At 44.7% G+C, this 288,358-nt stretch overlaps 7 protein-coding genes and 2 long non-coding RNA genes across 13 annotated transcripts in view; 5 read left to right on the plus strand and 4 right to left on the minus strand.

The window, feature by feature from the left end:
• Positions 1 to 14,805: 14,805 nt before the first annotated feature.
• RIPK4 (receptor interacting serine/threonine kinase 4) lies at positions 14,806 to 43,633 on the minus strand. Of its 2 annotated transcripts, none has more exons than XM_083438763.1 (8): positions 42,983 to 43,633; positions 28,084 to 28,375; positions 22,430 to 22,578; positions 21,430 to 21,479; positions 20,394 to 20,552; positions 19,222 to 19,322; positions 18,845 to 19,100; positions 14,806 to 17,361 (listed from the first exon to the last, which is right to left on the minus strand). In XM_083438763.1, the coding sequence occupies exons 1-8, from the start codon at positions 43,162 to 43,164 to the stop codon at positions 16,202 to 16,204; spliced, it is 2,349 nt and encodes a 782-aa protein (XP_083294889.1). In that variant the 5' UTR covers positions 43,165 to 43,633; the 3' UTR covers positions 14,806 to 16,201. The 2 variants fall into 2 exon arrangements, with proteins under 2 accessions (XP_083294889.1, XP_083294890.1); XM_083438764.1 differs by having other exon boundaries at positions 43,229 to 43,606.
• Positions 43,634 to 62,452: 18,819 nt separating this feature from the next.
• PRDM15 (PR/SET domain 15) lies at positions 62,453 to 99,692 on the minus strand. Of its 3 annotated transcripts, none has more exons than XM_083438859.1 (24): positions 99,555 to 99,692; positions 94,102 to 94,147; positions 90,347 to 90,440; positions 88,376 to 88,529; positions 87,390 to 87,642; positions 86,938 to 87,057; positions 85,445 to 85,669; positions 84,367 to 84,502; positions 82,803 to 82,981; positions 80,750 to 80,844; positions 80,316 to 80,403; positions 79,430 to 79,597; positions 78,483 to 78,577; positions 76,913 to 77,044; positions 76,019 to 76,153; positions 74,645 to 74,808; positions 73,211 to 73,290; positions 72,379 to 72,498; positions 70,802 to 70,933; positions 69,879 to 69,962; positions 68,253 to 68,428; positions 67,519 to 67,599; positions 66,700 to 66,909; positions 62,453 to 64,269 (listed from the first exon to the last, which is right to left on the minus strand). In XM_083438859.1, exons 2-24 carry the CDS (start codon positions 94,136 to 94,138, stop codon positions 63,784 to 63,786), a joined length of 3,444 nt encoding a protein of 1,147 aa, XP_083294985.1. In that variant the 5' UTR covers positions 94,139 to 94,147; positions 99,555 to 99,692; the 3' UTR covers positions 62,453 to 63,783. The 3 variants fall into 3 exon arrangements, with proteins under 3 accessions (XP_083294985.1, XP_083294983.1, XP_083294984.1); XM_083438857.1 differs by having other exon boundaries at positions 69,879 to 69,965; XM_083438858.1 differs by lacking the exon at positions 99,555 to 99,692 and adding an exon at positions 95,457 to 95,463 and having other exon boundaries at positions 69,879 to 69,965.
• A 2,372-nt stretch (positions 99,693 to 102,064) lies between these two features.
• On the minus strand, positions 102,065 to 128,604 carry C2CD2 (C2 calcium dependent domain containing 2). Its single transcript, XM_083438865.1, has 14 exons — positions 127,610 to 128,604; positions 123,065 to 123,163; positions 119,310 to 119,441; positions 118,568 to 118,672; positions 117,031 to 117,153; positions 116,696 to 116,816; positions 115,158 to 115,266; positions 114,540 to 114,601; positions 114,280 to 114,404; positions 113,643 to 113,814; positions 111,869 to 111,985; positions 110,971 to 111,098; positions 110,443 to 110,758; positions 102,065 to 104,011 (listed from the first exon to the last, which is right to left on the minus strand). The coding sequence occupies exons 1-14, from the start codon at positions 127,883 to 127,885 to the stop codon at positions 103,785 to 103,787; spliced, it is 2,112 nt and encodes a 703-aa protein (XP_083294991.1). The 5' UTR covers positions 127,886 to 128,604; the 3' UTR covers positions 102,065 to 103,784.
• On the plus strand, positions 111,981 to 112,878 carry LOC310676750. Its single transcript, XR_014510716.1, has 2 exons — positions 111,981 to 112,739; positions 112,770 to 112,878. It is a non-coding gene; the product is annotated as an uncharacterized lncRNA (long non-coding RNA).
• UMODL1 (uromodulin like 1) lies at positions 119,448 to 201,067 on the plus strand. The gene is made up of 23 exons (XM_083438856.1): positions 119,448 to 120,052; positions 122,278 to 122,354; positions 165,230 to 165,472; positions 169,790 to 169,951; positions 170,958 to 171,073; positions 172,166 to 172,358; positions 174,325 to 174,447; positions 181,037 to 181,291; positions 181,609 to 181,721; positions 182,327 to 182,546; positions 182,727 to 182,864; positions 183,465 to 184,367; positions 185,571 to 185,816; positions 187,582 to 187,694; positions 188,753 to 188,966; positions 189,938 to 190,075; positions 190,845 to 191,287; positions 192,463 to 192,605; positions 193,918 to 194,154; positions 194,898 to 195,057; positions 196,393 to 196,477; positions 197,985 to 198,176; positions 199,277 to 201,067. Exons 1-22 carry the CDS (start codon positions 119,928 to 119,930, stop codon positions 198,155 to 198,157), a joined length of 4,620 nt encoding a protein of 1,539 aa, XP_083294982.1. The 5' UTR covers positions 119,448 to 119,927; the 3' UTR covers positions 198,158 to 198,176; positions 199,277 to 201,067.
• On the minus strand, positions 130,410 to 153,061 carry ZBTB21 (zinc finger and BTB domain containing 21). 2 transcript variants are annotated; one of them, XM_083438864.1, is made up of 4 exons: positions 152,952 to 153,061; positions 152,139 to 152,201; positions 143,479 to 143,595; positions 130,410 to 140,745 (listed from the first exon to the last, which is right to left on the minus strand). In XM_083438864.1, the coding sequence occupies exon 4, from the start codon at positions 140,730 to 140,732 to the stop codon at positions 137,574 to 137,576; it is 3,159 nt and encodes a 1,052-aa protein (XP_083294990.1). In that variant the 5' UTR covers positions 140,733 to 140,745; positions 143,479 to 143,595; positions 152,139 to 152,201; positions 152,952 to 153,061; the 3' UTR covers positions 130,410 to 137,573. The 2 variants fall into 2 exon arrangements, with proteins under 2 accessions (XP_083294990.1, XP_083294989.1); XM_083438863.1 differs by lacking the exon at positions 152,952 to 153,061 and adding an exon at positions 152,585 to 152,904.
• On the plus strand, positions 140,742 to 143,490 carry LOC310676749. Its single transcript, XR_014510715.1, has 2 exons — positions 140,742 to 141,884; positions 142,656 to 143,490. It is a non-coding gene; the product is annotated as an uncharacterized lncRNA (long non-coding RNA).
• Positions 201,068 to 251,591: 50,524 nt separating the features above from the next.
• On the plus strand, positions 251,592 to 273,746 carry LOC310676743 (uncharacterized protein). The gene is made up of 11 exons (XM_083438855.1): positions 251,592 to 257,432; positions 258,687 to 258,941; positions 260,654 to 260,766; positions 262,740 to 262,959; positions 263,765 to 263,902; positions 264,847 to 264,981; positions 266,125 to 266,205; positions 267,023 to 267,135; positions 268,213 to 268,411; positions 271,251 to 272,493; positions 272,758 to 273,746. The coding sequence occupies exons 1-10, from the start codon at positions 251,618 to 251,620 to the stop codon at positions 271,463 to 271,465; spliced, it is 7,284 nt and encodes a 2,427-aa protein (XP_083294981.1). The 5' UTR covers positions 251,592 to 251,617; the 3' UTR covers positions 271,466 to 272,493; positions 272,758 to 273,746.
• Positions 273,747 to 286,471: 12,725 nt separating this feature from the next.
• The window catches only part of ABCG1 (ATP binding cassette subfamily G member 1), a 48,725-nt gene continuing 46,838 nt past the window's right edge, over positions 286,472 to 288,358 (plus strand). Inside the window, 1 exon segment of the mRNA XM_083437416.1 lies at positions 286,472 to 286,724. Within this exon segment, the coding sequence (XP_083293542.1) occupies positions 286,683 to 286,724 (42 nt within the window). The 5' untranslated portion in view covers positions 286,472 to 286,682.

Raw genomic sequence — 288,358 nt, forward strand, 5'->3', positions numbered from 1 at the left:
GGAATCTTTGCCCAATGTGGAGCTCAGACCCACAACCCTAAGATTACCAGTCTCATATTCTATCAACCGAGTTATCCACAGGGCTTAGAGTTTAGAAATTTCTTAAGGGTAAGAGCAATTTGACAATGGAACCAGTTACAAAGGGGCAAGGGGGCCAACTTGTATAAAATATTGGGGGGGCAGGTAAGCCCCTCCCCACATAACTGATCACAAGATGAAGTTCACTCACACCATTTGAAACCTTGGGGGGCCCCAGACCCATCAAATATTTTATTGGGAGGGCTGAGGGACCTCAGTCGCTAGGAGTTGGCTGGGGGATCCATAGGCAAATAGCAGGCTCTCCCTCACAGAGGTCTTCAGGCAGACTATTGAGGATATTTTAGCTCTAGATTTCCTGCATCAAGCAGAGGATTGGACTGAGCCTACAAGACCCCTTAAAACCCTGTAATTCTGTAAAACAAATATATGGTTTGACTCCAAGATACATACACAAAAACCATTTCCACACATGGATTCCCTTCCTAGTTGTTGTGTGCCCCCACAGTGTGCATGGGGATGTGCATTTGAACATAAAGCAGCCAGTGCGACTGTGTTTGCATTACCCAACCAGCATGGTCATCCAAATTTCAACAGAGATGGAGATGTACATCTACAACAACACTCCTGGGCTGAGAAAGCTGCGATGCACATGACTATATCTGGAACAGGGCCATGGTTCCATTCTCTGAACCTTTGGGGTAGTGTTGGCTATGCATCCTAAAGAAATGTTAAACCAACACACATCCCTGGCATGGATTGTGTCACCAGGTCATAGCAGGTGGCCTGGGATCATTGTAGCTAAGCGATTACCCTACTTGTGCACATGCAGCCCATTGTTGCACCTACGGATCTGTGGATTGGTCACATGTGGTTGCACAAAAGTAGATAATAACTAATTAATCAGAGGGCATTCCTGAGATTATATTAATTAAAAATGCAAGATTTCCATACAGGAACCTGTAGTTAACCACAAGAGTCTAGAGACATCAATAATTACTCACCCACTCACCCACCCTAGATAAACAAGTTAAGGGAAAGCCCAAACAAGATATTCAAGAAATAAGAAAACAGATCAATATTCAAAGTCCTACACATCTTTACTCACAAATAAGTCGCAGCCAGTTCGCATTACTTACTTTCAAAGCAAATGAGCATAGGTGGGCAAGGCTAACTATTACAATTGACTCCTACAAGGAACATTTGAAAAACTCTGTGTATGAATTAAATAGTTCCATTTATTTATTTATTTATTTATTATTTTACATTTGAAAAAGTTCTGGCATCTGTGTTATATATCAAAACTGGAGAGAGAAAGCGGGTAGATAACTAGTAGAAGACCAGGGTTCTTCCTCAGAGGATGCTGTGGGATAATTTGAAAGAGGCTCACGTGGAAGCGAGTAATGGCACACACATGCCAACAGGCAGTTCTGCTGAACAAAGAGGGTGAAGCAAGGATGCTTTCGCAACCAGCTCAAGGAAAGGGTTCCAGGCCAGTAGTGTGTGTCTGCCCAAGAGATGATGCTTACCCAAGCTTAGATTGAAGGTCACAAAACAGTCACAGCAAGGATAAATGGTAGCTAAGCAAATAACTGGCTTATTCCCAAACATGGTGGGTTTTTTTTGTTAAGAATTAAAATATTTGCACCCCATAAAATATATCCAAGGAGGCTAACAACAACAACAACAACACAAAAATACAACAGCCAAAAGAACTGTAAGAAAAAATAAAAGTACAATATAAAGCCCTTTACAGCCCTTTACAGCTCAGGATCCCAGTATCTTTCAGAGTTCTGCCCTACCTGGGTACTTTGACCTTCCATCATAGGCCCTTCTCCTGTTGCAACCTCTAAGTGAGGTTCAGAGGTTGGCAAGAAGGGAGAGGGCCTTTTCTGTTGTGGCTCCCTGTCTGTGAAATGTTCCCCCAAGTGTGGGCCTCCTGGCCTCTTTCCTTTGCCAGACTAAAATTTATCTCTTCCCCCCCAGTTGTTCTTTTGGTGGATTTATTTAGGAGTTATTGAAGTGGTTTTAGTAGAATACACTATTTTGCTTTCATGTTGTGCCTTTTTGACTCTTGTAATACACTTAGATGCTTCTCTGAAGTAAGGAAAGTAATAAAAGAATGATGCTAATCATACCATCTTACATTATACCCTAAAATGACATTACCAAAAGAGATGACACCGATCGTACCATCTGTGCTATTCCATGAGCACTTGCCTAGGATTAAGTTCCATTGAAGACCATGGGGCTTACTTCCAAGTAAACATGCCTAGGATTGTGTTACTAGAACAATTGGAGCTAGAGCAGCTGCCTCTGCTTTCACACAAGGCCCGCATTCTGGTGTCTTCACCTGAGCAAGGGCAAATCTCTTGCATTGAAAGACAATTGCATCTCTTGGCACAGATGGAATTCTGAGTGGGTGCCTGAATGGTTTGCAGATGGGCTTGCATGTGCTTCTCATGTTTTGTTCTCCATCATGGGCATAGCTTGTGGACTCACTCCAACATTGCACGCTGTTCTTTTTCTCCTACCCAAAAGGATGGGTGGCGAGTGACTTGTTCTGGCTTTTCAAGGAGGCATGCCTCCTTATCTTTCCCACTCCTTTACTGAGAAAACCATCTCATTAAAGGGTCGGCAGACGACTGAACAGCACACAGGTTGTCTGATTAAGCCTGACATCTCTTAGCTAGGGGAGGGGGAAAAGCTAATGGCAGGTGACAGTGGAGACACGGGCAGCGGCGGTGGCAAAAACAACCTCCCAACGTCAACTTGAAATGCCACAAGAACGGGAAAAAATCTAAAATGCTGACCCTATTCTTTTGAAAAGGGAGGCTTGTTGCCTCTTACTCAGAATCATGTCAGGACAGGCTGAGTGAATTACCAGCATTAGCTTGCCACCCAAAGTCAAAGGGTTTGCAAGAAGAGATGCGAAGTGAGTCAGTCCGCTTCATTCATGAAAGGAAGAATGGCTTTGTGGTGAACGCTCAGGATCCATATGGCTCTGAACCTGCCTTGGCTACAGCAGCTTGTTGCCTGTGATCTGTCTTGGGCATGTTGCATCCAGTACAGCCACAGCTTTATTCTGTTGTGGCTCAGAAGCCTGAAAGAGAATGTGTGTGCCTTTGGGTTGTTGTTGCTTTTAAATCACTTTCTCATTCTGAAGACAGATGGGTCAAAAAAATATTCTCTTGTTGGGTTCTGCCAGATACAATGCTGAAGTTTGTTGCTTGTTTGTACACACACACACAGACACACACACACACACACGACAGCCATTTGCACATAAGTTTGAACACAGCTCCACTGGGAAACTTAACAAATAATTAAAACGAATATGCCCCTGAACCTCAAGGTAAGTATTGGGCTACTCCACTATCATATATTACCATGACTGATGAACTGATGAAGTTCTGCAATAATTTTTGCCAATCAAAATAGTTGTGTTGCAAATACATGATGGCCTCAGGTGTCAATAACAAAATATGAAGTCTGTATTCTTTAGGCCATTCCAAATCGTACATCAAAACCTTCAGAAGAGTGTCCTCTAGGAGATGGCTTTGAATTGCATCTGGCTCAAAGCTTCCTTGGGGTGCGGGACAATGTCAAAGATGGTGTCCCTATGCCAATATGTAGCAATGAATAAGGATTTGGCAACCAGCAAGCAACGTCAGTATTATCAGCCAAATTCCTTTGGGAAGCTTACAAGTGCAATAGAGAAAGCAATACCCTTTGTTTTAATCATGGCTAAATCTCCACAACCTAAGCCTGCCACCTCCCTGCTTTGCTGCAGAGGTTCTTATTGACTTTCAGTAAGAGATAAATGAGTAGGATCCATTATTCTGAATGCTCGTTGCAATGCAGGTGTACAGCTGGATGCAGGTACTTCACCTGTAAGCTAGAAGCAGAAGTGGACAGACTGTTGTGAGGAGGACAGAAAACAGGGAAGAAGGAGCATGGAATGGAGTGACTGGAGTCCTGGACAGAAGCACTACATACTGCAATGTTTTGTTGTGGGTCCCACCTGAAATATTAAAATACTCCAGCAGCCTAAGAAGAAATATTCAGAGTAACATAACAGGTTTCTGTCACCTTGCAAAGCTTCACTCATTTATAAATGGACAAGACTGCTTGCTTGCTAGTTTTCCAGAGGAAAAGGGCAGAAAATGTTATATTGTACTCTCAGGGATCGAGTGTGCTCCAGCAGTGCTGCTGGCTACGCCACAAGGTAAACAATATAAATGGAGAACACTAGCATATTCCACCATTGTTTGTTTCAACTACAAAATTGCCCTTTCTTTCCTCTGGCAACATTAACAATAGCTTACGGCCAGCTTTGGCTGTGTACACATTACCGGCTTAAAAACACAGCTAGGTCATTCTGTTTCACAATTCAGACTGAAGCTGGTTCAGAGGCAAACACATCAAAATGCAGCATTTCATAAGATGGATATGGACTGTGGCAAGCACCAGTTGAACACACTGCGCCACAAACTAGCAGTGGGAGCACACTGGATGCAGAGTAAATGAGAGTGTGTACGCAGACTTTGCCGCATCTTTTTAAAAACAAAAAACTAGGGAGTGCTACATTTCTTGACTTTGGGGCCCTTTTTATTTATCACAAAGAAGTAGATACATAGACCTGCCCAAAGTGAGTTTTCTAGACTCTTCTCTTGTGTCCTGATGGATATACAGTGGTACCTCGGTCTAAGAACAGTCCTGTTAATGAACGAATCAGGCAACACACTCCGCAAAATCAGAAGTAGGTGTTCCAGCTAGCGAACTTTGCCCCGGAAGACGAACAGTGGAAGGGCACCGGCGGGAGGAGACCTCATTAGGGAAAGCGCGCCTCGGTTTAAGAACGCTTTTGGTGTAAGAACGGACTTCTGGGATGAATTAAGTTCGTAAATGGAGGTACCACTGTATATACCATGCTGGGAAGAAAAGCATAGCATACATTTCTAAATTGAACGAAAAGAATTATAATGCAGTGTTAAGACCATGACTGTGTAATATAAAGCACAAGACTTCCCTAAAAATATTCTGGGAACTGTAGTTTGCTAAGGGTTCTGGGAATGATAGCTCTGAAGGGTAATTTAAATTTCCCAGACTTCTTTGGGGGAAGTAATGTGCTTTAAATATATAGTGCGTACACAACCCATAATAAAAGGATGCTTTCATGAATTGGAGGCTTTGGCTCATGGCTGGGATTGAAATGGTGCATGCATGGGACTTTTTAAGAGGGATTTATTTAAGGCAAAGGACACAGCATACTAGAAAAGCAAACAGTGTCTCATGTGATCCAGCAACACTTAAGAGCAAGTGGACAGCATTAAAGGGATAAGTAGGACCTGGCAGAACCGTGCCTCTAATTTACACGAACACCACCCCAGTCCAGCAATGAAATGTCAACGTGTCCCTGCCTTCTAAACAATGCTTCGACGTTTGTCTTCCAAGGTGTGGCTTTGGTGAGGCCTTCTGGGAAGAACACCAAATTAACTCCCTGCCACTGAAGAAGGCTCCTGGGTTGGCGCACTTTGGGTGCTCCTGCATTGTGCCTCTTGCACACTATAATTTGGGTATGACTCGAATGCAGTACAGCCCAGTGCAAATATGTACAGGAGTTGGTTTGTAGAGTTTCTGCTGCCCATCTGCCTGTTTTTAAAACTGCTGCCCAACTGTAAGAAGGATATGTGTTCAGGCAGTGTGTTCCCCACAGCCGAAAGAAGAAGAAAAGAAAACTTAAAAGGCAATGCCCAGCCTGCATTACTTCAGCTGACCGTTTGTTTAGGCCAGTGCTTTCGCAAGATCCTCATAGAACAAAGAAATGAAAGTCTTTGTTAAATGGACAAAACCGTCTCTACCAAAAAGTGCATTTAAAGCATGGAATCTTGGGAACTGTAGTTTGTTAAGTGTTGGGAGCCCCATGATTCTTTGGGGAAAGCCATTACTGTTAAAATGGTATAAATATGTTTTAAATGCATGATGTGGATATGGAAGAGTGTGGGTGGAAGTGTTAAAGATAGTAGTGGTAGTTATAACAATGATAATTTTATCATTTGTACCTCACCCATCTGACTAGGTTGTAGATAGGAAGTGTAGATACAGAACTTGGGCACAGGCTTCTCTGTTAAAGGAATGGAGCTTGGAGAAGTGATCTGGAGGAGGGAGAAGGAAGAGGAGGGCAACTTGATAAAAAGAGTAGACAGACAGCAGCACCCTCCCGAGCCTCAACTCACAAGCTGGCAACATGTGTGCTGCGTGGATTGCTCTTCACCCTCTAAACTAGTCCATTGGCCGCACAGAGAAAAATGTCTCATCACCATTGCTGAAGTAAGATTCAGTAGTCTCTGCAGTCAACTTCTGAGCATGGAATGTTGGGCGCCATCTTGTCCTTTTCCTCAGGTAGCAAAATGTATTGGGTCAGACTACTGAAAGCAGTAGGACGTGGGTGGTGCTGTGGTCTAAACCACAGAGCCTAGGGCTTGCCGAACGGAAGGTTGGCAGTTCCAATCCCCGTGACAGGGTGAGCTCCCGTTGTTCGGTCCCAACTCCTGCCCACCTAGCAGTTCGAAAGCATGTCAAGTGCATACAGATAAATAGGTACTGCTCCTGCGGGAAGGTAAACTGTGTTTCCGTGCGCTGCTCTGGTTTGCCAGAAGCGGCTTAGTCATGCTGGCCACATGTCCCAATAGCTGTCTGCGGACAAACGCCAGCTCCCTCAGCCTATAGAACGAGATGAGAGTGCAACTCCAGAATCGTCCACGACTGGACCTAATGGTCAGGAGTACCTTTACTTTTACTGAAAGCAGAGAAGCTTTTCCCAAACATTGGGAACAACATGACAGAGAGCACAAATATGGGTGGAGAGCTAATGGGCAATAAGCAGGAGAGGGAGAGCTTTTACAGTCAGGACACATTCTTACACAAACATCCTTACACAAACCAGTGTTATGTAATGGTCAGAATGTTTGTCATCAATGTAGGAAACCCCATTTCAAAGCCATCCTTGGGCACAGAGCAGTCAATTTATAGACTGCTTATTCTTAAAACATCTCAGAGAAGTTTTTAGTATGGAGTTAAAGGGTATGTTCACATTGGCACTTAACTCTGCATCCTGTGCTCTCCCACTGCTTGTTTAGAAGCTGCATTCATACGACGTTAGCCACACTCCATATCAGTCCTGTAGTTTCTGGACAAATATTTGTTTGATGTGTTTTTTTCTCTCAAACTAGCTTCAATCTGACTTGAAAACTGGATGTGGAGTAACAGTAATGTGCACATTTGAGGTGGCTGTTGCGCATATGCATATGACAGCTTTATTAATAGGAGTTCTGGTGTGTGCGTGTGCGTGTGTGTGTGTGTGTGGTGTGTGGTTTTGAAGTGGGAGAAACCAAAAAAGCCATGAGTCTTGGGTGAAAGCATACCCCCCCCCCCCAAGCTGGCTCTGCTATTAGGCAAACTGAGGCAGCAGCCTCAGGCACCAGAAGCTCCCAAGGTAGCATCCCCTCAGATGACCCTCAGTGCTTCACTGCCTCCACCACTGGCACAGAAGCAATGCTTGTATTGGGGCTGATTTAGGGCGAATCATGTCCAAAATCATGTAAGATCTCTTGTGATTTCAGTGAAATCTCACCCAAAATCCCAGAATCAGCAGGGTGGGCAGAAAAGGAGCAGCTGCAGTTAGTGGCAGAAGGACAGGGAAAGGTGGCGCTTTCTCTTTCACATGACTTGAAGCACCGCTTGGAGAGGAAGAATGATCTCGCTGTATTTGCAGATGCAAATGTGAACACCCCCAAAGACTCCAGAAACTAAACAAAGTGTCAAGCACTCTATAACATACAGCTTGATACCCATATTCTGGAGTGGGGAGCACATGGCCTTCTATGCAACCTTCTGGGGGCCATATGCCAGCGGAGGGCAGGGCCAGAGACAGAAAGGTGCAAAGCAAGTGAACTTTGTACAGTAGGCTAGTTTCTAGATACACCCATGTACCTCCCTCTCCTCCATCGAGGCAAACAGGAGTCATTATCAGAGCTCAAGGACACATTCCAGCCAGACAAAAACACTCAAGGGTGAGCAATGCTGTGAGAGGTGTGCCCTGCTGGGAAATGGTTTGGCCAGGGAGAGTCCCAGTAGCCAACTAGAGAGGAAGAACTGCGGTTGGTCTTAGGGCCTAGGGATCCCCACTACATTACCTATGCAAACAATATACAAAGCTAGCAAATTGAACAAAACAAAATGAATACTCAGACTATAAAATATTAAAAGAATAACAGTCTGAAAATGGTAGATAACCAGATCCCAAGTTGTACAAGGCCTTGTATGTCAGCAACTAGACCATGAATGTGGCTCTGTAGCTAATCGGCAGCTGGTGCATGCTCCTCTCTCTGTGCATCATGTAAAAAGCTATATGAATGTGACAATCTAGATGCCAGGCACTTTGGATGGGATGGGATGGGATCTGCTCAGACTCGAGGGGTGTCAAAGTAACATATCCATCAAGCCTTTATAGCTGAAGCGTAAGGGAGGGGAACATGGCACTAATCAGAACCAAGTGGAAATGTACTTCTCCATAACAAAAGACTTTCCCAACTGCTTAGGGAAGTTGATGGCCAGGTTATATCATCCAGGAAACTTCTTTTTACTTTTAGATTTTTATTTTCCTGCGATTGCGTGCAATGACTTTGCAGATAAGATTGAAATGATAATGTTTTTTTAAAAAACTGCAGTAGGAGGAGATTTCTGGAAGCAGAGTTTCCTTTGAATGTGTGTCTCAGTCACTCAGATAAGTCCACTCATTTGTCACATTTGACACTTTTAGTGTATGTGTTAAACCAAGGTTTCCCAAACTTTTGAGTTCATTGACCCTTTGACAATCTTATAAAGTTATCATTGGCCATTCTTAGGAATGTACATGAAATAAAGTCAATAAAAAATGTTGCATTGCAGAATCATCTTATTAAATCCAGATCTTCCTCATTGGCAAGGTACTCTTCCCCTTTATTTATCAGGCTCATCGTTCCCAATTATTTTTTGTGTGCTATACCTTGTTTCCTTCTTTTCCATGCCTAGGCTCTTTCCTACTCCTGGGTCTATATTCACCTGCTACACAGTCCGACCCACCCTAGTGGCGTCAGTATCAACTACTTTGGAAAACTCCGTACTAAACTTTGTGAGTATTACACTGTCCTCCAAAAAAAAAAAAAAAAACCTCCCTAGAAGTTGCCAGGACAACAAATGGTGTACAACCCAACTCTTCTGCTTCTGCAATGCAAGCACGGAATAGCAGTGCCCCATTTTTCCTCTGCCTTCCCCAAATCTGCCCAGCAACATGCCTGTTATTTCAAGCCTTAGCTTCACTTAGTCAGAGGCAACAAATTATGCCACATAGTTGAATTGCTGCCATGAAACAGCAAGTCTGGAACTGTTCTGTGTTCCATTATCTGCCCAAGCAGCTTTCTATGTTATTATAGGCTTATTATTATATTAGTGGTGTGTGTCTTTCCCTCAGTTCTGCATAGTTACATTAAAGCTTAAGTCCACAAAGCTAGGACAGTTGATAGACGAATGAGGACACTTCAAATACCCAGAGCAATGTAGTAGTTACTACTGGTTGCTTTGTCCTCTGAAAAATGGGGCTACACAGATCACTGCCCTCCATGTATGCGGAGATCCTAATATCAAAACACAAACAGGATTGCAGTATCTGCTTCATAAGATCTCTTTTCATTGTTTTCTGGGTCAGCCTGAAGTTAACTAATTGGAAATCTAAAACAATGAGCTGTACATATTATTTATTTATTACATTGAAAGTCCCACCTTTTTCACACTTGTGGTTTTGGATATAATGGAGATGTAAAAGATTTGGATTATTGTAAAAGATGCAGGAGGAAATGGTTTACAAAAAGGACCCACAAAGGGGAGGAGGGAAGTTCAGGAGATTCTTTGGAATCTTGTTTTGATGTTGGTTGTTGGATAATCGATTGTAAAACTTCAAACTGAAAAACTAAATAATTTTTTTGAAAAACAAAAAGAACGCCCCACCTTTTTCTCCAAAGCGCTCAAGGCTACATACATAGTTCCTGCTTGTGAGAATGTAAAAAGAACTCTGCTGGATGCCTATCTAGTCTGGAGTACAGTGGTACCTCGGGTTACAGACGCTTCAGGTTACAGACTCCGCTAACCCAGAAATAGTACCTCGGGTTAAGAACTTTGCTTCAGGATGAGAACGAAATCGCGCAGCAGCGGCAGCAGGAGGCCCCATTGGCTAAAGTGGTACCTCAGGTTAAGAACAGTTTCAGGTTAAGAACGGACCTCCAGAACGAATTAAGTTCTTAACCCGAGGTACCACTGTCCTACTTTCCCACTGTGAAGTACAAGCAGGGCATGAATACAACAGCACCTTCCCAACTCTGATAGCCAGAAACTGATACTCATAGGCATAAAACCATTGTGATTAGAAGCAGTTTTGTTTCTCAAATGGGAACTTGAGGGTATGTGGTGCTGGCACGTCTTTTTCTTGTTAAAAAGTGCGGCAATTACTGTAACAACTTCATGATGAGTACCAGCATCTATTTCTTGGGGGGGGGGGCACTGATTAGACGCCATTAGATTTGTCCTCCATGAATTTATCTGATCCGCTTTTAAAGCTGTCCAAGTTTTATGTTGTTAGGGCATTTTATTTCAGAATTTTTAACTGCTTTACGTTCAGCTGAGCAGTGATGGCAGCCATCATTATATCTTCCATTAGTGACTATTAACTAAACTCTTAGCAGTAATTGAACTATGAGCTCTTTTCTAATCACAGCTTTTTATTCTCATGCAACCCACTGGACAGCAGTCCAATAATGAAAGTTAGATCCTTTAAGTACCCAAAATCCCCTCCAAAAATTGTTGGAAATGTCAAACTGAAGATTGGTTATAATAGGCAAGAGTGTATAGGTTTTTATAAGAGTCCAGTGAAACAGAGGAGCAGTATTTTTGTGCTTTAAAACTGACTTATGGCCAAACTTCTTGTACTATTTTATACTTTAGTGCAACAGTGGGACTATAGAACTGGGGAGATGTTAACCTCCCCACCCCCATTTCTCCCATTAAAAGTAATCTCCCAAAACTATTTTTGCCCCATGACTACCTGTAGGTTTTCTCCATGGAGCAAACTTCATGAAAATTGTAAGAAGGTTACCCCCCCCCATCCATGCTGCAATCCTGATCCAATTTCCCTCTCATCTTCTGTAACTTTTCTTCCTCCAAATAAAAACATGGGAGATCCTAAGCTTGCATCACTTCTAGTATGTCACAACAAAAGCAATGAATGCTGTAGCACCTTAAATGCTAGCACATTTATTGAGACATAGGCTTGAACTCTAGTCCATAGAAATTTATTCCATATGATATTTGTTCAGTTTATAGGACTCTTTGTTGGTTCTCAAACTCCTTTAATAAGCTCAGGCTTGGCATACTAGCTATACGTTTGTCCTAGAGAGCCAGTGTGGTGTAGTGGTTAAGAGCGGTAGTCACGTAATCTGGGTAACCGGGTTCGCGTCTCCGCTCCTCCACATGCAGCTGCTGGGTGACCTTGGGCTAGTCACAGTCTCTCAGCCCCACTCACCTCACAGAGTGTTTGTTGTGGGGGAGGAAGGGAAAGGAGAATGTTAGCCGCTTTGAGACTCCTTAAAGGGAGTGAAAGGCGGGATATCAAATCCAAACTCTTCTTCTCTTCTTCTAGAGAACAGTTTTTAAAAAATAATTAACAGCTTGCCAATTCTTGTTTTTTAAAGAAAGCTTCATTTTTTAGGCTAAAAACATTTTTGGAATGTAAAATCCAGGGATCTCATTAACTTTTTATTTAGGTTTACCAGAATGAAGCATGCTAGCTTAGCAGGTTGATATTTTAAGAGACGAATTTGGACCAAGAAACATGTTCTGGTGGTGAGCCATGAACAAGAAAGATATCCACAAGTTTTTCTGATTCCTGTTTGAAACTAGGATCCAACTGGGTGTGGCTTGGGTATGGACTCTCATATATCTCAGGTTAAGACTAAACTTTATAAAAATGCATTGTTCAGGAAGGCTCCTTCCCCTCTATAATATTAGGGGTCTTAATGGATGACTCTGGAGGGCAGGCACAGCCAAATTTAAATTGTCTGGCTTTTGAGATGAATAAAACAGAGCTCTCCTACACCCCCTTTTGGGATATATTTTATTCAGGGATGGGGGAACCAGCAGCCCCATCCTCAGGGTTGATAGGCTACAGCTCCCATCATCCCTGAACATTGGCTGATAAGAGCTGGGAGTCCAACATCATCTCAAGGCCACCCAAGGATAATGGAGCCAAGTAGGAACATGATGGGGCAGGGGCAGCAAGCACGAGCCTGCCTGCCTTCTCACGTGATGGTAATCATGTGAGTACCTAGGACATATGAACATTCTGAGAAACCCAGTGTAGACTCAGATCTGTAGCAGGAAGCGTTAACTGCCTGGCCAAGCACAAAGTAAGGGAAAAGGGGTCCCAAGCTGATCACCAGCTCCCAGGAAAAGGTGCGTTCCCACGACCCTGCACCTTCTGCAAGAGGACCCTTGCCCTAAGGTAAAAAGTGGGTCCTTGGTATATTATTAGCCTTCACAACACTCTTCTCAACTAACAGCTTTATTAAAATGCCGTGCTAATGGACGGATCTTAAGCTTTGTCCCTACAGGCCCCACAATGCATGAACAGACCTGCCATTTGAACATGCTCAGGATTCTCTGTGGCAAGAGGAAAGAATGCTGTTTTATTGCTAACAACCCTGCAGGCAAGTCTCAGCCCTTTCATTCATAACTCCTCAGTTACACAATCCTGACTTCTTCGCAGGACAGGCTTACCGGAAAAACAAGATACACGCAGGCTTGTTTTAAAAACCAGGATACCTTTATTGTGTGGTCTGTGGAGTCAAGCCGGTGTAAGCTCCAGGTTTCCCCCCACAACAGGGGAGAGCAAAGAGACAACCTGCGCTGAATGGGGGCTGCTTGCTGGGGACCTGGGTGTTTCTAAAACTGTCTTCTCCCATCCAGAGAAGGCCAGACGGAAAGCTGTTCTCTTTAAACTGGCCCATCACTTCCGTGAACACCCAACTCCCTAACAAAATGCAGCGTTCTTTTCCAAAGTACTTTATGAAGCATATATCCGTTCATCCTCCCCTAATTATTCCTTCCTTGGCATACAGCATACTTGCAACAATCACAAGTGCTTTTGCTATGGGCAACACTTTTCTATTTATCTTTGGCGTACTATTATATAATCGGTCTAAACCAGAAGTGGGCAGGCATCAAAGCTTGTACAATTGTATTTTTGTTTCCTAGAATGCCCAAGGTCCATCACCTAGAGCCAGGAGCAAAACAGGGGCATGGGGAACAAGGCATCTCTAAGTGCATGCATAGCCCAGGAACTTGTTTTCAGAACCGGAATTTTCACGTGAAAACCAATTCCTGGTTTTATCCTAGGCCTTCTTCATATCAGTAGCCTGATAAGTGTGGAGAGGAGCTTTTCATTGTTTTTGTTAAAGGACTAGGAATCCAAAAACCTAGCCACTCCTACTCCAAATGGCCCAATGATCTAACTGTAGACCCTGATCAACCTTCTGCCTGCACCTGCTCTTATTCTTTTGTATTATATCTGCATTTGATATCAATCTGAGCACAAGCCATTCCCACCAGCCAACTGATAAGGAAGAACGCTCCACAAGATGGTTCCACACTGGATCTTTCTCTCCCAGTTAGTCATTGGACTTTTAATATCAATGTTTGCCAGTTTATTTCACATGAAGACACGCTGGCACAAATTTAACTAGCAACACCCTCATAAAACCTGTTTAGGCAGCTGGTGACATTGCACCAACCAGATGGACAAGGCAGAGCACTGAGGAATTTCACCTGTCTTAGGAATTAAAGAAGAGACACAAACTAGGTCTGGGTGCCAGTAGCTCTTCTGCGGAGCTTTTCACGTTGTTCTGATATATTCCCTAAGGCAGTCGGCAGCAGCACTCAAGGGAGAGCTGGGAAATTAGAAAATGCTTGCTGATGTTACACGATTATTGTATGGAAATGCTTAGCTATGTGGAGCATGTGCCTGATATTGTGAAAGACTGCCTAGATATATATATTAATAGGAAATTAAATACTCCACTATTACCAGTGTGGCATCACTGCTTAAACTCTGATTTACATTTTAAACGAACAGAAAGCTACAGCAGGGAAAAGATAAAGGCAACCTGTAATTTTATTTTTGGAATTACCAAATACCCTTTTCATTTGAGAGAGCGTTTGAAAGTCAAAATTCACCATGAGCAGGCTCAGCGTAGTCAGCAGGCATCTTCAGCCCGGGTTCTTGATTAGTCAGTAAGAAATGCAAACAAATTTATTGCCTACCAACTGCCTTATTGATGGGAAATAAAATGTGTTTTAGCAGAAGTGGCATTTATAGTATTTCTAAGCCGCTATTAAAGAAAACCTAAAGCAAGCAATGAACTGTTTTTAAAAACAAAGCTGAGAGATTGTGTTCCATTGAGGACCAAGGTTCATTGAAAAGCTCTGGCCCACAGCTGTGCTTCCTGCTAAAATGCAGATTGGGTGCAATATAGGTAGTGGTAGTGGCAGTGGGGTGTGTGTGTCACAGAGAGAGGGAGAGAGGAGAAACAAGATCAAGATTGTGAAATGCTTTTGCCCTTTGAACACAGTACATCCACAATTCAGTTTATCTCAAACACCATTTTAAAGGCAAACCACAGCTTTTTTTAAATGGATGAACCAGACTTTATTTGAACACTTGAAAAAATTATGAACATTACAAAAGGCGTATTAAAACATACCCATGTCTGAAGAGGCACAACTTTCTGCAGTAGAAAAAGAGGCACAACGAACTGAAATACTATATATACACAGTATATCTTTAAATTAGGCTACCGAACACAGCAAAATTCAGAAGGCAAGGCAGTACTGTACACGTGGTTCATAATCTACACCATTTAAAAACTACAACCATTCAAAATCATTTTACGAAATTTAAACACACCTTGTGTGTGCCTATACAGTGGGCCCGCCACCTACGCAAGGGTTTGGTTCCGGGGGTCCACATGCAAAGGCAGCATCGTGTAAAGTCAGGAACCCCATGAATGCCCCTCCTGCCCTGTGGGGCACAGGGCTGCTAACTGGGTTCTTGGAAGGTTTCAGGAGGGCCCTGGGAGCTCTTTCCCTGGCAGGAAAACCCACTGGGTGCACAAGTGGGGGTGGAAATAAATAACTGGAGAGTGGGGAATAGTGCACTTCCCCCCCACTCTTCATTTATTTATTTGCCCCTCCACTTCCATCCCATTTTAAGTTTGCAGTCGCTAAGTTGTGGGCCCACTCTGTTTGTGTGTGTGTGTGTGCACGCGCACGTACCAGTGTACATGCACATCACCAGTGTACATCACCAATTTCTATGCAATACTGCCTTCAGTTAACTTTTGAATGCTAACAGTTCTAATTGCAAAGACTTGCTGACTAGGGTAAAAGGAAAGCTCAACAATTTGAGGACACAGAAATGTGTGGCTTTGAAATAGGCACTTCTTACATTCTTTTTCAACAAACTCTTGCGCACTGTGAAACAGATTTTGATTGCTAGAGTACTTTTTGTACGCAACGGGGTGGGAAAATCAATTTCAAAAACATTCTAGCATGATGTTTGAGGACACCTTCCCCATCATTTGTCTGAATGTAAAAACAAGAGAAAGATTGAAATATTAAGATACTGACTCTGTCCGGAACGCAACAAGTGTCTGCTTAAAGCAATGCAATGCAAATTGCTCCTCATACCATCTTCAGGGCAGATCAACTCCCCGCACTGCTGAAGCCCCAGGGAAAGAACATAGAGTCTTTACATATGGCTTGCTCAACAGCACATCACAGGAAAGTGTCAGGCTCCGTGCTCAGGATTTCATGGCTCCTGCTCCCACGCTCCCTCGGTTCATTAGAACGCATTGCTACATCAACAATGCTGCTTCTGCCAGGATAGAACCCAGACTCACCTGCAAATTTAAGCAGACTCATACACATGACACAGGAGCAGTCAGAGGGAAAGCCCTGATTGTCAGGCTCCCAGAGTCTCCATGGAAAGTCAAAAGACATAAACAAGCAGTCTGTTCACTTAGCTCTCACCGACTAGCATAGTAACAGCACTGTATCCATTTTGTTTAGTCGTCTGCAGAGGGGTCTGAAATGTGAGGGCGCCATGCTTTAACAGAACCTCGAGGGTGCGTGGATGTCCGCCTTTTGCTGCCAGATGTAGAGCCGTGAAGCCTTCCTCATCAGGGTCGTTTACATTCTCTGGGCTGACAAGCTCCTCTACTACTTCCCAATGTCCATTTCCAGCAGCAAAGTGCAGCGCCGTCCTCTTGGAAGGCCCCTTGGCCAGGACATTGGCACCTTCTTCAACCAGCAACTTGGTGGTCGATAAGTGGCCCCTGCAGGCTGCCAGGTGGAGTGCAGTGCAGCCTTCGGCCGTCGTCGCTTCTACGTCTGCGCCCCGGTTGAGGAGCATCCTCGAAGTGCCCGTGTGTCCGGTTTCAGCAGCAACATGGAGAGCAGTGTGGAGCGAGGCGTTTCTGATGTTGACATCCGACTTCAGGTCCACAAGTGTACGAGCTACTCTGTAATGCCCTCTCTGGGCTGCCAGGTGCAAAGGGGTTCTCCCATCCACTGTCTGTGCATTCACATTCACCCCGGACTGCTTGGCAAGAAGCTTCACGATGGACAGGTGACCTTGCCAGGCTGCATAATGCAAAGGCACCCAGCCTTCCTTCCCTTTGATATCTGCATTAACTCCTCTTCTCAGGAAGATGCGCACAATGTTCTCTTGGCCATACTGGCAGGCCACATGGATGGGAGCTCTTCCTTCAAAGTCTACTTCGTTCAGCAAGGCGTTCTTCTCCAGAAGAAGCCTGGTGCTCAGCTCATCCCCGTTCAGCGCAGCAAAGTGAAGTGCTGTCCACTGGTCCTCATCCTTAGCATTCACGTTGATTTTCCTCGCCAGGAGCAGCTCCACAATGCTTTTATTCTTCTTCTCTATGGCCATGTGGAGGGGTGTGGAGCCTCTCTTGTTGGTCAGGTTGGGGTTGGCATTGTAAAGGAGGAGCCACTTGACACACTCTTCTTGGCCTGACTCAACAGCCAAATGCAGGAGGCTATAGTTCCCATCCAAAACCAGGTCAACATCCTGCGGCTGGAGAATCTTCATCAGTTTGCCGGTGTCTCCAGATGCAATCGCCTCGGCCAGCTTTCTTTTCTGGATGTCCGTGGAACCAAGATCTGGAGAAGCAAAGAGCAACATTAGACTTCCATGACAACCATACATTAAAGGCACAAGAGAAATAAATAAATGGCAGCTCCACTCTTCATGCTACCAATGAAGCCAAAGCGTAGGAAGCACCTCCTCTTCCCCCGCTCCCATCTTTTTGCACACTGGGCAGGTGCCAACATGTCCATCTTCCAACTGGATTGTACTACTCATGCTGTGGGTAGGAGGGTTATCAGCTTTTGGGGCACATTACTCATGCAGCTTGCTAGGATCCCATGTACTTGGTGTCTGCTGCCCATGCACACAAGCAGCTAGGACTATTATGCTTCTGGCAATTTAGTGAAGTTCTATTGTTTTTCCAGGGAAAAAGAGTAACACACACAGATGGGTGTCTAGCGTCATGAAATAGACTTTACAAAACACACACTCCAATCCTCGTATGCAGATAAGGCTCCTAATCCTCAGAACAATGAAACATTTAAGGCCAGTTCATGGTCAAGCATTTGTTTCTGTGTTGTGCCTCAACTATCTGACTGCAATATGATTTGATGTGCCACAAATATAAACTCAGCTATCCAGGCAATATTCCTGTAGCTGAAAATATCCCTGCCACGATTATGAAAATTATCACCAAAGTTCAGTGGTAGATCATGTGCTCAGTTGCTGGCATCTCCAATTAAAGGAGGACCAGGTAATAGGAATGGCCCTGCTAGAGACCCTGGAGAGCCAGTGCCAGAGTAGATAATACTAGATGGACCACTAGCTGACAGCTGCCTGTGTTCCCTATGCAGATTCATTAGCTCAGGTTGCACAATGCATTCTTCATACTATCACTTCCCTAGGAACACTCAGGACACATTTCATGGAAAGAAGCCTTTGACCCTCAAATGCCTATATTTTAAGGCAGAACTGGAGAAACTCTGACCCTCCAGATGTTGCTGGACTATAACTCCCATCTTCCCTAAGCAATGGCCATGTTGGCTGGTACTGATGGAGTTCAAAAACACCTGAAGGGCTAAAGGTTTCCCAGCCCAGTTTTAAGGTCTTGGCAGAATTGTGGTGTGCAATTGGTTTGGTATCAAACAAGCAAGATAAAGATCAGGCAACCCCTTTGAGGTGGAGGCTAACTTCACAACAGAAAGCCTAAGTCTATTGATTTCAATGGGCTTACTCTGAATATGACTTAGTTGGGTATCATCCCAAGAAACATCATGATCATTGCTCACAACTTCTTTGAAAGCCTATGAAAATGAGGGGGAGCAATGGTTGATATGCAACATCTTAAAACACATAGCCAGCTGATTGCCATGGAAAAATGAGGGAGCGGACTTTGTGCTGGCCGTGCCACATCCTCCCACAAATGATCATCTCATGGTAAAGCTGCCTTCAATATAGGACATGAGAAACCACTAACTCCCACAGCCACCCAGTCCCAACACACACCCAAAATTAGTTTTTCCAAGTTATTGTTTGCTAAAACTATAAAACCCTTACCACTTTCGGAATTCTCTCTCTCAAATGACAGTGATAGGGAACCACGTGAAGAAAAGGCAGAGTCTACTGAGGACACTCCTGAAAGCCTCTTGTCGCTGGAAGCAAGCCTAGATTCAGAAGCGCTACGGCTGAGTTCTTCAGGCTCTTCTGTTTGTGAAATTCCCGAGTCAAGTTGGGACAACAACTCTGAAAGGCTGTAATCCTTAGATGAGGAAGGTTCAGACCCTTGCTTTAGCTGGGATAGTCCGGGCAGCTCCTGGAAGGAAGGGAGGAAATTATAAATTGAAAGTGCTTGTCAAATGTTACCCAGGAGAGGAAGAAGGCACCAATATCAAGTTATCTTTATTTTTCACATACAGTACTGCTCAAATACATACCTTGGGGTAAGTCCGAGTATCCTTGGTATCCTCCTGAACTATCAATTCCTTGTTTTCAGTCTCTGGCTTTTCACAAAGGTCTTCTGTTTCAGAAGTAATTTCTTAAAAACAAAAACAAAGGCCAAAGATTAGATTTATACTAGCAGAAGATGGGTCAAATAATATGTGTATATTTCTCATATGCCACAATCTCTTTCTCAACAACTGGCCAGTTTAGATAAGCGAAACTAAACTATCCAGCTGCTAGAGGATACCGCTTCCTCCTTAGAAGTTTGGTCAACCACTCTATATAACATTATCATAATTTTTGAATCAAGGTGTTGTTGATCCAAACTCCCACTGCTAAAGCAACATATTTCCCCAATGTGCTTTGCTTCCTCTGTGTAAGCAATTAACTCTGCGGAGAATTTCTGCCCTTTAAAGACTGTATTATGTCACCACAAAACCTACTGAGATGGAATAGAGTATGCCAGTTGCACAACATAGCAGGTTATGGAGCCATGTTCAAATCCGTCACCAGGAGAGAAGATTAGTTGTTGTGCCAAGTGAAGGATTTGCACCCCTACCCCAGCATGCTTTTGTGCAAACACACACACACACAGAGCTTCAAGAGAACAGAATGCTGAACCAGATCCGGCAAGGCTCTTCCTATAGCAGAAATGGCAGAAGGCTCTTATCCGCAAAGTTAACTGCAACGTAAGGAAGCTGAACAAACTGCAATATGGCAGTAAAACCACATTCAATCATCTGCTGTAACATTTCAGCCTATGCCGATTCTTCAACCTGCTTTTTAAGGCTAATCAAACATGACCTTAACTTACTCTTCATGGCACCTCTTTCATGCTACGGAACACACAGTAAGAAAGAAGAGACATCTAACATTTTACCTGGGATTTTAAGGATCAAAGCGTTAAACCCAGGCAGCAACTTGGGGAGCTAGCCAGATCATTTGACATCTAAATCAACACTTTCATGATCGGACAAGTTCTTGTATAATCCCTTCCCTGTAGTGAGGAAGTGCCCCATACTGCTGCCTGCGCAAAAGAGTGGGTTGGGTATACTCTGCATTCATCATTTTTACAAGATTTTGGTGGAGCTCTACCAGGGATTAGTATAGTCCCGAACACCGAAATGACTCACTGGGTTTGCCAACTAGTCGGTAAAAAGTTTACCTTGAAATGTTGGCCTTTTGCTAGGATCGTCTTGCCAGCACTTTTGCATCAGTTTGATCAAGCTGTTACACGCATGAGGTCTGGATCTGGAGACAGCTGGCAACTCTGGGCGGTGGCCATTCACTACTTTCACCATAATATGTAGAATATTATTCTCTTCTGCAAAGGAAAAGGCACAAATTAAGATTACTCTGAGAACTGAAGCAGCCTCTGACCAATATCACAGATCACCTTAATCAAGAGTCCTCTTTCCTACTAGGGTTCTCTTTCTAGAAGAGAGAGGTACGCATTTCAACTGACTCAAAGGTCTCATAGGTTAGGGTCTCTGGATCAGCTGGTAATGGCAGAAGGTACCATATTTTTTGCTCTATAAGACTCACTTTTTCCCTTCTAAAAAGTAAGGGGAAATGTGTGTGCATCTTATGGAGCAAATGCAGGCTGCGCAGCTATCACAGAAGCCAGAACAGCAAGAGGGATTGCTGCTTTCACTGCACAGCGATCCCTCTTGCTGTTCTGGCTTCTGAGATTCAGAATATTTTTTTTCTTGTTTTCCTCCTCCAAAAACTAGGTGCGTCTTGTGGTCTGGTGCATCTTATAGAGTGAAAAATACGGTATGTTGCCTGGCTCCCTACATACATTGTTTCAGGTTAAAGTAAAGACTGCCTGCTCTTTACTTACATGACGTTGAGGTCTGAACAGCTTGGCTAACTGTTAAGAGGACACTGGTGGATGCAACATGTCCCCATCTATTCATATGAGGGTAGATGCAATGACACTTTTGTTCCTTATCAAGCCTGACACTCTATGGTCTCCAGTCTGGCTTTCAGTGCAGAAATAATAGCTGAGGTTTCCTCAAAGCTATGTATGAAAGGTGTGGTTGTTAAGCAGCTAGAACAGATGTATAATTGGCAGTGATGAAGCTTGGGCATTCTGAAGGCTAGTCTCATCAGGGTGGGCATACACACACTTGAGGAGGACTTTTGTTTGATGTGCTCATCTAAAATATGATCCATTAAACAAGTATTTATTTGCTTACCTGAAAAGGGCTTTTTCTGTGTGAGAACTCCCCAGATAACAATGGAAAAGCTGCAAATAGAAACATCAGTTAATGTTAACTTTATAAAAGTCATAGGATGCACTCTCTCTTTCTTGATTACTGTTAGGCTGTCTAGTGCTAATCATCCCAGGCCATCAAGTACAAATTAGGTATGCTAGAATTGAGAATGGGTGTCAAAAGAACGCAAGAATTGTCTTTGTAGACCAGACCAAGATCTATCCTGGTGCCATCCAGGTATTTATTGGACTACAAGTCCTATTAGTCCTAGCCTGCGTGGTCAGTAGTCATGGATGATAGGAGTTGTAGTCCAACAACTTCTAGACAACCCTGTTCTAATTATGCCTTGTGTACAAAAATTACTTTCTATTCCTTGTCCTGAATCTACAGCTGATCAACTTCACTTTTGGAGCACAGAAAGAGATGTTACACACCCATTGTGCTTGCATACTGCGTCTCCACAGCCTGTTGACAATGTCACCTTTAGGCTGGGCATTAATGAAACATGACCACTGAAACAGCACTCGTTACACAGTGTATGAACCTTGCTTTTAAAGCCTCTCAAGTGGCTTGGCATGTAGAGGTGTAACCCAGATCAGATTGACCCAGATGGCACCAAAGAAAATTAGGAGGTCTGGAAAATGATCAACTGGGTTCCAACACTGCTTCCTAAAGAATCAAGAAATATCTGCAGATGTGACCTTGGTTTTGCCAGTTCAAGAAGGAATTCAAACACAGGTTGATTTATCAAAATTTTGGCTGGCATGAGACAAGTGCATTGCATTAAAGCTACAATGACTCCCTTAGGTATCTCCCGAGTTTTGAAGACTTGGCCTTTGTGTCCTGTTTTGTTGATATTCCATTGTAACAAAATTGTTAAACAAAATATCAATTCTAAGGATTTCCTGAGAGTTTAATTCTACCAGAGTTAAGTAGCAAATACTGTAGAGAAACAGATGCACTGAGGAAGAAAAGTACAAACCTGTAGACATCATGTTTAGTATCAAAGTACCGGGTCTTCTCTTTAATGCGTTCTGGGGGCAGGTATGCTATAGTGCCACAAAGCCCATCCATGCTGAGATCGTGTGAATGTGAAAGGCCATTGCACTTGGCTAATCCAAAGTCTGAAATCTGATAAAGTTAAAAAAAAAAAAGAGTTCCAGTTAGAGTAGTCTGCAAAATCATTTCTGCATGTGTGGTTGCACAAACACAGTGGTTTAGAGCATTGGAGACAGTTGGGCTTAAGCGCTTACTCAGAGCCTCACAAATCAGTACTGTTTGTCCCTCTCCCAAGCAAGAAAACTTGCTGATGTCTGCTAAATGTTATGCGTGGAAATAATTTTATGAAAGAGATACAGTTTGTCTGTAGAAATTGCAGCAACTTTGCATACCCAGGGAGTGACAAAAAAAGGATTCTTCATTCCAAAAAGAAATGAAAGCGACAACTAGTGAGCATCAGGCAGATGGCTATGGAAAGAATAAGCAAGTAACAGCAAGCACTTCTTAAGAGTTTACACACCCCCAATTATGTTTAAGTGTCAAAACAAAATAAATCCATAGATTTTCTTCCAGGATTTTGCTTAGGAGATTCAAAGGGAGGGAGCTGGCAGGAGGCACAAAACTCAACAGCCTCATAAACAGAACTGTTAATGTTCCACACATTTGAAGCCTTTCTGCACAAGGCTAAGCAGAGGCCTTATTATTCTACCTCCTGAGACACTTGTTTTTTTCTAGATATTTAGGAATGTAGTGCAAGACATTGCAAACCTAGGGAAATACTTAGAAGGAGTGACTTTATAAGTTAGGCGACTGTTGCACCAATGAGGATCACTTTAAGAGAGATTTATCTTTGTAGTTATGTACTTGGAACAAAATGATGTTGTCAGGGGTTCAGGAGCAGAGTCACAGGAGAGGGAGGAAACGGAGAGCGAAGGGGAGGAGTCTGAAGGAAATGTCAGCGACGACAGTAGTCCGAGGTCTCTGAGTCTCTCCAGTGACTCGGAGGATTCACAGAAAGGGGCCCCCATGGTCAGGGCAAGGGGAGTGCCCAGGGGGACACCTCGGGAAGAAGGGGCCAGAGGAGACTCAGAGAGTAGCAGTTGGAAATCAGGGCCCGCGTCCCCCCCAGAGGGCAGTAGGGGGGAGGAGTCCCAGGCATCGGGATCAGGTGGAGCGCTGCCAGCGGGAGAACATGAGGCAGGATTGACCACACCTCCGTCGGGGAGTGAGGAAACGGTCATCAGGAAAGTTAAACGCGCGCGCGCGCCAAGTTCAAATGTACAGGAGGGAGGCACAGTGGGCAGCCCGGGAAGAGAGCCAGGTCCTAAAGCCCGCAGAAGAGAGCGGGAGGAGTCAGGGGGGTCGTCATCGTCAGCCTCAGAGGAATCCAGGGAGACAGGGGCCCCGGAGGGCAACAGGACCCAGAGGAGAAAGAAGAGGTGGAGTAAAGCTAGAGTCTTAAACTGGTGTACAGGGGGCGGGGACTCAGAGGGAGCTTCGCCGGTCTAAAGTTTAGACGTAGGGATGGAGCGCTGCGGCGTGGAAATGGAAACTGTACTTCAATAAAGACTTTTGTACATAAATACCAGCCAGCGTTGGTCCTCTGTGAGCTGGGACCAGGAGCCAGCCCTGACAGATGTGCAACAGAGGGAAGAACAGGAGACGAAAGAAAGAGAAAGGAATGGAAGGTTACCAACTGCTTCTGGTTAAAGATTACTATATTTTCATTTGTAATTTGCCAGCCCTGAAGCTCAGGGCAAGTAATGTTTAATAAGTACACACCACTGCAAAGCACTTACATTGTTGTTGTTGTTAAGTTAGTTGGCCTGATAGGAGAAATGACAGTATGGGTGGGTGGGGGGATAATCTAATGGGAAACAACAGCAAAGACGTTTCCGAAGCAGTTAGATGCACAGGGTGGAGAAGGAAGTGGGGAAAGATTCAATGTATTTGTCTCTGAATGTAAATATTCAGACACACCCTGAATTCACATATTTTTGAAACAAGAGATTTTATAGTGATTCCTGAAGTCCCAGCTCAAACTTCAGCCAAGCCAAGGGGAGCAGGGCAAGGTAAACTACCAAAGGCTCATGTTTTAGATATTCCCCACCCCCCGCCAATGTCTCCCGCACTGAGTGACAAAAGAGCTTATTGTCTAAACTTTTGTATAACTTGATTTCTGCTACAGAGGAAAAATCTTCTGACCAGATGCAATGGCACACAAATTTTTGGAGGACCCAGGTGCAAAAGTGACTAATTTTGGCATTATGAATCACGCAAACTCATCTTACAAGTCTCTGTTTTAAGCAAATTGTTATCATTATAATCAGAACACAACCAGAAGTAGAGCTGCAGCTTTGAGCATATCAGAATGTTCTGACAACTAAATCAAACTGAGTTGTGCCTTCAAGGACTCTCAAAGCCTTGGCAAGAGAGCTGCGTTCTGGAAGGAGTCTTGTGGGTTTAAAATTAGATGCTTTGAAGTAAGTTTCTAACACTGAGCATGATGTTTAGTCATACAACTCCTATTAACATCAGTGGGAACCATGCAGCACACACAAAAATACAGTCATAAAAGAAGGGCTTTTAATTAGATTCAAGACACCTTCTGACATGCCTATGGGTGGCAGACAGTGCAGCCAAATGCAGCAATGTAGTACTTAGAATTTTGTATTCCATCCAGTAATCTGGATACCAGTTTGGATAGGCATGCACAGATTAGCTGAATTTTGAGGGCCTTGCTTTCACCCTTTGTACAACTTTGGGTGCAAACATCCAAGTTCTATGGGAATTCTGCAATAGCCTCCCACACAACCTGGTAACAACATTTGGCAAAGGGAGAAATGAAACCAAGTATCAAATCCCTTTTACAAATAATGTGATCTCAGGCTATTAAAATTATTGCAGAGATATGTGTGAACAGCTACAGGGAGTGACTAACTTGCAACACACATTATTTGAACCCCATGGAAGAGAGACAAAAGCAACTTTGTTTACAGCAAGCTATGTCTCCTCACTCATATTTCCATGCAAAACACAGCTTGGACACCTATTTTCAGCTAACCCGAACTCCTCGTTCAGCTGCTCTTGCCTGTTCAATAGTTTTGGCTGGAGCTCTATTTTGGAATGTTATAACCCCTTACAATAATTGTTTTCAGAAAAGTGAATCAGGATTGCTAGGGTGGGCCCAGGTGGTTGCTCTATGGCTCCTTCCACCCCCAAGAACTCCAGCAACTACCAGAAGCTCTGAAGAGTCCTGTGTGTGCCCTGAGTATTTAGACCCCTAGAGACACCCTTGAACATTATGGCACCCTCCGTGTCTCCCAATCTCAGTCTTACTCACTGCCTCCTGGTTCCTTTCACCTCCTGCCTCTGTACTTGCTACTCCCTCATCCCCATGGTCACTATACCTCAATGTAGCTAAATTAAAGGATGCACCACTGGAATAATAAACTATTCTTCCCATGCCTCCATTTCCCCCCTTCCTCAGCTGCTTGCCTGATTCTACATTAGACTGAAAGGCCCATTTTGGAGCAGGGATTGATGACACCTGTTCTTTATATAGTGCCATGCACATGAAAGGCACTATAAAAAGAAGCTAAACAAACAAACACACAACTAGAAGTACTCCAACAACTTGGATTGCAATCTAACCATAAGGCTAGAACTAGAGCAGCTTCAAAGGTTATAGAGCACAACTATGGAAGATGCCAAGTGGGGAATGAAAAGAAAAGTCATTGGTAAGGAGTTTTATTGCACCACACTCTAAGCCAAGGATAGCCTATCGAGTAATAAAGCTGGATTAAAAAGTAAGCCCTGCTGCTACGACTTCTGTGTGTTTAGTTGTCAGATGTAAGTATGCGACTGGAGAGCTTTGAACTTGGATTCCAAAGGCACTTCTGCTTGTGAGCACTTTCTTTTGGAGAAGGTCATTATTTATGTTCCCTTCTAAAAAAATTCCCCTAAATGCTATGGAGTTTCCTCCAACCCTCCAGAATCAGTTTTTGGGATGAGAACTTCTAAACACAAACCTCACAAATAAAATCAGAAACACATTTAAGTCCATTTCCAGGGGGGTAGTCTGGTGGGTTTTTGTTTTGTTTTGTACAACAGAGCCTTGTGGCACCTTAATTTATTAGTCCTTAAGGTGCCAAAAGATACTCTGTTGTTTTTACATCTAAGTAAAGAAAAGTATTCTGCTACTTTCATAAAAATGCATAGGACTTAAAACATCTATTGCATGGAACCGGCAATTATAAGTATGCAGTTATAATTGAATATTTATATATAAATATAACTGAATATAATGTTTATATATAATATCTGTAACCAAAGCAATTTCCTGTATTCTGGCAGTGTAGCATACCATTATGTTTTTGGGGGGAGCATCAAAGGTTGAGAAGATGAGTTTTTAGAAAATTAAGGAGTTTTGAACTGGGAACAGAAACAAGCTCTAAACTCCTCAGCCCCCAAGGAATCCAGGCATCACTATAACTTTTATGCTGTGCAACTATATAAAAATCTAGGGTGCAGTTCAGATATTAATGGGAAACCATGGCTCCCCACTACATGAATGAACTGTTTCAAGCACTGAACACACCAACTCCCTCCTGAACCATATCAATATGTTCCAAAACCAAACACAGGCTATTTTTACAAAGATCTGTCTGTTCTCATTCATACCACAAGTAGCATGATACTAAGCACATTACACAGGAACAGAATTTTCGCAATTAATTAGTTGAAAAAGAAACCGTGAAATCCATTTTCAGCTCTATTAGTAATCCTTGTTTTAGTGGACTGCAGATGAGCCTTAGCAAGTCTGAGCAAGTAATCAGGCTCTTATGGCAAGAGAAGGGCTTCTGCAGAATTTCCTTTCTATTTCTAAGAACATTGGCTTAGTTTTACATGTGAACCAAGCTCCTTGTTTACAGCAATGCTTAGTTAAACAGGGCAGCTCATTTGGCAAATTAACCTCTCTTGGTTATAAGCTACAGGATGTTTGTTATATGCCACAATTCAAGATTATTTGTGCACACCTGTATTAAAATATTCCATGAAAGTATTTTATATATAGGAAAGATGTTGGTTTGTAATACCACACTGCAACTATCCATCTATGCAGAGAAAAACGTGGGTATCAACCCAACATGTTTTCCTGTTTATTTCCCCTCATTATCATACAACCTCTTACACAAAGAGCTTTCAATTATAAACATAAGATTGCTTACAGGCATGAGTTGGGATCGGTCTATACAATCACTATTTACTCACTACCACAATAGCATTTTCTGAAAGCTGTAACTGTGTTTAGCAAACAGTGACAAACTTTTAAAGCAGGGGTGGGTAACCTTTGGCCCTTCAGATGTTGGTGAACAACAACTCGCATCACCTCTGGCCATCCTGGCTTGTACGGATGGGAGTTATAGTCCAACAACATCTAGAAAGCTACAGGTTCCCCACTCCTGCTATAAAGCAAGGATAACATGTGACACTGAACTCACAACCAAGTTTCACATCATGCACATCAAAGAAGAGTTTGCATTGAAAGGCCCAGAGACAAACCTTTCCTTCAGTCTCATCGTGACGACGATGGCAAAAAAATTGTGGGTCAAATAGCAATGGCCTAGGACATACCTTGACATGATAATGGCCATCAAGCAGTATGTTTGCTGGTTTAAGATCCAGGTGAAGCAGAGGCGGGGACATGCAATGAAGGAAGTTCATGCCCACAGCTGTTTCATGGATGATTCGGAAGCGCAGGTCCCAGGGCAGCGGTTCTGCAGCCAGGAGCTTCTCCAGTGATCCTGTCTCCATGTACTCCATGACCAAGCCCACAGGCTCTTTACAGATGCCATAGACAGGAAGGATGTAGCGAAATTTTGCCATTTCCATCTTCTTGGCTTCTTCCAACAGTTCCATACGCTCCCTATGTAAAAAAGGGTAAAGTACAGGACTTTAGTTTATATTTATCAATAGCATTTCAACCATTTATTAGCTTCAAATTTTGTATGGGAAATTCTTCCATTTTACTGATATTTAGTGCATACATTTTTATGTATCCATTAATGTATTCACAATCTTTGGCAGAGCATTATGTCTGAACTGGAGATCATGGTTTGTTGTTGTCCAAACAAATCATGATCTGAAGCCAAGGTTTGTTCTTGCTTACCAGTTGTGATCTATGGGTTTGGTTATAATGCTAAGCCAAGGATTGTGGTTTGTTCTTCCCACTACCTAGTGGGGTAGAGCAAAGCAGGAGTGATTCTCCTGTTCACAGCACACCATTATGCATGGCTAACCATGATATGCAACTCAGCTGCTGTGTTTTACAGAGCTGAAATTTAACTTCTCTGGAATTTCTAATTTGTGTACATTTTATCAAGTCAAAATCATTTGTAAATGGGTTTCACATGAAAGCTGCAGGATGGTCTTACAGTTACTAATCTAATTTAGGTAGTTACGGAGAACTAGAATATGCACATAATTTTGGCTCATAAATAATCATCCTTTTGTCCAGGCAGCACAAAAAGGTTAAATAGATAAGAGTATCATAAAACTTCTCTTATTACAACCTTTGTGAAGCACTTAAAATATTCATCATGGTATTGAATTTTATCTGCACTATGATGAAAAAGTTAGAACACAGATCTGAAGTGAACTCTCCTAGGCTTCTACTCCCTAGATTTTAGATTGGCATGTGATTAAGCACTGTGAGAACAGGATGTCTCTTTGGTCTGCTCTAGAAAGATTCTTCTTGGTCTCTCAAGTATCTAAGACTTATTATCCACATTTTCATTACAACCTTTTCCAAGAAGCACAGGATGGCATACACGGAGGTTATTCTATTTTATTCTCATTGTAAACTATGGGGTAGGTTAGCAGAAGATAGTATGCATAACTTGTCCCAAAGTCATCTAGCAGTTTTCATGGCTAAACAGAGTTACACTGAGCAAACTCCCAGATTCAGATGCCTAGCTAACAGCCCCAAAACTTTAGACTAGCAATACAAATCTCCCTATTCCATAGTTTTGAAATTATTTAGAGACCTCATGACTGAAGAGGAAGGAGCAACAGGGGAAAAAACTCAAGCAAAGCTGTAATTTACAGTTTGTAAAGGACTGCAACAAAAAAAATGTGGTGTTTGCAGGCCCTGTTATAGACAAGCTCTTTCTATTGCCTGCTAGTGCTCCCATTTTAAGACATTTTTTTCCACGGTTTAGGACCAGGCTTTCTACTAAGGGAGAGAGTAGAATTCAATGTAGCACAAAGTACAGGATGTGTGTATGCAAGAAATGAGGTCCACTCACACAACAGGACTCTCTCCTCCCACCATGTGCTCTCAGACATGTTCTAGGGCCTTCCCCAAACCTCAAGAGGTGGGGCGTGCAGAGGAGGGAGGGAGGGAAGAGCTCAGTTGTATGAGATGTTGCTTCCCACCCAAACAGCAGCTAAATTGAATCCAGCCCAGGATTAAGAACACTATGATAAACAGAATCCAATCATGGTCTTTGTTGATGGGAAACACAATGAAGCTGATGTAATTTGAACATGGCTACACATAGCAAGATGAGAAGTCTGTTCAAGTCACTGCATTTACCTTACTTGAAAGCAACATAAAAATAGACTCATGTGTGACCTAAATACAAAAGCGTCCATAAGACTCCTAGTATTTTCAAGTTTTCTATATTATTTGCTAAATGCCCCCAAAGGTGTCATGAGGCCAAGTCCTCCTAATTCATCAGATGCCATTGTGTCAGCCAAAACGACTGTATGTGGCAGAAACAATCCAGTATTGTTCAAGAATTCACTACAGCAGACTTCAACAAATGGGTGCTCTCCAGCTGCTTTTGACTACAACTCCCATCAGCTGGAGAGCACCCAATTGGTGAAGGCATCAATACATATAATAACAAGGGGAAAGTGCTAGTCCTATCTAAAATAGGGACAGAAGGGGATACTTCTACTGATGCCCTAGAAAAGAGTTTCATTTGAGAACGGTGAAAAATAAGTGAAATCAGTGCTAGGTAGCCAGTCAAATTAAATATACAGTCATTAGCTAGCAAGTCCATATCTAGAAGTAAGAATCTGGTGCAGTAATGTTGCCTTTCAGGACCAATGAGTCACATCAAGAAGGTTCAAGCTAGAGAGTTGCGTTGGAGAGGAGACTTGGAGGCCCTTAAGTTCTCCTCCCCACCTCAATACTACAGACTGGGTGTGGGAACAGATGGTGGGGTCTCTTTCCAGCATCCGGTGTGGCTGCTATTACTGCCCTGAGGCACCTATCTTTTAAGATAATTACTTTTGAAGAGAAACACCAGGGTGCTTTGACATGACAAGGAAAAAGGGAGTGCCAGTGAGTGAGCGGCCCAGCCAACTCTTGCCCCTAAGCGTACATAACTCACCGAGCTCCAGCTAGCGTGGGATACAAACTGCAGAAGATCTCCGAATACTGAGGTGGAATTTGTAAAAGTGGGTGGGCTGTTGTAGACCAAACAGGCAAAATAAAAGCCACCACCAAGTCAAAGGCAAATTTACACACAATGTTAAATGAAAGCTGGTTCCTGATTTTAGGGAGCCCTTGGGAAAGAGGCTCTCAAGCCCCCACCCGCAGTTCTCCTGCTACTTACTGATGCTCCCGCTCTGGGCCCAATCTGGACCACCTCTGAGAGACAGAAGGCATATGGACATTCCTGATTCTTGGTTCTCAAGCTGCTTCTTTACTTGGCATCTCCAAATGAGGGAGTAAACAGGCAGCTACAGCAAAGGGGAATGCCAGCAGGGGCAGAAGATCCCATGGACTGACCCTGGGATTCAACTGTGAGCATGGAAAGGACATGTCATGAATACTACATACTCATCTCCAGCCACTGACACTTTTTTGGCTGGGGAAAGCCCAGGAACTGAAGTTCTGAGTCCAGTGGGAAAGAAGCGGGAAGGAACTTGGTAGAAAGGTAAAGTTTACCAATAATTTCCATATAACATGACATTTGCCTTGAGGACTGCATTGCTAAAAATCTTGGAGGCTCTATATGGGAGAGGAACTTGAAAAGGGAGATTTTTGCTGTGGACAAGAGAAAGCCAGTGGCCTCCAACTTCTGTATGAACAGAGGTTTGTTTCAGAAAGTTCTTCCCTGCTTTATGCTTGTTTGCCAAGTAAACAGAAAGGGGAATGAACTAGCATTCTAAATTGGATGGGTACAGTAGCCCTATTCAAGAGTTCACCTGAATGTGTGTGGGCAAAAAAGGGGGGGGAGGCAATGTACCCAAGCCCCCTCCTGAAATATCCTCATTTTAGATTTTACTGCATTGAGAGGGAAAGGTCTTAAGGGAGGTCCTAAGCACATTAAGCTGAACTTGCTTAGAATCATCCTTGTGATCAGGAATCCTGCTTAATAGGGGGTCCCGGTCACAAAGAGGAATCTATGGGGATTCACGAGAACACACTTCTGCTCCACTTGAGATGTTCCATCTCAATGCAGGAAAGTCTGAAAGAGGAACCAGCATGCACAGGGATCTTGGTGGCAGGACCTGTGTGTGTGCTTTTCCTCCATTCCAAATTTTATACCACACATATTCACACCGAGTGCATGACGAGGGCTTCAGAATATTAGCTATCAAATATTCTCAATTTTTTCATCACACTGAGGACTACTAAACTGTCAGAGGACACCACATGTGCATAATTGAACAATGGTGAAAGATACCTGCGCTCACTTGGTTGACATTGCTCAAGCTCTAAGCACAGGGCACAGCTTGTCAAAAGCTTTTAATGGCAAGGTCCTGTTCCATTATCCCCAGTGATATGTATCTATTCTCCTTGATTAAATATAATAAAGGACAAACATGTTCATCTCACTTTTGTACCTTTTCATCTCAGTCTTAACACAATGGGGGTATCTAACGAAGTGGTAAGAGTAGGCACACTAAAAATCAATGGGCTTAAAATTCTGAAATATATCTAATATAATATATCTAATATATCTAACCTATCACCCAAAATGGACGTGGGTGGCACTGTGGGTTAAACCTCTGAGCCTAGGGCTTGCCGATCAGAAGGTCGGCAGTTCAAATCCCCACAACGGGGTGAGCTCCCGTTGCTCAGTCCCTGCTCCTGCCAACCTAGCAGTTCAAAAGCACATCAAAGTGCAAGTAGATAAATAGGTACCGCTCCAGAGGGAAGGTAAACGACATTTCCGTGTGCTGCTCTGGTTCGCTAGAAGCAGTTTAGTCATGCTGGCCAAATGACCCGGAAGCTGTACGCCGGCTCCCTTGGCCAATAAAGCGAGATGAGCGCGGCAACCCCAGAGTCGTCCACGACTGGGCCTAATGGTCAGGGGTCCCTTTACCTTTAACCTATCACCAATGAGATAATGTCTAGAGTATCACAGACATCTAGCTCTCTTCAGATGCCCTCATAATGTTCCCCCGCCACCTCTGCACATTCAGCAAAACATCTGGAAGGGACCTTTGCACTCGTCCAGCTATATATGCAAGATACTGAGCACATGGAAGATCCATGTGCATATAGCTGTCAATGTGCTGAAACCCTTTTCAGATGTCCCACTGAATCTGAGGAGGTCAGCATCCACAATCCCACTCTCTGCACACTGAGTGAAGGTGGCTTTGAAAATGTTAAATGGCTTCTTTCCAATTCCATAATTCTAATTTCCCCTTAGTCTTTCAGACTAACATTAAGCAGTTAACGGAGCAGCACATGCGGCTAAAAGTATTTCTCCCGAATTAACACTTTTCTCACTATCCAGAATGCTGAATGACTAGCAAATTCCATGAGGGCCAATATTCACAGAATGTTATTTATTTTCCAAATGTAAAACTCTTACCATTGAAAAAGAAAGAAGTCTTCCATATGGATCTAATTTTCTAATGCATATGTAGCTGTAAACAGTAAGACCCCAAATCAGCCTGCACATACTTTGTATGGGGGATAGATTATATTTTTGTCACTTGATTTCCCCCAATCAGCAGCAAGACTACAGCTGTGTACACACTTCAGCTTTAAAGCATGTTCAAAACACATTCCCTTCCTCAAAGAATTCTGGGCATTGTAGATTGTTAAGGGTTGTTGGAAACTAACTCTGTGAGGGGTAAACTAGCCCAGAATTATTTGTGGGAAAGGATGTATTTTGAATGTGCTTTAAAGGTTCAGTACGTGCACAGCCTACCTGTTGGACAAAATCCATGGCAGCAGATCAGGTGAGCCATCAAATGTGTGTAATAATCAATCAGAAAAGCTTTTAAAGGAACCCCTAAGGTACGCCACCTCACTTATTCTGCATCCCTCCCGTTCCCTCTTAGAAAGTTTTATTGTTCCCTTTGCATTGTTCAAATATGTATCTCCTTTATTATAACACCCAAAGGATTGTACTCTAAAAATTGCAATTATAAAAACTTGCTAGGCAAGAAACACTGCTTTAAAAGTACATGTTTCTAGCATGTACTTCCTCAGAGAAGCCAGTTAAATGCTTCATTATTACTCCAAAGAGAGGAGATAATGATCCCACAGTAGTCAGTAAAATATATACTGCATATATATGCAAATGATCAGAACATTAAAATACTCAACCTGGAGATCTCTATCAATAATAATTATTCCACTTATTTAATTTTCCAGCAAAAAAAGATTAACTTTATCTATACACCTGTGCACATTCCAATACAGGACCCAAGACCAACCTGCAAGAATATGTTATCTGCATTTGGGACAAGCAACTCTGCTTGTCTCCTAGCAATTGCTGCTAGTTTTGAGAGGTTTTTACACGACTCCTGTGCATATCCTCAAGTACTGAGAGGCACAAGTTCTAAAGTACTAAAAACTGCCCAAAGGCTTCCCTAATTTCATTGTTTTGAAAAACATTTTGAACAGGAGGAGACAATATGCTTTTCTCTATTAGGTATAACTGAATGAAAAGTGTCTATCATTCAGCTGTATTCCCTTCCTTATTTGCCTCTCAAGTAAAATACTTTGGTGTTTGTTCCTCTTCGTGTCTCATTCACTTTGAGGCACATGAAACACATTTCAGTTTCCTGATTATAATACTTTTTTCTATCCTTCTAACATCAGTGTGTCTCTTTGGAGACGAGAACTGTGGCATAAAGATAACTCTCCGCCTCTTCTTCAAGTGGGCTCCAAGCTGAGCTCTTCTTGGCTTTGCAACTGCAATGCCAGATATGAGTACTGATTCAGCCTTCAGTCTTATCCTACCAAGGTGTACAACCGTGATTACGGATATTCCTCTACTTAAGGATAGCATTTCAATAAAAAATACTTGTGTATTAGTTCAGTATCAGTTCCAGCAGCAAGGCCATAGGTGACAGGACACAATCTTATAAGATCTGGGTATTTATATGAAAATCTATTTGAATCTGTTTCTTCACGTTACAGAAGATGACTTGCAACAAACAGTGATACAACCTGGTTTCCTTTTTAATTCAAAAGAAGAAAAACCAAGTACCCCATTCAATATTTGAGACCCAGTCATCACAGCAAATGGAAAGTGAAAGACTTTATTTACATACTGTACTGCATGACTGTCATAGTGACATCTAAGTCATGATTAGGCATCAAAGCAAAAATAGATTTGAGTTTGTGGATTGTACTCTGCCGTGACTATGACTCAAAAGGCAATTGGATCAAAGGGGAAGGGGGGGGGGAATACTACCATATATACATGCATGGGATGAGGAGCTGGGCAGCCTTCAGATGTTGTGGGACAGCAGCTTCCATCATCCCTGACCCCTGGCCATGCTGGCTGGGGCTGATGGGAGTTGGGGAGTCCACAATATCTGCAGGGCCACAGGCTTCCTATACAAGAGGATTGGTAAAAGGGCTCCAGAGAAGCAATCTTACCAAAGACCGAAAATAGGGATTGACTTATTGAACAAAGAAGCACAAGGAGAAATGGAAATGAGAAATTTTGGAAAATAACATCTCTGCCAACTTGCATTTAACTGAGGCATTTTGCCACTTAATGAAAAGGTTTCAATCTATTTACTGCCATTATAAAAGAAAACCCACCGTAAAAGCTTTTAGGGCTTAATTTTGCTTTTGCTTTTCTTCCTGTTACATTGTGAAGGCTTGCAGGGCTAAGTGCTTTGCAGCTGATTGACCATCATCATCAGTCTGTTCTCAAAGAAGAGCTGTTTCCAGAGATCCCCAGCTCCTACCCAAATTTGCAGCAAGCCACATTCCTGATACTAACCAAGTTAAATTTTACAACATGATGTCAAGGGGAAATCCTTGATAAATCTTAGCACTCCCTTTCCCAATGCTGCTGCTGCTGCTATTTTACCACCCTCTCCAGTGCAGTGCTCTGAGTGGACCTAGCTGGTGTGACATAATAACGCAGAGCAGCTGGTGGAAAGGAGTAGGCAGCAACTTTGCTGTGCTGTGTCCAATTCTCAAAGGTCCCATGCAGAACTGTAATTGCCTAGATATTATCTAGCTTTAAAAAGCAATAAAGTTGTGCCTTAGTTGCCCATGGCAACCTGGCTCATGTGATATAAAAAAACACAGCACACAGATGTTTATATGCTGTGATCTTATTGTCTTAGACTTTGTGGATGGGAGTCATTCTCCAATGTTAAGAATTCTGAGGACTCTATTTTTAAGAGGGGGAATTGCTTATTTAAAAATAATTGCACCCAGGGAAAATTAAAATTGAAGCCCTTATTTCAAGCATAATAGCTTTAGCTTTCTTTCAGACCCCCCCCCCAAAACAGACTGCCCCAAAAGTAGTCTTGCTCCCAGTTCCAGCCTACAACTCTCACAGCCTAAATAGTTTGGGGATGGCAACAATATTCCAATAGTGACCTTGGTGAGAAAGTAATGATAAATTTCAGCAGAGGCCAAACACAAATACAGAGATACTTCTGAACACTTAGGAAGTTAGAACGGTAGCCACAACATGCACATACTGTGATCTTACCCACTACTGGGCTACATCTCCTCCCTCCAAGGAAGCTCACTTGGTTGGTCACCATGAGAACAAGATGGTGGACTAGATGAGTCTTTGGTCTGATCTTGTTTTGTTCTGAACTAGCAAGCTGCCTTCTGGGCTCAAAGAGGATTTCAGATACAGCTCTGCTCTACACCCTGTCCGCCTCAACACTCATCTGTCTGAGATGCCATTCATCATTAGTCATGCTATGTGGCGTTTACTGTATGAAAAACTCTCCCTACTATAGAGAAGCAATCTCTAGTTCATAACAAACACACACAAACAAGAGTCAACAATTATGTCTCTCTCCTCCATTCTTAGGCAGGGACCTTCGGAGAGATGAAAAGAAGACCCACACAAAGAAAGGATGAGAACCTGTAGACACTGGCACACAAACATCATCCACGGAAATCAAATCACATTAAGTGGAACCCCCAGTTGTAAATCCATGACAAGTTGCACAAAGAAAAGAAAAGAAAAAAGAACAGTATCCAAAGACTCACTTAGAGAAGAATTATCAACCATACAAATTAATCTAGTTGCAACATGGTTATACCTCAATACAAAGGGTTTGATACCATGACACAGATAGGCCATCAGGAAACTATCCCTCCATTATAACCCAGCCTTTCTCCGCTCCCCTCCCCAGGCACAAGCCTTTGTGTTTTTCTAATATCACAATGGGCCTAAAGAGAAGATCCTGCTTGCATGCCATTTCATTTGTTTGCACTTCAAAAGAAAGCACCCAAAGCACTTCCTGCTTTGGTGCCTGCTGCCTACTTTGACCTCTGGAGCTGCAACGGGCAAAGCTTAGCAGCACAAGCCAACACATGCCCTGATTGAGGTAGGGCCTGTAATGTGCTGGGAACTGCTCCCAGCCAAGAGTGCATGACGTTTAACTCAGTGAGCATGAAGGTCTTACCAGTAGCCTGCCCAAAGTGGTTAAACCCCATCATTACCATCATCAACACTACAGTAGGCCCACCCAGTACACTGTAGGCAAGAAGCACCGCAGACACCCGGTTGGAGGTGTCCTTCGCTTCTTTCTGCTTGAAGTATGGCAAAGGTCATTAGTTATACACAACAGGTTTAGCAACTATATTTAGTCACCATTATTGCATACAGTTATGAAGGAGCAAGGTGATCGTGGCCAGAGCCATCCAAGACCCCACTTCAAAGTTGCCTTTAACAAGCAGCTCTTGAGGCAGTAAGGCAGTAAGCTTGCCCAGCTAGGCAGGGGGGTGGGGAAGAATCCTCTAATCCTTCACTTACCTAGATAAAGTTTTTAGCATCATGGTTTATTCATTACTGAATCACACACTGTTCTTTCCAAATCTGAGATCAGCTTACTTCCTACAGCGAGGCATTTTTTAGAAACAAAAATATTCATTGTCCCTCTAAGCTGTACGGGCAAACGGGTACTGGCACTATTGCAATAGGAGTCATGATTCAAAAGGACAAGTTAGCCAGAACTTTCCTTCACATTACTGTCTAACGCTTTTTTTTTTTTTACATAATGAGAGAACATAATGTGCTTTTTCACTATAGACTGGAAGGGGAAACCTTCTTAGCTTGAGGGCCACAGTCCTTTCTGATGAATTTTCCAGGGGCCCCCTGCCAGTACTTGGTGTGGCTGGGGCAGAAGTGGCCAAGCTAAAGGATGTGGCACTCACCTTTGTATAGTGGGCTACATTCCAGCCTGCCAACAGTATACACACATACACACACCATCACAATTTCGTCATCCAGGCAAGCAAGAAACATTATCACAGTTCAAGAACATATTCCTTGAACAGACAGAAGCAACAAGAAGGGTGCAGAGCAAAGTCAATGAAGGGTTGGTCCTAACAAGAGGGTTTGGCCTAGGGCTTGACATTTGGTCCCTCGGCCAGAGGTTCCCAATATGGACCATCTCCAAACAACTAGGAACAGGACTCTCAAATCCTTCAGCTAGCAATCTTCACCACTGGAACACAAACACAGACACACAGAGAGAGGAATTTAAGGGCCAGATGATCTGCTCCACAGAGAAGAACACTGCAAGTCCAGAAATATATACAGAAATATTAAGAAGAGATTCAGGAAGAGGAAAAAATTAAAAATAATGGTGGAGAGCTACAGCCTATTTGAGAGCATGCACATTTCTTGCGTCACAAAAAGGTGCCCATTTTATATATCTCTATGCCCACTTAGGGCTTGCACTTTCCCCAGAGATATTTCAGGAATGGTATTTTTAAACATTTTCGCCTCCATCGAAATAGAAGCAGCTGAACTAAGTCTTCAACAAAACTAACACTGGTAGAACACTCCTGTTGTTACCTCCCACTAGAAGTCCATCATAGAGTTGGAAGGGTCCACAAGGGTCATCTAGTCCCCTGCAATGCAGGAATCTCAACTAAAGCATCCATGACAGATGGCCACCCAACCTCTGCTTAAAAACCTCCAAAGAATGAGAGTCCACCATCTACTGAGGGAGACTATTCCACTCGTACAACCCCCATTATTAACAGACGCTTATTACATATGCCAGTGAATAGCACAGCTCTTCAATGGCTAGAAAGTGCTCGCGCTTATGGGTCGGATTCCATGAGATGGTTTTTGCTTACAGACATTTCTACTTTTAAAAGCATGACTTTTTTGCAGTACTCTCATGGAAGAGTTGTTGGAATCTACTCGATTCCAAGTAGAGATGAATGAGTTGACAGCGGCTTTGTATTCCAGATCGCCAGTTAGGGCACAGAAGGATCAGGAAAGTTTCCCTGTCTGTCTACGTGCACACAGCTCTCAAATTATTTTTTGTCGTGGCCTTCCTTTTCCTGTGAACTTGTATACCCAGTGTGAGTGACTTACACAGCAGTGTTCAAACTTTCCACATTCATCTACCTGCTGTGGGCCTCTTGCGAAACAGCAGAGAATCAGGGATGTGCTTTCAGGAACACTGCAAGGATAAGCCGGGCAGCAGCAAGATCTGTTATGTACAACCTGGCAACACACTGCAATGAATTATCAATAATAGTGGGCAACTGGATTTTGGGCAATTTGTCTTATGGATACTCTCAAGGAACCCCATGATTCTGTGGAGCTACTTGTCTTAGGCCAGGATATGGTTTCTGCCAACAGAGATCATTGCACTTGAGATCAAATAGTGTTTTTTCTCTAAATCAGGATGGGAGAATGTGCCCTTCCCTAAAATAAAGGGCTTGGCATTTGAAGCTATGGTCTTTCAACTTGTTGCACGCTGTGGTATGAGTTCTACAGCTTGACCTGTGGGAACAGGTGAGTAGATGGGCAGACAGAGAACTGGGCCAGATCGCCCCAGTGGTTCCTTTTTCAATACTTTGCTGTTAGCAGTGTTGTGTCAGAATCAATATCTTTAACATATGAAAAGCATTTAAATGTACAGTGGCTAGGTCTTTTCCCTGACCTCCAGTAGTAGTGGGTCAAATACTTTAGTCTAGGTATTGCTCAAAAATCATGACTGAATAGTGAGTACCAAGTGCGTGGAACGTTTTGCAATAAGCACTGACAACTTAGCAATCAAATTCCATTGTAGCAGTTTAAAGTGATGTCTGAGCGATGTAGCTAAATTGACATATTCACATATATAAGCCCAAGTTTTCAAAAGCGGTGACAGATTTTTGAAACCAGCGTTTGCAGACAAGTTGGTCCTGCAATACAATTTCAATGCTGTATGCACTCTAGAGTGTTTACTATTTCTCTCTGATGTTTGTTTTTCCATGAACTACACAAGCTCTGAAAATTAGGATATATATAAAAATATGACTACTGTATAACACATTTAGGGCACTCTATACACATCACTCTGATCATTCATCCACCTGTGAGATGTTGCAAACTGCGGGGAACCTTCAGTGCGATTTAGAGTTCATGTAGAGCGAAAGCAATATATACATGCATCAACTATACATCAAATGAGGGATGACTTTTACAGATTTGTTAAAGCTTTGTTCAGCAGACTTTAGTACTACAAATAAATGTGAAGATAGCGATCGGTTTCATATTTTTGATGCCTACAAAGTTGCCCCAAGAGAATGAGCTATGCTTGGGGGTAGAATCCCAAAATTAAAAAGAAAACTTCACAGGTTCTCAGATCAGAAGCCAAATGTGATCTGTTGCTAAAAACAGCTCAGGGTATTACACTGAAGCCTTATACCAGGTCAGATTATTTGTCCACCTGGCTCTAACTATCATCAGGTCTCCAGGGTTCTTCCCACATCTTCCCATCACCTTGCTACCTGATCCTAAGGTGCCAGGGACTGAAACAACCTGGGACCTTCTCTATGCAAAACAAGTGTGCTGTCCCACAGAACTATGGTTACCACTGAGGAAGTCCACCAAGCACAGTGACAACTTGCTTCTGAGGAGATATGAATATAGCTATACTTTTAATTTCCAGAATTGACAATTTCTAAATGGCAGCTCAGGACTTTTGCTGGTGATTTCTGGGATAAAACGATGCAACACAAGGCTATCTGGCAGCCCAACATTACATAGAAGCAAAACAAGCCCCAATAGGATTTGCTTTCAAAGACATTTAGGACCAAAGCATGCTGCATTTTGCAACCTAGTCTCATGTGTGAAGCAGCAAGTGACCCCTTCAGCAAGAAATTTAGGCTGGATTAAGACTTAATTTGCAAATGGGTTGTTTAGATCTTGCAAGAAGTCAACTGGCAACAATATTTTTGTTTAATCCTTTGGGAAGAAGGGTGAGAAATACATTTAATAAATAAATATCCAATTTCCCCCAGAAATGGTAAATCTCTCTATTTTTTAAAAAGGCAATTTTTCTGCCAACAATGTCATGTGGTCCATGCAAAAAACTTGCACGCATGAGGAGCACTGACCTTGCAACACCATAAATTAGTTCCACTGAAATTAATGGGAAGTTACTAGTCACCATGAGTAACTTTCACACTCATTTCTGTGGGGTCCAAGTGCAACAAAACTTTTTAGTCTGGGTCCAACCACTTGTTGCTAACCTTTCTTTCAAGATCAGCCTTTCCCAAGCCCACCGACACAATGCCAAGCCAAACCAAGGCCCAGAAAACCTCTCCCTTCTCCTCCACCGCTTCCGTTGCACGCCACCCTCCTTGCAGAACAGCCAGTCCCTTCCACCGAACGAAGCACACCTTTGCAGGCAGCGACAAGCCGATCGCTCCCAGCGTCCCGTACTGTTGCCAACGCGTTTTGCTTATAAATGCAGCCTCCCTTTCATTAAGCGAGTGCATTACAAAGGGGCCATTACCGCAAATCTGCAGGCAAATTGGCCTCGCGGTGCAAAAGCGCCCATTGTAAGCAAACGTATTGCATGCGCGGCGGCGTATAATGAAAATAATCGTTTCACAAGCGAGGAGCAAACAACCGGAGGCAGCGAGCGAACCGGAGCTGCAGATGTTGGGACGGGACAGGACCGTGGGAAGCGGACGGTGCCCCTTTCAAAGTGTTTCTGCTTCGCTTTCATGGAGCCGAAGTGTTTCGCCAAAAGGCCCTTTGAGTGGAACGATGGCGTGGCAGCCTGCCAAATCGCCCTCCGAGTAGAAACACTGACTTCAATGGGTCTACTCGGAGTAGGTCTTAGTTGGAAAGCACACATGGGATTTTTAATGCACACCAGTCTTTTCCTATCTCTCTTTTTCCTATCCCTTTCCTTCCTCCAGGCGGCTCAGCAAACTGAAATTAACTCTGCACCTTTCTTAGGCTGTTCGAAGCAAACCAGCCGAAGGAGGGAAATAAAACGGCTTTGGGTTTTTTCGTCCTAGCTTCCTCTCTATGCCATCCGAGCAGCACAAAAGATAGGCTTTGTCTTCCTTAAGAAGTCGATGACACAATCAGGACAAATTCCTTGCATAAGGCGAAGCCTCGCGTAGGAAAGCAGCGCCGTCTTTGAAACTGCAAATTACGAACTATGCAACAGGAAACGAAAATGCGAACATCTCAACCGAAGCGGATTTTCAAAACAAAACACCACTGTATATTAAGTTCTCAAACCCAGCAGCAGACCTGTCTAAAACGTGCTTTTGAGCAAACGGGGAATCCCTTCCTAGCTAGCAGCAGCCCAGAACTGCAGCTGGGCTCAGCGTGGGAAGTTACCAAGGGGCGGGGTGCGGGTGCAAGCAGGTTTGCCGTCTGCGACTCGCAGCGCCACCCTGAGCGTGCCTCCTCCGAAGTAAGCCCAGCAGATCGGGCTCTCTCGGTCCCTGGTGGCTCGACACCTGCACGACTCCGCGCGGCAGTCTCGAGGGCAACGGGACCGTCCACCTCTGGAAACCAAGGGAACCGCTCCAAAGGTCACAACGCAGCCCGGGCAGCCCTTCGAAGGCTTCGCCAAGGCGCCCGTCGCGCGTATTCTGGACCGCACTTGCAAAACAACGCCAAAATATAAAATCGCGCCACTGCCAGCTGACAAGACACCCCCACCCACGAGGAGCCTGAACCCAGCTCAGGGGCTCAGGCTGCTCCGCTGCCAAGCGATCCTCGGTCGGGGAAGTCCAACCGGGCGCCCGGCGCTCCCTCCTCCTCCCCGACGCCCAGCCCGGCGCTCCGACGGCCCTTACTTCTCATCCACATGCAGGCTGGGCGAGCACTTGATGGCGAGCCAGGTCTTCCAGTGGACGTGGCGGACTTTGTAAACCTGCCCGAAGCCTCCCGAGCCGATCTTCTCCCAGCTGCCGAACTCGCTGGCGTCGAAGGTTTTCAGCAGCCCCATGGGCCACGCCGAGCGGCCCTCCTTCTCCATGCGGCCCCCGGATTCTTCCCCCAGTGTGACAGCCGGACGACTCGCCCCCCCGCGCGAGACACACCTGAACTGCACGGCCTCCCTTCGCGGACTGAGCGCCCTCCCATCTGGCGGCGCCGTCTCCTTTCCCCAGGTGACTCAAGGTGTGCTCATTCGCCAGGCCCTGGCGTCACTTCCGGCCCTCGGCAAACTGCGAGGCGAAAACGCGGGGGCGGCAGCAGCAGGGCAGCCTGGGCGGCTGCAAGAGTTGCGCGCTGGGGGTGGAAGGCAGCTTCCCCGCGGGAAGGAGAGACGGCTCCGCACCGCCTCGGGAGACATTTGCACGGCTCCCGCTCTTTAGATGGAAAACGAGAGTGTGGGAAGGGGTGTAGCGCCCAGGTTCAGACTCCTTCGCCTCCAGAAAAGGCTAAGAATGGCCCCACCCAGGAGTGCCAACTTGAATAAAATATGGGGGGGGGGGCAGGTAAGCCCCGCAAAATCGATCACAAGACACAGCACGCGCACATCATTTGAATGGCAATGCTCATCAGCTTTTTTGGGGGGGGAGCCCAGCCCCCACGAATATTTTAGGGGGCTGGCCGAAGGGATCTCAGCCCCTAGGAGTTGGCTGCTCTGGCCCCGCCTGATAGTCCCTCAAGACCGGCGAATTAGTGGCAGATCTGTACTGGACCATCCGCACATCATTCCGATTTATTAGTGGTTCTGCAATGCGTCCCTAATGTTAGTGTGTTATTGGGGCGCTCTATCAAAACAAAAGTGGAGCCGCCGCCGTCACCACCCGGAGCATTCGGAGTACCAAAGGTTACTGGGCAGCTACCAGGCACGCACCTTTTGCAAAGGAAGTTTGTTTATTTAATGTCCTAGCTTTCTCCCAGCACTGTACCCCGGGTCACAACATGCATTAAAAACAGGTGCAGGTTAAAAACACACCAATCAGTTGCATTTTTAAAGAAACAAGTAAATTGCTATATTAAAAACAGCACTGAATCCATGCAATTTAAAACCACTTGAAAGCACAAGAAAATATACAACAATACCCACTATTAAGAGACCCTGCTGCAAAACAAAACCCGCCCCCTTTGCCTGCTGGCAACAGGAAAGCAGAGAGGGAGTCTAGCCTTCTGCAAGAAGAGAGCTCCACAGTCCGGGAGCAGCTAGCTAGAAGGCCCTCTCTTGTGTCTTTACCAAATGTGTCTGCGAGGGTGGTAAAACTGCTGCTATTTTTTTAAAAAAATGTTTTTACTCTGTGTCCCCCGCCCCATCCCTGTTTTACACAAACTGCTGTTGTTTAAAACCAACTACCCTCCCCCTTTGTGTACTTCCCTCTTCTCACTCCCATGCCATGGTCGTGGCAGTTGTGCAGCCTGCCCTCTCTTTTGCTCCTCTCAGCAAACCCAGGACTGTGGTGAGGCAGTACAAATCTTCCAATGTGGGATGCATAAGGGCAGCCTTCCATTTTTTATGTATATAGGAAGAAAATGAAATAATGGATGCAGTGTATCCAGTGGCGTAGTGTGGGTTGTCAGCACCCGGGGCAAGGCAAGTAATTTGCGCCCCCTAACCCGTGGATTTGCGCCCCCTAACCTGTGGATTTGCGCCCCCTAACCCTAACCCCCAAATGTTGCGCCCGGTGCGGCCGGCCCCCCTGCACCCCCCACGCTACGCCACCGAGTGTATCACACCACTGTTCTTGGCAGTCTTCATTCATTTCAGTAAATCACAGTTTCTGTTTAGTGCAAGTTAGTAAACAGAAGCCATACAGCACCAACATTTGGTGTATTCTTGTCATGCCTTCTGCCCCATTTGCTCCAGATGGTTGTTGGGGGGCTTACTGGATGGTTGGGGGGGGGCTTACTGGAGCAGATTTTAAGGGTTTGCAGAGGTTGTAGGGAGATCAGTTGCCAATTTGTTGTTGTTGTTTCAAAAAAAATTACTGATTTTCCAAAATTTTAAACAAACAAACATAGATATTAACTGTACTTAATACAATCTTAGTAACATTGTTAAATGACTTCCTCAAATCCCCCTGGCTGAGTTTCATTGTATATCATTGTAACAGTTTTCCAAAACCAATTTTCTCATAAAATTAACCTAGTCACTTAACATCTTTCTTCCTTTTCATTTTAACTTTAAACATTTTATTCTCTAATGTCACATATTTAAATCCTAAGCCTATCTGGTATTTGCAAGTTTTTCCAATTAAGTTATCTTAGCATATTTAACTAAATAGTCTTTGAATTTCATCCAATCGTCCTGGTACTCCTCCTCCTTCTGGTCATGGACTCTTCCAGTCAGGTCGGCTAGCTCCGAAAAGTCCATCATCTTCATCTGCCTGGCTTCCACTATTGGGAGCTAATTCTTAGCTAACAAAATTCTAGCTGCAGTTGTGGCATACAAAAACAATTTAACATCTTTCTTGGGCAATTCCAAACCTGTTATTCCCAGAAGAAAGGCCTCTGGTTTCTTAATAAATGTATATTTCAACATTTTTTTCCAATTCATTATAAATCTTCTCCCAGAAGTCTTTCACCTTGGGGCAGGTCCACCACATATGATAAAAGGTACCCTCTTTTTCTTTACATTTCCAGCATAGATTATCACTATTATGATATATCTTTGCTAATTTTACAGGGGTTAAGTACCATCTATACATCATTTTCATAATATTTTCCTTTAACACCGTACATGCAGTGAACTTGACCCCTTTCCTCCACAACCTTTCCCAGTCTTCAAACATTATGTTGTGTCCCACATCTCTTGCCCAATCTATCATCACAGATGTAACTTGTTCATCCTTTGTATGCCATTCCAACAATAAATTATACATTTAAGACAGATTCTGAACTTTAGTGTCCAACAACTCTGTTTCCAACTTAGTTTTTTCTAAAGCAAAACCATTTTTCTTATGATCAGTTGCCAATTTGTTTTCATATCCAATATAATGCGCTCATGGTGACCTTTCAATCCCTAAAATGTTATGGGATCAAGTTAGTGGCATTTGGTCACAGAGTTGGCATGGGGTTTCTTCAAATGGGAGCAAGCCCTTTTGTGGTCTTTGTTTGCATTTCTGTAACCTTTTTATGTGTGAGGTTACGTGCACAGATTTCAAAGCGTTTTGTTTACAGCTCCTTGGTTTGAGCTCACACCCACCCACAATGCATGTAATTTTGAGCAAGCCTAGTAAAGCCAAACTCACTCTGTGTTTTATTGATGCCCACCTTGAGCGTCCTCTTGTTGTGCTTGCCTTAGGGAATTGCAAGGTCCAGGAAGTAGAAACACAGTAATCCACCTCACAGAGCTGAACTGTTGTACGTTTCAACATGTTTACGCAGATAACAAGTGCTCTTCAAACCAAAGAACATGGAAAGATGAGACAAATGGCTTTTGTAGTTAAAACAGAAACAACAAACTAAGAAGTACCGACTCGCCTCGCCCTGCCCCCCTCAGGGCTAGTCAGTTTTTCTGATGGTTTGATAATTACAAGACTCTTAATAGACAGAGACAGAAAATGGTTGGAGAGTAGAGATGGCAGAATATGCCCATTTTGGTGTCTCTGAGTTTATCGTTCTTCCAATCTTCTTTAATTTTTAAGGAAACTTTATTATTACAGAACATCATGTTTTCAAGGTAGATTACAACATTGAGAGTAATAATATGGCAATATTACAGACACAATGAATGTACAGAACAGTACTTATTTCCAAAAAGCTTAATTAATTCATTTTTCCATTCTTGAGTTCTCAACATTTCCGTATCAGTTTGCAATTAAATAAAAATTCCTCTGGATTTTTTTGGTGAGAATATCTTATAATATACGCATTTTTGTTTGCAGTTCTTCCTACTATTGTGTATGTCTAGTCCTGTGGCTCTGGACAACAAACAGGCAAATGACTGTGGCCTTCTGCTCTTTGAAAGGAGAGATGTGGGCCATGTCAAATGTTGAGACATCATCTTAGTTTGTGTTTAGCCATGTACTTTAACCTCTGCTGCACCTGTTGATTGATGAACCTTGTAACCTGACTTATGTACTGAAGTTATCTATGCATCCAAGCCTTTGGCAAAAACAGAGACAAGGGTCCAGTACAGTTTCCACCAGTGAGAACCAGGACAGTGAGCGCTTTGCTCAGTGGATGTGAGATTAGAGTTTAACTGTCCCTTTCCTTGCAAGCAGCTGCAGACAGATGACTTCAGTCACACTGTGGCAACAGAAATGAAAATTCCCCTTCTTTCCTCACTTCTAGGAACTACAGAGTTAAGGATGTGAACTCTTGAGTTCCTTCAGAGCTTTTTGAACTAATTCAGTGAACGTCATTAAACCAAACTAGTTTATTCAAAGCACTGGTCAAACTGGGGAGGAGGGTTAAGGCAAATATCATGTCTAGTTTGGCCCTCAGGCAGAGGACTCAGACTCTGGCACTGTTATAGCATAGCTGACATAACTTCATTCCAGTTTAAAGTGATGCTGACTTTCCATAAGTCTGTGTAAGTGCACTATTATTTTCACCCAGCAGAAACAGAACAAAGTTATGTCATCATAGTTATGCACTAAGAAAATAATTCCTGTGTTTGCTGTGTTCTCTCATATGCTGCATATTGGGCATATTGTAAGATTTTCTGCAGTAACAGAAAAGGTAAATTTAAAACAGAGGACTGTTTCACAGCAAAACTGAACAGCCAGGTTAACCCACAGGTGAATCTACTGAAATTGCAGAGGAAGGACACCATAGATAGTTTTTAAGGAACGCTTTCCATGGTCAAAATACATTGACAATAAATGTGTATTGCTCCCTTGCTTGCCCCTCCATTTAATACTTTTTTTTCTGAACTAGTCTAGCCTGTTGACCAAGTTGAGAATATACTGTTTACCTAATAAAAATCAGAACAGAAGCTGGAACTTGAAAAAACATGCATAGGAAGGTTGAGCAAAGTGCTACAGATAGTAAGGGGGGAGGGAGGGAGAAATCAAAGTTATATGCTAGCTTAAGAAGTGTAGCAAATCCAAACCGTCCCCAAAACCTGATTGTCCATAAAAGTTAATTATAAGTTAACGCACAAAAAATGAAATTGGTACCCTAACAAAACAACTCCCATAGGTGTCATTTTCACGTTCTCTACAAAAGGCCGACTTGTATATGCACAGCCAAGACGACTCCTGAGCCTCTATTTAAAAATGTTAAGCTCTCTCATTATGATATTAATGGTTAAAATTAAGAAGTCATTGCGACACATGTATTCTGTTGCAAGGCTTGTCTATAAGGGGAGAAAAGGGTATCTCTTTGCCTTTTCATGTAGACAAGCCCTTAAACCGAATATATGTGAAAGTGTTGCCCAAGGTCTTCTCATCTGGAAATGGTGCAATAACTGGAATGACATTTAAGGAATATGACAAACACTAGAAAATAGCTGTTCTTCTTTAAATCTGGATTTGATTAATGAGATTTGGAAAAGCGCACCACACAGAAATGTACTTTTGAGTAGCATAGTGGAAGATACACTTTGATCCAGTTGGGTCATCTATTCAAAGGTTAGAGTGTCTGAAAACTGCCCACCACTTTACAGCTGTTCAGTAATCTGTTGTCTGATCCTTGGAAGCCCTGTGTTTATCTATAGTGGCTGGTCAGGGTCAGTGGAGAGAACAGTCAGTGTCTCTCTAAAGGGCATTTTGCTGCAGATGGCCGAGACCCCCAAATTTTCACCACTTTGTATCATTTGGTGTTGCTCAGTGTGGCATCTGAAAGTGTAATAAGTACATCCTTACATCTGCATTTTTCACTGGCTTCATTCAAATGCTCTCTATTTTTATTCATCTGTTTTAATTTTTAAAAGGTAAAGGTAAAGGACCCCTCATAGTTAAGTCCAGTCACAAACGACTCTGGGGTTGCGGCACTCATCTCGCTTTACTGGCTGAGGGAGCTGACTTTTGCCTGCAGACAGTTTTTCCGGGTCATGTGGCCAGCATGACTAAACCGCTTCTGGTGAAACCAGAGCAGCGCACGGAAACGCCGTTTACCTTCCCGCCGGAACGGTACCTATTTTTCTACTTGCACTTTGACGTGCTTTTAAACTGCTAGGTTGGCAGGAGCAGGGACCGAGCAACGGGAGCTCACCCTGTCGTGGGGATTCAAACCACCGACCTTCCGATTGGCAAGCCCTAGGCTCAGTGGTTTAGACCACAATGCCACCCGCATCGCATTTTAATTTTATTTACTTTCAAAGCTGCCTTGAGGGCCACTGATTTTACAAACACAGGCAACTCCTTGTTTACATGAGTGTTGCATTCTGGGTCATCATGCGCATCCGTGGAGCACACATACACCGCCCTGCTCCAACCCCTTCCCCTTCTGTCAGCAGTCGCATGCCAATTGAATGCGCACAAAATGGTCTATAATAAATAGAAAGATGCAAAACCGTAGGAAGCTGGATTATACCAAGTCAAACTGTTTGTTCATCTAGCTCAGTATTGTCTACAGTGCTTGGCAGTAGTTTTCCAGGGTTTCAGACAGCGGACATTTCCAGCCCTACTGAGGACTGAATATGGGACCATTTTACATGTGAAGTAGATGCTCTATCACTGAACTGTGGCCCTTCCCCTTTATATAATAAGTTATAATAACTGAGTTATGTTTGCAGAACGTCTTGTATCATCTTTGTTAGGGAAGCTGGAGTTGTGCATGTTGAAAGTAATAAATTGGGCGGGTCACAGGGGCTGTCTCTACAGAGCCCAATACAGTGGTACCTCAGGTTAAGTACTTAATTCGTTCCGGAGGTCCGTTCTTAACCTGAAGCTGTTCTTAACCTGAAGCACCACTTTAGCTAATGGGGCCTTCTGCTGCCGCCGCGCCGCCGGAGCATGATTTCTGTTCGCATCCTGAAGCAAAGTTCTTAACCCGAGGTACTATTTCTGGGTTAGCGGAGTCTGTAACCTGAAGTGTATGTAACCTGAAGCGTATGTAACCCGAGGTACCACTGTACAAATATGTTGAACAAGTCATTGTTGGCTGTAGTGGCAAAGACCTTCTGCACATGTAGGATATTAAAACATATTTTGTGAATTATTCAACTATTTCCTTTTCTCTCCCCAAGTAGCCATGTAAGGGATTGGGGGTGGTGTCATGCCTAGCCCTAATCCAGAGAGCAACTCACCAGAGGATGGAACCATGCCTCCCACTTACCAAAGTCTTGTGGGGATCAGGCAGGGTCCCCCATTGCCAACCCAAGAGTCCAGGGGAAGCTGAGCAAGGCTGAGTACAAGGCTGCTCCTTAACTGACGGCAACTTTCATGTGCAAAGTGTGCTCCTTTCCTTATCTTGTCAATCCTTTCTATTACAAGATTCTAATTCCATTTAACAGATAAGGAACAAAGACAGAAAGATAGTGAGTGGCCTTGGACAACATTAAGTCCTTCAGCTGCCACATTTGAACCAGGCTTCTCTGAGATCCAAGTGTCACAGGGTTTTGTGGCCAGAGGGTTGCCACTTCAGTGCTCCTGTGCCTTCTAACAGTCCGTGTGACAGGCAGAAACTGATATGCAGCCCTCCTTATTGCCATAGCACATTTCTGCCTGTTATGAAGCTGTTAAAACCACAGGCATCTTACAGTACGTGAAAGAAAGGGGTTGGTGGAAATAGTAATCTTAATTGGAAATGGTTGGAAGATTAAAATCATAACCTTGCCTTGTTGATCAAAATATCACAAGAGGACAGTGTATGGGGATGGGCTGATATTCTCTCAGAAGTGTTCTTGTCAGGAAAGCTCCTTTATACAGTGGTACCTTGGGTTAAGAACTTAATTCGTTCCGGAGGTCTGTTCTTAACCTGAAACTGTTCTTAACCTGAAGCACCACTTTAGCTAATGGGGCCTCCTGCTGCTGCTGCGCCGGAGCACGATTTCTGTTCTCATCCTGAAGCAAAGTTCTTAACCTGAGGTACTATTTCTGGGTTAGTGGAGTCTGTAACCTGAAGCGTCTGTAACCCAAGGTAACACTGTACATCCCCCTACAAACTTTTCCCTTTCACATGGTAATAACCAATTCAGATGGCTTGAACTTGATTCCAAAGACCATATCTCTAAAATGCTTAGGCGTATGTAGTAGTTTCACAGATTAATGTTGCAATTACATGTTTCTCTTTGATTAAATAAGAGTCCAAGTTCCCGTTCTTTGGAGGATACTGTATCAAATGCCCAATTATATCTAGAAATACATTAAAATAAGCAGATCATTTTGCAAGCTGCTACCATTATAGAATAATAAGATCACAGAATTGTACTATTGGAAGGGACCCTAAGGGTCATCTAGACCAAATCACTAACCACTTGACAAACTACAGTTCCCAGGATCCCTTGGGGGAAGCCATTGCCTTTAAATCTATGGTGAACATGCAGCCACTCTGTAAACAAAGAGAGCGAAAAGCTGTAAAGTTCCTTATACTCACCACTGAGTAACAATAGGGAAGCCCGGCGGATGGCAGCCATAGTCCAAAACATCTGGGCAAAGTTGGCAAAGTCTGCTTTGAAAAACTAAGCTCTAAGCTGTGTTAATTGTCAAGTCAATATTGTCCTGTTCCCAACAATAAAGTGTGCAAACCTCCTAATTGAACAGAACAGACGTTTTTGGATATTTCCTCCAGCCCTGCTCGAAACAGAACAGGAGCACTATTTAAAATTTGACTGCGGGATTGTTTTCTTACATCACTATGCAGCTCAATTAACAATTATAACGATAATAGTTTCTAAATGTTAGGTTTGAACTAACCTCCTCCACACACAGAACCAGGCTGGATTCATGCCTTTTATCTTCGCTAGGCACATAAATTGAGTACATACTATGCTGCAACCTACGTCAGCAGCTGCCTATGCACGCAGGGAACTTTAAAAGGTGACATCCCATTTATTCTGTATTGGCCATGGAAAATGCCACTGCTTGTTTTCTGTAGTTTAGCTGTGGTTTCATGCAGAAACCCATGAAGTGTCTTTGCATTGTTAAGCCAAGATTTGGGGGCAGAAGTCTACTTTACATGCGACGTTTTCCCCAACACGCACAAACACCCCTGTAAAAACAAAGCAAAACAGTAAAATGAAATAAAATATGTGTAGGATCATATGTGATGATCATGCAAGGGTCTGTTTTGCTGGGTGAACATCCTCTGCCAGTCACAACTTTCAAATGAGCATACAACATGCACATTGAACACTGCACAATCTTCACACACGTTAGTGTGCACCAGTTTGTTCATGCAACAATGTACATATGCGTAGAGAAAATACTGTGAAGTGCCACTCAGTTTCCCTCTTTTTGGCAGCTCTCCCCTTTGGCTACATTCCTGTGATGTTTTATGCATATGCTCAAAGATCCTAAAAATGCCCTCGCATCTGAATGACTTTAAACAGCTAAAAAGGTCTTTGGAGATCAAAGGAACCCTTTGCATGCCTAAAATTACTCCTAAGTGTTAAATATTTGCTGTATTTGCTTATAAGGGGCTTTGGGTTTTTCAGAGATGAAAGATCCAAATAATCCTCTTTATCTACATTGGTAGGTTAAGACAGCAAACAGTCGAGCTTCACAGAACTCTTGGAACGTTAGGAACATAGACCTGATTTCTTTGTTGTCAAAAGGAGCAGAAGTCCAGCTAGTTTGAGCTTCATTATCTTTCCCTCCCCCAATAACATAAAATTGAAAAAGAACCCACAGATGCAACTGAACTACAGCACGAATATTAGCCCTGACTCCAGGAGTCTTCATTGAGGCAAGCGACTCTGTCCTCCTTGCTGAACTGAAAAACTCCCATTTCCAAAGTGATCATGCACTTTAATTTTGATAGCATTGCTTGCTTGGGGGCAGGCAAGGCAGGCAGAATCCAGTAGAATCTCTTCTCTCACAGGGAAGTTTAGGGAAGTTTTTAATGACTGATGTTTTAATGTATTTTTAACCTTCTGTTGGAAGCCGCCCAGAGTGGCTGGGGAAACCCAGCCAGGTGGATGGGGTAGAAATAATAAATTATTATTATTATTATTATTATTATTATTATTATTATTATTATCACAGTTCTTTGTGCTTCTAGTATCTGCTTCCGTTCAAAGATTGCCCATGTGTGTGTATGAATACATAGATGAATTTATAACTGATTTCTTGAACCCGCCCACCCACATATTTTTTTATATAAAGGTGTTATAGTAGGTTGTTTTACTACACACTTGGTGAGAAACAGGAGTACTGCAGAATCCAAGGGCCCTTTAACAAGTGACAATTAAGAGAGTCTTTTAGGCCAGTGCTACTAGCATCAGAGGTTAGCATCAGGGCCACTCCAAGCTGTTCCTGTGCATTAGGAAAGCCATTGCATGGAGTCTTACTTGGAAGTTGAATCTTAGCTCAGCGTGACAACAGAATAATGTCCCCTACCACACCTTGCCCTCATCAGCATTGTGGGGCACCTACAAAGGTAGAGGGCCCCAGGCTCACCCCTGGAGCATTCTGGCCCTGCTGTCCCCCATGCTGTCACAGCCTGTTCACCTGCCTTCTCCAAGCAAGCAAGCAAGCAAGCAAGGAGAAGGTGGAACATGAGCATCCACTTCATCTGGCCTTGCACTCCTCCCTTGGGGGAGCTATTTGGATTGGGCTCATTGTGTTAGAAGTGAGGAGAAGGGAGCCCTATTCAGAGAGGGCTCCCATCCTCAGTGAGGATATGATGCCCAAGAACTCTCCAAAGTCTAGAGTTGGTCCCAAAATGAGTCTTTGATCCAGGTGAAAGAAAACTTAGTTTCTCCCTGTCCTGTCTTAGTCCCTTTTGTGCCTTGTGGTACACATGTGCAAAAGACTGTAACTCTATTGCAGTTTCGAATGCTCAGGGACCTGACTTTTAAACAGACAGACATCCTTCATGTACCGGTACTTCTTGTGTTTCCTGGGGACAGATGCTTCCTGCATCAACAGATCACCCTCCATCCATCATTGTTATGCTAATCATTGTACCCCACAATAGAGCTTCAGCCCAGGCAGTTGAGGAATGGGGACTCTTCAGCACTAGCTGATTCGGCTAGGGTGAAAAAAGAATGCACCTAAGCAGGAGCGGCCTTACTCCTGTCCAAATATAATGCAGTCAGCAGGAGCAACAGGCAAAGATCTGCAAGCAAACAATAATGCAATTTTCAAATGACTTACGTGGAAAAATCCTAAGGCTGCGACTCCCTGTGGACATTTACTTGGGAATAAGCCCTGTTGAACTTAATGGAATTGTTTCTAGGTAAAGATGCTTAGGATTGCATTGCAACACAGATTTGGAAAACTGTGTTGTATCCTGCATGATGACATGAGAAAGATCCAGTCACCTTCTTAGCATAGGTCGTTTCCTCCAGTGCAGTGTTGCCTGTCCACCAGAGTAACAGAGATTTAGATACCCATTGACTGGTTTTGTGGCAGGCTGCTAAAGGGGCCTGTGGGATGGGGTGTGGGAGAGAAAGAATCACCAACTGGGCTTGCTTAAAGTGCTTCAGGAAACAGCTGTATTCCAGTTTAACTTTCACATGTTGAAATGCCTGATTTCTATCTATATATTTGGGTCAGAAACCTTCCTAGAGATAGTCATCTCCAGGTTTCCCTTTACAGCACATCCGTTGCAAAGTAATATTAGGTAAGCATCTCTAGGGTCAGCAGTGCAAGTGTATATACATGTCTACTCAGAAGTAAACCCAACTGAGATCAATGGGACTTAATCTTAAGTAGGTGTGTAGAATTGGAGCCTTAATTTGGGGGCTCAGTTGCCATGGTAATTTGGGGAACATCTTTCTCCTTGCAAAATATCCTAGGGATATAAGGATATGGAGAAATATGGGTTGTGCTGAACTAAGTTCTACTCTCCCAGTATGGACTCCGTTTATCAAATATACAGCCCGACAAGACAACAACAAGACCCCACCAACAGCATATGAATCAATCTGGCTTACTTGACCCAACAAGCCCTCCACCCCCTCACAAATACAAACAAACCCCATTGCAGCCAACCACAGACAACCAACCACAACCTGGGCCCTGAAGCTCTCTCACTACCAAGGGACTATAACAAGTAAATAGAACGAGACCCTATCTAGTTGATGCTGACACAAAACCCCACACGTACACTGTAAAAAAATATAAATTTCACTACCACCCCTCCCCTCCACCCCCTCTTCTTCCTGACCTTATACTGTACTCAACACTAATGTCTCATAACAAATGTGACTGATCTGTAGAAAATACTTTACAACTTGAAAAAAGAGACAAGGCATGTACTTTTGTAAACCGAGAAAATATTTATTATTATTATTTTAAAAAAACCTAAGTTTTACTTCACTGAAATTAATGTACCTAAGTTGTTGTTGTTTAGTCGTTCAGTCGTGTCCGACTCTTCGTGACCCCATGGACCAGAGCATGCCAGGCACTCCTGTCTTCCACTGCCACCCGCAGTTTGGTCAGACTCATGTTTGTAGCTTCGAGAACACTGTCTAACCATCTCGTTCTCTGTCGTCCCCTTCTCCTTGTGCCCTCCATCTTTCCCAGCATCAGGGTCTTTTCCAGGGAGTCTTCTCTTCTCATGAGGTGGCCAAAGTATTGGAGCCTCAGCTTCAGGATCTGTCCTTCCAGTGAGCACTCAGGGCTGATTTCCTTAAGAATGGATGCGTTTGATCTTCTTGCAGTACCTAAGTTAATCATGCCCATTGATTTCAGTGGATCTACACAGAATGCGACTGACATTGGATACAGCCCTGCAAGAATTAGCCATATGTGGACACAGTCTGCAATGATTTCTGAGACCACTGAGATACATTATGGGGTCGCCTCAAGCATGGAGATCATTGCAGGCTGCATCCATGTTCTCATGTTTTCATGGATGATCATGTGAAGAGAAAAAATGACCAACAGCGGCTGTGTGAAGTTTCAACTAGTACAGGAGAGTCAAGTTTATTGAAGCCTATCCCAGAAATAGCTTCTGAATTGTAAATCCTTTAAGGTATGGATCTATTTACTGCTACTCATAAGAAGAGCTCTTCAGGATCAGACCAATGGCCCATTTAGTCCAATCTCCTGTTCTCACTGTGGCAAACCAGATGCCTGTAGGGATCCCACAAGCAGAACCTGAATATAACAACACTCCCTTTTATAAACTGATGTGTATATACATAATACATGCAGAAATATTAAAATGGCATTAATTCTTCTAATTTCATGCACAGTACTTTCCCCTGATCTGCACAAGAAGAAAGACACAGGTACTTTCTAGTATGTAAGCCAGGCTACAGGACTGGTATGGACCCTGAAATATTAGAATAGCAGTATTATCAAAGGGGAAGCAGACTACATGTGCTCAAATCCCAACCTGTTAGGGGTATTAGGAGTGTTTTCATAACCAATCACCAGAAGAAGTAGCAGTGGGGAAGATGGCTGTAGTACATTTCCAAAGAAGGGCTCAACTAGCAAGAAATAATGGGTTTTTTCCACACACCGAGAAGCTTAGTAGACAAGGTGTATTATTCCATTTATTAACTTGTCTTATCTAGGAACGTTTATCACTAGCAATTGAAGCAGAACCCAGCTACTCTGACAATGTATTTACACAATAGATTTTTTCATCTCCTAAACTATTTAAGTGTTCCCTGGGTATGTACACACTGGTATGGAGATATATAATGTATGAACCAGGTGATCACCATATGGATAGCAGCAATTCCTGTAATTGCAGTGTCTAAAAAAGAGTTGCCGTGACAGTCCATCATGCTGATTTCTCGTTTCACACATTACAGTGTGAACTTAATTCGTTCTGGAGGTCCATTCTTAAGCTGAAACCGTTCTTATTCTGAGGTGCACTTTCGCTAATGGGGCTTCCCGCTGCCACGCGACTTCCATTCTCAACCTGAGGCAAAGTTCGCAACCAGGAGCAGCTACTTCCAGGTTAGCGGAGCTCGTAATCTGAAGCATTTGTAACCAGAAGCGTTTGTAACCAGAGGCACCACTGTGCAGCTGTTCATATGGGCACATGCAGGCAACATTTACAACAAGGCCAGGTCTCTCCCCCATCAGTTGGCCCTGGTGGGCTTACCTGGCACTGTTCCAAGTGGCACTGGGCAGCTGGGTCCAGTAACCCTGCTGAATTTCCCACCATGCTCCAGAATGAAACCAGGTTGGGGACATTGTGGGAAATGTAAAAATTGGTTGGACCAAGTTGTCTGGTGCTGATTGGAGTGCTAGCCGTCAACAGTGGGCCCTGCCAGGGCAGCGAGGCCCTAGCAGCTCCCCAAGAATGCCACGCACTAATGTCAATCCTGGTATTCCACAGAATTGTATTGCGTGAATCAGGCAGCCCTAAATGTTTGTACGGCCAATGAGAATGACAAAAAAAAAGACACCAACATTGTTATTTCTTTGCTTCTTGTGATATTATTTGGTCATAAATAAATAACCAAATAAAGTAAGCATACTGTACTTATTAGTGAAAAGTATACAAAGAACCTGTAAGTTCTTAAACTGCCACAAGAGTATTTGTTGTTGTTTTGAGATAACATGGCTGCTCCTCTGACACCTTTTCCTGGCATGGGCAGAACAATGCTAGCAGAACTTGAGAGTAACTGTGACCTTCCTTTGGCTTACACACATTCACCTCCCTTTAGTTACAATGGCAGAAAGAATAAGAATGCCAGGCTGGCATATTGCCCCCCCCCCCAGCCAATTCTGGGGACATGTCAGGTGAAAAGGAGGTATCTGTATTTGGATCTGCTGGACCCAAAGCCCCCCTCCATCTTTTTCTGGCACGCCAGCCATTTGCAGGCAGAGCAGGGAGATCCACACTATCCTATGGCCCCACGAACACTCTCAGCAATCATAGGATTGCACTTTTCTGAGTATGCTGAAATGTCTCAGGAAGTCATTTGCTGGTTACTTGACTGCTTATCTGCTGCCCAGAAATATTTCTTTATTACACGCCAGAGAGTAAGAGATTCCACCACACAGAGATTCTCATACCAGGAACCCACTCATTATACATCTTTTTCTTTTTTCTTTTTTTCTGTTTTGCTTCTGGAAATTTTCAGTCTCTTTAAGCCCATTTTTCTCATTCAAATAACCACGAAAGTAAGCTTATGCCCGCAGGAAAAATGTGAGCATGTTGAGATCTGCGTGCATAGCATGGGAAAATAGCAGAAGAGGGAGGAGAGGGAGTGAAGATAAGATATATTTGCCCCCGGGAGCAAGTTTCTCATTCTTTCTTCTGGTTCTGTAAGTAGTTTTAACTTGCATTAGTACACATGGACACAAGTTTATCATCATCGCTCATTGGGTTAGATTCCACCTCCTTCGTGCAGACAGGACCTTCTTTAAAACTTGCAGGGTTAGGGCTAAAATTAGCAGATCTTGACTTCATACGCCATAAAACAACAAAGCGGCGTGTTTCTTGCATGACTCATGCTCTCCTGCATATAGCTATTTTCTTCATTAGTTCCACATAAGCAGCTGGCTCTGAGATCACAAGCAGGCTTTTTTCATTGTTGGCCTTGATACCTACATGTGGCATGATACTTGCTGTGCAAATGGGAAGTAAAATTTTAATATTTTGTTTTGGTGATTTGTAAGCCACTTAGAGGCTTTCTTAAAATCGAGTGGTATGGACATTTTGTTAAAATGGAAGAAAACGATGACATCACATTTAGTTCAGATATGCTTGCTTGTGTGTGGGCAATACCAGTGGAAATTCTAAAAGCTTGAAGCTGGGAGGGAGCTCAACTAGCGTAGCTAGATGAAAAAGAGGATAGAACTCCTATATATTTTAATAGCTACACAGAAGCGGAACACTGTCTTCTTTACCAATATTAAAAGTTGCAGCAGCTGCTTACTCTACACAATGTACAGCCCAGACATAGGTTTATCTTCCAAGCTGAAACTGTTGGAAGTGCAACACCAGGAATCAGGGCCGAATTAAGACCTTTAGAGGTCCTAAGCACTTATAAGTTTTTGGTGACCCCATATCTAATTCAAAGAGGAAGAGCTTGAAATGAAAGTATACGCAGACTTGGCAGATAATAAGTCGTAGCGCCGCATATTTTAAAATAAAAAATAAATTTAAAATGCAAATTAAAGCTGACATTTAGCTGTATGAATATCTAATGGTGTGGGCCACTATCCCAATGATACTCAAAGTTTGAAATAAGGAGACTCAATAATTAAAAGTTTACAAGGTTCCTTTTGTGAAGTAACGTTAAGGACATGTTGACTTGTGGGCTCCCTAGGAGCAAGTAGATCAAAAGAGAGGAGAGAATGTTAGTTCAGTTCACAGTCTGCATTAGGGTGCCTCAGAAAAAGGCCTTGAGGGGGAACGAGAAAGCTTAAGGAGTACAGTGGAAAGTGAAGTGATTTGTGACTGCATTACCTCCTGATGCAATCATGAGGTCTGTTGCCAGAGGTCATGGAAGGACCTGCACCTCTCTGATGACCCATCTTGAACCTGTGCTTATCGAGACGACTAACTACAGAACACAATACGTAGATATCATTGTTTGGCAGCGAAACTTTAGCCCCTCTTGGTATTATCTTCTATATGTTTTTTTGCAGAAGCTGGAACAGATAGTATTTTATTAGTCATGTTATGCATATATCTAACTCATTGTTCCTTGTTCATACAGACTTCTATCTGCTGATAACCATTTCCTAAAACAAAACAAACCTCTGTGTCAGGATTGTACATGGAAGCTGGGAAAGGCGTCTGTCAGGGGAAACATCTTGAGTACTTTCTTGCACCTGAGGGGCAGTATCCAATGAAGTAGTTCTGTTGCCATAAAGACATCTGGCTGTGCAACAGAACCTCCTTTCCTACTCCTTGTGCACCACTTAAATCTGTTCTGTGGGCTCCTTCAACCCTCCAAAGCAGATTTGGGGAGGGCATAGGGTTGGGGGTTGGGAGTCCTGTTGTGCAGCCATTGTGTTACTGGAACTATTTCATTGGATACCAGCCCAGGAGTTTCTCTCTCATGGGTAGGCAAACTAAGGCCCGGGGTCCAGATCCAGCCCAATCGCCTTCTAAATCCGGCCCACGGACAGTCTGGAAATCAACGTGTTTTTACATAAGTAGAATGTGTCCTTTTATTTAACATGCATCTCTGGGTTATTTGTGGGGCATAGGAATTCGTTCACTTTCCCCCTTTCAAAATATAGTCTGGACCCCCACAAGATCTGTGGGACAGTGGACCGGCCCCCTGCTGAAAAAGTTTGCTGACCCCTGTATCTCTCTGATGACTCTTTTAAAAAGTGGTTCTCAACTGGTGGTCCACAGAGGTGGGTCAGGGCACTATTCACATAACAAAGAAAAACTACCATAGAGTTACGAAAATTTTCAAAAGTAGGAGGTCCATGGCTTGGCTTTCGAAAAAACAAGGTGTCCGCAGTATTTAGCTAACTGGGAGTACTTACTGGAGGCAACTGTTCTGGTCCACTGGGGGGGGGGGGAGATCTCAAAGTCATAGTAAGGTAATACCTTTACTAGGGCTAAGCTAACTAAATCACCATAATTTGCTTGGCATTTTGTCCTAATCAAGATATTACCTGTGGCTTTGGAGCTCTTAAAATACTTGATCATATACCAGTTTGTAACTTTCCACAGTGTGCACGCAACTATTTGAATAAGCACATTATCTGGTTCATACCACCAGGTGATTAGGAGTAAATCATTATCAAGTGGCTATAAGCAATGTTGTCTGTACTAATACAGAGAGAAGACACTGCTTTCCTTAGTTTCCCATTCCTAAGAATTTGTTTATTATTTCTTCATTACATTCACACCCCAAATTTCTTCCAAGGAGCTCATGACAGCATACATCATTCGCCTCCTCCCCATTATATCCTCATGAGAACCCTGTGAAGTAGGTAAGGCTGAGAGGCAAGTGACTGGCCCAAGGTCATCCAGTGAGCTTCATGGCTGAGCAGGGATTTGAAGCCTAGTCTCCCAGGTCCCAGTCCAACATTCTAACCACTACGCCACAGCTTGCATGATGCTTTGGTTCCAAGTACAGACGGTAGTTAAGAATCTATGTTACCCAATTCAAATCCCTAATCAGGCATGAATTTCCAAAATGGCCTTAGCCACATCTGTATACGATAAATGATGCCAGTTTAGCATATAGGATTGTTGTAACCATTACTGAGATCTTATTAATGGTACTATGTGCTAAATAAATACTAAGTGTTGCAATTGTGTCGTGTGGTTGTTGATTTGTAGGTTGCTATTTGAAGCAATAGCTTTCTGATTTATTGTACACCATACAGCATATGACCTAATCAGATAGCAAGAATATAAGATGGTCAGCAGGCCAACAGGCAAGGGAAGACAGAAAAGGCACAATCTCCTGGAAGGCATGCTGTGCCTATATTCCTGAGACAGTGGTGATAAGGGGTCAGCCAGGATCCCAACAGATGAAACAAATCTGGAGGCCTGTGATGAGCAACACCCAACCTCCCAAATTTCTGAAGGCAGAGTGGCAGATGCCCAAGGAAAACGAGACTGCTGTGTATCATGCTGTGTCTGTGAAGCTTTCAACTTTGAACACTAGCCAAGAATGGAGGAAATGAAGATGGAAGGTAGGGGGTTGGCCAACCATCTGAACTGCAATATTGACTAGAAATCCTGTAGACCAGCAGTGCCCCTCCAGATGCTGCTGCAGTTTAACTCGTATCAGCCCCCAGCCAGCCAGGGCAGTTGTCAGGGCAGACGGGCGTTGTAGTACAACAACATCTGGAAGGCCACAGGTTCCCCAGTACTGCTACAAACTAAAGCACAGGAAGACAGGCAGCTGCCTTTAACTGAGTCACACCATTGATCCTCCTAGCTCGATAATGTCTAAACCGAATGGGATCTCTCCAGGGTCTCAGACAGGGGAAATTCCCAGTCCCATCTGCTGGAGACTGAACCCAGGACCAAAGTGGCACCATCCATGCATCAGCAGGCTTTGGGGAACCCCAAGATTTCCAAAAGTACAACATAAAAAGCGGGTCTGAAAAACAGCCCGGTGAGGACTGAGCATGTGCAGAGGGCACAGAATGCTGTTGGCAGGCAGTGGGATGGAAAACCTAAGGGCATGCAGTGAAGTCTCCTAGGAAATAATATGACTAGCTGGCACCCAAGGGCACTCCAAACTGCAATATCTTTTTCACAGGTCCCGTATGTACACAACCTTAACATGCAGCTTGTTCCTATGATGTGTACTGGAAGGTTAGAAAACTCTCTGTAAATAATGGCATACAGTCGAGAGCAAATGGAACGGTGAGGAAATCATCAGTCAATTGTCAAATCTTATTTTTCCTTTATCGTTTAGCTAGAACAGTTGTTCACAAAGGCAAAGGCAAAGGAAATGCTTATTCATTCTCTTCTTTGTGTACTGCTGGGCTCCTCCTCCTTTATTTTCTGATGGTACACTCTTTAAGTCATTCCATAAAAGATGAAGATTGAATTTGTATTTAAACACATGATATGGCAGATACATTGTATACGGATGCAAAACAAAACACGCCCTCTTCTGCCTGAACAGATGACACAACAGCTCTATAACTACCTAACTTTATCAAAGCAAGTGATTTTCATTAACTTTAGTCTAGGCTGCCTCCTTGTGGTCAACATAACCTACAAACGGTATTATATTATGACTTGCACCCAGGCAATTTGTTGCTGTGCATTTCAGATTTCCCCCAAGCAAAATCATGTATCAGTTATTACAAAGAAAATAATGAAAAGATACACGAGATCACTCTAAAAAGTGCCCCTTAATTTGTAAATATCCACCAGGAATACAGTGCGAAGTGCAAAGGGTAATATCAAACAATGACTCCCAAATATTTATGACATGATAGAAGACTAATTGGCAAAGTCAGTTTCAATGGGAAGAACTGCTCTTTCAGATCTATTAGCTAAGTGTAATATTGAATCAACAAGCAGTTCTGTAAACGATTCTATTATCACATCAAGTGTTTAGTCCACAACAAGCTTGATTCAAGTTTCGATTTTACTAAACAGAAGACCATAAATGTTGCTCTAACATCAGACTGGCTATTTTTTTCCCCAGGTGACAACCCAGGCTGTCTTATTGGTAAAGTGAGTTCTCCATCACCAACATGGAAATGATTCATGAAATGAGGCACATTTCACATCACGGACTATCCCCACCCACTTATTTTCCCCAAACTTTCCATTAGATACAGGAATGGTCTAAGGAAAAGAAAAGCATTTCTTATTTGCTCAATTACATCCTTACATCCCGCTGTCAAGTTAGTCGCAACCTAACTCAGTGTGACTTAAATGCTCTTGCTGCACGGTTTTAGAAGATACTGCTGTTGTATTTACTATTTCTTATTTCCCTGTTTCCTTGCCAAATGTACCACAACCCCCAAGACCTCAGACTTCTCGCTATTCCCAGCAGCTGATTTCACCCCATATTTTGAGTAGGGCTGGCGTTGGTAGCGACTCTCAAGGCCTCTGTTGGGCAGACATCAGCACGGCCTCATTGCATGCGCTCTTTCCTCCACCTCTGTTTGGTTTCCAGCAATCGATTCTGCGGTGTATGTGTCCCATGGGCTCCTACAAGCCCTTTCACAGTTTGGTGTCTCCTTACAAGTATAAGTTAGTAGCTGTACATCTGCTGCTGCTGCTGTTCTGTTTGAACCTGTTGCTGCCCCGCCTGCTGCTGCTGCGTGGGCTGGGCCTGCGTTTGAAGGGCATCCGTCTGAGGCACCGCCCTCCAGGTTAAGGGATGCTGTTCTGATATCTGGCTCCCTAACGGAGCGATGGAGTTCACCAGAGTAGTCAGGTTTATAAAGTGGGCGACTGACTGGGGGTTTGCCGGCTCAGGCTGCGACTGTATTTGGATATCATTTTGGCGGTTGCCGTGCAACATGGCGGAACCGGTGACTGTATCGAACGTCACGGTGAGGATGGAATTGTCTAGCTGCAACTGGCGCTCGGGAGTGGCCAGGTGGCCCACAGCCACAGGTTGCAAGTTTGTAAACTGGGTTCCAGCTGGTGTAGTGATGGGGGTAACACTAATATTGGTCAGGCCAACAGAGCTAGAAGGGGCTGTGACATTTGGGTCTCCGAGAGTCACCACCACCTGAAAAAAGAGAGAGAATTGAAAAATTCAGAGTTATCTGTAGTGATCGTTTTTAAAGCAACTGTTAACACTAGAAATGCATGCTGTGAGGGACAGTCAACTTTGCTACCTCTTTTATTTGCCTGTCGATGGCATGATGGGAACAAGTGTATCATATAAAGCAGGCATGTCCAATAGGTTGATCATGATCTACCGGTCTATTGTGGTGGTCTTGGTCGATTGTGGTATAATTTTTTTTTTTTTAGATTCCCCCAAAAAAGTTCAATAATGTTGGCCACCCCTCCCTCCCAAAAATTTTCCCCTAAAAAAAGGTCGACAACTCTTTTTATACTGTGAGTACATCTCAGTCTCTTGGGAGTTGGACGTGCCTGATATAAACCAACCCAGACTCGGTGATCAGCACCTGAGGACTTCTTCATGTGTCTTCTCCATGGGAGGTCTGGAGGTTGGCAACACAAGAACAGGTATTTTCTAGCTCCAGGAGACTTAAGGTAAAGGTAAAGGTAAAGGCACCCCTGCCCGTACGGGCCAGTCGTGTCCGACTCTAGGGTTGTGCACCCATCTTACTTAGGAGGCCGGGGGCCAGCACTGTCCAAAGACACTTCCGGGTCACGTGGCCAGCGTGACGTCGCTGCTCTGGCGAGCCAGCACCAGCGCAGCACACGGAAACGCTGTTTACCTTCCTGCTATAAAGCGGTACCTATTTATCTACTTGCACTTAAGAGTGCTTTCGAACTGCTAGGTGGGCAGGAGCTGGGACCAAACGATGGGAGCTCACCCCGCCGCGGGGATTCGAACCGCCGACCATACGATCGGCAAGTCCCTTAGGAGACTTAGTTTGGGCAGAATCAGGTATACCCTTCCGGAATGCTAAATACATTAATTCTGGTAAATGAGCCACCATAGCAGCTAGACGGCTGTGGATAATTGTGTCCTGGGTTTTTGGGACTCCTCTACCCATGTGGTATCTGATACCATTGTCATTATTTTCGTTCTCCTACCCCACTATAATAGAATAGCTTTCCCCCCAAGCTGGTGGCCTCCAGATACTTTGGACTGCAGCTCTCATCAGCCCAGCCTGCATGGCCAGTGGCCACGTCTGATGGGTGCTGTGGTCCAAAACATATGAAGGGCACAAAGTTGGGGAAGGCTGTAGCAGAAGGTCTTCCTTCCACCCCTCATACGATATCTGTTGTTATATTATACAGGGTTGAAAGCAGACAGTGATAAATCAGTGACTTTCTGGATTTAGATCATACATAGTGGCGCCCACCCTGTGGAACGCCCTCCCATCAGATGTCAAGGAAATAAAAAACTATCTGACTTTTAGAAGACATCTGAAGGCAGCCCTGTTTAGAGAAGTTCTTAATGTTTATTATTATTATTATTATTTTATTGAATGGCTGGGGAAACCCAGCCAGATGGGCGGGGTATAAATAATATATTATTATTATTTACTATTATTATTATTAAATTAATTTCCATCAAAGGTGATCACCACTACTGGCACTTCAGGCAATACTTTCAGCTGAGTTCCCCAAACTGAGGGCAAAAATCTCTCAGATTAGAAAAATCTGAATTTCTTTAACTCTGGTATTTCCAGTCATGTGGTAATGGTATTTCTGATCCCCCTCCCATTGCAATAGTTCATCTCTAGTATGTTTTGAAATTGAAATTACTTTTCAGAACAAAATGCTTCGCTTGTATCTCACCATCAAGCTAAGTTGGTCATAGTTACCTGGCCAAGAGATGAGCAAGGCTATGCTGACTGCAGTGCAAAACAATATGGTTGCCATAAGTTCTGGGGCTTTGGGGGCTTTTTAAATGATTTTTTTAAAAAAAAACACAAAATGCCCCCCCCCTTGCCATACATCCGGGTTTTCTCAGACATTTTTCCGATTTCGTGAAAATCCCCCTGAACACCAAAATGCTATCCGATTACCGGATGTATCGCAACCCTACAAAACAAAGAAGAGGGGCCTGGATTTCCCAGGCTACTGGTTGTATTCATTCCTACTGAAGAAAGAAGTGGTTGCATTGAAAGGTCTAGTGTGGTTGGGGCAAAGTCTATTCTCCCACAACGTCAACAATGAGGTAATCAGTGTTTGCACCATGAGAGATGTTTGATCTAAATGGTGCCTTAGCAGACGTCCCTAGAACGCAACCTAATATTTGCTCACATAGAAATGAATTTAGCAACTGACACTGACTCTGCATACAGAGGCATAATGAATTTTCAGGGGATTTCAGCCACCAGGGACCTTTTCCTTCCTCTCCCCTGCATATTATACTGGTGAGCTTTCTACAAATTCTCCTACTGAAAAAATCCATCCATACATTAAAATACCTTTTAATATTCCTAGGATATAAAGCCATTTTTTGTTGTTGTAATTATCACCTTCTCCAGATTCCTTGGTAAAAGGCACTCACCTGCTGAATGCTTTGCACAGCTGAATTGGTCTCATCTCCCACATTCCCTGTGAATTCCACTTCTTTTTCTGTGTATTCACTGAAGGCAGAATCCTCAGGCACTTGGGTTTCTTCCTCTTCATCAGGCTTATGCTTTCGTTTATGACCACGTTTATGAGCCTTCATATGCTTGCCTTCCGGTAACTCTCCCGGTTCCAGGGCTAGGTCTGACTGTAAGGGGAGTTTTCAATGAAAGCACAATGTCACTGAATTCAACACTTCAACATCAGGAGAAAATCCTGTTCAAAACTGCTGAATTAAAAAAAATATATCAGTAAGTTTGATTTGATTTGTCGAGGACTGAACAGAGACTATGGTTTCCTTTCATGCTACACATGTTTATTAGTGCAGCAAAGGCAGGAAGATTTGTGCTACTCCTGATGTTGTGAATGGTTAGTGTACTTATTTTGTATAGATTTGAGCTTTATACAGAAATGTCAGGCTGTACCCCTTGCATTTCATAGCCTTCCAGCACCCTTGTTCTTTTCCCCTTCTGTACTGATGTGTATCTGGCAACTGAGGACAACATTTTATGCACCTGATAAAGTGGGCTTAAGTCCAAGGGTGGGGAACCTCTTCCTGAAGGCTTCTGAGTGCATTCAGCTGAATGTGCTTGGAATCTCCCTTCAGACCTTTCCCAGTAAATGCAGGAAGGTCAGGGCTGAAGCTGGCACATGTGGGGATACTGGGGGGGTGGGGTTGGCACATGGGTACTTGGAATGTCCAAATAAGGACTGAAGGTAACAAAAGAGTTAATATTAGGCTACACTTGCATTTTACCTGTACAATTCCTATAGATGAAGCATCAACAGTTGTGGTTTCTGAGAGCTGCTCCAAGTCATCAATTCTAACTGAAAGCACCTGGAAAACAATATTTATATTAAGGAATAACATTTTTATAGTAGTATTACCCTGCAATTGTGTATAAGGAACAGTTACGCTTATTTGTAACAGGCAGATTGGTTTGTTTTATATTGTTAATATATTTTATATATTATGTTTTATATCATATATGTATGCATATTTTATATTACATTTTATACAGCTATTCAAATCTGGCTAGTCACGCTATCAGCTCAACTAAGGCTAGCTACCTTTTGGGTCCTTCTGAATGTTTTCCATTCAAACTGGTCATTGAATGAACTACATAAGGAACCCTGAACTTGTGTTCCTCATCCTTCCCCAACGCTTTTTCTACTTACGTTAAGTCTTCTAAATGTCAGCCTCTGGATTGGGACTGGACTGTCTTACTTTAATCTGTGTGCAGTTCTTAGCATTTTAAAGAAACACAGCAGTGTTAGGGCTACAAGTTCTGTTTTCTGCCCCAAATAATCAATAAGTGGCGTGTGCTGTATTAAGAATTTGCATTCCTAAGATGTGAAAAGCAGGCGTTGGCAGTCGTCACAACAAAGCTGCACAAAAATTAAAAAGTCATAGCAAGGTAGAATGTAAAGGATGCATCTCCCCAGGAAGTCAGCAAAAATCACAAACTCTTAATCTGTCATCAAACTCACCTCTGGATGTTTTCGCCTCATGTGACGACTCATTGAAGCTCTGGTGGAAACCTTCGTCCCACAGAGCTGACAACTCTGCGCTTCTACCTTATCGTGAGTTAGCTGAATGTGCTTCTGAAGCATGTACTCCGTGACGTACTTTTTATCACATACTGAGCAAGTCCATTGCTTTCCCACTAGTAGCAGCAAGTAAAACAAGAAGTTGAGAGTTAATTTTCAAGTAGGACATCTTAATATTACCTTTCAACTACAGGTTTTCCATTTTTTAAAGAGTTACATGGTATGGAACCTGGAGGAAGTATTTTATATTTGTATAATTGGGAGACAATAACATAGTAATTAGGATGGACTGGAATTTAAAGCAGAGAGATGAATTCCATGGAAATGTGACACCTGGGCATCTGGGGACAACAAGCAGGCTGCATTTGCCTTCTGAGATCATGGGCTCACAGGGTCTGATATTACTAACCTTAGCAAACGTGACAGCACTGAACCAATGTTGTTTACTGCAGATGAGGGAACGTGGCTCAGCTCTCCCTCAAAGTCTGAATGATGTCAAATAGTGACATGAGAGTTTTTTTAGATTTGCTGTCATACGGATGAAACAAAAAGAAGTCTTGTGGCACCTTCAAGACTAACAGGTCTATTATGGCATAAACTTTCATGGACTAGAGACCACCCCATCAGATGTATCAAGGCTTATCCCAAGTCGGCAGACCTATGTACACATGGGTTTTTGGGGGGCAGGGCAGGGTGGAAGAGTAAGCAATGAGGTCAGAGGGAACTGAAATTGCACCAAACACAGGCTGTTACAATTACGTTCAAAGGAAGCTTCACAGAGAAGCTCCAGTGTGAAGCCACTGAATTACAAGGTATCAGAAAGTTCAATTCTTATAAGGTGAGGCCTGAGTCAAGATAACAGGTTTTTTAAAATTCTACTACAGGTGTAAGTCAAATTACCAATGCCTGGATGTTTTGCATTGCATCATCCACACTGCTTTGTGAATGGTCATTGGAATGATTTTGCACACCTTTGTTTAATGGGACAGCTTAATGTGTTCTTTTTCACTGCACTTCCCTCTGACCTCAGCACCAAACATCTGCCACACATGTGCATTCATAACTGCCAAGTTAGGATAGTGCTCAAGGCACCTGATGAAATCAACTCTAGTGCACAATAATTAGATAATAGATTTGTGAAAGGTGCTAAGTGACTCCAGGGGTTTTGCTGCAACAGACTAATATGGATACGAAACTAAGGGATATGTCAGGCAGCTGTTAGTGCTTCAAGGGAAATATATACTAACCAAACTACCCTAATTTATTTTTTTTCAGCCTTCTATAAAAGAGAAGTTAGATTCAGGGCTATGTATTTTGCATGCCACTGAGGGCACATTGTACGTGCAAAATCTAGAGCAGGGTTTCCCAAATTTGGGTCTTCTGCTGTTTCTGGACTACAACTCCCATCATCCCTAGCTAGCAGAACCAGTGGTCAGGGATGATGGAAACTGTAGTCCCAAAACCGCTGGGGACCCAAGTTTGGGAAATGCTGACCTAGAGTCTTAGCATTTATCTTTGTAAAGGAAATTTCAGAATCAGTGGCATAGAGGTCCAGCCAAGCTTTACCTGTGTGAATGAGCTTATGAGTCTCCATTGTATTCCGCTCGCTAAACGTCTTCCCACAGAGCTCACACATGAAATCTTTGATTCCTGCTAATTAGAAACTAGGTTAAGTACCAAAATGATAACCACCCACAGTTCCTTATGGCAAATGTGAAATTGTGTGCTTCAAAAGGAATGGCCAATTAATTGTTCCTTTAGGCCCAAAGTCATGCTGGTGTTTGCTAAGCTATGCAGTGTAGTAAATGCTAAATGGAGAGCAGATTCCAGGCAGTGCTGGGAGGGGGGGGGTGACAGGACTTATTAACTCTTTGGCATTTATGCAGGGCTCCACCTGGTTCCTCAAACTTCTTAACATTTGCACAGAGGTGAGAACCAAGGCACGACTATATTCATGAAATCAAGGAGCCCTTACAAGTAGAAATAAGCAAAATGAAATTTATTGACAAAAGACTACATAGTTGCACTATGAGTTTCCCCCCTCTTCATATGTTTCAAGAATGCAGGCATCTTCCTCTAGCTTCCTATCTATATTAACCATAAACAGCTATGGACAAAATTACCTGGGTATATTTTGTGTTGTTGTTTTTTAAAAAGGCCTAATGGTATTAACCTCAGTCAACATCTATATGTGTGCCTGTAATACACATTTGCACACCCTCCGCAGAGACCTGGAAATTTGATAAAGGGTCTAGGGGCAAGTAAAACTGCAACCTGACACACTCTTCTTTAGCAGCAAGCAACATCCTTCAAATGCAGCTGTAGCTATTTACTCCTGGAGACACTTGCATAAGACTGGTGCTGTAAGAAGTAACTGATGTCGCTTTACTGTATTACAGAGCAGCAGGTCTGTAGGCCCCATTGACTCTGAGGCAATTTATCTTGCCCTGTGCAAAGGCTGTGGAGTTCCTCCTCTCCGTGGTGCTCACCTGTGTGCCTTTTGTAGTGCTTCAGCATGTTGACTTTCTGTGCAAACTTCCGATGACACTCCATGCATTCATACTCCTTTATCCCTTTGTGAAGCTTCATGTGGTGCCGCAAGGCGTGTTTTGTTTTCATGCCTGTAATGGATAAAGTCAAGGTTTAAACATGGTGGGGAAGCCCTTTCAGCAAAGGAAAAGACTCTGCATAAGAATGTTCCAAGCCAATGGCCACCTCTAAGGAAACTTTAAGAGAACGCCTGGGTCTATTTCAGAAAACAATTCACCCAAAAGCTTCAAGAGACCCATGAAAAAGGGCAAGGAAAGATCTCTGAAAGGCTCTTTATTGGGAATGGTGAGGCTCAGCATGCACGTGCGTGCCGGTTTATTTATTTAAAGAATCCTATTCATTCAGCTGCTGTCTTTGAAAAGCCTAAGAAGTAATTCACAATGTTGGAGTTCAGTGAAGTGGAAAACCACCACAGAATGGCAAGAGGGCAAAAGGCTGTCCTGTTTAATCCCACCGCTGCAAGGCAGGAATGTTCACACACTGAATCGTGCCATCCAGACAACATGTGTTATAGCAGGAAGGGGCTTGCAGAGCAAGCAGCTGTAGAAAACACAAGCATGCCAATACTGGGAAGTTACAGGTGTTTTAAATAAGGCGGCATCGATACAGGTGGGTTGTTTTTTTTAAGTGAGAATTTAAAACCATCCTGCATATAGGATGGGGTGGGATGCAAATATTTTAAATTATTCACTGATTAATTGAAACACTTGGAAACAAGATCCAACAAAATCAACGGGACTTCCTCTGCAATAAGTCTTAAAGACACTTAAGCCTCTTATTCACAACCAATTCTGTCATTATTATTAATAACTACATTTGTATCCTACGCTTCCTCCACAAAATTCAGGACAGTGGGAAGAGTCCCCCAGCTCCCTTCAGTCCGCACAACCACCCTGTAGGGTAGGTTAACAGACAGTGACTTGCCCAGTACGTTTCACAGCTGGGTGGGCATTTGAACCCACACCCAGTATTCCTATAAGGAGTAAATTTCCTGCTGCATCTTAGGTGCAGTTATAACATGCCTGATTTGTGAGTGTCAGGTTTGTGCGGAAAAGATCCCAGGTTCTGTTCTCTGTCATTTCCACATACACAGCTGGCAGTGTCCTCTACATGAAACACTGGAAAACTGCTGCAAGGCAGTGATTGTAGAAAATACTGGGCTAGGCAGAGCAATGGTCTGGCTCAGTATAGCGTTCACATCCTTAATGAAGCATGTTCACAACCAATGAAGAAAAAGCCAGTACAGTACCCACAGTCCTGCAGCGCCACATCAGCCGGGCACGCATATGGAAGACTCAGTAATGAGATGTGCTTTGCGACAGAGCAACTTCTCATGAAAAATTAAACAAACATTAAGCACCCCAGATTCCTGATCAGTACAGTATAAACGTAAACAGAATGATTCCAGTCATTTGTAAGGAACCACTCTGATTAACAAGGTAGATTCATATTCTGAAATAACCATTTTTTTTGCCACATACCATTTACTTAGGGATATAAAAGGGACATTTCATACCTTTGCCGCATTCCGCGCACAGATATTCTCGAATATTATCATGGACTCTCATGTGCTCTTTCAGCATGTCCTTCCTTGCAAATGACTTACCGCACTGCTCACAGGCATGATTTTTCACACCTTAAAAATAAAACAAAACAAATTGTTATTTGAAGGGGACTGGGGTGGGGAACGTTAGGTTTTGCGTGCAGGTAAAAATGAAGTCAACCCTTTCGGCAGTCGTCCCTCCCACTCTCAAAATAAAAGGGTTTTACGAACTGGTGTGGAACAAGATAGAAACGGAGAAAAGATACATGGAAAAGATGTAAAGGAAGCTCTAAAAAGAGTTGTGGAAAGAAGATGCAAATCAAAGAGGCAACAAGGAAGCAGAAGGAGAGGGGACAAGAACAAGAAAGAACATCCCATTTGACTTGTCTATCCGCAAGGCAGAGCTGTGTGTTTCAATGATAAGCACTAGCAGGCTCATCACTCCCCCTTGCCAGGTAGACAGCAAGTACACAGAGTCAAAAAAAGGCCAGGGGAATATGAGAAGATGCACCCAAAGCACAATGGACTGTACAATGCTCAACAAATTGCATTGGTTCTATAGACTTCATGAGCTGCAGCTAATGTAATGACGGACACTTTCTGTATGCTGATGAATCGTCCCCCCCATCTCCCCACCCTCAAAAGAAAAAAACTATTTTGGGGCAATTTTTAGTGCAGAGTTTTCTCAGAACAGAATTAACCCATCACAATCTACGTTCCCGACAAATAGGATTCAATGACAAAATTAAAAAAACAGCACAAGAAAATATTTGTTATTAAAAGAACAGTAATAAAATGAGTCTACCTGTATGAATAAGTTTATGCCGTTCTAAATTCCCTATGCTGTTAAAAATCCTTCCACAGATTTCACATGGATGGATATATCTAAAATAGGAAATAAAAATCAGCTAGAGACATCCTTTTTTCTAATTAATTGAAAATCTATGAACTCAAAGGTATACTTTTATTTGAAGGTCAAAATTATTTGAAACAGTTCATTAATAGAGTAACACTACACTTTTGAGGGATGTAGAAAACCAAGCTATATTTGTCTCTCTAGCTAGACAATAGTCCCTGCATTAGCTCATAGGTTCAGGAATACCGATTTTAAAATTTCTGTGCATTACAAGTGAACACTTGTAATATGTTACAAGTGCTTAGGATTTTTAATGTTATGCATGGCTTTACAGTTTTTAAAAAACTTCTCTTGTAAGTATATAAAAAATACTGTATTGATTTATCAATCTAGAAATATTTAAATAGCATTATACCTTCTTTTCTTTTCTTTTTTAAACTACAGTGGCTTGATTTGGACATCATGCTTTGGTTTAGTGTTACAAAGGCAGTCAGCCTTGGGCTTGTATGCTCTCTCACTATTGTGAATCAGCAAGAAGAAGATCAGCAGCTTCCATTTAAGACTAACCACACTATAGCATTATATCCCAACACTAAATTGTATTAGGAAGTCAGCTTCTTAAATTGTGGCTTGAAGTTGGCTTGTTACAGCAAACCATAGTTAAGAATAGCAACAGTTGATCTGGGTTTGGCCACAGTTTGCTATGTCATCCAGTCCAAAACATAACTGAAAGCTTTTACATTATTCCCTTCTATGTCTCATCTTAATGCTAAACTTTGCTTTAGTGCTAAGTCCATGCAATGCCCACTGTCTTAGCAGTTTCTTGAGCTGGGCTTTTTCTTTGCAGCTTCTCGCTGTATAGGATATAAACCGGGCCAAATCCAAAGTATGGTCAAGTTGACATATGTACCCTGGAAACACTACCTCTCATCTCCCACCCCTTGCCACACACACAAACCTTTTCTGAAGCAGAACATTGTGCTTCCACACTCGTAATATTCTTTCACTAATTACATTCAAGTATTTCCCATCTTCTTTGGCTGCCATGGTCATTATTAACCTGGGAGTGCATCACACTTCAAAACTGCACCCTCTCCACAGGACAGAGAAGGGGAAACAGGAGCACATGTGCAAAACTATTCAGTTACTTTTGCAAGGTAAACACACTTTAAGTAGCCACTGTCACAGTCCACCATTTCCCTCGGGCCTGTCTCTGACTGATCTTCTTTGCTAAGGCTCCACAACCATTGCTAAGAAATCATTCTCTGCTTGCAATCCTGCCTCTAATTCATGTGTAGGTTCCACTGAAGTCAATGTATTTTCCCCATGCCCATCTGGCAAGACTGCATCCTTGATTTAGTTTTGTCAGACTTATCTCCTTACTTCTGCACATTGGGGTCTGGCAGGTTCTCCCGATGAATGACCATGTGCGCATGGTAAGTTGCCTTCAAGGCAAAGCGTCTGTTGCAGATGCTACAGCCATAGCCTTTCTCCTTGTGAACTTCCATAATGTGTTTCAGGTACTCTTTTCCTCGGCCAAACGTCAACTGAAGAATGAAACAACAGTGAATGCACCACACTGGGGAGAGGTGGACAACCTTTGGAAATAGTAACCACAAGCTAATGCAGCATTGAAATAAACGACAAGGCTAGCTAATAATCAGACACAATATCTGTGTTGATTTCTGCATGTGGCACTGAAGACTATACCACTGTTTGGTGTGGTTTATATGATGGCCCAGGATCTTTGGTTCCTAAGGGAGTAAAAGTTGTTTGCACCCCAATTTCTGTAAGGGAAGGCACTATTGCTAGTTTGGCTGGGATTAATAGGCCATGCAGGAGATAGCTAAAGTCTGCACCTGGGAGGTAGGGAAGCTATAAAGGGGCAAAGATTGCAGATCCAAAGACACTGAAGGAAAGGTGCAGAGTAGGCAATGGAATAAGATTTTATTTAGCCAGCCAACTTGTTAGCTATGGACTTCTAGAATTATCAATAAAGGGTATGTAAAGGAAACGGGATGCTTGTTTCAGCAAAATTTCACACAAACCTCTGTGGAAGAGGTGAGCTGGAAACCAGACTAATATTAACAATTTCAGCCACCTTTCTTCCACAATCAACCAGACAGCTCATGTTTATACAAAACAGGCATGAAGGGGCACTATCTCATATTTTACATGTAAACAGACAAGACTTCTTAACATAGCAATGAAGAAAGATGGAGCAGTATTTTTTTAAAAAAAAACACACACGAAATCATGATATCCTTACAGTGATGGAAACCTACTTTCTTTTTTTCTTTTTAAAGTGCTTAACTAACATTGCCTGAAATTAAATGTATTTGAATAACAGATACTGTGTGAATATGAGAATAATTTCTCTCTTCTGCCAATACTTGTGGGTTAAAGCCTTTGATTAGCTGTCTCTCAATCGGCCTCCACACACAGCTGCCCCTGTGATTTCTTACAGGAAGGCTGTTTTACCCACATGGAGCTTTCCAGTTTGCAACATCTACCTTGATTATTTCAACTGAGGCAGCACATGTTCAAGTGTATGTTCAGCTCTCCTGCTGCTGCTGAAATGAATGCTACTGACTGCATGTGCAAGAGCTCCATATACACAAACACACCAGAAAAGACACAGATTTCTGGGTCAGGGAACGTAGCTGAACATCTTTTCACTATTTTCGTCATTTCTTTTAGCAACCCAACTCTCCCACCCCATTCCCACCGCAAAATGTTTGAAAGGAGTAAAACTACCTGGCACCTTTTGCAGCTATACTTGTGAGGCTCAGAATCCACACTTCCATCTGAGTTTTCATCATTCTCCTCGGAAGATATTCCGATTTTGCCAATGAACTCTTCTCTCTGGTGGTCATCCATGATTGCTATGTCCTGTACAGAGTGGAAGTGCAAATTCAAAATGTTGTCTGTCCAAAAAAACTAAGCAGACACAGCCATCGTGTCTCTATTAAGTCCTCCGAAAACAAGGAAAACCAATAGCTTCACTTGCTTCTCAGCTGAATTTACATTAATAACAACCAGAACTATCCGAATTATGGCTTGTTGTTCTATTGCCTCTTTTCAGATGACTGAGCTTTGTGCAAAATCAATAAATAGTGAAATATATCACCTTCTTGCTTATACCTTGCTGCCTGTTAAGTGTCAAAAACCAAACCTTTCAAAAACTAAATCTGCTAAGGTATGACATTCGCTGAATCTTTTGCATGCTTTCCCCTAAACGATGCTTCCTCTTTCAACAACAGATGCTAACTATTCTTCATGCCTTAGTCGTATTGAATTGACAGAGGATGGGGGGGGGGGAATGGCCCCTTTCCCCCGGTCCGCTACTGAGCTCCTTTCCGATTCTAAAAGTTATTTCATACTTGTAGCAACATCTTAAAATGGGAATATCACTGCTTAATATATTATATGGCTCAAAATTCAGTCTTAAGGAAAGCTGAAGTAACCAACGCCACATGGCTGGTCTCATGATTTCCAAATTGGCCTTCAGCCTTTATCGCTTACTAAAACACTGCTCCTCCTGTTTTCAATGGTTTCCCAGTTCTCCTTGGTAGCTTCTTCGTAACTCTACTCAACTCCAGTTCTGAATCAAATCACACTGGGCAGTGTCAAGGTTGTTAAACATTGTACCTTAAAATGAACATGAATATGATCTCTGAGCACATCTACTCTGAAGAACTTGCGGCCACAAATCTCACAGGTGTATTTCTTATCTCCATGGGTCAGGAGGTGCTTGTTCATATTGCTCCTACATGAAAATATCTGAAGGGGAAGAAAGATGTTAGCAGGCGAATTCTGTTTTCCTGTCCCATGTGAAAGATCTAAAATACCCTTGGTTCATGCTTTGAACTAAAGTTAGGTGACATTACTCAAGATTAGAACTTATTCCCTGACTAAACCAGCTCGAGAACTGCCCAACAATTAAACTTTGAATTCTAATACAGAACTACTCACAAAGTTTTCCAGTTGATCTCTATAACTTCATTTTCCAAATCCTTATATTCAAAGTTTAAGATTTTATTAAATCTGTTTTCCTATTTTTTGTCATTTCCACAACACTTTTAATGTGCATTGCGCTGTGCAGCATTTTATTATGATTGTTTTCATAACAACCTTACGATGACCATTAATTTCCCTTTTAATATTATGAAGTAATGCAGAACAGAGTTGAGGCGAGGACACGGCAGCCTTGCACTAAGACCATATCTTGAGGATGTCTCTTACCAGGGACTTGATTCTAGCAGAGTAATCCTATGAATATTTATGTGAGAATAAGCCACCTTGAACTAATTAGGACTTACACCCAAATAAACATGTACAGAATTGCACTGCACATATCTCAACTCTGGGTCCAACACTTTTTTCACTGGCATGGGAAGGAGGGTCACTTCCGTTCCATAGTAATGACATCCAACTTAACGACAAAGCTCTTAATAGCCAGCAGTTGACCAAATAAGGTCATAATACCAATGAATGGATGGCTGAACAAGCCACAGGTTAGAACCCAAAGCACAGCATATCTAGTTCTGCATGCCCAAGGGGACTATGGGCTGGAGCTTCTTAAATAGCAACACACCATTCCACTTGCTGGGGGGACAGGGAGCTCAACCAATGGGACTTAACGAGACAATTTCCCACGATACTTTGACCGTGGCTGTCAGAAGACCACTGGGACCACGCTCATGTGGAAGATTCTCCTGCTTTGCTTCTCTCTCAACTATCACCCATCAAAAAGCATCCAAGTAAAAGGAAAGAAGGTCACCAAGTTGCTTGTGCAACATTACAGTGGTACCTTGGGTTACGAACTTAATTTGTTCCAGAAGTCCATTCTTAACTCGAGGTGCGCATTCCCTACAAAGGCTGCCACGGCCCTGGAAGTGGATTGCGTTCGTATCCCGGGGCAAAGTTCGCAACCCGGGACACTTGTGGAGTTCGTAACCCGAAGCAATCGTAAGCAGGGCTGTTCGTAACCCAAGGTACCACTGTAATCTGTGTGGACTTTGCCGTCTCTGCTAACCTCACGTCAGTTACACAGACTGGAAAAGTTTGCCATAGTTGTATGGATTTTGGGAACTCATCCAGAACACGTTCTGAATTGTTGTGTGTTAAAAGCACGGCAAAATAAATAAATAAATGCATGTGAGTATGCCTGTGGTTTGAAACAAAAGTTCCACGAATGTAAGTCAATGGAAAATCCTACCTTTCCACAAACAGGGCAGCCAGAAGGTTCTTTCTTGTAGCGAACCATGTTCTCTGTGCTGTGCTCAAAGTCCTCTCTTTTCACACGCCTCACTCCTTAAGATAACAGTTCCCACCAAAAAAAGAACAAACAAAGAATAAACCATGCTTCCTACTTCTATGAATAATGCACACCACAATCAATACAGCAATGCATGGAAATGACATCCTGTCAGTAAGAAGTGCTGCTTAATTTTAGGTTTGCACATAAACATGGATATTGGGCTGAGAGGTAGCACCTTGGTTGTGCAATGATTTGTGTCTCATGCATGCCATCTATTTTATTTATTTGTTGCATCTGTATCCCATTTTTTTCCTTCAAGGAAATCAAAGAGGCGAAAACAATCCTACCTTCTTCTATGTTTTTAGCAGTTCTTGGGTTTTTTTAATCTGTGAGCTGCCTTGAGTCCCATCAGGGAAAGAGGCGAAGTGTAAATAAATAAGCAAATAAGACCTCTGCTGTTTTATTCTCACAACAATCCTGATAGGCAGGTTAGGCTAAGAAAGGGACCGGCCCACGGTCAAGCAGTGAGTATTTTGGTTGACTGGGAATCTGAATCCGGGTTTCCTGGTTGTAGTCCTACACTAGAACCCTGTATTTCCACTGCAAGCACAATGGTGGTTCAGCTATCTAGATGCAACTTAAGGACATACCAGAGTTTTTCATGTAAAAAAGGGGTCATCGTGAATAGCCCTTAAATCACATCCTGAATAATGAACAATTTAGATCATACCTGTCAGACAAATAGCTACACTTGGATGGTTCAAAGCCTTCTCACCCTCAATTCCAGTGATGCATTACCACGAATGAAGAAAAGAACCATCCGTCGAATTTTTAAATGATTACCATAGGCGAAAGGGAAAAATTATTAAAGGTCCAGGAAGAAGATCCATCACAAATGTACTTACCTTCCAGGTGCCTCCTCTGGTGATCTAACATGACATCCTTCCGGTAGAACAACTTGTTGCAGATCTCGCAAGCAAATTTCTTGTCCCCGTGTTTCTTTTTGTGTTTTGAGAGGTTGCTGTTTGTGGAAAAAAACCTGAAGCACATCTCGCACTGAAAGGTCTTGTCGTCTGCATGAAAAAGGGGAAGAAGGGCAGATTTCGTAAAAGCGGTTTTTAAAAACCATTTAGTTGTTTCTAAGAATAAGCCGTGGAATCCAGCTGCACAGCTCAAGCAGGGGCCATCTCTGAAAACCAACAAGCAGCTTCCTCTCGTCTAATCCTGCACTGCCCATTTTAAATGCCCTTGTCTCCAAAAGTAGGGCATTGCTGTGAGAGTGTCTGCTGTGGCCTGTGTAGATGCCACCAGCAATAGCCTTCTGAGTGAAGCGAGTGTGGGAGTTGCGACACCACTTGGATATTACCAAATAATTGATGCTTATCAATGTAGATGGTTCTTTGCTGAGCCACCTTGGTGGGCCAGTGTGGTGGATCAGCCTAGTGATTCCCTACAATAATTTGGATACTGTACTGATACAGCACTCCATCCTGCACACGCATTTGATGGTGATTATGGGAAGCGCTGCAGTTCAGTGGTAGAACATCTGTCTTACATGCAGGAGAATCCAATCCTCAACGTCTCTCGTTAGGCTGATTTTATCTGCACATTACTGATAGTTTTTAAATGTTATTTTATGCATACCAGGTATTTTAAAAGCAGTTTATAGTTTTGTCTGCATAAGCAATAAAAACGGAATGTCCAGATGACTTCTACTGCTCCCTCCTTACTAGATAAATACAATTCCAGACCATTTCATGCGGCTCAGGTAACGTGGTTTGATTATCATACCTGTTCTGCAGTTGTGGAATTCTAATGCACTCTCTATCCTGAAAGCTTTTTCACACGTAGCACACTTGTACCTGTATTCATTGTCAACCTGAGGATTAAAAAGTGGAAAACAGAAAAGGAATCACAATAAATATGTCCAAACATATGAAGTTCATACTTTTCAAAAAACATTCTTTGATTTGTTTCCCCAACAGAGCTGTCACCCCTCCCATAAAAAACCCAGAAAATTTAAACACTGATAAATTGTAGGAGAGGTTTCTATGGTAATTTCTGAGGCTCTTAAGCTTTTGCACAAGTAAAGGCACCAGATTTTTCTACAAACAAAATAACTACAGGTAGGAGAAGGCCCATTCTGAGATCTGCAGGCCTTGCGTACCATGGTGTGTAACCCACTTTCATCCCACAATGGCTTGCTGATGGAGACCCATACAAACCTCATTCCTACTGTGCTTGTATGAAACATGTTGCTTCAAACTCTCTTTTCGACTGAAAAGCTTGGCACATTCTTCACACTTAAACAATTTGTCACCTAAGGAATTAATCACAACAAGACAGAGTTCAGTCACCTGCTTATCCATCTAGAAAATTTCAGAAATAACTAGCAGTACGAAAATAAAATGTATCAAATATTCAGTTAACTTGGGACCAAATAGCTAACACACAGTCCCAAATTTGCATCTGGGCTGCTCCCAGTAGGAAAAATGATAGTGTTTAGTATTATTTCATGCTTAATAGAGAAGAAAAGTGCTGGATCACTTATATCACTGAAGTGTAAAAAACAACAACAACACACACCTGGAAAAGACAAATGGAACATTTAGCACAATATCCTATGCAGTTAGGGCTCCAGGGACAATTAATATGCTATAGGAACCAATGACTGAATACAAAATGCATGCACATCATACTGTATATGGTTTTTTAAAAGCCTAATGTATTCCTGAAAATCTACATATGGGCCTGTTCTTTCTCTGGGCACTACTCATGGGCATTCTGCCTATGAATCGGTTCCCTCATACAAATGTAACTGATGAAGCAACTTCAGACATTATGGAAAGATTTGGCAGCAAAGGGGCTTAGCGAAGAACTTGATACAGCAGCAAAGCGAGGAAGTCATACCATATGTTCCGAAACTTTTGGGTGGCGGTCAACTAAGTTCTACTCAGACAAGACCCATGGAAATTAGTGAACACAACTAAATTAGGTCCATTAATTCTGATGTGTCTACTCTGTGTAAACCTTCATCAAATACCACCTGTTCATATGTACATTTAATTTAATAAATGATACTTTAAATATAACTACATTTTGGGTCAGCCAACTCTTTTTCAAAGGAACTGGGAAAAATATAGACTACTTCAGAATTATACATTTATAGAAAAACGTATTACCCCAAAAAGAAAAAGACAGGAATTTCATGAATACAGAGGCTGCAATCATTAAAACACTCAAGTGTGCTCACTAGGGCTTACTTCTGAGCAGACATGTACAGGATTGTAGGCTGGATGTTAAAAATGTAATATAAGGCACTTCTATTTATGTATTCATTATTACATTTATGTCCCATTTTTTCTCCAGGGAGCTCAAGATGTTGTACATGGTTTTCCTCCCATTTTTATCCTCACAACCCTGTATGATAAGCTAAGCTGAAAGTTAATGACTGGCCCAATATCACCCAGTGAGCTTCACAGCTGAATGGGAATTTGAACACCAGTCTCCCACATCCTAGAATCCAACACTGTAACCACATGACACGGGTTCATTTTTACATGTCCCCTTATTGGCGGTGGGGAACCAAACATTTATATATATTAAGGATGTGGAATGCATTGCATCAGTTGTTATCACAGCTGCTTGGTCAAGCATCACTTCATACTAACTGAAGTTGTTTGTCAATTTCCACCCATGTTTCTAATTTGACACAGTAGCCCATGGATGGGGAGCAGCCGTGCTGGCTTAAAACTAGCAGTGGGTGAATGGTACAGCATTATAATGGCACATCTGGAGGATGAACCACCACCAAAATTGCAACATGGGTGAAGCAGCTGAGTCATCAGTTATGTTTTGTGCACAACTGAACATGACTTGCACCTATCTTCTGTTGCAGTATCTCAAATCACTCCATCAATGCTAAACTGAAGTTTAAACACCGGATCGCAGAAAAAGAAGTGTTTCCTTGAAGAAAGACATATCAAACGAAAACCATTACATTTTTTGTGTAATATTAACTGCCCTTATTCATCTTTTCTGATCCATCCCTTCTGGCTTACATGTTTCAAGGGACGGGAGATTCCACTAAGCTTTGGAAAACTATCTCACTAAACTGCTACCCTAATGGGTGAAAATCTGCAGCCCTTCTTCTTAGGTACTGCTTCAATGTCCCATCATATAAAACTTCTTTTAATTTTGTTTTTTTTTGCTAGATACACTACAGCAATGAGTTGTGGGAGCTCTGAAAACAAAACCAGGTGACCCCACTGAACCCACCGTGAGAGCGGATGTGCCTGCTGAGATTGCTGCTATTCTGGAACATCTTGCTGCAGATGTTACACTGATAGACGCGCTTGTGTTCCCCAAGCTGCTTGATCATCTTGCGCCGCATCCCATGTCGGCTGGACAGGAGCAAGCTCCTCTTGAGGGACATGGAGCTTTGATGGTGAGAAAACCTGCCCGATTGGAAAGAAAGAGGAAGGTAAAAACGAAGCACTTCACCGCTCTGTGCAAACACCATCTCAGCCTCCTCTTACTATTTATCGTATCTCTTCTCGTACAGTCAGCATACTGTAGGGTTCATTTATTAGCAACCCTTTGGAGCAGGGTGCTGGCATAGTCCTCTCACTGGCCAGCACTTCAATTATGTTGGTTGGAAGCATCCTATAGCAGGAGCTCCCTACACGTGACGCTCCTCTCTGCTGTGTTAGCTTTCCATGGGGGCTCTTTCAAAGAGATGATCTGCCATATGAACCCTAGAAGCAATATTGTCTCAGGACTGAAATACCTCAAGGACCACCTCTCCCCCATATGAACTACCACTATGTACACTTGCTCAAGGGAATTATCTAAAATAAAACCAATTACCATATTTTTCCATGTATAAGACACCCCCGTGTATAAGACATCCCCTATTTTGGGGGACTCAAAATTAAGAAAATGGGGGCAGATTGTCCCATGTATAAGACTACACCCCCCCCCCCCCGCTTTTTAACATTATTTTAAGTATTAAAAAAACCCTAGTCTTATACAAGGAAAAGTATGGTTTGGGTACAAAGGTTTCACCATGCATCTATTATCACAGACTGAATTGGATTTTTATATTTTCCCCCAAATAAGCAGAGTTTCGGTCTGCTTATGTTATTACAAATGATCACTTTTTAAAATCTGAAATGCTTCATGTTTCATTATGTCTGAGATAATAAAGGGTTTCCGGTGGGATCAGAATTGCTGAGAGTGGAAGGTCACTTAGGTTAGGATTCCTATTTTGTTATTTAACCCCATATACCTTCTGAAGACCAACAGTGGTACCTCGGGTTAAGTACTTAACCTCGGGTTAAGTACTTAACGTGAAACTGTTCTTAACCTGAAGAACCACTTTAGCTAATGGGGCCTCCTGCTGCTGCCGTGCTACCAGGGCACAATTTCTCTTCTCATCCTGAAGCAAAGTTCTTAACCTGAAGCACTATTTCTGGGTTAGCAGAGTCTGTAACCTGAAGCGTATGTAACCCGAGGTACCACTGTACTCCAAAAGGTTGTGGAACCCTTAGAACAGTATGGGAGGGAAAGGATGGCTAGAGAGAAGATAGAGAAAATCACCAAACCCTCCTCTAGCTGGAATTCCTGATGAATTTGAGTCACGTCTACAAACAGAAGGAGCCTTTCCATTCATGGAAGAGCAAGATTAGATTCAAATGGAAAAATAAAACTAGATTCAACACTGCACTGTGTTTCCCCCCTCAACCTCTGAATCTTTCACATTAAAATATTGAATATGCAGTGGTCCTTCATAATGAGGAAACAGAACATTTTAGCATTTGCCTTTACTGGAGGGACTTACTTCGCTATAGAATTCCTACTGTTTGCAGTACTGGGTATCTTCGCTAACACCACTTCCATAAACCTTGCTTCTTCTGTAGGAGGAAGAGCTACGTCATCAGGTGGAATCTCCGTTATAATTTCAGCAACATGTTCCTCTGTCAAATGAATTTATTGTTATCAAGAAAGGCCACTCAGTTATGAACCCTAAATATACAGCCAAACAAGATAACTGAGCTTAATGGTTGATGCACACCCTAGTTAAGCCAAAGACAATGACTAGGGCAACAGTTCGGCCACATCTGGAAAGCCAAAAGTTTCCCACACCTGCCTCAGTGAGCCAGAGTTAGACAGAGAAGGTAATACCAGACTAGATGGCTCAGTACAAGGCACTTCAATATGCTCACGTGCTGTGATACACCACTTCTTAATAAATTTAGTTCCCCAATGCAAATATGGCATAAAATGGAAAATTCAGCTTCTTCATGCCCTCTGCCTGTAAAACAAGGCAGTTGGTAATGCAAAGTAATTCGCTTAGGGCAGTGTTGGCCAAACGTGGCCCTCCAGCTGTTTTGGGACTACAACTCCCATTATCCCTAGCTAACAGGACCAGTGGCCAGGGATGATGGGAACTGTAGTCCCAAAACAGCTGGAGGGCCAAGTTTGGCCTCAGAGGCTTAGGGTATCGTGGCCAGAACCTCTGGCCCATTGGCCTAATTAGACCCACCTGTGAGGCTATTTTGGCCACATCATGCCCACCCATATCATAGATGATGTGCGGTATAGGACAGGTAAAAACTTGCCTCAGCTGCAAGCGTATTTGCAGATGCCACCAATCAGCCTATAAAGCCCCATATGAATTGCTGGGGGGGGGGGGGGGGAGCAGGCAAAAAGCTCACCAGATGCTACCGTGACTGCAGTCGCATGACAGGTGGGCAACATGACAGGTGGGCAGCTAGGCCTACCTGTCAAGCTTGGCCTTAGGGAGGCGGGGTGAACATGACCATCTGGCCCACTGGGTGAGAAGTTTTCCCCACCCCTGATTTAGGGTATGAAATGAAGTATCACTGATAGCTACTTTTAGTAGTTTCTGGGCTCACCAGAAGAGTCTTTATTGTCCACAATCACAATGGGAGTTTCTGGTCTTGCCACTTTGGGCTTCCTGCCCCTTCGTGGTTTTCTTTTCCCTTCCACTGTGGTGTTGGCATTTTCACGGGCTACAGGCTGGTCTGCAGGGGGGCCCTCCATAACCTTTTCAGCAACTGCATCTTTTTGGTTGCTCTGTGGAGCTCCTTTGGCTTGCTCCAAGTGACTCCGGCGATGCTCTGCAAGGGAAGAGCGATGAGACAAAAAACTATACGGGCATGGCTGAACATTAGAAGTAAAGGGCCTTCCCTTCATTTAAATTTAATGCCACCTAAAGTCAACAATATTCCAAACACAACCACTGTACAAAGTTGTGACAAAACTGGTGACTTTTGACCCTTTTTGAGGAGAGCAGACCCTCATGCCATAGTACAAACCTTCATTTTGATAGTGCTTTCAACTGGGAGGATTATCACCATTCAAGGTCAAATTCCTACCAGTCAAAAGCACATGATGAGGGGCTGGAGCAGGTCTGCTAAAGGTGTGACCTGAGGAGAGCCCCAGGGGCCAGGCAGAGAGCTCTGGAGGGCCACATGTGGTCCCTGGGCCCGAGGTTCCCCACCCCTGTCTAAAGATAAGAGGCAAAGAAATGAACTTCTCAAATGCTCTCTTTAGAAAACACAAGCCAAACCACTGTAGCTGTAAGCACATTCAACCTTTAAAAATTACGCCTGTGGAGTTGTGGATCTTAACAGTGCCTCCCTTTTGCTCATCAGCAGCTGGGATTCTTGGAAAGCTTTCAAAAACACTGGCACATGGATGGGGAAATGGAGCCAGACAACATATGGGTTTCCCACCTCTGCTCTAAAATGGCAACTGGCTGGACTCTGCTTCAGCGGCTCACTACTTTCTAGAGAGCTCACTAGATCACAACAAACAAAAATTAGGGGCTTAGTATCTTAAACAAACTGAGCGGCAAGCTCTAGACTAGGCATGGAAAGCCTGTGGTTCTCTGGATGTTGTTAGTAACCCCATCTTCCATGAGCCCCAGGCAGCAGGGCCACTCGTCAGGGGTGATGGGAAATGTGGTGCAGTAACATTTGGAAGGCCACAGCCCCCCTTTCACCCACCCAACCCCGGTCTAGACATTCAAAATATCAGGCTTAAACCTTTCCTTCAATACCCATCAGACATCAGTTCCACCTCAAAACCTATCATACGCCATCAGATTTTTCTCTAATACAGAGCTTTCCAAACTGTGTGTCATGACACATTAGTGTGTTGGCTGCAGTGTGTAAGTGTGTTGTGTGAACTCTCCCCGCCACTACTCCCAGGGCTGGAAAGCGGTTAGTTTAACATTCGGTTTGCTAGTAAAACTGAATTACAGTGTCACAAAATTATGCATGTCTAAAAAGCGTGTCAGCAACCTGAAAAGTTTGGAAAGCTCTGCTCTAACAGGTGATTTGGCTATATAATGTTCACACAACAAGAACCGGAGTTTCCATACCTGAAAGTTTAGAACGGGGGAATTTTAATTTTTTGAGAGAATAAGTGCCACTGGAACAGGGAGGCTTCGAAGTAGTTTTGTTTTCTTCTTGGTCACATTCCATCACTACTAAACAAACGTCTATCAGAGAAATAATGTTTGCATTAGTTTATTTGCATTAGTTTATTTTCCTACTAACCACATTGTAACATTGCTGTTACAATGCCTGGTGTGCCTCTGCTGAAACTTAGATCCTTGGAAGCTGTTTTATATTTAAAAGTAGAAAATATCAATCAGAGGAAGCATTCCATTACATGTAACAAATAATACGAATCAGGACATAGATTCTATCAATTTCTTTTCATGTGAGGGAGATGTTTGCATGAAATAAGCCTCACAGAGAAAGTGGGAACATTTTTTTGAGATAGTTAAAAAAACTACCCACCACCCATCCATGAAGCAACCCAACGTACCATTGGCAATGCTAGAAACTTGCTTTAGAACGGGCTTTTCCATTTTTTTGGCGTAGAAAGCAGCGTACCACACTCGTAACTCCGTGCCTGGTGGGATGTCCCGGGATGTAGTGAAGTAAATGTCATTATCATGCTGGAAGGCAGACAGGTTTTGGTGTTCGTATTGGTTGGCTGGCCTCACCATCATCATCCAGTTGCAATCATCTTCATTAGATGTATCAAAATACACTAGAGGTCCATCCTTCTGAAAAACCTAATAGACACCCGTGCAAAGAAGGAATGCAAACTTTGCAGTAATGATCAACTAATAAATAAATAGCCGCAGACAAGGATGCATTTTTGTTACCATAGTATGACCTGCCCATGTGGTCCCTGCATTTAGACATTACTGTAACGGCATGAGAGGACGAATCTGGCTTCCATGCTACTGTGCTAAGTGGTAATGTAATAATATGAACTGGTCTGACTTTTATTTCATACCCCTGACTTCACAGATACTGGCAAGGTGAATGCAAACCTTCCCCATCAATGTGGGGCACATAAAGTCGCAGCTGCAAAGGAACAATCAGGAGTCTTATAGTGCACTCCCAACTGTTCCTGTGCCACCCGGGCTAGTGTTTTGAGCCTTTCCAATTTGGTACAAAAAGCAAGGTCCACTCCATATTTCTTGCTCCATCTTCCCCCATATGAGGACTGCCAACACCAGCCCATCTCGTTTGCCTGACTGCAAGTGTTGAAAGTTAACAGATGGAACTAAAACCAGAAGCTTTCTGCAGGCCATACAAACAAAAACACTATAGCATTAGCTATCGGTACTGAAAAGGCTACTCTGTGGGGGGGGGGGGGGCAGAAAATGATTAATGAATGAACTGACTAACTAAAAAAGAACCAAATGAAGCAAATACACGTTCAGACAATGGTAGAGCCTGGTTGCTCCATTTCTTAGTGCCTTCACATTATCACCAAGCCAAACAGTGTCATTGTACCTTTAATGGAAATGCTGGCTCCTTTTCCAGTTTGGTAACTCTCTTTGATTCAAAGGGGCCAAACTGGGTACGCTTCACCAGCTGTGTTACTGCAAAAATGCCTTCAATCCCATCTTCAACTTGCCTGATCTCCAGGTTGGAGGGAAGGGATGATCTAAGAAGTGAATATTTTGACACATAAATGAGTTGACTCTACAAAAGATCTTCCAGCATCCACAGAAGAAAAAATGCAGCCCTGGCATCCACAGGGAAGAGCTGAGGCCTCATCCAGACTTCAATCTGCGCCATTTTTTAAGGCACAGGCCCAAGCTTTAACCCTGTGTTCAAGTGGTCTTTTTTTGTTGTTGTTATAGCACTTTCTGTGGGGAAACCCACATTTTACCATTAAATTGGAACAAATGGCAATTTACATAGATTGCCATTTGCACCAATTCAGAAGTAAAATGCAGTTTCCCCACAGAAAGCACCAGGAGGGAGCGGAAACCCCCACTCAGACATGGAGCTTTAAAGTACTGATCTTTGCCTGGAAATTGTGGTGTGAAAGAAAATCTGGATGGGCCCCGACTCCTCTCTCCTCAGTGACAAAATTATCAATTGCAAGGGACAAATTCTCTATAGAAACCTTCTACATTGACAGAGTAATTGAAATAAATAAAAACGACACAACCTTCCACACTGTTATATAGTATGAGGGCCAGTAATTGCCTATGAATGGGTTCAACAGCTCTCTAATAAGTGGTAATCAGCAATTCCTCAGGACCATTTCAAAAATTATTTTTTCTATAAAAACATAGGTAGCGACCTTATGAACATTTGTCCATTTTGACAAATGCTGCCTTCTCTGATCGGCAGGCTATTCAGGCAGAGGCCTATCCCATCACCTGCTACTTGATCCTTTTAATGGAAAATGCCAGGAACTGAACCCAGGACCTTCTGCATTCAATGCATGTGCTTGATCACAGAGTCGCTCCTAAGCAAGCACTTCCATATGGGAAAGGATACGAGAACCCTGTGCAGATCTACACCCACTTTCACCTAAACTGAAGCTATTTCCATGTAGGAAACCTAAACTCTGAAGTGATCCTGAGTCTCAGGTTTTATGGTATAAAATGCATACCATGCTACACTGAGGCATGCTATAAATAGCATTAGTAGTACTAATAATTTAGAGAAGTGCAACTGAAGATGCTTAGGCTACCTAAGAAGATCTTCACCTCAAGTTGCTGTTTTTATTGACAGTTTATTAACATCACCAATGACTGAGGAGAAAACCGATCTGGCATCGAGGTATTGTGTCTTTTGCCTACGAAAGGCATTTTCTCTGCTTCTCATGCTTCCAAACAAGACTAGTCCACTTAGAAGAAAGGGTTGTATCCAACTGAACTCTCTGCACTCAGGCGATGACTTCAATGGAATTTCCCTTCCCTCTCTCCTTCCCCGGCACCCCCAAATCTGCTCTGGAGGGTTGAAGGAATCCCCAGAGCAGATTTGCAGGGTAGTCGTTCTGCTTGCACAATGACTTAGATACAACTAAACTGAGTCGTCTGTAAATTCCGTTTTTGTGTTGTTCACATTGTACAATCCACATGCTCCACCGACACAAATGTGATTAGCCTTGTTTTTCTCCCTCACTGCAATAAATGCCAGGAAGCCATCATCTACATATAAGAAAAGGCAAAGGTTAAAAAGGATGATCTAGCCATAATACTCTGCCCTGGCTGGCAGGACTAATTGGCTCCCCATCTTCTCATGCTACTGAAAACACTCCAGAATGAGATCTTGCAGCTTAGAATTGTTTGGGAGACATTTAAAGTTACATGCATGTGAGTTCTCCAAGACTGGGAGCATTCCTAGCTCAAAGTGTGACACTAGAAGCAAAATAAGTGAGAACAGAAGACTCCCTTTTGCATTGCCAATCTGACTTCATTTACTTTAAAATTAAGCAAGCCAACAAGGCAAGAGTTGGCTTACCTTGCCCGACTTAGCACAAAGGAGTCTTTGACCATCACCACTGGGCCCAGTTCTGGACATTCGGAATCATGATGCTGATTGCAATCTTCACACCCTGAAAGCAGACAAAAGAAAAAGCAGGTAGCCATGGAGAAAGCCAAGCAGCTTCACAGTGTACTCCAACAACTGTGATATTCAATTACCGGGTGGCCACGTACTTGTTTGAATCAATAGTATAGTTCAACTCATCCCAGGGATAAATAAGGAATAAAATGGCACTTGTGTTATCAGACTATAACAGCACCTGCAAAAATTCCCAAAGAAAATAGGCTTTGAATAAATGTCTAACAATTATAGTTTTGTCAGTTGAGGAAGAATGCTTAAAGGAAGGTGAAGCAACACTTGATATAACCGATTCTGGCTGGAAAATGATATTCATATTCTCTGAATCAATGTGTGCAAAGCCGCTTTCTTCTGGATGTTACACAAACACCTTTCACCAGACTGTTTTGTAACCGTTCCAGCTCAATTTACCTCAAGTTACGTCTCTTCGGTGTTCAGAGCAAAGGCTATTCCAGCAACCAAGAAGCATCACCATTTTCCCAGGCTCCACAGAAGGAGCAAACATCTCTAGGAGTGAGCTTTGTTTACAGCCATAGCTGCTTCTCCCTTTTTTGTAATAGTAGATCCATTCCATCATCCAGGCCATGCTTTTCAGAATGCCCTGTTCTAAGCACAGGCCCAGGACTTGCACAGACTGGAAGGACGAATTTGGGGATAAAGAATGCTAGCCTGGCTGCGGTTGTACGCAGGGAAAGAACTTCAGAATAAAAAAGCTCCATCTACTGAGCTTCAGATGAACCCAAATCCTTATTTTGAAGCGCTCCATGCCTGTAAACAACTGTGGGCAGGACACCACATGAGTGTGCAGGCTTCCCTCCTCACAGCTGCTTTATTCCTCCCCTCCTAGTTGGGGACGGAGCAGCGCACATGCTTTATATGCAAAAGTTCAAGCCCTGGCAGATCCATTTAGGTCTGAGATTCTAGGGAACTGCTGAAGTCACCAAGTTTACGGAACAATGGTCTTGCGCGGTGCAAGGCAGTTTCCTCATTGTCCTATGAGAGAGCTTATGCATGCCTGAATAACATGCTAAGCCAAATATAATGTAATAAAAAGAGCCCTGTTGGATCAAGCCCCTCTTGTCCAGCATCCTTTTTCTCACAGTGGCCACCCAGATGCCCGCGGAAAGTCTGCAAGCAGGAGTCAGGTGCAGCAGCATTCTCCAAACTTCTGGGTTCCAGCAACTGTTCTCCACAGTGGATGTAGAACAAAGGCATTGCGGAGAGTAGTCTCTGATAGCCTTGTCCTCCATGAACCTGCCTAATCCTCTTTTAAAGCTGTGGCTCAGCTTCCATGTCTTTTCTTTAGATCTTAGTCGGAAAGCAAGTCCAACATCACCTCCAATTGTCTTTTGCGCCAAGAAAGGTTGCTTCCAACCTTACCTTTCACTCATTCAAATGTTAGACCTGCACCAACACAGCCTACAGAGCGCTTATTTTATTAATTATCCTCCATGCACAGGTCTTGAGGCAATGCACAAGATACAGTTTTTTAAAGATCAGATATATGGGGGGTTTTTTTGGGGGGGGGAGCAAAACAGGCACCCATGGCAGATATCCATTCTTCCAGCTGGAAAAGCGCATTGAAAGCCCTGCTCTGAGTTACAGTAGTGCAGGCTTCTGAGATCCTTGGAACTTGTAAGAGAGGTCTCCCACCAACCACAGTGTCCCACCGGGTATATAACCTGGCCCTGCATGGTATATGCCAACACACTGAACTTGGCAGTCAGTGCAAACCCCACAAGCAAGGGGTTATATGCTGGCAGTAGTATGCTCCCAAGCTGCCACATTCTGCACCAGCTGCAGCCTCCTCACCAACCTCAAAGGTAGCCTCACAAACAGAGAATGGTTTCCAATCCCTGGTCTTCTGCTTTCAAACCAACACTACTGCAACTCACTATTTTGCTCTCTAATCATGTCTCCTGTAGTCCTGCTACAAGTCATCCTGTATTTTTTTAGTAGTATCTCAGACACATCGGCTTAGCTTGCTGGTAAAAAAGCAAAAAAAAGCACCACAGCTGTCAGCACTGCAGAGTCATCACAACTAAACAGCACTCTTGCATGCTCTTTTATGCCTTGGGGGCATCTTCAAAGCTATTAGTGCTGTTCTAACCCTTCAGTATTTATTTATTGTGATGGTGCATGAAGAAAAAAACACAGAACAGCAAAATAATGAAACAAAACAAATTGTTTGGTTTGTAAAACGAGACTGCTTGAAGCTACGAATGTCTGTGATGTCAGTTGCTATAAATTAAGTACCACCCCACCACCACCACTTAAATTCTAGCCATGAGAGGAAGAATCCCACAGCGAACAAGAAATCCTACTAAGGATTATTCAGAAGCTTCTCACAGAACTGCAAAAAAATGTGCATTTTCCAAGCACATGCATCTCAAACTTCTCCATACTCCTCTGTGGTGCATCTTCAATCCCTTATAATAACTTTACCTAGTAGTGGGGAGCAAAACACACCTTTTACCCCATGCCAAACAAGTGCACTTATCCCACCTTTGATATTACCAGGCACCAATGCCCAGGCATGCTGTTTGAAAAGGTGTTCACATGTAAAATTCAGTGTGTGTATGCCCAGATTCAACAGCTGATATCTCAGATAAAATCTGTAAATCCACAGTGTAATCTGGGCCCATGCATTTATGGCAGCAGTTCTGAAAGGTTGTGGTACCCCAAACTGGTGTAGCAGGAAAGGATGGCCAGTGTAGCGAAAAGATTCAAGGACAATCAAAGAAACATTTAAACATTTCACTATAGTATAGCATCAAAATAATTTTTATTATTTGCAGAATATGGATAGATATCTTTTCAAAATGACAGCAAGAACATCAAATAATACTGAGCACAATCCTAGTTGTGAAATAGTGCTAGAAAAGATGTGTTTATCATTGGTTTGGGAAAGATTCAAGTTCTTATGTAGCTGCATTGTTTCATACTTTCTGGTTTCCCATGATCATATTATAAAGTAGTTGTGTTCTATGTTATAAATAAAGCACTGTTAGTTGTTGTCCCCCCCCCCCGGCCCAATGTAGTTCTAATCATTACAAAATTCAGTGTGGCACAATCACATTTTTATTCTGAAAGTATGGCTCAGAGAAAAAAGTTTTGAGAACCAGTCATTTATAATTTTGAACACCCTGCTTCTTTCCCCCTCTCCAATCCCCCCATCTTTTCTGTAAATCCTATTTTAACCTTTCAGGTCTCATCCCCAGACAAGAGGAAGACTAAGTATATGTGCTTGCATTTGTTCACCTTTATAGCTTGCCAATGTGCCCACTAATAACTCCTACAGCAGTAGCAAAAGGTCTTAGTAAATATCCCCAGAAAATCTACAACTGCTGTGCCTGCTCAGTTCCTCCCTACACTGGCTCACATAGCTGTCAATGTTTCCCCTTTTTTAAGGGAAATTCCCTTATTCCAAATAGGATTCCTCGCAAGAAAAGGGAAAAGTTGACAGCTATGGGCTCAGCCTCTACTAAATGGAACACAACCACTTAAATTGTCCGCATTTTACTGGGTGCCGGGATCGGACATCCATCATCTCTTCTATTTTGAACACAGGAGAGGGGGAAGCCCTCATTTGGCTCTCATTGACAGTTAATATTCAGAGCATATTTAATGCAGAAGTATTCTTGGCTACTTACAGATAAGCACGGCCTCCTTGCTGCCATCCTCTGCCATTTTGAAGACCTTTGAAAACAGAAGGGACAGATTCCAATGAGACTGTTAGGCACTTCATAGCAAAAAGATCACCTGCCCAAGTTATGTGGATTCCAACATACTAACGAAAGTGCTTTTTATGCCTAGGAGCGGCTGGATGAAAACAGGCCCCAGGTTACATTTGGCTGGAGGTTTGCTATTGATTTCTAAAGGGCTATATTACTCCCTACAGTTAAACACAGAACATAACTCACAAAATTAAAGGAACTGCATTCTATTGAGTCAGACCATCAGTCAGATATTGTCTACATTGATTGGCAGCAGTTCTCCAGGATTTCAAATGGGATATTCCTAGCCCTACCTAGAGATGGTAGGTGCTCTATCGCCTTCCCATCACCCACTAATGTTATTGTTTTAAGAATACTGTGCACAATAACTTGAAAATTTAACACTCAACCTTGTGTCTGAATTGCAGAACATGACAAGTTTCCTAAACAAACATAACTTCCATACAGGAAAAAGCATTTACAGAGCTATGTATGGCACATGTCCATTCCATGTGATCTTATACATATGGTGGAAAGCCCTAGCCAATACCATTTGCAAACGGCCTTCACTTGAAAAATGAAAATAAAAGTGAGGTACCTAGCTTTGAGGTTGCAAAGGAAAACATGAGACCAACATATGTTGAAAGGTGAAAACTAGTTAAGACCAATTAATAGTATCAAAATGTAATAATACAAAACGTATTGATTTCCACAATAAGTTCTTATGAAACTGTGCATGTAATGTGCACATTTGGACGGATCAAACAGCTGGTAAAGAGTTATTATTCTCAGTACTGTTTCCTGAAACAGCAAATGGCAGGTTTCTTGGCTCATTTTACTTTAAGTGCAATGCAATAATAATAATAATAATTACTTAGATTGACATGCCCTTCACCAGAACGTTCCAGGGCAGGTTATATCAATATAAAATACATAACTGAAAACAGGTTACAAATATTTTCAATCACGACTAGAGTGGGTCCTAAGTTATATGTATCTCAAATGTAAAAAGAACAGGGTAGAGATGAGAGATGAATCTTCAGCATATAACAAAAGCTATGCAATGAAGGTGTCAGATCTGTGGGGAGGAAATTAAACATCACTTATGACCCAGTATTTTCCAGAAATTATATGATTCTCTGAGCCCAGTACTTACTGTTGCAGTCCAGCTTTGGTTCAGCTCAGTGCAGCATGGAAGCAAAAAGGACCTGGGAAGGGCATAGCAGCCATGAGCTCTTCTCTGGAGGCTGTATGGTCCTGCTAAACCAGTGTTCCCAAACTTGGGTCTTCAGCTGCTTTTGGAATACAGTTCCCATCATCCCTGACGCTGGTCTTGCTAGTTGGGGATGATGGGAGTTGTAGTCCAAAACCAGCTAGAGACCCAAGTTTGGGAAACACTGCGCTAAACCATAGTTTGACTTGGCATGACATGCAAACCACAGGGTGTGCTGCTATTGAGAAAACTGAAGGCTACTGGTAGCCCAAGAAACACTACTTTTTGCAGAAGGGTTAATGTCAGCTTTCTTGTGCAAAACTGAGTACAACTGTGATTCACGCATTGCATCTTGAGGAGATGCTTGGAGCGACAGATAATCCACAACGACCCGAAGAATATATCTGAAGTTTTTATTTCTAAGATGGAACTCGCTGCTCACACAGATACTCAAGTCTCCCCACCTATCATTGACGACCGCTTCTAAGCTTTCAATCTGGTACTTTCAGAAACAGCAGATTCTGTTCTGAAATGTTTTGCAGGTAACTGCGATAGCGAACAATAGAGAGGGGCCAAAACTGGTATTTATTTGGGAGTCTTCTAGAAATAAAATTCCCGAATGCAGAAAAGACAAGCAAGGACACAGACGTGGCACTTCTTAAGAGGGCCCTTTAGCTTTTGCTTATGGAGAGGCAATCTATAAAACAGAAAGAGCTTGATTTCAATTATTTCCATTTGTGTACATTTACCTGAAGGCATAAAGGACCCTGGCAGTTCACTTCAGCTTAATTACCTAGAATGCACATGTGGTTAAGCATAACATTCACCAACTACCTCTGAACTTGTGTTTCCCCTAATAGATATAGGGACTAAGTGAATTAGGGATGCTTCACAATTTCATGTAGCAGCAAACGTGCTTTCCACAACATGGAAGCCCATGGATGCCCAGCACAGCTAATCCTAGCTCTCTGGAAACACTATTTTGACTCTCATGTTGTTTTGATTTGTGAGCAAATCATTTCAAGTGTGTATTTTATGTAACAAGTACCCCATAAGTCTGTTAGCCTGGATGGCTCAAAAAGTGATTAAATTCAAATGATATTCTCTCCATAGCTAATATATGATAGCTAAATGGCACCTCCATACCCAGGAGTACTCTTCGGAATATCACATGCTGGGGACAGAAGGCTAACTTTACACCCTGCTTGTAAACATCCCAGAAGCACCAGGATCCTGGAAGATAAACAAGACGTGTCCCGGAAAAGGAACACTGACTTTGTGTTTTGACCTCCACCTTCCTCTAGGGCAGTTTCCCAACCTTGGTCTCCAGCTGTTTTTGGACTACAACTTCCATCATCCCTAGCTAGCAGGACCAGTAGACAGAGATAATGGGAAATGTAGTCCCAAAACAGGTGGAGACCCAAGTTTAGGAAACCCTGGTCTAGCGCTACTGTCCCAAACATTGACTTTGGTACAACGAGAATGAACCCTGGATAGTCCAAAATTAGAATCATAGTTGGAAGAGTTCCAAAGATCTAGTCCAACCCCGTGCAATGCAGGAATGTGCAGCAGTCCCACATGTGGATCGAACCTGCAACCATGGTATTATCAGTACCAAACACTAACCAGCTGAGCCATATAGATGACAGGTGGGAAGGGAGTGTGAAACACTGCACTATACAAGTCTTTAAGTTGCAAATCAACATGTTGACAAAAGCAGAGTCAATACATTTTATACTTGGTTGCAGTACTTATACATTTGTGGCAATTTTCAGTGCTTATAACTGTTATTAACACTATGGTTTTCCTTTTCTTCTTTTTTCTTTTTGGTATTTTTAATGCCTTAGTTTCCCATTGACACACAAAGCAAAATTCAGATGCACCATACTAATTAATTTTATTGCAATGCTTTCATTTTGCAAAAATATAAATGAATAATCATACTGATATCAAGGCTACATGACGACAGAAATAGCATCCGTGAAACAAACACAGATAATAACTTGCAGTAAACTGCTAATTGGTACATTTTTCTTTGGGCAAGATAGGTGAGGAAGCAGAACTAATTAAAAAAGCAGCATCAAAAGAGTGAGATCATATCTGAGTATAGCTGAGAAAACATAGACACCTGATACTTAGTAAACAGTCCAATGCCAATCCTACAACTAGATGAGATTTTAAGAGAAACGTGCAAGTATTTGCATGATTAAAGGTATTAGAGAAAATTTATTTACATCAATACAGGAGCAGGAAAGAGACTGCAAGTGGATTAATGGATTAACTAATATCTGAATTTGTGCAAGGAAACAAGAAAAATGATTTCCAATATTTTATTTTGCTCACTTACTGAATATTATAGTATTGGTTTTAATTTTACGAGAGATTATTTTGAAGCATCTTTGCCACCTTAAATGGGCCTCTAATAGCAAACTTCATGGGTTCCAAAGGTGTTTTAGGACCATACAATGGCACCCATGCATCTTGCAGTTGAATGTATCAATCATCAAGTACGCTGTGGGCACCATTAAACAATAAAATTTATTGAACAAACATACCCCCCTCTTTATATCTAATTAACTTCCTCAGCAGGACGTGACCATGTGTGAAGGGGGGAAAATAAATGCACCATGGAAATAGGCAGTTTCCCTTGAAAACACTCCATGACATTACGCTGAGTGTGTCAACACAAGCCAGAGTGCAAAGAAGTATTAATGATGGAGAATCCAAAACTTGGAAAAGCCTCCACCCCCCCATATCAGATTAGTACATGAACAATAATCCTACTCTAAATTCCATTTTGGGGATTTTACAAGCCACACATGACGGGTCACTTCACACATTCCTTTCTGACATGTTAATATTTTTGACACAGTGTAGTATGTGGCCCTCGATACAGGTAAACAGGTAAAGAAACAATGCATCTGCATTCAATGTCTTTTTATTAAAACCAGTTAAAACTTGCAGTTTTCACATTTATTTTCAAACATGGACATGACCCACATTGATTAAACTAGTATTTTGAAAAATGTAATAAAAATTTATGGCACTGGATGAATCTGCCTGGCTAACAAACCTTTGCCAGTCCATCCACATCAGAGGATGAAATACAGTTCCAACAGTAACTCCTTATAGCCAAATGGATGATTGGAGAATAGGGAAAATACCTGACTCAAGCATACATTTAATATTTAAAATATGAGAATTAGTTTATCAGAATATAATATCATAATCAGCAAGCTATTCTACCAGATCTACTTCTCAACCGAGGCGAGTGGAGAATTTTAAAAAAGAGCATTTTAAATGTCTATTTTAAAGAAACCCACATTGTTTCAATGCATTGAGAAAACGCGACTGCAAGAACAGAACGTGCCAGATATGCCGAATTTCCCCAAGGTCCGCGCGCCTGTGTGTGTGTGTGACCTTGTGTATGTGGCACAAAAGGACCAAGCGGGCGCCGGAGAGGGGGCACAATCCGAGGGAGAAAGCGCTGCCTGCGGATTTTAAGCAGAGAGCCCCGCACCTCTCCGAGTCGCTGCAGTCTATGGAGCAGGCCACCTCCACACGCCCCCTTCGCAAGAGCGGCGCCTGCCCTGCCCTTCTCCAACCGCGCACCACGGCGGGGGAGGGAGGGCGCTTTGTCCTGCCCCCGGGCAAGCCGAAGCCCTCCGCTTCCCAGCCCCAGGGCGAGCCCGAGCCTTGCCTCTCGGGGTGCACCGCCCGCCCGCGCTCCCTCCCCGAGCACAGGGGCTGCCCCACCCAGGTCCGGCGAGGGTTGGAGGGGAAAGGAGGAGAGGGCGCGGGGCGGGAGAGAGGCGCAGCCCAGGGCGGCGGCGCCAGGCGAGCCTTGCCCGGGCGGGCGGGCGGCTGCCTGGGTTGGGCTGGGGATCCGGGAGCGGCTCCGCCGGGTTTTGCCTCGGACCCGCCTCGCCCCCTCCACGCCGCGCGGCCGCAGGCGGCTCCTGCCTGTAACAAAGAACAGGCGGCGTGGAGGAGGAGAGCGGGACGGAGGGGAGGGAGCAGCAGGCGGCGCCGCGGCCGCTGCCGGGGCCCCGCCGCGCCTCCCCGAGAAGCGCCCCGCGCGCGCCAGAGGGGGCCCGCCGGCCCAGAGTCCCCGCGCGGGGGGGCGAGGGGGCGGCGCGCGGCGAGGCGGGAGGGTGGGGGAGGGGGGCTGCCTTACCTGCTTTTGGAATGTTCACACCCGGATCGAATCCGGGCTCCAGGTTCCGATCCGAGCCGGAAACCACGCGCCACCGGAAGCTGGAGCTTGGTTGTTCGCGGGGCACCATGGGAATCGTAGTTCAGGGAGTCGGGGTGGAGTGGAGAATGGCGCGGCGGCCGTGAAACCAGGGCGGACGGGCGAGGTGGATGGAGAGAGGGGCCTCCGAGCTTCTGCTGAGCCGCTTTGTGCTAAGAAGAGGAGAGGGCAGAAGTTCTATGGCAACGGCAGCAGCCAAGGGAGGAGTGTAGAGGGAGGATGGGCAGCTCTGTGTGACACGCGCACATGCGCGCCACCGCCTGGCACAGCTGAGCACGGGTGAAATCCTGGCACCTGCCCAGGATTACAGTTTCGGTCAAGCGGTGTTAGTTGCCAACCTCTCGATTTGCAGCGGGTGGACAGAGTGGCCTCTCCTGGAACTGACGAGGGACTCTCTTCTGAAAAACATGCCGTGCAGTTTTTCTGGTTTTTTTAAAAGGCAACGAAGTGCTGGGTGACATTCAGGAAGGAGACGTAGCGTAACCTTTTGCAGGGCTCCATAACCGCGTCGGAATTAATGCACATGGAAGGTCGCGCGTCCGAATGGTTCAACGTGTCAGAGATAGATGTTTAGGGGAGGATGAGACGTTGGGTTCCACTTATTAGGGGTACCAGCTTATTCTGAGAGCGATCAACAGTGCTGGTGTTGACCTTCATTAATGCCAAAGGCTTGGGTTTAGGTTAGTTGAGGGACCGACCGCCTTCGTCTATTTCATCCTGCCCAAAAACGCAGACCTCACACACCCGCAGCATCCCTTTTCTCCGTCCTTTCAGGTATTAGCCGTAGATAATATCCTCTTGGGGAGGACGCCCTCCCCTGAAAGTTTCGTCTGGCTCCTTCACTGCTTGCGTTTTACCAGAACTGTTAAATTTCTCTCTTAAAACAGGCCTTTAAATTCCATCCAGAGTAGCTGCAATCAGCAGAACATTCACTGCCAGTGGCTCTACCACTCAAATTGTGCCTACCCCCCACCCCGTTAGGATTTCTCTGCCCATCCTTAACACAAAGCAATATACACGGGGGGGGGGGGGGGACGCAGCAGTTTAGAATACAGAAGCTTCATACATTTTGGTGTGAGGTGCCCTGTAGGTTATTAAAATGATATTTTGACAAAATCTTCCAGAGTTTTTCCAAAGAGTCTTCTAGACCCCTTTGCAATGGGAGATAGGTACTGCTCTTTTCTTTTTTTACTTGCAATGCAAGCTGAGCAGAAAAGGTTGATAACTTGCTTCTTTCAGCTAAGCTGGGTCCACACTTAGTGTGTTAATACATTCCTAGGTCAGTTCCCTTATGAGCATTCATGGACCTTTGTCTACTCATGAGTACAAACCAGAGTGCAAACCAGTATTGAGGTGGGATAATCCAACAAGTGAGATGGTTGTATCCACACTGCCCAGGCTTGCACTCCAGGGAGGTCACTTTGGTGCTGTTAACACATTGATTTGACTTCACCCCATGAGACACACTCCATTGTGTCTCAAAACAGATGCCAGCAACAAGGTTGTATTCACACTGTGTTGTTCCCTCCCCTCAACTCTCAATTAGTACTTCACCTACCTTAAGTTCTGGAAGCCTGATGGTCCCTTGTGGACATGTGGACAGGCACTTGTGTGCACACACCCCTTTTAAGTCTTTTTTGAATCAAGTTTTCCAGTGTATTATTTGCATGATTGCCCACTCTTCACCCCAAGGGCCCAGGTGGATTATGATGGTAACAAATTTAACCCACTGTTTGCATAAATGAGCAGTCAAATAAATATAAGCTACTCCAAGCAGGGTAAGGATTTGGAGTCCCTCACATGGAAGTATGTTGCTTCCTTTCTCCACTTTTGCTTTCATGAGTCTGGAGCTGCAAGGGCAGTTGTTTTTTTAACCATAGCTGTTTTGTGCAAGGGCAGTTCTGCACAAAAGAGCTGTTTAAAAATACAAGTAACTCAGCTTATGTGAGGAGATGGTACATAGGCACAACCCACCCCTGACATACTCAAAGCACCCTCTTAGACCTGCCCCTAAGTGAACAGTCTTTCCCTCTGGAGCACTGGACAGGAATTGGCGAACACACACACACACACACACACACACACCCCAAGTTAGACAGAGTTCTCAAGAGAGCCTCTGAGAGCCAAGTAAACAAGTATGGGAACTTAAAATCTCTGCCTTCTGTGCATTTAATTTGTACGATTCCAGCCAGCTGGCCTTCAACTGCAAAAAGTTGAAACTGCACATGTTAAAAGTGTGTAAGTTGCAAGTTATGTGTACTGCAAAACAGCAACCCCCTCCCTATTAACCAGTGGAAAAAGGCAGGCTGCATCTTTGGGCTGCTAAAAACAAAATGGAGGTGGGGGTGGGATATGTAAAAGGCAGCATGCAGTAATAAAGAAGCCACACAATGCACCTTTGGCATTTTTTTTTTTAAATCCAGCAACAGAGCTTTAAGGTTTTCAAATAGTTTTTAAATGTCTTCAAGTATTTGTAAGTTAAAGCAACAAGTGCTTCTCTTTCTAAAAACAGTTTTACATTTCATTCCACTTATGTGCCATCGTCAAGCTATACAATAAAGCAAAATCATAACTGAATGCATTTGCAATCCATCCTAAATTCATTTACATGGAAGCAAGCCCCATCCATTATGAAATGGGCCTTACCTCCAAGAAAGCGTTAACTAGGATCACATGGAGCTTATACACAAATATTTCATTTTGATAAGTTAATACTCTTAACAGTCAATCTATAATAAGCTTTCATATTAGAAGCTAGCATTTGCCCAACATACTGGAAACTGTTGCTTCACCTCAACAGCCTTCTTTTGCATATTGGCCTTTAGAATGCTGCATCCAAACCATCATTATAACTTATGTAAATCACTAATGCATATATCAGAAACAGTATCCCTTATCCCAATGATCTCTCTTGATTCAGTGGTTATAAGCAGCAGTGGTATTGGTATAGGTTTCGCCTGAATAAAAGTTAACAAGGGTTGATTGTTTACTTCAATCAAGCCACCTGTTCCAAAGTAAGTCCCAATGAAGTCAGAATGATTAAAATAGGCTAACGTTTACAATTTCAGTAAAAAATATATATAATACGAATGTCAGTTTAAAGCTATACACATGTATTCTGTTTCCCTTGCCTACCAGTCAGTAAAGGTTTCCCCAGCCTTGTTGATCTTTTAAACAGCAAACTATTTCAATACTGAAATACATACATCCCTCAATGTGTGTATTTAGTTCCAAAATGGGAATGAGAAAGAAAAAGGACTAAACATACTGTGTTGTCGTTCATTACTTTTGTTATGATGGGGTACATTTGTCTAACAAATGGTGGGCTCCCCGAACTACAGTGCTGCACTGGCAATGCAGATCTCTCAAAGGATAACAGATAAGTTTTAAGTCATTTATCAGCATACCATCTTAAAAATAAAAGTTTTTTCATAGTATATGCACATAATATTAAAATTAAGAGTCATAATAATTGCATAAATTACAAGTTTGTATGGCTACTATCTATCAAAAGCATGTCTAATTTACACAGCTTTAGCAATTATTATTATTCTATCAGGCTACCCCATTCAGCATTTCATTTTTCCTTCCAGTAACATTCTGAGGCTGCAATTCTCTGCACCTGGGATTAAGCGCCTCTGCATACTGCAGGAATCGCTTCTGAGTAATAATATACAAGATTGCATTGCAAATGCATGTATTCTACTTCAGAACATCTGGATCAGGATTTCTTTGCTCTTTCCACTTCTACGGCTCGATACCCTGTTTAAAATTTGTATTGCTACTCTTCATTGCTTTTCCTTTAAAACAGAACCATGATATGCCACTATTAACATACATTCATGCAGACAATTGTCCACTATAGCTCCCTGGTACTGTATTTTAAGCCTGATATCTAAAAAGAAGTGTTTTTGGACTAAGGCCTGCTGATTTCAATGCGCTTACTTCCAAGTAAGTATGGTTAGGACTAAGGCCTTAGTCTTTGCAATGTAAAATAGCCATAGGTCTTCTACCAATACCATGTCCCTGCTTTGCTGCCCAGCCTTTTCCATGGACCACAGCATTAGTGAATCTCAGTAAGCATATAATAGTTTATATTTCTGTAAACAGTTGCTCATGTGCAGGTCATATACATTTGGCATGTACTAGGCTCTATCCATACGGTTCAACTGATGTGCCATTCAGTTTGCTCTTGCTCTTGCTCTTGAAGAGAATTTTCTTGTTCAAAATGCGTGTTAAAGTCCCCCCCTTTTTTCGAGTACCGTCCGATGTGGGTTGCTCTAGGTAGATGAGGTCATTATGTGACTGGCTCATTCCTGGGTCTTTTTGATGGTGCCGTCGGAGGAAAAATAGCTTTGCACTCTTTTTTAATAGCCCACCTGCAATAGGGAAGATGTGAAACATTTTAGTAGGATACAATTTCTGTATTTAGTAGCCTTTATTTGAAATAGTAACACCTGCCCCACTTTCAATCCAATTTCTCTTTTCTTTTTTAGTCATTGACTTTTTTAAAAACAGAAGCAGAAACCATAGTCCTAATTATATATTTTAGTAGATGTGCTAGAATACCCATAGTAGTACTGAGCATTTATATAGCTCTGAGTATTTACGGTAATTTATTTCAATCATCCACAACAACCCTATTAGGTGAATCAGGGGAGGGAGCTAAGGTCAATATGGTGATTGTCCTATTGCCATTTAGTCATAGCTCAGGGTCTTTATGGAATCTGGAGAGCTTGCTCATAGCTCACATTGCTAACACTACATCATTACTGGAAACTACCCCAAATATTGCAGAGACGTCACCTTGCCAACAAAGGTGCAAATAGTTAAAGCTATGGTTTTCCCAGTAGTGATGTATGGAAGTGAGAGATGGACCATAAAGAAGGCTGATTGCCCAAGAATGGATGCTTTTGAATTATGGTGCTGGAGGAGACTCCTGAGAGTCCCATGGACTGCAAGAAGATCAAACCTATCCATTCTGAAGGAAATCAGCCCTGAGTGCTCACTGGAGGGACAGATCATGAAGCTGAGACTCCAATACTTTGGCCACCTCATGAGAAGAGAAGACTCCCTGGAAAAGACCCTGATGTTGGGAAAGATGGAGGGCACAACGAGAAGGGGACAACAGAGGACGAGATGGTTGGATAGTGTTCTCAAAGCTACCAGCATGAGTTTGACCAAACTGCAGGAGGCAGTGGAAGACAGGAGTGCCTGGCATGCTCTGGTCCATGGGGTCAAAAAGAGTCAAACACGACTAAATGACTAAACAACAACAACCCCAAATATTTTGGTAGCGGTTTGTCTGACAATTATGTAAAGTGTAGGAATTCAGCTGTATCACTTTGGGATCATCCCTGAGAATAAGGGCATCAAGCCTTTGATTTTCCATAAAAGTATATATTAGAAGGTGTACACTTATTAGAAAGGCTTATCGAGAAGTATACACATTTAAATCCCTTCATGCCAATGTAATTTTTATACAACTATAGGTAAGTAGAAAAGACAGGGCAGTCAAAGAAAAGCACTCTGTATAGCAAGGAGCCTCAGTTAAGTTGTTTAGAGACAGACAGTGATATCCAACTAAGTCATACTCAAAATCAGACCCACTGAAATAAATGGACTGAAAATAAATTTCATTGATTTTCAATGTATCTTCTCCAAGTACAACTTAGTTGCGTATCACCCATAGGCCTAGTCTTCCTGACATTCAACTTCAAGGTTCAGATAGGAGAATTAAAGTTCTTCACTCTCCTTATGAAATTACAGTAAGAGTTTAGAGTGCTTAGCTTTATGGGGATCATTCCCTTAGTGACAAACTACAATGATAAACATATTAAACCACAAAACAAGACCCACTCTTACTTCAGTGTACAGCTGCTTAGGGCTGGATGGCTATTATAGAGAGAAATGGAACTGATGCTTTATTTACTCTAGTTTATGAAGTCAGCAAAACATTTGATAGCAATTTTACCAACTGCTTTTATAAAAAAAGGTCAGGGTATCTGGCATAAGTGTCCATAGCTACTTTCAAGAAATGAAATTTTCAGGTTTATTTTATTTCTATAATGTATTTAATCCTTCAGGTATAGAAAGTAAGTATAAGATGAGTGTGGAAAAGAAATAAGTGCAATGATATGTTGAAAGTTGCATTATTTTTATTGTATGGGATTGTGCAAAGAGGCTAAGCAGGTATGTAACCAGCACAAAATGAAGCTACGATTCTAAATGAAGGATTATTTTGGCTTAGTGTGTTAATGCTAAATTTTGCAAACAGGTTATTCCACACTGTTAAGTGCCAGGGAGATTTACGGCCCCAGTCTAGCATAGTTTACAACTGCCACCTCAGAGGACAGCTCCCTTCAAAGCAATTGCTTGTTTTGCACATGTTGATTCATGTTAACTGTGTGCAATAATTTTTACCAAAATGCATACTAAAAATGACAAAGAATTAGAGAAGTAAATAAATGGTCAATCCAGTTTCAGACTAGGCAGTGACAACACTAGTTTTTATAAGCCCCCTGATTGGTCAGGCTTCAGAAAATCAGTTTATACTCCTCCTTCCCCCTTTCCCTCCAACTACAATGCAAGTATTGGTGCAGTTTCCCATCCATAGTATTGATCAATAGCACTAAGAACCTGAACATCAGGGACCATTAGCTTTAGAGGTCTTAAAACAAAGCAAATAATTATGCTACCACCTTTAATTTGGGGGAGGTAAAAGGTAAAGGTACCCCTGCCCGTACGGGCCAGTCGTGTCCGACTCTGGGGTTGTGCGCCCATCTCACTTAAGAGGCTGGGGGCCAGCGCTGTCCGAAGACACTTCCGGGTCACGTGGCCAGCGTGACAAGCTGCATCTGGCGAGCCAGCACAGCACACGGAAACGCCGTTTACCTTCCCGCTAGTAAGCAGTCCCTATTTATCTACTTGCACCCAGGGGTGCTTTCGAACTGCTAGGTTGGCAGGCGCTGGGACCGAGCAACAGGAACGCACCCCGCTGCGGGATTTGAACCGCCGACCATATGATCGGCAAGTCCTAGGCGCTGAGGCTTTTACCCACAGCGCCACCCGCTTTGGGGGAACCTGCAGACAAATAAGTCACATGATGTTATAAGCCTCTTTGTTGTATCATATCTAGCAATCTCACTTTATAGATTCCTAGGCAACAACAGGGTTTACTCTGTGCTGCTGGAATTTAAGTTTTCGGCATGACTGGCCAAATATATTTTGCTGTCTCAGGCAAAGGGCAGGTTGATGCACTTGCCTTCCCCTCCACTGCACTTGAGTGTAGATGGCTAATTTAAGGGGCAAAGGGCAAACCACATGGCACACACCCCTCATGTGACACACAACAGCTCAACACCAGCTGCCCACTCTACCCGGTACCAGGTAACTGACTACTCAAACAAATGCTGCAATGCTTAGTGCCAGCATGCAACACAGGAGCCCAGCTATGCATGCACACACACAATGCCTGCTGTTGTCTGTGGCACCCATTTGTGGTATAGAAAGCAGCTACTTCCTTTGCTAAAGTTGTATGATGTCCCATCAAGCCACCTGCAGTTAAAATATCCAGCCAGCTCATTCCAGGCAACAAGAAAGTATAATCTCTTGTAAGGTGGGTTTGTGAGAGGAGCAGCTGCCATGCACTCCCACCATCCACTATTTTAAAAATGTATCTATCCCACTTGTCAGGGTTACAGAGCATGGAGCGCGCAGAGCAGGGTACTTTCTCCTCAGTGCGAACCAATCACAACCAAGCCAAACACATCTGGGACTGGAAAGAAGAGCTTTCATGGCAAAGGGCATAGCATCCAGCAAGCTCAGGAATAAGCACCTCTCCACTCATAAATTAAGTACTGACTACAAATGCATAAAGGGTATATTCCAGGAAGCCAAGTCATGCAAAGAAAGGTTCTGTGAGCACAGTGAGAAAGTGGTCCTATCCAGCAGGAGGAGCCTTCACATCTGTAGTGCAGAATGACTTTTGGGCTTCTTTTGATACTAAAATTTGCAGAGTACAAAATATTCTCTTATCGCAGTAGACGTGAAGGCATACACACACATATGAAAAGAACCACTTCCCTTTCAAAGTACATCTGGGAGGCCAATTCCTTTTTAGTTTTATTTTTTAAAATGGAGGAAATGGCTATTACTATGCACACACACCTCTTTTGTACTCTTGATACAAGAACTAAGTTTGTAACACGTTACAAAGAGCTTGGCTTTGAGAGAAAATGTTCTCTTTCAAAGCACCTCCATGCATGAGCGTTATATTTCCACAGTTAATGAATTCTAGCTCCAAACGGACTAGATTCTGTGCATTGCAGCTCAGAATGACAAGTGCTTTGCAAGTGACTTGAAATGATATGTGACAGTCCTTTTGTCTTCTAATGCAGCTTGCTTCTGCCCCAATCACTTCTGCAGAGAGAGGGTGAGATTTAAAGCACCAAAGGAACATGCAGGCAAAGGGTGCTGAATTCTCTCCCCACTCACTGCCTTCCGTCTGCAACTATTTTTCACAGAAGCTTTTCTTCTGGCTGGGCCTACTTCTGATACCTGAGCCTAGATGGCAGGGAGGAAGGGCTTTAGGGGAAGAGGGCAAAAGCAGCAAGCAGAGGAAAGACAATTTCTCCAGTTGACTTAAGGAAAATTCATTCACACAGACTAACAGGTGTACCAACTAAGCTAGAGATACAACCTATATTAATGGTTATGTCTACAGACACCTTTCGGAGGGGTAATCAGTATAGCCATGAAAGAAACAGGTGAAATGTTCTTGGTTTGGTTTTCTTTTTTAAGTAAAAGGTTATTCAAGTTATATTAAGTGTCTCACAGTAAAGCTACACACTCTCAAAAACATCAAGACAGATAACTTACTGTGTAGGCAATTAATTCTGGTTGGCATAGTGGTCCACTTATGTTTACAAAGAGAATAGGTAAGAAATTTGGAGTCAGAAATATAGGTAAGGAGGTAAATATAATGAAGAGTCAAAATATGCAAGTTCCAAGTTATACTGAGTTTGGTAACAATGGCTGAGAACCTGAAGTTGTGCTTTATATATATGTCTTCCTTATATATATAAAAAATACCCCAATTTTCCATTTTTAAATATCCCTGCTCTTGAACTTCTCAAACTAAGATTAAAAAGAACCACCACCCACACTGTAAGGCTGTCACACTATTGCATTTTTAAAGAGCACCCACTGACACTCAATTTTTTTCTACCAAATTTAGAATTCATATAAGCAGTGCTTTTTCCTGGGGGGACAAAGGGGTATACATACCTCTAAACATTTTGTGAATCTTTGTACTTTTGTCAATTTACTGTATTTCTTTTTCCCAATTTGAACTACAAAATGGTGATACACTTGAGTCAAAATGAGTGTACCCCTAAACAATTTTAAAGAAAAAAAGCACTACATATAAGAAGTCATCCTTTTGCACGTGGCACTCTTAGAGCTGCTTCACATACCAAGTTGTACAAACTCACCACTTTCAATTAAAAGTGCCACAGGACTTGCCTTGGGTTGTCTGTATGCATTGGGGGGAACTGTAGTTAGTTTTGCTGACAGTACAGTGGTACCTTGGGTTACAGATGCTTCAGGTTACAGACTCTGCTAACCCAGAAATAGGAAGGTAAAGGTAAAGGGACCCCTGACCATTAGGTCCAGTCGTGACCGACTCTGGTGTTGTGGCACTCATCTTGCTTTATCGGCCGAAGGAGCCGGAGTACAGCGAACCAGAGCAGCACATGGAAATGCCGTTTACCTTCCCGCCAAAGTGGTACCTATTTATCTACTTGCACTTTGATGTGCTTTTGAAGTGCTAGGTTGGCAGGAGCAGGGACAGAGCAACGGGAGCTCACACCATCGCGGGGATTCGAACCGCCGACCTTCCGATCGGCAAGTCCTAGGCTTTGTGGTTTAACCCACAGTGCCACCCGCGTCCCGCCACCCACAGAAATAGTACCTCGAGTTAAGAACTTTGCTTCAGGATGAGAACAGAAATCGTGCTCTAGCGGCGGGGCGGCAGCGGGAGGCCCCATTAGCTAAAGTGGTACCTCAGGTTAAGAACAGTTTCAGGTTAAGAACAGACCTCCAGAACGAATTAAGTTCTTAACCCGAGGTACCACTGTAGTTTGTATTCATAGATTGAACATAATTTAAAAGAGAGAGAACATATAGCCATCTCTTATGTTACAGGGTGTGCTGCCAGTACACACACACATGATGTACTTACTAATTGTGTAGTGTGCAACAGCTCTTATTAAAGTGCTTGAATACCTTTATTTAGGATATATTAAAGCTGGTTTTTTTTAAGTAAGAAAAATAAAGATGGTATAACATGAATGAATTATTAAAGTACAATGGAAACTAAAGTAATATGTGGACGTTTTACAAGAATTGCTCATTGCAATTCTTGCAATTATAGAAAACTTATAAAAAGTCTAAACACTTTGCTGCCCTGGCCTGCTTTGGAAGGAAGGACAGGATATGTTTCATAAATAAAATGATATAAAACAAGCAATATATATAGAGCTGAGTACATCGTTCTTTAGAAGCCATTTATGTAGATACTTTTTGCCAAAACTACTTTCTCAAGGGTACCACTTTTGAATGAGGCACCCATTTACTAAGGCAGAGAGATGAATAAATGCAGACACATTAACTAGAATAGGGGAAAAGTTGGTGTTCTTAAACAAGTTTATATGTAGAATTAATTATGAAAAGGTCATGAAACTGCTTTAAAAGTGTGCTCATAATTTTATTTTATTAAAAAAAAAAGCTCCAAGAGAAATCCCATTACCTTTGGATTTCTTCACAGTTCCAGGTTCCGAGATGCTTATGGAGCTCCCAGACATCTTATCACAGTCTTGGTCTAGTAGTGCATTGCTCTGCCATTGCTCGCTACTGTCATCTAAAGTCCAGGCATCATGGCTGTTTTCCTGGGGATCTTCATGGGCAGGTATTGTTTGGGATACATACAGTGAGAGTTTTTCATTGGAAGGAGACTGTGCAAGAGACCCTTCTACACTGGAAGACTCATCTTGCTTATAGGAGCCATCCATGGCTGCCGCATAGTCCATCATGAGTGCAGCTTCAGTATCCTGAGATAAATTAGTCTGGAACAGTAAAACAAAAGAAATGCAGAGATAAAACTGGTTGAGAAAAACGTATAGGAACCGAGGAGCTGTTCTAGGCATGTCCAAACCCTTGGGGGATTTTTTTGTTATTCTGCTCTTTTAGCAAGAAAATTATTTAGTTTTATAAGTAAATTCTAGGAGGGGGGAAATTACATAAAGGGTGGGGTTCAGGGGATGCTGATTGATCTTACCTTTGACACCCCTGATATTATGATCGTGCTTTTCTTCCTGGGAGACTTGAGTTTTTGCTTTGCAGATTCACTTAGTTGCCGAATGGCTACCTCAGCCACAGGATCTGTGCCATTCAGCACCAGCAGCTCTGAAAAGAATGTGATTAAGAGAATGACAAGATGCAGGCAACAACTGAAGACACAAAGAATCAAAGCAGGAATCTAGTAGAAAGCCAGTTATGTAAACCAAGCCTTGATTTACCAATATTTTTTCCAGTGCACTCCACTAAAATGCTGGTTTCGACCTATAAAGCCTTAAACAGCTCAGGACTGCAATTCCTCAAGGACTGCCTCTCCCCGTATGAACCAGCCCGAAACCGGCAATCATCATCAGAGGCCCTTCTTCATGTATCCCCTCTGTGAAAGATATGGAGGGCAGCAACACGAGAACAGGCCTTTTCTGTGGTGGCTCCCTGTCTGTGCAATGCTCTCCCCAGGCAGACTCACCTGGCGCCTTTGTTACATTTTTCTAGTGCCAGGCAAAAACATTCCTCTTCTCCCAGGCCTTTGTCTAATTAGCCAATCTATGGCCTTTTAAATGGGGAGGGAGGGTATTGTTTTTGTTTGTTAATATGTTACGTATTTTTGTGTTTTTATATTGTAAACCATCCTGTGATCCTCAGGTGAAGGGTGATATAAATAATAAATAATAATAATTCAGCTCTGACCCTTATGTTTGAGTTGTGTCTATAGAGACAGACCAACTTTCAAACTTAATGCTATTTATTTACATGTTAATATTTTTAAAGGTCTCTGTGAGCCTTTGCACAAGTAATACAAGACATAAGGTTTACATGATGATGCATCAGGTAAGGAGTTGCCTTACAACCCTAGCCCAGTTCTCTTAGCCATAACTTACCTGTATCTGATGATGATAAAGCCTTGCTTACTGAAGAAGTTTTCCGGCAATGGATTGCCTGAACAGACAAATCCTTTTCAATCACCTTCGTTCTAACAGGACTTCGGATTGGTGAATCTAATACACACAGTATCAGTTATTTTCTCATCTGCATATTTCAAAATATATTTCTTAATAAAGGTCTACTAGGCAAGACATGCAAGTTCCATGATTCAATCTACTGGCAACTTAAAAAAAAACAACAAAAACAACAACAAAACCCTTAAAAACAGCTCTGGGGATTTCCAGATTGAGTCTAAACACTAGGAAGTGCTTTTTTAATTCTTCCCCCCCATGACATTTCTCCCTTCCAAAATCCTTTCACCAAAACTGGTAACAGTCTTGCTGGTTAAAACAGGTACATATATTGGAACGGCTCACAGACCAGCACTTTAACCATTCTGGTCTTCATTTTTGGAGTTTCTATATATTTTTCAGCACATTTTAAAAGCTACCTCACTAGGTCATGGATGCAAAAGCAGGGCACGAGTTCAATAGGCACAGAACTGGACATTCTTGACAATTTGTGAAAAGTGCAAGCCAGATTAATTTTATTGTGATTCAAGCCAGTCAGCTAGTGTTAGCACTTTCTCACTGTAAAAAATTCACACTTATTATGAAAGTGAGCCTACATTGCACAGATGCCTTTTATGCTATAGTAAATTTATAATTCATGCATGGTGGATCTCTCCACTTGCAGGCTGAAGGACTGACATGGCAGATTTTAAACAGACGTCTCATAAATTAGTAAAAGTAACAATCCATCTTCTTCATTGCTGCAATAGGATTTTATTACTTCAACATTCAATCATGTGTGTGTGTGTGTGTGTGTGTGTGTGTGTGTGTGTGTGTGTGAATATAGTCTCAGGACTAAAGAAAACAAATGGTTCTAAAGTTGAACACATGCTGCAGACCTTCTCTGTTTTCTTGTCTGTGCTACAATATAGCTAACACACACACACACACACACACACACACACACACGAAGGTATTGCAGATGTCTTTAAGTTTCCAAGTCCCCTGATGGCAGCCTGCCTTTCATCTGGTCACCAATACATTTCTAACTTCTCATTCATTTCCAAGGACTGTTCAAAATGCATCTCTTAGGTATAAAGGTAAGTGCTTGGTCAGTGGTGGAATTTAGGCTCTCAAATTTCAGCTGTGTGACTCCAAAATTTGGTGCTCCCCCTGCTTCTCTCGCTCCATTAGGCAGCATTCATTTAGCGCCCCCTGCACTGCGGCCCCCAGGACAACAGCACCAGTTGTGCCAACTTGGTAATACTTGGTGAAGCTATCCACGCACAAAAATTAAGAAAATAAACCTTATGGAAATTCATATGTTAGCAGCTTCTTGCAACGTTTTTGAAATTTTTACTCCTTGTACCCATCACTTCCTGAAAGGATATGAAAAAAGCTGCAATCTTTTTCCACATTAATTCCTTGTTTTCAACAATATTTCAGTATTTACACATGCTGGCATATGTACTTAAAGTAATTGGCTAGATGATAAAGTGTATGAATTTTTTAACTCATGCAGCTATTTGCAGAACTCAGTACCAGGCTATACTGATACAGGAACCAACCTTGTGTGACATCATCATGTACCAGAGCCACAGATAATTAGATAATTTATTACCTGCCTTTCATACAACTTAAAAATGTACCAAAGAATTGCTTTTTTTTTTTTTTTAAGTCAAGCTTTGGGAGCAATCCAAAGTTTGTTCTATTTTTTCACCTGAATGCAGAATAGATGGTCTCCCTTCTATTAAAGGCTTGGCTTTCACAGCAGTAACAGTAGTGATCACAGTCCCACAGGGCATCACAGTTCGATCTTTCTCTACTTTTGCAACAGGAATCTTGGGGGGAACTTGCAAAGTTCTGGACTCTGAAGGTTCTATGTATAAGAACTAAAGAAGAAAAATAGTTAGGATTTTAAAATTCAATTAAGGACAGTTCAGTAGGGATAAATTGGTGATAAAATTTGGATAGGCCGCATGTAAGGGGAAAACCTGCAATGTATGACCATAGTCCCACTGACTTTTGGAAATCATGTACATAAAAAGAGTAATTTTTGCATTATCGTTAGCTATTTTGCATGGTATACATGTCTACCATTTACTAAAAGAATTTATAAACTGTGTTGGACTAGAGAACCCCTGTGGTCCCTTCCAACTCAATAATTCTATGATCCTATGAAATGTTTCCAAAGCACCAAATTATGCAAATTGAGTATACACCTGAGTCATATTTCAGGGAAAGCCATTCGTTTTCAATAGCTGCCTGAAAGCAAGGAGTTGGGAGCTGATTAAAACTGGTTGGATCAGGAGGAAAAAACTAGTTCGAGAAGCCAGCTTATAAACTTAAAATTCTACCTCTGCAGTAACGGATCCTACAGTAGAGCTACTACTGCCAAGCTGACTGTTCAGTGCAAAACCTTTGTGTCCAGAAGGCTGTCTCCTGAACAAGTCCAAAGGTACAGCAGCAGCTGAGAAACCACCTGCATTGAAAAGAAAGAAATGCATTGAAATCTATCTGTACATGAATCCACTAGTTCAGCATCAGCATCCTATTAGATTGTTGTTGCAGAAATAAAAGATTAGACACACAAAAAGAATTTATCTGCAATACTTACTATCCAGTCCCCCTTTTTCTACAATCTTTACTTGCAGTTCTTTTGATTTGGCATTTAATTCACTGTGAACAGGAAAAAAAAGCATTTTAGAACTGTCATATAGTTACATATTTTGCAATATAGATTACTGACTACAGCCTATCCACAGCCTGGAAAGTTTCACAAGGTGGATTCCTGTCTGCCAAAATAACTGCTAAAAGGTATAAGAACCTTGCAAGAAAAATAAAAAACTTACCTCTCCACACACCTCACTTATTGCAGTATATCAAATTTACCAAAAAGTTAAAAAAAGAACTTATTTGGTAAGACCACTGTACTGTCTTCAGCAATACTGAAAATGTATTAAGCTGCTAACAATTAATAAAATACAACCTCTCTCATTTAATCGCTCTTCACTGGACACCCAAGAGCCACCCATGTTTGTTTAAAACAAACAGCAACTAAGACTTCCCCCGCCCTGTCCCCAAGCATTGGCACTAGAATATTTAGGAAATATGATAACTTATGAATGCTTAGCAGATAGGATTTTCCCCTGCCCCATAGTGACATCTGGAGGATAATAGAAGGTGTAACATTTCCCACTGTGCTTATTATAGTGTTATTAAAATCAGAACTTACAAGATGAATTCATCTTTCCAAGCGAAGTCCATGGGACTATTGGCTGCAGAGGTTGAAAACTTCTGCAAAGGGTCATTGAGCTGGATTATACATACTGGGCTAATGCCACCTGCAATGAAGGTAAAGAATTGCTTAAGGTACCTCTTTATGCTTTTCACATTTGAGTGAACTACTGGCAGGAGACCTCATCCAAGAAACCCTTTGGGAGTTGTGTGAGAGGTATAACCTGTACCAACATGGCTAGCAGTGCAAGGTCTGTTATCTACATGACAACAAAGCAGAAGCAAAGTTACAAGAATGAAGTTAGGAACTCGGGAAGGTTCCTGCGAGCAGAAGCTTAATCATTCCATCTTTGGGCAGGGGAATGTTCTGTGTGCACAGTGGCAAATACAGATTATTTTCAAAACAAAAGCCTCCATTTCCCTTTTGATTCAAGCCCTTAGTAGCCAGAAATGCAATTCTAGATGTATGCTAAAAAAAACTGTTTTAATGTTTGAAAGCTGCTCAGGAGACTCAAAGATCCTATTAGCCATTCATCTAGGGTTTCTTTAGGAAAAATACAACCAAACCATGATTCAAATCACAACAAAAGCAAGACTGTCAAAGACTACACTGCTCCAAGATCAATTATCATGCAAATTCGGCCAAGATTTGGAAAATAGGGGTAACAATCAGTTAAAAACAGTATGCAAAGGCAAGGTGAAGATCTCTACCCTTAACTCTGGCCTGTCCTGAAGTTAGGGAAACAAGCAAGCATGGACTTGTAGAACCTTACAAAACCTGATGGGCAAGTTTTTAATTCAGCTTCTCGTAAACATGCTGCACAGTTCACAGCACACATGATGTAATGCCACCTATACCTTTTGGCTGTTCTGATGTTTTGAGTTGTGTAAGGCACTTCTAGTTAATACAACAGAAGAAAGTGTTTCAGTTATTAAAATACTGTCATCAGTGAAGAAATATATGAGCAATGTAAGGTATGAAAAAGGATGGCTGGAGAGAAATATTTTTCTGTACTGAAGTTAAAAATAATATTTTTAAGAAGTATTATAGAAGGCCCATATCACAGAGATCAATGAAGAGTTCACTCTACATAAAAGAGAAAGTTCACATCTCTCTGGGGTGCTTCCCAGTGGGGTATAGGCCACCCAGTGTTCAGAGTGCAAGACAAGTTCTTTCCTAACCTCAGAAGCAACTCTGGGAATTTTATTTTGGCAAGAGTGTTGAGAAATGTCTCCTAAGGGCCTGGAGTCCACACATGGAACTGCAACTCAAAAGAAAAGAAAGCAATTTGTTTGAGGTGTTAGCTTGCCATACGATGTGCCTCCTTGTGAGAGTTCTCCACCCTACATACAAAATCCTGAAGCTTCAGAGAGGAAAAAGAATAAACCAAATCTCAACCAGTCATGTATCCCTGAGGCAAAGCCCAAGCCTTTCTCTGCAATTATGGGATATAATTTGTGACCACTGCTTGTTATTTTTGCAGAATTAAGAGATTATAATATGGGGACAAAGGGAAGTAAAACCAAGTTATTTACCCGCAATGCTTTGGTTGGTCAGTGTAGCTTTGATGTTTTTCATCAGCAGTTTTAGTTCATGAGCCCTTGGAGGTTTAGGAGGACTGGTGCCCTGAGGCACAACACCTGTTTTTTGTACATTCTATTAAAAGGAAGCAAAACAAATAGGATTGTTTTAGATAAACTCCAAGCAATTTATGTCCACATCAATTAACTTCCAACAGTCATACATATGTGTGAACTGGACAAATAGATTTAGCCAAAGCCCTGAGTCATAACTTACCACAGCACTAATGAAGATGGAGGCACAGCAGTGACAAATAAAAACAGACTTTAAAATAAAAATAGATAAATACCTGCAATGCCTTTACATCTGTAGGTTTTGTACTCAGAATCACAGAGGGAGATGCTGAATTTATGAGATACCGCAGCAGACCTTTAAGTGTTTCTGATACTGCACATGCCCCAGCTGTCTGGTCCTAAAAAGGAAGAATACATTGATACATTGCACTGCTTGTAAAATTCAGAAGCTTGGTTCACTTTCGAAAGACACCACAGCTATATTGTTCTACATGCACTGTACTGAACAAAAACAGATTTTTGCTCCACTTCTCTGGGCTTAAGTTGCATCAGGAAAATGGAAATATGTGTAGACATAAGCCCCTTTCCTATGCTCTTACTTACAGCAAAGAGAAATAGTCAAAGCAGTTTGTAAAGCCATGATGCACTCAATTAGAGCAACTTTGTCAAAAGCCAAGTCTAAAACAGCCAAGATCCAAGCAAGAGATCACACTGATTGGCTTACTTCCTGGCATGGCCCCACAAGTCATTAATAAAATTGCTGATCCACACTGCTCACCAAGAAGGGTCTGCGGTCATAATGCTGCATTATGACTATTTAAGGAGAAGGCATCATTTACTCTGAACAACCTTGACAATCCTCTGCATTATTTTAAAAAAGCAATTCCTTTGTGCAGATGCCGATCCATGTGCAACATTTAGCTGTGGATAATGACTAAGACAACAGAATATCACCTTTAGCTAAGACCAGGGTAAGATACAGGTCATGTATGCATGTTGTCAACACCCTTTGAACACACACTGTTCTTCAATACTTCAGTCATGTACACCCCTCTGCTAACCTCCTTATTCTTACCCCTAAAAGTTGCACTGTAACAACTTAAATACCAGTATTTGCTTTAGTGCCCCTTTTCTAGTTCTGAATATTCAGCGGGAGACACAGCAGCTAAATCCAATCCTGCCTCCTATCTGATATTTTAGTAGCATGACCCCCATAAATGCTGCCACTCAGGTGGGGTCTCTCAACCTTGACTTTTAGAAGAGACAGCTTTTAAAAACCCCTTGTAGGATGAGAAGGCCATCCATAACATCCCCCCAGTACACAATTTTGGGCAAACAGTGGTCCTTTTTGTTGCATCACAAAGTGCTTTTAAGTCTTCCAGGCTTGGTGTGTGGGGCAGGAAACTAATCCTCAAAGGGGGTGGGGAATGTAAAAGAAGTCTCGTTGGGTGTGTGGAGTTAATCACTGTTCTCTGTGAGGCAAATATTAAAATATCTGTAGACTATTATTAAAGGTGAGCATTGGAAGCAGTAGCTTATAATTACTCATGCAAAACTGACACCTAAACATTTAATTTGAATCATTTCAAAGAGCCATGCTTCCAAGCCGATATGCCATGGATTGCAGCTATACATCCTCTCCTAAGTAAGCTGCCTTGGAAGCAAGTCTTTCTAGGTGTCAGATCAAGGTATTAGTGATTATTTAAAAAGTTAGAATCAAATTTGCATAAGCTGCTGCAAACATAATCATTAATTTAACATGTAGTTTTGATGGAAATCGTGCTAGACACAAGCAAACGCTAACAGACTTACCTCCTGTACTTTAGTAGGCTTAATTTCAGTGTTTGTTTCTGAGGTCCAGATGAAAGACCACTTGACCTGAATGTCTTCCTCTTTGGATTTCATTGAAAGTTTCAGCTGTAAATACAATATCATTACCATTTTAGTTTTGCCCATTAACAGATCTTGTACCCTAATTATACTAGTTCTTCCAGCAATTCACAATGGTTGCAATTCATCAAGCAAGTACTGGGAATTTCCCATTGTCAGAATCTGAATATTTTGTGCTTGTAGATTTTTTTTTGCCTTCCATAGCCACAAAGGGAGCCCAGTCACCCACACAATTCATTGATAACCATAAACAATCAGATCAATTTAACCTGCCATCATTTATAATTCACACTTGCTAAAAGCTGAGCCATAGCAGTCACTAACTGCATATTAAGGACACAACATTTCATAATGTCTCCATATCTGTTTATATTTAGAATCCTGGTTCTGAGGGTTCAGTCAAACTGCAGCTATTAAGTTCAGATGTACTGGCAAACTATGGTTTGATTCAATAAGAAAGTAATGACTTAAGCTTTGCATGCAAGGGGGGGAGGGAGGAATGGTTGAGCCTACACATCTAAACCATGGTTAGCAGAATTCTTCAAATGCAGTCAATATTAAACCTGAGGAGGACTTTTCAAAAGTTCCACTTACTAGACTATCTGGGCTAACCTAATAATAGAAATAAATAAAACTATAGGTAAAATTTAGCAAAACAAATTACCTGCAAATGAAGTGGAGACAGTTTTACATTGTAAGACTGACATTCCGAAGTAACAGATGAAGAAACAGAAGAAGGATTGGGCATACTGACAATAAAATGAAAGGCATTTCCAATTACATTACAAGAGACCACCTGGAATAAAAGTAAAACTTGGCTTTAGAGACTGCATACACACATTTATATAGGACACTATTATGTGCATTTATGTAATTGACTGTCACTCATTGACAGTAGAGTTCAAGCTTTCATTGTGGCAACACATGTAGTCTAAAATTAAAGGAGGCCTCTCCCCCACCTCCTCAGGTGAATACAACTGGCATATAATACTGTCCATTGCATCAAAAAGTCTAATTTTAGAACCAAAATTATATTCTTCTAAAGACAGAAATAGAACAAAGAAGTGAGGACCTGCAACTCAAAATGGTGCATTATATGCCCAGCTGCTGACAAGAGCATTCAATGTTCCAGCAAGTATTTGGGATTTGTAGGGGAGCGGAGAGAGAGAACTAGAGTTTTTTTCCCCCTTTCCCACATTCCTGACACCTTTCCCTCCTACGTTGCTATGTAGAGCTAGCCCTGAGTCCAATCACTCCACCCTGCCTTGCACTGTATTGGAGAATGAGGAAGTTTCTAGGGAAAGGGAAGAGGTGGGCGTTTTTTCTTCCCTCCCTCCTGAAACTGCCCTGGATTGCTCAGGGAGTTTCCCCCACAACCAGGATACAAGCTGTTTGGGGCTTCAGCAGGTCAGTTCCTACTCTCTCCCCACCCATTTCATTTTCCTTTCCTCCAAAACTGACACACTCAACTTTCTATGGAATTTTGAATGTATGTGTTTGTGGGGGGGAGACAAGGGGTGTCAAATGAAATAACCAGAAAATGAATTTTAACAGGAAGATATATTAAGTTAGGGAACTAGCTCAGTTATTTTCTGCAACATGCTCTTAACAGACCAGTTGCTCTGCTTCATTGGGGGGGGGGGGGCTTTACACAGGCAGAAGCAGAACCTCCTCACTTTTTTCTCCACCATGCCATTTAACTGAAATCAATATTTTTAAAATTTGTAAATCATGCCCTTACTGTTTGTGGCTCTAAGTTTAGTTATTAATACAACCAGCCTCTAATGCAAATTCATGTGCCTGACAGATTTTCAACATCCTATTAGAATACACAAATATATTATTTAACTTGCTTGCTTTTCAGCCAGAGAGAGATTTGTGAAGGTTAGCTCAGGATGGTCAGACAAAATTAAGAAGACGCTTTCTTATTACCATTATTAGTCTGGCTTCTGCTGAAGACCAGACCAATGAACCACCACTATTCGCCTCTAGGCTTACCTGCAAGAGTACAACATTTTCTCCCCTCCCCAGATTCCTTTCCCACAACCTTTGCAAATAATAATGGCGAAGGCTATTAGAAGCACATATTTCTCTTTCTCAAGCTATTCTCTTTCCCAAGAACAGGTTTGCCTTGCAATTGCTATTAACTATTTCTTGTCTGCTAACTTTCAAAAGCAGAGTAGCATAACCCTAGTCATTAATCCTGTCATTAAGAGATCTGTGCAAATTTTACATAGCTAACATGGAAAAGGTTGTTTATTTACCAGCATGATGCACAATTTAGCCAAACTTTTTGTGAGAAACATCACAAGTAGCAAATTGGGGAAGACTGTATTGATAGAAGAGTGTCTATGCATGGACACAAAAGCTCATACCAATAACAAACTTAGTTGGTCTCTAAGGTGCTGCTGGAAGGAATTAAAAAAAAAAAATCAACTATGGCAGACCAACAAAGCTACCTACCAGTAACCAGAACGGTATTGATAGTTAGTGAAAACTATAAACACATACTTCTGGGCATAGTGATATTGTTACATTACTAGTCCTTATAATCGTTGTATTTTGCTACAAAAAAGAAAAGACTGCAAATATCCAACTCTCCACTCAACAGCCAACTCATACAATACTCTCAGGACAGACACCATAACAGCAAGCAGGGAGCCCCTTACTGTGATTCCACTGGCGTTATTTATCAGCTTAAAGAAGTCTTTTAGGCTCAGTAGGTCTTATTCCCAGGTAAGCATACACGGGATTTATGCCTTAAATTGTCACTATGGTTCCTAAAGCTGCAACACTTACAATTTTCCCCAGCAGTGATGTTTTCAGATGGCAAATTAAGTGGTCTATACTCTTTTAGGGTCTAGAGTAGAATCTACTGAAAGGAACTCAGGGAGAGGACTCAATATATATGTATCAAACAGCATAACCATAGCACTCTCTAAAGTACTCATTGGGCATTTGACAAGTGTGTTTATGTTAACAGGCAGTGGTGAGACAGTGACAGGGGGCAATTGTTCACTCCTGTTGAGGAAAGAGTTAGCTAGCAAAATGCCTGAAGACAGCTCTAGTGATCTTTCTTCCTTGTGCTGATCAGGCCCACATCTCCTTAATTTCACTAGTGCTAGGTAGCTATTCATCAGCAGTAAAGTATTCCAACAAAGAAATCGGTTAACAAGGCACAGCGTGTATGAATAGTTATGCTACTTCAGGCTGTTACTGAAGAAGTCTTCACATTGCATTTGTCAATATAAGCTAATCCTGGCCATAGCAAGAAAATTATAAGAGAGGATTATTGCTACTGTATGATTTTCTGTTATCAATATTCACAGGCATGTGACTGAGAGGTCACACCCACTGCTAGAGAAAAGCATGTATTTAACAATGAAGTGAAAGTCTGGAGAGTGCCACTCCCACAGTTCACAACAGTTGGAAATTACAGACAATATTATGTGAACTTTGTTCAGGGTGTGCCTTAAGCTAAGAACAGCAGGAACAGAGAGATAAAAGTGTAACTCCATCCAGAAAGGCCAGCCTACAAGATGAAGGCATACCTCAGACTAGGCTTGTTTACAGGGGATTAAATTGAACCCTTGATCCTACTCCTGTTTTGATATTATTACCTTTGCTCACAGGAGTACTTCTGCAACTTACTCAAAGATTTTGAAGCCAGAAGGACTTGTGCTCGTGTTTGCTTCTCATGGAGACACTGGTATGTCAATTCCTAGCATACTTGTGCCTGATTTGCAAATAATTTTCTTCACTGGAGTGATTTCAGATACACTCCAGTGAGAACAGCCTTGCAAAAAAGCAGTCCTAAAATTTTTTGTAGTAGTACCAGTTAAATTAAACACTATGTAGTTTGCCAACCACATCAGGAGCCTGACAACCAAGTCAGTTGGCATATTAATAACAAAGACAGAGTTCTTAAAATGTAATGTTTTTATTATTTCAGATTCTAACTAGGGCTTTCTGTGTATTCACAGGGCTTCTATTCCAACATCAGATGCTAAAACACTATGCATATGCTTCTTAGAAAAGCAAAATGCAGCCCTTACAATTATATATCCATTCCTGGTCTTTATATTTGTATAGCTTATATTTTATGGAATGCAGTTTCTAAGAGGGCAAGTTATTAACCAGTTGCATAGGGGCATACTGCATTTTTAGCACAGACCACTTTATTTGTGTATATTAATGATCATAAAAGAAAAAGGCAATCAGAGACAGACAGACAAAGATAGGGTGTGCAGTCCAATAAAGAAAGTAACAAATTGTTACACTGACTGATATGTATCATTTTAAGATTGTCCTTGACCCACATCTAGAGTTCAGAAATTCAAATGCATACATTTTGGTGGGGATGGGAAAACGAGACAAGAGACCCACAAAGTAAGGAACTATCAGGTCAAGCAAGCTCACCTTTTCATCAGCAGACTTTACCACACTTACAACACGTTGTACCACAAGCTCTAGAGTCTGAGGAGCTGCATGTTCTTCAAATGTAAACAAGCGGGAGTCCTGGGGGAGAAAAGTAACATTTATTTGAAATAGTTTCCATAGCCCAAGGCAGAAATGCTTCTGAGTTCCAGTTGCTGGAAACCACAGGAAGGAAGAATGCTCTTGAGCTCAAGTCCTCCTTGAGAGTTTCCCACAGTCATCTGGATGAACATGGTGAGAACAGGATGCTAGACTAGATGGGCCATTGGCCTGATCCAGCAGGATCTGACGTTCTCAGTTCCCTGTTTGGCATGGGTTTCAGACTATGTGTTATTATTGAAGTTCACAGATTCCAAAGAACCCCAAGCAGCTGGGTGTTCAGCCAAATTCCAAGTCCTAGGACTAAATTTAGGAAGAAATATTTGACAATTAAGCATGCAAATATGCTTGCCATAACAGCTCCTTGATTTCATCTGAATTAGGTGCCTGAGAAGCTCAACTGCTTATACTGTATTAGAAGAGCCAAAAAGCAACTTATATTTATCTTGCTTAGTAATGTGTGCCATAAATCATGTGGATACAAGATCGTCACCTAATTGTGTCACCTAATTATTACTTCAGTATAAACAGAAACCAAGTAATGGCTACTTAATACTGTGGTGGACATAAGTTTAGTATTGAGAACTAACCCCTGTTAGCAGTCCATGTCCACCCCATACTGACAATACTAAACAGAGTAATTTTACCAACAAGTTACTTAGCATTATACAGCACTTTAGAGTGTTCAAAGGATTCACATTAACTCTCCCAGTCTTCCTAATGACTCTTTAGGGTAAAAGTAAAGGTAAAGGTACCCCTGCCCGTACGGGCCAGTCTTGCCAGACTCTAGGGTTGTGCGCTCATCTCACTCTAGAGGCCGGGAGCCAGCGCTGTCCGCAGACACTTCCGGGTCACGTGGCCAGCGTGACAAGCTGCATCTGGCGAGCCAGCACAGCACACAGAACGCTGTTTACCTTCCCGCTGGTAAGTGGTCCCTATTTATCTACTTGCACCCGAAGGTGCTTTCGAACTGCTAGGTTGGCAGGCGCTGGGACTGAACGACAGGAGCGCACCCCGCGACGGGGATTCGAACCGCCGACCTTTCGATCTGCAAGTCCTAGGCACTGAGGCTTTAACCCACAGCGCCACCTGCGTCCCTACTCTTTAGGGTAGGCCAGTATTATTTGTATAATTGCAAATTAGGGGCTAAGGCCAACAGATTCTAGTTCGCCCAAGGCAATCTTGTAGGATGTTGCATCTCATTGAGGACACTCTTAGGGTTGTGTCTGTGTATGATTAGGGTTTGCTCAAATATTATTGTGGGGTACAGCCTCCAATTCCTTATTCATTTCTACAAATATTATCAAGAATGCTAGGCATGCAACAATAATTGCCAGTAGTTTACACAAAACTGCAGTGAACAAGATACAGTGCTTGGGTTGTCTCATACAAGGCAATCTCCTGGAAATGCAATTGCATGATTTGGGGTGGCCCAAGTATGAAATTGGGGTGAATAGCCCCAGTTCCTTATTTGTGTTTTCTGAGGTTCAAGTACTATGCAAAACACAATGTGTTTTTTGTTCTGTTAGAGAGTCATATACACAAATATTATTAAACTGACATTACCAGCTGTAGCTGGTGTGTGTGTGTGTGTGTGTGTGTGTGGTAAACTACATGCTCATACTTTCAGTTCACTATAATATACATGAAAGCTTGAGTCATGGGGTAAGGAGAATGTGTGCATGAATTCAACTGTGCTTAGCTTATTTTTGGTTGCTATTTTGTTACTGTTGTTATTATTGTTTTATAGATTATGAAGGCTGAAGTACTTTTTGGATCCTATAATATGATTTTTGTTGTGTTGTAATTGTGATGTTTAGCTTTTTTTAGTAGTTTTGTTAATAGTGTTTTATAGATCGCAATTGTTTGATTGATCATTTATAATTGTTTTGCTGGTGATTCATGCTGTATTTGTGATGTTCTATTATTGAATTGTTATTTATAAGCAGTTTTGGGATTCATTTGAATGAAAAGTGGCATAGAAATATAATTGATCAATCATTGGCAGGGGAAAGGAATACAACTCCTGTTGAACACAAGTAAACTTTAAGCAGTGCTGAAAGCTCTACTGCAGATGTTCTCAAACTATGGCCAATGGAAAGGTTGCTGAACAGCTGAGACTTTCTGTTCTCGGTCCTGCACTCAAGCTACTGCTGCTCCACTGGCTTATGACAATTCACAAGATTTTAAAATGTGCAATAAATAAAGAAATAAATAACTGATTTGTAGCAAGGACTCTATGAAAGCAGAGACACTGTATGCACTTTTGTGACCCCCCCCCCCAAAAAAATCTTTAATAAAAACATTTTTTTAAAAAAGAGTCATGGTCACTTAAGACTGGGTACATTTACCTTTCTCTTTTGTACTTTCAATCATGTATGATGTGATTTTAACGACCTGTTCACATTTGTCAAGTAACAAATAAGTAAAATAAATAAAAGCTAGCACACCCCTTCGTGGAAAGATGGAGAATTTAGTAGTCATCTGCATTGCTAAAAATTTAGGATTTCAAGCCTGTGTGTGTGTGTGTGTGTGTGTGTGTAATCTCTTGAACTTGCAACATTAGCAATGGAGTCACATTTAACTACAAACTGCTTATTATATGTTGCGTATGCTCACTTGTTACATTAACATTCTTCTCGAGTCTCTGATGAAGCAGAAGAAGCAAATCAGAGTTTCACTGGCTTCCTGATGACAGCATTGTTTTGAGTTGGACGGCTCAGTGAGAGAGTAAAAACACATTGCACTGCCAGGCAGTGAACTCATCAAAAGAAAAAGGATGCAGTTGCTTTCTTGGAAAGGATGTACGGATGCAAGGCATTGTTACTTTCCTATCAGCTTTCCTACAGTGTGCTTGCTTCCTAGCCTTTGACCCCCTCACAATTTACAGTTCAATTTGCAGGGGGTTTTTTTGTTTTTGATTTAAAGTTATTAAGATCTAATGGAACACAGACAAGCAACGTGCTAGGTCAGGTATCATTAACCTTTCCTGACCCAGGACCCAGTTTTAAACCAAACATACATTTGGGGACACATTTCTTAACCTTTTACCATACATATAATTGCAGGGTGCTAGTCAGAGGCATGCCTAAGGGTCGGTGAAACCGGCCTTCATCGGGGTTGCAGGCCTGGGGGGCACTTGAGCAAAAATCACCTACCAGGCTACGGAGCGTATATATGTGTGTGGCGAAGCACTGAAATTTAGGATAAGGTTCCCATCCTTCACACAAAGGGGTGCAGTAAAGTGATTTTTCAGGGGCGGGCACCAATAAGGGACCCTAGGTATGCCTCTGGTGGTAGTGCTCCTTTTGCAACCCACCTTGGCTCAGGCCATGATCCACAAGCGGGTCGTGACCTACCAGTTGCAGACCAATGGGCTAGATGACTATGCACGGCACAACTGCTTTGATTTATATTTTATATAAATTTCATGAAACAAAAATGTAATAGCAATAATAATAAAAAAAGAGCTCCTGGGGGGCCGCTGCCTCCCTAAATCACGTACGGTAAGTAAATAAAATAATACTTAACTGACCAATTTCATCACAGATAACTCAGTTCTGTCTCCCCTAACAAAAAGCCTGTCCTCTCCTTAAAATAAATCTTGTCTATGCCCATAGGTAGGAGAAAAGGATTGCTGAATGAATGAACTCTTGGGATGGGAGTTTTAAGGGATAAAGTCACAAACAATAGTGAAGGAATTGCTCCATTTCCCAGAAATTCAAGAAAACCCAGAGAGTTTATACATAACCTACTTGCAAATAGTTGTTTGGTAGCAAGGAGGAAAAGATCCCTTTTTTTCCAGATTTTAGATTTCAGGTTAAACAAAATTACACTGATCACTCCACACAAAGTCTCCCTGATTTTAAGGAACTGTACAGCCCCAATTCATTTATGTTTGGCCGCTTATCAACCACACTCTGTTGACATCAAATCCACTCCCTAAGCAAAGCTGAAAGGTCCTGCCCGTGTGTAGTCAACGAAAATCGCCTGCTCTTGGTGCAACCAGTGCAACCCACAACACAAGAATCGAGCAGCTTTTACGGTGCGATTCTCATGGCACCGTGACTCGAGTGCAAGTTTTCTGGTTCCCCCCAGTAAACATTATTTGTCGTTGCTCAATTCCAGACTGCAGAGCGCCTTAGCGTATCCCCTGTAATCTGTTTGCAGCAAAAACAGCACGCAGTTTTGTTGTGGCACCTCCAAGACTAACTAAAGTATGACGATGGCGGAAGCTTCGCTGGACCACGGTGCGCTTCCTCAGGTGCACGAAGTCCTTTTCTCCCGAGTTGCGGGTCTACAGGACACAGTTTGGCGAGGCAAGATCGCGACCAGCGAGGTGAGAAGGAATGGCAGGGAATGGGATGGCGAGCCCAGCTCCCTCCGGAGCCGGAATCACGCAGAGCTCGCCTCAATTCTTTGTCTTACCTCCCTTGCTTTGGCTTCCCGGTTGAGCGCCGCTATCCAGGCTTTCTGCCACTGGCTCCTCCAGCTGCTCAGAGACAGCAGCCAGGCGAAGAGGGGACCCTCGTCCTGGGGCAGAAGTTGCTCCGGCGCCGGCGAGGGCTGCCTCCGGGCGCCTTGCCGCAGCGCGCCCAGGCCCCACTGCACCAGGTAGACGGCGAGCACGGTCAAGGCGGCCGCGAACAAGGAGAGCAGCGAGAGGCGCTGCAGCTCGCCCAGCCAGTAAGCCAGCCAAGACATGACTGACCATAATGAGGGGAGCGGCGGGGGAAGCCTCCTCACATGGCAGCAGGGTCCCTCCCCGCCTCCCCGCGCGCCTCAAGGCATCGGGCTCCGCCGCCGACCCACGAGGAGCAAGAAGAAGAATCCCTCTCCGGAGGGGCGAGAGCGAGCAGCCCCGGCGACGGAAGGGCTCGCGAAGGACATTCGCCTCCCTCAGCGAGAGAGAAGTCGCCCGAGCCAGGAGGCAGCAGCGAGCGGGACGCCAGGAGGAGGAGGAGGAGGAGCCCGCGTCACAGGGCAGGACCTGCCCGGCCGAGCCTTCCAGCAGCGCCACACGCGCGCAGCTACCGCAGCCGCCGGCCGGGAAGAGGACGAGGAGAAGCCTTCCGAAGCGCCGCCAACAAAGCGCGCTCCTCGGCCCCGGGAAGCGGAGGAGCCAGCAGCCGCATCCTGCCCTCGCTCTGCTCCTCTCCGGGCAGCCCTGCGGGACGTGCGCGGCTCCTCAGGGCCCGGCAGCTCTCCCGCCTCCGGGCGCTGGGGGAATTGTCGTCCGGCTCTCAGCTAAGCTGCCCCGCCGCCTGCGAGGGAGGAAATCCCCTCCCCTCTCACGCGGACCGGGCAGCAGCAGCAGCAGCAGCGGCTCCTTATCCCTCGGCGGCCCTTCCCAGCCGGCACCTCACAGCCCTTAAAGGCGCAGCAGCGGGCTGCAGTCGCACCCACCTTTGCTCCCGCCAAGCCTGCGGAAGTGGCCGTCCAGCGGCCTGGACAATGGGAAACCACCTCCGATGTCAGGTCCGATTTCAGCCTGCGCGCGAGGCCTTGCGGCGCATCTCTGGGGCTCACGAGCCCTTTGCTGTCAAGGTTTCGAGGCAGGCCCAAATCGTATTGTTTTAGGGCATATTTTTTGGTAAGACCCTTAAAAATATTACTTGAATAATGCCCAAAACCCCCACAAAGTGTTATTGAAGTTCACAGATAAATTGATTGGCCTTATTTAAAGATGGTGAGCCAAGACCCCACACAGGTATAACTGCTAAGCAAAAGGCATTTCCCTAAAAATTGGTCAGCTGTGTGTCTGAATATTGGCACATGGACCATGTGGGTTAATGTTTGGGTCACCTCTTTGACTGACAGTTGAAGCAAGTGGTTTGACACCGAATAACAATGTACCACAAGACCAAAAACAGAAATATTACAGCTTTGACAAAATATAGACCTAAAAAATAAAAATTGATAGGGCATTTTTCGATGGCAGCTCCTCAAAAGGTGGCCAGGTTTTGGGAAAGGCTAAAGGGAGCCACCTTGGCTTGGAAAAGTTTGGCAATAACAAAAAAGCTGACTGACAAACTGAAGGAAGCTAAAGGTCAGACTGTTATATAAATGTATGGTCTGGTGTGATTTTGGCACCTATAATAACAAGAAAATAGCAGAAAAGCAGGGACACTGTATGCTTACCTATATAAGTGATAGATTGTAACTTCTAAGTATTTGTATATTGTTTTATGCTTTACTGTTTGGGTTCCTGAGATTATGTAAAAAACACACATTTTTTTCTCATCGTGCATCCTCTGTGCAAAAAATGATTTCTGAAAGTACTCTGTGCATTCTCCAGTCAACTCCATGCAGCATGTTTACACATTAGGAAAAGTTGTACATCAGCACCTCCCCCCCCCCCCCCGTTATGGGTCTGTAGTACAACAGTACCTGCTAAGATATCAAACGTAAAGGGGCAGGTGTGACATATGGTTAGAAGGTAGGTTTAAAATAACCAAAAATACTTGAGTTAAGCTTACACTAAACCCAGAACATCCCTGGAAGGACCTCACATGCCTGTAGCAGATCATTTCATCGAGTTTCTGGTTGTCCAACTAAAGCAGTGAAGTTTGAGCTCTGGAGCCACAATTATTTGCCAAGAATCTCAAAAGCTAATTTTCTCCTCCTGAAAGCAGCCATAGGAGAACTGAGGGAGGGGATGAAGTGCCCTGGCTCTCTGACACCCCAGTATGGAGCCCAGGGTGCCCATCTAAGCTGCTGCTTAGCTTAACAGTAAAACAATTGCTTGGATTTTTAAGTGCTAAGGAAAAAATGTCGTTTAATTCCACTGCACAGCTGGATTTTAATGAGATCTCAGCATCAGTTGCCTGAGCTGCCAGCTTCCATTATAAACATGGGGGCCAAGAGTGGGGAAGGAGACTATGCTGGCCTAGCTATTGATCCCAAGAATCAGAGGGCGCCTTTAAGCAACTACACAGGCAGGGCAACAGGGAAAACTACTGCAAGGGGAAGGAGGGCAGGTGGCCCTGGAAGAACTCCTGCATACAACTGTGACTCTTCTTAAATTTATTAAATTTGTATATCACTCTTCCTCCAAAGATCTCAGGGTGGTTCATAGCATGAAAATACAAAATTTATGTATATCCCAATGCTGCAACACATTAAACTACTAGTGATAAGTTCCTCTGATATCGCAGGGTCTTACTGCCACCTAATGAGAACTGGAGCACTGGCAGCCTATTTCATATTAGACTCCCATGAGACAGAATCACTCGAAAGAACATGTTTATTTTACTCCAAATTTTCTTAATAAAGATCTAGGTAAAGAAAACATACAGTAGAAAAGTAATACAAAGCAGCAACATTACATTAAAAGAAGGGATTCTGAAAACAGGATTTCTCAGTCCTAAAAAAGTTAATTGGATTGCTACTTAAAATTCAGCACAGATGTATTAAACCAGTATAATGCCTACAATATATAAATAATTATAAAAACAGACCTTTTTAATGAAATTTGTATATATCTTTAGTTTGAGATCAGAAGCAATGTCAATAGAAGTTAAGTTACAGTCCTTTCTGCATATTGGTGATGGCTACTCCAGTTGCCCTTTTAAAGAAGCCCCAGAGTAGATAGGAATACTATCAAGAAAATTAGGCCTTTTTGTTAATTTTCTTTTGAAACTTCCCTCAAGCCATTTAGATTTGACCTTTGGCTGCAGGAAGGGGATAAAATAAATTAGCAACCAGTTAACATAGAGCTGAAAGGTAACTGGCGGTATGTATAACCAACAAAGTGCTATGAAATGCAAAACTAAATTAAAATGTAAAACACAAAAACAAGAACTTGGTGCAGGCCACACAATCAGGTTCAAGAGCTATAAAAATAATTAGCAACATTCACATGTAGGCATTTAATTGTTTACCATATAAGTGCCAATGCTGCAATTAGAAGCAGATTTAGTTTTATTGACAACAGTGGCCCTTTAAAAATAAATGATATCACCATAGGAGGCCTATAATTTAGATAGTTTCTTCATGATATAAAGTGGTAAAACGGTTAAGGACCTCATGGAGTGCTCATCTTGATAGTGTTCCTTCACAGGTCAAGTTAAGCCATACAAAAATCTTTGAGATAAGAATACAGGCAACTCTAAACTCACATGGGGGTTAAGTTCCAGGAATAACACATAAAGCCAAAAATCACATATAGTCAAAACACATTGAGTGCAATGGCGAGTGGAATTGCCAAAGCCCCCCCCCCCACCAGATGACCCCTTTTTATTTATTTGTTTTTATTTGCCAAGAGTGTAAAGTTGAATGCGCACAAGTTAAATGCACGTAAGCTGCGAGTTACCTGTATATGACACTACAGCCCAGACTATTACAGTAAGGTTCAGCTCTATACAAGGTTTCAGTACTGATGAACTAGTTACCACTGTAGGAAAAAGAAATGTACGTTTATTTTACCCTAATACTCAGGCAAGAAAATGTAAACAATGTTACAGAGGACTATAGGCACATACCAGCTGCTAATGACAATGGGTTAGGGTTGAAGAAGATATAAAAACACTTCCAGAGAAACATGGTAAAGTTATTGTTACCTATGACGACATACGCCTTCCTATGGCGCTGATAAACAGGTTTGAAAGGTTTGTAATTTTAGAAACCTGAAAGATCTCCTGAATCAAATATAACTGTGGAAGAACCACTTTCAGCTCTTAAAAAACACTATTTTGTGTCTCTAACCCAGGCATAGGCCCTCCAGATGTTTTTGGGACTACAACTCCCATGATCACTAGCTAACAGGACCAGTGGTCAGGGATGATGGGAGTTGTAGTCCCAAAACAGCTGGAGGGCTGAGTTTGCCTATGCCTGCTCTAGCCCTCGTATCAGGATTCAGACATGGTGCTAAAGATACCGAAAAACTGTCTGAAACAATTTCATTGAAGTTGTGGTCTAAATCAATACATGGAATTAGTTTGGAATCAAAGTTGTTGGGTTCAGAGTTTTGACCATGTTGCTAAATGCAATTTATTTGAATTTCCCACTTCTGAATCCAGGAATTACTACAATAATTTGGAAAGCTGTGTAATGTGAGAGAGATAAATATTTGCTTTGGAGCAGCCCTGATCTGACCTGGGATTGAACCAACTCTGATATGGGCTCCTACCAATCCAGGTCTGTACACAGCGTTTAATTAGGTTTAAAAACCCTGATTAAGCATGGTCTTCAGGTTGGGGGGCGGGAGAGAATAACACATGCAGGTTGCCTGCACATCTGCCCCTGCCCTTGCTGCTAGAATGCCGCCCTTGACACTCCCAGATCATTCCAGGTGGACCTGACCTGACCTGGGGCTGCCTCCATCCAATCCAGCTGCATCCCAGTTCAACTTGAATTTGGTTTGGGATCTGGCAAGATCATGTGCACTGCCCTAGTAAATAAAAGGTAAAGGGACCCCTGACCATTAGGTCCAGTCGTTACCGACTGGGGTTGCGGCGCTCATCTCGCTTTACTGGCCAAGGGAGCTTCCGGGTCATGTGGACAGCATGACTAAGCCGCTTCTGGCAAACCAGAGCAGCGCACGGAAATGCCGTTTACCTTCCCGCCAGAGCGGTGCCTATGGATCTACTTGCACTTGATGCGCTTTCGAACTGCTAGGTTGGCAGGAGCTGGGACCGAGCAATGGGAGCTCACCCCGTCGTGGTGATTCAAACCGCCGACCTTCTGATCGGCAAGTCCTAGGCTCTGTGGTTTAACCCACAGCGCCACCCACATCCCCCCTAGTAAATACAGGAGAGTAAATCAAGTATCCCAATATAAAATCACAAGGGTGACACCCAGATGCAATTCTCTGAAAGTATCCCATTGACCTAAGTGTGGCTATTCTAAGTGAGCCATCAATAGTTGCTTGGGGGGGGGGGGAATAATTTAAGCATCCATTTATTAGAAAAAAATTGTTTTCATAACCCTTCCTTTCCATACAGAAAAATCCAACAAAGGTAGATGGGAAAGTAATGCTACATTTCCTTAGTATGTTTAAATAGCTAAAAAAATGTAGCCTTTTTAGAGAAATACTTCCATGAAGTTTTTCCACAGTTATTACCATTTGGATATTTTTATTTGTAGATAGAATTCAGCAAAGCACTTGCTTAAAACAAAAAACACCTTTTCAAGTATTGGTGCTTTCAGAATTAAATGTCTATTTCCAGATGTTGATTAAGCTTTTCTGGAGGAATACTCTTATTACACAAGTCTGAAATTACTTTAATTTCAAGGGCTACTTCTGAACATGTTGACATTAAATTCTCATTCAAGTGACTATTTGGAAGAGGGCTGAATTTTGTCCATTTTAGCAACAGACCTAAATAAGTATTGTAAAATATGTATTTAAAATCTGCAATTTTTTCTCATGTTAATACCTCAAATCCCTCAGTTTGAGAGATTGTGAACTTTATTTGATAAAAATATATACTCAGACAAAAGGCCAAAGCCTTTTCTTGTGTAGAATGAGACTATTTTAGTATTTCATTACAGCACTGCAGAATTAAACATGATAAATAACGAATCAATAGTTTTCATTTTATTTTTATTATGGTCAAACTAAATATATTCCTTGAAGATTTAAGGTATATAATAAGCAACATATTCCATAATTTATAACTTTTAAAACATATATTAATCTTTAAGCAGAAGTATATTTATTCCATGTCCAGCAAAATAAACACTCTTACAGCTCTTTAAAGTATTGGATTAAAAACCTAGAGGGAAAATCTTTGTCTATAAACGTACCCAAAAAAGTATTCTGAGAGGCAGGGTTGTTTTTTTATCAGTTAATAAACAAGAACTGATGTGAAAAAGGTAACAAAAACAGACCTAACATTAGAAACTAACAAAAATCCTTAGTATTATTTTTTAAGAAAAAGCCCCATTTCTTAAAAAGCATATTGTAGTCTTTAAAATCCTAGTTATTTAGGTTTTATTACCTTACTATAACCCAAATAGTAATATAGCAGAACTCCTGTTGAAGTTTCTGCTTGAGGATTAAGTTAGTGAAGCACCATTAGACAGGCATAGTACCGGTTCTTCCCTTTTCTAGATGCTTGAGGATTCAGTTAACAAAGCACTGCTATGAAGGCATATTTCCCTTTTCTAGGACTGAGGTGGGGGGACCTGGTTTTGGCAGGGCTTGTAAGAAGAAATTCAATAGGTGAAGCTACTCCCAGTATGGAGTCAAAGCTGGGGGAAATGTCTGCCCCATAGTTGCTTAAAGGCACAGGAGCCCTGCTAGAATAAAATACTGGTATCTAGAAAGGATGATATTGACTCCAATCCATTGAAATTAATGCAAATTCTATAACTAACATCAGTGAAGTTCTGATGAACGTAATTGACCGCATAGTGTTTTGTGTATAAAACCAATGGACAAACTGTAGGTAGGTTGAGTTGCACTTTCCGTTCCCGTCTACATATGAGTAGTCATGACCATCCTTAGGCAGATACACATATGGAGACATGCAACGTGTAAACCAAAGGAGAAAAGATGCAACTAGCATAGATTTCTCTTGTCACAGCAGTTGGAAAAGGTTCTACTGCTATTTCTGCAGAAGGTATTTATGTGCTACACACAGAGATGGGTAAGGAATGCTGGAATGTGTGTGGAAAGCCCTGAGCGAACTGCCCTAAATACCTTTTAAGTATGGAAGAAGCAAAGTTTTGATACAAATATTTGCTTATAGCACAAAGAGAAAAGGTCTCGCTAGTAATAGGCCTCGCTTCCACTTTTAGAATTCTGTTACACTGCACAGAATCGCAGGGCTGAAAGGGACCCAGATAATCATCTCGTCCAACCCCCAGCAGTGCAGGAAGCTTTTACCCAACATGGGGCCCGAACCCACCACTCTGAAATTAAGTATCATGCTTTCATCACTTGATGTTCTTATTCTACTTGAAAGCTATGCAAAATCTTAAAGTTTAGGAAAGAAAGATCCAAGTTTTGTATGCCTCACACCCTGTTGGATCTTAAAATGGAACCATGGAAGAGCCACACAGGTAATGAACTATTTTATTTGCATTTCTGAAGAGCAGTTTCCCATGCTTCATCAGAAGCTGCTTTTAATATATAGCTGGGCTTCAAAAGCAGCTTCTAATACACTATTCTTCAGAAAACAAGTGGGGGGAAAAAACCCAACCATATTTCACATTAATGGCATTAAATAGATCAAAATTGCTCCTTAATGGGACTAATTTCCAAATATGTAGTAAGTCTTAGGAAATGTGCTATGTTGTTCTTCTTTCTGGACTGCCATGGAAGTTGATTCTATTGATATCAACAGAATTCCTTAAAAATAAATTCATTTAAAATTGGGTTGCCAGTTATTACTCCCGCTCCACATGAACTCAAGAACCAACTTCTCACTCCTTTTAATGAATCTCATAATTACTCGGAGCTGAACACCAAAGTTTACTGTCTTTTCCCATAATCCAAAAGCTAAGTAATTCAACTACAGCATTCATACCTTAGATCAAGTTTAAAATGCAACTAGCAATTCATTAATTTTAAATGTCGATTCCTGAGTAGGAAACAAAACCGTAAGAGCTTCCTGGCAGATATCTGTATTAATGATGCTACTCTGCCATTTGGGAGCAAGGGCCCTGCTACAACTCAGTGACCCAATTCCAGTAGTCTTTTCCAACTGCATGAGTACCAAAGTGCACACAGAACTTGCCTACCCAATGGTTTCTCCCTTTATTTCAACAGGTGAAGTCAATGAATGACAACCCTAATGTGTACAAGAATTTGTGCATATTATCTAAGCACACATGGATCTTTGGAAAAGGTATATGGCTACCCCTGTCCTATAAATAGGTGTGTGTGTAAATTGCACTGGATGAAGTGGAATTTACATGCTCTTAACACAGTAAGTATGAATGCATGTCACCATCTACTGCATGATTAGACCCACAAAAATCAACGAGTCCTATCAAATGCTGTGTGACAGAATTCCGCTTGCACAATAAAACTTTACTATCCCCCTGTTACTCCCCCAAACTCTACTCTGGAGGGTCCCCCAAGCCTCTGGAGCAGATTTTGAGGGGTCTGCAGGTGAATGGGGGACATTATATTGCACAAGTGGAAGTCTGCTGTACAAGTGGAACAACAGCGTTGAATACAACCCATAGGCCTTAAGCATGCCTAAGTGAGTATTGGATTGTACTTCATATGCTTTAAACAATATTTTTTTTATTTAAGTACAAAACAAAAAGATACTCAAAGTATGATACAGGGTAAGAGAAACATTCTGCTCGTTATCTGTGAAATACATTTGTGGTACTGCATTTTCCTTTCAAAACTATTTATATTTAATAGAGGTTCTGTGTTTTTATTTTATTCACTTATACATATGTAAATATTTACATCTGAACTCCCCCCCCCAAAAAAAACTTTCTTGTATTCTCAGCAGAGCTCACCACCAAAAAAACTGCATTTGCTTCGCCTTTTCAGAACTAGCATAGTCATACATTCCACTGTAATAAAACACATCCACACCAATACAAATCAGAAGAAACAAAGCACAACTTAATTTTTGACATCCACTCAATGCTGTTTTGTATTTAAAACAGTAATATAGTTTGCATTAGGATATCAGTTGGCAGTTGCTTAGCACATTGTCTAGTTACCAAAATATCTATAGAATATCGGCCTCTGAGGCCCAAATAAAGCATCTTCATTTTGATACTCTTCCTTCAAAAATGCTTTAAAATGGCTGGAAGCAGGCTGGCTGCTACTTTATATATAAAAATCCAAATATTCACATATTGCTAACATTTAATTGTATCGTATCTTGCACAATATCCATACAGAAAATTCCAGTAACCAAAAAACTCCATGTTAATCAGTTTTCAATAAGGGTCAAGTTAACTCAAACGAGGTTTTATTTGTTATTGCTAACGTTCAATAAGATCAAGGTCAACACAGCAAAATTCTCAATTTCTTCCCTTAACATCAAATGAATGAGTAATATTTCTATGGCGCCCATGAGAGAATTAATCTCTGTGAAAACAATAAACATTTTTCAGGAATTGCATTATTCTAAACTCTTTTAACTTGCTGTTGCCTTTTTATATAAATCCATATATACCAGGATCATAGGAAGAACATGTAACCAGATTTAAATGAATGCAATTATTCATTAAGTAGGAGATCCTAGACCACAATGCCTTAAAATGTGAGCAATTTACTAACAATAAATTGAGTTTACCTTAATCTCCACATCCAAAGCTGCACCACAAATGTCAAATTTAATTGCTGAGGGTTCTTGTCCCTTTATATATATATATAAAAACTTCATTTCAAATGCTGTAACTTCAGAAACATCAGGGAAATTAAATCTTAAAAATCCCTTGTAGGCATTCTTTATGCCTTCTTCTTCTTTTAATTGTGTGTCTGTTCGTGACTCCAAAGACTAAATGCAGTTTTGAATGTCCTATGGCAGAGTTTGCACATATACTGTCTTTTGAAAGTGATCGCTGAAAGTGGTGGAGCGTGGTAAAAGAGCGTGTCCGATTCCTGAGGGACAAATAATTTCTCAGTAACTGAAGGAGTTTCTGACAACCCCGTAGGGCTATCGGGTTCCAAAGGCTGTATTTTGGGAAGGGGTGGGGGAGGAGGCAAAGGTGGGGGCGACGGAGAATTAGCTGGTGCGTAAATCTCAGGTTCTTTTCGCACAGGCTCCTCTGTAGCTTGTGCCATGTGGGACTGGAAGTGACTCCACAGGCGGAAATTGGTGCGGAAGGCTTTGTTGCATACATGGCAAATGAAGGGCTTCACCGAACACAAAAGCTCCTGGTGGCGCTCTAGCTGCTTGTGCACCGTAAAGATTTTCCCACATTTCTCACAAGGCCACAAGCCAGTGTCTTTATTGGAGACGGCTTCCTTGTGTTCCTGGTTGCCTTCAGAGACCTCCTCTTCTAAATCATCTGCAGGCTCTTCTTTGATTTGGATTTTAAACTGTTTGGAGACACTCAGATCTTCGGGGAGGCATGAGGAATCTTCCGAGTCAAAATTAATCTGCTCGGAGGAGTCGCTGAACACGCTGTCTTCTTTGGCTGCAACGAGGCTGTTTGTCTTGTTCGGCTCCAGCTGAGGATGCAGTCTGGAAGTGCCGCTCACTTCGCCGTTGTGTTCCACAACCGGCAGAGACAGGTTCTCTGTCGGAGCCATGGTATTTTGATTGTGAACCTCAACCTGGTGACGCCAAATACTGAAAGAGGATTTGAAAGTGCGCATACATTCTAGGCAGGTGAGTTTCTTGTATTCGCATGCCATTTCGTGGTCATGCTTCAGGTTTAGGGAAGAAAAACGGAGGCTGCAGTATGGGCAGACAGTTGCATTCCGGCAGAGCCGCTCATGATTCCCCTGTTCAATAAGAGAGGGAAGGTTAGCATGACAAAGGCGGCACTGGTAAACTTTTTTGTTTTCTACTGGGCTTTCGACGCGAGGTTCCTCTTTGGGCTTAAGTGGCTTATTTCCTCCAACTGCTTTTTCCCCTGGGTGCATTTTTATATGCTGCTTGAACTGTGAGAGGAAGCGATATGCCTTCCCACAGTAGGTACATATGTAGGCTCCTCTGGTTCTCGACCTCAGGTTTCTTTTGATGACTTGCTGTGCTTGTGAACCAGCCTGTCCCTGAAAACCTTGCTTGCCACGCCTTAGCTTGACGATCAGGGCCTTTTTAATCTCTCGCTCCCTCACTATATCAATTAATTTCCTTTGGAACTTTTCATCCAAGATAGCGTGGGAACTGGAAGCAGGTGAAGGGTTCTTCACAATTCCATGCTGGGTCTGGCAATGCGTCCAAACTTTGAAGTTTGTATGAAATCTCTTATCACAAATATCACAAGAATAGGGTTTTTCAGGGTTGTGGTACATATTGACATGACGATGAAGGCCTGCCGTTGACCTGAATATCTTAAGGCAATGTTTGCACTTAAACTTTTTGTTAGGTTTTGTTTCTTCCAGCTCACTATATTCATCTTTGCTAATGTCAGAATCAGGGAAATCAGCATCACGGGGTGTAGGATTTGAGTTTTCCTCAAAATTGTCCTCAGACCCAGGGGAAGCATGTTCATCCACTTTGATCTTTTTGAGTGGTAGCCTTCTGTCTGCTTGAAACCTCCTTTTAGCTGGGAGTCTACTGAGATCCTTATGATCATCTTCTGTTTTAAAAGCATTAATCTTATTGGAAGATGATGAAGCATCCCCAACAGTAATTCTTATTATTTCAGAAGGCTCTGAAAGTGGACTGCTAGGTTCTGTTTTAATCCGTATTTCTCTAAGAGGTGAAGACACCTCCCTGTCTCCAGACTGGGAGGCACTAAAAGACCTAAGGCGATGGGGGTACATTACATGTGTCTTGTCATCAGGAACGGCCTCTCCTGAAGACTCTTTCACAGATGGCTTTTGTGACATTACATTTAACATTCTCCCTTGTGCGTTGTTCACCACTGAAGGTCCTTGAGAAAACTTGAAGTCGACAGAAGGCGAATAAACAGGAACTTGACTGTCCATGGACAATGACCTTCGAAGGAGACTTTTTACAAGCGGCCCACTCCTGTCAATACTTTGGTTCGCAGGACCAGATACCTTAGATGGGATCACTAATCCTAACTTTGAATAGTATAGCAAATTCCTGTCTTCCCCTGGGCCAGCTCCTTTTCCTGTCTCTCTCAACAAAAATGTGGATTCAGATGAGCTACGTAATGATAAGACTGGTGGACAAGGTCTCTTCAAAGGTACTTCTGCTGCCTTTCCTCTTAGGAACTGATCACTTCCTCCTGCTTCATCTGCTCCCACTTCTTCGTCTACAGATGTTTTCTGTGACAATACTGCATTCCTTTTAGTTCTGCTTTGATCATCTGGTGTAGCCGAAGAATGTTCGTGGGACTTGGAGTATCTTAAAGAACTGTCTTTCAGCCATCTCCTTTCATTTTGCGATAAGCTATGTAGAAACTCAGTTGGCTGTGTAGATTGTGGCCGCTTAGGTTTGACAGCAACTGAGGATGAGGACTTAGAATTATGGCTTACATCATGTGAGGTTTGACCAACATTTTTTCCCTGTGCTTCATTTTTGCTCTGACAAACTATGACACTTCTTTTCTGGGAACTGCTTTCATCATCCTCTTGGAAAAATATTTTCTTAATAGGACATGCAGGCAATGGAATTTGAGGACTTTTGGAAACAATGTTAGTAAGAAAGGAAATGCCGAGACTGTAGCCCACTTCTTGCACACCAGCAAGGCTGCTTTTCTCAACAAACAAGGATGATGAGTAAATGTAGTTTAATACATTGTCAAAAGTATCTGGTTCGCAAAAGTCAAGCTGAAACACTGACTGAGACTCATTTTCTTTTTTAGTGAACAGAGACTGAAAATATTCACTGCTGGCAGCCAGAACATTTTTATGAGCTCGAAATTTTTGGTCTCCCACTATAAGAACAACATCACAAAGTTGCCCTTTTAGTCGTTCCTCATTTAAAGCACTTAGGAGAGAAATAGCATGTGCTGGATTTATATAATGCAAGAGTCCCTCCATGATTTAGGTATACCTGCAAGACAAGAAGAAATAAAACCAATGGCGTTTAGGTACATTTACAAGAAACAAAAAAAGAAAGGAAGGAAAAAAGAAAGAAAGAAAGAAAGAAAGAAAGAAAGAAAGAAAGCTGTAAAAGTACAGGATTCTTCTCCAGTAACAGGCTGAAAAGTCAATATATAAATAGTAATCTGTTTTCCTTTGGAGACAGAGGGATGATGATATGCCTAATACACCATGGGAGTTAAAACAGCAATACATTGAATACATCGGCCCTGATTCAACTAACCTGGTGTGTTAACAAAAGCCATCACAACGGCTCCCTTTAGTGCTGTGTGGGCATTTCCCTTCCCAAATCCACGCTGGAAAGCCAGGTAAACCCCCAGAACAACATGAGGAAGGAGGAGGGGGGGATTTTCCATCTTGCAGCAATGAATGCTTGCACACACAGAATGAACAGAAGAGCGCAAGTTGAATTCCTCCCACAGTAAGCCACTACAACAGGCCTAGCCTAGTGCACAGTAATTGGTTTCATATATTTGCTGCCATTTTAAACTGTTTTTTATATAGTTGTTTTTATATATGCAATTGTTTAAACTGTTTTATATGTTTTATTGTACTGCAAATCACTCCAAGATGCCTTATCAGTGGCAATTCATAAATGCAAACAACAACAACCAGATATGATTCTAGGCATATGGAAGCTAACTTATCTTTAAAAAAGGCACCCCAATGTAGTGATTACTACATACAGTAGCTAGCAGAGTTCAAAAAATGTGTTTAGGTATTCCTTCCTGTTCTGTAACAAAAAATAACCCAATATATGAAAGCAAACTGCATGCAAATACTTAAAAAGTCAGATTCTGGGGGGGAAACCCCCATGAATTTCTAAACAAATATTCAGGGCACAGTTCGAAATATATTTACTAAGGAGAAAGATCTAGTCAACACGGCAGGACTTATTACTAAGTAAACATGGATTGTGCTGTATAGTTTCAATCCCACTGTACACATGTGCAGGCTGGCTTGGATCGATACTAAATTAGTCTGTTCAAATTGTAATCAATATGACTTAAATCCCATTGCTTTCAATGGTAATCAAGCGCAACTAACCTAGTCTGGCTCAAGCCCAATGTTTGGGAAACTGAGCCTTTTGTATCTTACATGTATAGCTTAAGGCAAGTATTGTTCCATCCTTTTTTTCTTCTTACCGACAGCCTCATGAAACGACTGTCATAAGGATTACATGAACAACTCTTCTAAAAAAGCTGCAAATTATATATATATATAAATATATATATATATATATATATATATATATATATATATACTGGGACGCGGGTGGCGCTGTGGGCTAAAGCCTCATTGCCTAGGGCTTGCCGATCGAAAGGTCGGCGGTTCGAATCCCCGCGGCGGGGTGTGCTCCCGCTGTTCGGTCCCAGCGCCTGCCAACCTAGCAGTTCGAAAGCACCCCCGGGTGCAAGTAGATAAATAGGGACCGCTTACTAGCGGGAAGGTAAACGGCGTTTCCGTGTGCGGCTCTGGCTCGCCAGAGCAGTGATGTCACGCTGGCCACGTGACCCGGAAGTGTCTTCGGACAGCGCTGGCCCTTGGCCTCTTTGAGTGAGATGGGCGCACAACCCTAGAGTCTGTCAAGACTGGCCCGTAAGGGCAGGGGTACCTTTACCTTTACTTATATATATATATATGCCAGGCCAATGAAAATGAATTATGCAAACAATTATATAGGCAATCATATTATAATTTTGTTGCAGCCCAAGCAAAAAAAACCAAGAGGATTCTTCTTAAAAAAGAGAGAGAGAGAGAAAGGTTACTGTTCCGTAAGATAGTGGACTGATAAGTTAAGTCTCACTGAATTCAGAGGGAACTTTCCTTCAGATAAACATGTATAGGATTGTGTGTTAGAGCAAGGTTGACTCAAGTGTACAAGGCTGTGTCAAGAGAAGGAGGGTTGAACACCTATATGTATCGAGTTATGCAGCAGAAAAGAAGTGAAGAAAACTTTAGGAACAGTTCTTATTTATATAATTCAGCAGTGGAAACCTGTGGCCAATGGCTGTAAATGATTAGAGATGTAGCCTAGCAACACAAACTGCAGGTTCCCTCTGCTTAGCTATAGTTTAGCCTTGCATCCAAAATAGGCTAGCTTTTCTTCAGCTAATTTTACTATTATCCTCCAATGCTATGTCCTTTGGGAAAGCATCTCAGAGGCCATAGAGTGTTTCAGACCTCCCACTCCAAGGGTGCAGAGAGAGATTTGACCCCAGAGGGGAAGGTCCAACCTTGGGTAGCACCCGCTTGACATGAAAACCTCCATGGCTCTTGCCTCATTGACAATGGACTTCCAACATGAGAAGAGTCACAAAAGGGCCATGCTGGGGCATGGATCTAAAAGACCCATAGCATCCCCAGCCCTTGGACACACTACTCCCAAACCAGGGAAAACATATGCCAGCCCTGGAGCTCACCTAAGTGATTTCCCTCCCAGTGGAAACAGGGGGAAGGAAACAGTTCCAAAATGGAGAGTGAAGGAAGGAGGGAATGCCCAGAAAAGACAGAAGAACAGAAACTGTTCCTTCACCTTCACTTCTAACTTGCAAGGTGTGTCTAGCAGGACTCCCATTCCAGCAGTGTCCCCCGTCCCACCAACAGGTATGCTCTCTAAACACAATGAAATTTCTCAAAAAGTGTAATCTTAAAACAAATGTAATTTAAAAATAAAACATACCATATGACCTTCCTTCTCTCTTCTTGAATTTAGAATATGCTCAAAAACAACAGAAAGATTCAGGATTCCATTTCTTCCTTAATTTGCAGTTACTTTCAGGTCTGCATCTCAGATGATCTGGGGGAGATAAAACAGCTTGCTTGAAAAAAAATTAATCAGTGTGTGAAAGTTTCACATTATCAGGTGCTTTGCTCCTCCTCCATTACTGCGCTGCACAGGGGAAGAAACAAGCCCAAGCCCAAGCCTGTCATGTCACAATGTGCGAACACATGGGCCTGTGGTTTGTTTCCTTCAAACGTCCACAAGTAGCCAGCCATGAACAAACTTTTGCTCCCACTCATTCTGCCCATGTTCTTATATTACAAGTCAGATTTTGGCTTTGTTTTCTTTCCCCCTGCTTAGCAGTGTCAGGAGCGAGAGGAGGCCCCTGAGCAAGGTGTGCCCCATAGTTCTACCGCAGACTTATCAAGCACTTGCCCAGGTGTACAGAGGTACTGGAAAAAAGATGATCACTGTAGTGGGTCTCCTGGAGCTGGTGAGGCCCAGAATTTAGTTGACCATGCTGGGTACTGAAGCAAGACCTGTTGTGCTGGTCCCGGGGGTAAAGTACCTTGGGTGTAGCAAAGTCCACACGAAGAGGGGCAAGGTCCGAGGCAGAGTGCCGGGCGGTGAACAGGAACGCTGGAACAGGAGGCTGTGCAGGGAACAGGTACACCGGATGGTCGGGAACAGGAGGCCGAGCAGGGAACAGGAGTACCGGATAGTCAGGAACAGGAGGCCGAGCAGGGATCAAGAACGCAGGAAGGTCCGAAGCCAACAACGACGTTGCTCCCGCAACCTGGGGCCGGGCTGACTGGGCTTTTATCCTCTTCTAAGGCCAGGGGCGGTCCCGGCCCCCAGGAGCCCCGCCTCCCCTGGCCTTAAGGCGAGCACTCCTCCTGGGGGCAACCAGTTCCCTTCGCCTCTCTGCTCTAAACCTCTGCAGATCAGGAGAGGCCGAAGGGTTACTGGGCCCTGGAGGAGGCTCACCTGTGGCCACTGAGTCGTCAAGCCTCTCTGGGGCCAGAAGGGCTTCACCTGGGGCCAGCTCCTGATGCACTGCCACAGGTGCAGGCTCTTCAGCATCTAGGCCTGGCCCCAGTTCAGCCGGCCCTGGAGGCGGGGACTCCTGTGCAGGCCGGGATTCCTCTGTTTCATCCTCCGAATCGGAATCCCAGGCCATCACACCATCCCCCCTCCCAGGCCCCCCCCTCAACCGAGGGTCCGGACCCGGCTTGCCGGGGTACGTCGCATGGAACTCTCGGAGGCAGGCAGGTGCGTGGACGTTGGCCGCTGGTTCCCAGGAACGGTCCTCCGGTCCGTACCCCTTCCAGTCAATGAGATACTGCAGCTTCCCCCTGCGGTATCGGGAGTCCAGGATGCGTTCCACCTCGTACTCAGGCTCTCCCCGAACCAACACTGGCTGCGGTCGGGGACGGTTCGGGTGGAACTCGTCGGGTGGGGCCACCGGACTCAAAAGGGACCTGTGGAAGACCGGGTGAACCTTCAGGGTTGCGGGTAACCGGAGACGAAATGCCACAGGAGAGACTTGGTCTACGATAGGGAACGGGCCGGTGAAGCGGGCGTCCAACTTCCGCGAAGGTCGAGAGGGGTGGAGGTGGCGAGTGGAGAGCCAAACCAGGTCACCGACGCGAAGTTCCGGCCCCACCTGGCGGTGGCGGTCGGCCTGGGCCTTGTACGCTTCCTTGGCCTGGTGCAGTTGCTCCACCAAAAGCTGTTGCTGGGACTGGAGCTCTTGAAGCCACTCCGTCACCGCCGGGACTGCGGATGTCGGCAGCACCTCTGGAAACAGCCGTGGATGATAACCATAACTGGCCTGGAACGGGGTCTGCTGGGTGGACGCATTCACCGCGTTATTGTAGGCGAACTCCGCCAATGCCAGGTGGTCGACCCAGTCATCCTGCTGGTAGCTGCAGTAACACCGGAGGTACTGCTCCAGCACCGCGTTCGCCCGTTCCGTCTGGCCATCGGTCTGTGGGTGGTAGGCTGACGAGAGGCAGACCTCCGTCCCGAGGGTCCGGTGTAGTGCTTGCCAGAACCGGGATGTGAACTGAACGCCCCGGTCGGACACCACGCGCTCAGGTAGGCCATGCAGGCGGAAGACATGCTGAAGGTACAGCTGAGCAGTTTCCTTGGCTGTGGGTACAGACGGACAGGGAGCGCAGTGCACCATCTTGGTGAAATGGTCGGAGAAAACCAGAAGGCAGGTACAGCCACGAGACGAGGGTAAGTCCACTACAAAGTCCAACGAAACCGTGTGCCAAGGGTGCGGTGGAACTGGCAATGGCTGGAGTAGGCCGGGGGGTCGCCCGGTAGGTCCCTTGGCGCGCCGGCAGACATCACAACCAGCAACGTAGCGAGCCACGTCAGCCTTCAGGCGGGGCCACCAAAACTCTCGACTGACCAGATGGGTGGTCCGATACCGTCCAAAGTGCCCCGCTGCTGGGGCATCATGGGCCATCCGGAGAACCTCCAGCCGTAGTGGCCCTGGCGGGATGTACAAACGACCGTGGTGCAGCAGAAGGCCCTGATGCAGGACCAGCCCCGGATACTGTGGGCTGGACCCTTCAGCCAGCTCCCGGAGTCGTTCCTGGGCCCAAGCGTCGACCCGCTGCTGTTCCCGCACCCGAACCTGCAGTGGCTGCGCCTCCTGGGTGGCCAGGAATGCAGCCGGAGGTAGGATCGTGGTGGGTTCTGCTTGCTGTACCGTGTCTGCGTTGTCGTCAGGTTTCCGGGACAGGGCATCCGCCTTCTGATTCTGAGAGCTAGGGATGTAGCGGATCCGGAACTGGAACCGGGAAAAGAACAACGCCCACCGGATCTGTCTTTGGTTCAGCTTGCGGGTGGTCTGGAGGTACTCCAGGTTCCGGTGGTCGGTTCTCACCTCCACCGGATGTCGTGCCCCCTCAAGATGGTGGCGCCAGACCTCAAAGGCTACCTTGATGGCCAGTAGTTCCCGCTCCCACACAGTATAGTTACGCTCCGCTGGTAGGAGCTGGCGGGAATAGAAGGCACAGGGTAAGAGTGGCGCTTCAGGACCAATCTGTTGAGACAAGACGGCACCGAGAGCCGTACTGGAAGCGTCGGTCTCCACCACAAAGGGTCGAGAGGGGTCAGGATGTTGTAAGATTGGTGCCCTCTGGAAACAGGCCTTCAACCCCTGAAACGCCTCCTCTGCCTCCTTGTCCCAGGAAAACGGCGTCTTTGGGCGCAGTAGCCGGGTCAACGGGGTGGTGCGATGAGCATAATCAGCGATGAAGGTCCGGTAGTAATTGGCGAACCCCAGGAAACGCTGTAGGTCCTTGCGGTTCCGGGGTGCCGCCCATTCTTGAACCGCTGTCACCTTCCCCGGGTCCATTTGCACCCCATCTGGAGAGAGCCGGTGACCAAGGAAGTCCACAGTCCGCTGATGGAACTCGCACTTGCTGAGCTTCGCGTACAAACGGTGCTCACGCAAGCGCTGCAGCACGGTCCGGACATGCCCCTCATGGCGAGCCGGGTCACGGGAGTAAATCAGTATGTCATCCAAATACACCACCACGTACTTGTCTAACAGGTCCTGAAACACGTGGTTGATGTAGCGTTGAAACACAGCAGGCGCGTTGCACAAACCGAAAGGCATAACCAAATATTCGAACTGCCCGTACCGGGTCCCAAACGCTGTCTTCCACTCATCCCCGGCTCGGATCCGAATCAAGTTGTAGGCCCCCCGGAGGTCCAGCTTGGTGAACACCTGTGCCCCTTGCACCCGCTCCAGCAGCTCCGAGATAAGGGGCAAGGGATACCGGTCTGGGACGGTAATTTTGTTCAGGGCTCGGTAATCATGGCAAGGGCGGAGTTCCCCACATTTCTTCTTAACAAAAAGCACCGGCGCCGCGGTGGGCGAGGTGGAAGGCCTAATGAACCCACGCTCCAGGTTCTTGCGCAAGAAGTCCTGCAAAGCCTCGCGCTCTGGCTCTGTTAGGGAATATAAGCGACTCACTGGTAAAGGCGCTCCGGGTTGGAGGTCTATGCCGCAGTCAAAAGGCCGATGCGGCGGCAGCTGGTCTGCCCCCCGTTCCTCGAACACGTCCTGGTAGTCCTGGTACACGGCTGGGGGCGTGGGTGCTGCCTCCTCTGAGGGCGCGGCCGCCAGCGTTCCGGATTGAGCATGGGAACATGGGTCTGGGAAGTGCACGGTCCGTTTGACCCAGTCAATCTGAACGTTGTGGGCCTCCAGCCAGTCCATCCCGAGCACCAGGGGGAAGCGGGGCATAGAGGCAATGTCCAAAGTTCGCAACTCCCGGTGCTGCTGGAGACACAGGACCAGAGGCTGGGTCTCCTGAGTAACGGCACCTGAACGCAGAAGTCGTCCGTCAATCGCTTCCACCTGGACCGGTACTGGCTTGTTCCGAAGTGGCACCTGATGATGGGCGGCAAAAGCAGCGTCCATATAGGAGCGGGTTGCCCCTGAATCTACCAAAGCATGGGTGAGGATCCAGGGCCCACCTGGAGGGTATAAACGTACCGAAACCATAAGATGTTGCAAGTCCATTGGTGCGGGCCCATTCTGTACGGTTTGGGACCCCCGGTAGCTAGGGCCATCAGCTACTGGGGTTGGCGGTTTCCCTGCGGCTGGCGTTTCTCAGGGCAGGACCGAGCGAAGTGTCCACTTCCGCCACAGTAAAGACAGAGATTTCCATCCCGACGCCGCGCCTTCTCTGCGGGGGAAAGGCGTGGCCGCACTGCCCCGAGCTGCATAGGCTCCTCCGTTAAATCAGTTGTGACCGTGGGGCTGCCGGAAAAAGCTGGTGCCGTGAACTGGAAGTGTCGGCGACCCCGGGCCTGACGACGATCCTCCAACCGGTCGCCTATTTGTAGACTCCGTTGAATGAGAGTGTCCAGCGTGGTGGGGCGTTCCATTGTGGCCAACTGGTCCAGTACCTCGTCCGAAAGCCCTTCGAGATACTGGTCCCGCAGTGCCGAGTCATTCCAGGTCAAGTCCTGTGCCAACAGCCGGAACTCCGTGGTATATGTGGCCACCGTGGACTTGCCCTGTTTCAAATGCCGAATCGCCCGGTTGGCTTGACTCTCTTTCTGGGGGTTGCCGAACGCGGCCTCCAAACGATTGCAAAACCCCGTATAGTCTGCCAGCAAGGGGGAGTCTTGCCTGAGTAGCGGCAACGCCCACTTGGCCGCCTGGTCCTTTAACAAGCTAATCAAAAAGTGCACCTTGGTACGGTCGTCAGGAAAGTTCCGGGCTCGCCCCTGAATATACAGTTTGGCCTGGGCCAGGAACATGGGAAAGCTGGCCGGGGCTCCATCAAATTTCTCAGGCAAAGCCACTGGGTACTTGCCCGGAGCCGGGGCGTCGGCCCCAGAAGCCGGTAGGGCTTCCAAGCGTTGCTGAAGTGCCTCAACCGCGTCACTGAGCTGCTGCACGGTGTGAGACAAGGCCTGGTTCTCCTGGGCCAAAGCCACCAGTGCAGCCGCCTGTTCAGCCATGGCCTCTGGCTCTTCCCGAACGCACCCCGACGAAGGGGGAGTGCGGGAGGTGGCGGGAGCAAACTGTGCTGGTCCCGGGGGTAAAGTACCTTGGGTGTAGCAAAGTCCACACGAAGAGGGGCAAGGTCCGAGGCAGAGTGCCGGGCGGTGAACAGGAACGCTGGAACAGGAGGCTGTGCAGGGAACAGGTACACCGGATGGTCGGGAACAGGAGGCCGAGCAGGGAACAGGAGTACCGGATAGTCAGGAACAGGAGGCCGAGCAGGGATCAAGAACGCAGGAAGGTCCGAAGCCAACAACGACGTTGCTCCCGCAACCTGGGGCCGGGCTGACTGGGCTTTTATCCTCTTCTAAGGCCAGGGGCGGTCCCGGCCCCCAGGAGCCCCGCCTCCCCTGGCCTTAAGGCGAGCACTCCTCCTGGGGGCAACCAGTTCCCTTCGCCTCTCTGCTCTAAACCTCTGCAGATCAGGAGAGGCCGAAGGGTTACTGGGCCCTGGAGGAGGCTCACCTGTGGCCACTGAGTCGTCAAGCCTCTCTGGGGCCAGAAGGGCTTCACCTGGGGCCAGCTCCTGATGCACTGCCACAGGTGCAGGCTCTTCAGCATCTAGGCCTGGCCCCAGTTCAGCCGGCCCTGGAGGCGGGGACTCCTGTGCAGGCCGGGATTCCTCTGTTTCATCCTCCGAATCGGAATCCCAGGCCATCACACCTGTTTACCAATGTTGCTGTTCAGCCTACAGTATGTGACATCCCGCATAAACACCTGCACTGGTTTCTTGTCCATTTGTGTAAAAACACCTCACCCTCACCTTTGCTATCTCCACTACTGTATCTTGATATATCACTACCCCTGGCCTTCATTCCACCCTGCCAGCTATTTAAAGCTTTCCTGCTCACTTAAACAACTGTGCTCTTTCTCCCTTCCACTCCTTATGTCAAGAATGCTCATACAGAACACCTTCATGATGTAACTTCTCCCTTCCTTCAAAGGTTCCTTAAAACCCTCTTCCGTCAATATTTTTGGAGTACCACTTTAGTTCTCATCTCCTACTAAGCCTAAAGCACATGTAATTAAGCCCAACGCATACAACTGAACACTTTGCGAGGAAAAACCCGCCCCACCCGCACTTCACATCTCTCAACTGCTTTTCCCAGCTTAGTTCACTTCAAGTATTAGAGAAGAGCATGGAGAAAGCAGCCTGCATTACTCAAGCACAAGAGAGGCAAAGTTTGGGGGGAGGGGATTTGTCTCGTCATCAATCTTCATTTTGGCTATTCACAACCCTGTCTTTGACACAGGCAGGACTTCAGAGGGAAACACTTGGTGGCCCTAACTTGGAGGTGTATTATAGCCACATTAGGTGATGTCTGACTCTGATGCCCAAGGATGCCTTCTGCCTCACATTGGGAGCACAGGATGGTCACTCTGAGTTGGGGATTCTCTTTCCTGTGGTGTGGCCAAGAAATTCACACCAAGGGCTTCTTCTCCATGACTGCCTTCCCAGTGAAATGGCAAAGCATGCTGGGAAAGGAACAACTGTACTTCACCAGCACTTTTGTTTCACTAGGATTTTGGATTGTTTTAACTTTGTGCCCTTGTGTGACTGAAGTGGGAAGGGGGCAGAGCAGAAGTGGTCCATTTTTATTAACACATGCTTCTTCCCCTGTACTTGGCCCATTGTCAGAAAAACTTCAGTGAATGCCCTCATTGCCTTGAAGTGTGATGGCTGAGCATAAGCAGCAGGGCCTTTTCAGTTGTGGCACCTACATATAAAGCAACTTTATCTAGGAAAACCTGCCCATCTCATTTACTTGAATTTCATCATCTTGTTCATACAATTTTAGGCAGGATATTGGCTGAAATTGATGGCTTTGTTATTTTCTTATCTGCTTCTGCAATGAGCAGAAACCCTGTATTCCTCAGACTCTTTTGTGTTACTTTGTGTGTTATGGGGTTGTTTTATTTGTATACACAATCAGTTTTCACTTAGATGACTAGATACCATTGTATCATATTGGGACATACATTTGCTAAATGTATCACAAAACTCATGTTCCACATGAAGACATTCTGGCGCATGGGCTTGGGCCTACTGAAATTAAATCTAAACAGAATGTTTTATTTGTCTGGGCTGGTTGTAGTTATTCAAAAGATGGCTAGGCAGCACATAGGACATGGCCAGATGCACTTTATTTTTGTGTATTCCAGGGCTGGCACCTTGTGATGAAAACAGTTCTTGGATTGAAGTAGCAGATTCTATAGCTGACCTAGCTGGATCTCAAGTTAGTTCTTGTTGGTCTGTGTGGCTGGATTTGGCATCAGTATGGTTGAGTTGATTTCAGCAGGCAATGGTATTTGATAGCACCACACTGTATTTCTTTATCACATTTATAGCCTAACTTTAAACGACAAAAGTCCCCTCCCCCTGCCCCAAGATATATATACACCATAAAATCTTCTCCTCTTTGGTACCTGAAATCTGAAGTGAGACTAATTGATTTTGAAGCAACTGTCACTCTCCTAGCTCTTGCCAGAATTTACATTGCAAAAAACGAGAAGATCAAAGCATGTGTTCAGTTAAAAGTCTGGTTGGAAAATAAATGACAAGTAATAACATGCATTAAAATGCACATCTAAGAAGAGAAGACATAGATCAACATGAGAATAAGTCCACAGAGCACTGGACTTTTTCATGTCAATGGAATGAGAAAACTGAAGATAATATTTACCCTTATAACTCAATCACAGTGATTTGATCATTAAACAGCTCTTTCATTTGGAGACTCTCCATTTTAGATGTTCTGGTTTATTTTATCTCATTTTCGATTCTGCTCATCATTTTTAAAGAATTTATCTCCACATATTCTTCCACTCTCTGTCAGCTATCCATTAATAACTTATCAATAATCTTAATAGATTATTTATCTGTACATTTTTGCCTTTGTGCTATGATTTCTCATTTCTCTCTCCTTTTACTTTTTGACTATAAAGCAATGATGAGATAATGCTATTTTATCTGAATCAATCACATGACAATAAAACACATTTCTGATTTAAAAAATAACAATAAAAAATCATCACCATATTACAGTAAGGCTTCAATTCCATACTAACTTACCTGGGAGTAAGCCCATTTGAAGTCTATGGGGCATACTTTAGAGTTGACATGCATAAGATTGTACTGTAAAATACAAAAATCGGGGAGTTAACAAAGCAGCAGTGACCTAGACCAACAAGGACAAACCTAAATTCATAGTTTTTTAGGTACCAGTGTAAGTTCAAGCCCATAACTATTTTCATTAAGAGGGGTCAGCAAGTGATAAAACAAAAGCAAAATCACATCTGGCTATTATGACCAAAGCGCTCCCCAGAATCCTCCTGCATAGCTAGAACCAACCCACGTGTATGTTGGTTTGGGAGAAAGTATGTCACAGGGTGCAGATTCTATTTGTGCTTGAACCTCCATCTCCAAATGCTAGCATCTCAATAAGTGTAAAGCACTTATGAGAGGGCACATCAGCACCCTTTTCCTTCTGCAGAGAGCAATTCCCCCCTACTCCTTACCCAGAATGACATCATAAGGCTCAACAGCCCACCACACCCATTTTCCTGCGCACGCTCACAGAGCCCTCTTTCACCCCACCCACAGGGACTACCCCGAGCATAGCGGGTGTGCGGTCAACTGTGTCCGTATGGGCAACGCACAGGCGCAGTGAAAAGAAGTAACCATGCACCGAGAGCTGGCAACTGACATGCGTATTAGACACCCAGAGGAATACAAGGGCATGCGTATTCCGTACCATGAGCGAGGCTGCTGGGATCAACGCATGCGCCGCAAAGGGGTGGGAACCTCCGTTTTGTAACCTGCGCAGGCGCAAATGCGAGCTCAGGGACCGCAGCCCTTACACGGTGGAGGGGGGGAAAAACATACCTCAGAGTTACGTCAGGAAGAGACGCCTTTGTGCATGGGGAAACCCACGCCTTTGTGCAGGGTGGGGGGAGACCCGCCTTGAGCAGGCAGGAACTGGGGCCCGCTACTCACCTTCTCCGCCGCTGGACAGGCTCCCCCCTTCCTTCCCCCCCACTCTCCGGCCGCCTCCTTTTACGATTCACCCGCGCGCGCTGCCGCCACCGCCGTGATTCCATCCATCTTGAATTTGACGTCATCCCACACCAGGGATGAGGTCATCGCAGTGAACGCTCGTCACGTGCGCAACATTCCGATTGGTCAGCGCCAGGCGGGGACGGCTGAGGGGGGGGGGGAGCGGCGGCAGGAGAGCATAAATTGCCCGAAATGGCGGTGGAGCGTGTTTGTGTTTAATGGGGTGTCATAGCAATTGCGGGCGATGTTTCTCCTCCCCACAGCCAGCGAGCGCTCCCTGCCTTGGCCGCCTGAGCCAAGTAGGGGAGCGGGCAGCGCTGGTCGTTGCTAAGGGCGGCGGGAACTCAGCAGGTCGCTGAGGAGGAAAGGAGGAGGAGGAGGAGGCCTGAGGGTCGTGAAGCCGACACAAGGCGCCCCCCCTTTTTTAAAGAATGAGGAAGGGAGTCTTTCCTCTGTGGATTCCCCTTACTAAGCACTTCCCGCGGCAGGATACGCCACACACGCGCGCGCGCTGCTGCCAAATAAAAACTCCCGGGTGGAAACTTGCTGCCTGTGTGAGTTCTGAAGAAAGAAGGAAGGAAGGGGTGGGGAATAAATAGCTTTGCAGCAGTCTTTGTTTTCTTAATAAAATGCCGCTTGTGCCTTGGCAAGCGCCAATAATAAGTGGCATCTCTTTTCGTCCTCCTGGAGTCAAAGACTTGATAGTGCGAGCTGGGTCTTCAAAGCAGCCGGCGCCCCTGCTGAGCGCGTTTCAGTCCTGCAGCCCTGCTGCTGATCAAGGCGAGGTTCCCCTTCCCACCCGCAAATGCAGAGGGGAACGAGGCTCTGACTCAGCGCCAAGTTTATTTTCAGGGAGTTTACACAGGCGAGGCCTTTCCGTGCCTCGTATCTAATGCGAATCACCAGCCTGCTGAGCAGCTGGATTGCGCCTTTGAATTTTATTTGTTTATTGAAAAAAGCACACGCAAGAAGTGAAAATAACTAGCACAGGACAAGCGCAAACATGCTTTCAGCATGCGTGAGGAAGAATTCATGCTGCTCTCCCATGATTTGTGAGATCTGCAAAATGACTGAATGCAACTTAGTTGAGTTGTGGTTTTCGGTTCCTGTAGCTGTCCTTGTTACCAGGGAATCTTGATTCAGTGCATTCTCTGTATTAAGTTTGTATAAGTTATATTCATTAAGTTTGTCATCCAAAGTAACTTACAACCAAACAAATAGAAAATAAACCCCACATAGATACAGTAAGCCTGCAACCCCAGGAAGGGAATAGCGTCGTAGATAGAGCATTAGACTCTTAATCTGAAGGTTGGGTAAAAGATTCCTGCATTGCAGGGGATTGACTAGATGACCCTTATGGTCCCTTCCAGGTCTAAAATTCTATGATAACTTAGGTGCGGGTTATGTTCTGGGGTGGGATTGCCGAAGTCATTTTCTCCAGAATCCTGACCCCTTTCCACCACTATTTTATTTATTTATTCCCATGCTTGTAAAGCTAGATGTGCACAGTTTAAATGTGTGTAAATTGTGGGCTTACTATATATTAAAACCAAGAGGAAAGAGAAATACATTAAAAGCATCCCACCCACTTCTAAAGGCTACACATAGTTAAAGGCCAACTTTGAAAGTTTTTGTCTGTCGCCTGAAGACAAATGATGGTACCAGGCAGTCCTCCCTGGGGAGAGCATTCCACAAGCATGGAGTCACTGCAAAAAATACCCATTCTTGTATGGTTGCCCTCTGGACCTCTTGTAGAGGAGGCACATGAAGAAGGGCCTCAGATGATGATCACCGAGTCCAGGTCGGTTCATAGGGAGCAGCAGTCCTCGAGGTATTCCTGTCCTGAGCCATTTAAGGCTTTATAGGTCAAAACCAGCACTTTGAACTGGCTCCAGAAATTAACTGGGAATCAGGGTGGTTGGGCCATGATTGACGTCATTTGCTCAAACTCTATTGCCCCCGTGAGCAATTCTGCACCTTCTGAATTCTGTACCAGCCACTGAATTCTGTGCCAGCTGAAGTTTCTGAACTGTCATCAGACATTCTCACTTATAATGTGCTGTGGTGATCTAACCTAAAGGTTAGATTTTCTGGCTCTCTCTCTCTCCCCCCACCCCACCCTGTCAAGCCCATAAAGTGGTACCTCAGGTTACATACGCTTCAGGTTACATATGCTTCAGGTTAAAGACTCCGCTAACCCTCAGGTTAAGAACTTTGCTTCAGGCTGAGAACAGAAATCATGCTCTGGCTGCGTAGCGGCAGCAGGAGGCCCCATTAGCTAAAGTGGTGCTTCAGGTTAAGAACAGTTTCAGGTTAAGAACAGAATTAAGTACCGTACTTAACCCGAGGTACCACTGTATTGCCTATTACAACAATGTCTCACACTATAACCAGGGGAACTCACTGAAACAGTTCCTGTACCTCTTCTGTGGGTGGCATTGCCAGTATAAGAGAAAAGGGGGGCATTCATGGGGAGTTTCAGCCCTTCTTTTTCTGTATGTTCTTTTGTTACCCATGAAAATCTTTTAATAAAAACATTTTTAAAAACCTTAACCACTTGTTCTCACTAGCCTAGCTACTGTACTGGAAGGCAGTTAACACACCACCTAGGAGGACACTCTCTTGCTTGCTCGCTCACTCTGTCTCTCACACACAAACACCACAAGCCAAAAGCACTATAATGTACTTACAGTTGTTTACATATTGCATTTTTTTTTATTGTTTAGCCATTACAAAATACTAAAAACAAATTGAGACTTAGAGACTGTCTTCCATCTGTAACACATTAACTCGCAGTGGCGTAGCGTGGGGGGTGCAGGGGGGGCCAGCCGCACCAGGCGCAACACCTGGGGGTTAGGGTTAGGGGGCGCAAATCCACGGGTTAGGGGGCACAAATTACTTGCCTTGCCCCGGGTGCTGACAACCCACGCTACGCCACTGTTAACTCGGTGGACATCTGAGTAGATATACATAGAATTATGGCAGAGTATTTCAAAGATGGATGAAATCCAAAGAAAATTAGCTATGTTGCAAATTTATTGAAGTAAAATTGATCTGGACACATACAATCCTGTTGATTCAAACGGGATTTGCTGTACAATCTGAAAATGCTTAATACTGAATTCAGTGGAACTGCTTCTGAGTAAGGTCTACCAAACTTCCTTTGGTTTATGTCTATTTTTTGTAATATACTTAACTATCAAAACCCTCCTGAAGTACAAATTCTAAAGTTTCAAAGCAAAAATTCCATTTTATTTTTTAAAAAACAGTGTTCATACCATAAGTGTAGAGAAGTCAAACACACACCCTGAAAAAAGTCAATGAAAATGGTAATTGTAAACATTTTTTCTTCATTAGTGTAGTAGTTATGTACAGCTGTTATTTTCCTGTTAACAAGGCTTTAGGGATTAGGTTTCTTGGCAGGACTTGCAGTATAGTAATGGAACACCATTTCTCTTGATTGTAGTGTATAAAAGGTTTGTGCATATAACATTCAGTAGGTTTTAAAGAGAAAACCTTAGGCTTATTTTGTGTGTGTCCTCAAAATGTAAAAAACCTGAAACTGCTCCCTGCCAATAGAAAGCTAACATATCATGGATAAAGATTTTATTCTAGCATTCTCTCTGCTCATAGAAAGTTAAAACATTACGAAGAAGTCTGAGCTAAGAACCAAACCAGACGTGATGTGGGATATCTGTAGAAAGGTTTTCTCATGGTTGGTTGGTTTATTGTTAAAGCGGTGGGGGGCGGGAATTGGGACCTCAGCCCAGGAGAGGAGTTTAACCTTTTCTTCTGCCATTTTTCTGATCTAAATTATCTCACCAAAAGGCTATTTGTCTCATGCAGATTTAGCAGACTTTCTTTTTTTCTTTTTGGAGGTTGGGGAGAGGAGGAGGGATATAATCAGGGCTGGCCTGAAATGTTTTGCTGCCTGTTCCACAAATGGATTGGTAGGTGATGATGAGACAGCATATTCCGCTGTGCCTGAGGGCAGCAGGCTAGCTTAGAGGGAGTGAAGGATAGCACAACTCTGTCCTTCAACACCTCACCAAAATTTGCTTCCCACTCCACCTGCCCCCTGCCCACTCAAATAATGCAATGCAGAAGCTGCAATGCCAGCATGTGTTTCACGAGCACAGCAACACATGGGCAATGGAGTGCATGGGCAATGTAGTGCCTGGCTTGGGCTGTTTGCCTCTCTGCTGACCTGGTCAAGTGCCTTTCCTAAAGGCACTGTTGGCAATACACTGCAGAAAAACAGCCCAGGTCAACAAGAAACAAGGGTATGGAGTTATGTGACTCCCAAGCCAAGGAGATAAGTAACTATATAACCTTTAGAAGACTTCTGAAGGCAGCCCTGTAGGTATAGCTACGATTTTAAAAGTTTCATGTTTTATTATGTATTTATATATAATAAATATATTTATTATATATAAATACATGACTGGGGCAGCCTAGTCAGATGGGCAGGGTATAAATAATAACATTATTATTATTATTATTATTTATTTATTTATTATATAGGATGTCCCAAATTTTGGAGGGTATGTTAGTGCCAAAAGGAGGACATTCCACTTTCAAGGTGTCACCACTAAGAATATCTGTTCTCCTATCTATATATCTCAGCATTACAAAATTATGAATAGATTAGAAGGAAGCACATACTGTTTGATGCACCCCGGGGTGGATAAAGTTAACAATTTTCTTCTCCCTAAAGTTTGAATGAATTTAGGTAAAAAATCCAGGTATATTTAGATAATGGACGCTTACCCCATTCTTGTGTGGGTGTATAAAGCCTGTGTAGAACTCTGAAACAAAGGCTGTCAGTAACTGAAAATACTGTTGAATTTTCTTAATCCCTTTTAGCAACTACAAAATCCTATATTTCCTTATAGGTTAAATTTCCTTGAAGTAGTTGCTATTGATGTTGACAAGAGAGCTTATCAGATTCAAGCTTAGCTTCTGGTGAATGCAAATTTATTGTCTTATACTTAACTATATTTGTAAACCTGTCAGTTTTGTGGCTGCTACTTTGCTTTATTCAGCAGTATTAGCAACTGAGCCAAAATAAATCACAATTTAAAAAAAGGACTTGTAATGAACACAGGATATGAATTGCCTGCGGGATCTGGCCCTGATAGTTCACAAACTATAATTTATCATTTAGCTCTTTGCAAGTGAATCACCCACATGAGAAAAATAAAACTATTCAGATTCAGTTGTTCGTGTCACACTGCCTTTGGGTATTTACACATATAAAACAAAAAAATACTGGGTTGTGTTTTTTACGGATATAAAAAAACCCCATAGTAAATGGACACTTTATAAATATACTAATTTGAAAGCACATATATGTTTGATTTTGTTTTTATAATCATTATGTAACATGTTTTACTTGAATGCAAAAGTATGGAAAGGATAAACAAGTTAATAAGGTGCTATGGGAGCTGTGCAGGTTATGGCTTGTTAAAGTCAGAGCCTTGAGTTACATGCGCAGAAGAAGATGCAAGGTCATTTAGAGAAGGTCATGTCTTCTCAATGTCCAACATTACAGGTGCTTCCATTAATTTACATTTCCACTGCTTCTCACTATCTCCAGTTATCCATACCTCCCGCCCTCCCTGCCAAACACATGCACATCATAGGCCAGCAATTATACTACAAACAAACTTTGGATATTGATCTTAATAGGAACTAGCAAATAAGAGAGTTTTGTTTAAAGCAAGGCTTATAACTTATTAGGATAGGTGTAATAGTTTGTAGAAGTGAGGAGATATGCAGATAAATATCCTTAAGATGGTAGCTGTGCTGTCTTTACACATACTTAAAATTATTTTCAGATCAGCTTAATGAACTAATGCAGTTATGGGCCATGTGTTAAGCATGAAGGCTAGATAACAAGCAGCTAGAGAGTGCAAGGACAGGCAGTTGCTCTTCCAAAACAGATGAACTCATCCCTCTCCATCTATTTGCTTCATAATGATAGAATCTGCCTAACACATTTGGAGCTAGCTAGGGGTAATATGACAGTACAGTTCAGACTCACTGATGAAAAAAATATATTATTTGGGTACCTGAACTAGGGATGTCCCATCTTCTTAAGACTGTTGGACAGTGGGCAGTGGTGAGGTGTGATATGCCTTAGAACCCAGCTACTGGCTTCCAGGAGGGAGGTTCTGTGATGGAGTGAGATGGCACAAGCAGGATACACGAAATGAGAATGAGTTTGCTGTATTGTTTTTGGTCTGAGTGCTGTTTCTGAATGGGTTGTCCATTAATACTACTCATTTCAGAACATTCTTTTCTTTTACGTTCTGTAGTCTCCTACAGCACAACAGAACAGGATGATGTACAGCAATATTCAGTTCTTCAACAGCTGATACCATTTAATTGAATGGACAAGTTCCTGTTATTTTAGTATCAACATTTCAGTTTTATTCCACAAATCCACCTTACACCACCTTTCACTTCAAGAAGAAAAAGTATTATTCCCTGCTACTCGGGGTACTTCCAAATGGCTTTTATTTTTCCTTTTCTGGTGGGGGTGGGTGGGTAGGTGTGCAGACACCTGCAAGCCATATTGGGTCTGTTTTAATCCTCAGTAATTCCAATCAGGATGGTCTAGAGGAGATCAGAGAGGTGGGTTTGTCCAAGGAGTGGTGCAAATATAAAACAAAGCAACCAACGCTTACAACTTTGTATCTTCAAGTTTTGTTTTGTTTTTTACCAGCAAATAATGGTCAGTAACAAACCACACAGCCAATAAACAAGAAGCTGCTTTATGGATGAATTTCATTTTACTTTGTATTCAAATAAATGTACATAAAGAAATGAGGCAGAGGGAAGAAAATAGAAATGGTCGGGACAATTGAATTTAGGGAATGGAAGGAAAGGTTCAAATATTTTGGGTTTCATGATAAGGAATCTGAGGTGTGAATTGAGCAGAATGTAACAGATTTTTAGAAAATTAAGACAAAAGTAAAAGACTACCAACCATATCCAAGAAGTAAAAAATGCCCCAAAGGGTAGGAAAATCCCCCATCTGACAAATTATGCAAAAGGGTGTTGAAAATATTTTCTGTTGTCCAAAATGGCTGGCAAATCTATTTTGAGTCCTTCACTGAAAACCTCTTTTGACTTGTTTCCACGGCACTGAAACATTCACTATAGTAACCGTAGCCAGGGGGGAATCGCATCCTCAGGGGATATGAAAGCTCCTCTTAAAGGTAAATGGAAACATTGCTTAATCAAATTCATTTATCTTTTGATTGAGACCACTTGCAGCACAGAATTTGAACATGCATATAATGCTGCAAATAATCCTACAAGGAAAACCAAAATACTTTGTTCCCAAGAAAACTCATGTGCATGCTGTAGAAGTTAAAATGAAAGGTAGATAAGGCTAAGAAAACCACCTTGATGTCCTAGCAGGTCTAACTTCAAACAGCTCTGTTAAAAGTCCTCTTTTCCATTTAATCACACACAGTGTGCTATTTTTGAGCTGTAAAGCGTGTTCTCCTTCATGGAGAGCACGTGTTGCGGTGGGGTCTGCTGAGCCACCCCTCTGTTACCAGGCAGGGTCTCTAAAGATGGCCTGGGGCAGTGATTGGTTCACTGGGTTGCTGGGGTAAAAGTTATGTTGCAATTTTGGTGGGAGGGGTAAAATGTTTAAATACTTTGCACACAGCCTGGAGCTTTCTCTTTGCTGCGTGCAACGGATCACCCGCCCACCCGCCCTTGAGTAAGGGGTTGTTGCATTGACCTTGCTATGCCTGTCATGGGGTCGTCTGCCGTTGGGGCAGGGGCCTGGTAGGAATTTTGTCCATCTGGCTGATTGGCTGGGCCATTTGGTTTTTGCCTACTGCATAGCAAATCGTCACAACTTGTAAGGTTGCGGTTAGGCATTGGTTATAAATTGGTGGAGGAGGGGTTAGGATAGGCTGTGCCTGCCCCTCCATGGTTGCTGAGGAAAGGGAATTCCATTAAAGGAATCCTGGGGCTTGCCATCTTTTCGTCCAATCCCTGGAATGGGACTAGGGCCGGCAAGCCTTTGGGGAGCATGCGGATGAGAATTGAGGGTCTGTGACTCAGCTCCATTTCTCCCCGACTTGCTTTCCCCCGCACTGTCTTTCGGTGGTGCCCGGAAGTCAGTTCTGTCTCCAGGCGGGGGGACAGATAGTCTTAACCAATGCCTAAACAACCACTCACGGTTTTTATTTAAATAAAGTTGTGGCCAAAATTATGCCAAAAACCTTAAACAAAAAATAAGTGTGCGCTGTGAGTTATTTGGGGGGTGGCTTGGGGACCTCGACACACAATTCAGATGATACTGTTGAGGTGATCTTTCTTTTTGTGCTTTTATCCACAAAGACATTTGCAGCATGTTTCAGAGCCACACATTCCTCCCTTGCTCATTCCACACTTTCCTAATCTCGGGGAGCAGATTATGGTACAAAATCTGCTCCCTGAGATTAGGTAGAACAAAGGAGGTGGCACAGAGAGAGGAGAATGAGAGAGAGAGAGAGAGAGAGAGAGAGAGAGAGAAGGGATTGGCTCTGCCAACATGCACCCCCCAGAGATTACCTCCCTCCTAAAGGAGTGGGGCCCTCAAGGGCACACAGGTTCCCCATGATGAAACATGATGGTGGTTTCACCCTCTGACTCTTAACTACTCCTGTTCTCCCCTAAAGAAGTCTCTTCCCTCTGCCCAGTTCAATCTAGACTACACCCCAGCTTCCATTGTTTCTCTCACAAAGGGTTGGAGCTACCCTCTAATCCTGCTGACCCCCCACCCCACACTATTCTCATGTACTTGTTTTTAAGACCAGTCGACTTCCTTGGAAGCTGGCTACAAATAAGTGAGGTTTAATCAGGGTGTTATTCTGCAAGCGACTACATCAGGTTGCTGAGGACCAGGATTAGTAATTGAGATGCAAGCATTCCATGGGGAAAGCGTTAATGAACCTCCACAGGCAAGGCGCTGCCTAGATTCTCTCTTTGTTCTGAGGCCAATCACTTTACCTGTACACTAAGGAGAAAAACGAGGGCATTTCTGCTTTATTTCCTGGATGTAAAACCAACTGCTATTTTGTTCCCTGGGAACAATGATATTGCAAAACACGATGAGGACCTTTAATTCAGTGGCTAGGATCCTTGCTGTGTCCGTCTTCATTCTGTGTACCACTACAGGGCAGAGAACAGTTAACACCTTTACAGGCAAGTAGCAAAACACTTTACTGATACCTACGTAGTTTCACGTTTAATTTTAATTTGGACGCGGCACTGAACATTGCTCTTCAAAAATCTACTTTTACCTCAGGGACCATTTCTTTTCAGGATAACTCTTGTGATTCATCCTAGCTCATTGGCGATTATGGATTTAAAATTCTCAGGAGTGCTTGGTGTCTTTTGGATATAGGATTCTGGGTGGCAAGTGATGCAGCTTTTTATCATGAAGCACCTTAAAAAAGATGCGCACTAGGGTCATTATGCTATGTAAACTATAGACCAGAGAAACTGCCTCTGCAGAATTATCTGAGAATTTGTGGATATGGAGGTTTTTCAGTTCTGTTTCTAGCTCTGGAATCCTGTGATCCCGTTCTTGATTGGGGTGGTGGTGAGGTTAGCTTAGTAAGCAAGACTGGCTAGATCAGTTGTGGAGAGGCTTTCAACAAGAGATGTGATGGATGGGAATGAAGGATGTTGCGCCTGCAAATGTGTGTGCTGACCTTTGTTTTTAAAACAGTTGGTTGATGGGTCAGAACCATGAAAGGACCCAGAATACAGTCCTCATGGGAACACCATGCTGTTTAGCCTAATCATGGGTAGGAACAATACGACTATGTAGCTCTTCCGTTACCACTGTATTCAGATCAATATTTAAACATTGGTTTAATTTCTTATTGACCCTTATCATCTAGGCTGGGCTATGATTTCTGAATAATTATAAATATTTGCTCTTCTAAAAGTCTATCCTTAAAAGCTGAAAGCTTTTGCAGACAGCTGCATTCTGAATGAATTAAAACCAGTAAAACCAACTAAAATTCTAAGGTATCTGAAGAAGTGTGAATGCACACGAAAGCTTATACCCAGAACAAACATAGTTGGTCTCTAAGGTGCTACTGGACAATTTTTTATTTTTTGAAATTTATTTCGACTGCGTCAGACCAACATGGCTACCTACCTGAATTTAAAACCAGTAGTTTCATTACAGGGGTAGCCACTATGAATCCTATAAGATTGTAGCCTGTGTGGTGGTGGTGGTGATTGTGTAATCTGTATCATTGGTTCAGAATGTCAAGATTTTGAGAAAGAAAACTGAAGCTACACGCTTCTCCCTCTCCCATCCATGCTGCTGTTCTATACGGCTATTGAATAACACTGTGCCTTGAGTTGCTATTTGCTGCAGGAGGCCTGACTTATCTCATTATTCTTAATTTGTCCCAGCATTAAAAAGTGAAGGGGACTTTGAATCCTCTGTTAGCGTGCATAACTTTATTCCCAGACATTCTGCAGTAGCTTTCCAAATATTGAATTTTGCAGAAACATATTCATAACAGAATGACAAAGGAGAAAAGAAAAACAGGCTGATAGGGAAAAAGAAGGGTAAAAATGTGTTGACATCACCCCAAAGGGGTGGACTTCTTTCACATGCCACATTTCCACTGGTTACCTGCCACAGTATATATATCATGTGTTATTTAACAAATTAAGTATGCCATGTGTAATTTACTTTACCTGCTGTCTTCACACATTGTTAGCAGTTTTAGTCTACTGAATATATTTTTTTACCCAAGAACAATACTGCAAGACTGTAAGACATTTGATTCACATAACCTTTGTCACAGACACCAATGCATGTAGTAAATCAATATTTCCAAGAATCATGATATATTCCTGTTGCAAATAATCTGTGTTACAAACTTGGAAGTTTTCTGCTATTGCTAGTTGACAGGATAGCACTTTAATTTTCAGAAATATGTTTGCTTGCACAGGTGAAAAAATACTGCCAAGGTGATAATCAGTCCATAATAATAAACCTAGTAATCACCTTCTTACGGTCATACTGGAAATTTCAGCTTGTAGCTGGTTAAAAGAATCCATCCAACAAAATACATTTTAATTAGTTTAATGGCAGTCTAATCGTTGTGTTTGGAAGCTATGGAGCAGTAAATGCTAATTTGTAAACATTTTCTGAATTGCCCCTAGCAACCCTACACAGGGGAATTGTCCTTCTCTGATACTGAACTCTATACTCTAAACTCTAGGCTGTAGGACGGGTGGGATAGATTTTGAATAAATATAACAACAACAACACAATACATAATAAAACAGGATTTTAGCAAATGTATAGGATTGCTGATCACACTTGGATTTCCTCCCAATCTTCCTGACTGATGTACACATAGTTGCAAAGAGATCCGGTTTTGCTTGGCAATATAATAATAATAATAATAATAATAATAATAATAATAATAATAATAATAATAATATTTATACCCCACCCATCTGGCCGGGGGTAGTTCCCAACAGAATATCAATACTACTACTACTACTAATAATAATAATAATAAAGTGACAAAACATCAAACATTAAAAACTTCCCTCAGTTTCCCTGCTTAGCATTAGACATAGAATACCACTTCATTCAAGGAAAGCAAGTTGAAAGAAAATCTACTCTTCCTTCAAAAACATGAAATAGAACTCAATAATGCTTTTAAAATGTTTAAAGTTACTTCTATCTTTACAGTAATTCTTGCAGTTGTTGTTTATCGGCCTGGCTGTCTTTCTTCTAGATCTCCAGATTACCAAAATCTTTTCAATTTTTTATTAGAGGACATGAAAAAATAGATTAGACCTAGACATACACATTCTTACAGTAAATCAACTGAAATTCATTGGTTCTACTTTAAGCATGATGGGAAAGCTGGATCCAACCTAATCTGTTTGAACACACACACACCACACACACACACACCCCAAAACAAAAACAAAACAGTGCCTGGTCACCTGCAGTTGTTCCCAAGTACATTGATAGGTGAGTGCTTTTGAAAAATCACCTATTGTGTCACTAATTCCTATATCACTCTCTCTGTCTTTCTCTCTAGAGAAAGGTCTCTCCTTGCTCAGCTACCATTTGTGCAATTATACTATAGACAAAAATGTAAACAAAATGGTTGCCTATCGAAAGTCGTATGAAAAGGAAACACTATGCGGAGGGTGGATTCCATGGAGGACTTGCACCAAAACCTATTACAACGAAGAATATCATCCTGTCACCGTCCCAGAGAGTATGAATCTGACAGATTGTTGCAGTGGGTATGAGCAAGTTGGTCTCTACTGTGCCTTATGTAAGTATTCCATGAAAAATGAAAATTAGAAGAACTGCAAAAATACAACACTAGAATGCCTCCAGATGCAGCTTTGAGTCAACTCACTCCAACCTGGGCATGTGGGCTTTCAACACAGTGGGACATGAGACAAGTTAGCTTTGTACACACTTAACTTATACCAGAACTGTGACTTTTGCATATAGGCTCTCTTTATGCTGCTGTGTGTCAGCCATAGTAATCATTACAGTTTATATGTGTCATGAGGGAAGCTGTTGGGGCCCAAAGCTTGCTCTTGGGTGAACTATCAGCGCATAGGTAATCTTCATGCTCAGGCTGTGTATGAACAAGTCTCAACGAAACCTGTGGGTTTCAGCTATTTTAAGGGGAAGTGTTCACAGGTCAGATCAATTATTAAATTATTACTGCTCTGGCAGCTGAGGTTCAAATAGATCTGTATAAAACAGCATGCCATTTGTATCTAAACTCTGTTTTAGTTGCAAAGGCATAGTAAAGATAACCTGCTTTCAGATTAGGCTGCGGACATTTTGTTGTTACCTGTTTGATGATCATATCCAAAAGATGTGTTGCATTTTGTATGTCTCGCATAACACTCACTTCTGTTATCACTGAGCTCATATTAACTCAAAGGTCTTTTTAAAAAGTATCATCATCATCACCATTAATGGTTTTTATTTAGTTTTAAATGGGGTGCTTTTTTGGGGGGGGGGTACTTAACAAAAATGCATGCCTACGCAGCAACACAAAGCAGAACATATTCTGTAGGAACAAAATTTCCATTAGCCTGAATAAGGAAGCGCTGTATCTCAATCTGCCCTTCCATCAAAATAATCTATCAAGGAAAAAGAAGTAGAATATTTTACATGAAATGTTAGCACATCCCTGCCTTAGCATCTATGAAGGCAAAATAAATTAAGAGAACCATTCTGAGGCCTGCCTCTAAAATAGAAAAGGTAAAGGGACCTCTGACCATTAGGTCCAGTCGTGGCCAACTCTGGGGTTGTGGCGCTCATCTTGCTTTATTGGCCAAGGGAGCCGGCGTACAGCTTCCGGGTCATGTGGCCAGCATGACTAAGCCGCTTCTGGCGAACCAGAGTAGCGCACGGAAACACTGTTTACCTTCCCACCAGAGCGGTACCTATTTATCTACTTGCACTTTGACGTGCTTTCAAACTGCTAGGTTGGCAGGAGCAGGGACCGAGCAACGGGAGCTCACTGCGTCACGGGGATTCGAACCACCGTCCTTCTGATCGGCAAGTCCTGGGCTCTGTGGTTTAACCCACAGCACCACCCGCATCCCTCACCTCTAAAATAGTAATGGGTAAACTCCCAAGCTCAGTTTAGAATGGTCTTGGTGATTCCAAGTTTTCTTGAAAAGTGATCTGGGGGAAAAGAAGAAGAAGAAGAAGGGGGAAGGAGGGAAGAGATCTGGGAAAAATTCCTTTATTTTGCAGGAGTCTCATCTCCATTTGTAACACTGGTGCAGACACTCTTGTGTTTCTGCAAACATATATGTGTATTGTCATATTGTTCCCTGGGAACGGAAGTTTCCAGCATTTGTGATGGTGGACAGCTGCTTGAAAACTGAATTGCTTCCCCCTCAAACAATTGCACTTGGGAACATGAGAATGTTGTGGACAATAAAACATTGTCTTGTTTGGTAGAAACAAATTGATCCAAATAAAGAAAATATTTATCAAATAAATGGAAGCTTAGTAAGGTGGTCTGGTCACATAGTTTACAGCAGTTGGCCAGTGAGATTAGGGGCTTGGCAATAAAAATAAAATGCATTGTGTGAATCTGCCTACAACGAATATGCCGTTTTTGTTAATGTCATTTCATAGTAAGCAAAAGAGCTGCAGTCATGTGCAGCAATAACTATTGCAAAGGTGCCTACAAAGCAGCTGGGCTTGTGTGGTCCATTGAATGCTGACTGTACGTGTGCAAAAATTTTTCTAGCTGGAGAAGAGCATCTGAGAGAAATGCTGGCTGAGTCATAAGATAGCTCAGCATTACAAGCTTAACAAAATTATATTCTGAGTCACAGAATTGTAGGGTTATCTAGTCCAACCCCCAAATCAGACAATTAAGAACTCCAGTGACATGAACTTCTACTCTAAATGTGGGCAGGCACCTAGACAGAAGTTGCCCTAGGGTCCTGGTGGAGCAGAAGCTCTTCTTGCAGTTAGGTTAAAGAAGCTTTCTAAATTCTGAATTTTTACTCATTAGGGCTGTCCCATTAAGCCTCAGCAGCGCGTGTTTCATTTGTCTCCTTCAGACCGTTCTTTCTAGACCTCAGAGCCTTAGTCACAGCTTCTGTGAATGGTAATGCACTGTCTAGACAGGGTCTTAAATAAATGATGAAAAGAGGAAGTTGACAACCAGTGAGATGAATTAACAGCATGTTACTAAACTACGGTTAATGTTTTCTCTTATGTTAGAACCCAGACAAAGCTAGTTTGACTAAGTGATTGGAGCTCAGAGTTCTGTGGGGCTCTTCGGTGAGAATTTTCCCTTGATACATTTTCTACAATCCCACTGGAAACCATAATTTACTTCTGCTTGGATGGCAGACTAAGGACCAATTCACACTTTATGTAGCAGATAGGTTTCCTGTTTGTCCGCTCTGCGCTTCCACACACACATTTATGTAGCAGATAAGTTTCCTGTTTGTCCGCTCTGCGCTTCCACACATACATTCTAATGTCAGAAGAGGGAACATATGCTTTGCTTAAACTGTAAGCTTGTAGGCAAGGCTGTGTTATCTTTTATCTGTGTACAGTGTCTCATTCTCATGGGCTATTGGTACATAAATACTATACTAGTACTGCAAAACCTGCTAAATTAATTAACACACAGGGAGAGTGAATGCTCACAAGGAGGCTGTGGATTTCTGGTGCATATCCACTGCATTGACAAGGTTCTCCTTGACATGGTTCACCTATAACAACATTATAGGTGATTTTCAGGAGACCAGCAGTGAACATGCAACAAATACATCAGCCTCAAAAAATATGGACCAGCAAGTGGTGACTCTCTGTCTCTCTCTCTCTTTGGGTGGTTTATATAGGAAATCTGATTAGATATTTATAAATATTCACTCTGTCTTTCTTCATCAAAAACAGTAACATTAACCCTGATGGTCTAAAGTTTTTCAAGGCAGTTTACAGATTTAAAATAGTTCTAAAAATAAATACTAAAGCACAATAAATATTACAAGTGCTTTGTCATTCCATTCTCCTTATATTAGTTATGATGGAGCTTTCATGCATGTATACCGTACACATTTTTGTCACCCTTGTGAGTAAATCAGGAAGGCTTCTACTCACCGAAGGAACATGTCAACTGATTTCCACCTTTTAAGCAGTTGCTTGACAGATGGCTCGCTCTGGGAGTTGCTCGTATAACAATTATAGCTTGATAGACTTTGACAGGGACATGTTGGATGTCTGTCTTTGTGTTTGGCTGATGTAAGAATGAAGACCTTGACATTTCAGATTAATGCTTTCTATGGCTCTGAGCCAGAACTGCTACACAACCTGGTTCCTTGCACGGATTTTTCAGGGTACTTTTGTGGCTGTGACTTGTTACATGTTTGTGCCATCATTTGCAGATTACATAGGCTGGATCTACAGGCATGTTTATTTAACTTGGACACCTGCTGTTTCCTCTCAGCCATACCACACATTTACAGCACATGACTTTGCTCAGAGGTGGTTTTAGGCGTGACTGGTGAGGTCGCACTGGGCACCCCGCTGCACGGGGCACCAAAACAATGCTTTAGAGTGATGTGAAGAGGTGGAGGTGCCGAATTTTAGCGTCGCTGAAATTTGAGGGCCCAAAGTCCACCACTGCTTCCCCCAAAGATTCATGGGAAGTGTAGTTTGTTAAGGGTGCCAAGAATTGTACATCCCTAAGGGGTAAACTACATTTCCTATGATTCTTTGGGACACAGCTATGTGTGTTAAATGTGTTGTAAATGATGTTGTTCCCAAAGGAGCAGCTGTCCAAGCTGTATCCAGTGTTGTTATGAGGAAGATAGAATAGCTTTAATGAAAACAAATGCTGGCTAAGATCCAAAGTACTCAGTGAGTTTCTTGATTAATAATCCTCCTCCCCAGTCTCCAAAGAAAGACATTCAATAGCATCATGATGTATGGCATGGTGGGGTAAGCAGTGCATGTGTATGTGTGGTGGGAAGAGAGGAATAAAAAAAATCCTGCTAAGCCATACTCAAGCTCTTGGACATGCCTAAAGTAGAACTTTAAATCCTTGCCAGTAGATGCAATTTTTGTTGTTAAATGTCTTGTTCTGTAGCCCTAAACAGTTCCAATGAATTTGCCTCAAGACCTGGTGCCTGTCCAACAAAGGAAGCGGAAGCGTTAAATATTTCATGCACATTGGATTTGGATTGTCCAGAACATAAAAAATGCTGCAAGACCTCAAAAGGCACTGGCTGTTCTGATCCTGTATCAGAAGGTACAGTACTGACCAACATTTGCCACCTTCTGACAGGTCTGTGATCAGAAATGTTGTGGTGAGGCGTGCCTTAGAGTGCACACAGTGCATCAATGCAGGGCAGTCAGAGCCTCGATGTAGGTAGATTAATATCCTTAACATTATTTAATTGTATTTGACATTAATAATAGGTATTGTAATTTTATGCAAGGCTAGTGCTTGTCTGTCATCCATATGCCTTTGCATACATTGGTCACAACACTGGAAAGGGAAAACAGGCCTTCTTCTTAGGAAACAGTTAGGCAGGTTGTTAACCCTTATACTTTCACAAGGAAATTTCTAGAAGGGACCTCAAATATTCATGTGTCTGTGGCCTTTCCCTCCAGCAAAAGCAGCCCTTTATCTACTGAAGGTTGCAGTTTTATGTAAACACTTACCTGGGTCTTCTGAGTACTCATGCATGGGATAGTTTTGTATGGGGGTGGAAGGAAAAGGCCAGATCATATTGTCTGTAGAAACACAAAGTCTAATTCCTAATTTATTTCATAGGGAAACAAATTTGCCTTAACTGGGTGAGTAAAAGATTATGCTTCTCAGATAGCCTTCCTTCTAGCTTTTTACCTTTTAGAAGAATGTCACTGATCCGAACACTTGAAAGGCTGATAGAACAATTGTATGCATATCTACTTAGAAATAAGTCCCATTCAAGTCAATGGGATATTTCCACAGGGCATAGAATTCCAGTTTTAATGTATGTTTAGGTGGAACTTTGAAAAGCCAATAAAAAGAATAAAAACAGATTTATAGAATCTAAAACAAATACAGTACAGTACATGATTGCTCAAGAGCTATACTTCTGATAATCATTTAATAGTTGAGACCTAGAAATCAGAAGGCTGTATCACTGATTTGCTAAGCAGATTAAATATGGCTGTTGTAAATGAAAAGTCCACTGTGATAACTGAAAACCTTTCCATTAATATAATGTCCACGCTCCATGTAAATGGTTTCCTCTCTTCAATTCCAGAGCAAACAGTGCCAAGATACTGGTATGACGTGTCAGTCCTGGTGAAAATGGATTTTGATGAGTTAAAAAGAGTGGATCCAAAACTTCTGAATCATTCACGGCTTCTGCACTCTATGGTATGAATAAATACAGTAGTCCTCATTCTACTACATGCACTTCTGTTGATTCTGTTGTAATGGTGCAACAGAAACTAAATAGGTCCTATGACTACCACCTACTGGAGAAGGCACAAATCATCAGAAAAGACATCTGTACTTCCTCCTTAACACACATGCACTCTTCACCTTAAAAGGCATAGGCTCCTATAAGTACATGCATGCAATCTTCTTTTCATTCCTTTTCATTCTACTCAAGATACACCTGAAGAGGCACATAAGGCTTCCCCTTAAATATAAAAAGGTAAAGGTACCCCTGCCCGTACGGGCCAGTCTTGCCAGACTCTAGGGTTGTGCGCTCATCTCACTCTATAGGCCGGGAGCCAGCGCTGACACTTCCGGGTCACGTGGCCAGCGTGACAAGCTGCATCTGGCGAGCCAGAGCCGCACACGGAAACACCGTTTACCTTCCCGCTGGTAAGCGGTCCCTATTTATCTACTTGCACCCAGGGGTGCTTTCGAACTGCTAGGTTGGCAGGCCCCCTTAAATATATAAGCTTGCCAATACCCATATTCTCTCTCCCTCTGACCTTTTGCTCTCAACGCACAGAGCCAGACTTTTACTCTGCATGAATATTGATCAAAAGCAGGGTTTGCTTGTGAGTATTTTCACAACCAACTAAGCAGCGAACGCTTGGTGTGCAGAATGTAATTAGCAAAAACTTGGCGTGCCAAAGGCAGAACTATTATGTGTTACATTATAAATCTGGCTTCTAAGATCCCAGAGTTTCAGTAGCAGGTTCAAATTAACCCTTTACACGTTTAAAGCATGAATAAGAAAGTTGCAGGGCCATGCCAGCTAGCCCACCCCTTGCTGCCAGAGCACTCGACAGCCATGCTACAACTGGCCATGTTCATTGAGCAAAGTTGCTCTAGGCGTACACTATGATGCCCATGCAAGGGTGATTTGGGGGTCAAGCTTGTGGCCTTTCTTTATTGACTAATTTTGATTGTACTATTTCCTCCATGTGTGTTTAACACGAAAGGATTAATTGCATAACTTAAGTTTCACACAGTTATGTAATATATAAAAAGAGTTTCTTCCTTTTACAGATTACTGGCGCACTATGGCCCCTGGATGTCTCAGTGTATCATATTCGTACAACACAGGCGGAACCCTATACAGAGACATTGGTTTCCCGGGTTCTGATTGGACTGCAAGAGCTGGTTCCATTGGCAAACATTTCTTCTTTGTTGAAGGACATTGTGATGCGAGTGTATGAAGTTATCGACATAGTTGTCCAAGGTTGTAACATTTGAAATATATCTGCCATTTGCATAGTTTTGAGGAAAGAGTTACGTAAAGCTTTATGAACTTACAAATGAGAAATAGGACCCTCTGTAAGGTACTTTGTAAACATGAGAAACTGGGATCCTTAGGCCGAAGAGGAAATTGTGTGGATCCCATGTATAATTTGCAATGTGTGGGTGACATTGACAAACCTCTCTTTCACACTGTGAGACTTTCCAGAAGCCCTTTTTGTTTTGGCTTCCAGCTGCACAAAATACTCTCGAGGTTCTGCTCAAGGATTTATATCAACTGCTAAGTAGCCTCAAAGTTAGCTCAGATTTATATAGCTATTTTTGGATTTGGCCTAGCATGTTATTTTATCTGTGGGGTTGTTGTTTTTGTGTGTGTGTCAAAACCAAGAAGTTTGTAAAGCCTCTCTTTTACATTTAATTTCAGCAAAAGGAAATAAATGTTCTTAAGCAGAATTCAATGCCTGCTGCAGACAAGAAATTTGTATTAACCCAGGAGTTCTCATAAGCATACTTCTGAGAATGAATACAAATGGATACACATTTTAAGCAATCTACCAAAGTATAAAGTGGTAGGAAATTTTGGTCAAATAAAATGTGTTTTGTTTTTCAATTTGTATTTTTCCCTTCTGGCTATAGCAAGTCCTTGAGAAGTTTTACAATAAAATCCATTTAAAACCAATTACAAGCCACATAGACTATAAAATTAAAATGAGTGGCACAGAATAAAAAGAACATTAAACAAGCAGACCATTTTATTGCACCAAAAGCCTAGGGCGGGGTGGTGGAATGATTTTTTAAAAGAATTATTGTGAAAGAAGAGCCTCACTCAGAACCACAGAAGATAGTACTGAGGCTGGCTAACCCTGATATAACTGCCCACACTTTCCCAGTTATCAATCACCTGAAATTAGGAAGTGACACATTTTCCTTTGCTCACAATGGTTTGAATTTAAGCTATGTAGACAAAGGAACAGGGGTTTGCAGGCACCACCGATCAGTTTGCCTCTGTAAACCCCTCTTCTTTTGCCCAGGCACTTCGAAATCAAATTGTGTGGCAAGCACATGAGGTTGTAGCTATGACTTCACCAACCCAACCCAACATATCTCACATATGGGGGTGGGGAAAGCAGCTTTTTAGGCCTTGTGGGTATAAGCCGTACAGCATCTGAAATGAAGGCATATAGAAGAATACAGGGGTTGATTCCATTATTATTAAAAATGCAAGATACTGTGTTTTCTAAACATACAAACTGCTGCTACAGTCTTCTTTGTGCTTCCACTTCTCACAATATAGTGGTGGTGGTGGTGGATGGGTTTTTTATTAAAAAAATCTAAAGTCTGCATCAGCTTTAAGAAACAAATATAACAAGGCAGAGCTACTACTGAAAAGGCCCTGCTCTTCATATTCATCAGCCTTGCTTTCAAAGATTGGGGCATTTAATCGGGGACTGTCCTGAGTACATGAGCTTATGGAAGGGTACATAAAGGCAAGATTAAACCAAGTCAAGCTAAACACATATGTTACATAGCTGCCCACTGCATCTGGACATTCTTTGAAGTAAAATGAACAGCGTTATAACTTCCCATCTATAGGCCAAATGTTAAACTGAAAATAGGTAAATGTTAAACAAAGGCAGGTGTAAATGGACAAATGCAAACGCACACATTATTGTGAGCAGAGACAGTGATCAGGATGATGGGTGCCTTAGTTCAACACCACCACATTGGCTACTCTTGATGCATGCAGATACCGATTTGAGCCTTTGCTTGCTCACACTTACATAGCCAAAACTACCAACAACACACAGGAGAGGGCATGGATGAAAAGAAAAATGCCACAATTCTTGTTGCAGGTTCCATTTGTTCAATGAATTGTTAAAGCAAGCACTTCTGAAGAGGGGAGTTCTGGGAATTGTTTTGTAATTCTGTCTGCTTTATTATTATTTTAGATGCCACAGACTCTGGTCCAGATTCACTCAATGTTCCATTTAAAATAAGAAATTCTTCTGTTTCGGCTACAAATTCAACATCTGCATCACAAGAACTCAGCAGACCAGAGGATTCGAAATGCTGTAAGTTACATTTTCTTTTTAAAACTATTACCTTTTGCAACCACTTTGTCTAAGGGAAATAGTGCGTGGCCGCCTTTTGGCTCATTTTTTCTCAGAGGCAGTATGGAGTGGAGCACCACACAAACAAAAAATAAGTCCTAAATGAACATAGAAGGATATTTTATTTCTCTCCTGAAGTCTGCCTGAGTTCTGATATCTACAGTGACATCTGGCGGCTTGTATGAAGAAATCAGCCACCCATTCCATTACAGATTTCTTTTTTCACAGACTCGTTTAATTCCTTTTTCACTGTGAAGAAAACTAATTTAATGTGCATGTGCATTACTTGTTTTCTCATCACATGACTGCTCAATACAGCTGAATGTGCAAACTGTAGAATGTGTTTTAATAGGTAGGTGAGGTTATATTGATTGCAATTTATCCCACCAGGTGCCCACGCATGTGGGCTGAACAGAGTTTAAAGTCCCATACTTAACAGCAGAATGTAAGTACAGTGGTACCTCGGGTTAAGCACTTAATTCGTTCCGGAGGTCTGTTCTTAACCTGAAAGTGTTCTTAACCTGAAGCAACACTTTAGCTAATGGGGCCTCCTGCTGCCGCTGTGCTGCCAGAGCCCGATTTCTGTTCTTATCCTGAAGCAAAGTTCTTAACCTGAAGCACAATTTCTGGGTTAGCGGAGTGTGTAACTTGAAGCGTATGTAACCAGAAGCGTATGTAACCTGAAGCGTATGTAACCCGAGGTACCACTGTATACAGAAATAGGCTGTGAACAGGGCTGGATTTAGATGAAGAGAGGCCCTAGGCTACTCCACTTGTGAGGCCCCTCCCTATCTCCCACCCTCATAACGAGAAGAAAATGGAAGAGTGTTATAAACAAAATTGAGTGAAGCTAAGGATGATGACGGATATTTAAAATTATACAATTCACAATTTCTCCTCTAAAGGACATATTACAGTGGTACCTCGGGTTACACACGCTTCAGGTTACAGACTCCGCTAACCCAGAAATATTACCTCGGGTTAAGATCTTTGCTTCAGGATGAGAACAGAAATCGCGCAGCGGCGGCGCGGCAGCAGCAGCAGGAGGTCCCATTAGCTAAAGTGGTGCTTTAGGTTAAGAACAGTTTCAGGTTAAGAACGGACCTCCGGAACGAATTAAGTACTTAACCCAAGGTACCACTGTATTGTTAAATACCATGGTGATTTAAAAAAATGCATAAAATTAACACTGACAAACTTTTGCAATAACTGAACTTTGTAAACCTTTTGTGGTCTGGGCAGGCCTGGAACTAATACCCATGTCTTGTTCCTCTCTAAGGAATGAAGTTCAGATGTCATGGCATTTAACCATGGCCCAGCATGGATGCGGGTGGCGCTGTGGGTTACAGCCTCAGCGCCTAGGGCTTGCCGATCGAAAGGTCGGCGGTTCGAATCCCCACGGCGGGGTGCGCTCCCGCTGTTCGGTCCCAGCGCCTGCCAACCTAGCAGTTCGAAAGCACTCCCGGGTGCAAGTAGATAAATAGGGACTGCTTACTAGCGGGAAGGTAAACGGCGTTTCCGTGTGCTGCGCTGGCTCGCCAGATGCAGCTTGTCACGCTGGCCACGTGACCCGGAAGTGTCTTCGGACAGCGCTGGCCCTTGGCCTCTTTGAGTGAGATGGGCGCACAACCCTAGAGTCTGTCAAGACTGGCCCGTACGGGCAGGGGTACCTTTACCTTTACCTTTACCAGCATCCTCTGAGGTTAAACTTTGGACCTCTTGCAGGCTTGAAGGTTCCCAAACCTTCTCTGAGTTACTAACAACAGCTGTATCTGCTATGACTGTTTTAGCAAACTCCTGGGCAGGGCAAGCTGGGTCGTACTCTTATATACCTGCTGGGATTCACAAGGCATGACCCTCACCTGAATCTCATAGCTCCCCTGTAGCTGTCTCTGATTAGTTATCATTTAACTCTTGGGGGAAATAATTAGCATCACACATCATGTGCATGGAAGTTGCCGAACCAATTAACCAACTAGAAGGGTTACTGTTAATAGCACCAGTTTTCCTATAACTTGATATTGCTGGATAGTTTGATGAACTGCAAAAGCATTTTTAGTTTGCTTTCTGTTGCCACCCTGGAACTTTTCTTTATTAGTGCCACTTTGTTTTGTACAATTCCTTGCAAATGAAGGAAAACAACTTTTCTGCTTGTATATGTTGATAATATAATTTTGGTTACTGAGGATAAACAAGATTGTACAAAAACAAGATTGGGTGCAGGCCTGGCCAGGACATAGGTGTCCTGACTGTGACAAAGGTGACCTGTGTCCTTGCTTGCTTGCTTAACTGCTGTTGGGAACTTCAGGGTCCCTGCTCTACCTTCTTATGGTCTTTGTACTGGACCTGGAGACTCCAATAGAGAGCATTCCATGTTAAGAAGGAGGGCAAACGGGCACTCTATTAAATGACAGGGCAGGAGTTACACGGAGCAGGGCCTTTTCACTGGTGGTGCCCATTGTATGTCTCGCTCTTCCCAGACCTGCTCTCTTTTGGCCTGTATTTTGGAGCTTTATAATTTAGGAAGACTTTGGAAGAACTGGTTGACAAATCTTACCAGTTGCTGACGTATGAGCGGATTTTATTTGCTGCTATTCTGTGCTTCTGGTGCACCAGGATTTACACCTGTGTAATAGAGTTGGCCAGGATGCCAGAAGGGATACAATTTATGAGATTTCTCCATTATCTGCACAGCAGGGGGTGTTCAGTCAACAGTGCAAAGGCTGAGCTGAAGCATTCCCTGCTGGTTACCTGCTTTCAGCAATAAGGGTCGCTGTTTGGTAGTACCCAATTGGTTAGCTGTCAGATTCTAGAGCTCCCTATTGGTGGCTCTTAGGTAATTCACAAAATATAGAGTCCATTCATAAAACACAGTGTTCATTCATAAAGCACTAACAAAAATCTCCATCGCTATATATTGGGTGTATATTTCAGCAGTTGAACGTACAAGTTTATGGCCATGCTGTAGTGTAGTACTTATGCGACTGGGAATAAAAGGAGGCTGGGCTCATTGTCTGAGGGTTTGGGGGGGGAAGAGGTGACAAAATTGATTTCCAATAAGTGCCCCCCTTTATTTCCATAACAAGTCATTGAGTCTGTACTCTGAATGATGACAACAGGGACCTAGAAGGTGCAGGGCTTGTCAGTCCAACCCCTGCACAGTCTCATCAGGGCTGACCTTAAGGTCTTGCTTCTGAGGCATGTACAAAGTATCAGTCAGAACAAACTGACCACATGAGGAAAAAATTGTGACATTGGGATATGTGTAGATCTCCACTGTGAGGTAAATAGAAGTCACCCTAGGGTAGAAAACTAGCTGTCTGAATTCACCTTAGTTCCAGCAAAGCAAACAATTCATTTATTGTACATTTATTCTACCGTTCAGTAGAAATTTGCCAGGCAGTTTACATAAAATGATACAATTAATACATAATTACATAAATGGAACCAATTCATACACTAGATAATGCTGTTGTGACTTTGGGACAGTAGTCTGTAGGATTCCTGAGTCTCTTCTAATCCCTGGGGTCCTAGATCCAGCAATGGTTCAAATCTAATGGAGGTCAGGCAAGTTTTTTTTGTGAGTGAGTTAATGGCCCGAAGGACCACTGTTAGTATAACAAAAGAAGTTGCTCAGTGCCCGGGGGCAAATGGATGGGCCCCCTCCCTCACCTGTCTGGTAGTGAGAAAGACAAAAGCCAGAGTGTGTGACAGGTGGAGGCTGGTTGCAGGCAGAAGCTGGGGTCAGAGCCATGCTTGACTTCTGCTGGAATCCAACTCTAACTATGGGAAGTTGGAGTTAGGAGTTATGTGAGCTAGAAACTGGATGCAGAAATGCAACAGGCTGGAAAGACAGAGAGAGAGAGAGACATGGCTGGTGTCTACTTGAATTCAAGGCTGCACCTATGGGAGAAACAAGACCTTCTTGGGGTGTTAATTATGTGAACCCCTCCATCATAGGCTGAAGTTGTATACATGTGTAAATAAACCATATATCATAAAGACACTACAGTCTCTGCTATGGCTTATTCCAAGGAAACCAAACCCTGAGTATAAGCACCTGGAACCCCTTACTGCTCAGAGACCGGGGTAGCTTGCAGCAATACTTTGGGTCTGTAAATATACTTGGCCATTTTGAGGCCTCAGACTGGTACACAAAAGCTTCCTTGATAAAGTTTTCTGTATTGAAAACTTTGTTTCTTGCAGCAAAATATCATTTTCTCTAGCAATGAAGTACTGAAGATTTTGTCTTTTCTACATAGTTGGTTTTTGCCTGGAGAATTTTAATGGCTTGCATAATTGCTTATTCTGCTGTAGATTTAGCCACTTCTTTAAGCTAATTGAATCAAGAAACTTGCATTTGCATGAATGAATAAACATGACGCTGTTGAATATTTAACTCCTGTCAAGACATGGCATGTGGTTTCCACAGTCCTGCATACCACTACTATTTATGTAACAGAACTCCTGTGAATTTGCCTTTTAATACAGCGCTGAATAATGTTTCAATTGCAGAATTCAGAATGTGTTGATTAAAGAAGTCCCCCTCAAAATAATATAATATAAATCTTCAACATTTTATATTGCTTTAACTTCTTAAGAAATGCAGATGTATTCATCTTGTGACAATCCATGTTGACCCAAGACATTTTGGTGCCTGAAGTGGCTCACAGATTTTGCCTCCCCCACCCCTAGGGTTGACACTTTAGAAAAGTCTTGTTGCTCCAAATATACACCAATTCGTCTGAAGCAAATCATTTCATCCTGCTGCGTGGCAGGACTGTCATTGGTAGCCAAATACTTTGGATGTGAGAAATAGAATGGTGTTCAGCTTAAGGACTTTTTTTTTACTACTTTGGTATGACACAGGAATGCTGCCACAAGTCAATCTTGTATTAATTTTGTAAAAATAAAATAAAAATGACATGCAGTTTCTCGATCTCATTATAGTGATGTCTTTTCCAGATGTTGCAATGCATTTCTTCACATTCTCTTATTCCCTGAGTAGCCCAGAGATTAAGATCAGCTTTACAAGATCTCTTTCCTTTGGAGGAAAGAGCCCTGGACACCTCTTGTAGGTTGCAGCATCTCTCTATTTAAAAATTACATATAAGTTGGGCAGATAACAAGCTCCTAGAATATTTTTGTCAGAAACCAAAATCATTAATTCTGAGCCTCCTATTTCCCTTTTCATCACCGTGCCCCTAACAATCTGGAGGGTCAGCTATTACTCTGACCATCCAACCCTTGGGGCCAAAAGTGAACAGTCCCACAAGTCCTTCATATACATGGAAGCAATCCTGGATCATTAGGGGCTTGGGATACATTTTATATTGACTATGTACTTTGCTGACTTCAGTTGAGTTCGAACATTTCTATTGAAGTTGATGAAGCATTTTTTATCTCCAAATCTCAAAGAAATGCATATACGGTTCTATACCTAGGCAATAAGGTAAGAATTCATGTATAGCAGTGATAATGATATAGCTCAGATTTTTTGCTGGTAACTGTATTCTCCTCACTTAAAGAACTATAAAGTGAACAATGAAGGAAGAAAAAAGAAAATAATAGGTGTGTAGCAGATGTTTTCTTTTTGTTTAATTCTGTAGTGCAGAGGTTTTCAACCTTTTTGGGTCCATGGCTCCATTGACCAACTACATTCTTTCTGCTGCACCACTACGGGGGTCAGGAGCCCAGTTATGTAACCCCTTGCCTGCAGAGCTGGCAGCCCCTCAACCTTTTCCGAACACCCTCCCTTGTGGAGGGTTCCCTCAGCCTCCTCTCCTTGGGAGTCCTCTTGGCAGTTGCAGCTGCTGCCATGGTCTCTGAGCTGCCATGGTCTCTGAGAGGGGCCTCCTTACACTGCCCCACAGGGACCTGGGACTTATCTGTCCATTCCCAACAGCAAGGGCTGGTGGACTGGCTGGCAGGGCTCCCTCACTTGCTCGCTCCCTCACTCGCTTACTCCAAGGTGACCATCTCCTGGCAACCAGCACCCCCTGGCCAGCCCCAGAGGCACCATTCGCCTGGGGAGCTTGTAGCCAGGGCTGCTGCAACAAACAGCTGTGCAAGCCTTTGGGAGGCAAAGATGCGAGAGGGCATCAGAGGGAAGGAAAGAGGGACAGAGGCCAGTATTCCCCACGGCACCCATGACCATCATTCAAGGCACCCCAGTCTGCCATGGCACACTGGTTGAAAACCACTACTGTAGTGTATAACATTATAGTTTTTATTTTGTGTGTTTATCTTACAGTAAGCCAATCAGGGTCTTTGAGATTGTGCATGCCACAAATGCAACTGAATGAATTAACAAATGATTAAAGTAGGATTAGGATTATAAATGGTCAATCTAGCATTTAAATTTAATGTCAGGAGGCAATTTTATATAAATGCACAGTGAATTTGTATTCCTATTATTACTTAAGGGCTGCAATTGTATGCATATTTACCTTTGAATAAAGCTCATGGATTATGACAGGGATTACTTCTTTGAGTAAGATTACATAGGATACATGCAACTGTGGTACCTCTCACCTAATTGCTATTTCAGATGCTCCAGCTATTAGAAACCACAAGATCTTCAGTGTTACTAGCAGCAGTTTTGAAGTGGCTTGGAGTGTGAATTCGACACGGAACCATTCATTCAATATAGAAATATTCAAAGGCAAAGAACTCGTGCAACAAATAGAAACCAATGATACCAAACTAGATGTGTTCAATCTGGAAGCAGGCATAATGTACACAGTGAAGATCAGTGCTGAAGATTGTGGCAAAAAGACTGTCTCAAGTAGAAAAGTAAAGACAGGTAACAACCATTTTAGAATTTGGTTTTCCTAGTATAAATCTGGACTGTCCAAGATTTGTGTTCATATTTCAGGTCAGACCTTCAGCTACATTTCATCATCTCTACTCAGCCCACTTGAACGAGCCAGTGCAGATTTATAGCTAATGGTCATTGCCTAGATTAATTACTGTCACATCATAATTAGTATGAACTACTAATTCATATAGTTTTGTCATATAGTCATATAGTTTTGAAATGTGTTTTGATAGATCTGTCTGTTCTCAAATGACTATCACACCCCACCACCCATATTACTCACTTAATATTTTGTCTTTTAGATGCCTTAGTATTTGGTTTAACAATAAGGATCTTGAATTATAACTTCACGGATCAGCTCCTCAACGCTAGCAGTATCGAATATCAGGCATTTTCTAGCATTCTGATGACTGAGGTAATACTAAAAATATAAACTCCTTTTTTAAAAAAATAAAAAATGGGATATGTTATTCACAATAAGTACTATATTTTATAGCAGAGGGTCCTAGCAAAAGATATAGGATGATAACTGCACCAGGAACAACTTCCATTTTAAGTGTTAGTTAAGCTGATAATGCTACCATATTCCTTCACCAGTGCAACAAATCCTCTTTCATAACATGCATAAATTCCAACATGGTTTCTCAAGGGGTTAGCTGTTTCCCCACCAACCCCATTCTTGTAAAGTTGTGACAAATAATCATACGGAAAGAGGCACATTATGAGTTAGAACACTTTAATTGGATACTATAGGTATAGGGCATTAATTTATATGCTATTCCAACTAAACTGCTACATCTTTTTTACCATTGTGGAGCAAGTGAATGACAACTGTGTAGAACCATCTGAATTAATGGAAGTTTCAGGTAGCCTACTAAATTACCACTTTTTTGTGGGTGCACCATGGAACATAGGTTTTTCTACAAATTCTGAATACAGACGTAATAGTGTTGTGGAAAACAAAATTCAGTGTATATAGTTTTACATTAAACTAGCAATAGTTCTCTTATCTGTTTTCAGATCAGAAAGTCACTTCCTTCAAATATGTCTGCATTATACCAGATGGGAAAGCTGAAAGTGCAAATAGACTCTCTTAAAGCTGGTAGCATTGTTGTGAGCCTTAAAATCATAGTAGAAGACCCATTATTTCCAAAAGACTTGTCTGCATTTGAGCCAATGATTTCATCACTGTTCAACAGTTCTGCATTCCTTGTTGACCAGAATAGCTCTCGAGTAGAAGGTAGGCTATCTAATTTAATGTCAAACTTGCATAGCTTCTCAGTTATAGTACAGAGGAGACTAGTATTAGGTCTGTAGATCTCCCAGGCCTTGGAGAAATTACTGCATTATTTCTCATTCTAGTCCCGATTAACCTAACCGAAGTTGCTTTGCTTATTGAATTTTGGTTTTTGAATTACAGACTGGAATGAATGTGCATCCCGGGCAGAGAATGATTGTTGCACCTTTGCAGAATGTATCAATACATTGGGCTCATATATGTGCAGATGCAAGACAACCACAGATGCCAATCCATCCCGACCTGGGAGAAACTGTGAGGGTAAGATTCAGACTTGTTCTTCTGTGGAGGCTTTTTTTTTCTTCCCATGGATTGAAAAGGATTCTACTTTGCCCCTCTTCGTGCAACCACCCCCAGCATTCCAACTGCTCACCCAGATCTATCGTCACACCTGGAGGGAAGGCCTGCAGGAGGAGCCACTCATACTTGCTTAGGCTACTCCATGCAAGGAGGTGCCTTGTGTGAATGGGGAAGGGCTGTAGTTCAATGGTTGAGCAACTGCTTTGCATGCAGAGGGTCTCAGGTTCAATCCCTGGAGAGAGAACCATGTCTAGACTCTGGGGAGACACTGCCAGTCAGTGTAGCAAGTACTCAGCCATATGGATCAGTGTTAGTCAGCAGCTGCCTTTGTTCCTCTGTACCGTCAGGACGTCAGCAGATGGGCAAGTGCAATGTCAGAGGTGAGTCCAGTAAAATGGAGGCCCTTCTCATGGAATAAGACATAAAGGAGACTAGTGTTTCATATTTATTATTAATTGATTTATACTAGTACAGTAGTTTCATGTATAGTTGTTTGCCAAGGAAATACCACTCATATTGTACACTTCGGTTTGTGTCAAATGCGTAAATGTTGCATTCCAGGTGATATTGTGGATCCGGTTACAGAAATGGTGCCTGCATTTGAAGTAAATGCTACAGAAGGACTGCCTGGGACAGGTTCCACTCCTCTGGCAATGTCTGAAGTAAGGGCAGTGACTTCATTCACATCTAAGTCCACTGAGACAATAATACTGCCCTCAAATGGGACCCAAGAGTCAAGCACTCTTCCCTCAGACAAAACCCTGTCAGCATCTCAGAGAATGACCACTTCAGGGTATGTGAGGAACAATTACAGCCAGAGTACTTCAGCAACCCCTGCTCTGGTGACAAAAAAGTGGGACAATGTAACTACCACTGGGTATGTCAAGAATAATACCCTGAGTACTTCAGAAACTCTTGCTCCAGTAACAAAAAAGTGGAACAATGTAACTACCACAGGGTATGTCAGGAATAATAATACCCTGAGTACTTCAGAAACTCTTGCTCCAGTAACAAAAAAGTGGAACAATGTAACTACCACAGGGTATGTCAGGAATAATAATACCCTGAGTACTTCAGAAACTCCTGCTCTGGTGACAAAAAAGTGGGACAATGTAACTTCATCAAATGAAAACTTAGCTGAAGAGAGATCAACAACACAAGAAAGGCATAACTCTTCAACGTCCATGTTTCCTGGCGTTTCAAATATTACAGTTTATCCTTTTGTGAGAAATGGCTCTGAAGTAGAGACAAGCACACCTGGCCTCATAACTGAGAGAAGTTCTCAGCAAAATGCAACTTCAGCCCTGAATGTAACCCAACACCCCACATTTTATGTTCTCAATCATACCCTTGATAAAGAGATGGGGAAAGATAACAGATCTTGGAATGAGAAAAATCCATCCACAACATTACCATCTTTGTCTGGGGGCTACACAGTTGCTGCCCCTGCCTCAGATTGTGGTGGTGAGTCTGCTTTTAAACTAAAATTTTCCTTAAAACCAACTTGTTAGTATGTAGAAAAAGACATTGAGGGTTAGTGTGTGTAGAAAATGCAAGAGAATGGCTACAGGCCAGTCAAACACTTAAATTCCTTTGAGATTTAAGCACACACCTCTTAATTTCACTCAATTACATCTCCTGTTTGTAGAGTGGATGTCCAAAGTACAGAAGAACTGTCTAAATTTGGTGCTGAATGCAAGCTGCACTGTTAGTAATGGGTCCATTTGGGAGCTCTGATTAGGAGTTCCCAACTGGATCTGACGCCAGTCAAAAGCAGTCAACTTGCATTTAGAGTCAAATTTAAATGGTGCTGAATACAAGCTATGCTTGCCAAGGGACAGTTCAGAGAGCACTTCAGATTACCCAGTCAGAGCTCCCAAATTGATCCGATCCTGGCGGTTTAAATTTTGTGCTGCATGCCAGTAGGTGGCCCCACTGGTCATATGAGCCCTGCAAAGGGTTGGCTACAGTGTGATCTGGCTTTCCTATCCCTGGTAGAACCTTTGCCTCAGAGGAGGCATGCTTTCTCCAAACCCAGTTCCCACCTCTTCCTAGTAAGATTCTTCTGGCAAGCACTGAGGCCAATTCCTCACTGACAGAGGGTACTTCCCCTCTTTCAAAGAAGTATCCTATAAACATAACAGAAGGGCAAAAGAAGCCTTGTCAAATTCTAGTTTGACTGGTAACATGTATATTCCAGTATTATTTTAAGAGTACACTTTCATTATCATTTATTATTTGTAAAAGCACCTAAAATACAGTATGTGTTTAATATCTATATAAGTCAACTAGCTCATAGTCTTGCTTTTTTGAAATTAAAAGTTTCACGTAGCTTTCCTATACTGAAATTAGATATATGAATTTTGCCTTAGGTGCCAAATATCAAAACACAGTTGTTGTTGTTTTCTGAACATAGTTTAAAGTTACCTCAACTTTCCTGCCACCTTTAATTGCCACTAGTCTATAGTTTATTTGGAGATCAAATTTGTTCCAAAATGTGGCAGGTGTGGGAAGGGGATTCTTTCTACTGTAAAATTTGTAAAACTTTTCATTAAACTTTTCATTTAAAATGTGGCAAATGGAAAAGATGTTTCTAAGATAATTCTTTGTTTTCCTTCCTTCAAAGATTTAATTGCCATCTCTTTTTCTTCTTAATGTGCTTTCCAGCTTCAAATATTATTTTTTCCAATATAACCAGCACCAGCTTTCAAGTAACTTGGACCACAAATGTTCCACTAAATACTTCTTTCCAGTTTCTGTTGCTTAATGGAAAGGAGTTTATACAAGTGCTTAAGACCCAGAGCCACAACCTGACTATTTCCGGACTAGAACCTGGGATTTTGTACACTGTTGAAATTGTGACAGAAGTTTGTGGAAATAAAAGCATACCAGTACAGCATAAAGTAAAGACAGGTAATGGACACTTGCCCCTTCTTCTGGGTGGACGGTTGTTGTGGATCCTTGCACTCGGTTGCCATCCCTTGGGCAGCCAGAACGCACATGGCCAGGCAGCTGTTGGGGAATTCCACTGGCCTCCTGGGTAGCTGGCTGGAGTTTCCGGCAGCTCCTACATTTTAGGTTGGCCAATGAGAGACCTGCTCTTGGGGGGGGGGAGGTGCCTCACAGGCTGAAAGTGCATTGGCTGCCACCTGCCTGGGCAGCCAATGAGGCATAAAATGCTGGTGGCACCTCCCTCCCTCAGCACAGCCAGTGGAAGAGCAAAATGTATAAAGCATAGAGTAAATAATAATATCTTTATTGTCATTGCCCCCTTCGGGGACAACGAAATTACTTGGCTGCTCCATAAAAACACTAATTAAAAAATATAGTAAAATACAGCAAAGGAGATTTGATGACTTTCAAAGTCCGGGCTTCCCATTCAGGGCCGAGATCGCTCTGGAGAAGAAGCTGTTCTTAAGACGGCTCATTCTTGTCTTCATCATCCTGTATCTCCGTCCCGACGGCAAGAGCTCGAAGAGACAGTGACCAGGATGCGATGGATCTTTTACTATGTCCAGTGCCTTCCTATGGCACCTTGTGGCATAAATCTGCTCTAAGGTGGAAAGTGGGCAGCCAACAATGCTCTCTGCTGCCTTCACAACCCTGTGCAACCCCATCCGGTCCTGGGTAGTACAGCTTCCGTACCACACACATAAGCCATAAGTAAGCACGCTCTCAATGGCACAGTGATAGAAGGCAAGCAGCAGTTTCTGCGGAAGATGGTTTTTCCTTAGTATTCTCAAAAAATACAGTCTCTGCTGTGCCTTCTTCACAAGCCCCCTTGTGTTGACACTCCAGGACAGATCCTCTTGTAATTCAATGCCCAAAAATCTGAACGTTGTTACTCTCTCCACACAGACCCCATCAATCAAAAGTGGTTGGACATTGCTCTTCTGTCTCCTAAAGTCCACCACAAAGTATACAACAAAAAGTAAAGGCAGGTAAAACATTCTTAGAAGTTATTTTTTTTTATAATCTGGTGACCACAAGTCTATAAGAGAAATGTCAGCCCTTTATACTTATAGGGGAATGCTAAATATGGAAAGAAGAAGAAGAAGAAGAAGAAGAAGAAGAAGAAGAAGAAGAAGAGGAGGAGGAGGAGGAGGAGTACTGTTCACAAAAATTTGGCCATTTAGCTTGTCAATGAGTTGGGTCACATCCATGCCATACATTTAAAGCATTCTTGTACTGCTTCAAGCGTCATGGCTTTCCCCAAAGAATCATGAGCACTGCGGTTTGTTAAGGGTCCTGGAAATTGTAGCTATGTGAGCGGATCGCCCAAGAACTTTCAGAACCCTCAACAAACTAAAGTTTCTTGGATTCTTTGGGGGAAACCATGAATGTTAACGTGATTTAAGAGCACTTTAAATGATGTGAATGTGACCTTTCACATTTCCTGCTCTTAAGAGGGAATGAAAATTTTGAAGCCAGTCATGTCTTATGAATACCTGCTTCTTCATTCATAAATCCAGAACAGCCCAATAGTGAAGAAAAACTCTCTGTATCTAAAAGTAACATTCGTTATTTTCCTCCAGTTCTTTTAAAGTTCTTTTTACTCAGCTTTGCTATTTGAGTTTAGAAAAAGAGTTATCTGAAATTTCCAAGAGGCCTAGAAATTGTATTCTGAATACAAAACTTATAAACGTGTATGTTTACATTTTTTCCTCCAATCTCACAGCTGCCCAGATACTTAGTGGAACCGTCAGGATATCAAATCTCAACTATAGCTCAGGGTTCAGCAACACAAGTAGTCAAGAGTATCAAAATTTTACACAGTTGTTTTTCACTGAGGTAAGTAAATATGATAGAGTGGGAAAACTCAATATGGTATAAAATGGGTATAAGTATGTATTTAATGTGTTGTCCAGTGGAGCTTCTCACTTTTCTCCTCTCTGCTGAATCCCCCCCCCCCTCAAAACCTGCTCCAAAGTGTTGGAAGACCCTCCTGAGCAGATTGCGGGGGGCAGGGGCAGAAGAGCACAGCGAGAGGAATGAGATACACGACCATTGTCTCTCAGGTGATCTTGAATCTTGGGCCTCAATTAGGGCTTTATAATGTGTTAATCTGGTAGTCCTGTGGCAAGAACCTGACGTGTGTTCATCACTTGAAGATTGCAACATCATGTTGTCTCGCAAGTATGAAGCAGTGATCAGAGCCATGTTCTCACCTTCACATCCCCACCGCCACTGCCCAGCCTGAACCTCCATGTATCCCTTGGCTCCCACATGTTCAGCCAAAGTCGAGGGCAGGCTCTATGCATGTGCAGCAGGGTGCATTCATTGAATGCATGATCTTAGGTCTATGGTTTTTGCCACCTCACATCCCTGTTTCCCCCCATAAAGTTCATACATTCAACTGAGAGTTATCAAATGATGAAAAATCGAGTTGTCTTGTAGTGGTGGTTATCAACTTTATTTATCTAACACCATGCAATAACATTGTTCTCTAGGCAGCTTACAAACACAAAATGATAAGATCACAACTAAAACAAGACAACCCTAAAATAACAACTTGTAAAAAACTCCAGAAAAGCTAGGTACCTACTTATGGGAAACAGTCTTCTGTTCATACCTGTCTATAATGCGGGCTTCTCATTTATAATAAAAAGGGTAAAACTATGCTGGTCCAGCCAGTTCAAAGGGTAGTAGGAAAGAATTGTGCATTATTGGTTCAGTCCTCTGATGCAGGACCACCCCATCTTCTGAATATTCTCTAATCTTGGGTCTAAACATGAAGCAGTTCCCAGTGCCTGATATGTTGAGTTGTCTGTAAAACGTCCTGCACACAAAATCCAAGTCATTCTCACTGCACATTTTTATCCGCTACATTCATTCTGTTTTGACAATAGGTCCGTACGTCTCTGCCCCTTAATATTCTCCCGAAAATGGATGCTGGCTTGATTAAAATGTTGATAACGAGTGTGACTAATGGAAGTGTAGTGGTGAGCTTCAACCTCCTGATTCCAGCAGACATGGATGCAAACAACGTTTCCAGTTCTTTCCTTGAGGCCTTTCTCCACAGCCGCCATTTCATGATTGATAACAGCAGTCTCTCCATACATGGTAAGCAATAGTTTATTGTTGTAATTTCTCAAACCCTGAAAAATGGTAAGTGCTGGACTTCAGACTTCAATTCTAAAAGTAGGTCATGAATGAAAGTGACAAATGAAAAGCTGTTATGGGACCTTTAGTGTTTGTACTGGCTATTTATCTCACAAAATAAAACGTATGATTCATCGTTTCCAAGCTAAAACAGCTTATGTTCGGTCACAAATGTAGAACCATTCTTGACATTGCATTTTATTTGTTTATTTTACTTAATTTATACGCCACTGTTCCTTCAAGGAGCTCAAGGTACATGGTGCAGCCACCTCCATATTATCCCCAAACAACCCTGTGAAGTAGGTGAAACTGAGAGAGTGTGACTGTCTATAAAGAGTCACCCAGTGGGCATTGTGGCCAAGGGAGGGTTTGAAACCATGTCTTTGCTTCCCAGTCTAATCACCTCCTTTAGTAACAGTAGAAAAGCAGCATCTCCAAAATGGCATCTAAAACACACACACACACACACACACACACACACACACACACATTTCATGCGGCGTAATCCTATGCAGGTTTATTCATTAGTAAATGTTAAAGGATTGCAGCCTTGGAATGGTTGCTATGAAATGGCACCTCACCTCAGTCAAAATGACATCTCCTCTAGAAAATCTCCTACATGCATTGTCCACCCTTGGCATCATGTTGGGAGGGCCTAACCCCTCTCCAGGAGTATGGAACTGGTGGCATTAGGACCCAGGGCTGGCATCTTTTTGGGGAAAGCTGATGTCCATGGTGTTCATGGTGAATCAAAGCCCTTCCAGCTGGGGTTGGTACTTGAAGGTGGGGGGAAAAACTTCTCGATAGCCTGTGAGAATGCTGGCTTATAACACTGCCAGTACTATAACTGCAAGTGCAGCTAAATAATAATCACTCATGAATTGTCACTATCTTTATTATTACTATTATTATTATTATTATTTAAAAAACAGATTATGATGAGTGTGAGAGGGAAGAAACAGATTGTTCTTCTGATGCATCTTGCTCTAATACTTATGGATCTTATGAATGCAGCTGCAAAGAAGGATTTGTCAACGCGAATGCTGAGAGACCCGGGAGAAACTGTGAAGGCAATGTTTCAATATTTACTTTCATTTCATCTTATGAATATAAGATCAGAGCATATTTAGCAAATTCACCATAGGTGGGATTACAGTACAGTCTATAAACATACTGTAGCAGATGTTCACACAAAATAAGCCTGAAATAAGGTGCTGAAATTGTGGATCAATTATATATATTACATTATATTGCTCATTGGAGTCCAATGTTTTGTAATACAGAAAGGGGGCTCATTTCTGTGAACATTTTCAGCAGAACTGAAAAGCTCTCCCCACCCCTTTTGGTGTTTGTTTGGGAAAGGCTTGAAAATGTTCACCTATTCAGGAAGCAGTTCACTTGCTGAATTAATTTTGTCCTCAGTGACATCAGCACATAGTCAATTCCAATGGCCTACATAGTATTGTGACATCAGCTCACTAAATGGCAATCATTTGAACGATTTCTATGCAATGTTACACACATTTTATTTACCAAGCAAAATTAAATTATATGAATTTAACCAAAAGATCTTTTTATTCCCAAATCATGTTACAACCTTTTAGCACCTTTCATTTTTGGAATTGAAAATTGAAAAATTCAAGAAGCTCTATTGTTACAATTTAAGCTTTTTAAAAGGGAATATTTCAGCCCCCCTGAAACTACTCCTTTTGATGGGAAAATTTAAATGGAACAACATTCCCACTTTAAACCCATTTTAATAATGTGTTCTGGTTCACTCCCTGTAAGAAAAGTAATTGAATAATGCAATTTGCCATACCTTTCCCTTCCACTCTATAGCACTTTTTTCCAACCCTGATGCAGAAGGTACCCAGACAAAAGACCTGAGCAGCACAGTTTTACCTTTGACAGATCCGTATACTTCAAACCATGTGCCATCACCTGCTGGAGAGGATTCTTCTGTCCCCAAAACCAGAAGTTTGGAAAATGCAACCACCAGCACTATATTTAGCAATGCATCTACAGAAACAACACTGAATGTTCAAGTCTCATCCTTACCACCCAGTAAGCCTTCCCAGGGGGTTTTAATTAAGAAAGCAGTCAGAGTGCTTTGCGAGATTGAAAAAATTGTCATCACCATTCAGAAGGACTTTCTGAAGCAAAAATCTATCCCAGAATCTTCCCTGTACCTGGGAAGACCCCACTGCAATGTAAGCTCCAGCAATTCCAGTCATGTCATACTTCGGACTGGGTGGAACGAATGTGGAACTGAAGTACAAACCGTAAGTCACTTCAATCTCGGAAGAGAACATTAAGCGATATTTACTGACATATATTAATAATGAGTTCATTGAGATAACAAAGTAAGCATCAAAGGTCACTGAAACTAGAGAGTTCAGACTTGCACCCTGCAAAACAACCAAAACAGCTGGGGAACTTGCTTAAGAACAGAGAAGGTTGGAAAATTATTATCCACAATCCCTAAAAGAAACTGCTTACATATGAAAATAGGATAGTGAATGAGATATAGGCTTTTGGTTTGGTGAGCAGTTTAGATATAAACCATTGCTAATAATAATAATAATAATAATAATAATATATATTCTTACCTTCCATTTCCTTTCCTTGCTCTTGTGCAGAAACAGCACTGTGGATTCCATCACTGAGGCATAACCTGCTAATTGTTTTTAGTCAGGATGTACAGCAGAAACATCTGCCTCTATTCAATCTGCAGAATATAGCTTCAGTTGCTTTATGGCCCTTTATAGAGGGAGACTGAAGTTTTAAAGCTATTGGCAATAGTTCTGCCTACACTGTATTTTAATATTTTGTTGGAAGCCGCCCAGGGTGGCTGGGGAAACGCAGCCAGATGGGAAGGGTATAATTAATAAATTATTATTATTATTATTATTATTATTATTATTATTATTATTATTGATGATGATGATGCAGGTGTATTTGTACAAAATAATCAACATGTCTGTTCTGTGGCCTGATACAGGAAGAACTACATTTTCTTTTTGTCACATGCATTAATATGTCTAAAGCTTTTTCCTGTGCATAATGGTCGCTACATGCAATTGGTTGGCTATGAAGACATGACGGTGTGACATTTCCTGGTAGCCATCATGAACTGAGGGTTGTGTGATTTAGTGGATATGTGCCAGTTCTAGAATCCCCCCATCCACTCCTGATTTTATTGTATTAATTATTTTATAAATATTTATATACTACCCTTCAACCAAATGCTCATATTTTCACTCTTGTATCATATTTTCACTAGTGCTTTTCTAAGATGACTAAACTTAATTGTTTTAATCCTTCCTCATACGGAAAGATTCCATGCCCAATTGTTCTGTTTTATTTGCTGAAGCCAGTGTGTCCTCTTAAGTTATCCTTAAAATGTAACAAACAAACCCTGATTTTTTTTCTTCTGTTGCATTTGTTTTTTCCCCAGAACACAACACACACCATAGTAAAATCAATTCTTCGGAATGATTTGCTTTCTTCAAGGGTCATCCGCCACCTGAAGGTTGTCAGTCCAATCCTTTGTGTGTTTCAAAATGATCTCTTGACTTCATCTGGATATACTCCAGAAGGGTAAGTGGGAATGTTAATACCCCAAATCCAAATAGTTCAGTGTACCTTCATTTTATTATACACTAAGGCAGAGGTTTTCAACCTTTTTTGAGTCCCTGGCTTCCTTAACCAACTACATTCTTTCTGCAGCACTCCTGTGGGGCTCAGGAGCCCAGTTATGTCATCCCTTGCCTGCAGAGCTGGCAGCCCCTCACCCTTTTTTGAACACTCTCCCTTGGGAAGTATTCCCTCAGCCTCATCTCCCCTCTCCTTGGGAGTCCTCTGGCCAGTTGCAGCCGCTGCCCTGGTTTCTGAGCTGCCCCCTCCACCCCAAAGAGAGGTGCCTTGTCACACTGCCCCACAGGGACCTGGGAAGCACTCCCTGACCAGCCCCAGAGGCACCATTTGCCTGTGGAGCTTGTAGCAACAAACAGCTATGCAAGCCTTTGGGAGGCAGATACACAAGAGCGCATTAAAGGAGAGAGGGAAGGAAAGAGGGACAGAGGCCAGTGTTGCCCGTGACACCCCTGACCATCCTTCAAGGCACCTCAGGGTGCCACAGCACACTGGTTGAAAACCACTGCACTAAGGAATTGTAGTGAAGATCCAACCCCCTCCAAGAGACTCAGAGGGATACTAACACTCAGATAACAGCCTACTAAAAATGGATACACTCTCTACAACCTCCATAAAAGAGAAGAGGGAGAAGATGGGGTTTTGTGACAGGCAGCTGTAGCTTACAGAGAATAATTTTACTAGGGCTCTCTCCAATCACAGTGGTTTTGGGAGGGCCAAATGGAGGTAATTGTCAGAACTGTGTCATGGTTTTCCATTCCTCTTCATAGTACACTCTTTTAGGAGAAAAGAAACTGGAAACATTTTGAGTGGAGTGATATAGATTTTGTTTATGTTTAGTTTGCAGCTTAAGGGATCTAATCTCTTCCTAATGCCAGTCCATACCAATGCTTCTCTGAAGACTTTCTTTAATAAAATCTAGTTCTGTACATTGTAATTTTTAAATTAGTTAATATTGTAGTGTGTGTCTGTTCTGCTGAGTGTTGGTTGTTATTAGGGGAGTCAGTTACCATCAATCCTCCCCAATTCTGGTCCTAGCTGTAGTGGCACCTGCTTTTCAGGATAGAATATAGCACTGTCTAGCTCTGTGGTTTTTGTTGTATATTTGTTGTGTCTGACTCTGTTTTATGTGTGTGCGTGCACACAGAGTGTTGTACACAGAATCTAGAAAGAATACTGGTATTATGCGCATATGGGACAGAGGAACAGAGCTCATAAAAAAGCACTCCATGAATTTTAACAACTGATTATCTTGCAGGGTTTATACCATTTTTGAGGATTTACATGGATCAGGACACTTCTTAACAGAAATGCAGCTATTCATTGAAAATGCCCCAATTCCCAAAAATTTCACCATCTCTGCTAGTGATGACCTAATGATTGAAGTGGGAATACAGAGACATGATAGCAACCTCAAGGTGGTCGTCAGTGAATGTTGGGCAACTCCAACTAATAACTCAAAGGACCCTCAGTCATTTCCTTTTATAGATGGCAGGTATGTTACACGCAATATATTCAGGGTGTCACACAAAAACCATGTACCAGGTAGTGCTATCTGAAAAATTAAAATACAGCATTTAAGAGCATCATTTCAAGTTGGCAAGTCTGTGATTACTTAATATTTAGTTTAATTATTCTTTAGATTTCATCTTATTACTCGGGGTTAACACAAGCCATTATTTCTCAGTCTCTGCCCCCAGTCTGTAATGTTGGGATGATTTTATTGAACTACTGTGAATGGTAGTTGTAAAGATTACAAAGTTAATGAATATGAAGTGGCTTGAATCTTCCCAAGCAGTATATATAAATGCTGAACACCCAAGTTGACTGCAGCTACAATGGGCTTTCACAAGAACAAAAAAAACAAAACTTACCCTTGATCATGGATTGATTATAAAAAGGAACGTGGTATTTCTTCCTGGATTAAATTAATTATGTTGGGGCAAAAAGGCAGTATTGAAAAGTTGGGTTTATTTTTGACCAAGTACAAGATAATGTACACCCATATATGCCTTGTTTAAATTATTATAATGTATGAATACTCCTAGGAAACAAAATGAAAATTGCTAGGTATTGCTACTGCAGTTGTTGTTATAAGCTATTCCATAGCTGCTAATGGAAGTGTGTCTGCTTCACTTTCTCTCTCTGGACGGCTACCATCAATTTTTGAAGGAAGCTCAAAAACAGAAATACAAGTTAGCATGGACAGTGTTGAATTGTATTCTGTTCTCTTTTCAGTTGTCCAGTTCCAAATGCACACACCACTATAATTTCGAATGGGATATCCAACAAAGCCCAATTTAAACTGAAAATATTTTCCTTTGTCAATGACTCAGTGGTTTATCTACATTGCAAAATCCACGTTTGTCTGGAAATTCCAAGGAGTAGTTGCAAGACGGTAAGGCAGCTTTTATTATTTCCTACTTGAAAACCTTGTTGGAAAACAAGATGAAGGGGGTATATATTTCCCATGTATTCCCCAACTACAACAGTAAAATTACCCAAGAACATATAAGGCAGACTCCAATGTTGTGCGAGCAGATGTCTGCTTGTCCCATTGGACTTCCCTCCCCCCCTGCACAGTGGCGTAGCGTGGAGGGTGCAGGGGGGGCCGGCCACACCGGGCGCAACATCTGGGGGGGGCCCTCGCACTCGCAGCTCTCTGCCCCTACCGGGTTAGGGGGCGCAAATTACTTGCCTTGCCCCGGGTGCTGACAACCCACGCTACACCACTGCCCCTGCAGCCCCCAGTACACCCTCAAAATGTGAAACATAGCCACCATTCAAAATTTGCACATCTCTGAATTTTGCAGTGCAGTTCTTCAGGCAAGCAGTGTGCACAGAAATGCATTTATTCATGAAGATACTAGTGAAGATTATATAAAAAGGCATTATGCTAGGCAAAATGTGTATAGTTGGATACGTTTGCTGATAAATTTTTATGACGACTCTTCTAAAAAAATTAAAATTGGAAATTTATATGGAGAAGTGAGCTTCAGTTAGGAAATGTTAGAAAATGAGAGAAACCAAATTTCTCCCATCCCTAGTTGCTGACCCTTCTTAGATGACCTTTTGAAATCTATTAGTAAATGACTACTTTGAGTGCTATGGATTGAAGTCAATACTTAGCAGTAGGTTTGAAGGTCCAGGAAAAGGAGTTGGAAAAAATCTCTTAGCAGAAATATAAAGTGTACAATGGAAAACTAGTTCCTATTGTAGTCTTAGGTGTTAATTAATATGGTGATAATGAAATTAGTATTTGCAGTGATCTTAATGGAGGATTCTTATACCTGCTAGTATTTCTGAACTGTAAAAGGAAACATTCCCCTGAGTTTAGAGAATATGGGATACATATTTTCTCCTATGCAAGCAGTTCTGTTTTTAATTTTACTTATATAAGTATTTCTATATTGCCATATCATTAAATGTCTACGTGGTGTACAAATAGTTCTCAAATTAGTAGCTTGCACAGTGGCGGAGCTTCATGCACCGGCACCGGGGGGTGGAGAGCAGGTGGGGGCGGGGTGCCCAGTGTGGGCAGGGGGGGCAGCCGCGATGGCAGCTGCCAGGATCGTGCTGCCAGGGGCGGGGCGCTCCCCCCGCACTCCTCTTCCTCTGCCAGTGAGCTTGCAAAATCTGTTAAGGTGGTCTGCAGATTGGTAGGCACCTAAACATTTCACACTGGAAAAAGAGAAGGCCACCAATGAATGTTTCTTCATTTTCATTCTTCCAGAACTGCAATGGTTTCCGTTTGATGAGGACTGGGGAAACTATAGCAATGCCCCATGCATCTTGGGGGCCTCTGCGCAAATCCGGTGGTAAGCAATCAGTCACCAGGCTGGCAAAGATTAATACTGAGAGACAGCTAGGAGTGAAAATGATAAGAATGGTCATAAATGGGTTGGGGCTGCTGTGAACTAAGCAACAGAACTATGCTGTGGAACCACACACCCCCTGCCCAAACCAACCAGAGCAGCCACTTGGCTCCAGGAGCAGGCCTTGGGCTGGGATGCAGCTGGACATCTGGCCCACCTCAGAGCACCACCCAGTCATGCTGAGCTCTCACACTCACTCAGTGACAGAATGTAGGCTCTCAAATTTCAGAGGCACCCTGTGCGACACTAAAATATGCCCCCCCTCCTCTCGCACTCCATTCTGGTCATACTACCCTAAAACTGCCTCTGACTCTCCTTTTTCCCTCCTTCTTTATTTTTTTAAAATATATTTTTTATTGATTTTTTTAACACAATATTTCAACATACCAATAACAAAACAAATAAATTCTTTACTCTGCTGAGCTCATGACTTCCCTCCATTCCTTTAGCTGGTTTTTAATTTTCAAATCTTTGTGTCGCACTTTATATACTCTACCTCCTTTCTCCCTCCTTATAGGGCCACACAGCAAGCACTGAAATGCTTCAAGATGATAACACAGCGGACTAATTATTGTTTGTTAATGCTGTACTGGCACTATTCTAATCTCATGACTATTGCATTTATCCATTCCCCACATGTTAATAAAAATAAGTTTCATTGGTGGTTGTCTAAAAGTTCTATACTGGCTGTATGTGGAGGAAAAGGGCAGCATGGCCACTGCTGATCTGCTTAGCTCACAAGATCCTGTCATCTCTCTCTGTCTGGCCCCATCCCTTTCCTCCCTGAGCAGGAGCAGCAGTTTGTTGATTTGTGATAGTGAGAAGATGCGTTTATCTATGCAGACATTAAGGCTGCAATCCTATCCAGATGTAGGAATCATCCACTCTTCCACTTGCCTGTGCCTAGAAAGTACAGGTCCAATTGGGGTTGTTTTTTCTTGTGCCATGCCTTCTAGACATGGGTCTGAATAGTTTTCCATTTGCCCTGCCACTTAATCTGGGAAAACACGCTTTCCACTGCTGAACTGTAGCAAATTTCAATCTGTGGAAAACCCAGTTGATGTTTGCTCCAATTCAGCAGTAAAGAGTGGATTTTCCTGGGAGAAAGTGGTAGGGTAAACAGAATTGTGGATGACCCTTATCTTGAAGGCAAGCCCTACTGAATACAACAGGAGTTACTTCCAAGAAAATATGAATAGGATTGCACTTTTGAAATCTGGTAACGTTTTACCTTGTTTGCCTTTATGTTTTATAAGCACATTTAAGGCACCCAGTCACCCAAGGAATTCTGGGAAATGTAGTTTGTTAAGGGTGATAGGAATTGTAGCTCAGTATTGGGTAATCTACAGTTCCCAGGCTTCTGTTTTGGAAAAGGATATACTTTAAATGCATTGTGTGTATGCAAGCCAATATATCATCACAACTAATATATTTATTTCCTTTATTTCAGCTGAAGAAAAGCGTGGCTTAGGAGCAGGTTACATAGTCCTCATTGTCATTGGCGTATTTGCTTTTATACTGGCAATAACAGGTCTTTTAATTTTCCAACACCAACGCAAGGCTGGGGCGTACAATTTCAAAATCAAGTCTGACAATTTTAACTACCAAGTGTTCTATGACTGAACATTTCAGTTTTCCAAATGTAAGTTCTACCTTTCACTGAACTATTGTTCAAAGGGCTAGCTTGTGTGGTTCTTAGGAAATCTTTTAAAATGAGTTTTCCCTAGTGCAAATATATGGACTGCAGACTAATTACAGTGTTGCTGCTCCTTTCTGCAGTGTCTCTGTGTGTGGCCATCTACATGTAAAAACTAGTTTTTCCTACAAAATATGTCCTTTATACATCCAGTATCCACAATCAGTACAGTATGGTGAACAAACCATTAGGAAGCAAGGCAAGGAAGATGGGAAGTTAAACTCCTACTCAGTACTAAAGCTCATTGGGCAGCTTTAGCCACCTCACTTTGGGCTTGTTTGCTAACATTTGAGCATTAATAACTGCTGTTCAACCACTTTCCTCCCACCCGTATTAGACCACACCTGCATGTCTTTGAATTTGTATATAAGAAGCAACTAGTTTTTCCCCATGTACTTATCAGTAGGCATTTCCTTTAGTGTTTGTCCCTGCCTTCTAATTTGTTGAGTTGATTATGCTGCTTAAGTCGTGACAGGCAGGGCACATGTGTCGATAGCTGAATGAATACCTTAAAAAACAACCACCCAGGAAGTGTGCAAAAAGCACAGGGTCAGACAACTGTAAATTCTTAGCGCACATTTTTCTGATTGCTGTGCAGTATCTGGTGTAGATATTTGTAATGTGGTTTGTTTGCACAGCTTTCTGGATTTGTGCAAAACTTGAGGAATCAAAAGAGGGGGAAATAAGGCTATGCTTTTCTCTGTTCGGAGCACACTAGAAATAGTACATCTAATAGTAATTATCTGATTATCTCGGTATTGAGTGAGCTTGAAGTTACAGGGGGGAAGCATCAAGACTGGTGTTGTTTGAGGGTAACAGTTTGTGGACTGCACAAATGGGATTGGGAAAAGCTGAAAACCCACAGTAAACAGCAGTGTGGACAAGCCTTCCCTGCTTGCCTAATTGGCCTGTGAAGATAAAATAGAATCACCCCAATGGATGAAATGAAGCTTCATGGAAGAAGAGTGCGATAGAAATGTGATGAATAGGAGGACAGCCAGTGTCATGCCACTAATCAAGTATTTCCCCCCCTCTTGGTATTCTAGCTGGAAACATTCTATGAATATAATGCTGCTCCATAAGATGTTGGACCTGATGCACCCCACCAAACTTAACCACAAATAGCCAATGCTCAGATGTATCTCCTGGTCTTGACATAAGTCCTCTAAGAACTTACTACTTTCTGTTGCTATGTTGAAGCACTTTACAGTTCTTGCATCCTTTCAAGAGGAAAAAATAACATTCACTTAAAAAACCCCAAAAACCTCTCTCACTCCCCTCATAGTACTGTCATTGTTGATATCACTCACTCAAGAAAGGCAGAACATTTACTCAGTTACAGAGCATTTTGATTTTCCATTCAGGCACTTAATTAAAGCACTGTAGCATTGCCATCTTGATGCAAAAGCCTGACTCCTAGAATGCATTGTGAGATCTGCATTATCAGGAAGAAAAGAATGTTTTAAGCTGTTGTTTAAAACCAATCCAACACTGTTATATATATACTTTGTAAAACCAAATTAACATGCGGTTAAAAGCAACAAAGAGAAAGAACCACTTCTGCAACTGGTCTGGTCATCCCCTCCCCACTCAAGAATATTCATCATTAAAGCACTTCCCTAATATTGTAAGTTTTTGCGGTGCAAGAACCACTAGGTGAATTTAAACATCTCCATGAACTTGCTTAAATTCCAAACTGATAGGAATGACAATGGCAATAACATGAGACATGCTAGAGAAAAGGATGATACTTAGACACAACCTTATTTACCAGAGCAAACTGTGCTTTAGTTGACTGGCAACTCAGCATCTAGAGTAATAGAAGAGTGGGAGATGGGTTATTCCAATGTACAAAGCAGCAATCATGTCCCTGCTGGGTCCATTCTATGTTGCTTTATTCTATTTATTGTTTACTTCAGTGGCAATACATTGCAATTATTCGACGTTTCTCACTATGCCATTGTATGCATAGACTAGGCTTGTCAACAAATATCCAGTGCCTATAACAGCTGAATTTCCACTTGTCATTAAGCTGTTGTACATCTACTTGTGGGGAAAGCCTTATTTACTGAGTTTCAAATGTTGAAAGCACAGGATCCCTCAAAAGGGGTGAAGGAAAGAGCTGACAAATTTAGCATTGACCCATGGACATGTAATCATATGTGGACGGTACTTATTGATTTTAGATATTCCCACAGCCATACAAAGGTAATTAAAAGATTCTAAAGGGTGGGCACTTCTTTCTTTCAATCCTTATTTTACATCGCAGTGCTAGTTAAATCTTAACATGAAGGTAATGATTTGGTAAAATGTCTGCTGTACAAATAAAATTGTTGAGATAGCCTGAGAGACATGCTAAACAATTGTGTGTGTTTTTTAGGAGTCTATATTTTTGGTACATTTATTGTACATTTCCACAATTTAATTGGCTTTTGTGCATATATGAAAAGAGAAACTATTTTTATAGGTTGCAATCTCTGTGTTTCTATGCTGTAGTAATATTGATAGTTTTGACATGGTCACCCGTGAGCTACTTAAGCATAATTAGTAGGGCTTTAAATGTTACATCACCTGCATGGAAACCTCCCAAACCTACTTCCACATAGTGGCATTCAGTGCTGGAGGTGTAAAAGTGGCCCTAACTGGGTTATCTTACATAACCCAGCTAGCTAATGAAAGGGGCTAGCTAAAATCCTGGAAGCTCTTAGAATAGTCAAAAACAAAATGGGGCAAATTCCAATTGATTTATGCTGAATAAAACCCTAGTGCTGAATTAGAGACAAAGTAATATTATTAGCTTATTATTGGCTGTTTCAATAAATGCATTTTTAAGCTTATTTATGGTTTTTGATTTTGTTTTAACACCCTTTCAAGTCCAAAGGCTTACATGATTGTAGCTTGAAAAGTTGTTAATTTGGTGCTAAATTCAAGGCATGCTTACCTATGAATAAGCCCCACTTGCTCAGGAAGCCCTGTTGGTAAATGGTTGCACTAGGGTTACAATAGATTCATTTCATGATATGAGACTGTAGGTCTTAGTGTACAAACAGATAGACATAAAGCATAATTTACAGCAAACAAGTGTCACCTTTTCACCTCCATCTCAACCGATACTTGGCTTCCTGCATGCTCAGTATGAAATGCTTCACTTGAAGAGCACTTTTGACCCATGAATACATCCGTCATCCTAAGGTTTCTCAAGTTTCTCGAGGAAGTTTAAAAACCAACAAAAAACCAACAGCGTAGTACCTTTTATTATGAGCCAAGTTTTTCAGAGAAGAAATCTAAAATGAAACTTTCTGTGTTACTTTGGGGGAAGTGGTTTCATCCATAATATCATTATTGCAAAGTTTCGGAACCACTATTACTTGAAACACTGTTCTTAGTAGTTTACTGAAGTTTCCAGAATATAGGGTTGCCATATTTAAAAAAGTAAAAACCAGGACGCAATTTTTCGATTGACTTGCCTAAGATCCAGGACAAAGTGCCACATTTACAAAATTCCCCCCGGACGTCAATTCCGTCTTTGAAAATCCAGACATATAGCTGCCCTAGCCAGAATATAATTGCAGACACATGCATTGCTTGAAACAGTGGTTGGCGTCATTTACATCTGTTATGGAAATTCACCCATGAATAATGTGTAGGGATTGTACTAGAGGCATTCAATATCATGTGGGATCCCAGAAATCCACTGGTGGCAGCACTGCTGGATCAGACCAAGATTATGGGCCAAGTCATGCTGAAATCCAGTCTAGCAGTGTGCACTGAAAGAAAGAGAGAGGACTGTGTGGCTCCTGATGACACGTGTTGAACTCAGTACAGATAGCCTTTTAGTATGCTACCACAACTGGAAATAATCGGGCTAATGCAGTGGCACAAGAAGATAAAACCTATCTGTATTGAGTTCCTCTCTGTACTGAGTGGCAGCGATGTCCACTTCTCAATATGTAGATCCCAAGACTCACAACATGGGACCATGCTTGAAGAATGCAGAGTTGGTGGGACAAATGAGATTATATTTTTATCAAGCTTATTTCTGCTCATCAGCAACACCTAAGATATTGAACTATATAGGAACATAGTTGTGAATAAGACAGTCAATTTTTGTCCCAGTGTGCCGTGTAAGAGGTGACATGCCCATTCTAGCCCGGCTTTCTTTCTTGCTATTGCAGCACCTTATCTGATTTCCAAGAATGTGTCTGCAATAGTCTGGACACTTTAATATAATATAAAATCTGAACAATATATGGGCAGTAAGTTATAGGTAAAAAGGGCATGCATTTTAGCTTGAAACTGATCAATATCTGGAAAGAGACATCAGTTGGCTTCAGTATTTGTTTCCATATGAGTTGTCTAATAATACTAAAATTATCTAGATAATATACACATTTAAATAGACAAAAGTGAAAAATACAATATAGCAACTAAGTAAAAGCATAAATCAATAAAGCAACCCAGCAACAATAAAATTACGCAAACAAAAAGACAGTAATAGAATCCAGCATAGACAAACACATATCGAAACTTCAGCAAGAAGTCCAGGAGAACTCACATCAGTTACGAAAGCTAAAAAGAGCAAGCAGTTGCAGCTTACAAGTTAATATTGTGCACACACCTTGTAATTCACTGTCAACCAAAGAATGATACAACTCCATGGATTTATAATTCTTGGAAAAGTTTCAAATTAGTAAATAACTGGTCAGTCTGACCGGGCAACAAAACAAGAGCCAAATGGTTGTCATTTCTTCCCAGAAGGTGAATAGCCGTTGAGGTATTTTAGAGATTAAGTTGAGCGATTAAGCCGTTAATGTGGCTCCTGGCACTTGTAACACTGGTAGCTATTTTGTCTCACTGCTGGCAATAATAATACTGTACATCGAGGAAGAAACTGGACTGTTTTATCTAACTATATAGCCCATCCCTGACCCTGGATAGGTGGCACTATCACCCTGACCAGCTCTGACAACCAGATGGGTTGGGGAATGACACAAGAATGGGGTTAACCTCTGGAGATCATGTAAATAATGGCAGGGGTGATTCCTGGGAGCCAGCCACTGGTGGCACTCTGGACTGGTTTGCTGAGATAGCCACTACACAGGTGAAATTGCCTAATCAGGCCAGCCAGCAGGTGCCAGCTTCTCTCCCAGTGTGGAAATGGGAGTAACTATATAGCATGCCTGCATGTTTGTGGGATGAGCTCAGCAAATATTCACAGCAGGTGAATACCCTACAGCAGGGGTAGCCTACTCCATCTGTTGTTGGACCGCAACTCCTATCCTACCTTTAAGCAGCAGAGCAGGGTCTACCAGGGCTGGCGCAGGGGATCCAGTCCCAAAGAGAAACTGTAGTTCAGATATTCTTTTGAGAACTTGTGCATTAAGGCATAGATCCCACCCCACCCACCCAAGCATCATTTTGATTTAAACACTAGTGCTAAATCAGCTGTGCAGCTGGCTGGTCCCTTGGCATGACCTATTTTGATTAACCTGAAGACTACCATTCCCAGTCTCATTTTTAAACTGGTGCAATTAATGTCAGTCAGCAAAGCAGGAAATCCTCAGTCTGAAGATCTGATAGTCAGTCTACACAGAATCATAGACAGAATCATAGAATTGGAAGGAACCACGTACATGTCCTGACAGTTACCACTTCAGATAGCAGTTGGGAAATTACCGTACATGTCTTGATGCAATTCCATGCCCTGATTTAAACTTTTTAATGTGGTTTTCATTGTATGGTCTTATGTACAATGGTTGTAAACCACTCTATTTTTAATGAAATGTTATACATACATACTTTAATTAATAAATAAGACAAATAAAACCAACTTAACATGCTAGTTTTTCTTTCTTTCCCCCTGATATGCTAGATTTCCAGGTTCAGGGACTTTTTTCCATGTTAAGGATTCAAGCATACCATATCCTACCTGCAGTCTGAAGTGGGTACCCCCATAGTCGCCTTTGACTGGACTTAACCGTCCAGGGGTCCTTTACCTTTACAGACTAGGTAAGGCTGCACCACATACTATTTCTTGCCTAGAAAAAAATGATGAACACAAGCCGCAACTAACACAACAGTTTTAAATGCAGCTGTGCAAATGCAGGTATGGAAGACAAGTTCTCCACCTGTATTTTTAAAATCAGTTCTTGTAGGGTGTGATTTTGTTCTTCTGTGTTTAACACAGAACAGTTTGTATTGTGTGCCAATGACTCAGGTTGATCTTGTATACTGGAAATACTTCTCTTCTCTGTAAACTCTCATTGTGCAAACAACAGGAATTATTTTCAAAAGACTGTATACATAGCAGCAGGTAAAGTAAACTTCCACTGTCCCCAGGGAATTACTAAATCCAGGTAATAAGAGATGCCTAGTTTTTGATGGCTATTTCCAAGTGGCTTGTCCATTTCTCAGAACACTGGTTTCATTTTTGCAAGGCATATTTGTAAATCCTCAGTTTTAACAGGAGTAACTAACTCCTCACTGTAGGATGCATAGGCTGTGATCATAGATGCAGGCTTATTCGGAAGTCATGTCCCACTGAGTTTCATAGAATTTATTCCCAGGAAGACACATACACTTAGCCGTAGCATGTAATCATATACATGTTACTGCAAGTAAGTCCAGTTGAAGTCAATGGCTGGCATTTAACAGCATCAGCACACAAGTAAAACTGACTTGTTCTCCCACAAAACAACTTCCGCTTCCTCTCTGGAACCCCCCCCCAAACACCCGTACAAGTCTGGTCCGGGGTGAGGTTGGTACAGAGCACTGCAGGGGGAAGAGAGGAAAGTGATGTCCTTCTGCACAGTGGAAATTTGTGCTTCATTGGTTATCTCCCAATGGGATTTGCTTCTGAGTTTTGCTGTTAAGGTCTCTCTGAGTAATCATCAATAGTGATTGGATCACATCACATCCCACAAACAACTGTGGTGTATTCTAGTGAAGCAATTTGACAGTGTGTAATGTGCAGTGGTACTTCAGGTTAAGTACTTAATTCGTTCCGGAGGTCCGAACTTAACCTGAAACTGTTCTTAACCTGAAGCACCACTTTAGCTAATGGGGCCTCCTGCTGCTGATGCCCCGCTGGAGCACAATTTCTGTTCTCATCCTGAAGCAAAGTTCTTAACCTGAAGCACTATTTCTGGGTCAGTGGGGTCTGTAACCTGAAGCGTATGTAACCCGAGGTACCACTGTAGTGAGATTCAGGGAAATTTTGTCTTCATTACCAAAAGGGGAAACCACTGAGCAGTTTCTCTGGAGAACACACATTTGCACTATAAAACAAACACTAGCATTTTATGTTATTCATAGTAAACAGAAACTGAAGGTGCTAATCTTTTATTTGATTTCATATAAGTATGCAGCATTAGGCTTTGGTTGTGCTACTGTTGCTAGGTTGGCTAACTGTAGTTCTCAGTCATACGTTAAAGCATTGATGTCATAAAAAAACACAATTGTTGATGTAGGTTTATTTGATTGAGTTAGCCATAATTTGTCCCACACATCTTGTTCTATTATTAGCTCAATATCTTATTTCCAGATTAAATAATATGGATACTACTACCCTTTTCTTTTTCTGTTAATTGATTTATAACAGTTGCAAAAAGTAGACCAAGTCAAAAATAACAAGGGCAGAGCAGAAATCATTAGTTCATTTAAACAGAAAGTAAATTGTAAGTTCTATTACAATATCCAAATTTCACAATACACCATGGGCTGAGTCCTGTGCGCTTGATTCTGGAGAACAGGAACTTAAGTCCCACCAGGTGGGATAGAAATGTTCTAGATTTTCTTTACCTTTAGAAACACGTGTATCACAAGCTGTTTGAAAGTCTAACGATATACTGGATCATCCTTATCCAAGTGCTTATTGACACTCCTTGTTTATTTTCGTTTATTATACCTCAATCAACCTATTACTGAGCTCAAACACATTTAAGGAACTTACTGCTGAACCAATATTTAGAATTGGGTGTAGTCAGCCTCGTTCCTAGGGACAGTATTTTAAACATTATATAAAGATGTTACAAGGTAGAGGAGACAAGATGAAGACTAGTACAGTGGTACCTCGGGTTACAGACGCTTCAGGTTACAGACTCCGCTAACCCAGAAATAGTACCTCAGGTTAAGAACTTTGCTTCAGGATGAGAACAGAAATCACGCGGCTAATGAGGGCCCATTAGCTAAAGTGGTACCTCAGGTTAAGAACAGTTTCAGGTTAAGAACAGACCTCCAGAACGAATTAAGTACTTAACCCAAGGTACCACTGTACCCTACATGCCACATCCCTTAGAACAGAGGAAAAGTTACCCAATGCTGCCTGCAGATTTTCCCCCCAATGGAACCACTATCATGCAGTGCCCCAGCTCCAATCCATTCTAAGCAGTTCAAACGTTTTTGATTAGTTTGTTGACACAAAAGGCATGGAGAAATCCAGAAAAATGAGCAGAGCAATTTTCTCCCATTCAAGATGCCGATTGTCCATCTGAGCCCTTAAAGCAGTTCATTTCCTGAACTTTGACTTGCATCTGATTAAAATGGGTCTAGAAAAGAGTCTAGATTATTGGTTTCATCCAAGATTCCCTGGATCTGGACCACCATAGCTCACTTGACCACCATACTTAGAAATGACAGGTTCGAAATCAGTGTTCAGGTGTTAAGTCTGCTGGGTCCAGTTTCTTTTTTTGACCCTAACCCTGTCTCCCCTCCCATACAGAGTATAAAAAAATGTTTCTTCTGAAGGTAGAAATTCCTCCCTCTCCAATTCCTCTTCATCGATCCAAGATGGGGAACTTGGGCCCTTCAAATGCTGCTGAACTACAACTCTCATAATCTCTGATAATAGAGCATGTTGGCTGGGGCAAATGGGAGTTGGAGTCCAATGACAACATTAATGCTTTGCAATGAGACAGAGAGCTTGCCTGTTAGAATCAGTTGGTCATGACGGAAAGGCACTGAGAAGGCATTCAGAGGGAATCAGAGCACTAAGAGTTTTCAGGCAACATCGGCTGAAGGTTATGCATAGAAATCTGCCAAACAGACACTATGGATACCTTCACTTCAACTCAATAAACTGTAGGCTGAAGTGGCTGTCAGCAATTTTATCCACAAAGTTTATTGCAAACTGGACGTAGTGGTCAGTCTTTATGTGGCAACATTTTCACATAAGAATCAAAGGTTTACAAGTATTTTCTTCCAACGCATGGAAGAGCTAGTGTTAACTACATGTTGTCAAGCAACAGGTCCGTACAAACTGATTTTAAAACTTAAATAAACATGCCAGAACAAATTCTGACTGAGTCACAGTTTAAGCTCTTCACGAGCTGTACTATTTTCATCAGAACCTTCTCAACGCACTTTGACGTAAAGACATTAAAAATAGAGGAACACATCAAGCAAATAACTAAAAGCAGTTAACTATTCAGCAATACATTGCAATGTCATTAACCTGGAATTTATTTTAAGCTTCTTGTTGAATTAAGGAGAAAAAGATTTTGCAGAGGAAAAGGGATGAAAGTTGTTTGGGAGAGAATGAAAGAAGATAAAGTCCCTACCAGAGAAGAATGGCAGATCAAGTTGATGGATTATGCCAAAATGGCTAAAATGAGCAGAAGAATCAGAAATCAGAAAGACCAAAATTTTAATAAGGAATGGGGTGAATTTATAACTTTATCTTAAAGCCCATTGTATACAGTTAAAATCATTTGTGGATCGGAATATCACTTGTAGTTTAATGGTGAATCTTGGACACAAATGGAGAAGTAAAAGATTTGGATTATCATAAAAGGTGCAGGAGGAAATGATTGACAATAGGACCCACAAAGGGGAAGAGGGAAGTCCAAGAGATTCCTTGGAATCTTGTCTATATGCTGTATGTTGGATATGTGACTGCATAATTTTAATCTGAAAAATCAAATAAATTTATAAAAAGAAAGAAATAAAGTTGTTTGGGCAGCAGTCATGCTTGTATGGGGATTAACAGCTGGTTTCCATTGCTTACCATGTAGCCCAGGCTTTGACCTTGTGTGCCACTACAATGCATGATTACCCCAAGAAAACTTTGTACAAGTAGGCTTCTAGGTATACTTTGCTTCTAGGGGGTAAATAGCTGCCTTTTCTCCCACTACAGAAGCAAGAATAAATATAATTTTCAAATCTAGCCCTTTCAAAGACACTGTTCCATGAAGAGCATATTTAAACTGTGAGAACCTAAATTCAACATAGAGTTAGGTATGCTTAAGCCCATTAAAATGATGAGCTGAACCACAGCTAGGCTTGATTGTTTGGGGCACTTCTGTCCTAAACTTACTGCTGCATGCCACCCCCAATCTCCAGAGCACTGCAAGAGTCTAGAGAGTTCCAGCTACACTTTACCCACCAGGCTCTGTGTTTCCTTTGGAAAATGAGGCACAGTGGAGACTGTGGTGTTTTTATGATATATGGTTTATTTACACGTATGCACAGCCTGAGTCTATGTTAGAGGAGCCCCAGCATTACACTGCAAGAGGGCCTTGCCTCTTCAATAAGCGCAGCATTGGATTCAAACAGAGACTAGCCATTTTCTCTGCCTCCTGCTCTCTCCTTGACACATAACATCTAGTTTACCCAAACACTGACTTCTAATCCAAATGGATCCATTGTTGTGCTAACGGCTCATTACCTCCAGGATACCACCTCCAAGGAAATTAGACTAACTCCCCACTGTGTATACTTAAAAATGTTAGCAGGATTATTGTAACACGTATAATGTAATATTAGCTAAGGGGGAGTGACAAAATGATCTAGAAAAATGTAATTAGATGCAAAGAAATATGGGGAAATTTGGAAATCTGGGGGGTGGGGGGAGGTCCGAGGGATCTAGGTAATCCCAGGAGTGAAAAATTTGAAAGTGATGTGAATGTTTAAAAATTTTGTTTTTTTAAAAAATGAAAAGATTTTTTTTTAAAAAAAGGAAATTAGACTAACTCAATTACCTTTTTTTTTTTTACTTGTTAGTTCCCTAGTATTAACAAGTGCCTAATAAACAATTTAGAAAGTTCACCTAGCATAATTAGCTTTTACATATGCTAATTCCAGGGGATTAAAGCATCTAGCACACATTTCAAGATACGTGGATCTGACATCCCATTTTAACACACTGACATTTATCCCCCACAAACCCATAACAATACAGTAGTGCTTCCTTTACACTCCACCATGAGCCTTGAGATCCTCGGATGCTCCCCTAAGCCCCTGGGGTTTGGTTGGCCTCCACTAAGGACTGTGGCCTTTAGCTCTCAGTCCATATCCCTCACTAGTTCTGCTCTGTGCCTCCCTTGAGTTCATTTGCCTGGCTGCAATGCCTTCCTGAACTGTGCCTTTTACTTGCCTGGGTAGAGGCAACAGTGTGTGTTGGGGTGTACAAAACTGACTTTTGCAAAACTGCAATGAAGTCGACTGCACAAAGGTGATAAGAGCCAGTGTGGTGTAGTGGTTAGAGTGTCAGGCTAGGATCTGGGAGACCAGGGTTCAAATCTCCACTCAGCCTTGAAGCAGACTGAGTGATTTTCGGTCAGTCACTGCCTCTCAGCCTTACCTACATCATAGAGTTGTGGTGAGGATAAAGTGGAGAGGGGAAGAACCAGCTTTGCTACCTGGGATAGCAATGTAATAAACAAACTCATAAATAAATTCATTACTCTGCCCATTTTTGCTTCTGGCAGTGACTTCCACTAGCAGGTGGCCCCTGAAAAGTTTTCCACAAGGGCATGTGGCCCTTGGGCTGTACAAGATTCCCCATCCTTGTGCTGCAGGTTGCAAAGGCTGTCTATCTTCCAGAGGCATCATTCCTTCACCTCCTCTATTTATTCCCCACTCCCCAAACAGGAAACCACCAATGGGTTAGGGTGACTTTTGTCAAAACTGAGGTCATGATAAAATGAGTTTTTTAGAAGTAAAAACACTTGTGGCTTTTTATAACTTCTGTTATCTGTGCTGCCAATTTAATTGACGATATGAGTCACTGGCAAGCAAATATCCTGATGTTAATTCCAAAGAGGGCGTGATTTTCTTTTATTTGGTGCATGTGTTAAAATATAACATATTCAAATTGTTAGCTTTCACACGCTCAAGCTTTTGTCTACATGGGCATGGCCAGTGCAATGTTTCCTCTTTCCATGAATAATAGAGACTTCCATCATATCTCAAACAGATATTCAAAGTTTAAACTCTGTTGAATTTCCAATGCAGTCTAATGTGCAATATAAGGGGAAGGGAGCAAATGCACATTAAAAGCCCCACTTAACTCTCTCTGTCTCTGTCTCTGTCTCTGTCTCTGTCTCTGTCTCTGTGTGTGTGTGTGAGAGAGAGAGAGAGAGAGATGCCGTATTTTTCGCCCTATAGGATGCAGTTTTCCCCCTCCAAAAATGAAGGGGAAATGTGTGTGCGTCCTATGGGGCGAATGCAGGCTTTCACAGAAGTCTGGAGAGCGAGAGGGGTCGGTGCGCACCGACCCCTCTCGCTCTCCAGGCTTCAGGAAGCTCTCCGCAAGCCTTGGGAGCCCGCGGAAGTTCCTGTCGGCCTCCCTAGGCTTGCGGATAGCAGCCTGCATCTCGAAGCCTCGAAGCATCTGCAGCGCGCCCCGGGCTTTGGTTCCCCGACCTGGTTTGGAGGCTTCTCCCTGCCGCCAGCCCCACAAGCTTGGGGGACAGCGGGGAGGCGCAGCGCCGCCATCCCGCTGTTCCCCGACCTGGTTTGGAGGCTGGCGATGGGGAGAAGCGCGCTTCTCCCTGCCGCCAGCCCCACAAGCCCCAGCCCCGCGCCTGGGGGGGGGGAAATAAAATTTGTTTTCTTTATTTCTCCCCCAAAAACTAGGTGCGTCCTATGGGCCAGTGCATCCTTTGGGGCGAAAAATATGGTAGTTCTCTGCCCATATAGTAGTCTGTGACTGTGTACACACCATGAATTTAAAACACATTTAAGCTACATCACTTCCCCCAATCAATCCTGGGAATTGCCACAAGGAGTAAGTTACATTTCCTAGGATTCCTTTGGGGGAAGCCATGTGCATTCAATGTGCTTTTAATGTGCTTTTAATGGGTGGTGTGTCTTCAGTTGCCTGCATCTAAAGCCGGTTCTGATCTATTACTGATTTAACATATCCAATTCCTCATTTACTTGCTTTGTATATAACATGGGTTTGCAAGGCTTTACTTTTTTTATGCTCAAGTGTTTGCAGTGCAAACCCACCTCAAAGATTGTGAAAAGCATGCATAAAAAGACAAGCTGAATAAGTCAGGCTTGAAGTACATTGAAGAGATGTGCCAAAAGAAGAGTGCTGGGAACATTGCTTAAAAGTCAGTTAGAGGGCAGGTTTTTAAAAGCCCTGCATGACTCTATGTTGCTTAATTTAAACTTGATAGGATACTAGTCCTATCCTCTCTTGGTCACCCTACCACCTAAGCACACCAAACATATATATCCAGCAGCTCCGTCTTAAAGAATAACAGAATCCTTACAATGGTTTGTAGTAGGGCTGTGTACCCCAGGCTCCTTCAGAAGCTCCTAAAATCTGAAGCAATCTGGGGTGATTTGGACATTTTAAAACCCATGCAAACAGAAATGTTAGTCTTTTGCAGCAAAAACAGCAAAGAATCTTGTGGCACCTTAAAGTCTAACACACGATGCTGATTTTATAGATGTCTTTCTTTTCAGTCCAATCCACTCTTCAAGTTAGGAATACTACTGTGACAGACTGCTTATGGATAGCCCTTAAAATTCAAAAACATTTTGCCGGTTGATGAGGACCAAACAACAAAACTTATGGGGTGGTCTATATTAACAGGGGCTACAACAGGGGGTCTGATTCTGAACACATACTTAGAATTTCACATCCTTATGCTATAGCTCTGGGGTGGGACTGAAGGCTGCATTGCATTGTGGAGAACCAAGCAGGGTTTGCATGACAGAGGCAGGTTGGGCAGAGTAAAGGGTGGGATTCTCAGGTTTCTACAGTAGGCTGCTCTCTATTGACACATACAACTAAGGGGTTTCTGCACATATTGGAACAACCCTTTATCCTCCAACCAGGCAAGCAAATGCTGTTCTTACCATTCAACAACACATTCTAGCCAGCAAAGTCCCTTGATGAAAGAGTCCAGCAGGTCTGATGAGGTGGATAGCCTGTCAGCTTCACCTGCTGACCAGCAGCCTAAAGGGGGAGAAGGCAGAGTGACTCCACCTGCAGCTAGCTGATCAGCCTTCAAGCACTTGGAGGAGAAGGCACTGATGAGAACCAACTAACTTCAGCCTTCTTAAGCAGAGCTTCCAGAAGCAGCAGCAGTCAGGTACTGCTAACAACGCTTGTAATTCCTGGCCCTACCTTTCTGCTTCCTGCTCATCTTGACCCTTGATCCCTGATCCAATGATCATCAGATACCCTGACCCTGGACTGTCTGGCCATGTGGATTGCTGTTTGTGTGACCCTAGGACTGGACCTGACTTTGAACGCTGACTCTGCCTCAGGCAAGTCAACCTTAGAGCCTCTTCTGGTCGTCTGGCCTCCCATGCAGTGGCGCAGCGTGGGGGGTGCAGGGGGGGCCGGCCGCACCGGGCGCAACATCTGGGGGGGGGCGCTCGCACTCGCAGCTCTCTGCCCCTACCTGGCTCACTCACTCTCTCTCACTGCAGTGCTGACTGTGCAAATCCAATCCGAGCCGCCGGGTCGCCGCCCACTGTGGAGGGGAGGGTGCCAGGCGTGCGGTGCGGTGCGGAGAGAGAGAGAGGGACTATCTGGGGGAGGGACAGTGCAGCGGGGGGGGGCGCAAATTACTTGCCTTGCCCCGGGTTAGGGGGCGCAAATTACTTGTCTTGTCCCGGGTGCTGACAACCCACGCTATGCCACTGCTCCCATGTCACTGATTTCTGCACTTTGTTGCTCAACAATGAGACTACAACATAGCCTGGTTAAAGGGGCATTCCCTAGGAGAGTCCCAAGGGCCAGATAGTGAGGCATGGAGGGCCACATTTGGTGCCCTGGGTTTCCCACCCCTCCTTTAGCTTGATAACATGCACATTGACTCAGAAGCAAGCCCCACTTTGATCAGTGGGACTTGTTCCAGGTGAGCATTGAGAGGACTGCAGCTCTTGACTAAAATTACTCGGGAAGCCATGCATGAGTGTCTGCCCATTTATTGTGTGTCTGACTCATTCACATACACAATAAAGTATTAAATTACTAAAGTAGAATTTAAATTCCCATTTCTGTTTAGCTGATTATTAACTCTGTAAAACCTTGTACAAAGCTACGATGGAAAGATGTCTAAAAGAATGCCATGATTCTTTTAAACGTTTAGTCTCATCCACCTGTATGACTTTAGAAAGGGAAGCAGCTGAGTAAGGTAAATTGAAATGATTCTGTGTGATAACATCAAGTTTAACCATAGAACTCTTGCTAGAAGGAAGAATATCCTTCATTTATTTCCATTATTTCATTTCTTTTCTTTTTTTAGCAAATTGAAATTCTTTTTGTGTTGCAGTTTTGTTTGACTTAGTTTGTATATGCCTCAAAGAGAGACACTGGTCAGGATAATAATAATAATAATAATATGCTGCAATGGTGGCTGGTGCCTATTGGGACTAGTAGGGTAGAAAGGTGAGAGGCCAAAAGAAAGCATAGCGAGAACAAAGGACAGCAGGAGAAAACTAATTTTAGTTTTGTCCCCATTCTCCCTGCTGCTGAGTTCTACAGGGTCAAAACTGGGACTAAGAAGCAGGAAGATAACAGCCAGGATCGCCCCCCTGAATTAGGTGTAAGCTAGGTGAGGACTGGTTGAGGGCAGACTGAGGTTGGTAGGATAGTGCCCCCATCGCCCTAATTGACCAGCCTCCACTGTTATAATAATTAAGTTGAATGGAAAAATGTTTCCAGGTAACTACTTATTGCAGGATGGGTGCAACTCATGCATGCAAGTTTTTTTCAGGCTCCGCAGACGTTGGCATCAAAATGTCAGCCTGTGATTTTCCCCTGCCATCCACACAATTTTTAAATCAACATTTACCCTTTCCATGAGAAATCTGGGAAGTTAAAAAAAAAAAAGTTGCCAATGGCCTATATATTATTTATTTAATTAATTTATTTACCAGTCTTCATCCAATGATCACAGGGTGGTTTACAATATAAAAACACAAAAAAGACATGCCATATGTATTTGTAATGGTCAAAGGCCTGGAAACGATGCCTTATGAGGAACGGCTAAGGGAGCTGGGCATGTTTAGCCTGGAGAAGAGGAGGTTAAGGGGTGATATGATAGCCATGTTCAAATATATAAAAGGATGTCACATAGAGGAGGGAGAAAGGTTGTTTTCTGCTGCTCCAGAGAAGCGGACACGGAGCAATGGATCCAAACTACAAGAAAGAAGATTCCACCTAAACATTAGGAAGAACTTCCTGACAGTAAGAGCTGTTCGACAGTGGAATTTGCTGCCAAGGAGTGTGGTGGAGTCTCCTTCTTTGGAGGTCTTTAAGCAGAGGCTTGACAACCATATGTCAGGAGTGCTCTGATGGTGTTTCCTGCTTGGCAGGGGGTTGGACTCGATGGCCCTTGTGGTCTCTTCCAACTCTATGATTCTAGTAACACCCACCCACCCACACCCCAATTTAAAAGGTCATAGATTGTTTAATTGGCTCAAGGCCTAGGAGAAGAGGAATGTTTTTGCCTGCCATGTAAAGATATGTGATGAAGGCACCAGACAAGCCTCCTTGGGGAGAGAGTTCCACCAACAGGGAGACACTGCAGAAAAGGCCTGCACAGAGCTTGGATTTGGTTTTATTGAAAGAAAATCACTGGAGACTGTAGTGTATTTGTGATAGGTAGTTTTATTTACACAAATATACCGGCAGAGCAGAATATGGAATCACAACAGTAACACTCATAACACAGGGTTGGGGAACCTTTTTGGCTCTATGGCCCATATCCTCAACAGGACTGGCCAATTTTGATAGGTATGTGGGGCCACCCATCTGTTTATCATATGACATCATAAATTTGTTGTTTAGCCGTGTCCGACTCTTCATGACCCCATGGACCAGAGCACGCCAGGCACTTCTGTCTTCCACTGCCTCCCGCAGTTTAGTCAAACTCATGCTGGTAGCTTCGAGAACACTATCCAACTGAAGGAGCATATTACAATATAATTGTTCTATTATTGAAGGACATGCTTAAATGTTACATTGCAAATGGGCCCCTCGTTAGAATGTCTAGCCTGGGCCGGAAAGAGATAAAGAACAAGGATTTATTGTCACACCAGGATGAGGGAGGTTGCAGGAAGGAGGGAGAGAAGGCCAAGACCTTATATGGTAATATAGGAACTTATTATAAGTTTCGATTTCCCAGAAATCAGGTGACTTACAAGAAATCAGGTGACTTACAAGAGATCAGGTGGTATTCTATTTTGCAAATCTATATAAAGGGGCGCAACCTGACTACTGTGTACAGGTTGCGTACTGATCGCCCTGTGCCTTTGTTCTGCATATGCACTTCAAATAAAAAATCCTGTTAATAACCTGCAAGAGCGTTTTGCCGCTTTGTGTGAATCTGTGCTTCAGGGACCCAAATAGCAGATATGTGTGGTCCTTCACAACCATCTCGTCCTCTGTCGTCCCCTTCTCCTTGTGCCCTCCATCTTTCCCAACATCAGGGTCTTTTCCAGGGAGTCTTCTCTTCTCATGAGGTGGCCAAAGTATTGGAGCCTCAGCTTCAGGATCTGTCCTTCCAGTGAGCACTCAGGGCTGATTTCCTTCAGAATGGATAGGTTTGCTCTTCTTGCAGTCCATGGGACTCTCAAGAGTCTCCTCCAGCACCATAATTCAAAAGCATCAATTCTTGATGGATCCTTCATGGATCATTTCCTTGTCGTGGCGAAGGGGCTTGAATAATTCAGAGAAGCTATGACATCATTAATACATCACCTGATTGGTGGGTGGGCTGCCCCTCCCACATGTCAAAAGCACTTGTGCAGGCTTCCCCAGCACCCAGCAACCAGCTGGCTGGCTGGTGCTTGGGAACAGCAGCACAAACCCTATGCTTTGAGAAGTACCAGCCTTAGTGCTTCTTTCTCCCCTCCCTTTAGAACTATATTTTTTTACATTTGTCTTGGCCTTCTGCTGAACGGCAACATGAAACTGACTGAGTTATTTCACTTAACAACAGATCAGTTTACCAAGAATAATCTGGTATTTGTTTTATATTATTCTATTTTATTTATCTTGCCCTTCTTCCAAAAGGAGCCCATGACAGCAAACAATCAAACAGTCAAACAATGCAATTAGAATATTATAAAAACTTAGTATTTTTTAAATGTAAAAACATTCTTAAAAACAGTCACATACCCTCTCAGCTAATCATATCAAAGTTGCCAGGAACAGGTTTTTTTCCAGACACCAAATACCTGGGTGAACAGGAATATCTTTAACTTTCCCTTGAATGCTGCAAGACTTTGTTTTTTTCTGCAAAAGACTAACCCCTGTAGAAAGATAACAAATGAGGGAAACAGACACCCCTCACCCGGGGGTGTGTGGGTGGTTGTGCATTCCACAAATGAGGAACCACCATTGAAAAGACCCTGTCATGGGTAACTGCCAACTGGGCAGTATTACCAATGGGGCCTCCGCTGTCGATTGTAAGGCCTGAGGTAGTTAATATTGGGGAAGATGCTATTTTAGGCACCTGAGTCCCAAGCCATTTAGTACTTCATACAGTAGTGCCAGCACATTGAATTGAGCCCGGTAGCTCACTGGCAGCCAGTGCAGTGTTTTCAGAACTGGTGACAAATTGGACCACCCCACTCCCCCACCTGGCAGGCGTAGAACTTCCATTATCTGAATCTCAGTTACCCAAAATTCCAAATTCTAGTACAGTGGTTGTGAACGGGATCTGTTCCGGAGCCCCATTCGCAACATGAGCAGAACACAACCCGTGACTGCATGTGCGCGGGTCGCAATTCGCCGCTTCTGAGCATGCATGTGACGTCATTTTGAGCATCCGTGCATGCGCGAGTGGTGAAACCCGGAAGTAATTCTTTCCAGTACTTCCAGGTCACTGCGGGATGCAACCTGAAAAGATTTAACCCGGAGTGTCTTTAACCCGAGGTATGACTGTATAGTATCTATTAAACTTCCATTGACGGATGTCCCTATATGTCTCACTGTTACATAAAAAAATAATCTCAATAGTTTAGGTGTGGGGCTGGCCTCCCAGGTCCTAGTCTGACACTCTAACCACCACACCACACTGACTTGGGGGGAGATATAACTCCCATCAGCTCCAACCAGCAGAGCTGCGGCTGATGGGAGTTATAGACAAAAAATATCTGGAGGGCACCAGGTTAGGAAAGTTGTCTTAGGGTATGGGACACCTTTTGTATTACATTGATATATTAAACCAAGACATTTTGCTGCCTGAGGCAAGATGGTAAGATGGTGACTCCCCCGTCCCATGTATGAAAGCTGACCAGACAGGCAATTGCATTTGACACTGGCAGCGGAATAGCTTCCTTCACTGCACCTGAGGGCAGCAGGCTAGTTTAGGAGGCACCGGACAGAACCTGTGGTGCACATAGCTTCTTCCATTCCCTGCACCTCAGCACTTGCCACCTGAGATGGCTGCCTCACTCTGCCTCGTGGAGGGCCAGACCTGTTCAGGTGTTTGTATTTATGGGATATGTTAGACTTCAACTTGTGGAGACGCAAGTTAGAAGGGGCTGCTTAGGTTGCTGGCAGCAATGGTGGCTTTTACCTGTGGAGCAGGGCTTCTCTGCCAGCAATATCTTGATGCTGCTCCCAATGTCAGCAAGTTGTGATGCTGTGTAGCACAGCATTAATAGTACATAAACACTAGATTGCAAGGCAATTCACGGGGAAAGTGAATTTTGCTACTCTGCTTCAGATGAAGTCGCAGCTTGGCAATAAAAAACAACCACCAAGAACATCCCCTGGTGTGTCATTTTAAAATTTACAGCCATTCTGTGCAAGTATGTGTGAAGTATGCGTGTGTGTTGGAACAGTAAAGTAACTTTTGTTCCTGATGGCATGAGGAATTGCTTCAGGTGGAAACGTGACAATACAGCCTCACCCTTCTTATAACACAGACAGCGTCAGTGCAAAGTGGCAGTCTCACAAATGGAACGGGTACTGAAAGGAACCCCAAAGGAACCATGGAGCCTTGGAGATATGTATGGAATTTCAGTCTTTACATTTTGCTTGGTAAGTTGAGACTCTCTTTAGTGACAAAACCTTTTTGTGTGTTTTTCTTATGCAATTGTCCGAAAAGCGCCCCAAACAAGTGATTTGAAAGAGCTAGAAGCAGCCTTGTCTACGTATATCATTTCAGGTGTTCTCCCCTCGATACTGCTTAATCTGTAAAGCCCATTCTGTGTTTTATTGTATGTAAAGACTGTTGACAAGCAGATTTCTTTTTTTTAAAAAAAAAGATGCACAGGTATAGCAAGCTTTCAAGGTAATAGCAAAATACTTTGGTTCTGGCTCGAAATGTGCCAAGGGTTTGTGTTTCGTTTTGGCTCCTTTAAACCTTGAGGCTTTTTCTGCTAGATTTCTGGAGCGATAGGATTAGGAAACAATTCTACTGAGCCCATTTCTATTGCCCCTGAAAGAAAACTTCCTTTTCAAGTGGAATTAAATACTACTTATTCACTTTTCCCTGTTGTTGCTGATGTTATCAGTGTACAAATAAGGCGCCCACATGCATAGTAGCAAGAAAGCATTTGGAAATGCATAAATCTGTCTATCTAGGCCCCAGCTGGAGAGGAGTATTCCTAATGAATTCATACTACGTATCTCTCTGGCAAGGTTTGCTAGCATACTAAATTCTTGAATTTGAAGTTGATGTACTACTATATGGGTATTCAACTACAGGTGATGGAAGATGTTTTCAGACAATTGCCAACTCCCAAAGCAGGTCATATCAATTAAGAGAGACAGAGATAGATCCAAACTGAAAAGACAAGACACATTATGGAAAGGGAGTGGAAGGAAAGGTAGAGGTGGGAAATAAGTCCTTCAGAGCCACTGTGAAGTGGTTGGCTACAAGCATATACATCTGTTTCCCACTAGGCTGATCTTCCTTTGCTTGAATAGCAACGAGTGACTCTTGTTCTTTTGACCCAAGGATGGGGCCAGAGTGTCCTCTCCCCTTGTTTCTGAAGTCCCAGCGAACAAGCGGTTGGAACAGAGTGTTCCTTCTGGGAGGTAAAGGGGAAGCAGGCTGTGTGGAGCTGTTCCTTCTTTGGCCAGTGGATGGAGCCAGTTAGATCCCCCTTGCTGTGATGTTCTTCCTGGGGCGAAGCCTCCCCTTTGGGCCTAAGACCCTTGGCTGATAGCAGAAGCCAAAGGATGCTTCCCTTCAGCGTTGCAGCCCTTTGAAGAAGTGCTGGCAGAGAGAGGTTTAGGGAAATGTGACTGGTTCAGTTGCACTGGGCGCAGAGCCTTGGGGGCTCCGCTGGGGTCCCCTATCTGTTCTGGAAGTCTCCCTCATTTTATCTGGTATTAATGTTAACATTTAATGTATGTTATGTGGTGCATTTATGTATGGCACAATACACTTCTTCACCATAATGGCATTCACTTCAAGATGTACATTTTTAAAGGCTGATCTATGCATCCCCTCCCCCCGGCCTCCCCCACAGTCTTGTGCCCCCCAATGTATTGTGGAAGATCCCTCAACCCTCTAGAACAATTTTAGGGGTGCTGCTGTGCTAAATGACTATTTGGGTCTAGAATTAATATCCCGTCCATGATTTTGTGATGTAGGCTGCTCCTCTTAATTTCCCCCCTATAGGTACATGGCAGTGTGTGTGTGTGGCAACTATGAATAAGACAAATTCCATGTTATATGGATTATTAGGAAAGACCATGGAAAAAAAAGTGCCAATACCATAACGCTGTTATGCAAATCTATGATGTCTTCAGTTTTGTCTGCTGCATTTCAAAAAAGATATTGTAGCACCAAAAGATTCAGAAAAGGGGAACTGATCATGGAGCTGGAGCAACTTCTGTTTCAGGAAAGGTATACAGGGGTACCTCTGGTTACATACGCTTCAGGTTACAAACGCTTCAGGTTACAGACTCTGCTAACCCAGAAATAATACCTCGGGTTAAGAACTTTGCTTCAGGATGAGAACACAAATCGCACGGCAGTGGCACAACGGCAGCAGGAGGCCCCATTAGCTAAAGTGGTACCTCATGTTAAGAACAGTTTCAGGTTAAGAACGGACCTCCAGAATGAATTAAGTTCTTAACCCGAGGTACCACTGCATCACAATTGGACCTTTTTAGTTTAGAATAAAGGCTAGTGGGGGGCAGGCAGCAAAATGTGTATAAAGCCCTGCATAGTGTGGGGGAAGAGAGGGACGATTTTTTCTCCCTCTCTCATACAAACATGAATCTGACCAAACTGCGGGTGGCAGTGGAAAACAGGAGTGCCTGGCGTGCTCTGGTCCATGGGGTCACGAAGAGTCGGACACGACTGAACGACTAAACAACAACAACAACATAATACTAGGACCTGGGACCATTGAACAAAGCTGAAAGTTGGAATGTTCGGGACAGACACAGCACATAAACTCTGGAATTTGCTCCCACAAGGTGTTGTAAAGACTACTAAATTTGATGGCTTTAAAAGAGGATTAGGCAAATTCGTGGAGGATAAGGCTGTTGATGGCTGCTGGCCAGTTCCGGAGGCAAAATGTTTCTGAATACAGTGGTACCTCGGGTTAAGTACTTAATTCATTCCGGAGGTCCGTTCTTAACCTGAAACTGTTCTTAACCTGGAGAACCACTTTAGCTAATGGGGTTTCCCATTGCTGCCGCGCCGCCAGAGCACAATTTCTGTTCTCATCCTGAAGCAAAGTTCTTAACCCGAGGTACTATTTCTGGGTTAGTGGAGTCTGTAACCTGAAGCGTATGTAACTTGAGGTACCACTGTACCAGTTATGATGGAGCACAAGTTGGGAGGGAGCTGTGGCACTTATGTCCTTTTTGTGTGCTTTCCAGAGGCATGGTTGGACACTGCAAGAACAGTGCAGTTCCAATTAGATCATGACTCTATCAGATTATCACTAGCTGCTGGGATAACTTTATGAAAAAATCGGGGAGATGAGGATCCAACGTGTTGGCATGTTTGAGGTCAAGGCCCTACCCTTATTTGGGGTCTAGTACAAATTTGTGATATAGTTCCCATCTGAAATGTTTTCTACATTTCTGAAACACATGCAATGTCTGCAAACACCCCCCCTTTACCATTTTCATTAAGTGTAAGTCTGAAAAAGAATCTGACAGTTTGCCAACTACTTTATAACTTTTGGGTTGGTCTCCTTCCCACAGACATATTAAAAAGGCTGTACGTTATTAATGACCCCAAGGTCTGGTTGAAGATTAACATTTTCACTGGGCGTCTTAAAATATAGAATGAAAGCGCCAGGCGAAACTCCCTGAGGAGAACATTCCAGAAATGAGGAGCCACTGTAGAAAAGGCCCGTTCTCTTGATGCCAACCTCTGGACCTCACATGGAGGAGGCAAACAAAGAATGGACTTCTTTCATTTTCAGCTGCCTGATTTTGGCTGCCTGATTTGAATTTACAGCCGGAGCCAAGCATGACAGTATGGGGTGTATGTGTGTACTAGTAATGTATTCATTTATGTAGCACCTATTGTCCTTGATTATTATGGTACTTGTCCTTGATTATTATGGTACTTTTTTACTGTGCACAGAGGTGGCCTCAGGGGTGGGCAAGTCAGATGCTGACCATAGGTGCAGAGCTAATAGGGATAGTGAGCTGAACTTGGTGCTGCCCTGCCCTGCCTGCCACCTGTGCCCTGGCTATCAGTGCCTACAAGGCATAACGGCTGTGTTCTCCCTCCACTGTTGGAGACCATATGCCTCTGAATACCAGATGCTGGGAATTTCAGGGGGCTGTTGCGTTCAGGGCTTCCCACAGGCATCTGAGTGGCTACTGTGAGAGCCGAATGCTAGACTAGAAGGGCCATTGGCCAGATCCTGCAGGTTCTTCTTTTGTTGGGAGTAAACGACAACACTTCTGATTAGGGCTCATCCACGGATTGCTGTTTGCTCCGATTCAGCAGTAAAAAGCACGTTTTCATGGGGAAAGTGCTGGGCAGGGGGAGTGCTCAGACGCAGACCTGGAAAGCCTGGACCTCTGCTGAGAAATGTGGGGAGAGGTAAGGTAAAAGCAAAACCTGTACTCAGCATGGCTTTTGTTTGCCATGTGTAATAAAAAGTACGTTTCTTTATTATTTCAACCAGCAGTCCTAACTAGATTATTTCTTTCTGCACACTGCTGCAGTATATTTTCCAAACTCCAATATTTATGTTCAGTCTCCACTTAAGGTGGGAGGAAAATCTTCTGCAGTGTTCCTGTGATGGTCATAACACATAGGGAGTTAAATAATGGAACCAAGGAAGGGTCTAGAGGGAAGTCAATTTGTTTTCTTTTCTTTTTGTGATGTTTTTCTTTTTGTTATTTTTGGAAAATTAATAAAATGTTATCAAAAAGCAGTGATCTCTGCCCTAAAAAAAATCTTTAAAGAAAGGCAATGTGCTGCACTTAGCACAGCAGTTATATATTAGGTCTGTTTAAAGTATTGTTATTTTTAAAAAATATTTTTGTTAAGTTTTCCATTTCATAACATTTAAATACATCCTTATTATTCACATATATTTTTGCTCATATGAGCTGGTCGACTTCCCTCCTTCCCATCTCATGGTTTCCATCATTCATTTCTATATCATAGCATTTGTACCTCTTCCAATTTATAATTCATTCATTCCAGTTTTTCCAAATTTTTAAATAAATATAAAAACGAATTAATCATTAACATTGCAAGTCTTTTTAGATCAACCCTACTAGTGTTGTTCATTGTTTACAATTTTCCGTCAAATATTCTGCAAATTTACTCCAATCTTTTTGGAAAGCTTGATCATGCTGCTTTCAGATTTCCCCGGTCAGCTTCGCCAGTTCTGCATGTTCCACCATCTTCGTCTGCCTGTTGGCAATTCCGGTTGCTTCCATTTTGGGGCTAAAAGATTCCTTGCCATTGTTGTATACATAAAAAATTTTTGATCTCTTTTTGAAATTTCTTCACCTACTGTACACAACAAAAATGCTTCTGGTTTTTTAACAAATGTACTTTTGTACATTTTCTTTAACTCATTTCATATTATTTCCCATTAATCTTTTATTTTACTACAAGTCCACCACATGTGATTGAAATTCCCCTGCTTTTCTTTACATTTCCAACATTCTTTATTTCAAGTCTTGTACATTTTAGCAAGTTTAGTTGTACATTTTAGCAAGTTTAGTTGGTGTTATATACCACCTATACATCATTTTCATAACATTTTCTTTTAATGCACTAAAGGCAGTAAATTTAATTCCTTCATTCCATAACTTTCCCCATGATTCTAACTGAATTTTATAACCAAAGTCTTTAGCCCATTGTATCATTAACCTCTTGATCTTTTTTATGCCATTCTAATAATAATTTGTACATTTTCAATAAAAAAATTCTCTTGTGTCTAGCTGAGATCTTCTTGTTTCAAAGCCTTTATTCTTTTTATCCTCATTAAACACATCGTTTACCTGATGATATTGCAACCAATCTGTCGTACTCCATCAAGAAGTCCCTGTAGGTGGTCCACTTTCCTTTCATATTTAGTCTTTTTACCGCTTTTGCTTCAAGTGGAGAGAGCCACCAAGGGGTTTTCCGTTCTAATAAGCTTTTGTATCAATTCCACACCTCGTAAACTGATTTTCTTATCGTGTGGTTCAGAAACCCTCTATTTACTTTGACTTTATCATACCATAAGTAGGCATGCCAACCATATCTATTGTCATATCCTTCTAGGTCTATTAAATCCATATTTTCCAATAGAATACAATCCCTGTACCAGCATAAGCAGGATGCTTCATAATAAATTTTCAAATCTGGCAATGAGAATCCACCTCTCTCTTTTATATTTCTAAGAAGTTTATATTTAATTCTTGGTTTTCCCCCCTTGCCGGATGAACTTTGATAGTATTTTCTGCCACTCCTTGAATTGTCCCAACATAAAGAGTTGTTATTATTCTAAACAATCCCACTAATCAGTGGGGTGGGACAATTAAAGGAGTGTTTAAAGTGTTTTTAAGGCTGGCTTGGGAATATTGCTGTATGACAAATGATGCAACATAGTTCCCAGGAACTTTGTTACCATGGAGATAGCAATCTTCCCCCTTCATAAATTTTCTTGGGGGGGGGAAATCTGCTTTTATTTTTTTTAATAAGCACTCTGCATAATTGGATCCCTCGCCTCTGCATAAACTGAATAAGCCAAGGAATTATTTGTAGGAAGCTAGACCAGTCCCTTGATCATCTAAGCTGTCTATTTTTCAGCTTTTAGAATTTTGTGATATTTGCTAGGCTAAAAACAGAATGCTGTATTCCTAACATGACCATACCAAAGATTAATGTAAAGATAGTACACGTTTATTTTATCTACAACGCCTTACCTCATTCAGGAAAGGACTTTCACATTTTAAAGTAAACCTATCACCTTTTTAATAAAACCATTGATTCTGCTTGCTAAACATACAGACATCATCTTGGACTTGTTTGTGTTATTTCAGATTAGTGGTATGTGTTCACCTGGAGTTTTTTTTAAAATGTGGCTTGTTTTTTACATACTCGAGTGTTGGTGCGCTAAACATATTTTGCTTTCACCCTTATACTGCCTTAATGGTGGTTTATCTGCAACACTAATCATGCTGCCAAGATCTTAATTAGCCCTACCCAAAATACAAAAAATGTCCACAAAGATCTAAGCAACTTATACAGAAGTGTAATAGACATACGATAGTTCATCCATCATGATCCATCATGGCTGCCCTACTGTGTGCATGTAACACACCATAAAGACTGGGAATGCTGGATATGTAGACGGTTAATCTGGATGCAGATTAACCACAAGTGCATAGTTGACTTGATTAAAAAAGCTATAAACATAAATGAATTCCAACTTAAAGCTACATGGATAATTAAAAGATGGAAGAGAAACATTTTCATATTACACATGGAAGGAGAAATGTTCCTATCCCATCTCGACAAAGTGGAGAACCCAGATATGAGAGTTCAAGGGAATATCCAGGTTACAGCAGAAATATATTTTTCTTAGTTAATGATAACAACAAAAGGACTCTTCTCATTCAACACAGAACACCTTGTGTGAGCTGAAAATAATTAAATAAAGAATAGATTTTGAGGTCCAAACTGAAAAAAATGACTATACGCATTTAAAACACAAATTTTAAATTACCCGCCAAAAATGATAAAAAAATATTTGGAGTTGTTAAACAAAATATACTATTCCTAAGATGAAAAACAATGCTGTTATGTTATTTCTACATAAAAATAATCATGCTCTCATCACCAGCACAAAAGATGACAATTAGCTCTACAAATGAAGCCAGGAGCACGGCATCCTCCAGCTCTGAAGCTGGGGCCACCGGTTCCCCTGCTGCGTCCTTCTCCAGAAGCCCAAGTTCTCCACAGGTGGAGGGCTCCGCAACCTCTTCCCACACGACGGCTAGTTCTTCCGGGACAGAAAGCGCAGCGGGTCCCAGCACCTCGGTCGGCTTATCAAGTACGGGAACAGGCAAGCTGGAAGTCTCCTCTTCTTCCACGACAGAGTCTGTCATATCATCTGGAGCCTCCGGGAGCACGGCATTCTCCAGCTCTGAAGCGCTACCACAGGTGACCGCCACGGAGCACGTTTCTTCAGAAACATCTCCCGGGATCTCAGGGACAAGTGTGTTCTCGGCCACAACCCACACTGCTGACAACAGCTCCGCAGCACCAGTGGCAACAGAGAGCCCGGCTACCACTTGGACGGCAGGCCCAGCATCCAGTGCCTCCATCATGGCTTCATCCAGCGCGTCTTCGGAAAGCGGGCCGACCTCTCCTAGCGGAGTGCGGGACACCTCCGTGGAATCCAGCTCAGCCGCCACAGCTCACGTCACCTCTCCACTAGCACCAACCGGGACGCCTGCTGCATCGTTGAGGAGCACCACTCCGAATGCAGCCAGTCCGACTGAAGAGACAGCCACCTCGGAAGCTGCAAGCACCCCGGGCGGCCAGAGCTCTGCAGCGCCAGCCAAAAGCGTGGCTGGGACCACCGGTTCCCCTGCTGCGTCCTTCTCCAGAAGCCCAAGTTCTCCACAGGTGGACGGCTCCGCAACCGCTACCCACATGTCGGCTACTTCTTCCGGGACAGAAAGCGCAGCGGGTCCCAGCACCTCGGTCGGCTTATCAAGTACGGGAACAGGCAAGCTGGAAGTCTCCTCTTCTTCCACGACAGAGTCTGTCATATCACCTGGAGCCTCCGGGAGTACGGTATCCTCCAGCTCTGAAGCGCTACCACAGGTGACCGCCACGGAGCACGTTTCTTCAGAAACATCTCCCGGGATCTCAGGGACAAGTGTGTTCTCAGCCACAACCCACACTGCTGACAACAGCTCCGCAGCACCAGTGGCAACAGAGAGCCCGGCTACCACTTGGACGGCAGGCCCAACATCCAGTGCCTCTATCATGGCTTCATCCAGCGCGTCTTCGGAAAGTGGACCGACCTCTCCTAGCGGAGTGCGGGACACCTCCGTGGAATCCAGCTCAGCCGCCACAGCTCACGTCACCTCTCCACTAGCACCAACCGGGACGCCTGCTGCATCGTTGAGGAGCACCACTCCGAATGCAGCCAGCCCGACTGAAGAGACAGCCTCCTCGGAAGCTGCAAGCACCCTGGGCGGCCAGAGGTCTGCAGCGCCAGCCACAAGCGTGGTTGGGGCCACCGGTTCCCCTGCTGCGTCCTTCGCCAGAAGCCCAAGTTCTCCACAGGTGGAGGGCTCCGCAACCTCTTCCCACACGACGGCTAGTTCTTCCGGGACAGAAAGCGCAGCGGGTCCCAGCACCTCGGTCGGCTTATCAAGTACGGGAACAGGCAAGCTGGAAGTCTCCTCTTCTTCCACGACAGAATCTGTCATATCAGCTGGAGCCTCCGGGAGCACGGCATCCTCCAGCTCTGAAGCGCTACCTAAGGTGACCGCCACGGAGCACGTTTCTTCAGAAACATCTCCCGGGATCTCAGGGACAAGTGTGTTCTCGGCCACAACCCACACTGCTGACAACAGCTCCGCGGCACCAGTGGCAACAGAGAGCCCGGCTACCACTTGGACGGCAGGCCCAGCATCCAGTGCCTCCATCATGGCTTCATCCAGCGCGTCTTCGGAAAGCGGACCGACCTCTCCTAGCGGAGTGCGGGACACCTCCGTGGAATCCAGCTCAGCCGCCACAGCTCACGTCACCTCTCCCCTAGCACCAACGGCGACGCCTGCTACATCGTTGAGGAGCACCACTCCGAATGCAGCCAGCCGAACTGAAGAGACAGCCTCCTCGGAAGCTGCAAGCACCCCGGGCGGCCAGAGCTCTGCAGCGCCAGCCACAAGTGTGGCTGGGGCCACCGGTTCCCCTGCTGCGTCCTTCTCCAGAAGCCTAAGTTCTCCACAGGTGGAGAGCTCCGCAACCTCTTCCCACACGACGGCTACTTCTTCCGGGACAGAAAGCGCAGCGGGTCCCAGCACCTCGGTTGGCTTATCAAGTACGGGAACAGGCAAGCTGGAAGTCTCCTCTTCTTCCACGACAGAGTCTGTCATATCATCTGGAGCCTCCGGGAGCACGGCATCCTCCAGCTCTGAAGCGCTACCTCAGGTGACCGCCACGGAGCACGTTTCTTCAGAAACAAATCCTGGGATCTCAGGGACAAGTGTCTTCTCGGCCACAACCCCCACTGCTGACAACAGCTCCGCAGCACCAGTGGCAACAGAGAGCCCGGCTACCACTTGGACGGCAGGCCCAGCATTCAGTGCCTCCATCATGGCTTCATCCAGCGCGTCTTCAGAAAGCGGGCCGACCTCTCCTAGCGGAGTGCGGGACACCTCCGTGGAATCCAGCTCAGCCGCCACAGCTCACGTCACCTCTCCACTAGCACCAAAGGGGACGCCTGCTCCATCGTTGAAGAGCACCACTCCGAATGCAGCCAGCCCGACTGAAGAGACAGCCTCCTCAGAAGCTGCAAGCACCCTGGGCGGTCAGAGTTCTGCAGCGCCAGCCACAAGCGTGGCTGGGGCCACCGGTTCCCCTGCTGCGTCCTTCTCCAGAAGCCCAAGTTCTCCACAGGTGGAGGGCTCCGCAACCTCTTCCCACACGACGGCTACTTCTTCCGGGACAGAAAGCGCAGCGGGTCCCAGCACCTCGGTCGGCTTATCAAGTATGGGAACAGGCAAGCTGGAAGTCTCCTCTTCTTCCACGACAGAGTCTGTCATATCACCTGTAGCCTCGGGGAGTACGGTATCCTCCAGCTCTGAAGCGCTACCACAGGTGACCGCCACGGAGCACGTTTCTTCAGAAACATCTCCCGGGATCTCAGGGACAAGTGTGTTCTCGGCCACAACCCACAATGCTGACAACAGCTCCGCAGCACCAGTGGCAACAGAGAGCCCAGCTACCACTTGGACGGCAGGCCCAACATCCAGTGCCTCTATCATGGCTTCATCCAGCGCGTCTTCGGAAAGCGGACCGACCTCTCCTAGCGGAGTGCGGGACACCTCCGTGGAATCCAGCTCAGCCGCCACAGCTCACGTCACCTCTCCACTAGCACCAACCGGGACGCCTGCTGCATCGTTGAGGAGCACCACTCCGAATGCAGCCAGCCCGACTGAAGAGACAGCCTCCTCGGAAGCTGCAAGCACCCTGGGCGGCCAGAGCTCTGCAGCGCCAGCCACAAGCGTGGCTGGGGCCACCGGTTCCCCTGCTGCGTCCTTCTCCAGAAGCCCAAGTTCTCCACAGGTGGAGGGCTCCGCAACCTCTTCCCACACGACGGCTACTTCTTCCGGGAGAGAAAGCGCAGCGGGTCCCAGCACCTCGGTCGGCTTATCAAGTACGGGAACAGGCAAGCTGGAAGTCTCCTCTTATTCCACGACAGAGTCTGTCATATCATCTGGAGCCTCCGGGAGCACGGCATCCTCCAGCTCTGAAGCGCTACCTCAGGTGACCGCCACGGAGCACGTTTCTTCAGAAACATCTCCCGGGATCTCAGGGACAAGTGTGTTCTCGGCCACAACCCACACTGCTGACAACAGCTCCGCGGCACAAGTGGCAACAGAGAGCCCGGCTACCACTTGGACGGCAGGCCCAGCATCCAGTGCCTCCATCATGGCTTCATCCAGCGCGTCTTCGGAAAGCGGGCAGACCTCTCCTAGCGGAGTGCGGGACACCTCCGTGGAATCCAGCTCAGCCGCCACAGCTCATGTAACCTCTCCACTAGCACCATCGAAGACGCTTGCTGCATCGTTGAGGAGCACCACTCCGAATGCAGCCAGCCCGACTGAAGAGACAGCCTCCTCGGAAGCTGCAAGCACCCTGGGCGGCCAGAGCTCTGCAGCGCCAGCAACAAGCGTGGCTGGGGCCACCGGTTCCCCTGCTGTGTCCTTCTCCAGAAGGCCAAGTTCTCCACAGGTGGAGGGCTTCGCAACCGCTTCCCACATGTCGGCTACTTCTTCCGGGACAGAAAGCGCAGCGGGTCCCAGCACCTCGGTCGGCTTATCAAGTACGGGAACAGGCAAGCTGGAAGTCTCCTCTTCTTCCACGACAGAGTCTGTCATATCACCTGGAGCCTCCGGGAGCACGGTATCCTCCAGCTCTGAAGCGCTACCACAGGTGACCGCCACGGAGCACGTTTCTTCAGAAACATCTCCCGGGATCTCAGGGACAAGTGTGTTCTCAGCCACAACCCACAATGCTGACAACAGCTCCGCAGCACCAGTGGCAACAGAGAGCCCGGCTACCACTTGGACGGCAGGCCCAACATCCAGTGCCTCCATCATGGCTTCATCCAGCGCGTCTTCGGAAAGCGGACCGACCTCTCCTAGCGGAGTGCGGGACACCTCCGTGGAATCCAGCTCAGCCACCACAGCTCACGTCACCTCTCCACTAGCACCAACGGGGACGCCTGCTGCATCGTTGAGGAGCACCACTCAGAATGCAGCCAGCCCGACTGAAGAGACAGCCTCCTCGGAAGCTGCAAGCACCCTGGGCGGCCAGAGCTCTGCAGCGCCAGCCACAAGCGTGGCTGGGGCCACCGGTTCCCCTGCTGCGTCCTTCGCCAGAAGCCCAAGTTCTCCACAGGTGGAGGGCTCCGCAACCTCTTCCCACATGTCGGCTACTTCTTCCGGGACAGAAAGCGCAGCGGGTCCCAGCACCTCGGTCGGCTTATCAAGTACGGGAACAGGCAAGCTAGAAGTCTCCTCTTCTTCCACGACAGAGTCTGTCATATCACCTGGAGCCTCCAGGAGCACGGCATCCTCCAGCTCTGAAGCGCTACCTCAGGTGACCGCCACGGAGCACGTTTCTTCAGAAACATCTCCCGGGATCTCAGGGACAAGTGTGTTCTCGGCCACAACCCACACTGCTGACAACAGCTCCGCGGCACAAGTGGCAACAGAGAGCCCGGCTACCACTTGGACGGCAGGCCCAGCATCCAGTGCCTCCATCATGGCTTCATCCAGCGCGTCTTTGGAAAGCGGGCAGACCTCTCCTAGCGGAGTGCGGGACACCTCCGTGGAATCCAGCTCAGCCGCCACAGCTCATGTAACCTCTCCACTAGCACCATCGAAGACGCCTGCTGCATCGTTGAGGAGCACCACTCCGAATGCAGCCAGCCCGACTGAAGAGACAGCCTCCTCGGAAGCTGCAAGCACCCTGGGCGGCCAGAGCTCTGCAGCGCCAGCAACAAGCGTGGCTGGGGCCACCGGTTCCCCTGCTGCGTCCTTCTCCAGAAGGCCAAGTTCTCCACAGGTGGAGGGCTCCGCAACCGCTTCCCACATGTCGGCTACTTCTTCCGGGACAGAAAGCGCAGCGGGTCCCAGCACCTCGGTCGGCTTATCAAGTACGGGAACAGGCAAGCTGGAAGTCTCCTCTTCTTCCACGACAGAGTCTGTCATATCACCTGGAGCCTCCGGGAGCACGGTATCCTCCAGCTCTGAAGCGCTACCACAGGTGACCGCCACGGAGCACGTTTCTTCAGAAACATCTCCCGGGATCTCAGGGACAAGTGTGTTCTCAGCCACAACCCACAATGCTGACAACAGCTCCGCAGCACCAGTGGCAACAGAGAGCCCGGCTACCACTTGGACGGCAGGCCCAACATCCAGTGCCTCCATCATGGCTTCATCCAGCGCGTCTTCGGAAAGCGGACCGACCTCTCCTAGCGGAGTGCGGGACACCTCCGTGGAATCCAGCTCAGCCACCACAGCTCACGTCACCTCTCCACTAGCACCAACCGGGACGCCTGCTGCATCGTTGAGGAGCACCACTCCGAATGCAGCCAGCCCGACTGAAGAGACAGCCTCCTCGGAAGCTGCAAGCACCCTGGGCGGCCAGAGCTCTGCAGCGCCAGCCACAAGCGTGGCTGGGGCCACCGGTTCCCCTGCTGCGTCCTTCTCCAGAAGCCCAAGTTCTCCACAGGTGGAGGGCTCCGCAACCTCTTCCCACACGACGGCTACTTCTTCCGGGACAGAAAGCGCAGCGGGTCCCAGCACCTCGGTCGGCTTATCAAGTACGGGAACAGGCAAGCTGGAAGTCTCCTCTTCTTCCACGACAGAGTCTGTCATATCACCTGTAGCCTCGGGGAGTACGGTATCCTCCAGCTCTGAAGCGCTACCACAGGTGACCGCCACGGAGTACGTTTCTTCAGAAACATCTCCCGGGATCTCAGGGACAAGTGTGTTCTCGGCCACAACCCACAATGCTGACAACAGCTCCGCAGCACCAGTGGCAACAGAGAGCCCAGCTACCACTTGGACGGCAGGCCCAACATCCAGTGCCTCTATCATGGCTTCATCCAGCGCGTCTTCGGAAAGCGGACCGACCTCTCCTAGCGGAGTGCGGGACACCTCCGTGGAATCCAGCTCAGCCGCCACAGCTCACGTCACCTCTCCACTAGCACCAACCGGGACGCCTGCTGCATCGTTGAGGAGCACCACTCCGAATGCAGCCAGCCCGACTGAAGAGACAGCATCCTCGGAAGCTGCAAGCACCCTGGGCGGCCAGAGCTCTGCAGCGCCAGCCACAAGCGTGGCTGGGGCCACCGGTTCCCCTGCTGCGTCCTTCTCCAGAAGCCCAAGTTCTCCACAGGTGGAGGGCTCCGCAACCTCTTCCCACACGACGGCTACTTCTTCCGGGAGAGAAAGCGCAGCGGGTCCCAGCACCTCGGTCGGCTTATCAAGTAGGGGAACAGGCAAGCTGGAAGTCTCCTCTTCTTCCACGACAGAATCTGTCATATCATCTGGAGCCTCCGGGAGCACGGCATCCTCCAGCTCTGAAGCGCTGCCTCAGGTGACCGCCACGGAGCACGTTTCTTCAGAAACATCTCCTGGGATCTCAGGGACAAGTGTGTTCTCGGCCACAACCCACACTGCTGACAACAGCTCCGCAGCACCAGTGGCAACAGAGAGCCCGGCTACCACTTGGACAGCAGGCCCAGCATCCAGTGCCTCCATCATGGCTTCATCCAGCGCGTCTTCGGAAAGCGGGCAGACCTCTCCTAGCGGAGTGCGGGACACCTCCGTGGAATCCAGCTCAGCCGCCACAGCTCATGTAACCTCTCCACTAGCACCATCGAAGACGCCTGCTGCATCGTTGAGGAGCACCACTCCGAATGCAGCCAGCCCGACTGAAGAGACAGCCTCCTCGGAAGCTGCAAGCACCCTGGGCGGCCAGAGCTCTGCAGCGCCAGCCACAAGCGTGGCTGGGGCCACCGGTTCCCCTACTGCGTCCTTCTCCAGAAGCCCAAGTTCTCCACAGGTGGAGGGCTCCGCAACCTCTTCCCACACGACGGCTACTTCTTCTGGGACAGAAAGCGCAGCGGGACCCAGCACCTCGGTCGGCTTATCAAGTACGGGAACAGGCAAGCTGGAAGTCTCCTCTTCTTCCACGACAGAGTTTGTCATATCATCTGGAGCCTCCGGGAGCACGGCATCCTCCAGCTCTGAAGCGCTACCTCAGGTGACCGCCACGGAGCACGTTTCTTCAGAAACATCTCCCGGGATCTCAGGGACAAGTGTGTTCTCAGCCACAACCCACACTGCTGACAACAGCTCCGCAGCACCAGTGGCAACAGAGAGCCCGGCTACCACTTGGACGGCAGGCCCAGCATCCAGTGCCTCCATCATGGCTTCATCCAGCGCGTCCTCGGAAAGCGGGCCGACCTCTCCTAGCGGAGTGCGGGACACCTCCGTGGAATCCAGCTCAGCCGCCACAGCTCACGTCACCTCTCCACTAGCACCAACCGGGACGCCTGCTGCATCGTTGAGGAGCACCACTCCGAATGCAGCCAGCCCGACTGAAGAGACAGCCTCCTCGGAAGCTGCAAGCACCCTGGGCGGCCAGAGTTCTGCAGTGCCAGCCACAAGCGTGGCTGGGGCCACCGGTTCCCCTACTGCGTCCTTCTCCAGAGGCCCAAGTTCTCCACAGGTGGACGGCTCCGCAACCGCTTCCCACATGTCGGCTACTTCTTCCGGGACAGAAAGCGCAGCGGGTCCCAGCACCTCGGTCGGCTTATCAAGTACGGGAACAGGCAAGCTGGAAGTCTCCTCTTCTTCCATGACAGAGTCTGTCATATCATCTGGAGCCTCCGGGAGCACGGCATCCTCCAGCTCTGAAGCGCTACCTCAGGTGACCGCCACGGAGCACGTTTCTTCAGAAACATCTCCCGGGATCTCAGGGACAAGTGTGTTCTCAGCCACAACCCACACTGCTGACAACAGCTCCGCAGCACCAGTGGCAACAGAGAGCCCGGCTACCACTTGGACGGCAGGCCCAGCATCCAGTGCCTCCATCATGGCTTCATCCAGCGCGTCCTCGGAAAGCGGGCCGACCTCTCCTAGCGGAGTGCGGGACACCTCCGTGGAATCCAGCTCAGCCGCCACAGCTCACGTCACCTCTCCACTAGCACCAACCGGGACGCCTGCTGCATCGTTGAGGAGCACCACTCCGAATGCAGCCAGCCCGACTGAAGAGACAGCCTCCTCGGAAGCTGCAAGCACCCTGGGCGGCCAGAGTTCTGCAGTGCCAGCCACAAGCGTGGCTGGGGCCACCGGTTCCCCTACTGCGTCCTTCTCCAGAGGCCCAAGTTCTCCACAGGTGGACGGCTCCGCAACCGCTTCCCACATGTCGGCTACTTCTTCCGGGACAGAAAGCGCAGCGGGTCCCAGCACCTCGGTCGGCTTATCAAGTACGGGAACAGGCAAGCTGGAAGTCTCCTCTTCTTCCATGACAGAGTCTGTCATATCACCTGTAGCCTCGGGGAGTACGGTATCCTCCAGCTCTGAAGCGCTACCACAGGTGACCGCCACGGAGCACGTTTCTTCAGAAACATCTCCCGGGATCTCAGGGACAAGTGTGTTCTCGGCCACAACCCACAATGCTGACAACAGCTCCGCAGCACCAGTGGCAACAGAGAGCCCAGCTACCACTTGGACGGCAGGCCCAACATCCAGTGCCTCTATCATGGCTTCATCCAGCGCGTCTTCGGAAAGCGGACCGACCTCTCCTAGCGGAGTGCGGGACACCTCCGTGGAATCCAGCTCAGCCGCCACAGCTCACGTCACCTCTCCACTAGCACCAACCGGGACGCCTGCTGCATCGTTGAGGAGCACCACTCCGAATGCAGCCAGCCCGACTGAAGAGACAGCCTCCTCGGAAGCTGCAAGCACCCTGGGCGGCCAGAGCTCTGCAGCGCCAGCCACAAGCGTGGCTGGGGCCACCGGTTCCCCTGCTGCGTCCTTCTCCAGAAGCCCAAGTTCTCCACAGGTGGAGGGCTCCGCAACCTCTTCCCACACGACGGCTACTTCTTCCGGGACAGAAAGCGCAGCGGGTCCCAGCACCTCGGTCGGCTTATCAAGTACGGGAACAGGCAAGCTGGAAGTCTCCTCTTCTTCCACGACAGAGTCTGTCATATCACCTGTAGCCTCGGGGAGTACGGTATCCTCCAGCTCTGAAGCGCTACCACAGGTGACCGCCACGGAGCACGTTTCTTCAGAAACATCTCCCGGGATCTCAGGGACAAGTGTGTTCTCGGCCACAACCCACAATGCTGACAACAGCTCCGCAGCCCCAGTGGCAACAGAGAGCCCGGCTACCACTTGGACGGCAGGCCCAGCATCCAGTGCCTCCATCATGGCTTCATCCACCGCGTCTTCGGAAAGCGGGCAGACCTCTCCTAGCGGAGTGCGGGACACCTCCGTGGAATCCAGCTCAGCCGCCACAGCTCACGTCACCTCTCCACTAGCACCAACGGGGACGCCTGCTGCATCGTTGAGGAGCACCACTCCGAACGCAGCCAGCCCGACTGAAGAGACAGCCTCCTCGGAAGCTGCAAGCACCCTGGGCGGCCAGAGCTCTGCAGCGCCAGCCACAAGCGTGGCTGGGGCCACCGGTTCCCCTGCTGCGTCCTTCTCCAGAAGCCCAAGTTCTCCACAGGTGGAGGGCTCCGCAACCTCTTCCCACACGACGGCTACTTCTTCCGGGAGAGAAAGCGCAGCGGGTCCCAGCACCTCGGTCGGCTTATCAAGTAGGGGAACAGGCAAGCTGGAAGTCTCCTCTTCTTCCACGACAGAATCTGTCATATCATCTGGAGCCTCCGGGAGCACGGCATCCTCCAGCTCTGAAGCGCTGCCTCAGGTGACCGCCACGGAGCACGTTTCTTCAGAAACATCTCCCGGGATCTCAGGGACAAGTGTGTTCTCGGCCACAACCCACACTGCTGACAACAGCTCCGCAGCACCAGTGGCAACAGAGAGCCCGGCTACCACTTGGACAGCAGGCCCAGCATCCAGTGCCTCCATCATGGCTTCATCCAGCGCGTCTTCGGAAAGCGGGCAGACCTCTCCTAGCGGAGTGCGGGACACCTCCGTGGAATCCAGCTCAGCCGCCACAGCTCATGTCACCTCTCCACTAGCACCATCGAAGACGCCTGCTGCATCGTTGAGGAGCACCACTCCGAATACAGCCAGCCCGACTGAAGAGACAGCCTCCTCGGAAGCTGCAAGCACCCTGGGCGGCCAGAGCTCTGCAGCGCCAGCCACAAGCGTGGCTGGGGCCACCGGTTCCCCTACTGCGTCCTTCTCCAGAAGCCCAAGTTCTCCACAGGTGGAGGGCTCCGCAACCTCTTCCCACACGACGGCTACTTCTTCTGGGACAGAAAGCGCAGCGGGACCCAGCACCTCGGTCGGCTTATCAAGTACGGGAACAGGCAAGCTGGAAGTCTCCTCTTCTTCCAAGACAGAGTTTGTCATATCATCTGGAGCCTCCGGGAGCACGGCATCCTCCAGCTCTGAAGCGCTACCTCAGGTGACCGCCACGGAGCACGTTTCTTCAGAAACATCTCCCGGGATCTCAGGGACAAGTGTGTTCTCAGCCACAACCCACACTGCTGACAACAGCTCCGCAGCACCAGTGGCAACAGAGAGCCCGGCTACCACTTGGACGGCAGGCCCAGCATCCAGTGCCTCCATCATGGCTTCATCCAGCGCGTCCTCGGAAAGCGGGCCGACCTCTCCTAGCGGAGTGCGGGACACCTCCGTGGAATCCAGCTCAGCCGCCACAGCTCACGTCACCTCTCCACTAGCACCAACCGGGACGCCTGCTGCATCGTTGAGGAGCACCACTCCGAATGCAGCCAGCCCGACTGAAGAGACAGCCTCCTCGGAAGCTGCAAGCACCCTGGGCGGCCAGAGTTCTGCAGTGCCAGCCACAAGCGTGGCTGGGGCCACCGGTTCCCCTACTGCGTCCTTCTCCAGAGGCCCAAGTTCTCCACAGGTGGACGGCTCCGCAACCGCTTCCCACATGACGGCTACTTCTTCCGGGACAGAAAGCGCAGCGGGTCCCAGCACCTCGGTCGGCTTATCAAGTACGGGAACAGGCAAGCTGGAAGTCTCCTCTTCTTCCACAACAGTTTCTGTCATATCATCTGGAGCCTACGGGAGGACGGCATCCTCCAGCTCTGAAGCGCTACCTCAGGTGACCGCCACGGAGCACGTTTCTTCAGAAACATCTCCCGGGATCTCAGGGACAAGTGTGTTCTCGGCCACAACCCACAATGCTGACAACAGCTCCGTAGCACCAGTGGCAACAGAGAGCCCGGCTACCACTTGGACGGCAGGCCCAACATCCAGTGCCTCTATCATGGCTTCATCCAGCGCGTCTTCGGAAAGCGGACAGACCTCTCCTAGCGGAGTGCCGGACACCTCCGTGGAATCCAGCTCAGCCGCCACAGCTCATGTAACCTCTCCACTAGCACCATCGAAGACGCCTGCTGCATCGTTGAGGAGCACCACTCCGAATGCAGCCAGCCCGACTGAAGAGACAGCCTCCTCGGAAGCTGCAAGCACCCTGGGCGGCCAGAGCTCTGCAGCGCCAGCCACAAGCGTGGCTGGGGCCACCGGTTCCCCTGCTGCGTCCTTCTCCAGAAGCCCAAGTTCTCCACAGGTGGACGGCTCCGCAACCGCTTCCCACATGTCGGCTACTTCTTCCGGGACAGAAAGCGCAGCGGGTCCCAGCACCTCGGTCGGCTTATCAAGTGCGGGAACAGGCAAGCTGGAAGTCTCTTCTTCCACCACAGAGTCTGTCATATCACCTGGAGCCTCCGGGAGCACGGTATCCTCCAGCTCTGAAGCGCTACCACAGGTTACCGCCACGGAGCACGTTTCTTCAGAAACATCTCCCGGGATCTCAGGGACAAGTGTGTTCTCAGCCACAACCCACAATGCTGACAACAGCTCCGCAGCACCAGTGGCAACAGAGAGCCCGGCTACCACTTGGACGGCAGGCCCAACATCCAGTGCCTCCATCATGGCTTCATCCAGCGCGTCTTCGGAAAGCGGGCAGACCTCTCCTAGCGGAGTGCGGGACACCTCCGTGGAATCCAGCTCAGCCGCCACAGCTCACGTCACCTCTCCACTAGCACCAACCGGGACGCCTGCTCCATCGTTGAGGAGCACCACTCAGAATGCAGCCAGCCCGACTGAAGAGACAGCCTCCTCGGAAGCTGCAAGCACCCTGGGCGGCCAGAGCTCTGCAGCGCCAGCCACAAGCGTGGCTGGGGACACCGGTTCCCCTGCTGCGTCCTTCGCCAGAAGCCCAAGTTCTCCACAGGTGGAGGGCTCCGCAACCTCTTCCCACACGACGGCTAGTTCTTCCGGGACAGAAAGCGCAGCGGGTCCCAGCACCTCGGTCGGCTTATCAAGTACGGGAACAGGCAAGCTGGAAGTCTCCTCTTCTTCCACGACAGAGTCTGTCATATCATCTGGAGCCTCCGGGAGCACGGCATCCTCCAGCTCTGAAGCGCTACCTCAGGTGACCGCCACGGAGCACGTTTCTTCAGAAACATCTCCCGGGATCTCAGGGACAAGTGTGTTCTCGGCCACAACCCACACTGCTGACAACAGCTCCGCGGCACCAGTGGCAACAGAGAGCCCGGCTACCACTTGGACGGCAGGCCCAGCATCCAGTGCCTCGATCATGGCTTCATCCAGCGCGTCTTCGGAAAGCGGGCAGACCTCTCCTAGCGGAGTGCGGGACACCTCCGTGGAATCCAGGTCAGCCGCCACAGCTCACGTCACCTCTCCCCTAGCACCAACGGGGACGCCTGCTGCATCGTTGAGGAGCACCACTCCGAATGCAGCCAGCCCGACTGAAGAGACAGCCTCCTCGGAAGCTGCAAGCACCCTGGGCGGCCAGAGCACTGCAGCGCCAGCCACAAGCGTGGCTGGGGCCACCGGTTCCCCTGCTGCGTCCTTCTCCAGAAGCCCAAGTTCTCCACAGGTGGAGGGCTCCGCAACCTCTGCCCACATGACGGCTAGTTCTTCCGGGACAGAAAGCGCAGCGGGTCCCAGCACCTCGGTCGGCTTATCAAGTACGGGAACAGGCAAGCTGGAAGTCTCCTCTTCTTCCACGACAGAGTCTGTCATATCATCTGGAGCCTCCGGGAGCACGGCATCCTCCAGCTCTGAAGCGCTATTTCAGGTGACCACCACGGAGCACCTTTCTTCAGAAACATCTCCCGGGATCTCTCAGACAAGTGTGTTCTCGGCCACAACCCCCACAGCTGACAACAGCTCTGCAGCCCCAGTGGCAACAGAGAGCCCGGCTACCACTTGGACGGCAGACCCAGCATCCAGTGCCTCCATCATGGCTTCATCCAGCGCGTCTTCGGAAAGCGGGCAGACCTCTCCTAGCGGAGTGCGGGACACCTCTGTGGAATCCAGCTCAGCCGCCACAGCTCACGTCACCTCTCCACTGGCACCAACGGGGACACCTGCTGCATCGTTGAGGAGCACCACTCCGAATGCAGCCAGCCCGACTGAAGAGACAGCCTCCTCGGAAGCTGCAAGCACCCTGGGCGGCCAGAGCTCTGCACCGCCAGCCACAAGCGTGGCTGGGGCCACCGGTTCCCCTGCTGCGTCCTTCTCCAGAAGCCCAAGTTCTCCACAGGTGGAGGGCTCCGCAACCTCTGCCCACATGACGGCTAGTTCTTCCGGGACAGAAAACGCAGCGGGTCCCAGCACCTCGGTCGGCTTATCAAGTACGGGAACAGGCAAGCTGGAAGTCTCCTCTTCTTCCACGACAGAGTCTGTCATATCATCTGGAGCCTCCGGGAGCACGGCATCCTCCAGCTCTGAAGCGCTACCTCAGGGGACCACCACGGAGCACCTTTCTTCAGAAACATCTCCCGGGATCTCTCGGACAAGTGTGTTCTCGGCCACAACCCCCACTGCTGACAACAGCTCCGCAGCCCCAGTGGCAACAGAGAGCCCGGCTACCACTTGGACGGCAGGCCCAGCATCCCGTGCCTCCATCATGGCTTCATCCAGCACGTCTTCGGAAAGCGGGCAGACCTCTCCTAGCGGAGTGCGGGACACCTCCGTGGAATCCAGCTCAGCCGCCACAGCTCACGTCACCTCTCCACTAGCACCAACGGGGACGCCTGCTGCATCGTTGAGGAGCACCACTCCGAACGCAGCCAGCCCGACTGAAGAGACAGCCTCCTCGGAAGCTGCAAGCACCCTGGGCGGCCAGAGGTCTGCAGCGCCAGCCACAAGCGTGGCTGGGGCCACCGGTTCCCCTGCTGCGTCCTTCTCCAGAAGCCCAAGTTCTCCACAGGTGGAGGGCTCCGCAACCTCTGCCCACATGACGGCTAGTTCTTCTGGGACAGAAAGCGCAGCGGGTCCCAGCACCTCGGTCGGCTTATCAAGTACGGGAACAGGCAAGCTGGAAGTCTCCTCTTCTTCCACGAAAGAGTCTGTCATATCATCTGGAGCCTCCGGGAGCACGGCATCCTCCAGCTCTGAAGCGCTACCTCAGGGGACCACCACGGAGCACCTTTCTTCAGAAACATCTCCGGGGATCTCTCGAACAAGTGTGTTCTCGGCCACAACCCCCACTGCTGACAACAGTTCCGCAGCCCCAGTGGCAACAGAGAGCCCGGCTACCACTTGGACGGCAGGCCCAGCATCCAGTGCCTCCATCATGGCTTCATCCAGCGCGTCTTCGGAAAGCGGGCAGACCTCTCCTAGCGGAGTGCGGGACACCTCCGTGGAATCCAGCTCAGCCGCCACAGCTCACGTCACCTCTCCACTAGCACCAACGGGGACGCCTGCTGCATCGTTGAGGAGCACCACTCCGAACGCAGCCAGCCCGACTGAAGAGACAGCCTCCTCGGAAGCTGCAAGCACCCTGGGCGGCCAGAGCTCTGCAGCGCCAGCCACAAGCGTGGCTGGGGCCACCGGTTCCCCTGCTGTGTCCTTCTCCAGAAGCCCAAGTTCTCCACAGGTGGAGGGCTCCGCAACCTCTGCCCACATGACGGCTAGTTCTTCCGGGACAGAAAGCGCAGCGGGTCCCAGCACCTCGGTCGGCTTATCAAGTACGGGAACAGGCAAGCTGGAAGTCTCCTCTTCTTCCACGACAGAGTCTGTCATATCATCTGGAGCCTCCGGGAGCACGGCATCCTCCAGCTCTGAAGCGCTACCTCAGGGGACCACCACGGAGCACCTTTCTTCAGAAACATCTCCCGGGATCTCTCGGACAAGTGTGTTCTCGGCTACAACTCCCACTGCTGACAACAGCTCCGCAGCCCCAGTGGCAACAGAGAGCCCGGCTACCACTTGGACGGCAGGCCCAGCATCCAGTGCCTCCATCATGGCTTCATCCAGCGCGTCTTCGGAAAGCGGGCAGACCTCTCCTAGCGGAGTGCGGGACACCTCCGTGGAATCCAGCTCAGCCGCCACAGCTCACGTCACCTCTCCACTAGCACCAACGGGGACGCCTGCTGCATCGTTGAGGAGCACCACTCCGAACGCAGCCAGCCCGACTGAAGAGACAGCCTCCTCGGAAGCTGCAAGCACCCTGGGCGGCCAGAGGTCTGCAGCGCCAGCCACAAGCGTGGCTGGGGCCACCGGTTCCCCTGCTGCGTCCTTCTCCAGAAGCCCAAGTTCTCCACAGGTGGAGGGCTCCGCAACCTCTGCCCACATGACGGCTAGTTCTTCTGGGACAGAAAGCGCAGCGGGTCCCAGCACCTCGGTCGGCTTATCAAGTACGGGAACAGGCAAGCTGGAAGTCTCCTCTTCTTCCACGAAAGAGTCTGTCATATCATCTGGAGCCTTCGGGAGCACGGCATCCTCCAGCTCTGAAGCGCTACCTCAGCGGACCACCACGGAGCACCTTTCTTCAGAAACATCTCCCGGGATCTCTCGGACAAGTGTGTTCTCGGCCACAACCCCCACTGCTGACAACAGCTCCGCAGCACCAGTGGCAACAGAGAGCCCGGCTACCACTTGGACGGCAGGCCCAGCATCCAGTGCCTCCATCATGGCTTCATCCAGCGCGTCTTCGGAAAGCGGGCAGACCTCTCCTAGCGGAGTGCGGGACACCTCCGTGGAATCCAGCTCAGCCGCCACAGCTCACGTCACCTCTCCACTAGCACCAACGGGGACGCCTGCTGCATCGTTGAGGAGCACCACTCCGAACGCAGCCAGCCCGACTGAAGAGACAGCCTCCTCGGAAGCTGCAAGCACCCTGGGCGGCCAGAGCTCTGCAGCGCCAGCCACAAGCGTGGCTGGGGCCACCGGTTCCCCTGCTGCGTCCTTCTCCAGAAGCCCAAGTTCTCCACAGGTGGAGGGCTCCGCAACCTCTGCCCACATGACGGCTAGTTCTTCCGGGACAGAAAGCGCAGCGGGTCCCAGCACCTCGGTCGGCTTATCAAGTACGGGAACAGGCAAGCTGGAAGTCTCCTCTTCTTCCACGACAGAGTCTGTCATATCATCTGGAGCCTCCGGGAGCACGGCATCCTCCAGCTCTGAAGCGCTACCTCAGGGGACCACCACGGAGCACCTTTCTTCAGAAACATCTCCCGGGATCTCTCGGACAAGTGTGTTCTCGGCCACAACCCCCACTGCTGACAACAGCTCCGCAGCCCCAGTGGCAACAGAGAGCCCGGCTACCACTTGGACGGCAGGCCCAGCATCCAGTGCCTCCATCATGGCTTCATCCAGCGCGTCTTCGGAAAGCGGGCAGACCTCTCCTAGCGGAGTGCGGGACACCTCCGTGGAATCCAGCTCAGCCGCCACAGCTCACGTCACCTCTCCACTAGCACCAACGGGGACGTCTGCTGCATCGTTGAGGAGCACCACTCCGAACGCAGCCAGCCCGACTGAAGAGACAGCCTCCTCGGAAGCTGCAAGCACCCTGGGCGGCCAGAGCTCTGCAGCGCCAGCCACAAGCGTGGCTGGGGCCACCGGTTCCCCTGCTGCGTCCTTCTCCAGAAGCCCAAGTTCTCCACAGGTGGAGGGCTCCGCAACCTCTGCCCACATGACGGCTAGTTCTTCCGGGACAGAAAGCGCAGTGGGTCCCAGCACCTCGGTCGGCTTATCAAGTACGGGAACAGGCAAGCTGGAAGTCTCCTCTTCTTCCACGACAGAGTCTGTCATATCATCTGGAGCCTCCGGGAGCACGGCATCCTCCAGCTCTGAAGCGCTACCTCAGGGGACCACCACCGAGCACCTTTCTTCAGAAACATCTCCCGGGATCTCTCGGACAAGTGTGTTCTCGGCCACAACCCCCACTGCTGACAACAGCTCCGCAGCCCCAGTGGCAACAGACAGCCCGGCTACCACTTGGACGGCAGGCCCAGCATCCAGTGCCTCCATCATGGCTTCATCCAGCGCGTCTTCGGAAAGCGGGCAGACCTCTCCTAGCGGAGTGCGGGACACCTCCGTGGAATCCAGCTCAGCCGCCACAGCTCACGTCACCTCTCCACTAGCACCAACGGGGACGCCTGCTGCATCGTTGAGGAGCACCACTCCGAACGCAGCCAGCCCGACTGAAGAGACAGCCTCCTCGGAAGCTGCAAGCACCCTGGGCGGCCAGAGCTCTGCAGCGCCAGCCACAAGAATGGCTGGGGCCACCGGTTCCCCTGCTGCGTCCTTCTCCAGAAGCCCAAGTTCTCCACAGGTGGAGGGCTCCGCAACCTCTGCCCACATGACGGCTAGTTCTTCCGGGACAGAAAGGGCAGCGGGTCCCAGCACCTCGGTCGGCTTATCAAGTACGGGAACAGGCAAGCTGGAAGTCTCCTCTTCTTCCACGACAGAGTCTGTCATATCATCTGGAGCCTCCGGGAGCACGGCATCCTCCAGCTCTGAAGCGCTACCTCAGCGGACCACCACGGAGCACCTTTCTTCAGAAACATCTCCCGGGATCTCTCGGACAAGTGTGTTCTCGGCCACAACCCCCACTGCTGACAACAGCTCCGCAGCCCCAGTGGCAACAGAGAGCCCGGCTACCACTTGGACGGCAGGCCCAGCATCCAGTGCCTCCATCATGGCTTCATCCAGCGCGTCTTCGGAAAGCGGGCAGACCTCTCCTAGCGGAGTGCGGGACACCTCCGTGGAATCCAGCTCAGCCGCCACAGCTCACGTCACCTCTCCACTAGCACCAACGGGGACGCCTGCTGCATCGTTGAGGAGCACCACTCCGAACGCAGCCAGCCCGACTGAAGAGACAGCCTCCTCGGAAGCTGCAAGCACCCTGGGCGGCCAGAGCTCTGCAGCGCCAGCCACAAGCGTGGCTGGGGCCACCGGTTCCCCTGCTGCGTCCTTCTCCAGAAGCCCAAGTTCTCCACAGGTGGAGGGCTCCGCAACCTCTGCCCACATGACGGCTAGTTCTTCCGGGACAGAAAGCGCAGCGGGTCCCAGCACCTCGGTCGGCTTATCAAGTACGGGAACAGGCAAGCTGGAAGTCTCCTCTTCTTCCACGACAGAGTCTGTCATATCATCTGGAGCCTCCGGGAGCACGGCATCCTCCAGCTCTGAAGCGCTACCTCAGGGGACCACCACGGAGCACCTTTCTTCAGAAACATCTCCCGGGATCTCTCGGACAAGTGTGTTCTCGGCCACAACCCCCACTGCTGACAACAGCTCCGCAGCCCCAGTGGCAACAGAGAGCCCGGCTACCACTTGGACGGCAGGCCCAGCATCCAGTGCCTCCATCATGGCTTCATCCAGCGCGTCTTCGGAAAGCGGGCAGACCTCTCCTAGCGGAGTGCGGGACACCTCCGTGGAATCCAGCTCAGCCGCCACAGCTCACGTCACCTCTCCACTAGCACCAACGGGGACGCCTGCTGCATCGTTGAGGAGCACCACTCCGAACGCAGCCAGCCCTACTCAAGAGACAGCCTCCTCGGAAGCTGCAAGCACCCTGGGCGGCCAGAGGTCTGCAGCGCCAGCCACAAGAATGGCTGGGGCCACCGGTTCCCCTGCTGCGTCCTTCTCCAGAAGCCCAAGTTCTCCACAGGTGGAGGGCTCCGCAACCTCTGCCCACATGACGGCTAGTTCTTCCGGGACAGAAAGCGCAGCGGGTCCCAGCACCTCGGTCGGCTTATCAAGTACGGGAACAGGCAAGCTGGAAGTCTCCTCTTCTTCCACGACAGAGTCTGTCATATCATCTGGAGCCTCCGGGAGCACGGCATCCTCCAGCTCTGAAGCGCTACCTCAGGGGACCACCACGGAGCACCTTTCTTCAGAAACATCTCCCGGGATCTCTCGGACAAGTGTGTTCTCGGCCACAACCCCCACTGCTGACAACAGCTCCGCAGCCCCAGTGGCAACAGAGAGCCCGGCTACCACTTGGACGGCAGGCCCAGCATCCAGTGCCTCCATCATGGCTTCATCCAGCGCGTCTTCGGAAAGCGGGCAGACCTCTCCTAGCGGAGTGCGGGACACCTCCGTGGAATCCAGCTCAGCCGCCACAGCTCACGTCACCTCTCCACTAGCACCAACGGGAACGCCTGCTGCATCGTTGAGGAGCACCACTCCGATCGCAGCCAGCCCGACTGAAGAGACAGCCTCCTCGGAAGCTGCAAGCACCCTGGGCGGCCAGAGCTCTGCAGCGCCAGCCACAAGCGTGGCTGGGGCCACCGGTTCCCCTGCTGCGTCCTTCTCCAGAAGCCCAAGTTCTCCACAGGTGGAGGGCTCCGCAACCTCTGCCCACATGACGGCTAGTTCTTCCGGGACAGAAAGCGCAGCGGGTCCCAGCACCTCGGTCGGCTTATCAAGTACGGGAACAGGCAAGCTGGAAGTCTCCTCTTCTTCCACGACAGAGTCTGTCATATCATCTGGAGCCTCCGGGAGCATGGCATCCTCCAGCTCTGAAGCGCTACCTCAGGGGACCACCACGGAGCACCTTTCATCAGAAACATCTCCCGGGATCTCTCGGACAAGTGTGTTCTCGGCCACAACCCCCACTGCTGACAACAGCTCCGCAGCCCCAGTGGCAACAGAGAGCCCGGCTACCACTTGGACGGCAGGCCCAGCATCCAGTGCCTCCATCATGGCTTCATCCAGCGCGTCTTCGGAAAGCGGGCAGACCTCTCCTAGCGGAGTGCGGGACACCTCCGTGGAATCCAGCTCAGCCGCCACAGCTCACGTCACCTCTCCACTGGCACCAACGGGGACGCCTGCTGCATCGTTGAGGAGCACCACTCCGAATGCAGCCAGCCCGACTCAAGAGACAGCCTCCTCGGAAGCTGCAAGCACCCTGGGCGGCCAGAGCTCTGCAGCGCCAGCCACAAGCGTGGCTGGGGCCACCGGTTCCCCTGCTGCGTCCTTCTCCAGAAGCCCAAGTTCTCCACAGGTGGAGGGCTCCGCAACCTCTGCCCACATGACGGCTAGTTCTTCCGGGACAGAAAGCGCAGCGGGTCCCAGCACCTCGGTCGGCTTATCAAGTACGGGAACAGGCAAGCTGGAAGTCTCCTCTTCTTCCACGACAGTGTCTGTCATATCATCTGGAGCCTCCGGGAGCACGGCATCCTCCAGCTCTGAAGCGCTACCTCAGGTGACCACCACGGAGCACCTTTCTTCAGAAACATCTCCCGGGATCTCAGGGACATGTGTGTTCTCGGCCACAACCCACACTGCTGACAACAGCTCCGCAGCCCCAGTGGCAACAGAGAGCCCGGCTACCACTTGGACGGCAGGCCCAGCATCCAGTGCCTCCATCATGGCTTCATCCAGCGCGTCTTCGGAAAGCGGGCAGACCTCTCCTAGCGGAGTGCGGGACACCTCCGTGGAATCCAGCTCAGCCGCCACAGCTCACGTCACCTCTCCACTAGCACCAACGGGGACGCCTAGTGCATCGTTGAGGAGCACCACTCCGAACGCAGCCAGCCCGACTGAAGAGACAGCCTCCTCGGAAGCTGCAAGCACCCTGGGCGGCCAGAGCTCTGCAGCGCCAGCCACAAGCGTGGCTGGGGCCACCGGTTCCCCTGCTGCGTCCTTCTCCAGAAGCCCAAGTTCTCCACAGGTGGAGGGCTCCGCAACCTCTGCCCACATGACGGCTAGTTCTTCCGGGACAGAAAGCGCAGCGGGTCCCAGCACCTCGGTCGGCTTATCAAGTACGGGAACAGGCAAGCTGGAAGTCTCCTCTTCTTCCACGACAGAGTCTGTCATATCATCTGGAGCCTCCGGGAGCACGGCATCCTCCAGCTCTGAAGCGCAACCTCAGGTGACCACCACGGAGCACCTTTCTTCAGAAACATCTCCCGGGATCTCTCGGACAAGTGTGTTCTCGGCCACAACCCCCACTGCTGACAACAGCTCCGCAGCCCCAGTGGCAACAGAGAGCCCGGCTACCACTTGGACGGCAGGCCCAGCATCCAGTGCCTCCATCATGGCTTCATCCACCGCGTCTTCGGAAAGCGGACCGACCTCTCCTAGCGGAGTGCGGGACACCTCCGTGGAATCCAGCTCAGCCGCCACAGCTCACGTCACCTCTCCACTAGCACCAACGGGGACGCCTGCTGCATCGTTGAGGAGCACCACTCCGAACGCAGCCAGCCCGACTGAAGAGACAGCCTCCTCGGAAGCTGCAAGCACCCTGGGCGGCCAGAGCTCTGCAGCGCCAGCCACAAGCGTGGCTGGGGCCACCGGTTCCCCTGCTGCGTCCTTCTCCAGAAGCCCAAGTTCTCCACAGGTGGAGGGCTCCGCAACCTCTGCCCACATGACGGCTAGTTCTTCCGGGACAGAAAGCGCAGCGGGTCCCAGCACCTCGGTCGGCTTATCAAGTACGGGAACAGGCAAGCTGGAAGTCTCCTCTTCTTCCACGACAGAGTCTGTCATATCATCTGGAGCCTCCGGGAGCACGGCATCCTCCAGCTCTGAAGCGCTACCTCAGGTGACCACCACGGAGCACCTTTCATCAGAAACATCTCCCGGGATCTCTCGGACAAGTGTGTTCTCGGCCACAACCCCCACTGCTGACAACAGCTCCGCAGCCCCAGTGGCAACAGAGAGCCCGGCTACCACTTGGACGGCAGGCCCAGCATCCAGTGCCTCCATCATGGCTTCATCCAGCGCGCCTTCGGAAAGCGGGCAGACCTCTCCTAGCGGAGTGCGGGACACCTCCGTGGAATCCAGCTCAGCCGCCACAGCTCACGTCACCTCTCCACTGGCACCAACGGGGACGCCTGCTGCATCGCTGAGGAGCACCACTCCGAACGCAGCCAGCCCGACTGAAGAGACAGCCTCCTCGGAAGCTGCAAGCACCCTGGGCGGCCAGAGCTCTGCAGCGCCAGCCACAAGCGTGGCTGGGGCCACCGGTTCCCCTGCTGCGTCCTTCTCCAGAAGCCCAAGTTCTCCACAGGTGGAGGGCTCCGCAACCTCTGCCCACATGACGGCTAGTTCTTCCGGGACAGAAAGCGCAGCGGGTCCCAGCACCTCGGTCGGCTTATCAAGTACGGGAACAGGCAAGCTGGAAGTCTCCTCTTCTTCCACGACAGTGTCTGTCATATCATCTGAAGCATCCGGGAGCACGGCATCCTCCAGCTCTGAAGCGCTACCTCAGGTGACCACCACGGAGCACCTTTCTTCAGAAACATCTCCCGGGATCTCTCGGACAAGTGTGTTCTCGGCCACAACCCCCACTGCTGACAACAGCTCCGCAGCCCCAGTGGCAACAGAGAGCCCGGCTACCACTTGGACGGCAGGCCCAGCATCCAGTGCCTCCATCATGGCTTCATCCACCGCGTCTTCGGAAAGCGGGCAGACCTCTCCTAGCGGAGTGCGGGACACCTCCGTGGAATCCAGCTCAGCCGCCACAGCTCACGTCACCTCTCCACTAGCACCAACGGGGACGCCTGCTGCATCGTTGAGGAGCACCACTCCGAACGCAGCCAGCCCGACTGAAGAGACAGCCTCCTCGGAAGCTGCAAGCACCCTGGGCGGCCAGAGCTCTGCAGCGCCAGCCACAAGCGTGGCTGGGGCCACCGGTTCCCCTGCTGCGTCCTTCTCCAGAAGCCCAAGTTCTCCACAGGTGGAGGGCTCCGCAACCTCTGCCCACATGACAGCTAGTTCTTCCGGGACAGAAAGCGCAGCGGGTCCCAGCACCTCGGTCGGCTTATCAAGTACGGGAACAGGCAAGCTGGAAGTCTCCTCTTCTTCCACGACAGAGTCTGTCATATCATCTGGAGCCTCCGGGAGCACGGCATCCTCCAGCTCTGAAGCGCTACCTCAGGGGACCACCACGGAGCACCTTTCTTCAGAAACATCTCCCGGGATCTCTCGGACAAGTGTGTTCTCGGCCACAACCCCCACTGCTGACAACAGCTCCGCAGCCCCAGTGGCAACAGAGAGCCCGGCTACCACTTGGACGGCAGGCCCAGCATCCAGTGCCTCCATCATGGCTTCATCCAGCGCGTCTTCGGAAAGCGGGCAGACCTCTCCTAGCGGAGTGCGGGACACCTCCGTGGAATCCAGCTCAGCCGCCACAGCTCACGTCACCTCTCCACTAGCACCAACGGGGACGCCTGCTGCATCGTTGAGGAGCACCACTCCGAACGCAGCCAGCCCGACTGAAGAGACAGCCTCCTCGGAAGCTGCAAGCACCCTGGGCGGCCAGAGCTCTGCAGCGCCAGCCACAAGCGTGGCTGGGGCCACCGGTTCCCCTGCTGCGTCCTTCTCCAGAAGCCCAAGTTCTCCACAGGTGGAGGGCTCCGCAGCCTCTGCCCACATGACGGCTAGTTCTTCCGGGACAGAAAGCGCAGCGGGTCCCAGCACCTCGGTCGGCTTATCAAGTACGGGAACAGGCAAGCTGGAAGTCTCCTCTTCTTCCACGACGGAGTCTGTCATATCATCTGGAGCCTCCGGGAGCACGGCATCCTCCAGCTCTGAAGCGCTACCTCAGGTGACCACCACGGAGCACCTTTCTTCAGAAACATCTCCCAGGATCTCTCGGACAAGTGTGTTCTCGGCCACAACCCCCACTGCTGACAACAGCTCCGCAGCCCCAGTGGCAACAGAGAGCCCGGCTACCACTTGGACGGCAGGCCCAGCATCCAGTGCCTCCATCATGGCTTCATCCAGCGCGCCTTCGGAAAGCGGGCAGACCTCTCCTAGCGGAGTGCGGGACACCTCCGTGGAATCCAGCTCAGCCGCCACAGCTCACGTCACCTCTCCACTAGCACCAACGGGGACGCCTGCTGCATCGTTGAGGAGCACCACTCCGAACGCAGCCAGCCCGACTGAAGAGACAGCCTCCTCGGAAGCTGCAAGCACCCTGGGCGGCCAGAGCTCTGCAGCGCCAGCCACAAGCGTGGCTGGGGCCACCGGTTCCCCTGCTGCGTCCTTCTCCAGAAGCCCAAGTTCTCCACAGGTGGAGGGCTCCGCAGCCTCTGCCCACATGACGGCTAGTTCTTCCGGGACAGAAAGCGCAGCGGGTCCCAGCACCTCGGTCGGCTTATCAAGTACGGGAACAGGCAAGCTGGAAGTCTCCTCTTCTTCCACGACAGTGTCTGTCATATCATCTGAAGCATCCGGGAGCACGGCATCCTCCAGCTCTGAAGCGCTACCTCAGGTGACCACCACGGAGCACCTTTCTTCAGAAACATCTCCCGGGATCTCTCGGACAAGTGTGTTCTCGGCCACAACCCCCACTGCTGACAACAGCTCCGCAGCCCCAGTGGCAACAGAGAGCCCGGCTACCACTTGGACGGCAGGCCCAGCATCCAGTGCCTCCATCATGGCTTCATCCAGCGCGTCTTCGGAAAGCGGGCAGACCTCTCCTAGCGGAGTGCGGGACACCTCCGTGGAATCCAGCTCAGCCGCCACAGCTCACGTCACCTCTCCACTAGCACCAACGGGGACGCCTAGTGCATCGTTGAGGAGCACCACTCCGAACGCAGCCAGCCCGACTGAAGAGACAGCCTCCTCGGAAGCTGCAAGCACCCTGGGCGGCCAGAGCTCTGCAGCGCCAGCCACAAGCGTGGCTGGGGCCACCGGTTCCCCTGCTGCGTCCTTCTCCAGAAGCCCAAGTTCTCCACAGGTGGAGGGCTCCGCAACCTCTGCCCACATGACGGCTAGTTCTTCCGGGACAGAAAGCGCAGCGGGTCCCAGCACCTCGGTCGGCTTATCAAGTACGGGAACAGGCAAGCTGGAAGTCTCCTCTTCTTCCACGACAGAGTCTGTCATATCATCTGGAGCCTCCGGGAGCACGGCATCCTCCAGCTCTGAAGCGCAACCTCAGGTGACCACCACGGAGCACCTTTCTTCAGAAACATCTCCCGGGATCTCTCGGACAAGTGTGTTCTCGGCCACAACCCCCACTGCTGACAACAGCTCCGCAGCCCCAGTGGCAACAGAGAGCCCGGCTACCACTTGGACGGCAGGCCCAGCATCCAGTGCCTCCATCATGGCTTCATCCACCGCGTCTTCGGAAAGCGGGCAGACCTCTCCTAGCGGAGTGCGGGACACCTCCGTGGAATCCAGCTCAGCCGCCACAGCTCACGTCACCTCTCCACTAGCACCAACGGGAACGCCTGCTGCATCGTTGAGGAGCACCACTCCGAACGCAGCCAGCCCGACTGAAGAGACAGCCTCCTCGGAAGCTGCAAGCACCCTGGGCGGCCAGAGCTCTGCAGCGCCAGCCACAAGCGTGGCTGGGGCCACCGGTTCCCCTGCTGCGTCCTTCTCCAGAAGCCCAAGTTCTCCACAGGTGGAGGGCTCCGCAACCTCTGCCCACATGACGGCTAGTTCTTCCGGGACAGAAAGCGCAGCGGGTCCCAGCACCTCGGTCGGCTTATCAAGTACGGGAACAGGCAAGCTGGAAGTCTCCTCTTCTTCCACGACAGAGTCTGTCATATCATCTGGAGCCTCCGGGAGCACGGCATCCTCCAGCTCTGAAGCGCAACCTCAGGTGACCACCACGGAGCACCTTTCTTCAGAAACATCTCCCGGGATCTCTCGGACAAGTGTGTTCTCGGCCACAACCCCCACTGCTGACAACAGCTCCGCAGCCCCAGTGGCAACAGAGAGCCCGGCTACCACTTGGACGGCAGGCCCAGCATCCAGTGCCTCCATCATGGCTTCATCCACCGCGTCTTCGGAAAGCGGGCAGACCTCTCCTAGCGGAGTGCGGGACACCTCCGTGGAATCCAGCTCAGCCGCCACAGCTCACGTCACCTCTCCACTAGCACCAACGGGGACGCCTGCTGCATCGTTGAGGAGCACCACTCCGAACGCAGCCAGCCCGACTGAAGAGACAGCCTCCTCGGAAGCTGCAAGCACCCTGGGCGGCCAGAGCTCTGCAGCGCCAGCCACAAGCGTGGCTGGGGCCACCGGTTCCCCTGCTGCGTCCTTCTCCAGAAGCCCAAGTTCTCCACAGGTGGAGGGCTCCGCAACCTCTGCCCACATGACGGCTAGTTCTTCCGGGACAGAAAGCGCAGCGGGTCCCAGCACCTCGGTCGGCTTATCAAGTACGGGAACAGGCAAGCTGGAAGTCTCCTCTTCTTCCACGACAGAGTCTGTCATATCATCTGGAGCCTCCGGGAGCACGGCATCCTCCAGCTCTGAAGCGCTACCTCAGGTGACCACCACGGAGCACCTTTCATCAGAAACATCTCCCGGGATCTCTCGGACAAGTGTGTTCTCGGCCACAACCCCCACTGCTGACAACAGCTCCGCAGCCCCAGTGGCAACAGAGAGCCCGGCTACCACTTGGACGGCAGGCCCAGCATCCAGTGCCTCCATCATGGCTTCATCCAGCGCGCCTTCGGAAAGCGGGCAGACCTCTCCTAGCGGAGTGCGGGACACCTCCGTGGAATCCAGCTCAGCCGCCACAGCTCACGTCACCTCTCCACTGGCACCAACGGGGACGCCTGCTGCATCGCTGAGGAGCACCACTCCGAATGCAGCCAGCCCGACTCAAGAGACAGCCTCCTCGGAAGCTGCAAGCACCCTGGGCGGCCAGAGCTCTGCAGCGCCAGCCACAAGCATGGCTGGGGCCACCGGTTCCCCTGCTGCGTCCTTCTCCAGAAGCCCAAGTTCTCCACAGGTGGAGGGCTCCGCAACCTCTGCCCACATGACGGCTAGTTCTTCCGGGACAGAAAGCGCAGCGGGTCCCAGCACCTCGGTCGGCTTATCAAGTACGGGAACAGGCAAGCTGGAAGTCTCCTCTTCTTCCACGACAGTGTCTGTCATATCATCTGAAGCATCCGGGAGCACGGCATCCTCCAGCTCTGAAGCGCTACCTCAGGGGACCACCACGGAGCACCTTTCTTCAGAAACATCTCCCGGGATCTCTCGGACAAGTGTGTTCTCGGCCACAACCCCCACTGCTGACAACAGCTCCGCAGCCCCAGTGGCAACAGAGAGCCCGGCTACCACTTGGACGGCAGGCCCAGCATCCAGTGCCTCCATCATGGCTTCATCCAGCGCGTCTTCGGAAAGCGGGCAGACCTCTCCTAGCGGAGTGCGGGACACCTCCGTGGAATCCAGCTCAGCCGCCACAGCTCACGTCACCTCTCCACTAGCACCAACGGGGACGCCTAGTGCATCGTTGAGGAGCACCACTCCGAACGCAGCCAGCCCGACTGAAGAGACAGCCTCCTCGGAAGCTGCAAGCACCCTGGGCGGCCAGAGCTCTGCAGCGCCAGCCACAAGCGTGGCTGGGGCCACCGGTTCCCCTGCTGCGTCCTTCTCCAGAAGCCCAAGTTCTCCACAGGTGGAGGGCTCCGCAACCTCTGCCCACATGACGGCTAGTTCTTCCGGGACAGAAAGCGCAGCGGGTCCCAGCACCTCGGTCGGCTTATCAAGTACGGGAACAGGCAAGCTGGAAGTCTCCTCTTCTTCCACGACAGAGTCTGTCATATCATCTGGAGCCTCCGGGAGCACGGCATCCTCCAGCTCTGAAGCGCAACCTCAGGTGACCACCACGGAGCACCTTTCTTCAGAAACATCTCCCGGGATCTCTCGGACAAGTGTGTTCTCGGCCACAACCCCCACTGCTGACAACAGCTCCGCAGCCCCAGTGGCAACAGAGAGCCCGGCTACCACTTGGACGGCAGGCCCAGCATCCAGTGCCTCCATCATGGCTTCATCCACCGCGTCTTCGGAAAGCGGGCAGACCTCTCCTAGCGGAGTGCGGGACACCTCCGTGGAATCCAGCTCAGCCGCCACAGCTCACGTCACCTCTCCACTAGCACCAACGGGGACGCCTGCTGCATCGTTGAGGAGCACCACTCCGAACGCAGCCAGCCCGACTGAAGAGACAGCCTCCTCGGAAGCTGCAAGCACCCTGGGCGGCCAGAGCTCTGCAGCGCCAGCCACAAGCGTGGCTGGGGCCACCGGTTCCCCTGCTGCGTCCTTCTCCAGAAGCCCAAGTTCTCCACAGGTGGAGGGCTCCGCAACCTCTGCCCACATGACAGCTAGTTCTTCCGGGACAGAAAGCGCAGCGGGTCCCAGCACCTCGGTCGGCTTATCAAGTACGGGAACAGGCAAGCTGGAAGTCTCCTCTTCTTCCACGACAGAGTCTGTCATATCATCTGGAGCCTCCGGGAGCACGGCATCCTCCAGCTCTGAAGCGCTACCTCAGGGGACCACCACAGAGCACCTTTCTTCAGAAACATCTCCCGGGATCTCTCGGACAAGTGTGTTCTCGGCCACAACCCCCACTGCTGACAACAGCTCCGCAGCCCCAGTGGCAACAGAGAGCCCGGCTACCACTTGGACGGCAGGCCCAGCATCCAGTGCCTCCATCATGGCTTCATCCAGCGCGTCTTCGGAAAGCGGGCAGACCTCTCCTAGCGGAGTGCGGGACACCTCCGTGGAATCCAGCTCAGCCGCCACAGCTCACGTCACCTCTCCACTAGCACCAACGGGGACGCCTGCTGCATCGTTGAGGAGCACCACTCCGAACGCAGCCAGCCCGACTGAAGAGACAGCCTCCTCGGAAGCTGCAAGCACCCTGGGCGGCCAGAGCTCTGCAGCGCCAGCCACAAGCGTGGCTGGGGCCACCGGTTCCCCTGCTGCGTCCTTCTCCAGAAGCCCAAGTTCTCCACAGGTGGAGGGCTCCGCAGCCTCTGCCCACATGACGGCTAGTTCTTCCGGGACAGAAAGCGCAGCGGGTCCCAGCACCTCGGTCGGCTTATCAAGTACGGGAACAGGCAAGCTGGAAGTCTCCTCTTCTTCCACGACAGAGTCTGTCATATCATCTGGAGCCTCCGGGAGCACGGCATCCTCCAGCTCTGAAGCGCTACCTCAGGTGACCACCACGGAGCACCTTTCTTCAGAAACATCTCCCAGGATCTCTCGGACAAGTGTGTTCTCGGCCACAACCCCCACTGCTGACAACAGCTCCGCAGCCCCAGTGGCAACAGAGAGCCCGGCTACCACTTGGACGGCAGGCCCAGCATCCAGTGCCTCCATCATGGCTTCATCCAGCGCGCCTTCGGAAAGCGGGCAGACCTCTCCTAGCGGAGTGCGGGACACCTCCGTGGAATCCAGCTCAGCCGCCACAGCTCACGTCACCTCTCCACTAGCACCAACGGGGACGCCTGCTGCATCGTTGAGGAGCACCACTCCGAACGCAGCCAGCCCGACTGAAGAGACAGCCTCCTCGGAAGCTGCAAGCACCCTGGGCGGCCAGAGCTCTGCAGCGCCAGCCACAAGCGTGGCTGGGGCCACCGGTTCCCCTGCTGCGTCCTTCTCCAGAAGCCCAAGTTCTCCACAGGTGGAGGGCTCCGCAACCTCTGCCCACATGACGGCTAGTTCTTCCGGGACAGAAAGCGCAGCGGGTCCCAGCACCTCGGTCGGCTTATCAAGTACGGGAACAGGCAAGCTGGAAGTCTCCTCTTCTTCCACGACAGAGTCTGTCATATCATCTGGAGCCTCCGGGAGCACGGCATCCTCCAGCTCTGAAGCGCTACCTCAGGTGACCACCACGGAGCACCTTTCATCAGAAACATCTCCCGGGATCTCTCGGACAAGTGTGTTCTCGGCCACAACCCCCACTGCTGACAACAGCTCCGCAGCCCCAGTGGCAACAGAGAGCCCGGCTACCACTTGGACGGCAGGCCCAGCATCCAGTGCCTCCATCATGGCTTCATCCAGCGCGCCTTCGGAAAGCGGGCAGACCTCTCCTAGCGGAGTGCGGGACACCTCCGTGGAATCCAGCTCAGCCGCCACAGCTCACGTCACCTCTCCACTAGCACCAACGGGGACGCCTGCTGCATCGTTGAGGAGCACCACTCCGAACGCAGCCAGCCCGACTGAAGAGACAGCCTCCTCGGAAGCTGCAAGCACCCTGGGCGGCCAGAGCTCTGCAGCGCCAGCCACAAGCGTGGCTGGGGCCACCGGTTCCCCTGCTGCGTCCTTCTCCAGAAGCCCAAGTTCTCCACAGGTGGAGGGCTCCGCAACCTCTGCCCACATGACGGCTAGTTCTTCCGGGACAGAAAGCGCAGCGGGTCCCAGCACCTCGGTCGGCTTATCAAGTACGGGAACAGGCAAGCTGGAAGTCTCCTCTTCTTCCACGACAGAGTCTGTCATATCATCTGGAGCCTCCGGGAGCACGGCATCCTCCAGCTCTGAAGCGCTACCTCAGGGGACCACCACCGAGCACCTTTCTTCAGAAACATCTCCCGGGATCTCTCGGACAAGTGTGTTCTCGGCCACAACCCCCACTGCTGACAACAGCTCCGCAGCCCCAGTGGCAACAGAGAGCCCGGCTACCACTTGGACGGCAGGCCCAGCATCCAGTGCCTCCATCATGGCTTCATCCAGCGCGTCTTCGGAAAGCGGGCAGACCTCTCCTAGCAGAGTGCGGGACACCTCCGTGGAATCCAGCTCAGCCGCCACAGCTCACGTCACCTCTCCACTAGCACCAACGGGGACGCCTGCTGCATCGTTGAGGAGCACCACCCACACTGCTGACAACAGCTCCACAGGACTAGTGGCAACCGGGAGCCCGTCTACCACTTGGCCCGGAGACCCAGCATCCATTTCTTCTGCTATGGCTTCATCCAGCACATCTTTGGGAAGTGCACAGACCTCCTTTGCATCCTCTCCGCACACTATAAGTAATGATTCTCTCATAGAAAGTACTGCAGTTTCCAGAACCTTGGCCAGAACTTCTCTAAGTGACTTTTCAATGACAACCCATAAGCCAGAGGTTTTCTCTTCTGTGAAAACACCCCACCCAGGACCCTCTACCAAAATGCCTGAAGAATGCTGTGAGTGTAATTAGATTTCTTTATAATATTTGATGTTCTTTCTAACTGTGTATCAAATTTGTACTACCGTTATTGTCTTTACAAATTATATTTTAATTTACAGTTCCCCTTAATTTCTTGTCTTTGCCCAATCAGAATATGTATTTAAAATCCCCCCCCCTTTCATATACAGAAAGATCACTCTTGTTTTCTGCCCCCAGCCCTTATGTGGGTCAGACTGCACCATCCTCAGGGAGGCTCAATTTCTTGCTCACTTTGTTTAATCTCTTAATTTGCATATGCTGTGGAATAGAAGATCCCTGGAGCACAATATTAAATTGGGTGAAGAATGCTTCCTGGTCGTGGAATGCTTACTTACTTTCATAGGTGGATGGTAGAAAAATAGTGAAGGAGGGAATGCAATGGAATGGAATGGAATAGTCTACATGGCTCTATTCCATACCATAATATTTTGTAGTAAGTCCCTCCTGGTTATGCTATGCTATTTTGTTATTTTACATTGTGAGTGCAGTGTGACATATTGAGTAACTTCTATCCAAGAGGAGCAGTACATGTGGTCAACAGTGGGTTCGGCCGCCTGACAATCCTAAACACCCAAACCCATATTTTTGCATGCCCTTATAAGCCAGAAGCACACACACATACATACATGCACACACAGACTCACCCAGGTGTGCACAAATACATGGACACAAATGGCTTCTCTTTTCTCCAATCCATGAAAATCTGCTGAGGAGTGCGTTTATCAATCCCTCCCTGCTCCTCAGATGATTGATGTGATGTGTGAAGTTTCAGGGACATCTTTGCAAATCCATCATGGCATTGGCAGACTGGGTTAAAGCTCTACATTCACCTGAGCAGTATGTCACTTTGATTTTTACAGCAACAAAACCAGGGGTTTAGGGGGGGTGGGAGGGTTAGAAAAAGTTGTTTGGGGGCTTGATTATACCCTGTTGCTGCAAATTTCCCACCCTCTCATATACATATTGTGCTATGGCGCCCCAGAATCTCTTTATATTCCTTATTTTTTCCCTTCTGGTTTATGTTGTTTTTGGAAGGCTTATTAAAGCTAGAATTTACCATTTATTCACTGAATTTACTTTTATGAAGTGGGAGTAAGAATTCAACCATAGCAGAAGCTCAGCAAACTAACATATTCTCCTCCCATCATATTTAACATTTTGTGAATATTTCCAGAGTTGTTGAAATGCACCTTTGACATCAGATGTGTATTTTTGTTTTTGTTTTGTTTAGCTGTAGATGCATTCTACATTCAACTTGAAAAAGTAACCAGCCAAGTGATACAATTCCGTTGGATTCTTCAGAGTGTGAGAAGGAACAGCCCTTATACCGTGTCTCTCATGGCAGATAACACAGTTATAAATAACACTGTCACAAATGACACCAGGATGGTATATGGAAACCTTTCTCCAGGTGGTTTGTATACAGTAACTCTGGAGGTGTGGAGTTGCAGTAAGAAGTTCAGTTCCTCCGTGATGGTTCGGACAGGTATTATCTCAGTCATCCATCTACACTTGCTTTATTGTAGTAATGCATACAGTACCAGACAGTATTCTGATATATTTTGTTCAGCGCTAGCCTTCATTCAAACAGTGACCCCAAAAGAAAACCCAAAATATGAACAGGGAATTAATCTCCAGCCAATTGTGAATTTCCCTTTTCTGTCTCTTTGGTGCATTAGGTGGGTTAGCTCATGTAATGGGACAAGCCAGGATATCTCTCATTGCTCACCACTTTCTTCATGGGAATCCCTGACATTCCAATGTTGCACACAGCTTTGGCAAGAAGACTGAGCCTGGCGAGCAAGTTGATGGCTTGTTTGGCTGCTGTGTGAAGCAGTCCTATGCACATAAAGATGCATCATGAGGTGGACTCATAACTGGCCCTAGATTTCCCTCTGTGAGAAGGAATCTTGTGCATGTACATCAGAATTTTTTATTTTTTTATTTACATTTTTTCTCCAAGAAGCTTAGCGAGACATATAGGGTAGGGGTTTGAACGCTGGTCTCTCAGGTCCTAGTTTAACACTCTAAGTATTACACCACCCTGGCTCCCACATTGGACCACTTCATATGGCTTCTGAATGTATGGCCAACAGGGGGCTGGGGAGGATGGTCTGAAGTTTTCCATATAAGTTTTCTATTTGCAAAATCCTTGATATATGTGGATGTCCATGTACTTTTATATTATTATTATTATTAGTAGTAGTAGTAGTAGTATATTATTATTAAAATTTGTATGCCACCTTCATCCAAAGATCACAGGACAGTTCACAACATAAAAATACAAAACAAAAACATAAAATACATAACAAAACAAAAAAAAACAACCAATAGCTCCCTTCCACAATTATATCCCTGTAGTATGGGGATTAACGACAGAACAACAAAAGAGGATTTTGCAAGCCTTCACAGTCACCAAGAGACTCATACTTTGAGCCTGGAAGGATAAGCACCCACTGCCTATTATGAAATGCTCTGCAGAGCTTACGCCCCTTGCTATATTTGAATATGCTGCTTATCCACTTCATATGACTATCTGGACATCTGGATGGTACACATTGATTTCTATGTTTAAATTAAGATGGATGCATTAATGGTCATTGTATTTTGATGTTCTTTCTTAATTAAATGTGTTATAAAAATCAGTTTTAAAAATCCAAGGGAGTTTTATGGATAAGGCTTACTCCTAGGTAAGTGGAATAGGTCTGCAGCTTTAAGAAACTAATGTCCCAATACCTTCTGGGCAGGCATTTCGCTTTCCTGGCATATGGAATCTTTTAAAAAGCTATTTTATATGCCATTTCTGTCCTTTTTGGTGCTTTTAATTTATTTGTATTTTCGTATTTTAATACCTGTTGTAAGCAGCCTTGAACATTTTGTTGGGAAGGTGGAATATAAATATTTTAAATAAGTAAGTAAACAGACAAATAATACATCTTATGCATGTTTATTTGGACATAAGTCCCACTATGTTCAGTGGGATTTGCTCTCAAGTAAGTGTGCATTTTCAGTCTAAATGAGAAAAGATCGTTTCATTTGTTTCACATTGTCCTTAAGGACCTCAGAACTAATGAATATTAGTTTATCTATCTGGAACAGCAGCAGCAGCAGCAGCAGCAGCAACAACAACAGTATAAGTATTCTGTACTAAAAATGTTACCTATACTATTAACTAAATGGTTCTCTTATTCCTTATAGAAGCCACAGCCTATCGTGGAACAGCCAGGATTACAAATAAGAAGTACATACCTCAGTTCAGCAACAAATCAAGTACAGAGTTTCAGGAGCTTCAAAAAAATGTCACCGAAGAGGTATCATCTGCAGCATTTTAAAAAATGAAAAGTAATTAGCTAAAAGCACTGAGCATAACCCAAGACAAGCATTTTTAAGCCCCATTGATTTCAGTGAAACTGACTTAAAAATGAACTTAATGGTTCTTTAGAATCCAATGGGACTTAAAATGTTCACATTTGCCTCGACCAGGGTTTGTGCAGGCCAGATGGTGAATTCAGGCCCCATTTCAATAATTATTACCAACGGGCAGGCCCCCTCAAAATCGCAGGCCCTCTGTTCTGTTCTGGTCAGGGCTGGTCAGGGTCCATATTTTCAGTGCTCTCTTCCTGATCCTCAGCAGAGTAACATTAAGTCTCCCTTTCCATGGCACAGCTATGACTATGTGCCTCCCTGAGTCAAAGACTGACGACAGATTGGGCAGACTTGATGCCTTTCAGCCATTTCCCACCACACCCTTGCAATTGCATGGAAGGCAAACTGGGCCTGCTAGCCTCGCCTCTTCCACCCACATGCAGAGTTGGGGTGAGCTTGCACATATTCAGCCGGCACCCCTGTTATGTTCAACCCCTTTACATAAGTTATCTCCAGCAGAGCTGGCAGGGACAACATTGACAGACATGGCTCCCCCCCGCCACACACATGATTACCATTTCATGGAAGAGAATGCTTGAAACAAGGTGCTACTTTCTGTCAGCTTCCCAACCTTCTGTCAATCACAATCCTGAGGTACTTCTAGCAGTATAACAAACCCAGGGAATCGCCACACCCCTCTTAACTGGTTTGGCAGTCTTCTCTTTCTAGAAGATCTCTCCTCTCCTGACTGAAATGAGACCCAAACAGACGTATCCTCACAGCTTCTCCCTCTCCCTGCTCAAACTCAACCCTCCAGTTAACTCCTGTCTGAATATTCTCACAAGACACTAAGCACTGTCTTTCTATCTTAAGCTCTGAGACTCCCTTCTCTTGCTGTAGATAATTTCCTCAGAGTGGATGTTATACACACAGAACCAACTCTCCTCTCTCCCCTTCCTGTTCTCTCTATCACCACACTCTCTTAGAAACGGCTCTTTTTATTTTCCCTCCCAAAGTACTGTCTCCACCCACTTCTGGCTCGCTGTCTTGGTAGCCAATCAGAGAAAGGCTCCAGCACTCTGGTGGAGTTCTGGGGTACTGCATCACCAGTCTAGCTCAGCGGTCTGTCACAGCTGTCAATAATAGTTTGTGGCTTCTGGAGGTTGGCTTGGTTTTGTAATGTTATACTATTTGTTATTTATGGTTATTGTTTTCAATTTTTGGATGTGTAGTAAGTTACCTAGATGCCATTTGGTATTAGATGGCTAATAAAACAATTATTATTATTATTATTATTATTATTAGTAGTAGTAGTAGTAGTAATAACAGCAACAACATAATGTCTAATCAGAAGTAAGGGCCAAGAAGCTTGATTTTATGTTTGCTGCCTGAGATAAGGAAGCCTCAGACAACAGGAAAGAAAAAGACGCTTGGGAGGAGTCTAGTGGGCTGTGAGAGATGTGGTGTGGGACTCAGGAGAACAAAAGTCAGCAGCTCCTTAGATTCAAGGATGTTGCACTAAGCTGGAGCATCCAGCAGAATCTGGATAATTTTTCAAAAAGTCGAAAAACAAGACAGAGTGGTAGGGAACTTGCAAATTTTAGGTCTGTGTTGAATTTTGGCCCTTCAGACTGTGTTCACATTCAGCCCCTATCACCCCTTACCATGGCCATGCCGTCTGGGGATGATGGAAATTGAAGTCCAACAAACCCCAGAGGCCCACCTATGCAATCCATTCTCCGTTGTGAGGCCAGAAAGAATGCTTTTATTTTCTTTTCTCTGGTACAAACCTGCCTAAGGCCAGACTTTTGGCTGTTGACAGTCTGAGATCCAAGATTTATTGGAAGAAATGATAAACAAATTATTCTGAATATTATGCAAAGCAAAGAAAATAATCTCAAACCTGCCACTTTTACAGATAATAAACAACTTGCCGCCTTCCTTGAGAGCATTAATAGATTCTGGGAAAATGCGTATAACCATAACTGAGATTACAAGCGGCAGTGTGATTGTGACCTTCATCATCGAGATGGTTCCAGATAGAAATATAGCACACAGTGAGGTTGAAAGGGCTGTAATCGAAGCCTTAAACAAAAGCAGACATCTGGATGTAGACCTCACTCGGACTTCCATAGAAGGTATGGTCTTTCTATTATATGGTAGGAACATAGGAAGCTTCCTCGTATCAAGTCATAATATTGGTTCACCTTACTCTGTAGTATCCATACTGACTGACAGGGGCTCTCTAGGGTTCAGACGGGAGCCTATTCCAGGGAGATGCCAGAGACTAAACCTGGGACTGTCTAAATGCAAACGTGTGTTGCCTATCCCCACTTAGCCATGGCTCTTCAGTCAGTTTATGTGTGATTCAGCCAGTGCAGATAGGCCAAGTCTGCATTGCCTTTCCTGGCCTTCTTCACAGTTAGTCTGTGCTCATACAGTGGACAAGACGTGCTTATTTGAACATTTATAGCCTGCCTTTTTAAGCAAATAAAACATCCTATGTGTTTAACAACAGTGAAAAAATAGTAGCAAAAATAGTGATAAAATCATGATGCTATCCCAGAGTGTTTCCCAGAAGCAACTGTTAAATGGGGCTGGGGGACCTGTGGTCCTGCAGATCCTCCTAGACACTAGCTCCCATCAGCCCTAGCAAGTGACAGGCATTAAAAGATCCATTTGGTGGCACAGTTCTGTGCATAGCTGTCAACTTTTCCCTTTTCTTGCGAGGAATCCTATTCGGAATAAGGGAATTTCCCTTTAAAAAAAGGAAAACATTGACAGCTATGGTTCTGTGTGTGTAAATAAATTACGGATTATATTGTATGCCAATGAAAGTGCTTTCTCTTTAAAAATGACAGCATGCATATAAGCACTTGTGGTGCCTTTTATGTTGACCTTCGTGCATTAATTTTGTTGCTCTTTTATTGAAATTTGTCATAGTAATCCCTGCCTGTCAGCCAGACAACAATGGCTGTTCTGAATTTGCCTACTGCATCCCCCAAAGCACAAATTATTCATGTGAATGTAAGCCGGGATTTTTGGATCTGAGTCCCCAGGTGCCAGGAAGACAATGCGAAGGTAAGAACGGGGGTTTCTTCAGAGGGTCTGCTTATTCAGCATTCATCCTGATTTGCTTGCCCAAAGATTACACAATGGCCAGGCTATATCCGGTCTATACTGTATGAGGATTCATTCTGATTTGCTTATGGCACAGCTGTATGCTAATGAACATTCATCCTAATTTGTTTGCAGGGTGTTTATGTGTCCCCCATTCAACCTTCATTCACCCCATACTTTTCAATGCATCTCCCTGTCACTTTCCAAAAAAGTGGATTTGTTGCCCTAGGGGTACAGAGTGCTTTAATTCATTTTAAATGCATATACCTATGAATCCCTTCTACAAAATTCTGGATGTCTGGAGGTGTTTTTAAAAAAATAAATGACAAAGAGGGAAGAAAGTGATGCTGATCTGCCCTGATTCAATAGTAAAGAGATGAGAGAAGTGCAATTTTAGTGTTGCTGGGCTGATGATGGGACTAAAGTTTGTCTAGCTTCCAGTTTTATTGTGGGCTGGTAGGCTCACTGGGCTGTAAAACTGTATCTGCAGATAGTCTGCATGTGTGGAAACTATACAGATTTCAGTGAGAATTGCCTCTATTTAGAATTGCCTCTAAATACCAATACACCATCCTGTGTTTTAAAAGCGCTGATTCCCAGCCCACTTGTTCTGCAGACATACTTCTTACTTCAAGAGAGCTTTCCCAAAAACAAGTGCTTTGAGGGTCTCCTGTGAAGAGGAAACTGAAGTCTCACTGTGTCCGAACTGCAGAGGGAAAGGTGTCTTTCACAGTTAGGCCCATCTAAAGATAGGGAAGGGTTGCAAGAGTTTGGAAAGTTTCCCCTGGAGGATTACGACTACTCTTCCACATGTATAGAATATGAAATTCCTTATTTGCTTCAATACTAGAATTTATTACTATAGCAGAATATTGCAATTGTTTCTCGCCCCATCCCTCTTCCAGATATAAATGAATGCAAGGGAAATAACGCCTGTTCCAAGTTGGCTGCGTGCGAAAACACTATTGGAAGCTATAAATGTCAATGTTATCCAGGCATAACAGATCTGAATACAAGTAATCCTGGAACAGAGTGTCAAGGTTAGTGAATATGACCTTCCCATGATATGATAATTAAAATTATAAAGCTGTATGGCTAATTAAATGATTAAGGTTTAAGCTTCGTCGCTTCGTCATGGGATGCACATGTGCACATCTCACTGCTGTCAGGAATCCCTTTTTTCAAAAGCCCTTCTATTCCTGATTTTAGCACAATGCGGGCTAAATTTCTCCAGCTGCAGTGGTTCATTCAAGGCGCGTTAGAGTTATATGAAGTGTAATGGAGCGCACGGTGAGTTTGTTCTGCAACAGTTTCAGTAGGTAGAGCCATGGCTTTATTTAAAGCTAGTTCAAGGAAGGTCTGTTTGATAGAAAAAGCACCCCTGGTGTTGACCTTCATAATGCCAGATAAATGATCGGAGGTACTTCCAAAAGCATACTGTACTCCCTTGTGAATTTGATCCGGATTCCAGCACTGCTTCTGAATCACTAGCACTACTTGCATTTTCCTGAGTTGGTGCCAAGAGGCCAGAGCCCCCACTTCACATGTAGCTCAGCCGAAAGGGTTGAAGTGGGTTGAAGTGGCTGGGGGACCATGCTGCTGCCCCTACCCCACATGTCCTCTGAATCTGGATGTCTCAAAAGGGAAACCTATGCATGTAAAGGTTGACAAGTTTAGGCTTTTCTTCTGCAGATGTCCTCACTTAATGTGTGGACATTGGCGTAGGGAAGCTATACAGTGCCAGAGGGAGGGCAATCCTTGGTGTCTCTTCAATTAGTAGAGCCGGTTTTGCATGAGTACTATGTGAGGGTGGCTATATAGGATTTGTTAGGCCAGTACAAACTACTGTCAATGTGGGTTTGGGCTAGTGTGCTAAAAGCATATTCCTGTGAGCAGCGATGCTTAGGGCAATTGCACATGGATTTTCAGTGACCGCCATGTGTCACATGTACATACGCATAATCTCTGAATTGCTATTTCCAAAAATGGGTGTATTTGGGACTGGAATTAAGATATGCAACAAACCTTTTGGTATTATCCTTTAAAATCAGGCAAGGAGTACAACTTTCATAAGCTGCATTTCATATTTTGAAGTTTATATTTCAGTTACATAAAAGGCAGTTCAGCAACAGGAGGAATATGATCTTTTACATGATTAATTTGGTTTTGTGCTTCTTTTATAGACCCCATCTTGTGTCTGAACACGCCTGATATTTGCTTGCAATCTACTGCGTGTCTTTCCTTACGACATGACATCTGTTCAAGTATGTTGTAAATATGTATTATGATTTTTTTTAGCCACTGTAAGATTAAATGCAATGAAATATGGAAAACTTAACAAAAATTATATTCAAAAAAAGATTAGATTGCTTAAATACATAACTACAAATGGCGTTTTGTAGAGCAGGACTGGGAAACCTGTGAACTTCTAGGTGCCATTGGACACCAGCTCCCATCAGCCCCAGCCAGCATGGCCAGTGGCCAGGGAGCCTGGCAGCTATAGACCAACATCCTTTGGAGGGTCATGGGTTCACCATCCCTCCTGAATAAGTTGGGTGCTCTTCTGACAGTTTTACAACGAATTTTTTTCTTAGCAAGTGTTAAGACCATATTTCTTTGAGCACATCAACATTTTTTAGCACATGAGCAAAAATAAAATGTTTATTTATAATTGTTAAGCATATAAACAAACAGCTCACTTTTCAGTCCTTTTAGCTGGTTCACAACCACCATTAAAAACAATCCAATAAAAGCATAAGAATGTATTCTGGAGTTGCATATCCAGTCGTAATATATCTAGACTGGAAGGCTGTTCACGCTGACCTAATAAGCAAGTGACACTAAGTCAAGCCATGGCTCAGTGTCAGTATTGAGGGGTTCTCATAGAGATGATTGTAGCTGCTGCACTCCCCTGAACCTGCTGATTCTGCCCCAACACAGTTTGGCATAGAGTTACATCCAAACCTGGGGTTGTGGTTTGTCTTGTTCCAGACAGGCATGAGCTGTAACCAATGAAATACGGAAAACGAATTCTGAGATGGGACTGATTGAGGTGTTAATTATGTTGCATTTCTTTTTCAGGCAAACAAGCATTTGCTTGCAGAATTTTATTCAAAAACCAGAGTTTCACACCTGACCTTTATAATCCAGAAAGTGAGATCTATAAGAATATGTCAAACAAAATCAGAACAACTGTGAGTTCTTTAACATTATCCCTTGTTGCAGTCATTATCTTTTGAAGAAGCATTCTCAACACAATGTGCAAATCTATTTCAAACCAGTATACACAACAGCAGCAATAGAATGTGCCCCCCTATCTGAGATTATCAGATTGGGAATATTTAAAATCATGCCCTAAAAGCATAACGAACAACATGCTGCAATATTTAGAACCTTTGGGGATCAGTAAAAAGCACCATGGAATAAAAGTCTCAAACTAGAAAAGCCATAGTAATAATAAAAAAATGGGTGTCTATGCCTTTATGCTTCTTTCCCAAGGGTACCCAACCCAAAACCAGCAACATACCCTAATATTTTCAGTCCAGATAGCAAATCCTTATACTTCCACACATGTTGTGTGTCTTTCATCAGTGTTGACCTATCCCACAGGACAGTGGTAACTAGGGCTCACTGAGTTCTGTGAACTGGGGTGGGATGGGGGGGGCATGAGCAGAATGTGACAGGAATCCAGCAGGAGACCTGGAACCAACAGCAGGAGTGGAATTCTTGGATCTCTATGGGAAGAAGCCTAGAACAAGGTCAACGTTTAGATTGCTAGATGATTTGTAGTCAGACAAGGGTTTCTGACTCCCAATTGTTTAATCGTAGTAATAACAAAAAGGCCCAGCCACCCCACAAACAATTAGGCTGTTAGAAACTCTGTTCAGTAGTAACTCAATATAGACTTGTTTGTATATATGTAGATAATACATACCTGCATCTATACGTATATGCAGGAGTGCAGTAGGAAATTGACTACAGTCCCTGAGCCATCATTTCCCATCTGACTTTGGTTAGCAGACCTTGGTACAGTATGGCAAAGAACTGCTGTCACATATGAGCTCTTACATATGAAACTTTAGGCTATTTATTGCACAACATTTTGGAAATGTTAAATACGTTTTGTTTAGACCAATCTCATGGTCTCTTTTATTTGTTCTTTTAAAAGAAGTCCAGTAAAAGTGAAAAGAGTTAAAGTTTGGGGGAATGGTGATGGTTTCTTGCCTGTTTCTTACGTATTGACAGTTTGGAACAAATATAAATGTTTTCAGGTTTCTAAAGGAATGATAATGAAGCTCGGAGACGACAACTTTAATATCGAAATGGTGGGATACCAAGCTGGAAGTGTGGGTGCATATTTTGCATTTCTCCTGCAAGGACAAAAGTGGATTGGAAGAAAAAATTTCACGGACTATTTAACAGAAGTAGTAACAAAAATGCTTGATAACAAGACTGCTGTAACAGTAACAGGTAATCTTGTTGTTCATAGCACTACAAATATCTCTTGATCTAGTCAAAAATTGTCCACCATGACAAGTTCCATCATGACTTTCCTCCCAAAGGACTGGAAGTTGAATTCCTTCAGATCAGTTCAGCAGCAAGGAGGGAAAGCTTTTCCTCTTTAAAAGATTATTTGGGAAGAGTGACTGAGGCTTGGAGGACACATGCTACAAAACATACCTTATCGGGGGCTAGTTTGCCTTATGCTTTCAGTGGTGAAGGGGCAATCACCCCCTCACCCAAGGATCCTTTAAGTGGTGAAGAGGGAGCCCATCTCACCACAGAAAGGAACCTTTGTATCCTTTCATGGGTGGCCTCCAAGGTCAATTCCACCCAAGCTTTCCGCAGCAGAGGGGGAGTCCTCCTTGCCATGGAGTGAATCTTCAGCGGGGCTGTAACCAGAACTGGAGGACACACTACGTTGTGTCCTCTGAACCTAGTTCCTCTCCATCCTTTTAGTACAAAGAGGAATCCACCCTTTGTTTCCAAATGGATTGTTTGTGCTGTGGCTGTGTTAAGAAACCAAACTTTGAGGATGCACCCACAGGGAATAGGTCCCGCTTCCTTTTAGGCTCCAAACAGGGCATAAATAAATGCCTCTTAAGCCCTAACTAAAGGGAAGATTCTAAAACTGCCCAGCTCCAGTTGGCCAACAGGTTATACGTGCAAATATTTGCTGGCAACCTGAGAGGGGCATACAGGAAGCACACTGTCATCCTCACCTGGTTTGGGGAGTGTTTGAGGAAAAGCAGAATGTTGCTTCACTCTCAGGTTGCCTGCATACATCACTCCCGCTTTACCAATAGAAGGAGTGGTCTTTGCATTGTTTGATACTACACAAACTGCTGTTTCTAAGAAGCAATGGGAAATCCAGGGACTGTAGCTTTCCATGGCTACTTGGATTTTAGTCCATCATTCTCATATGAACTTGCATTCTTTCTCTATTAGCAGTGAGTCCAGTCATGTGAAGGATCCATCCTTTGTTCAGGGAGATTAGGCAAGAAATAATATCCCATTTTTTTGTACTGCTTCAAATGTCTGGGCGTTGTCTTGCTTGCATATTCAAAATCACAAGGTATGCAGGAAGTGGGTTTCCCTCCCCCTTTGGGTAGGATGTCCAGTGGAAGCCAAAGTAAATGTTCAGACCTTTTGAAACCTCAGTACATAAGACAGATTCAGACTTGCACAGGTGTTTACCTAGATAACAGACTGATGACGTTAGAATTCCTCATGCAAAACCAGCTTTGGCCATTTGCCACATTATGCTGTGCATGTAATTAACAAATGTAGTCCTTCTTTTTCTGTGCTAAATAGGAGGTGAATGGGAGGGAAGAAAATCCCAAGTGGGGGATTTTAACCTTTTGATCCTACTGCAATCCTGATCCAGATCAGGCCATCCTACCTGGGCAAACAGTAGGTGCAGGAATGGGGCAGAGATCTAGATCAGAACTGTAGCAAGAGCAGTCACCTACTGTTTAGCAACAAAAATACAGTGGTACCTCAGGTTACATATGCTTCAGGTTACATACACTTCAGGTTACAGACTCCGCTAACCCAGAAATAGTGCTTCAGGTTAAAAACTTTGCTTCAGGATGAGAACAGAAATCGTGTAGCGGCAGCGCGGCGACAGCAGGAGGCCCCATTAGCTAAAGTGGTCTTCAGGTTAAGAACAGTTTCAGGTTAAGAAAGGACCTCCAGAACAAATTAAGTACTTCACCCGAGGTACCACTGTCCTGGCAACAGTGGATAATTGCATGCTCACTGTAAAATGAAGGACGTCCTGGCAGGGAGGGCCAGTGTGTCACTTGCACTGGCAAATGTAATGCAAAACAACCCAAACCTCCCTCCTCACCATCCCAGGTCCTGGCAGAGCAGTGCTATTTGCTAGGACCCGGGGCAGGTCTGCGGTGGCACCACCCACTCCTGGTCACATGTAGCTTAGTTTGGCTGTTTCGTGGGAAATTAATTTCCAGAGACTTTGCCAGCTCTGTAGCTTTTCAAGAATCCACCAACTTAGAAAAACCTTCCCCAAACATAGGGCCTAAACATTGTGCTATCTTTTCCATATTCATTGTAGCATATTCAGTCTGATTGAAAGCTGATTACTCTATAAGTAGTTAAAAATATCTGCCTGCAGGCCTAATAAAATAAAGTAACACTTGAGATGTCACAAGTAAAAAGTTAATACAGTGGACGCTCAGGTTGCAAATGTGATCCGTACCGGAGGCATGTTCACAATCCGCAGTGCCCGCAACCTGCAGCGCTGCGTCTGTGCATGCGCAGGTCATGATTCGGTGTTTTTGCACATGCACGAGCACCGAAACCTGGAAGTAACCTGTTCCGGTACTTCTGGGTTTGGCGTAGTGTGCAACCCGAAAACGCACAACCTGAAGTGTCTGTAACCTGAGGTATGACTGTATTAACAAGGTCTAGTGCTCCCTGACAAATTTTCCTATGATGCTGTGGAAAAAATAGCATCCAGTGACTTGTGCCAATTTGGGCCAGCCCTACCATGAAGTAATGTGTGGCAGCCACCTATGACAGTTGACTTTCACGAAAGAGCAGCCAACTGTTATTTATTCATTATTACTTCAAGGGAGAGGCACATGTAGGATTGAATGCCTCAAGTACCAAAAGGACTTGACTGCCTTAGATTCCATGCACCTTGACTTTTTGGCGGTGGGGCACCGTTTGCTGTTTGGCCTCAGGCAGCAAAATGTCTTGGACCAGCTCTGCTAGTTTCAGCACTTTTTAAAGGTTGCAGTACTTTAAGCTAAGCTAATTTTTTGTTTCCACAATATACTTTCAGCAATTGCCACATCCCAGCAAGTGGAAGATCTGAAGCCAAGGGAAGACAATTCAGCCTGGAAAACAGGAGTCATTGTCCTTGCGGTGCTCTTTAGCATTGCATTGATATCTATTGTGGTGATGGTCACAGTATGGCTTTATATGAAGAAAAAAATGGGCAAATATATTATCGAACCTCAAGGACCCATGGGAAAGTTTGCCTTTCAGAACTTGTGAATGTCTCAGTTGCCTCCCAACTGTGGCATATTTTAACTCTGAAGTTTGCATGGTTATTAGAAAACAGACTAACCAGAACAGAAGATGAATGCCAGTAGAATCTGTAGGTTATTTACATAAGCCTGAGTAGAACTTATGTGGAATTCCCCTGTTTGTTTGAGGGAATAGGGCAAGACCTGAAGAAACAGAACTCAGCGTTGCATCAAAGGGACACTTCATCAGGACTAGAAATCTCACAGGGGACTTCAAGATAAAAGATATTGGATATTTTCAAGCATTTCACATTTTCAGACTCGGCTTACTTTTGCACGCAACGGAATCTTCGAGAAATGGTTTTGGACTCCAGGCAGCCCAGAATTCCTTTCAGTGTTTGCATTGAAAAACTTGCCATGTACTTTCATTTCTTCTTTCTAGTTCTGCAAAGCAGGAGCAATTCTATTGTGACATGTTGATGCAAAACCTTGCCATTGTAAACCAAGCTTTAAGCATAAGGGGAAAGTACTAGAACAATGAGAAGGGCTTTTGATTCATATTCTATAGGGCTATGCTGTGATTGCTTCTGTGGAAAATATATGGACCCAAACCCCATATTTGCTGGAAAATCATGTCATCCTTATGCTCAGCAGTGGGCTGCATGCATACCTTGCATGTGGAGGTTTTTCCAGACTGTCACTATTTTCAGGCAGCATTCAGTCACACACTGGCAAATTCGGATTGCAAATTATAATTGATTGGGATGCCTTGCCCAACAAACCTGGTTTCCCCAAAGACCGGAAAGTGACAGGAAAATGCACTGGGAACACTTGCTTTGATGCAGTGTCATGTAGCCCACTGGTCAGGCCCCACTCATGAGGCATGGCCTGATCAAAGGTGGGTTGCAAGAGGAGCACCACCACCGTGCAAATATATAGCAAAAGATGAAGAAATAGGTCTGTAGATGCATGTTGGGTTGAAGATAGCCAACTCAAACAAATCAGAATGAGTGCTTGTTAAATAGCTGATATAACCTAGCCTCCCCTGAAAATACCGTATTTTTTGCTCTATAAGACTCACTTTTCCCCTCCTAAAAAGTAAGGGGAAATGTGTGTGCGTCTTATGGAGCGAATGCAGGCTGCACAGCTATCCCAGAAGCCAGAAGAGCAAGAGGGACCGCTGCTTTCACTACGCAGTGATCCCTCTTATTGTTCTGGCTTCTGAGAGTCAGAATATTTTTTTCCTTGTTTTCCTCCTCCAAAAACTAGGTGTGTCTTATGGTCTGGTGCGTCTTATAGAACGAAAAATACGGTAATCAGGATGAATGCTCAATAAACACGTTCCCTGGAAGTGCCATCCGCTTCCCTTCTAGGATGGTTGGTGAATACTGTCAGCTTGGGCAGGATTGATCAGATGGGAAGGGTATGGCTGGGATCGCCCACTGTGTGAGAGAGAATGTGCCAACTTAGTTCCCCTGCCTGCAAAACAAGGCAGTCAGAGTGGACAGCTCCAGCTAGCAGCTTGGTGAGTTCCTGCATGGCTCCAGCCCAGCAGAAGGGCACTGCGAGTGATGGATGTGGGCGTTCCCATCTCATACGGCATCCTTTGTCACGCATGAACCCCAAGCAGAAATAAATTGCCAATATCTCCATGGAAGCCTGTGCAGCTAATAGAACTTGAAAATAGGTAAGCAATAGTCCCGATATTCAAACAAACTTAATTATTCCACGATAAATGGAATTAGCACAGGCAAACGGGCATTATTAATATGCTTGCATTATTTTTAGGCTGCGCGCAAGCTGTGAAAGATACATTTTTAATCATTTGAACTTTTGAACATGGTTAAATTAGCTCAGCGAACACAGACTTAATTATTGCACACTGCATATGAAGATTAATAGTAATTTATTTGGAGGCTGCTTTTTAATGGGATTTGAAAACAGATTGAAGTAAAATAAGCAATGTGCTGCTATATATGCTGCATCAGACTTGAATTTGTATAATAATATTTATTTTGAGCCTACCTGAGACACATTTCTTTTACATGTTTCTCCCCCACCCAAAAAAAGTTCAGTAAATATAGACTTGCTTGAAACCTTCGTATTGCACATGGAGATTAAAATGTAATGTTAATAGTAATGTTGCTTGTTAAGTGTTCTTTGAAACCAGGTTGAGGTTAAATTCAGCAAAATACCCTATTTTATAATATACCAAACTTGAATTTGTATAATAATATTTATTTTAAGGCTGCTAGAGACATATTTCTTTTCATGAAACTGTGGCAAATAAATATATTATTTTTACTATAGTGTTTAGTCGGGACTTAATTTTTGACTGTGTAAATGTACATACAAAGATCCATGGTTTTACTATCCTACCTCTATGCCTGAAGTATATGGCAGCCTCGTTACTTTTTATCAGGTTCTTTTTTTAGTAGGAACTCAGGGAAACTGAATTCCCTTACCTCTTTTAAATTAAATAATTGGGTTGTCTATTTGTTTGGTAATGAACAAAGTTGTGGCCATTTCTAATCCAGATCATTGTCTGCTTGAGTTTATTAATCACATCTTACATTTAGCCACTGCCCATGTGGTGTGTGTGTGTGTGTGTGTGTTTGGCACTGCAACTGGGCTCTCAACAAACAAACAAACAAAAAACTTTGTAGTGAGTTCCCCCACCTCCCCCCCCCCAGAAAAAAACACTGCTCTTTATCTACCTATAGTAACCAAACAATTAAACCCCTGTGTTGCAAACAATTATCAGAAATATCCAAGGCAACACAATGACCAAGTACAACAATGCAATGCCACTATAAACTCTTTATATAATCTATACAGAACCTTGAACAGTATGAAATATATGAAATACGCACTCTCTGCAAAACCAAATGAACAAAAATCTTTTAAATCTCTGAAAGTCACTAAATATGCACTCTTGATGGATTCTCTAGAAAAAATAGAACCAAATAAACATAAGTCTTATAAGTCTCTGAAAGTCTTTGTAGACTATGCAAGTCTATTTTATGCAAGTCTCTGAAAGAAGCAATGGGTCAGATTCTTATCCGGTGAAAACAAGCCATAAAGCTTTGTTTTATGACGTCCAACCCTGCCGAAGTGGTCCACAAACAGACGTCGTGAAAAGTGATTCCAGATATACCCACTGTTTCGTGGAATTCTTCTTCAGCACAGCAGAAGGATACAGAAATGCTTCATAAACCCATCTATATGGTGAATGAAATTTAATAACAAGAAGTGCTATGGAGCAGTGGTCATAAAGTTATCTACCTATGGCTTGGTTCACATGACACAGGAAGCCAAACTATACATTGTTTTTATTCAGTTTGCTTAGTAAAGTGTTATCAGGACTTTTTTCTCTGGATTCCATCTGTGTTATTTAAGCGGCTTTGATAACAATAATAGGATTGGAAACCAGAGATATTCAAGCATACAGCTATTTGGCCAATGGTGACTTATAGTAGCTACCATCCTATATGGATCATATTCTGTGCTTGCAAGATATGATGTAAAGAACTAAGATCATCATATCTTTTAATTTATTTTCATTATTTCAATTTGTATACTGCATTTCCACATAAATGTGCCCTAGTGGCTCAGAACACGACAGCAATCAATTCAAATTGATGCACCATTACAGTAACAGTTTAAATACTAATTCATTTCAAAACGTAACAGCTGAAATACATATTTCATTTTGATAATATGTGCATTATAACATTTTAAATGCATTATAGAATAAACTCAATTTAAAACATATCAATTTACATAGCTGTCAACGTTTTCCTTTTTTTAAGGGTAATTCCCTTATTCCGAATAGGATTCCTCGCAAGAAAAGGGGAAAGTTGACAGCTATGTCAACTTATAACAGTTGGTTAAAATATGATATCTTCACTCAGCACATACACTTGTATTCCTTATCCCACACTCTCTGTTTAGTGCTCATTTTTAAAGCTTTTTTAAAATCATAGTTCATTACATTTCGTTGTCATATTTTTAAGCAGAGATAGTAGCATTCCGGTGTCATAGGTTCGGCGGCAGTAATGTGAAGTATTCGCCACTAGGTGTCTCTGTTTGCACTCCTTTTATAGACCACAACTCAACGTAAGCGGCTGAGTCATTAGAGACTTAGCATGGCAGGCAGGCTTTGTTTGTCGCAACACGTGAAGAAACTGGCAGGGAAAGGCAAAACCTGCCTTGCTCACCTAAAATTAATTCCTTGAGCCAATGCAAATCTTATCTTACATGTAAAGCTAAAGAGGATTAGCAGGGATTAATTGCTATGTACAAAAGGTGTGCATTTAGATCCATTTTTAACACAACACCCCCCGTTTCTTAAAAACCCTATTACCATTTACAACCAATGTAAAAAAGCAGAGTTGCCCAACATGGTTCCCTCCAGGTGCTGCTGCACTACAACTCCCAGCAGATTTAGCCATCACGGTGACTGGAAAAGGGTGAAGGGAGCTGCAGGCACCTGTTTGGGCTACCTGCATTGTAAAGCTAAGCAGCCAACAGCTTGGAAGATCAAAATTAAAGTAAGGGAAACTGGGCCTCTGTCTTGAAGCGCTTGCAGTATACAAGTATATCTCCTTTGGTGTGTTCTGAAATAAAAGATAGCCCATGGAGCTATGAAATTTCAGAATAAGGAGAGGCGGAAATGGAAAGTAAGAGCAGGGAATGTATCGTAACACATGTACGTTTCTTTAAAACAAAGAGTAGCCGGCAAATCAATGTACTTTTTTGGCACAGCAAGCCAGGACAGGAACAGAATGTAAATGATGAGAGCCAGAGAGAGGGAGGTCTGGACAGGATCAGGTGTTAATAGCGTCGGGAGCCAGGAAGACTGTGAACATAATAGCACACAGGCAAGTGGACAAGTTGGGTGGGGAAGGGCGGAGGGAGGCCAGAGGTTCACATTACCCCAGTTCATGCGTTTTTATGCACATTACTTGCATGGCATGTAGAAAGTGGACAGAAAAGAGCCCCCCCCCCCATAACACTAGAACTCAGAGACATTCAGCGAAGCTGAATGTTGGAAGATTTGGGACAGATAAAAGAAAGTACCTCTTTGCATAGTGCACAGTTTCTCTCACAAGAGGCAGCAATGGCCACCAACTCAGACGGCTCTAAAAGAGGGTTTGGTAAATTCATGGACCATCAGGCTATCCTTGGCTTCTGAATGCCAGTTGCCAGAAGCCACAGGAGGACAGAATGCTTTTGTGCTCATGTCCAGCTTGCAGACTTCCCACAGGCATCTGGTTGGCCTTGTGAGAACAGGACATTGGTCTACTTAGGCCCAGCAGACTCTTCTCATGTTCTTACGATCCAGCCTGCAGAATCGCATTGCGAAATTCGGAGAAATTTGGTGAATTCCAAAGGATGGCTGTGTTTCCATCTGTGTCATGTTTTGGAAAGTGAAAATTAGGTATGTTCACTGCTAAATGTGGGACACGGGTGGTGCTGTGGGTTAAACCACAGAGCCTAGGACTTGCCAATCAGAAGGTCGGTGGTTCGAATCCCCGCGACGGGGTGAGCTCCCATTGCTCGGTCCCTGCTCCTGCCAACCTAGCAGTTCAAAAGCACGTCAAAGTGCAAGTAGATAAATAGGTACCGCTCCGGCGGGAAGGTAAACGGCGTTTCCGTGCACTGCTCTGGTTTGCCAGAAGTGGCTTAGTCATGCTGGCCACATGACCCGGAAGCTGTACGCCGGCTTCCTCGGCCAATAAAGCGAGATGTGCGCCGCAACCCCAGAGTCGGTCAAGACTGGACCTAATGGTCAGGGGTCCCTTTACCTTTACCTTTTTACCGCTAAATGCATGCTGAATTGAATTTCTTCCCCATCCTGACCACCAAGGCTTCTTCTGAGCAGACTGAGGAAAAGGGTGGTGGTGAAGAAGGAGGCCAAGTCTGGAGTTCCCTGAGAGTTCTGAGCAAAACTCTAGCAGGATTCCAAAACTGATAACCTGGTGACTCTGGTAAATGTATTAATTACTGGTATTCCTTCCTTTTAAGTTGCAGGCAGCTGTGTTAACTACTGGAGTCACACAATTTCCAATGGATGACTGTGCCAGATCTTCACTGCTGTTTTCCAAGAATTTTAAAATTCATATGACTTTTCGCAGACACCTGAAGGCTGTTTCAGGAAGCTTTCAATGTTTGATGTTTTGATGTTATTACTTTGTTGGATGTGGGATGTTTATACTCCTGAATCATCAGCCCACTCGCCTTGCCGTGTCTCGAATCGAAAGCCAGTGTGGTGTAGTGGTTAAGAGCGGTAGACTCGTAATCTGGTGAACCGGGTTCGCTTCCCCGCTCCTCCACATACAGCTGATGGGTGCCAAAACATCTCAAGAGGACTGAGCATGATCAGTGGTCACAGAATGCTAAATGTCTGTTGACAGGGGTTGGCAATGGAATGCCAGGACATAGGAAGCTGCCTCATATCATGTCAGACCAATGGTCCATCTACACTGACCTGCAGGGGCTCTCCAGGGATTCAGGCAGGGGACATTCCCAGCCTGATCTGGAGATTCCAGGGATCGAACCTTGTACCTTCTGCATGCAAAGCAGAGGCTCTGCCACTGGGCATGGTTGTCTGTCTGCCTGGCACACAGTAAAGGAAGTCCTCTACACTACAACATTCTGATGCAAGTCTCATCTGTCTGTTTAAAGTGCTGAACTGTTAAAGAGCGTCAGGAGCACAGGGAAAGAGGAGGCAATCAACGGATGTAAGGAAATTCACAAGAAGATCAAGCAAAGATCATTGGAGGGCCAGGAGTCCGTTATAAAATGTGTGTTGTCATTTTAAGTGGTGGTGGTCCATGCAGAACAGCCCTGGGTGTGGGTGGGTGCAGCATTCTCGCAGAACTATTTACAAACGGCTCAACCCATCCTTAGTTTATATGGAGTATGGTGGATTGGATGGCAATGTGAACCTATTTAGGTAGGTTCATTTGGGAACTCGCAGTATTTCCGCTGCTGTGTTAGGAAAGCTCCATAAATGTTGGCCTGGAGTCTTGCTCTTACCCTGACTCAGAAGAAAGCATACTGCCTCCTGAATCATCAGCCCACTCGCCTTCCCATATCTCGAATCGAAAGCCAGGCCATCTGGTTTGCATTGTTGTCACAAACTTTTATTCAGCTCATTTCAACAATCAGCACTGCACACTTGAAGTTGGCAGGTCAATACAGTGGTACCTCTGGTTACATACTTAATTCGTTCCGGAGGTCCCTTCTTAACCTGAAACACCACTTTAGCTAATGGGGCCTCCCGCTGCTGCCACCGCACGATTTCTGTTCTCATCCTGAAGCAAAGTTCTTAACCGAGGTACTATTTCTGGGTTAGCTGAGTCTGTAACCTGAAGTGTATGTAACCTGAAGCATATGTAACCCCAGGTACCACTGTATTATACAAAACAGTATTAGTGATAAATCATTAAAATTCTTGATGTGCTTAAAGTGTTAATTTCTCTTTATGTTCTTATAGGCATTATACAAATATTTGGATTGCTGATCATTATTACAGTAGCTTGTGGTCATCCCTTACTTGGAGATATTGAATCAGCAACTAGTGATGATGATAGATGTTGCAGAGCCTTTTTTAAAAAAAAAAATAGCCTGATTTATTGAAAGTACTCAATAATTTAAAAAAGTATTGTAAATGCATTCTCTATGTTAATTAGCCTGCTTGATTTTTGTCATTCCCTTTTATCATTCAAGAAATCTTATGTTGAATTATTTCCCTGTTGTGCATCTCTACTCATTATTAGCTCTACTGATCTCTGGGAGAATCCTGTGGGTTTTAGTCAGAGTCATCCATCTTCTGTGCCTTTATGACGTATGAAGGAAAAATTAGAGTTGAGCCACACTGCTCAATAGTGCAGCCTAGTTATTGTGCATTAAGCTTTGCATTCTGATTACTTCTTAAGAGGAGAATGGTGAAGTCTGAAATACAATGCATTTGGCTCTAACAATATCAGTAACTTCAGAAAAGTCAATAATACTCGGAAAGGGCTTCCAAAATATCTGAAGTCCAAAGCTTCCTTTATGAAAACAAAATCAATCACACACCTCTTAACCCAACCTTTTAGTTTTTAAATTAGAAGTCACTTGGCGTGGGCAGGAAAAATCCTTGGAAGGCTCCCATGCCTTTTATCTTACTTGGACAGCAAAACAGTAGACTAGGTATGCAGTTAGTGTCCTCACTGGCTTGTCTCGGTGGAGGGCAGAATTCTCCCTATTTTCTGGACCTATATTTGCAAGGCTGGCCCAATTATTTAGTTGCCTGAGGCAAAAGACAACACTGGCAATGGGACAGTATCTTTCACAAAAGCCAGCAGGCTGACTTAGCGGATACAGAGCAGATTGCATGGCCCTCATAGCTCTGTCCTTCAGCACTTTCTCACTGCTTCACAACTCCCAAGTAATTTCTGCCTGAGGCAGCTGCCTCACTGCCTAATGATAGAGCTGACCATACACACTGAGAATCTCCCCCGAGCAGAGCTTTGAGGCTTCTAGATCTAGGAGGACTTTAACTAGACTATGAGTGGATAATTCTGAACAACAAAACATTGTTCAGCAATAGAGCTCATCCTTTATATGTGTAAGGTCTGAGGTTATCTCTCTGGCATATCCAGTTAAACATTTTCAGGCAGCAGGTCTAGAGTCCTTGGCCCTAGACCTTTAAGAGCTGCTGCCTCTCACTGTACACTGTACACTGGACTGGACTAGACAGGCCAAAGATCTGATACTCTGTAAGCAAGCTTCTAATGGGCTGGCCCAAAGATTCACCACATCTGAGCCAATCCCATTGAATAGCCTTGATGTACCAGTCCACTTTCTCTTGACTGACTGCTATGGTCCTATGCCCTGCTGAATTGAACATGAGGAATGTTGGACTCCCGTTAAGCTCATACCCATCATTTGACTGACTTGTAGAATGGAAATTAAATTATAAGTAGTTTATGACCACTTCTAAAGCTTTCTTCTTCACAAACGTGGTGTCATGTTCTTCGTTTACACCAGGGTTCCCCAAACTTCAGTCTCCAACTGCTGTTCGACTACAACTCCCATCATCGCTAGCTAGCAGGACATGGTCAGGGAAGATGGGAATTGTAGTCCAAAACAGCTGGAGACCCAAGTTTGGGAAACTCTGGTCTACACCATTGAACTTGTCTATCATTTTCTCTAATGGGCTTGTTTGTCTGCTTGACTGATCAGCTGATCATTTTAATGAGCAAAAACTATTTTCTCTTCCTCTGCTGGCAAAGATGAGGCATATATACATAAAACAATACATTTTGCATCTTGCCAGCTAAGGAAAAGAAAAAAGTCTTTGCTCCTTATGAGACTTCTCTCGCTACTTGAAAGGTTCTCTCTACTTGATAGCTAAGCTAAAGCAATGTCTTAATTAGAATGCTATTTTATTATTCTTTTTGATACCACAGACTTCATGTGGTGATGCTAAATAAATCTAACTTTTATTTAACACTGCCTTCTTGTTATTAGATCCCAGATGATTCCGCTGTTTTCATGCTGTGATGACACCTCATTTCAGTGTGAGAATCTAGCCTAATTTATCACAGGAATCAGGAACCTGCGACCTTCCAGATCTGCTGGACTCAAACTCCCATCAGTCCCAGCCAACAGTGGGATGAAGGGAGTTATAGTCAAACTTCTGAAGAGTCAGTTTCCCGCCCCTTCCTTATAACTAGAAATGCTTAAATATAAATAGAATTGTAAAGAAATATTTTCTTATTTGAAAAAATAGCACAGCAATATGAAAACTGTAAATAGGATTACATCCTATTCATTTATAATGAATTGATTTTAGAATGCTGTATTATTTTACTGTTGTTAGCCGCTCTGAGCCCGGCTTTGGCTGGGGAGGGTGGGATATAAATAAAATATTATTATTGTTATTATTATTATTATTATTATTATTATTATTATTATTATTATTATCATTATCATTATCATTATCATCATCATCCTTATAAATGCACAAACCTGAATTTCATTAATTTCATAGCCCTTTTTTGTACACTGATTTGACATTTCTAGTGTGATAAGGCATAGTTACGTCCATACCTTAGTGGTTCTATGGAAAACACTGCCTAGACAGATAAAACAGAAGTGAAAATATAGTGTAAAAAAAATATGGACAGAGTTCATGGTTGACCTAAGATATTTCACTTCCGGAGGTGGACAAGATTATTCTCCTGCCCATTTCATGCACAGAAACTAAGGAAACTAAGGCGGTGGATAAATCTTACTTCAATGCTGGAACAAGGGAGGTGTTCATTGTTAGTTTCAGCACCTCTTTTTCTTGAAAAATAGCACTGATTATGACAGCAGTCTTAAACACACAGACTAGGGACTGAGAGTCATTGGACACAGTGGAATTTACATCTGAGTAAATATGCATAGGATTTCCCTTCATGAGACCAAATCAAACCCGGCCCTGTTATGTCTATTAATTTCAATGGATAAGTTAAACAAATTTTCAATTGTGAAACAGATTCATTATTTTGAACAAGAACTTGGGAGTAGAAACAATAATCTAAGAGTTGGAAATAAAAAAAATGTGTTTCCCCCCAGAAATGTGTTGCCATGGTAGTTAATTTATTTGTATTTTCCCCAAGCCTTCCCCCCCCCTTTTCACTTTTGGCAGTATATTATGCACTCTGCACTTCTTTCATAATGGCTTAAGTAATTACTTTCCCTGTGTTTTCATTGTTAAAATATCAAAGCACTATTTAGAATACTCACTTGGAACACAAATTGTAAAAAGCATTTAGACCTCAGAGGAGAAATGGGTGCAGATTCACTTTAGAAGCCTAAACTGCCATGGAATTATCAGAAGTACAGAGAGGAGCTTTAAGCTTTCTATCTTTTTCTAATGCTGCTTTTTGGAAGGGGTACTCAAGAAGTTTGTGATTTTTTTTTTTAAATGAAATTCAGTGAAAACATAAACAATAAACATTAAAATGTGTGTGTGTGTGTTTAAAAAACTTGAGAACAATCTCAGATGTCCCCTCAAAAATATTGCTTGTGTCAGGATCCAGATGTATAATGTTTTAAATGTGCAAATAAATGACTCTGAAGAACAAGGAACAAAATAGTAAGATGGGTAGATAATCCTCCTAATCGCTTACCTGAAATCCATAGCCCCAACAAACAGAGCTTACTGCAAGAGATGTCCTTTCACAAAGGTAACTGTCATATCCATCGCTTCATCCACTTTTTGCCTCTTGCCCCGCCCACCTTCATACAGTCCCACTGGGCTTGCCCATCAGTTCCATCCCTGCTTCCTTTGTAATTATTTGTTTCCTGTTCATTTGCCTGTTGAGGGCAATTCTGAACTAGCCTCTAATTAGTTGCTGTGTGTGCTGTGTAGGAAATGGGATAACCTATCAATTTTTGTCCTCTCTATTTCTTGTTTTCCAAAACTTAAATTCAGCTCTCCAAGTTTATTCAGCAATTTGCAAATTTCTTTTTTACAGGCCCTCTTGAAATTGCTGTGGCCAATTACTCCTAATAAACACACATTTGCATGGATGTTTCTGCATGTTATTTTTGCTAATATACAGACATTTGTCCAATCCTCTGCATCCCCCATTGACAAGATATTGGGTGGTAAAGACGGGCGGGGGGGGGGGAGAATTCTTTTGGAGAACATATAACAGCTGGAATAGACATACTGGGCTAGATAATGTTCTGACCTGGTGTGAGGCAGTTCCATATGTTTACATTTCAGGTGGATATGGCACAACAAGGGTGAAGAACCATTTTTAGCCCACAAGCTGAATTCCTATGTGGACCATCTCCCAAGTGTCACATGGGTATGGGTCAGAGCTAAAAGTGGGTGGAACAATGAATGCAAACATTACCTTTTAGGCTACTTCCTACAGACACTCTCTCATATCCCTCTATCCAGACAAACAGGAGGCATTCTGAGAGTTGTAGGACACATTCATTTTTGCTAGGCAAAAGCATTCAGAGTGCAAAGCAGCGCCAGTTAGAGGGTGGGTGCTGCAGAGAGATCCAAAGGTGTGAGAAGCATGGATGGCTTCATTTGGTCCTTGGGTTTGAAGTTCCCCAACCCTGTGGCAGAAAATGATTTGAAGTTGTTTCTTGTACTTCCCTCTCTAGCTCAAGCCAGGAGGCTGCATATTATTGCAGTGGTGATGGGGCAGAACAAACAGGTAGCAAATGAATATATGCAAGCACACAGGGACATGCAATGGTAAAAGACTAAACGGTAATTGTAATACTGTAGCAATGAGAACATGTCACTTGCTAGCATCACAGGGAGAGCATACACCAGGGCTGCATCCAACTTTTGCACCTATTCATTGCCAGACCAATATTTTAAGGGCAGCAAGCCAGCTTTAATTTTTCATTATGGTAATGTCTACTAATTGTCCCATATCCCATTTGCAAAGTTAATGCAAGAGTTGGAACGCAGGAGAGTCTTTGCTATTTTTAGGTTGTGGATTACGTAATTTCATTGCTATGCAATATCCGTAAGTGCAATTTGGTAGCAGTTAGCATCCTTGACACTTCACAGGGGTTTACACAGAGATGAATCACTTATCGATCTGTCAGAAGTTCTGTGGAAAAGTGAATCATCTAATAGGAACCCCAAATTCTGTTCTCAAGGAAATCCTTTTGAAACTTAAAGCGACTTTTGAGATCACAGATTTGGAAGGAGTGCTGGGAAAATAGGGAAGTGAGAATTTCCTGAGATTCTTCAGGAGATGAGTTGTGAAGGGCAGTTGCACTCCTATGGTCTTTTAAACACCAGTCTTCCTTTGGAATGCAATAGGGAAATGTAGATTATTCAGATAAAAGAGAGGGGGGAACTTCCTTTCTTGCTGAGGCTTGCATTGCTTCTAAACATGGTTTTAATGGATTTTTTAAAAAGCAAACTGAGTTAAAGTAACCAACCACCACCAACCCCAGATAAAGGAAGTTAAGTTTAACAGCAATTCCCCTCAATCAATATATTGTGATGGTACTGTTATGTACTGAGTTGAATAGGATCCAAACTGCAGCAGTCTGATTGGTCCTAGAACAATAGGATTCAGAATGCAGCAGTCTGATTGGTCCTAGAACAATGCAGCAGTATGATTGGTCGGCAGGAGCCACCCAATCCAGCTTCAGATAGAAGTGAATCCACAACCTGATTGGCCTACAGGAGAATTCCGGAATTAGCCAATCACGTGCAGCCCATTGTGTAAATAATGTATATAAAGCAGATACTTTGAGGGGACTTCCATTCCCTCCTCACCACTATGAGCTGAATAAAGAGCATGAAATCCACTCTCAACTCTGAGTATATTTCAGGTACCATAATTCTTTATTCAATAGATTCAAGAAATGGCAGAAAGGCAAATCAGGTATTAATACATGTGTCTGAACTTTCTTCATTCTTCGTTTCACCTGTCTGGCAGGTGAGTTTGTGCCTTATCTCTCAAACTTTGTTTGTCCACACACACTGTACAAGGCATGATGCTTTGATTTGAAAGCCTGTGTTATTTTTAACTGCTAAAAGGAGAAGCAAAATAAATAAAAAATAATAATTTTCATACTTTAGTGGGCTGAGCAATTGTTATCCAAAATGTGTAAGAGAATTGATTCAGGATATTTTTCTATGGCGCAATGGAAAGCTTTGTCACATTTGGATAGTAGTGCTATGAGTTTGTGTGTGTGGCAGTGGGCAGGCTGTATGCCTGAACTCCCTTCTAATTCCTGGATCCAGCACAGATTCAATCCAGGGAATAACCAGGTTAGCTTCCTGGTAATGGCCCATGGGCCATTAAGGTAACAAAGGAAGTGGATTGGCTCCAGAGGCCAACTGGTGGCCCCCCTCCCTCAACTCACTGGTAGTCAGAAAGACAAAGGCCAGAGCTGAGAGAGGCAGAAGATGGAAGCAAAGCTGTAAGCTGGGCAGCTGAGAGACAGAGCCATGCCTGATTTCTGCTGGAATCAAAGGCTGTGGCTATGAGAGAAGCAAGACCCTCTTGCTACTGTGAACCCCTCCTGCATAGGCTTAGGTTGTAAAGAAACCATATCTCACAAACACATCACAATCTCCACTGGCCTCATTCCATTGGAAACACAAACCCTGGGTTTAAGTGCCTAGAACTCCTGGAATCTTGCACTGCTCAGAGATTAGGGTGGCATCCAACAGTATCAATATATTTTCCAGAAGCTTGAAGTACAGAACAATCACACCAAGCACCAGTCCATCCCAGTCACAAGGTGCGAAATGGGGAGTAGTAGCTTCATCCTGTGAATGCATTCAGAAGATGTAGGACTGCTTCTTTATCTTTAACGAAGCTTGGCACGATAAGAAAGTGTGTTTCTGAGCATCTGCAAAGTGCCCTTTAGTACTGGGTAACCGCAGCACAACCTCTGGGACTGGAGTCGGGAACGCTGAGGGGATAGAGAGCAGAAATCTCTTGGAGCCCCAGCACCTTTTCTTCTGGAATCTAAGCCCCAGCAGCAGAGAAAGCTTCTTTGCTCCATCAGACTTGACATCAGGAATAACTTTTTGACAGTAGGAGCTGTTCAACAGTACAGTGGACTCCCTTGGGAGGTTCTGGACTCTCCTTCCTTGGAGGTTTTTAAGTAGAGGTTGCATGGCCATCTGTTTTGGATGCTTTCGCTGAGAATCCTGCATTGCAGGGGGTTCGACTAGATGGCCCTTGAGGGTCCCTTGCCACTCTCTAATTCTATTATCCTTCTGTCCACCCCAAGTGCCCGTGTATCTCTGGTCTGGAAATGGCAGTCAAGGAAGTACGGGGGCACCAGAAGCGCGTCGGGACCCCGCCAACACCACGCAACGCCGCTCAGGGCAGGAGGAAAACAAGAGCACGTTTACGGGCAAGAGGCAAGCCACGCCCCCGGCTGCCCCTCAGCCAATCGGAAACGAGGGAGAGCCGAGGGAGAGCCAGTGGGACGCCGAGAGAGGGCAGGCTAAGTAAACAAGCAGCCGGTACCCAGAGAGGCCCCGCCTCCTCTCTCTCTCTCTGGTGCTTTCCCCCTTTCTTTTAGGTGCTGCTTCCAGTCGATTTTGTCCCAGCCGCGACGCCTCGCTCTCAGGCTGCTGCAGCTGCTCTGGATCTCCTCCACTCTCCTTTTTTTTTGCGGTTTGTTTTCTGTGTGCTTCTCCTGCTGCTGATCTTTTCTCCTGCGCTGGTTGCAGCCTCCGGGGGCACATGGCATGCCTGATGGCCGCTTTCTCAGTGGGCACCGCTTTGGTAAGTTGGGTTACCTGATGGCCCCTTTGCTTCCGTAGGAGTGTGACAAGCACAGCTGCGCAGAGTGATCTTGACCCTGCGCCCCTTCCCTGGCCATGACAGGACCCTTGACTTGCTTGCATATACCATCTGCTCTGAATGACCCACGGAGAAGACGGGGAGAGGGAGAGTCCTGGGTGGTCCCCCCCCCCAAATCCCCCACACTTGAACTGTTACAGTATGTCTGTCTTTGACGTCGCTCTCGCCTTGTCCTCTTTGGGGGCTGGGGGCTTGCTCTCTGTGTTGTTGTGTGTTGTGTTGAAAACAAACGAAACGGGGGCCAAGAGCAACCCATTATCTAGATCAAACGTAGCCCAGCTGTTGGCCGGCTCCTCCTAAGCAGAAACGCTTAAAGAGCGAAGGAGATAATACCAAGCGGGTCAAAAGCGACGAGTTAATTCATTACAGCTAGAGCGGCGGGGGCGGGGGGACGAGGAGGAGGAGGGACACTTCTGCAAAAGTGACCCAGAGCCGGCGCTAAAGCTGGGTCAGTGGTTGCCTCTTTTAATCGGAGCTTTGCTGGGGTGGATCAACCCTCGCTTTAATTAGTTGCGTGTTGATCCACCGAATGGGAAGGAAAAGGGGACCCGGAGTTTGGTTTCTCAGGAATTAACCAATCTTGATCGGCAGCCTCAGCATTTCCTTTGCTTTGGTAAGGAATCTCTCTGTTGTTTTACTGCTTTCCGTTTCGAATGGATGCCTCTGGTGGGGTTTATTTCTATATTTATAGACAGTTGTCCTGCAGAGGTTGTTTTTCGTATAGCGTGGCAACTTACTTGTATGCATCTTTCCCCGCAAGCTTCAGTGACAATTTCTCTTCCCTTTGGGGGCTGTTAGTTGCTGTGGCTTCAATGTTGTCATCTTGCAGGTACAGGCTGGTTAGAACTGCGGGGTTTATTTTGTTTTTGTCATGTACATCATTCTGGATTTGAAGTCATCTGGGTTTGACCGAAAGTTACCTCTCTGCCTCGAGCTTATAAAAAAAGATGGAGCTGGAGGAGGGGAGGGGGGAAATGAGATGGGTTTTCGGAGCATGCTCAGACTTTTCGCGACTGCATCCTATGATTTGGAAGCAGATTTACTGAGGCACAGATAACCTTTCCAGCTCATTATATAATGGATTTTGTGTAAACGTGGAGCCAAATAGTGGGTTTTCTCAAAAGTAAGTTTCATGGGTGAAGGATGCAAGTTGTCCCCCCCCCCCCCGTCAGTGCCCTTCTTTTTTTGCAAGGGAACGCAACAAATTTATTTTTCAGCTTCTGGTTGTGTAACATGATGTAATTAAAAATCTTCAAAAGTGAAATGGGAATGTAGAACCCCACAGGAAAATGATGCAGCTTTACAGCAGAGGGAATAGGTTACATAAACTGGATTTCAGAACCTAAGTCGGCTGCAAGGCATCAGTACTAGATATACATTATTTGCAATTTGTTGTAAATATTAATTGTTATAAAATATTAAGTGACTTGGCTCATTCAGAAAGAGAAGCATATCTGAGATTGAGGTATTTGTTTTCCTATATGCATTTCTACTCTCCACCAAATTATAAACCTCTTGACTTAACTAGGACAGTCTTGAATCTTACCGGGATAAGA

Source organism: Podarcis tiliguerta (genome assembly GCF_965153285.1).
Source record: "Podarcis tiliguerta genome assembly, chromosome: 4".
Classification (NCBI taxonomy): Eukaryota; Metazoa; Chordata; class Lepidosauria; order Squamata; family Lacertidae; genus Podarcis; species Podarcis tiliguerta.

Bases quoted from the DNA above. Each gene is read 5' to 3' on its own strand.
- RIPK4 (XM_083438763.1), bottom strand. From the start codon at position 43,164: ATGGAGAAGGAGGGCCGCTCGGCGTGGCCCATGGGGCTGCTGAAAACC. The intron at 19,101-19,221 runs GTATGTATTTGA...CCTTCCTTCCAG, and splicing joins ATACTCGGACTTACCCCAAG to GAGCTGCCCGGACTATCCCA. The intron at 17,362-18,844 runs GTAAGGGTTTTA...TTGCTTCTCCAG, and splicing joins GAGAGAGAATTCCGAAAGTG to ATCTTGGTTCCACGGACATC.
- PRDM15 (XM_083438857.1), bottom strand. From the start codon at position 94,138: ATGGCAGAGGATGGCAGCAAGGAGGCCGTGCTTATCT. The intron at 87,058-87,389 runs GTACGTTGGGTT...TTTCTCTGATAG, and splicing joins AGTTTCTAGCATTGCCAATG to ACGTTTGTTTAGTAGTGATG. The intron at 66,910-67,518 runs GTAAAATGCAAG...CTCCCCTTACAG, and splicing joins CATCTATAGGAATTGTACAG to TCAGACCTAGCCCTGGAACC.
- UMODL1 (XM_083438856.1), top strand. From the start codon at position 119,928: ATGAGGAAGTTTCTAGGGAAAGGGAAGAGGTGGGCGTTTTTTCTTCCC. The intron at 181,292-181,608 runs GTAACAACCATT...TTTGTCTTTTAG, and splicing joins AAGTAGAAAAGTAAAGACAG to ATGCCTTAGTATTTGGTTTA. The intron at 190,076-190,844 runs GCAATGTTTCAA...TCCACTCTATAG, and splicing joins ACCCGGGAGAAACTGTGAAG to CACTTTTTTCCAACCCTGAT.
- C2CD2 (XM_083438865.1), bottom strand. From the start codon at position 127,885: ATGTCTTGGCTGGCTTACTGGCTGGGCGAGCTGCAGCGCCTCTCGCTG. The intron at 113,815-114,279 runs GTAGAATTTTAA...TTTCTTCTTTAG, and splicing joins TAGGATCCGTTACTGCAGAG to TTCTTATACATAGAACCTTC. The intron at 110,759-110,970 runs GTAAGATCAATC...TTACTGTTCCAG, and splicing joins TAATATCAGGGGTGTCAAAG to ACTAATTTATCTCAGGATAC.
- ZBTB21 (XM_083438864.1), bottom strand. From the start codon at position 140,732: ATGGAGGGACTCTTGCATTATATAAATCCAGCACATGCTATTTCTCTC.
- LOC310676743 (XM_083438855.1), top strand. From the start codon at position 251,618: ATGGCTTCATCCACCGCGTCTTCGGAAAGCGGGCAGACCTCTCCTAGC. The intron at 262,960-263,764 runs GTATGGTCTTTC...AATTTGTCATAG, and splicing joins CACTCGGACTTCCATAGAAG to TAATCCCTGCCTGTCAGCCA. The intron at 267,136-268,212 runs GTGAGTTCTTTA...AAATGTTTTCAG, and splicing joins CAAACAAAATCAGAACAACT to GTTTCTAAAGGAATGATAAT.